The 288358-nt window shown below is 39.6% G+C and overlaps 2 protein-coding genes, 2 long non-coding RNA genes and 1 other non-coding gene across 7 annotated transcripts; 2 read left to right on the top strand and 3 right to left on the bottom strand.

Annotated features, from left to right (window-relative positions):
• Positions 1-65192: 65192 nt before the first annotated feature.
• On the bottom strand, positions 65193-146203 carry PDHX (pyruvate dehydrogenase complex component X). 2 transcript variants are annotated; one of them, XM_049889412.1, is made up of 11 exons: positions 146116-146203; positions 126004-126084; positions 112807-112907; positions 102523-102722; positions 100612-100710; positions 82900-83074; positions 80498-80645; positions 76966-77024; positions 73305-73463; positions 70089-70153; positions 65193-66327 (listed from the first exon to the last, which is right to left on the bottom strand). In XM_049889412.1, the coding sequence occupies exons 2-11, from the start codon at positions 126062-126064 to the stop codon at positions 66069-66071; spliced, it is 1326 nt and encodes a 441-aa protein (XP_049745369.1). In that variant the 5' UTR covers positions 126065-126084; positions 146116-146203; the 3' UTR covers positions 65193-66068. The 2 variants fall into 2 exon arrangements, with proteins under 2 accessions (XP_049745369.1, XP_049745368.1); XM_049889411.1 differs by lacking the exon at positions 146116-146203 and adding an exon at positions 145641-145871.
• APIP (APAF1 interacting protein) lies at positions 146165-191763 on the top strand. Its single transcript, XM_049889433.1, has 7 exons — positions 146165-146247; positions 172712-172812; positions 185012-185060; positions 186477-186594; positions 187443-187578; positions 190691-190858; positions 191454-191763. Exons 1-7 carry the CDS (start codon positions 146191-146193, stop codon positions 191551-191553), a joined length of 729 nt encoding a protein of 242 aa, XP_049745390.1. The 5' UTR covers positions 146165-146190; the 3' UTR covers positions 191554-191763.
• LOC126078720 (uncharacterized) lies at positions 159004-270528 on the bottom strand. 2 transcript variants are annotated; one of them, XR_007518144.1, is made up of 3 exons: positions 270361-270528; positions 268231-268332; positions 159004-159497 (listed from the first exon to the last, which is right to left on the bottom strand). It is a non-coding gene; the product is annotated as an uncharacterized LOC126078720 (long non-coding RNA). The 2 variants fall into 2 exon arrangements; XR_007518143.1 differs by lacking the exon at positions 159004-159497 and adding an exon at positions 161051-161709.
• LOC126081330 (U1 spliceosomal RNA) lies at positions 246737-246900 on the bottom strand. The gene has a single exon (XR_007518375.1). It is a non-coding gene; the product is annotated as a U1 spliceosomal RNA (small nuclear RNA).
• LOC126078721 (uncharacterized) lies at positions 268922-279072 on the top strand. Its single transcript, XR_007518145.1, has 3 exons — positions 268922-269006; positions 269386-269518; positions 279030-279072. It is a non-coding gene; the product is annotated as an uncharacterized LOC126078721 (long non-coding RNA).
• Positions 279073-288358: the final 9286 nt, after the last annotated feature.

Raw genomic sequence — 288358 nt, 5'->3', positions numbered from 1 at the left:
ATGTGTTTTCCCACTTTTATTCATTCACATTCTCTTTCCCCCCATTCCTTTCCCTCCAAACTCCCATATGTCAATATGCCCTTCCTACCACCTCCCAGATACATGTACAGGCTTTGCCCCAAAGCCTCCCCCATGAGCAATATCTTTTTCTGGGGCTGGTAAGCACTGACTCATTGCCTCCTTCCTACCACAGTTTCCAAAACACAGTCTTATTTCATCCTTGTCTCTACCCAGATCTCGGTAGGCCTGGGCCACTATGTGCATAAACAGACTCTTGTTGGGGGGATTCCCTCTTATATTTCTGATGGTATCTCATTCTCTAGCTCTCTTTTGATGGCTACAGTCCACAATTTTTTAAGAAAGCAGAGTTTAAGGAACGAGACTGTTGGGATCCATTCATTACTGAATCTCAAACTTTTAATCAACAAAGGAAGACACGCTTGCCCTATTAAAATAAGATTCTGAGACCCTTAGAGAAATGGCACTGTAAAGACAGAATTACAGGCAGTTTCTGCTTATCTTTGCCACCTGGGCAGGAAAAACATAAGTTAAATTTGAGGCAAAGCCTTCTCTGAATTGAGTAGCTGAGTGAATTTTACCTCTGTTCTTCCAGCACCAGCAAGAAGCAGTTAAGAGATTTAAATGTGGGTAGCTAAAGGGTTCACCACCCATCTGTCAGTTTGTCATACTGTGATGGCTTGTGTATTTCTGTGTTGCTGGAAGCTATGCCGCTGGTATTTCAAATACTAGCAATCTGGTGGACAGGTTTCAGTGGAGCTTCCACACTAAGACACACTAGGGAAAAAGGCCTTGTGATCTACTTCTGAAAATTATCCAATGAAAACCCACAACAGATCACTACAGACCACTGTCCAACTGCTTGCTTTGGGCATGTTATCAGAAAGAATCAGTTACTGGTGGAGGACTTCATGTTTGGTGAAGTAAAAGGCTAGCAAGGGCAGGGGAGACCTTTGTTGAGATGAATTAGCCCTGTAGCCGCAATGATGGACTCAAAAGTGTTGACGATCGTAAGGATGATGCAGAACTAGGCAACATTTCTTTCTGTTGTACATAAGGTCATGATGAGTTGGAGTTGACTCAATGGCGGCTATCTGTCTATCTAGTTAAAAAGCAAGCTGGATAAATCATATCCTTGAATAGGCAGGGCATGAAGGTTCTCAAATTTTATGTTACATGTAAGCACATTTACCCCTCTATCAGATCTATGCAAGGGAGCACCTTTAAGACCCTATGGGCAAAGATGAGAAGGCAGGAGAGGGAGAAAATCAGGACAAAAAGTAACGTGAAACCCATGGTGGATATGGGGAGAGTGCTGATACATTGAGGGGAATGAAAGCATGGCCATGGAACATTTTATATGCAAACTACCATTTGGGAATCTAATTTGCTCTGTAAACTTTCACTTAATGCATACACAAAAAAAGGTTATTCTAGACTCACCCTAATGAAGCTTAAAAGCAAGCTTCAAGAGTATCAAGCTGAATCACAAGTAACTACCTATTAGAACAAAGCCCAACACTCTTTGAAGGAAAATAACAAAATCCAGTTACTGGACAACATAAAATCTACAATATCCATCTAAAAATCATGCCAAGAAGAAAGAGAAAGAGATCTATAACTAGAAAAAGAATCAATCAGTAGAAACAGACACAGAGATGACAGAGATGATGGAATTAGCAGACAAGGAAAATATGAACATAGTAAGGAGAGAAAAGGAAGACATAAGAACCAAATCTAGAGATGAAAAATACAGTATTTTAAATGAAAAATTCACTGGATGGAATTAATAGCAGATAAAAAAAGAAAGAAAAAAACAGCAGATAAGACACTGCAGAAGAAAAGATAAACTAAACTTGAAAACATAGCAAAAGAAATTAACCAAAATGAATCACAAAAAGAAAAAAACCTGAGGGGGTGAACAGAGTAGAGCCTTCTTAACCAATGAGACCACATCAAGAAGTCTAGCATATGTATAATTGGAATCCCAGAAGTTGGAGGAGGCAGAAAAATAAAGATGCATTCTAATTATTAGAACTCCACCTCTAAAAGTGTGCCAGTCCTTACCCCAGAACATTGCTATGTCATTTATGGTGTTAAATATGCACATGTTAAAAAAATAGGAAGCAAATGAACAACAACAAAAAGAACCTATGGGGTAAGAGTCACTAATTTGAAGATGATGGTATGTTACAAATGATCCTAGGTTAGAAACATGCTATTGAGCAAAATCAATCAGATTGCCCTTGTAATTACTCTCAAGTTCCTATCTCTGGATGTTCCAACTGGGTTTCTAACCTTTAGGTCCTCTTCTCTTTGGATTGAGTCTTTAGTTGGTTTCCCAACTGGAGAATCAGAGTCTCCTGGTGACTCAGAATTAGCTTGGGATACTCCCCCACAATCCTAGTCTCTGATCAAGATCAAGCCTGTTCCCTGCTGATTTCCGGCACTGACCCCAGCACGTCCTCAGGTTTAACTTCTATGCATGTGCCTGGCCCTTTGATTCAGGAAGCACGCGTAGCAGCATGTGCCTTTAAAACTCCACAAAGTTGATGAGTAGTTCTGTACCAGTCCTCATGGAGAAATTTATTGAGAAATCCTTTAGTCCACCACACATTCATTTTCCAGAAGAGGTAATGCCTCTTTTCTTCTAGAACTTCTCCATGACTTTGCTTAGATTTTGGAGAAAATGCTATGAATAAGTTTTAGTAAGAGATTCTCACTCATGGCCATTATAAGACCACAAAAACGTTAAGAAAAAAAAAAAGAGGGCTTGTGAAACAGCCCCCGTTAATAGAATGAAGTTGTTTCACAAGAAATGATGCTAGTGAGACTAAGGGTAAAGCAGAGCCCCGGGAGGTAGTTTGGAGGTGGTTACCAGGTTGCGAAGAAGGACTTGTGTTCCATGTGGCTTCCAGATGGTACACTGCAGTTCATCTCATATCATTTTCTCACCATGTTTATTCACATTTGGGAATTAGCTTTGGACCCTAAGGAATTTTTCCAGCAGTACAGAAGCCCATTTCAGGGTTGACCCATGAATATTACACAAGCCTAGTACTAGACAATTATAATGGTCTAAGTAACCTGAGGCAAATCAATTCTTCCTCTGATATCTTCCTCCAGAACATTTGAAGGAAGCAGAGCTTAAGGAACCAGGACTTCCAGTATCCAATTCTCTCTGCATCTCAAGGCATTAAACAGATAAAACAAGACAGTACTATATTTTTGCTGGTAAATAAGACTCTGAGGCCCTTAGATAAATGGCACCGAAAGACATATAGTAGTATGGTTGTCCCCAGTTTCATTCACCACCTGGGCAGGAACTCAAAGACAAGCCAAATTTTCTCTGAAGAAATATTCCACTCACTCATTCATTCATTTGTTTGTTCAATTAATAATTATTTTTATAATTATGCTGATCTAAGAATAAACAGCCATTGATGCCCACAACTCTTATTTCCTTGGAGAGTGCAGATCGTACAAAAACCTCTCTAGCCTTTTTCCCTAAAACCAGTTACTTAAGTGCATCATTCAGAATTCTAATGTCCTATGTGTCTGGAGAGGGTAAAATCACTTCACCTACAGTGTGTCATCCAAAGTCCTTAAGCACAACCAACAGACATCAACTCAGGATTAACTGAAGCAGAAGATAAACTTACTGGAAGAATTTAAGCAAGTTCACAGCATAGACAGGAAGGGAGAAAAGCCAGTCTTGGAAAAATGCAAGAGCAGAGCAGCTTCAGGGACGTAGAGGACAGCAAGCACAGTCAAGGTCACGTCTTAGGCAGAACTTGTTTTAAATGTGCTATGGGTACTGGCAGTGCTGTAGCTACTGTCTCCTGCTGTTCCCGCCACTACTACTTCCACCACTATTGCTGTGATCATCTGACTTCTGTGTGCCCTACCTTGTGTCACACTCAAAAGATTCCAAGTCTCATGTAGGGACATCTGATTGGAGAAACACATGTTACAAGCACTTGCTGCTAGGACACAGGAGAATGGAGGAATTCTTTCTTTCAATTTCTATAGGAGAAGGTAAGAGACTAGGCTCTACCAACACAAAACACAGTGGGAAAATCACCCCAAATAGGAAGGGGAATATGATGGAAGATAGCCAAAAAAATGCTGAATGTCCACCACATATTTCAGTCTTCTCCAAAAATCCAAATCTATAGTTCGTTCCATACAACTCTTCCCAACCCTGGTACTCCCTTAAAGATATAATATAACACAAAAGAAAAATCTGTTAGCTCATAGGACCCAGATTTGAGCTGTAGAATATATCTATATCCCTTACCTCTCAGATCAGTTGGTCTCTTTGGTATATTCTGGCACAGTAAATACGTTGTGTTCACATCTATTTATTCCCTTGGCTCCTTCCAAGAAAGAATTGAGGTGGCTCACAAAATTTAACACTTTGTAAAACAGTTCAATGGAAAATGAAAACAGAATAGTTTGTACCTGTTCAAAATGCCCCTGTACTCTATGTGATGGACACTCCTCTTGGTACTTTCAAGGCTGGAGGAAGTAAATGAGGAAGATGGGATTAGGTTGGGTTCTTACTTTCTCTCAATGGGTCAAGGGGATGGAAGATAGGTGAGATTTTACAAAAAAGACTGATGAGTTGGTTGGGTACAAAGGTATTGAGGCTAGCTAAATTGTGCTCATGACAATCAAGATCTAGGCCAGTAAAGGGGGCTGGAGTCAAGGTAGGGATTGACCAGGTGACTAAGGCAGGAACACAGACAGGTGGGCTGGAGAAGGAACCCCACCCAGCAGGCAGACTGGTGGCTGACAAGCCATAACTGAATCCAGAGAAATCAAAAGGGTAGGGATGTGAGGAATGGGCTGAGATCAGAGGACAAGGCTGGGATTTCACCTAAAGATGTAGCTCCTGCTAACAATGATCTCTGACGAGTTCTGTCTTTTGGAAGGGGTAACTGAAAGCTGTCCTTCCCAGGTTTAACAGAACCCAAACTGCCCAGAATGGCAGTTCTGAATCTTCATCTATTCAGTACTCTTCAATCAGAAAAAAGAAAAAAAAGTTATGTTTTGAAATGAACTTTCCAGACAGTGAGGTATGATGGAAGGAAACCTGACTTTGATTTGAATCCAGCTCTTTCATGAACTATCTGTATGACATCGGGCAAGTCACATTTCTGAGGGCCTCAATTCTGCTTCTATAAAATGAGATAGTTTGTCCACATAAATAGTGCCTAAAAGTCCCTTCAGCTTTAGCCATGATCAGGCCATTTCTAACAGGTGTGTGTGTGCGTGTGCAGACACCCACACACATGCACAGACACACACAAACACCCCAGCAAGTGTCTTTGAGGAGGAAAGTCCTGGAACCTCTTCTTTGCAGTGGGTTTCCTCTCCCTGGTGATGGCTTTGAGAGGAGTGAACTTCCTCAAAAAACACAGTCGTTGAAATGGCTGCAAAAGAGTTTTACTTAATTCCTGTTTCCTAACATTGTGAATGTGGAGCCCAGCATAACTGATAACAGGGTAAAAACCAAACCCACTGTTGATGAGTCGATTCCCAGTCAAAGCGACCCTGTAGGACAAAGTAGAACTGCCCCACAGGATTTCCAAGGCTGCAATCTTTACAGAAGCAGGCTGCCACATCTTTCTCCTGAGGAGCTGCTGGTGGGCCAAAACGGCTGACCTTTCCGTTAGCAGATGAGCACTTAACCACTGTGCCACCAGGGCTCTTTGATAATGGGGTACTTCCCCCAAATTGTTAACCACAAACTGAAAAGGGGAAAACCATGCTACCCAAGGACTTATCCAGTAGGGGGTAACTGTGGCCAGAAATAACAAGCCTGACCTGAGACAGACCAGTTCGCAGCCCAAGAATGCAGTGACAGCCTAGCTGGGATTTCCCTTTTTCAAAGACAAACCATGTCAGCTTTGATTAAACTCTTGGTTATGGTTAAATTCTCCTCCTTTACTCATATTATCATTCCCAAGATTGAACTGCACACTGTCATCAGGTGTTTCCTTGGAAGTCTTTGAAATTAGTCAACTGTTCTAACTGACATACACTTGACAGCATCTTCATTGAGTGACTGAGTGTTTTTATGCACCAGACACTGTTCCAAGTGTCAGGAACATCAGTCAACAAGGCTGCCATGACCTGTGCCCTTATGGGTTAGTGTAATGGAGGCAGTGAAAAACATACAAATAAAAACCTGTGGCTGTCGAGTTGATTCTGACTCATAATGACCATATAGAACAGAGTAGAACTGCCCCATAGAGTTTCTAAGGAGCGCCTGGTAGATTCGAACTACTGACATTTTGGTTAGCAGCTGTGGCACTTAACCACTATACCACCAGGGTTTCCATACAAATAAAAGCAAACAAATATGTAACTGCAATGAGTGCTATAAAACAAGAAGCAGGGTGCCATGCAGTGATGGGATATAATGGAGGGGGCAAGGGGAACTTATTTGGATAGAGTAATCAAAGAAGGGCTCTCCATGAAAAAGACATTAAAGCTAAGAACTGAAGGATGATAGGGAGCCGACTTTATGAAATGCAGAGTAGGGTAGGAGTAACATACAACTTGTGTGTTTGTGTGTGGGGGTGTGTGTGTGTGCACGTGTGAGCAAACAAGCATGTGCGCATGTTGGGGAGAGAGCAGTCAGTAGCTTTCTTAGAAGAAAGATGAGCAAGGTGATAGAAAACTTGATTAATTCAAGCAGCTAAAAAAAGTCCTACATGGGTGAAGCAAAGGGGAAGATAATATGAGATGGTACTGGAAAATTAAGCATAGGCCTGATCATGCAAAGGCTTTTTAAAAAAATTTTGATTTTTTTTCCTTTTTTTCTCCTTAAATTCAATAGGAAAACTTTAACGTATTTTAGATAGAGAAGTAACATAGTCTGATTTCCATTTTCTGTTTGTTTTGTGAACAATAAAATAAAAATAAAATAAAAGCAAGTGGGTTAGGTAGGAAACAATTGTTGGAATTCAGGCAAGAGAAGATGAGGGTTTGGGCTAGGTTGGTGGTTCTCAATCCCCCACGGGACACTTGTCAATGGAGACATTTTCGATTGTCACGAGTAGATTGTGCTACCATCATCTACTAAGTAGAGGCCTGGAATACTGCTAAAAATCCTGTAATGCACAGGACAGCCCCCCGCAACAAAGAATTATCCCACCTAAAATGTCAATAGTGCCCAGATTGAGAAACCCTGGACTAAGTAAGTGATGGCAGGAAAAATGGAAAAGAAAAATTGATTCAAGATACATTTTGAAGCTGAAGTAGCCAGGAATTCCAAATAGATTAAATGTGGGGAAGGGGGAAAAGAGATAAACCAAAGATGGCCTTCAGATTTCTGTCTTGAGTAAATGGATGGATTAAAATAGTTGAAAGGATTGGTATCAAGATTTCTGTCTAGTAGGTAGAATCAACTGTTTGGTTTCAAATTCTAGATCTATTATTTACCAATTGTGGGTTGGCATGATATACAACCACTCCATGTCTCAGTTTCCCCATCTGTCTTAGGTTGGGTTTTCTAGAGAAGCAAAACCAGTAAAGCATACAAATATATATACAGAGAGATTTATATCAAGGAAATTGCTCACACAGATGTAAAGGCTGGAAAATCCCAAGTCCATGGGTTAGACTGGAGGCTTCTCCTGGCTCACTGGCTGCAGAGACCAATGAATCCAAAGATCAGCAGGCAAGACAGGAGGTAAGCTGCTAGCTCGAGTCCCAAAAATTGGAGGTCAGATGAACAAGAGGCAGCTGCAGGATCCAGAGTGAGTAAAAGCCTAAGAGTTTTGCCATTAAGTCCACTTGTATTGGAAGCAGGCCATACTCCCAAGGAACCTCCCTTTCAACTGATTGGCTACTCACAGCAGATTCCATCGTAGAGATGATCACATCTTTATATGACTGCTAAACTACATCATAACTGCCAAACCACTGAGAATCATCACCCAGCCAAGCCGACATACAACCTTAATGATCACACCATCTATAAGATTCAGATGGTAAGAGTTCCTATTTTAAAGGTATATATAAGGAGTTAATCATTTAAAGTGCTTCAGGCAGATTTGGCATGTGATAAACAGTCAAGTGTTAGTTACTTTTGTTGTTATTTTATCATTATCACTATTATTAGAGTCTGGATCTCATGGGAGAAAACAAGGCTGAACACGTGAATTCGGGAGCCATCAGCATATAGGTGGCATTTAAGGCCTGGTGATGAGTGTGTACATAGAGAAAATGCCTAGAGACAGAACCTTCGGTACTCTATCATTAATATATTGAGAGAATGATAAGAAACCAGCCAAGGAGACTGAAAAAGAGGTAAGAGAACAGGGAAGAATTTCAAGGAGGAGATACTCAACTGGGTTGAGTACAAAGAGAATAAAGTGTCTCGTGGATTTTAAGGCCATTGGTAACTTTGACAAGAGTAATTTCACTTAAGAAGTGGGGATGGAAGCCAGTTCAGCATGTGTTGAAGAGTAAATGGGAGCAGACATGGAGACAATGTGTGTAGGGACTTTTCAAGAACTTTGGCTAAGAAGAACAGAACCAGTAAGGGAATATAAAGTAAATGGACAATGGATTTGTAACTTTTTCTCAGAGCGTGAGGTATGACCAGCAGGCTGGGGAATGAATACAGAGAGAAGAGAGACAGTATGGTTTGCAGGAATGCGTGTGTCTTAAACATGCTGGAGGAATGAAGAAAATGATGAACACTTCTTCCATCTCTGGGACCTAAGGTACGTAGGGTGTGAGAGGCTTGAAGGACTCACAGGCTGCCAGATCTTAATTAGCAAGGAGGTGGAGTTCAGAGAAATGGTCATGATTATCTTCAACCCCTGTCTACACACAGCAAAGTCAGTTACACAGCATGAGGTCAAAGCGTGTTTAATTAAAGCCTCTTTCACTACTCATCTGCCCCCGACCCCAACACACGTGCACACACACACACACACACTTCCACTTCCAGTGCAACATGAGGATTTTCAAGAAGTTTGAAGGCTAAAAAATAACCATAGAGCAAACTAATTTAATGGTAAGGGTATTTTACACAAGAGCCCACACTTAACACAATGTGAATTAGATGGAGCCTGTTTTTATGTAATCCACCTTATTTGGGAGCATCCCCTCCAGCACTCCGGGTTTCAAACACACTTCTAAGTTTTGTTTTAAATAATCTAGATTTCAAACATCTTATAAGTATTATCACAAAAAAAAGGAGTTGTTCAATCAACCCCATGTTGCTTTACCTGCACCTATGGCACTTTAAATTGAATCTTCACCATTAAGGTATCGTTAACAACTCAGACTTGTTGCCTGAGATCAGGGATACCCATTGGCCACTACCCATTGCCGTAGAGTCGATTCTGACTCATAGCGACCCTATAGGACAGAGTAGAACTGCCCTGTAGATTTTCCAAGGAGCGCCGACCTTTTGGTTAGCAGCCATAGCACTTAACCACAACGCCACCAGGGTTTCCAGATCAGGAATAGCATCATAATAATGGTTAACATTTATTGAGTGCTGACTTTGTGCCAGGCACTGTTCCCATATTATTGCATTTAATATTTACAAAACCTGATGAGTTTTTAATCCCTTTTTACAAATTGGGAAAATGAGACATTAAGGAGTTGAGCAACTTGGCCAAGGTCCCAAGCCAAAAGAAGTAGAGATGAGACAATCTACAGAACTTGCACTCTTAACCATTAGACCATTCTGCCAGATACTACAAATACCTGGCACATATACAATTATCATCTGTTATGGATTGAACTGTGTCCTCCCAAAATGTGTGTCAATTTGGTAGGCCATGATACCCAGTATTGTGTGGTTGTCCACTATTTTGTGATCCGATGTGATTATCCTATGTGTTGTAAATCCTCACCTCTGTGATGTTAGTGAGGCAGGATTAGAGGCAGTTATGTTAATGATGCAGGACTCATTCTACAAGATTAGGCTGTATCTTGAGTCAATCTCTTTTGAGATATAAAAGAGAGAATCGAGCAGAGAGGATAGGGGCCAAGAAAGAAGTGCCAGGAGTGGAGTGCATCCTTTGGACCTGAGGCCCCTGTGGTGAGAAGCTGCTAGACCAGAAGAATGATGACAAGGACCTTCCCCCAGAACCAACAGAGAGAGGAAGCCTTCTCCGGGGCCTGGTGCCCTGAATTCGGACTTCTAGCCTCCTAAGCTGTGAGAGCATAAACTTCTGTTTATTAAAACCATCTGCTTGTGGTATTTCTGTTATAGCAGCACTAGAAAACTAAGACGCTCTGCCTCTGTCACCCAGAGCAGACATCACTGATCAATCACAGAACAATCCTACCAAGCCTAATTTTTAATCTGTGGCTTCAGGAGCTCCTACCAGTTGATGAGTGTTGGCACTAGAAAGGAAATCTGCCCGCTGTCTCTGCCCTAGATCTTCCTCCCTTGCTTGCTCCTATCCTCCCTCTCACCTTGACTCCGCCCTTCTCCAAAGTTTGTTTCTCCTCTGACTTTGGTCTTCTACACTTGGCATATGATCTTAGTCTCCTTCAAGGCTGACTCAAGGCTGATACTTGTCCCCAGGCTCCTTTTGCTCTTTTCCTGGTCTCTTTATCATCCCTTCCCCATCGTGAGCTGGCACCATGATTCAGTCTCTGTTGATGAGGTATTTGAGGTGCCAAGGTAAAGCAGGGCCAATAGGAAGGGCAGAAAGGAAAGGCCAAAATAGCAGACTCCCCCTGAGAAAATTTCTGCGTGAACAGAGTAGATTAAGAGGTGTGGACATGGTATGACACCCTGAAGATCTTACAATTGGGAATATACTCCTGAATTTGGCTGTTAAAAAATTAGGGTCTTTTAAACTGTCAAAGAACTCATCTCTAATTGACTGAATCATAAACATAAGAAAACCTTTTAATTTTGGAGAGAACAACTTAGGTATTTATTGTGCACAGATGGGGAGATTGAAAAGGATTGGGTTCTAGCTAGCTGTGTGACACTGGCAAATCTCTCAGCCTCTCTAGCTGTGGTTTCTTTGTTTGACAATGTGCCAATTAAATTTAGGACCTCTTTGGACCCTTTCAGTCCCAACGTTCTGTATCAATATAGCCATGTTTCAAAGGCTCTTACCCTAATCTGCTTTGCAGGGACACTACTTACCCATTCTGTTTCCTCAACTATTTCTAGGAGTTGCCAGAAAGTATCCATGTTTTCACAGGCCATCAGACGTTTTATCTTTCTCTCCTGCTTTAGCTCCACCTCTTTTTTCTCACTATTATTGCCTGTCATGCCTCTGAGGAGCTGGCTCTGGGGGCTGTAAATTCTCACCAAGAGTTGCCACCACAGTCATGGGGACATTAATATCCTTGTGGTGCCAAAGCTCTTCAGGGATGTGCACAGGTGTGGAGGGAACGTCTTTGCTCTAGTGTTGAAACCTGAAACAGGACTACGGAACTCGTCCAGATGTTTGAATCCTAAGAACACTTGCTAAGAGGCTTGTTAAGTTGCTATGAAACCTCTTAGAGGCAGCAACCACTGGTATTCTGGACTGTGTGTCAAGCTCTGAAAGCCCAAGACACACAAAAATGTAGCACTGATCTATTCTGTCCCTGGAAACCATTGAGACAAATCCATTATCTGAGCTACAGAGAAGCCAGAACGAGTTACAATTAGAACCTCAGTGAGTTACAGCTCATGGAACTTAGCTCAGAATCCCTCACTCATAAAATGACACACAAGTTAGACGTCTGCTGAGGTTCGTCCTGGGCGTCAGGATCCAGCCTTGTGCAAGGACTGAGGGAATCGATCAGAGAGAGTGAAAGCCACGGTGCACAGGCACCTTCATGCTGGGCCCACCCTCTCCTTGAAGACGGAGCGCCTGGCACAGGAAGTACAGACAAAGTGACAAACCTTTTCACTAGAAAAAAAAAAATTTCCCTTCACCACAAACAATTTCTCTTTAATTTTTCTTAAAGTGGTGCAGTTGCTAATTTAAGCTCTTCACATACTTTCCCAGCACTGAGCTGAATTTGTGATTTTGCTCCACATCCCCCACAGCCTGGTAGATTCAGAAAGAGTTTTAAAAAAAAACAAACCCATTGAGGTCAAGTCAATCCCAAGCCATAGCTACCCTACAGGACAGAGTAGAACTGCCCACTAGGATTTCCAAGGACGTAATCTTTACGGAAGCAGACCGCCATATCTTTCTCCCGAGGAGCAGCTGGTGGGTTCAAACCACCAACTCTTCAGTTAGCAGCTGAGCGCTTAACCACTGCACCGCCATGGCTCCTTTGGAAAGAGTATGGACTTGAAAATCCCAGCTCCACTGCTGCTGGAACAAGCCCTCCAAACTCCCTAACCTCTCGTCCACTTTTCGTAAAATGGAGTTTTCATGGGGATTAAAAATGTATTCATGCATGCAAAGCAAAATACCCAGCACAGGTTCCCGCCCACGATCGGCGTTCAGTAAATGTCACTCTCCTTCCTTCATAGTACTAGAAGTCATCAGGAGATACTAGTCTCAGCTTTTGTGTCAGATGTAGAACACATCCTTCAAAGTGCTCATACTATTTCAGCTCAGCAGACACCTCGTCTCAGGAAAGCCATTAGAAACCCCCAAAGTACTATATTTTTCTCCTGGTAAGTAGCTCACTTGCCACAGCTTCCCACCACTTTGCATTAAGTGAGCCCAAGAAATGAGTCACTGTACTTAACAGAAGGCGGGAGCCACACCCAAAGCTGAGGCATCTTGACTTTTCCCAAGAAGTCATCAGTGCCACCAAAAGGAGAGGGTTCCAGTGCTCAGAGCCACACAACCTGAAAATCCCAAGCTCCCAGGCTCCCCCAAGCTGTGAATTTCTGAGCATTCAATGGCAGCTGGGAGTCACTGGACAATATTCAAATCTAAATTTGCTGCTTTGGTGGTATGGGGGGTGGGGTGAAAGAGAAGGGAGTGTGGGTACCACAAGATGGCCCAATCACTTCCCCTCTTAGGTAAGCGGGAAAAACTAGATTAAATTTAGACAACATCTCTTGTCTTAGTTATCTAGTGCTGCTGTAACAGGAATACCATGAGTGGATGGCCTCATCAAAGAGAAATCTATTCTCTCACAGTCCAGGAGACCAGAAGTCTGAATTCAGGGTGCCAGCTCCAGGGGAAGGCCCTCTTTCTCTGTCAGCTCCAGGGGAAAGTCCCTGTCACCAATCCTCCCCAGTAGAGTACCTTCTCAGAGCAGGGACCTTGGGTCCAAAGGACGTGCTGCACTCCTGGAGCTTCTCTCTTGGTGGCACGAGGCCTCCCTGTATCTCCTCTCGCTTCTTTCTTCCATATGTCAAATGAGATTGGCCCAAGACACAACCCAATCCTACAGATTGAGTCATGCCCCATCAATACAACCACCACCAATCCTACCCCAATAACATCACAGAGACAGAATTCACAACACACAAGAAAATCACATCAGGTGACAAAATGGTGGACAATGACACAACACGGGGAACCATGGCCTTGCCAAGCTGACACACATCTTTGGGGGACACAATTCAATCCATGACACCCTTCTCGTTTGGTCATTTAGAAGGTCATTATTTGCTTTTTGAAAACATCTACCATAACATTTAAATTATGACTGTGATTTATATGAAAAATTTCAAGAACTTATCCATTGCATTAAAAAACAAACAAACAAAAGACAAGCCAGTTGCCCTCAAGTGTATTCTGATTCATGGCAACCCTATGTGTTTCAGGGTAGAACTCCATACAGGGTTTTCAAGGTTGTGAAGTAAATTTCTTCCAAGGCACCTCCGGATGGATTTGAACCACCAGTCTTTCAGTTAATAGCCCAGTGCTCAACTGTTTGCACCACCCAGGAACTCCTTGTATAAAAATAGGTACACTGTTATTGAGATCAGCCCTTTCTGGTCTGCAGGCAGCAGGGTAGAGGAAAGTGCATGCCGTCACACTCAAAAGACCTGGGTTCAAGTGCTGGTACTGCCACTTTCTGTGTGAATTGGGTCAAATCCCTGAGCCTCAGAGGTTTACCTATAAAGTGCTGTGAATGCCTGCCTGACATGGATTGAATTATGTGCCCCCCAAAATCTGTGTATCAACTTGATTAGGCCATGATTCCCAGTATTGTATGGTTGTCTTCCATTTTGTGATTGTAAGTTTATGTTGAGAGGATTAGGGTGGAATTGTAACAATACCCTCACTCAGGTTACCTCCCTGATCCAAGGTAAAGGAAGTTTCCCTGGGGTATGGCTGCACCACATTTTCTCTCTCAAGAGATAAAAGGAAAGAGAAACAAGCAGAGAGTTGGGGACCTCATACCACCAAGAAAGCAGCACCAGGAGAAGAGCATGTCCTTTGGACCCAGGGTCCCTGCTCCTGACAAGCTACTTGACCACAGGAAGATTGATGACAAGGACCTTCCTCCAGAGCCGACAGAGGAAGAAATCTTTCTCCTAGAGCCAACGACCTGAATTTGGACTTGTAACCTACTAACCCAGCAAAATACCGTGAGAAAACGAAATTCTGTTTGTTAAAGCCATCCACTTGTGGTATTGTTGTTATGGCAGCACTAGGTGACTAAGACACTTCCCTACTTATAGGATTCCAAAATGATAAAGTATGTAATAGTACATGGAAAACTGTAATACGATATAAAATGTTAGATTGTTTTTCTAAAGTAATCCTTAATCTTTTACACTTGCCTGATAGTCCTGATTCTAATCTCCTGAATTAACTTTGTCTTCGTATCCGCTTTAAATTAATATTTTTTTTAAGCTACAACTTTTCACAATGAATGCAAAACTCTACATTCACAATGGATTGAAACTTGCCTAGAATGAAGATTGTTGTTGTTGTTAGGTACCAACGAGTCAGCCCCAACTCATTGGGACTTTATGTATGATAGAATGAAATGTTGCGCAGTCCTGCGCCATCTTCATGATCATGGGTATGTTTGAGTTCATTGTTTTGGCTCACCGTTATATAGTGTCTAATTGTTTTGCATCTAAAAATTTGGATTTCCTAGGTAGGGTGCATTGTTTGCAAAAACAGTCGCAATTATTCCCTTCCCTGTGCTGTGCTCTGTGCAATGCTCCTTTGCTGTTCTTTCCATCAAAAGGTGGTGTTATGAGATGGTGCCCGGCTACAACCGATGACTGTTGTAACAGGTAACACAACAGAGAACCCCTCAGGGAGCAGGAGAGCAGTGGGATGCAGACCCCAAATTCTCATAAAAAGACCAGATGTAATGGTCTGACTGAGACTAGAAAAACCCCAGGGCTCATGGTCCCCAACCCTTCTGTTAGCCCAAGACAGGAACCATTCCCAAAGCCAACTCTTTAGACAGGGATTGGACTGGGCAATGGGAGACAAAATGATACTGGTGAAGTGTGAGGTTCTTGGATCAAGTAGACACATGAGACTATGTTGGCATCTCCTGTCTGGAGGGGAGATGAGAGGGCAGAGGGGGACAGAAGCTGGGCGAATGAACACAAAAAGAAAGTGTGGAGGGAAGGAGTGTGCTGTCTCACTAGGGGGAGAGCAATGAGGAGTATATATAGCAAGGTGTATATAAATTTTTGTATGAGAGACTGACTTGGTTTGTAAACTTTCACCTAAAGCACAATAAAAATTTAAAAAAAAAAAAAAAAGATGGTGTTATGGATTGAATTGTGTTCTCCCAAAATAGGTATTGAATCCTGGCCCTTGTACCTAAGGATGTGATCCTGCTTGAAAATAGGGTTTTTCTTTTGTTGCATTAATGAGGTCATACCAGAGTAGAGTAGGTCCTAAACCTAATTATAGAAAGAGCAGAATAGACACAGGGACAGCCACAGGAGGAAGACACCATATGCAGAGAAACACACACAGTAGGTGGATTACAAGACCAGGAACACCAAGGAATGCCAGTTGCTAGAAGCTGAAGTAGACAAAGAATGACTCCCCCTAGAGTCATACCCTGAATTCGAACTTCCAGCCTCCTGAACTGTGAGAAAATACATTTCTGTTCTTTAAAGCCACCCGCTTGTGATATTTTTTGTTACGACAGCACTAAGCACCTAAGACAGGTGACATCTGTTACCCACCCCTTGAATCTGGGCTCATTTGCAACTTGCTTAGGCCAAGAAAAGGGTGCAGAAGTGACAAGGGGCCTTGCAGCTTCCACTCTTGCTCTTGGAAACATACCTGACACAGCCATATGGGCAAGCCTGGGTCAACCTGCTGGCTGATGGAAGTCATCCCCCCACCTTCAACCCAAGCAATAACCAGCTAACAGTCATACATGTGAGTGAAGTCATCCCAAACCTGGCAGCACTCAGCTGACATATCAACTGACCACATGCATGATTGAGCCCAGCCAAGGCCAGTTGCAGATAAGAGACTCACCTACTCACCTCTAGACTTGCAAGTAATGATGCATGGTAAACTGTTTGAAGCTGCTATTTTTTGAGTGGTTTGTTATACAGCAATAGATAACTGATATGTTAGTTTTCTACATCATTAAAAAAGAGGGCTCTTTGTAACACGGCACTAAGGTAACAGAAATGACCTCCTTCTTTGTATAAACACAAAGAAATGCTGGATGAAATAGATGGCTAAGTTTAAGGGAAAGGAAAGAAATGTCCAAGTGCATGATAAGGAGAACTCCAAGATGTAGCAGTAAGCAGGAGCTTATGTTGTAGACTATGGAGGTATTGGGCTCAGTTACAGGTCTTAGGTGCTGGGACTAAAGCTTGAAGGCCCACACAAGAGACAGTAAACATGATCCACAAGAAGTGGGGAGACTGAACTGGAAACTTTTCTGTATTAATCCTGGAATCCCAAAGAGCTGCCTTTTCCATGCAAAAGTGACCAGAAATCTTTTTTTTTTTTTTTTTTTTTTCTGGCCCTGGCAAAGATAAAGGCAGCCTGCCACTTGCCGAGGTCATAGGCAATGAAAAAAGTTACCTTTGAGATATCAATACTCGAAGCCTGTACAAAACACAAGTGTGGAGGCTGAGACCTCTTTAAAGTGTTAAAAAGCAAAGATGTCACTTGGAGGACTACGGTGCTCCTGACCCAAGCCATGGTGTTTTCAATCTTCTCATATGCATATGAAAGGTGGACAACGAATACGGAAGACGAAAGAAGAATCAATGTGTTTGAATTATGGTGCTGGTGAAGAATATTGAATATAACATGGACTGCCAAAAGAAGGAACAAACCTATCTTGGAAGAAGTATAGCCAGAGTCCTCCTTGGAAGTGAGGATAGCGAGACTTCATCTCATATACTTTCGACATGTTGTCTGGAGGGATCAGTCCCTGGAGAAGGACCTCATGCTTGGTAAAGTAAAAAAAGGGTGAAGTAGAGGGTCATTAAAAAGACAAAGACCCTCAATGAAATGAATCGACACAAAGGGTCGTTATGAGTCAGAACCGACTTGATAGCACCTAACAACAACACAATATGTATATATATATGTATATATACATAGAAAGAGAGAGAGTGCAAACATTTATGTGTGTGCATGTATATCAAGCAAAAATGTAATCCACTGTAAAAGAAATTCATTTACAAAATGAAAAGGTACTGTAGATTCTTATCTGTCTGCACTGGTCCTGCCTCTCTTTGTAATCACAGAAATAGGATATTACCTACATTTACACTGATGTTCTACGTATATTCAAAGATAATATTATCGATGAGAATTGTTATCCGTGGGTACAGATGCGGCTGAAAAGACAAGGGTGATCCTTCTACCCTGTGGACCACTGTATATATGAAGGCTGCTTTATCCCTCAACATTTCATTACAAACATTTTCAAACAAGCAGTAAAGTTGAAATAATTTAATAGTGAACACCCATATACCCACCACCTAGATCCTACCATCAGTGTTTTTCTCTAATTATTTTGCTGCATATCTGTCTCTCCTTCTCTCCAGCCATCAACCCACCTGCCTTTGACGCATTTCAGTGTAAGCTGCAGACATCAATACACATCCTTCTAAATACTTTAGCATGCATATTATTAACTTGTGTTAATATTTGTTTAAGGTTTTTTCTTTAGAGATAAAATTGATATACAATGAAATGCACAAATATTTAGTGTATATTCACTGAGATTTGACAAAGGCATACTCCTGTTGAACCCAAACTCTGTCAAGATGTAGTACATCAAAAAAAAACATTACTACATGCCAAATAACGAAAGCTACCACAGGTACTCCCCGACTTAAGATGTATTCGAGTTACATAATCGCCTGGTTTTGTTTTTTTACATTTTATTGTTAGCAACATGTATCACATACGATGTTGCAGCATGTAATTTGCTAATGTTATCATTCTCAGATGTAATGTTTTCAGACTCTAAAGACAAATAAAGATGGGATTTATAAAGATACTGATAATAAAAAGCAATAATGATAAAAACAAACAAAAAAAAAAAGATATAGTACTTTTTTTTTATAGTATATTACTATCACCCCCTAAAGTTCCCTCATGCTACTCCCCAATCATTCCTGGCCCAACTGCCCAGAGGCAACAAATATTCTCATTTTTTCTCTGTAGGTTAGTTTTACCTTTTGTAGAATTTTCCATAAATAGAATCATGCTGCCACTCAGTCCAACTAGCACCTCTTGTTTATGGATAACATACAGAACAATCACTGATAAAATGATGTGAGTTCAGAATAAGAGGTTAGGGATGGTTTAACCTTCCAGTCTTCAGTGATTGGCAGTGACCTTGACCAGTGCTGCTGGCACTCCTGCTGGCCACTAGAGGTAGGAGCTAGTTGTGTGGGGGCCTTGTCACAGCCTAGGAGACTGATGAAAATGCCAGGCCACAGTTCACTGGGGCCAAAGGGAAATGGAAATTATAGATTAGGTGTTTATGAAATATGTGCAGGAAGCAGAGGCTGAGAAACCCAACTGCAGAGCATATTGGGAGTACATGAATAGCCCTGCGCAGTGATGTTATCAGTAATTGCAGGGCATAAATCTACAACTATTTGTTTATTGGTTGACAATACTTTTATTTTACAATAAATCCTTCTAGCAATAATGACCCCCCCCAAAAAAAAACCCAACAAACTAAACTAAAAGTGAATATTTAATGAAAAATTAGATACTAAATTCCTGTGTCTCAAGATGCTTGATGAAAGTATAACATGCACAAAACGTGTTTGGTATTTAGTGTCCACTAAGACCAGTCCCTGGAGAAGGACATCATGCTTGGTAAAGTGGAGGGTCAGGGATAAAGAGGAAGACCGTTAACAAGATGGATTGACACAGTGGCTGCAGCAGTGGGCTCAAGCATAACAACGATTGTGAAGATGGTGCAGGACTGGGCAGTGTTTCATTCTGTTGTACATAGGGTTGCTACGAGTGGGAACTGATTCAGTGGCACCTAACAAGAACAACAACAAAGAACATTATGGGAGGCCCTGGTGGAGCAGTGGTTAAAGCGCTCGGCTGCTAACTGAAAGGATGGTGGCTCGAACCCACCAGCTGCTTCATGGGAGAAAGATGTGGCAGCCTGCTTTCATAAAGATTACAACCCTGGAACCCATAGTGGGCAGTTCTATTCTGTCCTGTAACTTTGCTATGAATTGAAATCAACTCGATGGCAATGGGTTTGGTTTTTTGGTTTAAAAACATCATTCCCCTGGATGATGCAAACTACTGGCTCACTAGACTGCTAACCAAAAAGTTGGAGGTTTGAGTCCACCCAGAGGCACCTTAGAAGAAAGGCCTGGCAATCTACTTCCGAAGAAATCAGACATTGAAAACCCTGTGGAGCACAGTTCCATTCTGTCACACATGGGGTTGCCATGAGTCTGAGTTTACTCAACGGCAACTGGAACTGTAGTATGCCCTGAAAGTAGTTTTAAAAAGGAATCATAACAGTGTTTCAGGCAAAGGCAATGGAATACCCATGGAGTTTCTGAAGGGGGACATTTGAAAAGGGACAGCACTCATTTACATGTAGACCACCTGGCATAATGCTAAAAAGAGAAGTCGGTCCATTGACTCAGCTCCTTTGTCTGTATAAGGAAAGAGTTTGTCCTAACTAGATCCCACAAACCAGTCTATGTGAATCACTTGAAGAGTTTTAAACAGTAGAGAACCCAGATCTCTGAGAGCAAAACCTAGAAATCTGCATTTTGAAAGACTCGAAGTAAATTCTCATGGGCAGCCAGGTTTGGACCTGCTGAACTAGGTTTGTACTGAAGTCTCTTGGGCTTTAACTTACCCTCAGTCTGTACATATCTGTTCTGTGGTGTCCTGTGACAGCTGGGACACACACTTATTCAACAACACTCCTGAGCACCTGCACTGTGGAGACACGCTGCTAAATCTCACTTTGTTCCTGCCCGCAGGGAGCTTGCACTGTCGTGATAGGGCATGGTTTTACTAGACTGCTCCCCTTTCCTCATGAATCTTCTTCCATTCATAAAAGCCTTCCTTCAGGAAAAGGATTTGCTCAGATTCTTTCCAGCACAGAGGTAGGAGAGCAGACAGGTGCCAAGTTGGTCACCACAATGGCCATCCTTTTGGCAGTATTGAATTCTTCATTAGAAAGTGAGGAATGAAGGCTGAGACTACAATTCCATCACCAGAAATGGTCTATTTGTAGCACATTAGTGCTTAGAGTATTCATGTCTTTTTTTCTTAACCCTTAAACATTTATTAGAGCCCTGTGGCACTGTGGTTGGCAGTTCTAATCCACCAGCCACTCCTTGGAAACTATGGGCAGTTCTGCTCTGTCCTAGAGGGTTGCTATGAGTCAGAATCAACTTGACAGCAATGGGTTTGTTTGTTGAAACATTTATTGTGTTCCTCCCCCCCCCCTCCCCGTTAAGGAATCTATGTAGGCTTGACACAGAAACATTGGAAAACACAGAAAAGTAAAAAAAAAGCTAAAATTATCTAAAACATCACCTTCAAAAGCAAGTTAACCACTGTGAATGCTTTGGTTTGTATATTTTTCTCAGCTTGTTTAATTGCATTCATATACTCGTTTTTAAGACAAAAGTGGGATCATATTGTATATCTGGCTTTGATTTTTAATATTAATATGGTCAACGCATGCAAGGAGTATTTCTTAAAATGCTCTACTGTCCTTTTTACTGGAGATTAAGGCCCCAGTGTTGATTTTTTTTAATTTAGCAGAGGGAGAGTTGAGATGGTCCATTAAAATCTGGATGAACTCCCTCTGTCACGGTTTATTTATATAAGTAGCCCGTTGCCATTGAGTCGATTCCGACTCATAGTGACCCTATAGGACAGAGTAGAACTGCCCCATAGAGTTTCCAAGGAGCACCTGGTGCATTTGAACTGCTGAACTTTTGGTTAGCAGCCGTAGCTCTTAACCACCACACCACCGGGGTTTCCATTTATATAAGTAGCTTTCCTAAAGTCAACAGCTCCCACTAACTAGAGCTCTGTTGGCATATGCATTAACATCCCACGGGCAAATGCATTATGAGAGAAATAGCTGCTCTCTCATTCCCTATGGCACACACGACAAATATCTGCTTTTCTGATGTGCAAGGTTAGAAAATTACAGGAGCAGACTGCAGCTGAAAGACCCGATGACCTTTCAGTTAGCAGCCAAGCGCTTAACCACTGTATTACCAGGGCTCCTTCCCTGTAAAGATTACAGCCTAGAAAAACCTAAGGGGTAATTCTACTCTGTAATTGACTTAACAGCACCAAACAACAACAAAACCAAAAAAACCCATTGCTGTCCAGTCGATTCTGACTCATAGTGAACCTATAGGTCAGAGTAGAACTGCCCCATAGAGTTTCCGAGGAGCACCTGGTGGATTTGAACTGCTGACCTTTTGGTTAGCAGCCGTAGCACTTAACCGCTACACCACCCAGCAACCAAAGAGCAGCCACTCTAGCTCACAGGTACTCTTATAGTTTGTGAAAACAAACTCACAACTGGCACCACACACAAAGCTAACGTGACCCCTTTTCTACTACGGTGTATTGTCGGCTAATTGCCCTCAGTCATTAAGCTGGAAGAGACATACCGGGGAGGATGCTTTGGGGCAGTACATAGCAGGCAGCATAGAGAATCCGTGATGTAAATACTCATATTTCTCTTTCCTTTGCAGTTAATTAGCAAACATTACTTTCTCTACCTTATCTTTTTGCTGAGGTCATATCAGCAATTACCTGCCCTCCAGCTTATGCAAAAATACCTGAATAATTGGTAGTGCCAAAGAATTTATCAGCTTTCTTCCAGGTTCCTTGCGCCAAGAATGATTAACAATGAATCGTTTCAAACATATAGGAAAGCATAACCAAAAACGAAAACCAAACCCACTGCCACTGAGTCGATTCTGACCCATAGCGACCCTATAGGACAGAGTAGAACTGCATCGTAGAGTTTCCAAGGAGCACCTGGTGGATTCGAACTGCCAACCTCTTGGTTAGCAGCCATAGCACTTAGCCACTATGCCACCAGGGTTTCCATAGAGGTAAATAAAACCACCCAGATTTAAGAGAGGTTGACACTCTATTGAACATGCTTAATACATTTTCCACGAAGCTCTTTGGTTATCACTACCACATTTACAGGAATATTTGGCCTTTTGCTATGTCTTTTGAACATACATTTGCATTTAAGTCTGTCATATATTTCTCTGAAGTAGATGTATATCTGTCAGCTCCCTGATTTTAATTGTTGTAATATGGCCTTTGTTATTCCAATATGGCCCTCTCCATAGGGCAAGGCATGGGACCAAGTTGGATAAATATTGCAGCAGAGCTTTGGAGCCACACAGATCTGAGTTAAATCCCTGTTCACTAGTTGAGTGAATGTGGGCAAGTGTCTGTGCTTAGTTTCTCATTTATAAATGAGGATCATGCTTCCTAGCTTACTGAGATGTAGTGAGATAATGTAGTGAAGCAGTACAACAGTACCCAGCATGTGGTAAGTGGTTATTTTCAGCTTTTGTATCAGTGGAATATGCTGAATAACACTCATAAACTTGACTCTGTCTACAACTGAAGCTGTATTGACTGGGAATCAGTCTGTACCCAACAACTCCTTATTTGTGGACTCAGTAATACATGTCATTTTGTATGTTAGGCCAGGTTTAGCCCACTGAAATAGTAGTATTTTTTTTTTTTTTTTAATACCTGGAAGTGATTTGTGCCCATGCTTCTGATTTCAAAAAACATGATGGGATTTTATGTATTTATTTATTTACAGCATTTACCTTTATGTAAAGGAGGCCTGGTAGTTCAACGGGTAAGCACTCAGCTGCTAACTGAAAGGTCGGTGGTTTGAACCCACCCAGCGATTCCATGGGAGAAAGGCTTGGTGATCTGCTCCCCAAAAGGTTACAGCTTAAAAAACCCTATGGGGCAGTTCTACTCTGTCACATGAGGTCATTATGAGTCAATAATCAATTTGAGTGTACCTAATAATGACAGCAATTTAACGTCAAACTAGCCCACAGGATAGAAGAGCAGTTTGTTATGTCCGTGAAGCAAGCCCCCTCCTGAACTTGTCATTATTTGTCTACCTTTATTTCTATGAGGATCTCCTCTTCCTATCCTTAGGATTATCTATGATTTGTCGCTAATGCAAATTACTTCTAAAAGATTGTATTGTTCTTAAATTAGTATTTCTTAACCATGGTTGAACTTCAAATTCACCTGTGATATTTAATATATATAATACGTATTATAAAACAAACAAACAAAACCTGTTGCCATGGAGTCAATTCTGACTCATGGCAATGCCACATGTTACAGAGTAGAACTACTCCATAGGATTTTCTTGGCTGTAATTTTTATGGAAGTAGATTTCTACGCCTTTCTTCTGAGACACGACTGGGTGGGTTCGAACAGCCAACCTTTCAGTTAATAGTTGAGCACAAACCATTTGTGCCACCTAGGGACCTTTCAGTATGTTGTATATTTTATATATAAATCTCCTAGGTCCCACCCAAGACACACTGAGAATCTCTGAGAGAGGAACGGTAGTAGTGGGGGTTAATATTTCACCCAGACAAGGCTGTTATGGACCCAGGGATGAGAATCACACTGGGTTAACTACTTAAAATTGTACCAATCTGAAGGGCAGTTTAAGATTTTGGAATTAGTTAGGAAGTTTTTTTTTTTTTTCCTTCCATTTTGCAGGTGGGATGCTATTATTCCAAGTCTTCTGTAGCAAATTATGTCTTACAGAAGAATGAAGCACACACATGGTCCATCCAAGCCCAGTGTAAATCAAAACACATGTCTACAGCTGGAGTAAAAACATGAGTACAGTGGCATCTAAGGAGATGCCACTGAAATGAGTCTGTTTGGTACCATGCAGAAGTAACTGTACACAACCACCCTAAAAGTGGCTACATGAAGGATAGCCAAAAAACAGTGGATTTAATTCAATTTTCTCCAAAAAAAAAAAAAAATATATATATATATATAATGCACACATTCCATGCTTTTATGAACAAAATCACATTAAATGTCAGAAATTGGCATAAAAGGACATTGTTTTCTAGACATGACGCCCAGACCTTTGTTGAACAGAGTTTCCAATGCCGTTCCTTCTCCCTCATTTTTTATCCCCAATGGCTTTATCCTCTCACAGTTACCAGATAATCCGGGCAAAGGAAAAATGCTTACTGACTGGGTCTTGAAAGCGACAGTGAATTCAAAGATGGAGACAATTAAAAAAGCATGTTTCTGTTTATCTATTACAGTTTCCATGGCAAGAGCAAAGCAAGAGGCATCTGTGTTTCAAAGCAACAGCAATAAAAGAAGCAACATCTCTCTCTGGCAGGAAAGTCTTGGAAAGGAAGTCAAATTTATACTGCTCTGAGAGACAATGCTATGTGCCTTTCCCCAAGCCAAGGAGGATCGTTCCTAACAGAGCTGGCTACATGCAGACACAGATTCCAGAGTCCAAGAAGCTTCTCCTAGAAAGTGTTAACTTTTATATTTTCTTTTAGGATCCTGTTGCTAAGTAAGTTTCTCTTTCAAGTGACTTCCGGAAATCAGGCAGTAAAATCTCTGGGGCTTTCCAGGCCACCTAATTCAAAGTCATCAGAAACCTGAGCAGTGTCAGAATGCTGGCTGCCTTCCTGCAACCAACAGGCACCTGGAGTCGGGGCTACTGAGATATCAGGCAGGTTCTCCCCACCAGCAGAGTCAGCAGGTAAAATGCCCTCCATGGCTGGGTATTCTAGTACCGGTTGCAGGCAACTCCACGGTTAGATGGCTGTCCCTCTGAGAAATCAGGGCCACCATTCTAATTATTTACAGTAGTAGTCTCCCTCACTTAGCCCTGATTTTGTCACCTTTGCCTTACGCTTGGTGTCCCTGGGTGGTGCAAATGGTTAAACGCTCAACTACTAGCCAGCCAAAAGGGTGGCATCTTGATTGGCAACTACCAAAAACAATGGCCTAACATTCTAGTGCCTCGGCCCATGTCTATTGCAGCAGTTTGCTTTCCATTTCTATAAAGGCTCCAAGGATCAAACAATTAGTTTCTGCAACCATCTAGCCCAATGAAAGGGTTTTCCTTGATTAAATTGGGCATAGAAAGAATGTTGAAAGCAATAGTTTCTAATCATTTGTTTTCTTTTTCTTGATGGAGGGATTCCCTCAGTGAAAGCAAAAAATGTCATCTTGATTTAAGACTCACTCCTGTGTTCATTCTTGTTGGTACTTTTTATTTAACTTTTTTTTTTGGTAGAAGGTAGGTTCCTCTCTGCCTGAAAACCCAAAGGGAAAAAACCCAATTCTTTAATTGACTCACATCCTGCTATGCTCTCTTGGGTTGTTCATTTTCATACCCAACCTAGTCTTCAGTGGCAACATTCTGGTTTGAAGAAAAAGGAGTCACAGGTCAACTGGAGATTGTTCTGATCTCAAGGGAGGTAACGCCTCGATACCCCTTCCCGGTAGCTAACACCAGGGCTGCCCTAGGCTATTTCAATGTGTCAGCAGGTCCCATCCTAGAAGAAAAAAAAAAAAAACACTTCTCAGCCTGCCTGAGCTAGGTGGGGTGTAACAAGCAAATAAATCAATTGATAAAACCTGGTAACTACCACTTCCCGGTGTCAATTCTTCTTCGGTCTTCCTTATTCATTGTCCAGCTTTCATATGCATATGATGCGATCGAAAAAAAAACCATGGCTTGGGTCAGGCACACCTTAGTCTTCAAGGTGACATCTTTGCTCTTCAACACTTTAAAGAGGTCCTTTGCAGCAGATTTACCCAATGCAATGCATCTTTTGATTTCTGGACCGCTGAACTGAAGAATTGACGCCTTTGAATTGTGGTGCTGGTGAAGAATATTGAATATACCATGGACTGCCAAAAGAACGAACAAACCTGTCTTAGAAGAAGTACAGCCAGAATGCTCCTTAGAAGCAAGGATGGCGAGACTGCATCTTACATACTTTGGACGTGTTATCAGGAGGGATCAGTTCCTGGAGAAGGACATCATGCTTGGCAGAGTACTGGGTCAGTGGAAAAGAGGAAGACCCTCAACGAGGTGGATTGACACAGCGGCTGCAACAACAAGCTCAAGCATAACAATGATTGTAACGATGCCTCAGGACCAGGCAGAGTTTCGTTTTGTTGTGCATAGGGTTGCTATGAGTTGGAACCAACTTGATGGCACCTAACAACAACAACCACTTCCTGAGAACCTGAAATACAAACAGTAAGAGGTATCCTTGACTTTCAGGGGGATGAATACACTATCTTGATGCAATTGAAATAAATAAGTAATATGCTTCACAGATTTGGAGAGGAAATCTCTTGTCCTAGGGGTACCTTATGTCCCTGGCACGAGAGAAAATCTAGCCAGCAAGGTTGACAATTGCCCACAAAAAGCATAACCCTTGTTCCATTTACAATTTGAGCCTATGGACTGGCTTTATTCTAAGGTGATTTTTAATTGTATTCTTCCTGTCATGGCATTTTACGGTTCGCACTGTGCTCCATCCAGATAGTTTGCTCTCAACTGCTAACCTAAAGGTTGGTGGTACCACCCAGTGGTACCACGGAAGAAAAGGCCTGGAGATCTGCTTCCATTAAGGTTACAGCCAAGAAAACTCTATCGAGCAGATCTATTCTATTATTACATGTTTGTGGGGTCACCATGAGTTGTGATCAACTTGACGGCAACCAAAAACAACAGCAACAAATCAGGCTTAATTGAACTCTCAAGGAGAATCAAGAAGGAGCCACAAATGGGGTGATGAGGAAGACGAAGGGGTGGTGGAGAGGGGCCATAATGCCTACTTTGCCTGGTTGATAAGGGTGGTTATGATCTTGGTGGAGGGATGGTATAGATTTTGTGCAGATAATACCTTGAATGTGTCTAAAAAATAATGTACCTACTTTTCTGCCTGGCTGCTGAAGACAATTTCATTACTGTGCAGCCATACTGAATGAGTATATGTATGCCAATCACAGATTTGTCTTGTTTTGATTTGGGTTTTTTGGTCCTTGCTGGTGAATGCCAAAGCAAAGTTCCAGGATCCTCAAGGCATGGGAATTCTGGTTAGTGGCTATCTATAATTCTACACTCTGAAGTCCTTATACTTTTTTCTGAGTTTTTACTCAGAATTTGGTATTATATTTTTAAGCTATAAAGTTCCCCACTTTGGACCCAATCAGAAAGCCTAAGGAAGTAAGACTGGGTTATCTGGGAAATGGCTCATTTCCTCTGTGGAAGTCTGACCCTCTCATTGCCCCATAACTATGGCCCCCTGAAAAGTTGCTTTAGGTGGCAGGGAGCCCAACTGCTAGTTCAGGTTCTATCCCCAGTAGCCATTTGACTTAGGGAAAGACTTGCCTTTTTGCTGAACTTTAGCTTTCTCCTGTTTAAAAATGAGAAACTGGCTAGCCTGTCAGTCATGTCCCTTTCAACTGTATGTATTCTACACTGCAAGGCTAAAGGTCTGAGAACTTGTGCGCACCAAAGGGGTTTAAAGATAATAGTACCTAACACGTACTTTACATGTGTTAACTCATGTAATCTTCACAATGACCCTGTGAGGTACGTGTCATAATCTTTATCTCTATTTTATAGATGAGGAAAAAGGCATAGAAAGCAGTTAAGCAACTTGGCCTTATCATAGAGTGTCCTTGGAGCTGAGGTATGAACCCAGGAAGCCTGGCTGTAGGGTATGTGCTCTTAACCACCACAATAAAGGATGATAAGCAGATCTTCATGTTTACACACTCAGAACGTGAGAGAAGGAGTGTTAGAGCCAGTTTATCAGCCAGCCAACAGCGTTTAAGGAGAACCAAGACCAGAGCTAGAGTGCTTTCTCCGCTGGATTCTCGGACTTTATTGCATTATTTTGCGTACAACATTACCAAGAAAAACACAAGCACTTAATGGCAGTGGCACAAATTCTGGCTGCAAAATCTAGAATCACCCAAAGATGAAATGACTGGCTTGGGATCTCTGCCAACCACTGACCTATCTCTGTATTGATGTGGTTTCAGGTGGGAAATACTCAAATGATATTGAATGAGGGAACACAAGAGGCCAGGGAATGAGAATGACTCTCCTAACTAGTTTGGAGACTAAGCTGTGTCTCCACAGGTCTTCAAACCACAGCTACTCCAAGATCTGACTGCCTCAGAAGCAAGGGCCTTTTACTGAGTTTGACACAGCTGCATGGGGTCTTTGCAGAGGAAAGGACAATATGCCCTTCATTTTTCAGTACGTCCATTAAGACCCCCAAACCCAAGAAGACGCCCTATCAGGAAAGTTGCTTGTCAGGTCACTACAGAAAGGTAATGATGAGCAATGGTAATGCTCTCTTGATTCTAAACTCACTGTATCGGGGCCCAAAGCCCTGAACTGGGCCTCTTCTCAAAGCTCATTTGCTTAGAAAAGTTTCACAGAAACATTATTGAGTATTGTTTAGTTCTGTGCCCAACGGGGTTTTTCCATCATTAATCCTCTTGAAGTAGGGTGGGGCTAAACTGGGAACAACACAATGTAACCCTGGTTGCAGCAACCCTTATGCAACCCAGCATGTCCACAAAGTTAGTGGCACCTTTTGGGAAAAAACCCTTACAACCGTGCCATTTGGTATGGCTCAAGGCTGCTAAGTGGTCACGGATACGTACTATCACCAACCTGGTAAAAATTCTGTTGATACTTGCTTTGACCCTCTCGATGAAACAACTGTGTGGTTTACAGGCTATTGTACTGAACGAAATAACTTTCTTTCCTTTGAGCTAAAAGCACACCACAATAAAAAGGTGTAGTTTTTTGCTACTACGATGTTGATTTACCTACTGTACTTTGTAACCCAGGAGGGTTATGAGTCATCTTCCTAACTTTTCAGCTTAACACAACACTATACTTTTGATATAATCTCCTCTTTATCTAGATTTATTTGTTCTAAATCCTCATGCATTCTTGGGGCACTATTTCTTACTGGAGACGGCTCTCCCTCAATGTTTGTTTAATGATAATTTTTTTCCAAACTTGCCCTTTATCAAGGCTTTCTATTCCTAGCAACACCTGAGTCACGTGGTGTTAGAACTCCAGCATTCATCAATCACAGGCAGGGGCAATATTTTCTTGCTTCTTTTCTCTTCCAAATCAAAAAGCCCAACCCATTGCTGTTGAGTCGATTCCGACTGATAAAAACACTATAGGACAGGGTAGAATTGCCCCATAAGATTTCCAAAGCTGTAATCTTTACAGAAGCAGACTGCCACACCTTTCTCAAGTGGAGAGCTGGCTCCAAAGCTGACTTTTCAATTAACAGCTGAGTGGTTTAACCACTGTGCCACCGGGGTGCCCCTCTTTTCTTCCAAGGGTCACCAAGCAGTGTTAAAATTCTGATTTCTTCAGGAGTGGGGAGGATGAGGTAAGAGATGTGGTGAAAGGGGTCAAAAGGTCCATTGGTTCCCAGGCATCCTGGATCCACTGAGACTGGGGGAACTCCCAAATCTATTGTCTTGAAATACTCTTTAATCCTGTAACCGAAACTGTCCCATGAAATCATTTGTAAACAAAACAACAGTTTTGTTTAATTAATAAACATATCAGTCTTGAACATTTTGCTCTTTTAAAGAATTACATACATGCGATCAAACTGACAACAGTAACTCTAAAGCACAAATGAGAACTTCAAGGGGGATTGAGAATAAAAGTTAATGGTGGTGAAACAATGTGGGTAGAGATGATGCAACTGGTGACGCAATGTGAAGAATGTAACCAATGGCATTGATCTGTACATGTGGACATCGTTGAACAGGTATATGTTCCACTATGTATATTTTCACCAAAAAAGACAAAGAAGTCCCACCGGTTCCCTTTGTTCCATGAAAAGGTTGCTACAGAGAATACTGTACATTATCAAGCTGGAGAAATTAAGGTACAAAGAAATAAACTGTAAGCCTATATGCAAGGTACCAGCAAATTAATGAACCAAATCACCTGGGTTTCCTTGCTTCTGTTTCCAGTTTCTGTTCTCCATGCCCAAGAGCAGTCTGGCTGTCATATGAAGTTAGACATTCTCCCCATGAAATCATGCATTCACTAAGCTTAAGGAAGCTTTCAAATGAAATGTCATTACTTTAAAAATAAATAAATAATGCTCGAGTAATGCCCTAATCATTTCCTCTTGTCCCTTATATCTGTAGCGTAGCTCATGTGCACGAATGTGCTTAAGGCTCAGCATGGGACTTGAAAACTGCTCAGGAAAATAATTTGATTCCTAATGGTCCTTGAAAAAAAATTGGCTGCAAACCATAAGGTCGGCAGTTTGAAACAGGTGCTCCTTGGAAACCTTAGGGGGCAGTTCCACCCTGGGTTGCTATAGGGTTGCTGAGTTGGAATCAACTCAAGAGCAATGGGTTTGGGTTTGTTTGTTTGTTTTTTTTTTTTTGATGGATATTGACCTTTTTACTTTTCTACAATAAATTTCGGGCCAAGCTAATTAATAAATAATAACAGAATTTTGTGGGTGCATGGTACTTTATCTTTTCCTGTTTTCATACACACTGGCCTCCCTGCTCCTCAACAACATATAATCTTTTCCCTCAGGCATTTGCTTTACAGTGGATTTTTCAGGAATTTGAAAGACAAGTTTAAAACTTTCACTTGAGCTATGGTTCCTCAGTTTTCACCGATGACTTCATTGGCCAAGATATGTTACAAGGACTACAAAAGCACTTTCAAAATTACTGGCTCAGCCATGTTGCCTGAAAGTGACTCAGCCTAGCAAAGATGGCGGGGCTGGGAGAGGGAACGGTTTTAGTGTTGCTACTGCCCTCAAACACACACTTAGGCTAGTATGCAAACCCCTACCCCAATCCATCTGGGCCATGTTTCCTATTTCGCAGCGATAATGAGACAGGCTCTGGAATATTGTGCACTGAATGTAGATTGAGTATGTTTAATGCAGTAGGTATATTTCTGCAAATATACACATAAACAAATTTTGTGAGCACCGTTTAAGTCTACCAAAGGGATTTTTTTAAGTGACTTTTGAAAAGTTACTGTGGATCTTTTCATAAAGCAAGCCCCCCGAAAACCCACACAAAACTCAAACTCGTTGCCGTCAAATCGATTCCGGCCCACAGCAACCCTATAGGGACAGAGTAGAACTGTCCCATAGGGTTTCTAAGGCTGTGGTCTTTATGGAAGCAGACTGCCACATCTTTCTCTCACAGAGCTCCTGGTGGATTCGAACCACTGACCTTTCAGATAGCAGCTGAGGCTTAATCACTGTGCCACCAGGGGTCCTTTAAAAAGCAAAAGCCTCTTTGTAAAAAAAGAATAACGTTATTTCCTACTTCATGCTTGCTAATTTCAGGTTTTCTTGTATTAATTTTAAAAACTGATGGCAGTCCATATCCCTTTTCATTAAGCATGAAGCGCCATACCAGCATGAGAGCCGATCAGGTTTTACCCTGAAACTTCACTAAACAATGACTTTTGAAAATACGGGTGGTAGGGTACTGAGACGGAAAACTTCCCCATGAATCAGTAGTAACCCCAGCAAAAGAGCTCATGGTTCCAACTAACTAGCCCGCAGCCTTTCATATTCAGTTCTGCTTTCTCAGTGGTCTCCAAGAGTCTAATTTCTGGTTAAAAAAAATTTCTGGTTAGGAACTGAGAAATTGGGTTGATTTTTGCTTCCATAGGACAGTAGTAGCACTAGCCAAAATGCTCCATGATAACAGTGGCCAAGTCCCAAGATCTCAAACACAAGAACGCTCTGCCACCTCAGTCCCCATCCTACCCTCCAACCCCATGAAATCCCAAAGGGATACCATATATGAGCAGAGGATAAGGCCAAGCAAAGGAAGACTGTTATTACTGGGGCTTGGGGGGAATTATCCAATAGGCAGATCACCTGTAGTGACAATTTCACATTTTTTTTCCACCACATCAAAGATTCTGCTTCTAGGTATGGCTGGCATCGCTCAGCCTCACAGCACCTTCCTACAGAATCAAAGCTTCTTTTCAAATTTACAATCCCTTACAGTTTTTACAAGCACGGGGTTGCTTGTGCTTACTTACTAATCTGTAGTGACCATTTTCACATAGGTTTCACCTCATCTTTGATTCAAACCTTCAAAGATTTTGATGTGGTGAAACCATGTGAAATTGGTCACTACCAGGTTAGTAAGTAAGCACAAGTAAACCCGTGCTTTCCTTACCTATTGGATAATCTGCCCCTGTGTAGGGCTCCTGCGTCACACTCTGATGCAGTGGGTCCTGGTGAGCTGACCTGGACTACACGAATTCCATCTGCCAGAGAATAGTTCCTAAATTTGTTGGCTCATAGAATCACCTGGTGAGCTTTTTGTTTTGTTTTGAACTGTATGTATTTGTGAACCTTCCCTCTGACTTATCTCCAGGAGCAGGGCCAGGATTCTATACTTTACAACACTTTGTGTGTATCTCCCTTATTGTCCTATGCTGCTGGCCTTATGGAACCACTGACTTGGGTTGAAATTCCAATGGTGTGCTGGAGCTGGCTTGTACCAGCTTTTGAGAGCTGTTGCTAACACCCACAGCTTATCATTTGTTAATCATTTACTACATTTTACTGGTTTTATTTCTATTTTATTTGTATAATGGAAATATGACACAATGGTGTGCTACTGAGCCTCTTTTTCCAACTCTACATTCAGTGACAACACACTGGTCGTTTGAAATAGGCCAGGATCAGAGTATTTATACACCAGGGATATCAGCAAGTGCTACAAATCAGGGCTCGATTTATTGTGGAATGTCTCTAGACTTAAAAAAATGATGGAGAAAATATTAATGCAGACTAAACTTAAAAGTGCATCAGGTCTGCAGACAGTACATTGGAAGTAGCACAAATATTTGAGGAAATAATTCTAGCATTTGAAAATTATCTGATTCAGTAGAGAAATTACTCTCTTTATTGACAAGTGAAGTTCCAACACACGTCTTTGTTGTTTTAACTTTCATATTACTCTTTAATGCAAAGGAAAATATCAACCAACATTCATGTCAGAAGCTATGTTGTTATTAGGTGCCACAGAGTTGGTTTCGACTCAGAGACCCTACGTACAACAGAATGAAACATTGCCCGGTCCTGCATCACCCTTACAATTGTTATTATGCTTGAGCCCATTGTTGTAGCCACTGTGCCAGTTCATCTCGTTGAGAGTCTTCCTTTTTTCTGCTGACCCTGTACCTTACCAAACATGATGCCCTTCTCCAGGGATTAGTACCTGCTGATAACATGTCCAAAAACTTGAGATGCCATCCTCACTTCCAAGTAGCATTCTGGCTGTACTTCTTCCAAGACAGAGCTGTTCGTTCTTCCGGCAGTCCATAGCATATTCAATATTCTTTGCCAACACCATAATTCAAAGTCATCAACTCTTCTTCAGTCTTCCTTATTCATTGTCCAGCTTTTGCATATGAAGCTGTTGAAAATACCATGGCTTGGGTCAGTAGAACCTTATTCCTCAACGTGATATCTTTGCTTTTTAACATTTTAAAAAGGTCTTTTAAAGCAGATTTGCCCAATGCAATGTGTCTTTTGATTTCTTGACTGCTGCTTCCATGGGTGTTGATTGTGGATCCAAGTAAAATGAAATTCTTGACAACTTCAATCTTTTCTCCTTTTATTATGATGTTGCTTATTGGTCCAATTGTGAGGATATTTGTTTTCCTTGTGTTGAGATGCAATCCATACTGAAGGCTGTGATCTTTGATCTTCATCAGTAAGTGCTTCAAGTCCTTTTCACTTTCAGCAAGCAAGGTTGGGTCACCTGTGTATTGCAGGTTGTTAATGAGTCTTCTTCCAATCCTAATCCTTCATTCTTCATACAGACCATCTTCTCAGATTAACTGCTCAGCATACAGATTGAATAAGTATGGTGAAAGGATACAATCCTGACTCTCACCTTTCCTGATTTTAAATCACACAGTATCCCCTTGTTATCTTCGAATGACTGCCTCTTGGCCTTTGTACAGGTTCCACACGAGCACAATTAAGTGTTCTGGAATACCGATTTTTCACAATGTTATCCATAATTTGTTATGATTCACACAGTCGAATGCCTCTGCATAGTCAATAAAAGACAGATAAACATCTTTCTGGTATTCTCTGCTTTCAGCCAAGATCCATCTGACATTAGCAATGATATCCCTTGTTCCACGTCCTCTTTTGAATACAGCTTGAATTTTTGGCAGTTCCCCTGTCCATGTACCACTGTCACCATTTTTTAATTATTGTCAGCAAAATTTTACTTGCGTGTGGTATTAATGATATTGTTCAATAATTTCCACATTTGATGAATCACCTTTCTTTGGAATGGGCACGAATATGGAACTCTTCCAGTCTGTTGGCTAGGCAGCTGTGCTCCAAATTTCCTGGCATGGAAGGGTGAGCACTTCCAGCATTGTATCCGTTTATTGAAACATCGCAACTGGTATTCCCTCCATTTCTGGAGCCTTGTCTTTCGCCAATGCCTTCAGTGCAGCTTGGACTTCTTCCTTCAGCATCATTGGTTCTTTATCATATGCTACCTCCTGAGATGGTTGAACATGGGCCAATACTTTTCGGTACAGTGACTGTATGTATTCCCTCCATCTTCTTATGAGGCTTCCTGCTTCGCTCAATAGTTTCCCTGCAGAATCCTGCAATATTGCCACTCGAGGCTTGAATTTTTCCATCAGTTCTTTCAGCTATACTTATTTATTAATTACAATCATAGTTTGACTACAGATACACAAGAGTTTTACAAAATCAATGAAAGCATTCTATGAGAATTAACTAGCCATATAAAATTTATAACACAGGGTATTATATATTCTGTTCTCATGTGTGAATTTATAAATTGTATACTTTTTTTATACTTGATTATTTGTATATCAGCAAAATTTATAATAAATGTATGTTTGATTATTTATGCACATACTTTTTTTCCTGGAGAGCTAAATGTTAAACATTTACCAGCACACCATTGCCTAAGGCCAAGTACAAAAACAGGCTGAACAGCCTCCTTGGCTTCTGTCCTATAGGTTTACACCCTATCTCAGCCCCTTAGTTTAACAATTCCCTGTCAAGAAAAGAAAAAAACACCAAGATTTCTACAATTAGACAAATAAAAAGTAGAGGAATTTTTCCTTAAGACCCAAAGCAGATCATTTAATCTGTTTAATCCAGGCCTTCCTAATGGGGCTGATCTTCAGGCTCGTCTGACTACACTCCCATGTGTAAGAAAAAGAGAGTCCTATCAGACAGCAGTCTTGGCAACATGTTGTTATTGTTAGGTGCCCTAGAGTCAGTTTTGACTGATAGTGACATTTGTACAACAAAACTTAACATTGCCCGGTCTTGCGCCAGCCTCAGAATCACTGTTATGCTTGAGTCCATCCTTAAAATTATTATTATGCTTGAGCCCATTGTTGCAGCCGCTGTGTCAGTTCATCTTGTTGAAGGTCTTCCTCTTTTTCACTGACCCTCTACTTTACCAAGCATGATGCCCTCCTCCAAGGACCGATCTCTCCTGACAACATGTCCAAAGTATGTGAGACCTAGTCTCGCCATCCTCACTTCTAAGGAGCATTCTGGTTGTACTTCTTCCAAAACAGATTTGTTCATTCTTTTGGCAGTCCATGGTATATTCAATACCCTTTGCCAACACCACAACTCAAAGACATCAATTCTTCTTTGGTCTTCCTTATTCATCGTCCAGCTTTAGCATGCATATGAGGCAACTGAAAACGCCATGGCTTGGGTTAGTCTTCAAGGTGACATCTTTTTGCTTTTTAACACTTTAAAGAGGTCTTTTGCAGCAGATTTGCCCAATGCAATACATCTTTTGATTTCTTGACTGCTGCCTCCATGAGTATTGATGGTGGATCCACATAGAATGAAATCCTTGACAATTTCAGTCTTTTCTCTCTATATCATGACATTGCTTATTGGTCCAGTTGTGAGGATTTTTGGCAACATAGCCTAATAAACATCCTCCCCCTTGATAAGTCCACAGAGCTCTGGTGGCACAGTGGTTAAGAGCTCAGTTGCTAATCAAAGGTTTGAATCTACCAGCTGTACCTTGGAAACCCTATGGGGCAGTTCTACTCTATTCCATAGGGTCACTATGAGTCAGAATCGACACAGTGGCAATGGGTATGGCTTTTTGGTTTGGTGAGTCTACATCAGATGACTCCTTGAGGGCAGAGAAAGAAGGATGGGGGTGTAGTGTAAAGAGGTAGAAGCAGGGAACAGGAGGCAGTCTGGATTGTCTTCTTGTCAAATTTGGTATGTACCTGAGGTTCATAACAAAAAGGTCAGTAAGCCCCAAGTGAAGTACATGTGAACATCATGGCTTTTTATACATTTATTTAAAAATTATCACTGCTTATGATTTAAAATTTCTTTTTAAAAGTAAATAAAATACAGCTACCAGACTAAGTACAGGCAGTGTATTTTTCTGTTGTACGTAGGGTTGCTGTGAGTCGGAACTGACTTGATGGCACATAACAACAACACAACGTAGTCTTATTTCCCCCTTACCTTCTCCCTAATAATTTTCCTCTTTAAAAAACAAAAGCCCACAAAATATCTGTCATTATTATCTGTCATAGATTGAATTATGTCCCTCTGAAAATGTGGTTATCAATTTGGCTGAGCTATGATTCCCAATATTGTGTGGTTATCCTCCATTTTGTTATTGTGATTTTATGTTAAAGAGGATTAGAGTAGGATTGTAACACCCTTACTAAGGTCACATCCGTGATTCAATGTAAAAGGAGTTTTTCTGGGGTGTGGCCTGCAACACCCGTTATCTTACAAGAGACAAAGGGAAGCAAGCAGAGAGTTGGGGGCCTCATACCACCAAGAAAGTAGCACCGGGAATAGAGCACATCCTTTGGACCTGGGGTTCCTTTGCAGAGCAGCTCCTAGTCCAGGGGAAGATTGATAAGCAGGACCCTTCCTCCAGAGCCAACAGTGAGAGAGAAAGCCTTCCCCTGAAGCAGATGACCTGAATTTGGACTTGTGGCCTACTAGACTGCCAGAGAATAAATTTCCCTTTTTAAAGCCATGCACTCACGATATTTCTGTTATAGCACCACCAGATGACTAAGACATTATCTGAGTATCTTAAGGCTGAAACCTTTGCTAATGAGTTATCCTCCAATTAAAGGAAGTGCAGTTTTTTCATAGTTTGAAAAAACATAGTTGGTACAAAGAAAACAAAAAAGGAGTCTCAGGTTCCTGAATCCAACCAAACACTTTGAGGGACAGAATAGTAGGGGCGGTGGTCTGGTGACCACGGTTTCGGGGGACATCTAGGTCAATTGGCACAAAAAAGTTTATTAAAAAACATTCTGCATCCCACTTTGGAGAGTGGCATCTGGGGTCTTAAAAAGCGCTAGCAAGTGGGCATCTAAGATGCATCAATTGGTCCCAACCCACCTGGAACAAAGGTGAATGAAGTACATCAAAGACACAAGGAAAATATTACCCCAAGGGAGAAAAGGGCCACGTAAACCAGAGACTCCGGCAGCCTGATACCAGAAGAACTCACGGTGTCTGGCTACCACCAATGACCACCCTGACAGGGAAACAACAGAGAGTCCCTGACACAGCAGGAGAAATGTAGGTTGCAGAACTCAAATTCATGTAAAAAGACCAGATATGATGGTCTAAGACTGGAGGAACCCCAGAAGATATGGCCCCTGGACTCTCTGTTAACCCAGAACTAAAACCATTCTCAAAGCTGACTCTTCAGACGAAGATTAGACTGGACTATAAAAAGTGTAAAGAGTGTGCTTCTTAGTTCAAGTAGACACACGAGATTAAATGGGAAGCTCCTGTCTGGAGGTGGGATGAGAAGGCAGAAAGGGATAAGAGCTGGTTGAATGGACAGGGGAAACCTGGGGTCGAAAAGGGGAGTATGCTTACGTTATAGGGATTGCAGCTAGTGTCACATAACAATATGTGTATAAATTTTTGTATGAGAAATTAACTTGAGCTGTGAACTTTCATCTAAAGCACAATAGAAAAAAAAAAGGAGTCTCAGGTAAATTGTTTTGAATGTCTGATTTGTTGTTAGGTTCCATTGAGTTGGTTCCAACACATAGCAACCCTATGTACTACAGAACGAAACACTGCCCAGTCCTTTGCCATGCTCGCAATTGTTGTTAATGCTCAAGCCCATTGTTGCAGGCACTGTGTCAATCCATCTTGTTGAGGGTCTTCCTCTTTTTCGCTGACTCTGTACTCTGCGAAGCATGATGTCCTTCTCCAGGGACTGATCCCTCCTGATAACACGTCCAAAGTATGTAAGATGCACTCTCGCCATTCTTGCTTCTAAGGAGCATTCTGGTTGTACTTCTTCCAAGACAGATTTCTTCATTCTTTGGGCAGTCCATGGTATATTTAATATTCTTTGCCAATACCACAATTCAAAAGCATCAATTCTTCTTCGGTCTTCCACATTCATTGTCCAGCTTTCCCGTGCATATGATGCAATTGAAAATACCATGGCTTGGGTCAGGTGCACCTTAGCCTTCAAGGTGACATCTTTGCTTTTCAGCACTTTAAAGAGGTCTTTTCTCAGCAGATTTGCCCAATGCAATGTGTCCCTTGATTTCTTGACTGCTGTTTCCATGGGTATTGATTGTGGCTCCAGGTAGAATAAAATCCTTGACAATGTCAATCTTTTCTCCGTTTATAATGATGCTGCTTATTGGTCTAGTCGTGAGAATTTTTATTTTCTTTAGGTTGAGGTGTAATCCATACTGAAGGCTGTGGTCTTCGATCTTCATTAGTAATTGCTTCAAGTCCTCTTCACTTTCAGCAAGCAAGGTTGTGTCATCTGCATAACACAGGTTGTTAATGAGTCTTTTTTATGATGTCACTATATATATATATATATATATATATATATATGTATATATACACACACAAAAAGATTTTTATGGCCTCTAAATAAAAGGTGAGTCAAAGCTATCAGCATAAAATGTTCACATATCTACCCACCTAAGAACACTGTACGAAAAGCATGATGTTTGGTCTAGTTTTGATAAACGATAGCATGTTTACTTAATCAGTATGTTCTTGAAACTTAAGCACAGAACTGCTCCAACAAGATTCCCCCAGTCCCTTAAACAAAGAATGTGTTTGGTGAAGGTCAGACTGACACACATAGAGGGCTGGGAGGAGGGTGAATAGGAGAAGCCCAATTAGTCTGGCATCCTACAAGGTGTGAGCCTTGTGTTAATATTCTAGGAATTAATAATTGTGTCAGTGATAGTAAGGAGGAGGGGTGAAGAAATGATATATTTTACCAAAAACATACCCAAGAAACTTGCAAAACAACCTGGTGAAAATCAAAGAGATATTTCTACCTACCAAGCTCCAGAGTCTGCATGGAAAGAACATCCACTTCTAACCACAAAGACATTTATTAAGTTGTTGATATTTTATTAGACATTTCTTTTTCCCTAACATATCACAGAGCAAAACTAAAAAACTCTTTCATCATCACCCAATAAACTTGCCTGTAAATAAGAACATTGAGCTGTTGTTTTCCTGTTTGGCTCTTTATAATTAGTCTACATCAGCTACTCTCTCTTCATGAACGAGAAGATTGAAGGAATAAGTTATTTATTAGCTTTAAAATCTAGAGGAAGCTAAATGTCACATTACTGTGGCTTTAGCCACAGATCTATTGCTGTAATATGTGTAATTTCTGTAGGAGATGCTAATAAGAAATGCAATTAGCTGCTTTCACTATATCAAGACAGGCATTTCCCTAACTCATAAACGTCTTTTTAATGTGTTAGTCTAAACTTCGGAATTTTCTAATAAAATGATGTCTGTAGATGAGGAATCCCTTATGAGGCTCTGGAGCCAGGCTTCCTGGCCTTGAATCCTGTCATTGCTCCTTGCTGTGTAGACTTAGACAAGATTACTTCACGCATCTTCTGTGAGATACTGGTAATACTAATACTTATCTCATTGGATTGTGGTGAGGATTTAATGAGTAATAAAGCACATAAAGCATTCCTAACAATGCCTGGAAGAGTAGCAATTAGTATCAAAGTGATTACATTTTCATGGTCAGCGTATGTCCAGTTTGAAGAAGAGAAAGGATCTATGTCTACCTAATGAGACTAAGTAGGTAATTAAAGAACCAAAAGACAAAACCGGTTGCCATTGAGTCGATTCTGACTGATAGAGACCCTGTAGGAAGAAAATAACAGTGTTTTCGAGGAGCAGCTGGTGGATTCCAACCGCTGACCTTTTGGCTGGCAGCCTGAGCTCTTAACCATTGTGCCACCTGGGCTCCATAAGTAGGTAATTAGATAGCTAAAAAAATTGTATTTAAGTATCTAACTAGAAAATAAAAGTAGGGAATTACACAATTAAAATGATACTTTTGTTTTAATAATAGTTTACGTTTACTTTAGTAGTTTTTCCATTTTTAAGAGTTTTCACAAAGCCCTTCCCCCCAACATTTTCCAAAGTTGTGATGGTTTATTCAGGAAACAAGAAAACAAACATACAACAGCCCTGTACTCTATTGAATATTAGGTTTCCATTATGCCCAATTCATAGCCTCATACGCTCTCAGCTTAAAGGAAGAATGACTTTTAAGCATTCTCTGAAAAATGATAAAATTGAAAAATTTTAAAGGAGGTAGAATTTCTTTCTGGAACTCTTGCATCTATAAAACTTAGCATCCATTCTCATTAATTTTATAGTTGGATCCAGCCATCAAAATTATAAATACCTGGAAGCTCATAGTATTCTGATTAGCATTTAATTAACAAGGTTAAGACAAAATACATTCTTATTGTCAATAATCAATAGATGATTTGGTCTCAAAATGAAATGTCCACAAATAGCATAATCTGGTTAGTAAGTTATCAAATCTAGTTAACTGTGGGAGTTGTGTAACATGTGCAGAGCTATAGGGGACCAGCAGGTGAAGAAAGTTGGCCTCCATATCTCAAATTTTCGTTTTGAATTACCATATTTTTACAAAAATAACGCACGTTATAAGTTTTTCCAACTGTGCAACTCCCTCATGCATTATTTTCCCAGGCATGCTATGGGCGTTATATGTGTGGGTGCATTATTGATGTGGGTAAATTATTTGCAAAAATATGGTAATAAATTTAAAGGACATACTAACTTGATATTTAGGCTTAAAGATACTGAATGCTAAACAAAAAAAACTTGACTTTCACGTGACTTTCATACAGTTTTGCTCAGTTAGCTGGAGAACCCAAAGATGAATATTATTCTTTGAAAATAAATTTAAAAGATTATCAGTTTAGAAACAAAACAATGAATGTGAAGATAGCAAAAAGTATCTGTCTTGGCAGATGACTTACTCATTAACAACATGCACAAACCCCCCAAAACAAACCGATTGCCGTCGAGTAGAATCTGATTCATGGAGACTCTACATACTAGAGACCAGAACTTCCTCACAGCTTTTTTTTTTTGACTGTAACCCTTATGGAGATTGCCAGGCCTTTTCTTCTGCAGTGCTGCTAGGTGGGTTTGAACAGCCAACCTTTAGATTAGCAGCCAAGGGCAAACTGTTTGCACCACCTGTGGACCTGCATTGGCACTCACACACACACACAAGACAAACCTGTTATCATTGAGTCGTTCCAGCTTATAGTCACTCTATAGGACAGAGTAGAACTTTCCCATAGGGTTTCTGAGGCTATAATCTTTACATGGGAGCAGCAGTCAAGAAATCAAATGACATATTGCACTGGGAAAATCTGCTGCAAAAGACCTCTTTAAACCATTAAAAAGCAAAAAGGTCACTTTGAGGGCAATGGTGCACCTGACCCAAGCCATGTTATTTTCAATTGCCTCATATGTATGTGAAAGCTGGACAATGAATCAGCAAGACCGAAGAAGAATTGATGCCTTTGAATTATGGTGGTGGCAAAGAATACTGAATATACCATACCATTGACTGCCAGGAGAATGAAGTATGTCTTGGAAGATGTATAGCCAGGGGTTTGGGGAGCCAACATGGTGCTATAGACTGATTTACCATGCCATCCCTCTGCAGCAAAGACCCAAAAAACTAAGTAAAACAGATACAAATGTCAATCCTAGAAGCCTAAGTACCAAAGGAAGGAATAAAGAATTTGATCAAGCACCAAATGGAACAAGAAACTGACAGAGAAGAGAGAGCAAGGAGAGCTAACATGGCAAGATTTGACATCTTGGGCTACAGCCACTACAGAACTCTAGACAGGGAGTAAGGGAAGGCAACTTCATGGAGCTCCCAGCAGGAGAGAGAACAACCAGTAACCAGGGATACATACTTTCCTACACCCCATCCTTTCCTCTAGTCAGCCTTCACTGCTTGCCAATGGACCATGGTTGCTCGGCCAGAGAGACACTAGCTCACCGACACCAGGGTCCACCACGCCCCCACTGGCCAATCCCTTTAGCCCTATTTTTTTGTTTGTTTGCTTAGGGTTTTTTTTGTTTGTTTGTTTTGGTTTGTATTTTTGTTTGTTTTTTATTTTTAATTTTTTTGGCTTTTTTTTGTTGCTTCTCTAGCCCTGTGTGCCATCCCCTCCCCTTCTTGACAGGTTGTGATTGTTTGGTTTGTTTTCTGATTTTTTTTTTTGGCTTTTTTTGTTGCCTTTCTCCTCCTCCCTTCCTTCCTTATCTTTCCCCCACCCGGCAAGACAGACATCAGCTCACTGCCACCCCAATTCAGCCCCACCCCTAAGGGTCGGTGCAATCACCACCGTATTTCTTTGTTGTTGTTTTCATTTATTTGTTGGTTTCTTCTCTTTATTTCCCCTCTTTTCTTTCCTTTCTTCCACCCACCTAGCCCAGTGCACTACCCACGCTGCACACGGTCTGGTAGTCTGCCCCACTCCCACCCCTACCTGCCAAATGCTACTGCACTGTCATTTTATTTTCTTTTTCGACTTCATTTTTGGCCTTTTCTTTTCTTTTTCTTTTTTTTTTTTTTGCCTTTCTTTCTCTTCTTTTACAAACCCACTTAGCTCTGCACATCAAGTCCTCTCCTTTCCCTCCTGCTTATCTGCACCATTTGCCAAGTGCCACGGTCCCCCAGACATCACTCTGCACTGCCCTCCAGCCCCACCCTTTTGCCCCAGTTCATGCTGCGAACTACCCATCCCTGTCTTTCTACACCTTTTACACCATAGCTGAATGACTGGCCATAACCACTTGGACAAGGTGGTGAGAAGGATCATGCCTACAGGCAATCAAGCAACAAAACACACCAAGCCTACCTGCCCATACATAACTAAATAGAACAAAAAAGGAGGACAAAACAATCAAATCTACAATCAATAAATGAAGAAAATAATTTTTGAATGTCCCTGAGACAGCAGACAATATAAAAAAAACAAAAACAGGAGAGGATGGCTCCAGAAAGTGAGCAAAATAAAACAGATGACTTTCTACTAAAAGAGAAGGCACTGGAACTACCTGATAGGAATTCAGAACTCTAATATTCAGGGTTCTCCAACAGATGAAGGAAAATATAGACAAAGATAAGGAAAAATAGGCAAAATCATGGAACAGATAGACAAAACAATAGAAGAAATCAGGAAAATCATACAGGAACAATCTCAAAATAAGTTAACAACTAGAAATCATACAAAACCAGTAATTAGAAATTCAAAGGATAAAAAGATTTCAGAAATGGGCAGTGCAATTGAAGGTGTTAGGAGCAACTTTAAAACAATGGAAGACAGGATCAACAAAGCTGAAAGAAATCCTTGGATACCACTTTGTTTGAGGACAAATCACAGAAAAGAATGAAGAGAAATGAAGAAACTCTGAGAATGATGTGGGATACAATCAAAAACAAAAATTTGCATGTGATCAGAGTTCCAGAACAGGGGGAGAAAATGGAAAACACAGATAGGATCATTAAAGGTTTGCTGACAGAAAGCTTTCTTAATATTAGGAAAGATAAAAAGCTGAATATTCAAGAAGCTCAACAAACCCCACAGATCTCAAAAGAAAAACACCACGCCATATCATAATCACATTCACTAAAATCAAAGACTAAGAAGAATCCTGAGAGCAGCTATAGAAAAACAGTAAGTCACATACAAAGGGGGAACAATAAGACTGAACTCTGATGACTTGGCAGAAACCATGCAATGGTTTGCCATACACAAAAGCAATGGGATGACGTATACAAAATCTTGAAAGAAAAAAAAACCGTCAACCAAGAATAACGCATCCTGCAAAACTCTCACTCAAACATGATGGTGAAATTAGGACATTTCCAGATAAACAGAAATTAAGGGAATATGTAAAAACCAAGCTAAATTTACAAGAATTATTAAAGGGAGTTTGTCGGTTAGAGAATGCACAATATCAGACAATGACCTGAATCTAGCACATAAGACAGCATTAGCCAGATACCAACCTAGACAATGAATCCTCAAGGATAAAAAAAACTAAAAATTTACAACAGGGAACCAGAGAGGTCAATCTGTAAATGACAACAACTTCAGAACAATAAAAGAGGTAATAAATGGTGTAGGTATAGAACTTTCAAATGAAGAGGAAGTCAAGGCATTACCAAGTAATAAAAGGCTGGTTTAAACTTAGGAAGATGGGGTAAATTTCCAGGTAACCACAGACAAAGTTAACAAACCTACACATCAAAATAAAGAAAAAAGAAAAAAAGTCTCAGCAAACACAAAATCTATAAAAACGAAAGAAACAAACAAAAGAAATTCAACATAGAAGAGTAAGAGGAACAAAGAAGACATTAGCACCACACACACACAAAAAAAACCTACAAAATGACAGCATTAAACACACCTATCAATAATCACACTGGCCTGTGAGTGGTCATCTAAAATATTCCACTGGTCTCACCCTTTCAGGAGCAAGGGAGAACGGACAAATATAAAGATATAAGGGATAGATTAGTCCAAAGGACTAATGGACCACTTCTACCACGGTCTACACAGACTGAGTCCGGTACAACTAGACGGTGCCCAACTACTACCTCTGACAGGGATCACGATAGAGGGTCCTGGACAGACGTGAAGAAAAATGTAGAGCAAAATTCTAACTCACACACACAAAAAAAGACCAGACTCGCTGACCTGGCAAAGACTGGAGAAACCCCAAGAGTATGGCCCCCTGGATACCCTTTTATCTGTAATGAAGTCAATCCCAAGGTTCAGCCTTCAACCAAACATTAGACAGGCCCATAAAACACAATGAGAATAAAGGGGCACACCTTTCCAGGGTCAAGGACTAGAAGGCAGGAGGTGACAGGAAAACTGGTAATAGGGAACCCAAAGTTGAAAGTGAGAGTGTTAACATGTTGTGGGGTTGTTAACCAATGTCATATAACAATATGTGTACTAACTGTTTAATGAGAGGCTAGTTTATTCTGTAAACCTTCATCTAAAGTGCAGTAAAAGAAAAAAAAAACATATTGAATGTAAATAGCTTAAATGCAACTATAAAAAGAGAAAGTGACAGAATGGATTAAAAAAAAAAAAAAACAGGACCCATGAATAGGCTGTCTATAAGAGACACACCTTAGAAACAAAGACATGAATTTATTAAAAATCAAAGGATGGAAAAAATACATCAAGCAAACAGCTACCAAAAGACAGCAAGAGTGGCGATACTAATTTCAGATAAAATAGGCTTTAAAACAAAATCCACGATAAAAAACAAAGAAGGGCATTATATAATGATTAAAGGGACAATCCACCATGAAGAAATAACCATAATAAATATTTATGCACTAAATTACAAGACTCCAAATTACATAAAACAAACTCTAATACCACTGAAAAAAGAAATTGATAGTTCCACAATAATAGTAGATGACTTCAACACACCACTATCAGTATAGGACAGAACATCTAGAAAGAAACTCAACCAAGATACAGCAGATCTAAAGGATACAATCAACCAACTTGACCTCATAGACATATACAGAACACTCCCAAGAGCAGCAAAATACACATTCTTTTCCAAAGCATATGGAATGCTCTCCAGAATAGACCACATCTTAGGCCACAAAGCAACCCTCAACAAAATCCAAAACATTTAGATAATACAGAGTATCTTGCTTGATCACAATGTCATCAAAGTAGAAATTAATAACAGAAAGAGCAAGAAAAAAAAATTAAATACATAGAAGCTGAATAACATCCCCTTAAAAACTACTTGGTAATAGAAGAAATCAAAGATGGAATTTAAAAACTCGTAGAATCAGGAGGTCCAAGATAGTGGAGCAGTCAGGTGCCCCCTGTGGTCCCTCTTACAATAAAAACCTGAAAAAAACAGTGAATTGATTATATATGAAAACCTAGGAGCCCTGAACATCAAAGGCAAAGTGGAGGAATCAAACTGAGTGGCAGGGGAAGGGAGAGATGGTTCAGAAGCAGCGAGGAGTTGCCAGACCTGAACAGGTGGGAACCAACACCCTGCAGGCTGAATCTGCTGGCACAAGCACGGTGAGGCAAGCAGTGGCAATCAGAATGTATTTTCCACATTCGGAGAGACTGAGCAGTGGAGAGTCCACTCACACCTCCAGAATCAGTGAAAAGTGATGCTGAATCAGCAAAGGGTAAGTACATGTGTCCAACCTATCACACAGATCAAAAAAATACCCCTTTGGGAAAAAACTCTCTCCCATTTACCTGCCCCCTTCCCACTCTGCACTGAGTCTGAGCTGGCTTCAGAGACTTCTGCAACCCCTGGGCTGGGAATAGGACCCATCACTCACTCTGAGTCATTCTCCTGGCCTTGGAGAGGGAACAAATTAACACACAGGAAAAAATAATCTGCCAGCTCCCCTAACCCAGAAACTCAGGGAAGAAACAGCTCCTTTGCCTAAGCACAGGCATAAGGGGTCCATGGACTTTGAATGCCTTTCACCCCTGCATAGACCTGTGTGGCCCCATTACAACAGAGTAGGCCCTCATTAGCACAGTACAACAAGGTATATATCTGAAGTCTAACGTCAACTGTATCATTTATAGGGTGGAAAGGTAGGTTCGTGACATTTGGCGCTGCTCTGCCTAATAAGCAAGGTCCTCACTTACCCACATCAGGGGTCTGAGGACTGGTGGCTCCACCCATGCCACCTAGCCACCTTGGACAGGCAGCATTGGGTGCCCACAATCTGGCTGCAAAACCCACACACCTATGTGATTTAGGGAACAGGGACACATTTTCCTCACACTTAGGGGCAGTTGTCAGTCCCCCTGCCTTGCTCAGCATATGACCCCCTACTGCAGTCAGACACCTGTGCCTATACCAATCACCCCTGCTCCACTAGGACTGTAGGTGAGGGCCTGCACCACACACTTGGTGACCGACTACCTGCAACTGAGCTGAATCCATACAAGAAAGGTAAATGGACTCTTGGGCTCACATACATAGTAACAGCTCTAACCACCTGGTGACAGGACGTTAGAGCTTCAGAGGCACCAATAATCAAATAGTTCACTTGAGCAGCCTATTTTTGCATATCAAAACAAAACAATAAGCTAGGACACAGTAAGGAAACATAAATACAATAACTAATTGATGGCTTAGAGACAACAGTCAATATCAAATCACATAAAGAGGCAGACCATGATGGCTTCAGCAAACTCCAAAAACAAAGAATCAAGAAATATTCTGGATGAAGACAGCTTCCTGGGATTACCAGAGGTAGAATACAAAAGGTTAATATACAGACCTCTTCAAGAGATCAGTCAGGAGATCAGGCAAAACGCAGAGCAAGACAAGGAGCACACAAACAAAACAATACAGGAACTTAAGAAGATTAGAGAAGAGCATAATGACAAACTTAACAAGCTGCCAGAATCAACAGAGAGACAGCAAACAGAAATCCAGAAGATTAACTATAAAATTTCAGAATTAGACAACTCAATAGAAAGTCATAGAAGCAGAACTGAGGCAAATGAAGTCAGAATTAGTGAGACTGAAGATAAAGCACTTGACATCAACATGTTTGAGGAAAAATCAAATAAAATAATTTTTAAAAAGGAAGAAACCCTAAGAATTACATGGGACTCTATCTAGAGGAATAACCCATGAGTGACTGGAGTACCAGAACAGGGGGATAACAAAAGATAGAATTGTTGAAGATTCATTGGCAGAAAACTTCCTCGACATCGTGAAAGATAAGAAGATATCTATCCAAGATGCTCATTGAACCCCACACAAGGTAGATCCCAAAAGAAAGTCACCAAGACATATCATAATCAAACTTGCCAAAACTAAAGATAAAGAGAGAATTTACAGAGTAGCTGGGGATAAATGGAAAGTCATCTACAAAGCAGAGCCAGTAAGACTAAACTCTGACTACTCAGCAGAAACTACGCAGGCAAGAAGGCAGTGGGATGACATATATAATGCCTGGAAGGAAAAAAACTGCCAGCCAACAATTATATGTCCAGCAAAACTGTCTTTCAAATATGATGGTGAAATTAGAACATTTCCAGATAAACATAACTGCGGGGAATTTGCAAACATGAAAGCGAAATTACAAGAAATCCTAAAGGAGTCCTCTAGTTAGAAAATCAGTAACATCAGATGACAACCCAAGACTAGAACATAGGACAGAGCAACCAGATATCAACCCAGATAGGAAAATCACAAAAATAAATCAAAACTAAAACACTGAAAATAGGGAAACATAGACATCATTATATAAAAGATGACAACATTACAACAAAAAAGAAAAAAAAAGAGGGACTAAAAAATGTAGTCATAGCTCTTTCATGTGGAGATGAAGTCAAGGTGACATAAAGAAATAAAAGATTGATTTAAACTTAGAAAAATAGGGGTAAAAAATATTAAGGTAACTGCAAAGGAAACTAACAGTCCTACACAACAAAATAAAAAAGAAGAAAAACATAAAGATTCAGCAAATACAAAATCAATAACAATGAAAAAAGAGGAAAATAAAATACATAAAGAAAAATGACTCAGCACAGAAAATTAAGTGGAAAAGGAAACCGTCAACAACACACACACAAAAAATCACAATGACGGCACTACCTATCAATAATTACGCTGACTGTAAATGACCTAATGCACCAATAAAAAGACAGAGTGGCAGAAAGCATAAAAACACACGATCCATCTATATGCTGCCTACAAGAGACACACCTTAGACTTAAAGACACAAACAAACTAAAACTCAAAGGATGGGAAGAAAATGTATCAAGCAAACAACAATCAAAAAACAGTAGAAGTGGCAATATTAATTTCTGACAAATTAGACTTTAAAGTTAAATCCACCACAAAGGATAAGGAAGGACACTATATAATGATTAAAGAGTCAATACACCAGGAGGACATACCATATTAAGTATTTATACCTAACAACAGGGCTCCAAAATACATTTAAAAAAAACTCTAATAGCGTTGAAAAGAGAGTCAGCTCCACGATAATAGTAGGAGACTTCAACACACCACTTTCGGTGAAGGACAGGATATCCAGAAAGAAACTCAATAAAGACACGGAAGATCTAATTGCCACAATCAACCAACTTGACCTCATAGACATATAGAGAACACTCCACCCAACAATAGCCGAGTATATTTTCTTCCCCAACACACATGGAACACACTCCAGAACAGACCAAACATTAGGCCATAAAGAAGCCTTAACAGAATCCAAAGCACAAAATATTACAAAGCATCTTTTCTGACCATAAAGCCATAAAAGTAGAAATCAATAACAGAAAAAGCAAGGAAAACAAATCAAACACATGGAAACTGAACAATGCCTTGCTCAAAAACTACTGGGTTATAGAAGAAATGAAGGACAGAATAAACAAATTCACAGAATCAAATGAGAATGAAAACATATCCAACCAGAACCTTTGCGACACAGCAAAAGCAATGCTCAGAGGTCAATTTACAGCAATAAATGCATACATCCAAAAAGAAGAAAGGGGCAAAATCAAAGAATCAGCCCTACAACTCAAACAAATAGAGAGCAGCAAAAGAAGTCCTTGTGCACCAAAAGAATGCAAACAATAAAAATTAGAGCAGAATTAAATGAAATAGACAACAGAAAAAAAGAGTTAACAAGACCAAAAGCTGGTTTTTGAAAAGATCAATAAAATTGAAAAACCACTGGCCAAAGTGACAAAAGAAAAACAGGAAAGGAAGCAAATAACCCAAATAAGATGAGACAGGTGATATCGCAACTGAGCCAACTGAAATTAAAAGAATCATAATAGAGCACTATGAAAAATTGTACTCTAACAAATTTGAAAAACTATAGGAAATTGGACACATTTCTAAAAACTCACTACCAACCTAAACTAACACAAACAGAGGTAGAACAACTAAATAAACCTACGACAAAAGAAGAGATTGAAAAGGTAATTAAAAAACTCCCAACAACAACAAAAAAACTCTGGCCCTGATGGAGAATTTTACCAAACTTTCAGAAAATAGTCAATACCACTACTACTAAAGGTGTTTCAGAGCATTAAAAAGGATGGAATACTCTCAAACTCATTCTATGAAGCCAGCATAACCCTGATACAAAAGCCAGGTAAAGACACAACAACAAAAAATTACAGAACAATATCCCTCATGAACGTAGATGCGAAAATTCTCAACAAAATTCTAGCCAATAGAATTCAACAACATATCAAAAAAACAATACACCATGATCAAGAGGGATTCATACCATGTGTGCAGGGATGGGAAACCTTGGTGGTGCAGTGGTTAAGTGCTACAGCTGCTAACCACAAGGTCAGCAGTTTGAATCCACCAGGCGCTCCTTGGAAACTCTACCGGGCAGTTCTACTCTGTCCAACTGATAGAGACAGAAACAACTTGAGGGCAACGGGTTTGGTTTCAGGTTTTGGTTCAGGGATGGTTCAACATTAGAAAAACAATCAATGTAATCTATCCTATAATAAAACAAAAGACAAGAACCACATGGTCTTATCAATTGATGGAGAAAAGTCATTTGACAAAGTCCAAAACCCATTCATGATAAAAACTCTCAGCAAAATAGGAATTAGAAGGGAAATTCCTCAACATAATAAAGGGCTTTTATACAAAGCCAATAGCCAACATCATCCTAAATGGAGAGACTCTGAGAACATACCCCTTGAGAACATGAACCAGATAAAGATGCCCTTTATCACCACTCTTATTCAACATTGTGCTGGAGGTTCTAGCCAGAGCAATTAGGCTAGAAAAAGAAATAAAGAGTATCCAGAGTGGTAAGAAAGCAGTAAATGTATCTCTATTTGTAGAAGACATAATATTATACACAGAAAACCCTAAAGAATCCACAAGAAAACTACTGGAAGTAAGAAGAGTTTAGCAAGTATCAGGATACAAGATAAACATACAAAAATCGGTTGGATTCCTCTACACCAACAAAGACAACTTTGAAGAGGAAATCACCAAATCAGTACCATGTACAATAGCCCCCAAGAAGATAAAATACTTAGGAATAAATCTAACCAGAGACGTAAGAGATCTATACAAAGAAAACTACAAGACACTGTTACAAGAAGCCAAAAGAGACATACATAGCGGAAAAACAAACCTTGCTCATGGATAGGAAGACTCAACATTGTGAAAAGGTCCATTCTACCCAAAGCAATGTACAGACACAAAGCAATCTCGATCCAAATTCCAAGGGCATTTTTTAATGAGATGGAGAAACAAATCACCAACTTCACAGGGAAAGGGAAGGGACCCCAGATAAGTAAAGCATTACTGAAGAAGAATAAAGTGGGAGGCCTCCCAATACCTGATTTTAGAACATATTGTACCACCACAGTAGTCAAACAGCCTGGTATTGGTACAACAACAGATACATACACCAGTGGAACAGAATAGAGAATCCAGAGATAAATTCATCCACCTATGAGCAGCTGGTATTTGACAAAGGCCCAAAGTCCATTAAATGGAAAAAAGATAGTCTCTTTAACAAATGGTGCTGGCATAACTGAATATCCATTTACAAAAAAAATGAAACAAGACCATACCTCATACCATGCAAAAAAACTAGCTCAAAATGGATTAAAGACCTAAACATGAAATCTAAAATCATAAAAATCATGGAAGAAAAAATAGGGATGATGCTAGGAGCCCTAATACATAGCATAAACAGAATACAAAACATTACTAACAATGCACAAACACCAGGAAAAAAAAAAAAAAAAAAACTAGATAACTGGGAGCTCCTAAAAATCAAACTCTTATGCTCATCAAAAGACTTCACCAAAAGAATAAAAAGACAGCCTAGAGACTGGGAAGAAATTTTTGGTTATGGCATACCCAGTCAGGGTCTAATCTCTAAAATGTACATGATACTGCAAAGACTCAACAACAAAAAGACAACTAACATAATTAAAAAATGGGTGAAGGATATGAACAGACGCTTCACCAAAGAAGACATTTGGGCAGTTAATAGGTACATCATTAGCCATTAGAGAAATGCAAATCAAAACTACAATGAGATACCATCTCATTGTACAACAAAGCCAGCACTAACCCAAAAAACACAAAATATTAAATGCCAGAGAGGTTATGGAGAGACTGGAACACTTACGCACTGCTGAGTGGGAATGTAAAATGGTACAACCATTTTGGAAATCAATTTGGCGCTTCCTTAAAAAGCTAGAAATAGAAGTACCATGTGATCTAGCAATCCCACTCCTTGGAATATATCCTAGAGAAATAAGAGCCATCACACGAATAGATATATGCACACCCATGTATACTGCAGCACTGTTCACTGTAGCAAAAAGATGGAAACAACCTAGGCACCCATCAATGGATGAATGGATAAACAAATTATGGTATATTCACACAATAGAATACTACGCAATGATAAAGAACAATGGATCCGTGAAACATCTCATAACATGGATGAATCTGGAAGGCATTATGCTGAGTGATATTAGTCAGTCTCAAAACGACAAATATTGTATGAGACCATGACTATAAGAACTCAAGAAAAGTTTTAACCACAGAAGAAAATATTTTTTGATGGTTATGAGGGTGGGGAGGGAGGGAAAGGGGTATTCACTAACTAGATAGTAGACAAGAATTACTTTAGGTGAAGGAAAGGACAAGACACAGTACATGGGATGTCAGCAGAACTGGACTAAACCAAAAGCTAAGAAGTTTCCTGAATAAAAAACAAAAAAAAAACCAAACAATTCAAGGGACAGAATAGCCAGAATGGGGGTCTGGGGAGCATGGTTTCAGGGGACATCTAGGTCAATTGGCATAAAAAAGTTTATTGAGGAAGTGTTCTGCATCCCAATTTGGTGAGTTGGTGTCTGGGGTCTTAAAAGCTAGCAAGCAGCCATCTAAGATGCATCAATTGGTCCTAACCCACCTAGAGCTAAGGGAATGAAGAATACCAAAGACATAAGGAAAAGATGAGCGCAAGAGATGGAAAGGGCACATAAACCAGAGACTGCATCGGCCTGAGACCAGAAGAACCAGATGGTGCCCGGCTACCACTAATGACCTCCCTGACAGGGAACACAACAGTCTGTGACAGAGCGGGAGAAAAGTGGGGTGCAGAACTCAAATTCTAGTAAAAAGACCAGACTTGATGGTCTGTGGCTGGAGGGACCCTGGAAGACATGGCCCTGGACTCTCTGTTAGGCCAGAACTAAAACCATTCCTGAAGCCAACTGTTCAGGCAAGGATTAGACTGGACTATAAGACATAAAATGATACTGGTGAAGAGTGTGCTTCTTGGCTTGAGAAGACACATGAGACTGAATGGGCAGCTCCTGTCTGGAGGCTAGATGAGAAGGCAGAAGGGGACAGAAGCTGGCTGAATGGACACTGAAAATTCAGAGTGGAGAGGAGAAGTGTGCTGTCACATTGTAGGGAGAGCAACTGAGGTCAAATAACGAGTGTGTATAAGTTTTTGTATGATAAACTGTCTCAAATTGTAAACTTTCACTTAAAGCACAATAAAAAAAAAATCCTAGAATGAAATGAGAATGAAAACACATCATAACAAAATCTCTGGGACACAGCAAAGGCAGTGCTCAGAGGTCAATTTACAGCAATAGATGACACATCAAAAAAGAAGAAAGGGACAAAATCAAAACATTAGCTACACAACTTGACCAAATACAAAGAGTACAGCAAAAGAAGCCCACAACAACCAGAAGAAAGAAAATAATAAAGATCAGAGCAGAAATAAATGAAATAGAGAATGGAAAAACAATAGAAAGAATCAACAAAACCAAAAGTTGTTTCTTTGAAAGGATCAACAAGGTTGGCAAACCATTGGCCGAAATGACAAAAAAAAAAAAAAAAGGAGAGGACGTAAATAGCCCAAATAAGAAATGAAATGTGGGACATTACAACAGACCCAACTGAAATAAAAAGGATCATAATAGAGTACTATAAAAAACTATACTCCAACAAATATGAAAACCTAGAGGAAATGGAGAAATTTCTAGAAACACACTACCTATCCAAACTAACACAAACTGAATTCAAAAATCTGAACAGGCTCATAACAAAAGAAGAGACTGAACAGATAATAAAAAAAATCCCCAACAACAACAAAAAAAGCCCTGGCTGAGATGGCTTCCCTGGAGAATTCTACCAAACGTTCTGAGAAGAGCTTACACCAGTATTATTCAAACTATTTCAGAACGTAAAAATGGAAGAGATACTTTTGAATTCATTCCATGAAGCCAGTATAACCCTAATACCAAAACCAGGCAAAGACACCAAAAAAAAAAAAAAAAAGAAAGAAAGAAAAAGAAAGAAAATTACAGACCGATCTCTCATGAATACAGATGCAAAAATTCTCAACAAAATTTCAACCAATAGAATTCAGCATCATATAAAAAAAAATAATACACCATGACCAAGTGGGATTCATTACCATGTATGCAAGGATGGTTCAACATTAGAAAAACAATGTAGTCCATCACATAAATAGAAGAATCACATGATTGTCTCAACTGTGCAGAAACGGCATTCAACAAAGTCCAACACCCATTCCTGATAAAAACTCTCAAGAAAATACATATAGAAGGGAAAATCCTCAACATAATAAAGGGCATCTATACAAAGCCAACAGCCAACATCATTCTTAATGAAGAAAGGCTGAAATCATTTCCTTTGAGAATAGGAACACAACAAGAAAGCCTTTTATCACCACTCCTATTTAGCATTGTGCTGGAAGTCCTAGCTAGAGCAATAAGGCAAGAAAAAAAAAAAAAAAAAAAAAAGGCATCCAAACTGGTAAGGAAGATGTAAAACTGTCCCTATATATGGATGCTATGATACTATACAAAGAAAAACCAAAAGGCTCCATGAGAAAACTACTGGAACTAACAGAAAGATTCAACAGAGCAGCAGGATACAAGATAAACATACAAAAATCATTTGGATTCCTATAGACCAAGAAAGAGAACTAAAAAAAGGAAATCAGGAAGCAATACCATTTATAATAACCTTTAAAAAACAAAAAACCTTAGGAATAAATCTAACCAGGGATGTAAAAGACCTATACAAAGAAAACTACAAAACACTGCTGCAAGGTCTGCAAAGTGACCTACAAAAATGGAAAAACATACCATGCTCATGGATAGATAGACTCAACATTATGAAAATGTCAATTCTACTCAAAGCAATCTACAAATACAATGCAATTCTGATCCAAATACCAACAGCGTTCTTTAAAGAGATGGAAACTAATCTTTAACTTTATATGGAAAGAGGTCCCTGATAAGTAAAGCAGTATTGAAGAAACATAAAGTAGGAGGACTTGCGCTACCTGACCTCAGAATCTACTATACAGCAATGGTAGTCAAAACAGCCTGGTACTGGTACAACGACAGATACATTGACCAACGAAACAGAGTTAAGAACCCAGATGTAAATCCATCCACCAATGTTCAACTGATCTTCCACAAAGGACCAAAGTCCATCAAATGAGGAAAAGACAGTCTTTGTAACAAATGGTGCTGGTAAAACTGGGTGTCCATCTGCAAAAAAAAAAAAAAAAGAAACAGGACCCATACCTCACACCATACACAAAAACTAATTCAAAATGGATCAAGGACCTAAATACGAAACCAAAAACTAGAAAGGTCATAGAAGAAAAAAATACTGTCAATGCTAAAGGTCCTAATACACGGCATTAACAGGATACAAACTATAACTAATGATATACAAACACCAGAAGATAAACTAGATAAATGGGATCTTCTAAAAATTAAACACTTATACTCATCAAAAGATTCCACCAAAAAAGTAAAAAGAGTACTTACAGGCTGGGAAAAAATTTTTGTCTATGACAAATCTGACAAAGGCCTAATCTCTAAAATCTACAGGAAAATCCAACACCTCTACAACAAAAAGATAAATAATCCAATTAAAAAATGGGCAAAGGATATGAACGGACACTTCACCAAAGAAGACATTCAAATGGCTACCAGAAACATGAGGAAATGCTTGAGATCACTAGCCACTAGAGAAATGCAAAGCAAAGCCACAATGAGATACCATCTACCCCAACATTACTGGCATGAATCATAAACAGAAAATAACAAATGTTGAAGAGGCTGCCGGGGGATTGGAACTCTTATGTACTGCTCGTGGGAATGCAAAATAGTACAACCATTTTGGAAAATGATATGGCACTTCCTTAAAAAGTTAGAAATAGAAATACCATATGATCCAGCAATTCCACTCTTAGAAATATATCCTAGAGAAATAAGAGCCATCACAGGAACAGACACATGCACACCCATGTTCACTGCAGCATTGTTCATAATAGCAAAAAGATGGAAACAACCTAGGTGCCCGTCAACAGATGAATGGATAACAAAACTATGGTACATACACACAATGGAATACTATGCAACTATGAAGAACAATGATGAATCTTTAAAGCATCTCACAACATGGATGAATCTGGAGGACATTATGCTGAGTGAACTAAGTCAATCACAAAGGACAAATATTGCAGGAGACCACTACTATAAAAAATGAAAAGGTTTACACATAAAAAACAATCTTTGATGGTTACGAGGGAGGGGAGGGGTGGGAGGGAAAAACACTAGGTAGATAGATAAGTGAAACCTTGGTGGAATAGTGGTTAAGAGCTATGTCTGCTAACCAGAAAGTCAGCAGTTCGAATCCACCAGGCGCTCCTTGGAAACCCTATGGGGCAGTTCTACTCTGTTCTCTAGGGTTGCTATGAGTCAGAATTGACTTGAGGGCAAAGGGTTAGGTTTTTTGGTTTGGTGAAGGGTAAGACAGTACACAATACTGGGTAAGCCCACACAACTAGTCCAAGGCAAGGTCATGGAAGCTTCATAGATATATCCAAACTTCCTGAGAGACCAAATTACTGGGCAGAGGGCTCTGGGGACCATGGTCTTGGGAAACATCAAGCTGAATTTGTGTAACAGACCTTATAAAGAAAATGTTCTACATTCTACTTTGGCGAATAGCATCTGGGGTCTTAAAATCTTGTGAGCGGCCATCTAAGATAGTCCACTTGTGTCACCCCATCTGGAGCAAGGGAGAAAGAAGAAAACCAAAGGCACAAGGGAAAGATGAGTCCAAAGGACTAATGGCCCACAACTACCACAGCCTCCACTAGACTAAGTCCAGCACAACCAGGTGGTGCCTGGCTACCACCACTGACTGCTCTGACAGGGATCACAATAGTGTCCCAGACAGAGCTGGAGAAAAATGTAGAACAAAATTCTAACTCACGCACACACACAAAAAAGACCAGACTTACTGGTCTGACAGAGATTGGAGAAACCCCAAGAGCATGGCCTCCAGACACACCTATATAGCTCAGTAATGAAGTCACTCTTGAGGTTCACCCTTCAGCCAAAGATTAGGCCCATGAAACAAAATGAGACTAAATGGGCACACCAGCCCAGTGGCAAGGACGAGAGGGCAGGAGGGGACAGAAAAACTGGTAATGGAGAACCCAAGGTCAAGAAGGGGAGTGTTGACATGTTGTGGGGTTAGCAACCAAAGTCACAAAACAATATGCGTAGTAACTGTTTAATGAGAAACCTGTTTGCTCTGTAAACCATCTAAAGTGCAATTAAAAAAAAAAAGTACAGCCAGTACGCTCCTTAGAAGCAAGGATGGAGAGACTTTATCACATGTACTTTGGACATTATCAGGAGGGAGCAGTCGCTGGAGAAGGACATAATTCTTGGTAAAGGGTCAGTGAAAAAGAGGAAGACCCTCAACGAGATGGATTAACACAGTGGCTGTAACAACAGACTCAAGCATAACAACAATTGTGAGGATGGTGGAGTTGCTGAGTTGGAACGGACTCGACAGCATCTAAGAACAACAATAACAGATGCAGATGACTGGGTCTTTTCTCTGTAGAGCAGCTGGTGGGTTCGAACCATCGACCTTCTGGTTAGCTGTCTAGCGCTTAACCACTATGCCACCAGGGGTTCTTTTGTTTTTGCAGAGGGCACCTTCAAGACAGTAGGACTTGAAGAGGAGGGAATTACATTTCAATTACGCAAAGAATGAGAGTATATTCTAATCTTTCTCTAGGCACGATGACCTGGCAAAGAACATCTTCTTTCAGAGTACTGGGTGTAAAGCTTTCTCTGTCTATGCAACTCCCTATATGAGTAGTTCTCGTTCCAACTCAGAGTTTCTAAACTTTGTTGTAATTAAAGTTATTGTAGTGATACTTACAGGTACTGAGACAAGGCTACGGAAAATCAACTGCTGATCCTGTATATGGGTACTAAATATTTGCCTATTGAAATTACAGAAAACAGGAGATAAAGGAGTTATAACCAGTTGAGTAAAATTCGGGTCAAATGTCACCTTCTCTACGAAGCCTTTCTATCACCTCAGGCCCTAGACACACAGATTATAAATTTACAGAATTGCATTTGGGTGCTCGAATAGCACTTACCATCAGTTTAAACTGACTGAGGGTAGGGGCCATTAACTTTGACTCCTCCATGCTTATGAACAGTAGATACTTATGACTGTCAAATGAATCATGCATTTCAACATTTTACTTTTCACATTACCAGAAAATCAGGTAATTTTCAAAATATTACCTCTAGCCTAGACAGATTTCTGTCCACAAAGAAGAGCCAATATAGACTATTCTTTCTTTCTAAACTGTTTTATCATTTGGCATCATTCCAGATTATGAGTAGATTACATATTACTTCTCAGCTTCATCTGGTTGGGCTGTTATGCCAGTTAACAGTTTATTGCCTTTCAGCTCCAAATTTACCCTTGAATACCTGCTCTAAAATAATGAATGATTCTGTTAAGCTTTATAACTCCTTTATAGCTAGTATGCTATTAAACTTTCTCTGTAGAAGGCACCAGATGGACATCGCTAGTTCTAGCTGTTGCACGGTTGGTGAGCAGGTATGGAGACATCCAGTAGTGCTTTGCCCCAGCCATGTGCTCAGAATGGCAGCCCGCGCTTGGCCTGGTGACCCCCTCCCTATGGGTCTCCCACACAGATACCACGTGCTCCAGGGCTCCCACTACAGTGGTACCCTGACTCGCTGGCTAAGTCTGGCCTACACCTTGGAAGGTTGCTTCCTATTTGTCCGGCAACAGTGGACAGCTCTGGTCTGGGCAACCTTGCAAACTTCTCCACCATCTGGTGGGCAGCAACCACATCTCTAATTGGACCCTGACTGATAACAGTTGTCAGTGTAGAAGCCTGGAGCCTCTTAAAAGCTGAGTTAACTACTTTTGGTTCTGAATTTGGACCAGATTAAAAATGACTTATTAAAGGCAAAATGTTCTATATATTCTTATCCCTATAGGCACTAAGCCCCTAAATTTTCTTAAGCTACTATATTTCTAAGCATTCCATTCAAAGGTACAAGTTGTAACACTTCAGCAGCATTTCAGATTAAGTCATTGTCCGTAATGACAAAAATTCTTCAGTACTTTCTTCACACTATTACCAGAAAGGCACAAAGCGAACCACTACAGATTAAACATAAATTAAGAATGGTTCTGTAGTAAAGACAAGGAGCTCTGGTGACGCAGTGGCTAAAACACTCGACTGCTAACCACCTGCCAGTCCTCAGAAAGATGTGGCAGTCTGCTTCTGTAAAGATTATAGCCTTGGAAACCCTATGAGGCAGTTCTACTCTGTCCTATAGGGTTGCTAGGAGTTGCAATCGACTCGTTGGCAGTGGATTTGGTAATAAAGACATTAGTGTTATCACTGAAGGACAAGACCTTCAGTTATTTCAAGTAGAAAACAAGATCCGGTAACCTAGAACTATCCTAGCAGCAGTATCACAACTTAGAAGGCTGTATATTGCAATGTGGTGAGCTTGAGCCTTGGTGCTACATGAACCTAGGTTCAAATCCCTGTTGTGGCACTTATAAACTATGTGCCTTTGGCCAAATTCCGTAATCTCTGAGTTTGTTTCCTTATCCTACCTTGCAACTGTTGCAAGGTAGGATATACCTACTTTATACAATTGAGAAGATTAAACAAATGAGCAACCACTAACCAGCTGCCATCAATTCCTACTCATGGCGACCCCATGTGTTGCAAAGTAGAACTGCACTCCATGGTGCTTTCAAGGCTGTGACCTTTCAGAAACAGATTACCAGGTCTTTCTTCTGAGGTGCCTCTGAGTGAGCCACCAATCTTGATTAGTAGTGCTACACTTCCCTCTTGTTTGCTCATTTTACAGATAAGACTATTGAGGCACAGAAATAAAGATTTTGCCAAGGGCACAATAATTTATAGATAAAACTGAAACTAGGCTTAAAAACCTCTTAAGTAATGTAAACTTAGGAAATGTGTCCTGAAAACCAGTAGTTCTATTGAAAAGATAAGAACTTATTCAGAAAGTGCCACCCTATAGCTTCCTGATAAACACCATTCCTCATCAAACAGACTGATGCTGAACCTCTTATAAAAAGTGGAGAATATGTGCAATTTATGCAATTATAAATTTATATAATACTATATGCTTTATAAAGTGCAATTTAACTAGTGTTATTTCATTTGGTCACAACACTCCTGTCTTTAAAAAGACCTTTATCTTTTAGTGATAGGACTAATGAAGACTTACATAAACTAAGAAATTTCAGAAATATAAATTATTTTAGGTAGGAATAAAAGCTAATCACGATTAATGGCTTTGCTAATAATTTCTCAACTTTTAACAAAATCCCAAGAGTCCCTTAATCGTATATATCATATGCAGTAAAGGTTAAATTAGAGGTTTAAAACATACTCACTTTCTGAGGAAGAAAAAGCCTGCTTGGACTTGTTGAAAAGAATACACGTGTGATAAATGTGAAAATAAACTTGATATGATCAAAGAAAGAAATGAATGCTGAGGCTAATAATCATTTTTTCAAAATATATTTTTACACCTTATAATTTTGATTGAACGGTGTCTTCAATTATTACAAGTCTAGATAAACCATACCTGTCCTCCACCCTGCCTGCCTCCGTCTCCCAAAACAATCGAGACACTGGAAGGGACCGGGGGGCACATACACACATATAAAACTACTTAAAATCATTTTGTTAAAAGATTGCTGTTTTTCACATTTACATAACGTTTACTAAATGACTTCTGAAATATACCACCTGCTGTACATAATGCGTCAGAATCTTAATCCTTTTGATATTGGCGATGCGGCCACGGGGGATTGCACTGGGAATTACATCACTGCTGCGGCATTATCTGACCAACACACCCCACTGCAAACTGCTAACATATCACAGGGTGCTCACGTGTCTAACATTCCTCATTCTCTCCCTTCTTGAAGCCCCTGACCTAGTGCAGATGCTCATCAACTCAGCTTTCATTACAGAAAAGGCTTCCAGTGGTTCTTGCCTGACTCTAGTCCTCTTCCTGTTTTGATCTACCTTGCCTCTTGTGGTCAGACTAATCTTGTTCTGTACTGTTACATCCTTCTTCAAAAGTCAACAAAAAGTTTCCTACTAATGTCATATTTAAATTAATGGTTAATTCTTAACTGCAACACACTTGGTTCTTTCATTTCTTCACTTCACCTAAGACAAAGTCCTTCATGATGCAATGTATAATGAGGACACATTTTTATTCGAAATTTAAGATTTAATTGAGATTTAAGATTTAAATGCCATTTTTATCTCTCCCATACTCTTTTTACAGTATATTAATTCATAGCACCACTATCTTTCAATAAAAGGTTAGGAAAGTAGGTTTACTTTTAGCATAATGTGCATATATGGCTGGCCTTTACAATTTAGATAAAAAATGCAAAAATGAAAAAAAAATTCTAAAAATGAAGTTCCACTTGACACTATATAAAACACCTATAGTAGTATATATCAATATATTATTACTGTTTCAAACAAAGGAGTCTGGCCAGCATACACTAATTATTTTAATCTGGCACAAATGGTTAGTGAGCAAGCTGTGTTTGTAAATATTAACTAGAAGTTGCAACCACAAAGCAGGGCTTTTTTGACTTATAAAGTCTAATATTCACTGATGTTTTTATATTCCCCACAAGTTAACTGGAATGTGTGCTGCCTTTTCCTTAGAAGTCTTCCAAATATTTTATTCATATTCCTGTGTAAATGAGAAAAAAGATGACCAGGTATAACATTTCATTATTACACCCACTGAGTGTGTGCTACCTATCAGCAACCAAAAAAACCAAACCCATTGCTGCCGAGTCAATTCTGACTTACAGCGACCCTATAGGAAAGAGCATCACTGTGCCAGAGTTTCCAAGAAGCAGCTGGTGGATGTGAACTGCCAACCTTTAGGTTAGCAGCCACGCTCTTAACCACTGTGCCACCAAGGTTCCAGTACTACAAATAAATTAGTAGAATGATGTAGAAAGGAGCCTGCTCACGCAACACACAGTTCATTCTTTATAATGGATACCATGATCCTTTCTCAAATCAGTGCTAACCTTTGTCATCATGCTGCAAAAGAATTCCTTTTAGAAACGACAATTTCTTTATATAAACCTAGTCAGTATAGAATTATTAGAGAAATATTTTAGTTGGAATGAATAAGCATCTGTACCAAAAGCTGCAGGAGAAGTTAAACCATGAGAAGTTCACTAGATGAAAATCCTGGCTGTGACGTCCATACGGAATTAAAATGTCTTAAGTTTATATAGCATTTCTCCTGTGAAGTTCACAACTCTGTAAGGCAGGCTGGGGCAGGTATTAACTCCCACTTCAACTACAGGGGAACCAATGGACTATGTACTGTTCATGCAAGTCAGTCTATGGGAGAAGAGAATTCCAAACAAAGCCTTATTTATGGCTGTTACTCTGATAACTTCCTAAACTAAGAAATTTTTTAAAAAATTAGGTGGAATATAAATTTAGGTCAGATGTAAAAATTAGAAAAAACAAATAATTTCAGTTAAAACTCATCTCAAAAACAATGTAAAAGTTATTTTCTAAATAGCATTTGTTTATAATTTTCAGTATAACTGTAATATGACAAAAGTTCTAGAAACTTTTTTTTTTTTTTTAAAGTTTGTTAATCCTGAGTAATCGGATTAAGTATCCACGTAACAATTGACATACTGGGGCTCTATTTTAGAAGGCGCTCTTGTTAGGGATTAAGTACATTGTGTCATATCACACACCTTGTACCATATAGTCTTTCTTCTGCTGATTGATGTCAGCAGACACTAACTCCAGCTTTTCTGTGACTACTGCTGTTAGGAAACCCTGGTGGCGTAGTGGTTAAGTGCTATGGCTGCTAACCAAGAGGTCGGCAGTTCAAATCTACCAGGTGCTCCTTGGAAACTCTATGGGGCAGTTCTACTCTGTCCTATAGGGTCGCTATGACTATGAGTCGGAATGGATTCGATGGAGGGGGTTCGGTTTGGTTTACTGTTGTTAGCTGCCATAGAGTCCGTATAGTGACCCCATGTGACTGGTTAACCAAATTACCATTCATTAACATCCAACTTAAGTTATATATACTACTCATTAACATTCAATTTGTCATCTATCTTGCTAGTTGTAGCAGTGTTGCAAAAAAAAAAAAAAGGAGAAATAAGCTCTTTCTAACCTTTAGAACGGAGCCCTGGTGGCACAGTGGTTAAGAATTCTGCTGTTAACCAAAAAAGGTCGGCAGTTTGAATCCGCCAAGTGCTCCCTGGAAACCTTACGAAGCAGATCTACTGTCTTATAGGGTTGCTATGAGTCAGAATCGACTTGATGGCAACTGATTTGTTTTTTTGGTTTTAACCTTTGTAATAATTAGTAAAAGTTTTACATTATCAAATGAATAAAAAGAATAGGTCTCACCTGCTCTGCTTCATGAGTCATCTTCTCCGGCTCATTCTCTAAAACGTTACTTCCCTAATGTCATGTGAATTTAAATTCCTAGAGCCCTGGTAGCTCAGTGGTTAAGAGGTTGGCTGCTAACCCAAAAAGGTTGGCAGTTCTAATCTACTAGCCACTTTGTGGAAACGCTATGGGGGAGTTACTCTGTCCTATAGGATCCTATGAGTTGGAACTGCCTCAATGGCAATGGGTTTGGTTTTGTTTGTTTTCCTCCTATAGAGTCCCTTGTAGACTGTTCCAGGTCAATTACTGATCTACTTCAATTTTTAATAACTTCTATGTCTTAGCACTTAAGAGACAATAAGATATTTTATATTTTCTCATTTTATTGTACAATACAAACTTGGATAAAATGCATTAAGAAACATTTTGTATTTAAATCAACACTGACATAACATGTTTTTTTTAGGAGATAACACAATTTATTTACATATATTCCCAATTCAGAATGAAGGTGAGGAGCTCACATCTGAAGGTTTAGATATTTCAACTATAGTTTTTCATTCAAGCAAACACAACTCTTTTGGTTGTCTTTTTTGTTTCTTTATTCTGTCTCTTTAGAAGTTCACAGTGTTATAGAAGTGAAAAATAAGACTGATAAGAAACCACTCTAAAATATATGGCTTTATGTTTTTTATGTACATAAAAAATTCAATAATGTTGTCACAACCCCTAATTTGATGTGATCCTTATTATTTATTTATCCAGAATAAACTTCTGTACATATTAAATTATTCAAGTACATCTAGAGCAGTGCTTGTAAAAGTGAGGTCCCACTGCTAGATTAACGGTCATCTCTTTGAAGACCACTTCTAACTTTAACACAATTAAGTTAGATTTCAAACAATTTCTTTATTTCACAATTTAGCATATAATCTTAAATATTCTAAAACTCTCAAACGAGCCAAACACACAATTTGATTTACACCTACTAAACACTCCTTTTGTACAGCACCAGAAGTTAACAGATCTGCCTAGCCAAATGTTCTCTTCCCTTCATTAGTTATAGTTTATCATTTATTTCTACCACATTAAATCCAAACTGATAATGAAGACGACTTAGGTCAAACTTTTACTTTAAATAAATAAACATTTTATCCACTTTGCCCTTAAATATCCTAATTCTTTTCTATAGTGTATGTTTCTTGGTAACACCTATACAATTAGCTGAGCCAAAGACCGACTTCTTATCTCTCAGGACTAGGCAAGCCGGATAGGATTCTCTAGGTTGGCTTTAAAACTTTTAAGAAACCTGGTAGCCAGTTCATCGTCTACCACTCGGCTGTCACTTGACATTGTGACTGTTATGAGTTGGTGCTGCTGCAGTTTGGCATTGCCTTCTTCATCTTGAGTGAGCTTCAGAACAGGCCGGAATCTCCCAACAGCCAAAATACAGGCCTGAGGTGGGTTGATCACTGCAATAAATTCATCGATGCCAAACATCCCCAGGTTGGAAACACTAAGGAAGAAAAGAAAAAAAGCTCTGAAGGTAGCAGGTCCTTAAACAAAGTATCCTTATCCTGAAGCATGCATTTTTACTTTACAAAAAAAAAACCGTTACTGAACCTTATATTGAGTTATTCAAATACCAAAGAACATGTATCATTGTTTTTAGGTGCCCTCGAGTTGGTTCCAACTCAGAGCAACCCCGTGTACCACAGAACGAAACACTCCCGGTCCTGCACCATGCTCACAATCATTGTTATGCTTGAGCCCATTATTGCGGCTGCTGTGTCAATCCATCTCGTTGAGGGCCTTCCTCTTTTCTGATGACCCTGTACTTTACTGGGTATGACGTCACTCTCCAGGGACTGATCCCTCCTGACAACATGCCCAAAGTAAGATGCAGCCTCACCATTGTTGCTTCTAAGTTGCATTCTGGCTGTACTTCTTCCAAGACAGATTTGTTCATTCTTTTGGCAGTCCATGGTATATTCAATATTCTTTGCCAACACCACAGTTTAAAGGCGCCAATTCTTCTTTGGTCTTCCTTATTCACTGTCCAGCTTTCGCACGCTTATGATGCGACTGAAAATACCAGGGCTTAGGTCAGGTGCACCTTAGTCTTCAAGGTGACATCTTTGCTTTTCAACACTTTTAAGAGGTCCTTTTTTTTTGCAGCAGATTTGCCCAATGCAGTGCATCTTTTGATTTGACTGCTGCTTCCATGGGTGTTGACCATGGATCCAAGTAAAATGAAATTCTTGACAACTTTAATCTTTTCTCCCTTTATCATGATGTTGCTCATTGGTCCAATTATGAGGATTTTTGTTTTATGTTGAGGTGTAATCCATACTGAAGGCTGTGGTCTTTACATCAGTGTTTCAAGTCCTCTTCACTTTCAGCAAGCAAAGTTGTGTCATCTGAATAATGCCAATTGTTAATGAGTCTTCCTCCAATCCTGATGCCCCTTCTTCTTCATATAGTCCAGCTTCTTGGATTATTTGCTCAGCAGATTGACTAAATATGGTAAAAGGATACAACCTTGACACACACCTTTCCTGACCTTAAACCATGCAGTGCCCCTTGTTCTGCCTGAACAACTGCCTCTTCATCTATGTACAAGTTACTCATGAGCACAAGTGTTCTGGAATTCCCACTCTTTGCAATGTTATCCCTAATCTGTTACGATCCACATAGCTGAATGCCTTTGTACAGTCAATAAAACACAGGTAAACATTTGACATCAGCAATGATATCCCTCGTTCCACGTCCTCTTCTGAATCTGGCCTGAATTTCTGGTAGTTCCTTGTTGACACACTGCTGGAGCTGCTTTTGAATGATCTTCAGCAAAATTTTACTTGCGTGTGATATTAATGATATTGTTCTATAATTTCCACATTTGGTTGGATCACCTTTCTTGGGAATAGGCATAAATATGGATCTCTTCCAGTTGGTTGGCCAGGTAGCTGTCTTCCAAATTTCTTGGCATAGACAAGTGAGTGCTTCCAGCACTGCATTTGTTTGTCGAAACATCTCAATTGATGTTCCATCAATTCCTGAGGCCTTGTTTTTCGCCATTATGTTCAGTGGAGCTTGGACTTCTTCCTTCAGTGACATTGGCTTCTGATCATATGCTACCTCTTGAAATGGTTGAACCTTCACCACTTCTTTTTGGTATAATGACTCTGTGTATTCCCTCCATCTTCTGTCGATGCTTCCTGTGTTGTTTAGTATTCTCCCCATAGAATCCTTCAGTATTGCAACTCGATGCTTGAATTTTTTCTTCAGTTCTTTCCAGCTTGAGAAATGCTGAGTGTCTTCTTCTTTTTTGGTTTTCTATCTCCAGCTCTTTGCACATGTCATTATAATACTTTCCTTTGTCTTCTCGAGCTGCCTTTTGAAATCTTCTGTTCAGTTCTTTTACTTCATCATTTCTATCTTTTGCTTTAGCTTGCTCAACATTTAGGAGCAAGTTTCAGAGTCTCTTCTGACATTCATTTTGGTCTTTCCTTTCCGTCTTTTTAATGACATTTTGCTTTCCTCATGTATGATGTCCTTGATGTCATTCCACACCTCGTCTGGTCTTTGGTCATTAGCGCTCAACGCGTTAAATCTATTCTTGAGGTGGTCTCTAAATTCAGGTAGGATATACTCAAGGCCGTACTTTGGTTCTCATGGACTTGTCCTAATTTTCTTCAGTTTCAACTTGAACTTGCATATGAGCAATTGATGATCTGTTCCATAGGTGGCCCCTGGCCTTGTTCTGATTGATGGTAATTGAGCTTTTCCATCGTCTCTTTCCACAAACGTAGTCGATTTGATTCCTGTGTATTCCATCTGGTGAGGTCCTTGTGTGTAGTTGCCATTTATCTTGGTGAAAAAAAGTATTTGCAATGAAGAAGTTGTTGATCTTGCAAAATTCTATCACGTGATCTCTGGCATCGTTTCTATCACCAAGGCCATATTTTCCAACTACCGATCCTTCTTCTTTGTTTCCAACTTTCGCATTCCAACTACCAATAATTACCAATGCATCCTGATTGCATGTTTGATCAATTTCAGACTGCAGAAGCTGGTAAAAATCTTCAATTTCTTCCTCTTTGGCCTCAGTGGGTGATACATAAATTTGAAAAATAGTTGTATTAACTGGTCTTCCTTGTAGGCGTCTGGGTATCACTGACAGCGTTGTACTTCAGGACTGATCTTGATATGTTCTTTTTTGATGAGTGCAATGCCATTCCTCTTCAAGTTGTCATTCCCAGCATAGTAGACCATATGATTGCTGATTCAAAATGGCCAATACCAGTCCATTTCAACTCACTAATGTCTAGGATATTGATGTCTATACCTTCCATTTCATTTTTGACGATTTCCAATTTTCCTAGATTCATACTTCGTACATTCCAGGTTCTGATTATTAATGGATGTTTGCAGCTGTTTCTTCTCATTTTGAGTAGTACCACATCAGCAAATGAAAGTCCCGAAAGCTTGACTCCATCCACATCACTAAGGTCAACTCTACTTTGAGGAAGCAACTCTTTCCCAGTTGTCTTTTGAGTGCCTTCACCCTATGAGGCTCATCTTCTGGCACTATATCAGACAATGTTCCACTGCTATTCATAAGGTTTTCACTGGCTAATTCTTCTCAGTGACTGCCAGGTCCTTCCTCCTAGTCTGTCTAAGTCTGGAAGCTCAGCTGGAACCTGTCCACCATGGGTGACCCTGCTGGTATATGAATACCAGTGGCATAGCTTCCAGCATCACAGCAACATGCAAGCCCACACAGTACGACAAACTGAGAGACATACATATATTTTATCTACTATCATTTACTCAGCACTGAACTGAAAGTCCTAGCCAGTGGAATATGACAAGAAGAAATATAAGGTATAAATACTGGAAAAAAGATATAAAACTGTCACTATTCACAGAGGAATTGATTATATACACAGATAATCCAAAAGACTCTATAAGCTTGCAAAATCAGTAAGTAAAATTTAGCTAGGTAATTAGATAACAGGTATCTACATACAAGTATAGGTATAAGATCAATATATGCAGTAATTAGAAAACAAAATGTAAAAAACAATACCATCTACAATAGTGTCTACACATATACATATATTTTCACAATCTGTTGTCTAAATAAAGTATGCATTATTTAGCTTAAATTAAAAAAAAGTTTCAAATAAATAAATGAAGCAGATTGACATGGACTTAACAGTAAGTCAGTCATATCTGTGTGCTGCTACTGATAATCAAGATTTTAAATTTTACCTAAAGGATCCTCCCTGATATTCTTCTGGTAACAATTTTCCATCTCTTGCTTTCTTTGAAAGAACCTACGAAAAATACAAACAGAGCATGACAACCAAAAATATCTTATACAGCTAATCCTGCCAGTTATTTGTAACACCTGAGATATTTGCACGGGTTACCCACCCATCTCTGGTATGGCTTGATTTGACCTTATGTTTTACATATAAAAACTTTCCCTATTTAATGCAATTAAAATAATAAACAATTTAGAGCAGAGATAATTTGAGAATGCAAAGACACGAACCAGAACTCAAGAAAAGTCACTTCCCTTAAAAAGATTTCAAATACTGGAATTGAAGTAGCCTGTGCATCATCATTATGCAGAAAGTTAGTGCTTCCTATACATACAAAACAATTTTCTGTTTTGCTTACAAAATTTTTTCTTGTAAGATAAAACATTAGAACATTTCAAACCATCTAGTAGGTTTTAAATAAATTATCCAATGGCAACCAAAACTGTGTACCCACCATCCCACAACCAATGTAACAGTTTTCATCTTTCCGCATTTGCTTCTAGCCTTATCAACTACATATAATTTCAGACAGCTGTAAAGAGAAAAATACTTTCATGTTTCACTTCTGTGTTGTTACAGTTTTTATAAATGATTTTTAAACATCCATTTAACACTGTAAAGAACGTATCTGTCGTAATTTACTTAGGCATTTCCCCAGTGTTATTATTTATTCTGGTTCATTGATTTCTTCTGAATTATTTTCAAGTGGAATTATAGGGCTCTAGAGAATGGACATTTTTTCTGGATTTTTGATCCTATAGCTAAAGCATTTTCTGAATGAGCTTGTCCAATTTACATTCCACAAGGAATAGGAAAATGTACCAGTTTCATATCACTCTTGACAATATTGATTTCTAGAAGCTTACAAAGCAGAGGGAAAAGACAGATGACGCTCTGAGAGTGACTTAAGAAAAGTAGTTATATTTCCCTTGTACTTGCGCTTGCAATTAGCCCTACTATGTTAATCTATAATTTTCAATGCCTCACAAGCAAAGGAAAAGAGGTTGAGTCACCATATATGAAAAATTAATAACAAATTACTTTATGAAGAGAGAGGCAGAGAAAAATTAAGTTACTGTCACATTTGGGTAGATGAAATAAATCGAAGCTTACCTACGCTTGACTGCTAACCAAAAGGTTGGCAGTTTGAATTCACCAGCTGCTCCTTGGAAACCCTATGGGGCAGTTCTACTCTGTCCTATAGGGTCGCTATGAGTCAGGATCAACTTGATGGAAAAGAGTTTGGTTTTGGTACCTAATATTCTATATTACATAGCCAACAAAAGTACTATTACAATCACAGGTGATAACTACTTAACTTTAAACCAGATGATTAAACTTTTGAAAACTAAAACATTCTTTAAAAATCTAAAAAATATAAAAATGATCTCAATATATCAGTGTGACTTACTGACAAATGAAATAGTTACAGATATATAATAACTATATATATAAAGTTACTTATAAAAACTTTTTGAATACAAAACCAAAATTGAAGAGATGAGCTTTGACTTGTCCTTGGAACATCAGAAGTAGAGGAAACAATCTACGAATGTATTTTTCCTGCCTTCTGCAAAAGAATTGTTCACATGATTCATGATTTGAACAGGCACATATCATATGAACTTTGAAAGGCATTTCTCTAAAGGCAGATGATCTCAACATGCCCTAATGAGTTACCAAGTTGGAACAATTAAAAACAAAACTCATCTTAAAGACTAGATTGCCAGCACGCATACTACATTAAAAAAAAGGAAAACAACAACAACAAAAAGAAAACCACCTCCAGACCCTTAAATATGCCAGCCAGATATTACTGCTAATGAATTCAAATCTGAACTCTAAGAGTCTGGAGTAAGTATAGATTCTGAATAGAATCATTGGTCTTGAAAACTCCTAATTCTCACTGGGATTTTCTGGCGATGTGAACGCAAAATCAAAGCACGCACTACCTGAAGCACCCAGCTGGAAGGATATGAAAGGTTATAATAAAAGATGACCAGCAAATATTTCAAGAATATATTAAAAAGCCTTATTAATTCACTGAAAAAATTTGTTATAATTAATGAAGAATTAAGAATAGCATGGGATCTATGGATAACTAATAGGCTGTTGCTATATTAATTTATCCAAGGAATACAAACTTGAACTTGGCTGGGGCATGCATTTAGCCCTAGACACTGACATCCTTGGGATTACTGAGGATCAAGAAGTGAATACTCAGTCCAGGGGTGCTTAACCTGGGGTCCATGGATAGGTTTCTGAGGACCCACAAGCCACTTGAAAAATCAATAAACATTCATTGAGCAACTACTATATTCCAAGTATATTTCTAGAATTGGATATATTGCAGTAAACAAGAGAGTCAACACCCCCATTCTTACTCTACATTCTGATAGGCAATAGGGAACATAGACAAGTCAACAAATAAACAAGGTCATTTCAAAGGCTGAGAAAGTCTATGAAGATAACAAAAGAGGATGATATGATAAAGAGTGTTAGGGAGCTACTTTAGCTATGGAAGCCACAGAAAGTGTAAGAAAGTGGTATTTTAAACGAATGATGACAAGAGCCAGCCAAGTGAAGATCAGGGAAGAGTGTGTAGCAGACAGTACGCTTTCTTAGGGAGAGTCCAACAGATCCATTGCCCCAATCATTTCTGGAAGTTTAGGAGCAGCTTTTCAAATATTATTTTGAAAAAATTATGGCTCTACAAGGATAATAATCTGGCCTCTACTAAGTGAGAAACCTCCTTATAAGAATAAAATGCTGTTAACACTGAGGCCTATTCATTACCATGTTCACAGAAATATGCTTTCAACTTTATTTAAACTTCAAAATCTTATCTGAAATAGCACTTTTAGAGCTGAATTCTAGATTTTGTGAAAGAAAATGTTTCTCTATAATTTGAATGCATTTGGTCGTTAATTTATCTGGATATTACTTCTCAATTTCTGAATATTAAATTTTCTTAAAAATAAGTCATATCTGGATTAAGAGTTTAAAAACCTATATACACCATTGACAATTACTTGGAAATGCCAGAACAACCACCACCACCGAGCACACACAAAAAATGACAGTGACCAGATCATATCACACTTTATTATCAGAAAGTAAATTCTAAGGTTTTGGAAGCATAGTATTTCTTAAGACTTACTTTTACTGAGTCAGCAATTTCCTGTATACCCTTAGCAGCAGCATTTTTAATGATTGGTGTAATTAAGCCTTTATCTGTTGCCACAGCCACTGAAATGTCAATAAATGGCAGTTGCTTTGGGCCCTCTCCATCCCAGCTTACATTGACATCCGGCATTTGCTAGAAGACAGAAATAGAAAAACATGCCAGTAAAGACACAGCTTTAGACTGAGGTGGTTACAGAAGAATAATTTACATATTATTATGCATTTTCTCAAGTGAACATAGCAAGACAGGAAATAAATAAAAATTCAGTTCGAAAAATATGGTTTGGATCTCTGTTAACTATCTTTTATGTTCTGGAAGAATAGTTAAACACCTTTTTGAAGCTGGGCTAAAGAAATTCTGATGATGTACATGTTTTGATCTGTTTATATCATGGTTAAAAAAGCAGCTTCTTCTGTTAAATCTGAATGCTAGAAGCTACACGATGTCTGCTATACTTCCTGCTTCACATGATGATGGACATGACCTTGGGGGGAAGAGGGGAGAGAAAAGAGGTGGTGATACTCAACCATGTTATTTCTTTGGTATGAAGGAAACCTGATTTTCTAGTGTAGTTCTGGAATATATTAGGAGGCCCTCAATAAATGATTTCCCTACTTAAGGGAGATTTCCTAAGCTTCATTTACATGATATGTATCATATATAAGCATGTATATTTAACATACACACAACTATACTCAGGATAAAAAAAGTCAGATGAAATGACTAAATAATACAGTGTGTATTGATTATGTTGCCAAATAGCACAGGAGAAAATGATGCTGAAAAATAGAAATAAAAAAAATCAGTTTTCTCAAAAATTCTTTGCCTCCCCGCCCCCCGCCGCCCCGGCAACAAGATCTAGTCTTCCGGCATGTCATTTAAGCATAGCAATTCACAATTTGATTCTACCCTACCTAAATTTATTTCTGATCACTCCTCTATGATGAATTTTCCACTTTACTTGGGGTTCCCACTGTCACGCTCTGCTCATTTCCATCTCAATACTATCTGCCAATCACTTTTCAACTGCTCCTTCTTTTTCTTCATCTTTCAAGGTTCAGCTCCTTAATTCATTCAATAATGCCATTATCTAGTGCTTTTTATGTGCCAGGAATACTCAATCATTCATTCAATAAATATATAAGCATTGGGGACACGACAATGAACAAAAAAGGCAAGAAATTCCTGCTTCCTTACAGCTTATATTTTAGGTTAGCGTTAATTCCCTCTAGCATGTGTCACATTCCAGAGTTTACGATAAGGCAATTTTTATTAGTTTATGTCTGGTCTACCCAGCATACCATACAATGAACTCCTCTAGGACATAATTCATGCTTTCTATCTTTACAGTCCCCACAGAATCTGTATCACAGGAGTTCAGTGTTAATTTGCTGGATTAACTTTAGAAATTTTATATAACACCATAACCAAAACAGTGATGATAAAACCCAAACATATCTGTGATAACAATATATCTAATTTCAATATGCTTGCCTAAAGACAAAGAGTGCATTAAAAAGGCTCATTACCTACTAAAACAAATGACTCATAAAATTTAAAGTTAAAGGATGGACAAAGAGATACCAGGGGTTACAATGTGACTACCACAAGTTGAATGAAAGGATATTAGCATTAAACACTTAACGTGGAGAGTCACTATACGGGAATGGTGGCGGGCAGCCTCGAAGGTATCTCCAAATGATCCCGCCTCCTGGTATTCACATCCTTGTGTAATCCTCTCCCCTTGGATAAGGGCTGGATCTAGTAACTTACTTTTAACCAACAAAAGTTTTCACTTTTCCTAACACTAGTGTGTGAAGTAGTCATTTTACTTCTTTCTAAAATGATATTTTGACACATAGGTATTTATCCTCATCCAGAATAATAAAAGTTCAAAGCCTTTTTGTGTGCTAGCAGGAAAATGGCAACAAATATCAACGTATCTTTGAAATATTTTCAAGAACAATGATTTTTTAGATCCCACAAGTGTCTATGAAATGTATCACGGTATTTCTTTTTTAAGAAATAAAAATACATTCATTATAAATATACTGTAAATATAGCATCTAAAAAGCAGTGATCTCAGAAAATAGCCTAGTTACAAAAAACAAAAACAAAAATGACGAAAATGATAAGCCATGATGGGAATGTGCCGAGCAGTAAGTTGTAGGTTTACACCTCCAGGCTCCTACGTTCAGCTGTCTTCCTGCCACCCCAGCTTGGACATCTGTAGGCTCTGCAAACTTAATGTGTCCAAAGCCAAATTTCTAATTCCCTTCCTCAAACCTCTCTTTTCATTTTCCCTTTTTAGTATTTTGTGTATGCTAGGTAAATTAAAAAAGTCTGTTCTTCCCACTGCTTGGGCCAAAATTCTTCACATCATTCTCCATCCTCTTTCTCATGCACCTGACACCTACTCCATTAGCAAATCCTGTTGGCTTTAACTTTAAAATATAACCAAAATCCCTACTTCATCCCAGATTCATTGCTACCCCTCACTCCAAGCAAAAATGTCACCTTCTGGTTAGACTCCTGCACAGCCTCCTAGAGGAGCTTACTGCTTTCACTCTTGCCTCTCCACAGTTTACAATCCACACTGCAACCAAAGTAGTCTCTCCTTGTTTTGCTCTTTTTTGAAGTGTAAATCAGATCATGTTAGTCCTTTGCTCAAAACCCTTCAAAGGCTTCCTTCATATTCATCATAAAAATCTCAATTTCTTACCATGGCCACAAAGCCTTACGTGCTTTTGTTCCTCTCAACTCCTCCCTCTTTTTTCAGTCTGATCTCCTACCCCTTTCTACCCTTGCTAACTCCATTCTAGGCACACTACCTACCCAGTGCTGCTGTATCTTGAATGGCTCAATCCAGAGTCACAGCCTTTGATTTGCTGTTCCCTCTGTTTGGAACAAAGGAGCCCTGGTGGCGCAGTGGTTAAGAGCCTGGCTGCTAACCAAAAGGTTGGTGGTTCAAACTCACCCCGCGGCTCTGTGGGAGAAAGACCTGGTGATCTGCTCTCGTATAGGTTACAGTGTAGAAAACCCTATGGGGCAGTTCTGCTCTGTCACATGGGGTCACTGCAAGTCGAAAATGACTTGATTACACCTAAAGACAACAAATGTCTGGAATACTCTTCTACCAGATATCTACTTGGCTCACTCTCTTTCTTCTTTCAGACATCACCTTGCCAGAGAGACCTCCACTGCCTAACTTTTGAAAATAGCACCCCTAGTTATTTCGTCCCTTTACCCTGTTTTATTTTTCTTCTCAGCACTTTTTACCATCTGACATATATTTGTTTGTCTCCCTCTACTAGAACATAAGCCCCATGAGTACAGAAACTATGCTGGTTTTTGTTCACTGTTACATCTCTAATGTCTAGGATATATTTACTTTAGTACAAAATGGGTTCAATTACTATTTGTTGAGTAATTGTTGTTTCTTCTGCTATAATTAGTTGTGAGTCATTATGATTCTGTTTCTTCATCTGTAAAATACGGGAGATTAAATGATAGAAATTTTTAGTAATAAAATTATAAAGGTTTTATGACTTAAAAATAGAGCTCTACTTATCATCATAGAAATCCCAAGATATGAAATTACTTTAAAAGTCAAAATTATTTGGGGATTGCTTACTTTAAGGGTAACTGCTGCTGCCTTGATGATAAAATCATTTACTGATACTTTAATGTCATCTGAAAAAAAAAAAGGCACATTAAAATTAGTATTAATAATAAAACTTTAACAAGAATCATTATGATTTCAAACTTGTAAATTACAGGCTGCACTAATGATGATGAAAAATATTACAGGCTTTTTGTTAGTTTATTTGCTTGGTCAGTAAGGTTCTCCTGATCAGAAAAACATTCATTATATGAGGTCCTGAATAAATATTAACCATGAATGTGAAATTTTATTCTGGACTTTTATTACAATTTTTAAAAACTGTTCAGATATCATGCACAAGAACTTGAAAGATATAACTATAACCAGAAAGAAAATAACCAACTCCTTCTATGTCTCTACAAAGACTTTCCTCTCTGTGGGGTGCGTGGCCAGAAGTTTACAAGATGATTCATTTATTTCCCTTATCCTTTAAGAAGTCCCTATTTTGTGTATGCTTTATAGATATATTGATTATGTTAGAACAGTGGTACACATTGGTGCTTTAAATAAATGATTATATATATATATTTTTATTAATGGGGTACACGACCAAAAATTTTTAGATTGCTACATCTAATACAAGTTGCTTTTTAACTTAACAAAACAGGATATAGCAAATGCCAAAGATGAAGCAATGTTGGCACAGGTCCTAGTTCCAAGAATAAAATGAGGTTCTCTGTCTAATTTTATGGTGAATCCATTTGAATCAACTTCCTTCAAGCATACACAACGATTTTAAGATAAAACTGGGGTCTCTTCCCTTTACACACAGCTGATCATAACTAAAGCATCTGACTTATCCTTTGCCTTTCCCAGTGAGTATGGAAGTGTTGGAAAACCCAAACTACACTTGATTCTTTCTTCCAAGGGTTTCTAGAGAAAGACTTTAAGATCAAGATATAATCAATGGTATGTGGCAGGATATACAAACCCTGTTACAATATGGAATTTTACATGAACAATAGCTCATTCCAAAGGCATGCTGGAGATTTCAGAAATAGATGAGATGTATTACCTAAACACTGCCAAACCCTCACAGTAACTACCAGCTGCATAATATCCTAAGTCTCCTAATTCAGTTTTCCAGACACACATAACGATTTTTGTTTGTATGTTTAAAATCCCTTTAGGAGCAGAACGTAAGTGGATTTCAATGCTTGAGAGTTTTACTGATAATCATATACAAAAGATTTGGGCTGCGCAAATTCAAATATAGTTTAAATATAGTATTTATGAACTTATTATGCTTAACTCTCATGGCTCCTTCAACCTCCTTCTTGCTTTATTTCCTACCCATAGGTACTCACAGTCAAGACTTCCAAAACCACCTACCAAGATGATGACTCCTAAATCTATCTAAGTTCAAAATCCTTACCTAAACTTTTCTGTCCTCGTCATATACCAACATTCAGAAGCATTTTTGAGTTGATCACTTTTTTTCATCTTGAAACACCTTCTCTTACTGGCTCCCATGTCACTGTACTCTCCTGGTTTTTTCCACCATCCGCCTACTCACTCATTCTCAGCCCCTTCCTCTCAGTGCCGACATCTTTCAGGTAAGGACTTGCAGTTCCATGCTTTTGACACCATTTACACGCTATTGATGCCTCCAAATTCTGCCTCTAATCCTCACCTATGAAGAACTTCAGACTTGTATATCCAATTTCTCACATAACATTTCCACTTACATGTCTAATAGGCATCTCAAATCTAGTGTGTCAAAGGGAGATTTTTTCCAAGTTTCTTTATTATTAACTCTTTATTATGGGAATTTTCAAACATACAGAGAAAAGATCATTGTGGTGACATTACTGAGAAGACTAGAGAAAAAAATAGTTTTTGAGGGAATATCAAATGTTCTTCTTTGCATAATGTTAAGTTACAAAAGCAAAGTATGCCTGTAGAATGTTATGTTGTATATTATGAACTTACGTAAGAAATGGGAATAGAGATAGATACATCTGTAGATAGGCAGAAGTATTACTGTCTCCTGCCTCGTAAGAGAAAACACCTTTAAGGAAGGAACCAGAAAAATTATTCCCATAATAATCTCTACGTTATGACTAAGCAAGTATGATTTGAGACCTAAGAGGGCAGTTTCCAGGGGTTAGCTTTTTGAAAATTGACCACTTTCTCTGGAGTAGCTTTCCATTTGGTTTCTCAAACTTTTAAAAGCTGTCAGGTTGTTTTAATACGGAATCTTGAAAATCTGTATCTAAACAGAAAGTATCTAAGAGCCACAACAGACTATTGCTCCCATCCTAACAATGAGAAAAAACAGGAGACACTATAAAAATCATAATTTTTCTTGACCTATTAGGGAGCTGAGGTCACAAAGCAAACAGGTTAACTGAATTCCAAAGAGAGATAATCCCTCTCTGAGGAGAGACAAACATAGGAAGTGACTGATTAACCACTGCCAGAGTATGGGAGTGGACAGGACATCCACTCAGGCTTAAAAAAAAAAAAAAAAAAGCTCTCAACAAATTGGGAACGGGGATTTCCTCTACCTTATAAAGGGCATCTACAAAACACTTACAGCTAACATTAAAGGCTGAAGGTTTTCGCCAAGATCAACAAGGCAAGGATGTTTCAGTTACCACGTATATTCATTATTCTACTGGAGGGTGTAGCCAGTACGTTAAAAAAAAAAAAAAAATTAGATTAAAGGCATATACATTGGAGAGAAAGAAAACCACCAGTCATGTAAAAAATTCACAAATCTCTCAGCAACCTTATACTTTCAGTTGACTTTTGGGAGGGACATCATGCATTTATTTTGCAGTACAAATTACAAATAACCTGAAGGCATTTTGAAGAAGAAACATAAAATGAAAACTTGTATAAAGAAGAGTGATATCTAAGCTCTACTTACAATCTAAAACATTCTTAAATCGGTTTTGGATCTCATGCTTGTTTTCAGGTGCTAAAATACTAAGGACTGCTTTGTTCAGATACTTTAACAAAAAGTGTTTGGGAAGCCATTCAAAACAAAACCAACAATTGTTTAGCCTGAGCAAGTCATTCATGTTTCCTTACAAAAGAATTTACATGTGTGAAAGTAAAAACCAACCAACCATTAAGACTATTTTTGCTGAAAGAGAGAGAGAGAAACAGAGAGAAAGAGAGAGAATGAAAGAAAGAAAAAAGAAAGAGGATAAACAACAAAAATCCATAGTACTATTTGTACAGCTCAGTGTGTGGTACAAAAGTTGACAAAAGAGGGAATAAAAGCAGGGCAGAACAGAAACCTTTATTCTGCATAGAAGTAATACACCCATGATTTATTCAATACTATGGAACCAATTTATTTTTATGGAACCAATTTATTTCTTACAGGAAAATAGAACCAATTCCTTTCTCTAACACTAAAATACTCCCAGAATACAATTAGATTTTGAAATTGAAATAAAATGCTACACAATGTGGGTTTTGTAAATAAAGGATTCCATGATAGTTAAGTTAGCATGTGTACTGCATTAAATAATTCAATTTTACTAACCTTTGACTAGATCTTGTCTTGCTTTTAAAACAGCTCCAACGTCACAGTCAGTAGTAGCATATGCATGAGGTACAGTGCTTTTAGATTCAGTTAACCTCTTGGCAATAACTCTTCGAATATTGCTAGCGGGGATTTCGGAGAATGTGCCCTGCAAAGAAACAGCGATCTGTCCAGTAAACCATAGGTGGGATGGAAAAAAAACCCCAAAACTTCATAACTGGAATCTGGTCTCAGTAACCTAACTTACGGAAAACCTGGTGGCGTAGCGGTTAAGAGCTGCGACTGCTGACCCAAATGTCGGCAGTTCAAATCCATCAGGTGCCCCTTGGAAACTCTATGAGGCAGTTCTACTTTGTCCTATAGGGTCACTACGAGTCGGAATCGACTTGACGGCAACAGGTTTTTGGTTTAACCTAACTTACAACATTAATTAAAGAATAATATAGAAAAAATACTATTAAAAATTTTTAGTATGAGGAGGTATAGAGTTTAAAAAAAGGAAATCTGAGGACTTGTGGTCTTATAGTGTATGACTGTAGATAAAAGTAGTAAAATTCATGTTTCAATTTTGAATAGGGCATCTTATGTCACTGTGTTTAAGATGATTTAAAAATCTACCAAATCATGAATAACTGTCCCACAGATGGGACACCACCTACAGGCAGCTTTAGTTATACTTAATAAAACTCAAAGCAGCCAACAAATCAACAAACCAACTACAGGTAGTCCCCAACTTATGATGAGGCTCCGTTCCGACAACTCCACTGTAAGTCAGTTCTGATGTTAAGTCGAATACCTCATTTTTTTTTTTTTAGTTTTTCTTATTATTGCCTTTTATTATCAGTATCTTTATAAATCTGATATTTACTTGTCTTTGGGGGCTGGCATGGGAATGATAACATCAGCAAATTACGCACTGTAACATTATATGCGGTACATATTACCAACAATAAAGTGAAAAAAAAAAGGCAAAAAACCCAATGGTCATTAAGTGCGGTTCACTGTAAATTCAACTACGTCCTAAGTTGAGGACTACATGCATAGGCAATCCTTATTTATAAAAATGGTACATGGTAGGAAAAGATAGTTAATAAGCCAGATAATTTGCCAAGTTATTTCTTTTTTGGTTTGCAATTAAAAAAAAAAATGATTTCCTAGGAGTTCATAATATAAGGTATGAATAAGATAACAAAATCTTACTGTAACTTTACTATGGCTTTTTCCCATTCTGTTCCTTCAATCTCTCACAAAAGCATAATGGACCCCAAATTATACTTAATTCCTTCCTGTCCTTCATTCCATGCTGGGATTGAATTATAATCACATTAGGATAAATACAAAGGAGGAAAAGGTTCAGTTGACTTCTTCATTAAGAATGTTCTTTTAGACAGGGAATTAAACATTTTTATTTGTTACCAAAGTACTTTATCAAATAGAATGAACGTTCTCTGCATACCATAAGAATCTGAAAATAAGGTTTGCTTGCATAATTCAACTTGAAAAAAAAATTTAGATTTGACTACATGTAAACTTCTTATGTATGCAGTCATGGATCATTAATGTATACTAAAAATTTTTCCTATGAAACTTATACTGGTTTTAACCCTTAAAATATTATATCAGAATATGTCTCTTCATTAGAAACAGCAATGTAAGTTTATTTTTCTTTTTTTAACACCCATTCAGATACATTTCTTCTGAGGAGAAGCAAATGACATGAAAGGTACTAGGAAAAGGATACAGAAGTGGCAAAGTGGAGTAATTTGAAAACAAAAAAGCGTTGTTTACACCGCAAGTATCTGAGAAGAAAAGAAGGATTCGCTACACACTCCATATAGTTCTTCACAGTCAGACTGTTGTTGTTGCTGTGTGCTGTCAAGTTGATTCCACTCATAGCAGCCCTATAGGACAGAGTAGAACTGCCCCATAGGGTTTACAAGGAGTGGCTGGTGGATTTGAACTGCCAATCTTTTTGGTTAGCTGCCTGAGCTCTTAACCACTTCGCCATTAGGGCTCACTCCCTGTTTAAAAAATAAAACATATCCACAAAAGGGAGTTCGTGTCAGCTGCCAATTATTAGTATAACAGCTGAGAAAAAAAGAGACATGACAAGTAGCATGATTATAGGGCAACACATGGTACTGAAGATAGAGCATTCATGATACATTAAGACTGAGTCATAGTCTAATGTTCTCTTTGGAAGTTAGCACTGTACAAACAAATTTGGTTTGAGCTAAGAAATCTGCAAATAAAGCACTCAGAATGGTTTTTCTTTACCACTTTTAACTACTACCAAAGTGGACTGGTAAAAGTACTCATAAAAGATACATTAGTTGTCCTAGTTTTCCCTCTTTCTCTCTCACACAAATATGAAAATTAAAAATCTATTTGGAAGATATTACCACTGCATTAGGCTGTCCAGGAGTTGATACTGGTGGGACCATTGGCCGGGGATAGGATGGCCCTATTGTGGCCGGTGTGGCCAAAGGTGCTGTGGGAGGGGCTGGAGGGGCTGGCGTCAGTCTGGGTTCAGTGATCTTGCCCATCTGTTTCAACTCTACCAGTTTGAGAGCATCCCTGGAGATAAAATGGAATTAGATAACTCTGATTAGCAACAAGATGTGGAGGAAGGCACAGAATATACAGATGTGAAGGCTATAATGCCAAACACTTATTTGAGCTGGAAAAGTAGATCTGTCTCTTACCTGGTGCTATGGATTAAATTGTATCCCCTAAAAATATGTGTTATAAATCCTAACCCCTATACATGTGGATATACTCCCATCTGGGATAGGGTTTTCTTGCTTATCTTAATATCAGTTTAGGGTATGTCTTAAGCCAATTACTTCTGAGACAGCAAAGGTGCAGCTTAGGCACAGAGACAAAAAAAAAAAAAACCTGTTGGCGTCCATTCAATTCCAACTCACAGCAACCCTAAAAGACAGAACAGAACTGACCCATTGGGTTTCCAAGGCTGTAAATCTTTATGGAAGCAGACTCCCATGGAGCAGCTAGTAGATTCAAACTGCCAACCTTTCAGTTAGCAGCTGAGCGCTTAACCGCTGTGTCAAGCAAGGACAAACTGGGGGAGATTTGGAGATCGGCAAGGAATCAAGGAACAGAAGCTGAAGGGGCAAGGACATTCCCCCAGAGCTGACAAAGAGAGAAAGTCTTCCCGTAGAGCCAGTGCCCTGGATTCGGACTTCTAGGCTCCTAACTGTGAAAAGATAAATATGTTTGTTAAAGCCATCTATTTGCGGTATTTGGGTTACAGCAGCACTAAGAAACTAAAACACCTAGTCTGCTGATTCACATTATTTATTCACTGGCTACAATATTTACATATTTTCAAAACCCAAACAATCACTGGAATTTTATCAAAGTACTGGGTATAGATATTAATTTTTTTAAAAGGACATTAGTCTTTTTTGGGGGGAAGAGAGCCATTTAGTAGATGAGTAATTCATTAACTAAGCCATATCCTCATTCTTTATACTTGTGAAATAATTTTCACATGGCATTCAGAAAGTGTCAAATTGATTCTATCACTTTGATTAGAATTTTTACTAAATCATTGTTTATTTTAGTACAAATCAGTTTATGGCCAAAAAATCAATATACCATTTTTTATTTTGTTCAATTATCAGTGGAACCTAATGTCATAAACCTAACCTACAACTTCATGTAGAATGGAAAATAACTACAGACTTGCCTTTGTCTTACTCTAAGACAAAGGTTATCTTTGTTTTTTAAAAGGATATAATTAGACTACTAAATAGGCCAAACACTTCGATTCACTATGCTGTTACAACGGGTATACAAATTTATACATTTTCTTAAACAAAATAGTTTGGAAAATTTTAATAGCTTATAACAGCTAATTGGGAAGTACCTTTCAATAAAAAAAAACTAGTTTTGCATAATTTAAAAACAACTTCAGGGTGATACATATCTAAATAATATTTTTAAAAAATTTATCAAACACAGTTACTTTTTTGGTATTGTTTACCAAAAGAACTGGAGAAAAGAAAAGCCCAGCATCTGTTAACGACATTTCAGAAGACAATTATCCTCCCCCAATATAAATTCATTTACTTAGTAAAATATGGCAGTATGGGAGGCAGAATTCTGAGATGGCCCCAAGATTCCCATCCCTGGAGTATTTAAAAAAAACCAAACACGTTGCCTCCAGTCAATTCTGACTCATATACACCCTGCATAATCTCAAGTATGAGTAAAATCCAAACCTGTTGTCATCGAGTCGATTCCGACTCATAGCGACCCTATATGACAGAGCAGAACTGCCCCATAGGGTTTCTGAGGAGCGCCTGGTAGGTTCGAACTGCTGACCTTTTGGTTAGCAGCCGTAGCTCTTAACCACTACGCCACCAGGGTTTCCCGTTTCCCAGGTATGAGTGGGACTGTGAATATGATGGATTTCATTACATGACAAACGCGAAGAGATTTTGCAGACACAACTGAGGTCTCAATCAGTTGATTTAGAGTTAATGGAATGGATTTTTTTTGGGGCAACCCTTAAAAAGAACTGGGCCTTCTGGGGAAAAAAGATATTTGAAGCCACAGAGATTCTCCTGCTGGCCTGGGAGAAGCAAACAACTGTGTTGTGAACTGCCTATGGAGACAACCACATGGCAAGCACCTGAGGACAGCCTCTGGAACTGAGCGCAAGGAACCAGAGGCCAAAGTCTGGCAGCCCCAAGAAACTGAATTTGGCCAACAACCATACAAGTCTGGAAGAGTACTGCAAACCTCAGATAAAACCCCAGCCCTGGCCAACATCTTGATTTCAGCCTTGTGAGAACACGAGCTGAGAACCCCAGCCATGCTGAGCCTATAGAACTGTGAGATAATAAATGAAAGTTGTTTTAAACTGCTACAGTTGTAGTAATACGATACATAGCAATAGAAAGCTGATACAGACAGGAAGTCTCTGATCTGGGACATGACATTAAAGAGCTCCCGAAACGTGTATTGGTACCTTTTTTGGAAAGTGCATCCATGCTTTACAACAGATCCAGAATGGGGTGAACTTAATAAGCATAATTTACTTGTTTCAAAATTAGAGATTTTTTTTTTTTTTTTAAAGATAAAAGCACAGACTGACAAGGAAATCTTAAATGCTGTAATGTTATCTTGGATCCCTATGAAAGAGGCAAAACTAGAAAAATAAGCCCATTGTGTGTCAGGTATTGAGTTTATGTTAATTACTTAATCTTACACTAGTCATTAAGGACGGTATTAATACCACCATTTTATAGATGAAGAAATAGACTCAAAGAGGTTAAGCTCCATGTCTAACTCAGTATTTCTCAGGATGAAACTAGGAAAATTGTAAGTCATCAAAAATGAAATGGAACGCATAAACACTGGTATCCTAGACATTACTGAGCTGAAATGGACTGGCATTGGCCATTTTGAATCAGACAATCATATGGTCTATGATGCTGGGAATGACAAATTGAGGAAGAATGGCATTGCATTCATCATAAAAAAGAGCATTTCAAGATCTATTCTAAAGTATAGCACTGTCAATGATAGGATAATATCCATACACCTATAAGGAAAACCAGTTAATATGACTATTATTCAAACTCAGGCACCATCATTCTGGCCAAAGATGAAGATATTGAAGATTTTTACCAACTTCTACAATTTGAAATAGACCAAACATAAAATCAAGATGACTGGCAACTGGAGTGTGAAAGTTGGAAACAAAAAAGGATCAGTAGTTGGAAAATACACCCTTGGTGATAGAAATGATGCCGCAGATAGCAAGACAGAATTTTGCAAGACCAATGACTTCCATGTTGCAATACCTTTTTTCAATAACATAAATGGCAATGTTACATGTGGACCTTGCCAGACGGAATACTCAGAAAACAAACTGACTTGCTCATATGCAAGTTCAAGCTGAAGCTGAAGAAAATAAGAACAAGTCCATGAAAGCCAAAGTATGACCTTGAGTATATGCTACCTGAATTTAGAGACCATCTCAAGAAGAGATTTGACTCCTTGAACACTTACGACTGCAGAGCAGACAAGCTGAGGCATGACATCAAGGACATTATACAAATAGAAAGCAAAAGGGTCGTTAAAAAGAGAGGAAGGAAAGAAAAGACCAAAACGGATGTCAGAAAAGACTAGGAAACGTGCTCTTGAACAAAGAGTAGCTAAAGCAAATAGAAGAAATGATGAAGTAAAGGTACTGAACAGTAGATTTCAAAGGGGTGCTGAAGGAGACAAAGTATTATAGTGAAATGTGCAAAGACCTAGAGTTAAAAACTAAAAGCGTAGAACACGCTTTGCATTTCTCAAACTAAAAGAACTGAAGAGAGAATTCAAGCCTCAAGTTGCAACACTGAAACATTCTATGGGCAAAATGTTGAACAATGCAGGAAGCATCAAAAAAAGGTGGAAGGAATTCACAAAGTCACTATACCAAAAACAAGTGGTCGATGTTCAGCCATTACAGGAGGAGCGTATGGTCAAGAACCAGTGGTACTGAAGGAAGAAGTCCAAGCTGTGCTGAAGGCACTGGCAAAAAACAAGGCTCCAGGAATTGACAGAATACCAACTGAGATATTTCAACAAATGGATGCTGCACTGGAAGTGCTCACTTGTCTATCCCAAGAAATTTGGAAATCAGCTACCTGGCCAACCGACTGGAAGAGACCCATGTTTATGCCCATTCCAAAGAAAGGTGAACCAGCAGAATGCGGAAATTATAGAACAATATCATTAATATCACACACAAGTAAAATTTTGCTGAAGATCATTCCAAAGTGCTTGCAGCAGTACAACGATAGGGAACTACCAGAAATGCAGCCGGATTCAGAAGAGGACGTGGAATGAGGGATATCATTGCTGATGTCAGATGAAAAGCAGAGAATATTAGAAAGATGTTTACCTGTGTTTTATTGACTATGCAAAGACATTCAACTGTGTGGATCATAACAAATTATGGATAACACTGCAAAGAATAGGAATTCCAGAACACTTAATTGTGCTCATGAGGAACCTGTACATAGATCAAGAGGCAGTTTTTCGAAAAGGACAAGGCGACACCATGTGGTTTAAAATCAGGAAAGGTGTGTGTCAGGGTTGTATCTTTTCATCAGCCCTGTTCAATCTGTACGCTTAGCAAATAATCTAAGAAACTGGATTATCTGAAGAAGAATGCGGCATCAGAATTAGAGGAAAACTCGTTAACAACCTGCGATATGTAGGTTGACACAACCTTGCTTGCTGAAGGCAAAGAGGAATTGAAGCATTTACTGATGAAGATCGAACACCACAGCCTTCAGTATTGATTACACCTCAACATAAAACAAAAATCCTCACAAGTGGATCAATAAGCAACATCATGATAAGTGGTGAAAAGGTTGAAGTTGTCAAGGATTTCATTTTACTTGGATCCACAACCAACACTCACGGAAGCAGCAGTCAAGAAATCAAATGATGTATTCCATTGGGCAAATCTGCTGCAAAAGACTGCTTTAAAGTGCTAAAAAGCAAAGATACCACTTTGAGGACTAAGGTCCACCTGATCCAAGCCATGCTGTTTTCAATTGCCACGTATGCCTACAAAAACTGGACTACAAATAAGGAAGACTGAAGAAGAATCGATGCCTTTGAATTATGGTGGTAGCAAAGAATACCAAATATACCACAGACAACTAAAAGAATGAACAAATCTGTCTTGGAAGAAGTACAGCCAGAATGTTCCTTAGAAGGAAGGATGGCGAGACTTCGTCTCACATACTTTCGACATGTTATCAGGAGGGACCAGTCCCTGGAGAAGGACCTCATGGTTGGTAAAGAAGAGGGTCAGTGGTAAAAGTCAGCAAAAAAGAGGAAGACCCTCAGCGAAATGGCCTGACACAGTAGCTGCCAACAATGGGCTTGAACATAGCAATGATTATGAGGATGGAGCAGGACCAGGCAGATGGCATAGGATTTGTGGTACAGAGATTAACTATGCGTCGGAACCAACTCGACAGCACGTAACAACAGCAACAACAACAAAGTCAGTATTTCTCAAGCTCCTACTATATTACAGGTGTTGGGGATAAAATGTTTAAAAAGACCCTCAAGGAACTTTTACTCTACAGGGAGAGTCATACATTAAACTAATAAATAAATGACTAGAAAGTGATATGCTGTGAAGAAAACAGGGTAAGGAGATAGAAAATGACAGAGAGGGTGGTGTTATTTTAAAATAGGATGGTCAGGGAAGGCCTGAGGAGATAATTCTTTGGCTTTTGACAACAAACTTACCTATGTTTGGAAATAAATTTTTAATTATGATATCTGTAACCAAACCACTATTTTGCAGTTAATTCTGATTACATTAACATGCAAAGCAAATGACTATTAATACAATCCCTAGAATTTTATGTCATGAGCCAAATCCCTAGCCAGACAGAAAAAACTCTTCAATGAAAGCAATTTAGCTTTTAAGAGTCCTGACAAGTTACAGCCTAACATTACTAGTCCCTTTCCATCTTATTTAACATAAATACATTAAATCTTCGCTTACCATCTCTCTAATAAAATCTATATTATTACAATATTTTTACAAAATGACACATGCCATATGTTTTTTGCCAACCATGCAACCCCCTCGCACAGTATTTGCATAGGTGCACTACAGGCATTATATGCATGGGTGTGTTATTTTGGAAAAATATGGTAATCTGCGTTTCAAATCACATTAAACTTAGCATCAGAGTAATACATCCAGAATATTAATTTACATATATAGGAATCTTCAATTTACCCAGTCAGCAATTAAAAACAAAGGAATGAACATTTGAGGAGACTACAAAAATCTGTATTGTTACTGTCTGAAAATATCTATAAAAAAGTTTGGAAAGAGCAAAATGACAAATTTAACAGGCTGGAAAGATCCACAGAGAGCCAGCAAATAGAAATCCAAAAGATCAACAATAAAACTTCAGAATTAGACAACTCAATAGAAAGTCACAGCAGCAGAATTGGGACAATGGAAGTCAGAATCAGTGAGAGCAAAGATAAACCATTTGACACCAACATATTTGAGGAAAAATCAGATAAAATAATTAAAAAAATGAAGAAACCCTAAGAATTACGTGGGACTATCAAGAGGAATAGCCTACGAGTGATTGGAGTACCAGAACAGGGGAGGGGAGTAGAAAACACAGAGAGAATTGTTGAAGATTTGCTGGCAGAATACTTCTCTGATATCATGAAATACGAGAATATACCTATCCAAGAAACTCATCGAACCCCACTCAGGGTAGATCGCAAAAGAAAGTCACCAAGACATATTATAATCAAACTTGCCAAAACCAAGATAAATAGAGAATTTTAAGTGTAGCTAGGAATAAACGAAGTCACCAACAAAGGAGTGTTAATAAGACTAGGCTCTGACTGCTCAGCAGAAACCATGCAGGCAAGAAGGCAATGGGATGACATATATAAAGCCTTGAAGGAAAAAAAATTGCCAGCCAAGACTTATATATCCAGCAAAACTGTCTCTCAAATATGACAGCAAAATCAGGGCATTTCCAGAGAAACAGAAATTAAGAAAATTTGTAAAAACCAAACCAAAATTACAAGAAATACTAAAGGGAGTCCTCCGGTTAGAGAATCAGTAATATCAGATAACAACCCAAGACGAGAACACAAGACAGAACAACCAGGTATCAACCTAGATAGGGAAGTCACAAAAAGAAGTCAAAGCTAAAACACTGAAAATAGGGAAACAAAGATGTCAATATGTAAAAGATGACAAGATTAAAACAAAAAAAGGAACAATATAGTGTAGTCACAGAACTTTCACATGGAGAGGTAGTTAAGGTGGTATCAAGAAATAAAGATTGGTTTAAACTTAGAAAAATGGAGGTAAATTCTAAGGTAACTACAAAGGAAATTAACAATCCTACACATCAAAATAAAAAAGAAGAAAAACATAAAGACTCAGCAAATACAAAATCAACAACAATGAAAAAGATAAAAAGAAAATACATAAATAAAATTAAGTGGAACAAAGAAACTGTCCACAACACATACACCAAAAAAAGACATCAATATGACAGCACTAAACTCATACCTAGTGATAATTTCACTTAATGTAAATGGACTAAATGAACCAATAAAGATGCAGAGAAGGGAAGAACGGATAAAACAAACAAATAAAAAAATACGATCCATCTATATGCTGCCTACAAGAGACACACCTTAGGCTCAAAGACACAAACAAACTAAAACTCAAAAGATGGAAAAAAATGTATCATGCAAACAATAAAAAAAAAAAAAGTGGGGCAATATTAATCTCTGACAAAAAGAAATCAAGGATGGAATAAAGAAATTCACAGAATCAAATGAGAATGAAAACACATCCTATCTGATCCTTGGAGACATAGCAAAAGCAGTGCTCAGAAGTCAATTTGTAGCAATAAATGCTCAAATTCAAAAAGAAGGGCCAAAATCAAAACATTAACCCAATAACTTCAACAAACAGAAAGAAGGCAGCAAAAGAAGCCCTCGGGCCCCAGAAGAAAACAAATAATAAACATTAGAGCAAATTAAATGAAACAGAGAACAGAAAAACAATTGAAAGAGGTAACAAGACTAAGAGCTGTTTCTTTTAAAAGATCAACAAAATTGAAAAACCACTGGCCAAATTGACCGAAGAAAAACAGGAGAGGAAGCAAATAATCCAAATAAGAAATGAGATGGGTGGTATCACAACAGACCCAACAGAAATTAAAAGAATCATAACAGAATACTACGAAAAACTGTACTCCAACAAATTTGAAAACCTAGAAGAAATGGACGAATTTCTAGAAACACGGTACCTACCTAAACAAACACAAACAGAGGTAGAACAACTAAATTAACCTATAACAAAAGAAGAGATTGAAGAGGTAATTAAAAAATTCCCAACAAAAAAAAGCTCTGGCCCTGATGGCTTCACTGGAAAATTCTACCAAGTTTTCAGAGAAGAGTGGAAACTAGTACTACTAAAAGGTATTTCAGAGCATAGAAAAGAATGGAATACTTCTGAGCTCATTCTATGAAGCCAGCATAACCCTGATACCAAGACCAGCTAAAGACACCACACACACAAAAATAGAAAATTACAGACTTATATCCCTCATGAACATAGATGCAAAAATCCTCAGCAAAATTCTAGCCAATAGAATTCAACAACATATCAAAAAAATAACTCACCATGACCAAGTGGGATTCATACCAGGTATGCAGGGATGGTTCAACATTAGAAAAACAATCAATGTAATCCATTCTATAAATTAAACAAAAGACGAGAACCACATGGTCTTTTCAAGTGATGCAGAAAAGGCATCTAACAAAGTCCAACACCCATTCACGATAAACACTCTCAGCAAAATAGGAATAGAAGGGAAATTCCTCAACATAATAAAGGGCATTTATACAAAGCCAACAGGCAACATCAACCTAAATGGAGAGAGTCTGAAAGCGTTCCCCTTGAGAACAGGAACCAGACAAGGATGCCCTTTATCACCACTCTTATTCAACATTGTGTTGGAGGTACTAGCCAGAGCAATAAGGCAAGATAAAGAAATAAAGGGCATCCAAATTGGTAAGGAAGAAGTAAAAGTATCCCTATTTGCAGATGACATGATCTTATATACAGAAAGCCCCAAAGAATCCACAACAAAATTCCTGGAATTGATAAAAAAGATTTCAGCAAAGTATCATGATACAAGATAAACATGCAAAAATCAGTTGGCTTCCTTTACACCAACAAAGAGAACCCTGAAGAGGAAATTGCCAAATCCATACCATTTACAATAGCCCCGAGAAGATAAAATACTTAGGAATAAAACTAACCAAAGACGTAAAAGATCTCTATGAAGAAACTACAAGACACTACTGTAAGAAACCAAAAGAAACCTACATAAGTGGAAAAACAAACCTAGCTCATGGACAGGAAGACTCAACATTGTGAAAATGTGAATTCTACCCAAAGCCATCTACAGATACAATGCAATCCCAATCCAAATTCCAATGGCATTTTTTAATGAGATGGAGAAACAAATCACCAACTTCATATAGAAAGGGAAGAGGCCCAGGATAAGAAAAGCATCACTGAAGTAGAAGAACAAAGTGGGAGGCCTCCCACTACCTGATTTTAGAACATATTATAGCATCATGGAAACCCTGGTGGCAAAGTGGTTAAGTGCTACGGCTGCCGACCAAAGGGTCGGCAGTTCGAATCCACCAGGCACTCCTTGGAAACTCTGTGGGGCAGTTCTACTCTGTTCTATAGGGTTGCTATGAGTTGGAATTGACTCAATGGCACTGGGTTTGGTTTTGATACCACCACAGTAAGTCAAAACAGCCTGGTACTGATACAACAACAGATACATAGACCAATGGAACAGAATTGAGAATCCAGAGATAAATTCATCCAGTTATGAGCAGCTGATATTTGACAAAAGGCCAAAGTCTGTTAAATGGAGAAAAGACAGTCTCTTTAACACATGGGGCTGGCATAACTGAATATCCATCTGCAAAAAAATGGAACAAGACCCATACCTCACACCATGTACAAATACTAGCTCAAAATGGATCAAAGACCTAAATATAAAATCCAAAATGATAGAGATCACAGAAGAAAAAATAGGGACGATGCTAGCAGCCCTAATACATGGCATAAACAGAATATGAAACATGACTAACGACGCACAAACATCAGAAGAGAAACTAGTTAACTGGGCGCTCCTAAAAATCCAACAGTTATGTTCATCAAAGGACTTCATCAGAAGAATAAGAAGACAACCCATGCACTGGGAAAAAATTTTTGGCTAGGACATATCTGATCAGGATCTAATCTCTAAAATCTGTAAGACACTGCAAAACTTCAACAACAAAAAGACAAATAACCCAATTAAAAAATGGGCAAAGGATACGAACAGGCATCTCACCAAAGAATGCATTCAGGCAGTTAACAGATACATGAGAAAATGCTCATGATCATTAGCCATTAGAGAAATGCAAATCAAAACTACAATGTGATACCATCTTAACCACCCCCAAAAAAAAAAAAATTTTTTTGGGGGGGGGCTGGTATTAATCCAAAAAACACAAAATAATAAATGTTGGAGAGGCTGTGGAGAGACTGGAACACCTATACACTGCTGGTGGGAATGTAAAATGGTACAACCACTTTGGAAATCAATTTGGTGCTTCCTTGAAAAGCTAGAAATAGAAGTACTATGTGATTCAGCAATCCCATTCCTTGGACTATATCCTACAGAAATAAGAGCTGTCACATGAATAGATATATGCACACCCATGTTCACTGCAGCACTGTTCACAATAGTAAAAAAAAAGACAGAAACAACCTAGGTGTCCATCAAAAGATGAATGGATAAACAAATTGTGGTATATTCACACGAAGCAATACTATGAGATGATAAAGACCAATGATGAATCCTGGAAACATTTCATAACATGGATGAATTGGGAAGGCATTATGCTGAGTGAAATCAGTCAGTCATAAAAGGACAAATATTGTATGAGACCACTATTATAAGAACTCAAGAAAAGGTTTAAACACAGAAGAAAACATTCTTTGATGGTTATAAGGGCAGGGAGGGAAGGAGAGAGGTATTCACTAATTAGATAGTAGATAAGAATCATCTTACGTGAAGGGCAGGATGACACACAATACAGGGAAGTCAGCACGATTGGACTAAACCAAAAGCTAAGAAGTTTCCTGAATACAACAAAACACTCTGAGGGACAGAGTAGCAGGGGCAGGGGTCTCGGGACCATGGTTTCAGGGGACATCTAGGTCAACTGGCATAACAAAGTTTATTAAGAAAATGTTCTGCTTCCCACTTTGGTGAGTGGCATCTGGGGTCTTAAAAGCTAGCAAGTGGCCATCTAAGATGCATTAATTGTTCCCAACCCACCTGGAGCAAAGGAGAATAAAGAACACCAAAGACACAAGGAAAATATTTGGCGAAGAGACAGAGAAGTCCACATAAACCAGAGACTCCACAGCCTGAGACCAGGAGATAGGTGGTGCCTGGCTACCACCAATGACCACTCTGGCAGGAAACACAACAGAGTCCCTGACAGAGCAGGAGAAAAGTGGGGTACAGAACTCAAATTCTAGTAAAAAGATCAGACTTAATGGTCTGAGAATGGAGGGATCCCAGAAGACATGGCCCTGGACTCTCTATTAGCCTAAAACTAAAACCATTTCTTCAGACAAAGATTAGACTGGACTAGAAGACATAAAATGATACTCATGAAGAGTATGCTTCTTAGTTCAAGTAGATACATGAGACTAAATTGGCAGCTCCTGTCCAGAGGTGAGATGAGAAGGCAGAAAGGGACAGGAGCTGGCTGAATGGACAAGGGAAATCTGGGGTAGAAAGGAGGGGTGTCCTGTCACATTATAGGGGAACTAGGGTCACATAACAATGCATGTATAAATTTTTGTATGAGAACTTGAACTGTAAACTTTCACTTAAAGCACAATAAAAGAAAAGATAATGTTCTGCATCCCACTTTGGTGAGTAGCATACAGGGTCTTAAAAGCTTGCGAGTAGCCATCTAAGACTCATCAATTGGTCTCAACCCACTTGAAGCAAAGGAGAATGAAGAACACCAAAGACACAAGGAAAATATTTGGCCAAGAGACAGAAAAGTCCACACAAACCAGAAACTCCATCAGCCTGAGACCAGAAGAACTAGATGGTGCCCAGCTACCACAAAGGCTGCTCTGACAGAGAATACAACAGAGAGTGCCTGACAGAGCAGGAGAGAAAAGTGGGGTGCTGAACTCAAATTCACTAAAAAGACCAGACTTAATTTGGTTGCAAAGTGGGTAAGTGTTACAGCTGCTAACCAAAGGGTCAGCAGTTCAAATCTGCCAGACGCACGTTGGAAACTCTATGGGGCAGTTCTATTCTGTTCTATAAGGTCGCTGTGCATCAGAATCGACTTGATGGGAATGGGTTTGGTTTTGGGTTTTTTTTTTTTTTTTTTAACGGTCTGACTGACTGAGACTGAAGGGACCCTTGCAGTGATGATTCCTGGACGATCTATTTACCCAGGTCTAAACCATTCCTGAAGATTACTCTTCAGACAGAGATTACACTGGACTATAAAACATAAAACAACACTCGTGAAGAGTGTGCTTCTTAGTTCAAGCAGATACAGGAGGCCAAATGGGTGACTCCTGTCTGGAGGTGGGATGAGAAGGGAGGAAGGGACAGGAGCTGGTTGAATGGACAGGGGAAACCCAGGGTGGAAAGGGATTGCAACTAGTGTCACATAATAATATTTGTATAAATTTTTGTACAAGAAATTAACTTGGTCTGTAAACTTCCATCTAAAGCACAAAAAAAAAAAAAAAAAAAGAAAGAAAGAAAAAGAAAAATCATTCCCATGAGGAATTTTTGTGTTTGGACTATGAAAACAATAACAGAAGTTTTCACTGCTATGTATTACCTACTGCCTTCTAGGAAGTGTTTTAAAAATTCTTAAAAAAAAAAAAAAGTTGGAAATACTAACTAGACACATTTGTATCTCACTATAAGCATAACTATTATTTATTACTTTCTCAAGAAACAGGCAGTCTAGTTTCATCCCTGTATTAATTAAGATTCTTGGGTAGTGAAGCACTTAGTGAAGAATCAACGTAAACAAGAGTCAACAATCATAAGCAAATAGAAAACCAATTGTGGACACTGGTTCACAGAAAACTTTTACTGCTGATACACTTACATATCCCATGGGGTATAAATGTGAATTATTGTTTAATTAAGTTTCTGTAATGCAAAGGGATTTTAATGATTTCTGTCCATCAAATAATTAATCAAACTAAACAGATAATCAGGTGGCCATTAAAAACCATCAAAACTAGAAGAAAAACAAACATACTAGACACATCTGCAGCAAGTCAGAGGGTGCTCTGGCAGTTCACTCAGAGGAGCGTCTTCTCCACCAGGATCTTGCAGTAATTCATCTGATGTGCCATGAATCAGTTTTTTCTGTTTTTTAAATAGTATTTTATTGTGTTTTCGGTAAAGGCACACAGCAGGTTAGGCTCCCATTCAACAATTTCTATACAAGTTGTTAAGGACAATACTTACATTCTTCACAATGTGTGCTGTGAATTAGTTTTGAAAAGAAAGATTGCTAAAAACATACTATAAACTTGCCTGCTACACCTAACAGTTCTTTTGATGCTGCGTTATGAGTGTAGCCCTGGTGGTGCAGTGATTAAGAGCTTGGTTGATAACCAAAAGGTTAGTAGTTAGAATCCACTAGCTGTTCCTTGGAAACCCTACAGGGCAGTTCTACTCTGGTCTTACAGGGTTATGAGTACAAAAATTAATTACAACTATGATTTAAGATGTAGCTACACCAAGGAGATAAATAAATATATATACATAAAATATGAAGAACAGGGCATCAGGATTGGAGGAAGACTCATTAACGACCTGCCTTATACAGATGGCACAACTTTGCTTGCTGAAAGTGAAGAGGACTTGAAGCGCTTATTGACGAAGATCAAAGACCACAGGCTTCAGTATGGATCGCAACATATAACCAAAAACCAAAATCTTCACAACTGTACCAATAAGCAACATCATGATAAATGGAGAAAAGACTGAAGTTGTCAAGGATTTCATTTTACTTGGATCCACAATCAACACTCAGGTAAGAAATCAAAAGACGCATTGCATTGGGCAAATCTGCTGCAAAAGACCGCTTTAAGGTGATGAAAAGCAAAGAAGTCACTTTGAAGGCTAAGGTAGGCCTGACCTAAGCCATGGTGTTTTCAATTGCCTCATATGCATGCAAAAGCTGAACAATGAATAAGGACGATTGAAGAATTGACACCTTTGAATTGTGGTGTTGAAGAAGAATACTGAATATGCCATGGACTGCCAAAAAAAATGAACAAATCTATCTTGGAATAAGTACAACCAGAATGCTCCTTAGAAGCAAGGATGGCGAGACTATGTCTCACATACTTTAGACATGTTATCAGGAGGGATCAGTCCCTGGAGGAGGGCATCGTGGTTGGTAAAGTAGAGGATCAGTGAAAAAGAGGGAGACCCTCAATGAGATGGACTGACATAGTGGCTGCAACAATGGATTTAAGCATAACAGCGATTGTGGGGACGGCGCAGGACCCGGCAGTGTTTCGTTCTGTTGTACATAGGGTCTCTATGAGTAGGAATTGACTTGATGGCACCTAACAACAATACCAAAGATGTGAAGACTGACTACAAAGAACGTAAATGTGTTCTCGTTCTAACCATGGCCCTGGCAGCTGCTTTCTTAAAATGGTCACATGTTAGACAGGGATTGGACGGGACAATGGCATAGAAAAAGATGCTGGTGAAGAATGAGCTTCTTGGATCAAGTAGACATTTGAGACTATGCTGGCATCTCCTATCTGGAGGGGAGATGAGAGCGCAGAGGAGGTCAGAAGCTGGCGAAATGGACACGAAAAGAGAGAGTGGATGGAAGGAGTGTGCTGTCTCATTAGGAGGAGAGCAATTAGGAGTATATAGCAAGGATTATATAAATTTTTGTATGAGACTGACTTGATTTGTAAACTTTCACTTAAAGCACAATACAAATTAAAAAAAAAAGGTCACATTATTTCTCTTTCATACACAGGCTAAGTAAACTATAAATGTTTTTGTACAACATATCTCCTGAGCAATACCTGTGCTTTTATGCAAAACTGAAATAGTAAGCCTGACACCTGTGATTTTCTTCATAAATACAATGCATCGGAGGCACTTTCTCGGCAGTTGCAACTGATTTTTCTATTCCACTTGCACTATCCGTTGACAAAGTGTGGAGGAAGGCTGTCCATCACTATTTCAAGAATGTGTGCTAAGGTATTTTGGGGGCAGCTTATGCCAAAGCCTGCAAATTTCCAACCAAACAGAAGAAGATATTTCTGTAGATTATACCAGGCCACAATTTTTTGCAAAGGTCACCATAATGTTCAACTTAAAACACAGGCATCTTTTAAAGTCAAAAGCCCCCAATAATGCATGCTTTAAGGATCTATTTTTCTCATGAAACCCTCTCTAAATTTTTACATTTTGAAGACCCAGGTCCAGAGATTGAATTCTTTACGATAGGGGGTTTCAGAAATGAAGACAAGGATGAGAATTGGGAAATAGGTTGGGGAAGAAAAATGGTAAAAATATAAAGAAACATAACTCTTTTAATACTGTTTTCTTAGGGTATCTAGCAAGATAGCACCTTTTGGTTCTCCTTAGGAAATGTTACAGCACTAATCCAGCTGGTCCTCGTATCCAAAAAAAAAACATTCCAAAAAGTAAAACTTGAATTTGCGGCACACCAAGCACTATGCTGAACCCACAGGAGTGAAGTCATGTGTAGGCACACCCTGCTGTAGCCTCCTGCCATTTCACAGACCCTCAGTCTCTCCCCAGCACTAGTTGTTTGAGCACTGTTCACCTTGAGTCTCATTCATTCCCTACTTGTGTGCATCCTTTTTTCTGTGACAAAAGGTCTCCTAAAAAGCAATTAAGTGATCAAAGCGATCCCTCAAAGGGACTATGTGAGGGGACTAGTAAGGGATGGCTGGCTACCTATGTAAAATGCTACAGCCTCAAGCACTTCAAGATACGGGAGAATATGCCCAGGCAGCATCAGTGTTTCCAAAAGACCTCAAGAAACTCACAGGTGAGAGGGCTACCTTCCAGAGCAAGTCTTCAATTGTGATGAAACAACTATTTACATAGCATTTACATGGTATTAACACAGTAAACCCAGGTATTACAAATAATCTAGAGGTGATTTAAAGTATACAGGAGGATGTGCACAAGGTTATACACAAATACTATGCCAATTTATATAAGGGACTTGAGCATCCTCGGATTAGCATCCCTGGATTTTGGTATCTGTGGCTGATGGTGGTGGTGGGGGGTGGTCCTGGAACCAATTCCCTGTAGATACAAAAATCAAAAAACTAAACACACTGACGTCAAGTCAACTCGGACCCATAGCGACCCTATAGCACAGAGAAGAAATGCCCCATGAGGTTCCCAAGGAGCGCCTAGTGGATTTGAACTGCCGACCTTTTGGTTAGCAGCTGAACTCTTAACTACTACGCCACCAGGGTTTCCTGCAGATTCCAAGGGATGACTTGATAACTCTTCAACACATACCCATTATAAACGTATTGAACACATATAGAAATAGAAGAAAGTTTTACTTCTTCACTCCACTGCTGCCACACTACTGAACCGCCCTCCAATAGGTCACCTAATCTCAAATATCAAGAGCTTTTCTCATATCTCATCCCCCTTGACTTTTTTTTTTCCTCTTTTTCTGGTATCATTTTCTTTATTGTGCTAAAAATATACAGAATAAAAATTGGCCAATTCAACAATTTCTACATGTGAAATTCAGTGACACTGATTACCACATTCTTCATGTTGTACATCCACCATTACTACTCTTCCAAATTGTTCCCCCACCATTAACATAAACTCAGTGTCCCCTGTACACCACTCGGCTTGCACATTACAAGTACTTTGAGTGCTACAGCCTCATCATACTTCTGCTTAATCGTCTGCCCATTAATTCTTCTTGATCTTTCATAGCCTTCAGCATACATTGATGCATACAGTGTGTGGCATATTGCATAGGATACAGCATGTTATTCAGAAATGGACCGGGCATCCAAGGGAAAAACAGACTCTACATGTTTCAGAAATTTAAATACGATTGCATAATTATTTCATACATGCTAAAAACCATATAAAGTTCCGCTGTTCTGCATTCTAATTTTCTGCACTTATCACCATTCCCAAAGATCCAGTTTAGTTACCAAATTAGAACTGTTCTTCAGTAATGCTGCAATTATGCAGTAAACCAACCTTGTGCAGAATGCAATTTTACACTGACAAAAGCAATTAAAAGTACAAAAGAACAGTGTACTTCCTTTTAAATCTTAACACTGAACAAGTTCTTCTTTAAATACTTTCAGAAAAAAGGTGATCATGATATACGGAACTGGTTATTCCAAACCACACACGTACTCTTTAGTGAATACTCCCCGAGGGCCAGTCGCCGTGCCTTGGCTAGCATCCAGTGAGTGTTTATCCAGAATATTACGTGCAGCTGGACTTAAACGGACTCTAAGAAGGGAACATGAAGATTAATGGAACCAATTAGCACTTGCATTTGATTCAAATACATCTAAATGTCAACAGTTTTGCTGATAATTAGAAAAAGTAAAATCTTATAATAAAGTTACAGTGACTCCCACAGATGGTTACAGTCAAATAAATTAATCTTTATTAATCTGTTTACTTTATTGCCAAAACATCTTCATAAACATTTAACTACACAGTTACTCTTTTAAAAATATTCTTTTAATAAAAGTAAATATTCATTAGGGGAAACAGCTTATATTTCCCATAATTCTTTTTTACATGGCTACTCATCACACAATTATTGATAAAGAACTAATTATATTGTTCCTTCATATATTTATAAAAGTCGCTAGTATTTATATAAAAGCACTTTTACTTTATATATGTGCCATAGGAGTAAGAGAGGCAGAAACAATTACAGTGATTTTATAGGCAAGGAAATGGCGGCACGTGACTAGTAAGTGTCTACTTTTCCATTAAGATCTTAAGGAAAGGTAGCAAAAATAAATGCCTACATGGTCAGGTAAAGAAAAATGAGTGAAACAAGCTGAGTCCAGAAGTTTAAAACTACTATATGTGGGGGGGTAGGGGGGTACTGTGTCACTTGCCACATTTCAGGAAAATCCTCAGCTCTGGCTGAGATGGGCCTGGTATGGCGAAATATTCAGATTTTTCAAGAAAGCTAAAATTTGAGATTTTTATATAAAATTAACTAGCAACCAATTCAAATGAAAAAACAAAACAAAAAACCAACTCTGCGCGGGCCAACATTGTACAGGCTAATGAAAACACACTAGTTCATGGGTCAGAAGGTTTTTAACATACACCCTGGGACCTCAGACACATGTTAGGTCTCTAATGATGACTGACTTTAGTAGAACGATAGTGTATACACTACTGTCCAAGGTCGCACATGACGGTGAAGTACGCAACAATACTTGGGCCTTTCTTTTTTATTACTTATTTACAAGGGGAGAAGGTCATTAGGTACAAAACATCAATGAGAACACTGGCATATAGGTGTTCTGATTTTCTGATTTTTACATTAAATAAGAGAAAATGAAAGGAGAGTAAAGGCAACAGAGTCAGACATAAAGGGAATTTTAAAACCAGTACTTAACAAATACTGTAAATTTAAAAACTGACCATAGTAAACTAAAAATTATATATAATACACATATAAATAACTTTTCTTATAAAGAAAATGAAACTTTGTATAATTACATAGAGTATTAAATAAATATAATAAAAACTTGTGTCAGAATTTGCAGTCCATCAATTAAAGCTTTCTTTCTAAAACTATGTTTACAAAGTATCTGTGTTGGATATAGACACAACTGGAAAAAAAAAAAAAAGAGCTTTTATCTGTGTCAGAAATCCAAATGAATAATAGCTTTAAAAGGAATAGATGCTTAAATGCTAATTCCACTGTGTATCAGTTACATACTTGAAACTAGAATTCATATTAACTGGAATTCCAACAATGGGAACACAGTACAAAGTTTGGTATACTGAATGCAGTTCTGGAATCCTAAAACCTAATTCAAGTTGAAAGTGGACGAAGGCTGTTTTGTTCTCTACGGAGTCAACAAAGCTTTCACAGTAGATGGAACATAACAGGTATTCAATAACTTTGTTGAATAAACAATGATAGTAAAATAATCATTTCTAGGCCTCAGTCTCATAAGAGAAAAAAGATCAGTAACCTTCTACTTCATGGTAATGATTAAAATACCCCAGAGGCTACCATATTAGTATTATTATTTTAATCACCATTCAGATAAAAATACTCACTGAAGTTTCCCTGGTTTGTGTTCCTTTTGGACAGTGACAGAAACCAGTGGCTCTGCTGGAGGATGAGGCACTGATGGTTTTGCAGCTGGTGATGGAGGACCTACATCTTTGGGAATTTCAACATGTTTCCAATCTTCTCCTTCTTCAACCATCAAACCAATTAGTGCACCTAGCCGTATATTTTTAGCTCCTTCTTCGACCTATATTTTAAAAAGAAAATAATTGCAGAGATGAAGAGGTTCTTGACCTCGTGTAGTAGTTTATTCCTTTGTTAGATAAATTTATACTGGTTGGAAATATCTCTTATTTTGAGCCATACTGTCCTACCTATCCCCACTTCCTTCACCATCCTCCCCTCCCAGTTTCTAATATATCTCCTGAAATAAAGAAAAAATCTGGGATCTCTCCTCTTTCTGACCGTCTTTGAATACATAAGAGCTATCATTACCACCTTCTTTTTCATGTCCATCACTACAAGTCAAAAACACGACACTGTGGTTATATATCCCAACTTTTTGTCTTTCCCATATAGTTTTTATACAATGGCTTAGGAATTCCAAGAGTGCATAGGCATTAACTCTCCAGTTAGTCCTATTTATTGAAATTAACTTAAAGTACAATCTCTTCAGTAAACTTAAGTCTCTGGAAAAAAAGAGCTAGTTAACCATTGTTGTTAATGTAAGGTGTAATTTCCTTCTTCCTCCATATTTCTTTCCCTATTTACAAAATCTGAGAAATAAAACTTCATGAAATTTTTAAAAGTATATCAGAAACACAGTTGTGTCTCAGCTAACCAAACACTTTGTTGTAGATAAGGCCAATTAAAAAGCATAGATAACACTGAAGATGGTTTTCTCAAAAATATAAGATAAATATATTTTAAGCATTTTAGTAGTGTTAATTTATAAAGAAAGGGCTGATTCTTCTTCATTTATTAAAAAAAGTCCATAGAGAACCTTCAGATGGAAATTATTAAGTTCAGTCCTGGAAGAAAATGTCATTTCTTTAATTATTTCTATCATTTCCTTTCAATTACTCTAACTAAGGTTCATTACAGATGCAATTTAATGCATAATAGGATGACAGAAGGCAGGGCATTCACTAATACAGTAATTATAAGTAAAAGCATAATTCCTAGCATGGGTTCAACATTTCTGAGTAATACTAATTTTGATGCTTATTAGTATGTGGACTATTCTTAAAGTAAAAAGGCGTAAGTTCTGGGTGTTAGGAAGATGTCTAAGTTTACTAATTAGTGGTGGAGAACAGGAACAGCGCTTTGATGAAGCAAACTATACATAAGAAATGGTTATATAAAACTAAGTAAGAATGCTTAATGAGTTGCAAGTGGAAAAATACTAAGCAATCCAAGAAACAATATCCAAGTACAAAGAATTTCGCTCAAATGAAAAGCATTCATTTAATTTAAAAATTAAAAAAAGAATTGTTTTAAACATATCAATAGATTTCTGAAGTCTGAGACACTATACTGAATCTGACACCTTGCTGTTTTCACTTACTACAATAAATCTTGCAAATGACCCCATATATACACTACCAATATGATACTGGCACCACAAGCAGGCAATAATGAACATTTAGTATCATTTCAATTTCTAGCATATCTAAATATCGAATAAAATTTAACTACTCACATTGTTTTCCATTAAAAAAATGGCACCATGAAGCAGGACCCCAAATACAATGGACAAGGACAAGTGAAATACTTCCATGTAACTTGGCAGTAAGTTAAAGGAAGTTAATACCTACATCATTAAAATAATTTCATTTAAAGTCATTAAAATCACTATATGAATTTAAGGTAATTCATCTGACTTCTTCCATTCCCTTCGTGTAATAAGAGATCTTTTTAGCAGTGTGCTAGTTTTCTCTAGATGTTGGAGATAATAATAGTAGCTACTACACAGAGTTGTTGAGGAATAAATTAGTACCTGACATGTAATAACTGCCATGTAAGTGTTAAGGGTGTTTTATCACTGTGGCTGTGTTTTTCCTCCAAGTCACCTCACGCTCCGTCAGTTTGTCATACTGTAAGGGCTTGTGTGTTGCTGTGATGCTGGAAGCTAGGCCACCGCTATTCAAATACCAGCAGGGTCACCCACGGTGGAGAGGTTTCAGCTAAGCTTCCAGACTAAGACAGGCTAGGAAGAAGGACCTGGCAGCCTACTTCTGAAAACAATTAGCCAGTGAAAATCTTATGAATAGCAGTGGAACATTGATACAGTGCCGGAAGATGAGCCTCTCAGGTTGGAAGGCACTCAAAATACACAGGGCTGCAACAACAGGCTCAAGCATAGCAATTGTGAGGATGGAGCAGGACCAGGCAGTGTTTTGTTCTGCTGTGCACAGCGTCGCTATGAGTTGGAACAGACTTGATGGCACCTAACAATGATAACAACAACAACAACAACAACAACACAGAGTTGTTGAGGAATAAATTAGTATCTGACACGTAGTAACTGCTATGTGAGTATTTAAGGTGTTATTATTACTATTGTGGTTGTTTTCCTCCAAATCACTGATTCTTAAAACAAATAATACATTCAACAAGCCGGATCATGACTGGACTACAGAAGAGTGCCCCCTTGGCAGGGGTTGCAAACTCATGCTTAAAAGACTAGGGCCAGACTGGCAGCACTGGTGGGTAAATAGCAGTATACAAGCCAACAGGAGGTAAGGCCTATGACAAATCATGTTTCTCAATAATACACATACGAAGGCTGAATCCCACCTCCAGGTCCAGGTGCCGAGTATGGGGCTTATGGACTAGGGGCATCCCTATAGGCTGCATTAACCACGTGCAAATGTCCTGAAATCATTCTACAGCCCTCCTTAGCTCATCATGATCCCAAGGATGCTGAAGACAAGATACAAAATATCTACTGCGTTATTTCCCAAAAGAAGTTATTTGAGGGGGTTTTACACCATTCAAGGTGCTAATAAATACTGTTTTGATTTCTGACTTTTAAAAATAGTAAATTAAAAAACGGTATAAACAGTTTTTCTCTTAAAACTAGAACTGTTTGAGAGCTACAAAGCCAGTACTGAAAGGGCACGCACAACAGTTAGTGGGGATGAGCTGAGTCACATGACTGATGATTTGAACCATTACAAAGTTTTTATTTATTTTTTTTATATATATTTGTTATGGATATGTCCCCCAAAATACGTGTTCTAAATCCTTACCTCTACGTCTGTGGTGAAGCCCTAATAGCACAGTGGTTAAGAGCGTGGCTGCTAACCAAAATGTCAGCAGCTGTAATCTACCAGCTGCTCCTTGGAAACTTATGGAGCAGTTCTACTTTGTCCTACAGGGTGGCTAAGAGTCAGGCTTTATTTTGTTTTTTTATGCCTGTGGTTACAATCCCATTTGAGAATTGGTTGTCTTTGTTATGTTAACGAGTAGGATTAGTGTAGGGGGTACCCTGAGTCAATCTCTTTTGAGATATAAAAAAGATTAAGCAAGCAAGCAGAGCAGAGACAGGTTAAGACTGATGCCAAGACACATGGAGATCACCAAGGAACCAGGAAGTAGAAGCTGAAGAGACAAGAACCTTCCTCCAGAGCTGACAGAGAAAGCCACCCCTAGGGCTGGCGCTCTCAATTTGGACTTCTAGTCTCCTAAACTGTGAGAAAATAAATTTCTGTTTGCTAAAGCCATCCATTTGTGGTATTTCTGTTACTGTAGCACTAGATAACTAAGACAGTACTGTTTAACTTATACATGCAATGAACTTTGGTTTAAAAGGGAGATACATAAGGAACACTGAAGCTGAATATAAAACCATAACAAGCTAAAAATCAGACAGGGAGAAGAAACATTAAGTCCTTGAATAATAGCTGTCTGGGATTCATCAAGCGCCAGGTACTGTTCCAGCACAATATTAACTCATTTAGTGCTCCTAACAACCTTATGAGACAAGTACTAGTATTATTCCCATTTACAGATAAGGAAACTGAGCCACAGAAAGGTTACACAACTTGCTTAAGATGACAAGGCCAGAGCCAGGACGCAACTGCACTCTGACATTAGAGACTGCACTGAAGACCATCGATACCAAATCTGTAAACTGCATTCACCTGATCAAAATTATCACATAGCACATCAAGAAGGTGCCAATATTTTAAAAAACAAGCTTAAAAGGAGAAGCTATAAGGTAGATTTTAACTGATTTGTGTTTTCATTCACGAGCAAAGTAGACTATATGTTTCAACAATTTACCTATTTCAAAATGAAAAAAAATTGAACTGAAAGTATCTTCCATTTAGAAGAATCTGCTCAGAGCTTTCCAGCTACCTCAGCACTTAAGAGTGAAAATACTTTCTCAATACAATACAATTTTTAAAAGTAGTATGGGCTACAGAGAAGAATCAATTGAGTTCTCAACAACTGCAAATTTTTTAACCATGAAACGCAACTCTGAAGGCAACTGCAGGCAATTTAACGAAAAACGGGAAAAAACCTAATAAAAGCATATTAAAGAAAAAGATTTTTTAGAAAAGTACTAGTAACATAATATTAGCATGAGATACAGCTATGTGCCAACAATAATTACCCTCTATTGTTTTTTAATATTCAGATGATCAAAACTGAGTTTAAAAATTTGCTTCAATATCCATGAATATTACTTTTACAAAGAATTTTATTTCTGAAGATAGTTTTGAATAATAACAGCCGATCAATAAAATCCTATCAATGAATTTATTGCCAATCAATAGGTAAAAATTTCAAAACATTATGTTTAATTAATTTTAGCATCTTACATTCTTTTACATTCAAAAATGTCCTGGTTTGTATGACAAATTATACAGTCAATCTAAATATGTTGAAAGTCAAACTAGACAACCTCTAAATAACCTTTCAAACATGTCATCCTCAGATTCTATTTTATTAATTTATCATTTATAATACCTGCTGCCCAATTTGCTGAACACTGTATTTAAGATTAACTGACGAAATGATCTCTACTGTATAACTTAAGGTTCTGTAGATGATAATGTACTAGTGGTTAAATGAGAAATTAAAAATTCTCCCATTAAATAAATTGGAAATAAATCATAAAATTATCTACATGAACAGCAATTATTCTTTCATTAACACTTTTAACGGCATCTAAGCTTTGTTTCTGGTTCGAGTTAAATGTAATAAATATTATTTTACATTTAAAATGGAATTCAGATGCACAAATTTTAAAGAGTACAAAAAAATACTGAAGTTGTGGAGAAAATAATATAAAAGCCTCTAAAAGACTGGAAATAAATCCCTATGAAAAGCTAAAATAGACCATAATTTTTAATCCTTTCAATAACGTGGGCTAAAATGAAAAACTGGTTTTAGATCATCCTTTGCCTTTTAACAGGCTCAATTATTCTACTCCTTGATCTTGAAAGCGAAAATCTTTTATTTATATACGTTATTTCTCAAGAATCATTTCATTACATGTATTAATACAAAAACTAGCCCACAATGAAAGACAAAGGAATAACTCTTGCTAGTGCTCGCGGTGGTGGGGGAGGAGGGCAGGAAGGTGGTATTGGAAGAAAAAAAATAAAAGAAAAAAGGCACCAGTAACGCCTTCTTAATTTTCCCCCTCATTTTCTTCCCTGCAAAATTGCACACACTGTGACATAAACATATTCCCATTATCTAAAATGTATGCAGAATAAATACAGAGCCACAAAGCCCCCCAAATATATACAATTTTCTCTTTGGCAAGGAAATAGCTATTTATGCTGCTAAAGCTGCTATCTATTGTAAACTGCCCCTCCTCCCTTTTCAAGCATTAGGAGGCAGATAAATAGGCACCACTGACCCACTAACATTGTTAGCAATTTGAAATGCATTACTAAGCAGCTAAGTGGAAAATGCTATCAATTCTAGAAGACTCTCATAACCAAACAATCTAGAGCTAGGGGCAAGAGCACAGACTGCTAAAAGTGCATACAATAAAATGTAGCTGGAGTTATTACAGATGGTTAATTTAAACAATCTTTTTCTTTTAAAAAATATAACACAAATTAGTCAAGGAACCTATTTTTCGCATGAATATGTACATTTTATCATTTACAAAGGTACAGAAATTCTACCCTCTTATTCATTTCCTCCAAAGAGGTTAGCTGTATGAAACTGCAGATTACTATGTGTTTAAACACAGCTGCTAATGCCGTAGATGACAAGTAAAAGAAGTATGACAAATTAGAAAGCAAAAAATAAGACCTAAGTGACTAGAAAAAAGGGGAAGGGAATTTTCTAGTAAGAAACACGAAGTAAAAAACATTGTCTATTGATTTACATCTAAGTAGAGCATAAAGTTCCAAAGTATGGTCTTTGGTTAGAATACACAAAGGAAGGCATTACATCCATGCTCACAGTAGAGGTGGGCTGGTGGGTCAGAATTCAAAACATACCAACTAAGGGACTACTAATGGATATGCAACTATCTGTACAAATCAAACTATACAGGCACAAAAAAGGATACTTGGAACAGTATCATTAACATCACACGCAAGCAAAATTTTGCTGAAGATCATTCAAAAGTGGCTGCAGCAGTATATTGACAGGGAACTGCCAGAAATTCAGGCTGGTTTCAGAAGAGGACGTGGAACCAGAGATATCATTGCTGATGTCAGATGGATCCTGGCTGAAAGGAGAGAACGCCAGAAAGATGTTTACCTGTGTTTTACTGACTATGCAAAGGCATTCGACTATGTGGATCATAACAAATTATGGATAACATTGAGAAGAATGGGAATTCCAGAATACTTAATTGTGCTCATGAGGAACCTTTACATAGATCAAGAGGCAGTTATTCGGACAGAACAAGGGGATACTGATGGGTTTAAAGTCAGGAAAGGTGTGTTTCAGGGTTGTATTCTTTCACCATACCCATTCAATCTGTATGCTGAGCAAGTAATATGAGAAGCTGGACTATATGAAGAAGAATGGGGCATCAGGATTGGAGGAAGACTCATTAGCAACCTGCGTTATACAGATGACACAACCTTGCTTGCTGAAAGTGAAAAGGACTTGAAGTACTTACTAATGAAGATCAAAGACCACAGCCTTCAGTATGGATTACACCTCAACATAAAGAAAACAAAAATCCTCACAACTGGACCAATGAGTAACATCATGATAAACGGAGAAAAGATTGAAGTTGTCAAGGATTTCATTTTACTTGGATCCACAATCAACAGCCATGGAAGCAGCAGTCAAGAAATCAAGAGATGCATTGCATTGGGTAAATCTGCTGCAAAGGGCCTCTTTAAAGTGTTGAAGAGTAAAGATGTCACCTTGAAGACTAAGGTGCGCCTGATCCAAGCCATGTATTTTCAGTTGCATCATATGCATGTGAAAGCTGGACAATGAATAAGGGAGACCAAAGAAGAATTGATGCCTTTGAGTTATGGTGTTGGTGAAGAGTATTGAATATCCCATGGACTGCCAAAAGAACGAACAAATCTGTCTTAGAAGAAGTACAACCAGAATGCTCCTCAGAAGCAAGGATGGCAAGACTGTGTCTTACATATTTGGACATGTTGTCAGGAGGGATCAGTCCCTGGAGAAGGACATCATGCTTGGCAAAGTACAGGGTCAGTGGAAAAGAGGAAGACCCTCAATGAGGCGGATTGACACAGCGGCTGCAACAATGAGTGCAAGCATAACAACAATTTTAAGGATGGTGCAGGACCGGGCAGTGTTTTGTTCTGTTGTGCATAGGGTCGCTATGAGTCAGAACAGACTTGACGGCACCTAACAACAACACTGACCAGCCACAAACAAATGATACAAATTATTAGACAAATATACAGACTGACATGGGGTCCAATGGTCACCAAGAGCTGAGTAAACAATAATTGTAATAATAATGGCAGTACAACATTTATTGACCATGGCAGGTCTTGTAATGAGGATATATGTATTCTCAGTCAATCTCTCCTACTGCTCAATGACACATGTATTATTATTATCTCTACCTTTAATTACGAAGAAAAAAAGCAGAGAGAATTTAAGGAACTTGCCATTATCACATAGCTATTAAGTGGCAGAGCTTATTAGCTATATATGCTTTATTAGCTTTAGGCAGCAGTTAGACTCCAGAGCCTAGTCTTAGTTGCTACACCCTAAAAACAAAACCTGTTGCTATCAGGGCGATTCAGACTCATAGCGACCCTACAGGACAGAGAAGAACTGCCCCAGAGGGTTCCCAAGGCTGTAGTCTTTACAGAGGAGCCCTGGCAGCATAGTGGTTAAAGCACTCAGCTGCTAACTGAGAGGTTGGCAGAACAAACCTACCAGCTGCTCTGCAGGAGAAAGATGTGCCAGTCTGTTGTAAAGAACTGCCTATGGGGCAGTTCCACTCTGTTCTGTAGGGTTGCTATGAGTCGGAATTGACTGGACGGCTACAGGTTTAATCTTTATGCAAACAGGCTGACGTATCTTTCTCCCATGGAGCAGCTAATGGGTTTAAACTGTCAACTTTTTGGTTAGCTCCTAGTGCTTTAACTACTGTGCCATCAACCACACTACCTGTTAAATGTTCTTGAAGAAATAAATATGCTGGTTGGCTCCACCAGTGACAGCTCTAAAAAGTCGGGCTTTATAAGCATTTTATTTTAATTACTTTTCAAATAAACTCTAATTTTTCATTATAAAAATAGTATACACATTATAGAAAATTTAAAAAATACAGAAAACAGCAAAAGGTGAGGTAGAACGATTCAGTTCCACTCTGCAAAGACACTTAATGTTTTTATAATACCTTCTTCTAGTATTTTCTGTATATACGTTTTTCCTTAAAGGTCTACATGAATGATTGTAATTATCGTACATATCTAATTCAAAAAGTATTTTTTCTAAAATTTCTGAACTTTTATTAACATATAATAAAAAAATCACATTTTTTTCTAGAAACATTTTTAATCGCTATATGATATTCCACATTTTATTGTTATTTAGGTAATCACATTGCTAGACACTTTGGTTGAAGGGCTGTACTAACTTCTACTCCTAGTAATACCATTACAGTACACAAATTGTAGCTTCATATTTTTAGTTAGTTATAAAGCAAAGATTTCCCAGAGAAGAGTATTCAAAACTACTGCAAACATTAAAATTTTGGAGGAACCCTGGTGGCGCAGTGGTTAAGCATTCAGCTAACAGCCAAAACATGAGTGATTGGTATCCATCTAGCAGCTCCGTGGGAGAAAAGGCCTAGAGATCTGTTCCCGTAAAGATTACAGCCTAGAAAACCCCATGGGGCAGTTCTAGTCTGTCCTATAGGGTCACTATGAGTTGGAATCAACTCGATGGTACGCCACCACGACATTAAAATTCTGATCGAAAAGGAAATTACTTTGGTCTTCCTAGATTCACAAATATATTTTCCGTTAAAAAAAACCTCATGGAACAGAAAATATTCTATCTAAAGATAAGATGATCAACTCAAATAAACGAAATATTATATACACATATCTTTTTATACAAATATATATTTTAAATAATTAGAAGAAATGTCCAAACTATAAGGATGAGTAAGTACTGAACCAAGGCACTGATTGTGGCTATGAAGCCTACAGACAACAATCTTCACAGGAAATCTGAAAAACTGTTTTGCCTGGGGACAAGAGCTGAATGGATGATCACTTTTCACACTTCCAGTCCTGGGAGTCCTGGGGCTCCATGAAGATAGGATTTCTTGTTTTTACGTGACAGCAGTAAAACGCTCCTTCTTTTTGATTTTACCAACTACAAACTTGGAAATTTCTAGCTGTAAGCATTAATCTATTGCCTTCTTTGTCTTTAGATTCCACCTCAAATAGCTTTCTCTCATCCTCAGGCCAGAATGCTTCTCATTCTCCACTAGGAAACCCAAAACACTGATTATCAATGTCATAGTTGAAATGGTTTTATACTGTTTGATCATCATTGACTATTATTAGACATTAACATTAAAACAAACAACAAAAAAAACAAACCTGTTGCCATCAAGTGGATTCCAACTCATAGTGACCCCATCGGACAGCACAGAACTGCCCCATAGGGTTTCCAAAGAACGGCTGGTACATTCCAACTGCTGACCTTTTGGTTAGCAGCCGAATGCTGGGGCTCTAGACCTTAATGCTAGAACATTTTGAACATTTGAATTAAAAATGTATTAAATAGTAGATAACATAACACTATAAATAAAGAGACTTTATTTCAAGGAATGTTACGTTTAAGAAATCTGCATCCTACTGAAAATGATCAAAATAAAAACTTACCACTATTTTGGCCAAGATGCCATCATCACCTGCATCTAAGGTTACCACAGCTTTGTCAGTTTCAATTTCACATAAAGCATCTCCAGCACTCACAGCTTCACCTACAAAACAAGACTGGGTTTGTTTCAGTTTTAAAAATATGAATATTAACATAGGGGGTATGTGTGTATAAAACGTGAATAATAAGTACCAAAATGTTCAGTGGCTATTTATTTTCTGGGCTGTGGAATTACAAATGTGTGTGTTTATATGTGTGTATATGTATATGCTTGGTTTATTTCCCAGCTCCACAATGGACATAAATTGTATTTGTTATGAGAAAAAAAATGCTATCACAAAGATTATTGAACAAATATTAAAAGTAAAATCACATTTTAGAGATGATAGCAATAAATGTGTATCCCCCTCAGAACAAATCAATTTCAGAGCCCACATTTAATATACTTTGGTTACTATTCCAGGTAGAGAAGAACTTTAAAATTAATAGTACTTTTGGGTTAACATGGTAGGGTGAGTTCAGAAACTCTGTTGGCACTACACACACAGTATTAATGAATAAAGCATAAAAAAAGAAAATAAAAAAGAAAAAAAAAAAAAAAAAAAGGTCAAATAAATACTTCTGTACAACAGAAACAATATGGGAACCTAAAAATGTTGGGCAGGACCTGAAGCTACAGACTTGCTGGTCTCTGGGTCTAGAAGCAGGTTGGGGGGAGGGAGTTCATCTGGAGTAAAGGGGACTAGAAGTGGCCTGCTGGAGACAGGGCACTCAAATCAGATTCACTACTTAAAGTTAGGGCTGGGTCAGGGTATCTCTATCTTTTATTAAGAAGATAATAAAATGGGCAATCAAAACCTGTTAAATAGGGCTGTGGCTTCAATTCGGAAACTGCAGGTCTAGGACATGGGAGACAAAAACACTACATCGATATCAGGAACAGAGCCAAGCCACCCTCTGGCTCCATGACTGGATCTGCCAATATCCCTAGCAAATCCCTAGATTGAGGAGTGGGAGAACGGGAGAGCAGGGTATGGGGTAAGAGGGAAGACAATGAAACATCAAAAACCTTCCATTCAAAAACCTTTTGTAAAACAAAATTCCAAAACGAAGAAATCTAATGCTGAGAAAGCAAGCCACAAAATAAAAAATTGGAACAGAAATGTATTCCAGATGTAATTCATTTAATGCAATCTGCCAAAGATTTTAAAGTAAGAATCTTGAGGACACTCAAAGAAATAAAAGAAAGAAAAAGGCCCATTATGAGAACAAGGAATTAAAGAAAAAAAAAAAAAAAAACAATGTACAGAAATGTAACAAAAATAAGACCAGGTGGAAAAGAAAAGAAAAAAAAAATAGAAATCTTGGAAATAAACAATACAGTCACTGAAACAGAAATAATCAGTGAGGTGTATTCTAGACTGAACATAGTGTAAGAGTAAATTAGTAAAGTAAAAGCACTTAGGAACCCCCTAGAATATAACATAGGCAAAAAAAAAAAAAGATGAAAAATAAGAAAGAGCAGCTAAGAGACACAGATTGAAGCTGCAAAGTCTGGCCAGTGGAATACCAATGGAAGAGACTGAAATGAATGGTGGAGAAGCAATACACGAAGAAAAAATTACTAAGAATTTTCCACAACTGAAGATACACGTGTATGTGTATATATATGTGCGTGTATATATACATACATATGCACACATACATATATATATGGGGCCCCAGTGGTGCAGTGGTTAAGAGCTCAAGCTGCTCACTAAAAGGATGGAAGTTCAAATCCACCAGCTGTTCCTTGCAAGGGGACGCACGTGTGCACACACACACAACCCCCTCAAAATGAAAGAGTTCAGAACAAGTTCAGAATAGTGGGTACCCTTGGGAGTCTAGGTTAGGCCATAAGGGATCTTGTGGTTTGTTAGAAATGTTCTTGATATAATGGTAACATGAGTATATGGGTATGTAAAAATTCACTGAGTTATACACCTCAATAAAAAATAAATTGAAAGAGTATTAAACTGTAAAAATAGGAATCCACATCACACACACTATAGAGTAACTGCAGAAAATCAACAATAAAAACATAATCTTAAAAGCCATCAGAAAAAAAAAACAGATAACCTCAGTGAAATGACAGACTGAGAGCATACTTCACAGTAGCTGCAATAGAGGTCAGAAGACAATGACGCAGTATCTTCAAAGAGCTGAGGAAAAACAGCTCTCTAGAATTTTATTTGCAGCCAAACCATCATTCAAGAATGAGGGAAAAGCATTTTATAGACATATAAAGACCAAGGAAATTTACCATCTATTGACGATCACTAAATAAGCTATTGTAAGATACAGTTCCTCAAGACAAAAAGTGGACACAGAGGAAACACAGCAGAAACAAGAAAAAAAACCAGTAACCAAGAAACCGATAAAATGTTAATGGCTGACCATCAAAAAGGTAATTTTTGAGAGTTTAAAAAAGTATAAAACTGAAACTATAAAAAACAAATCAATAAGGGAACATTCAGGTGGTGCTAAAGCATGCTAAGAGTTTTGGTACAGTTAGGAGGAAAAAACTGAAGAAGTCAAAACTGTATTAATAAAATTTAGTTAAACACATATCCTAAAAATTCAAAGGTATACACAAAAGAAACAATTTACAGCATTCAAAAGAGCAGAGGAAAAACAGAAAATAAGAAAAAGCATCCAACTGAAAGCAAGTACATGAAAAGAAAAAAGCAAAGGAAAAAAAATAAAAACCACAAACACAAAGAAGTAGAAATATGTGAGTAAACGCAATAAATATAAATGGACTGAAATCACCTATTAAAAGCTGAGATTATCAAAATGAATACGAAAAAGCAAAATCTAGGTAAATGCTGCTTAAAAGAGACAGGTCTAAAACAAAAACAGAAAAATTTCAAAGTAAGAGGCTAGGAAAATACATAACATAAAAACATACATCCCTTTCACATACACCAAAAATAGCCAGGATAGCAATATTCATAAGAGCGTTCAATAGGAAGGCATGAAGAAAAATCTAGAAAACTAAGTTAACAAATATGCTTTGATGGTTCACTGTGCAGAAATGACTTTGTTCTATATACCAAGATGTTCAAACAGATGGTTACATGATATCCTCAGTTAAAACAGTTCAGAACTGCAATATAAGCTATTTTAATGAAGTAAAAAACTTATCAGGAGATACTGAACACCTACCTAAAAGGTGACTGGTCTAACCGCAAAGAGATTTCCCTGTTCAATGAATATTTATTGAAAACTACACTGGAGCACTGGGGATACAGCAGTGAAAAAGCAATCAAACAAACAAAAATAGACAAGGTAAGCTTTCTGACCTCAAGAGGTTGCTTCATGTCTAAAAAAAAAAAAAAAATGTCTAGAGACCAGTAAATTAGAAATGACAATGTATACTAAAACCTGTAAGAGCCAGAACATATATAAGGCAGAAACCTGCCAGAGAAGGAAAACACAAATATTTTCCAGTAAATGAACGATAGAAAAGTGGTAAGACTGTACCCCGTGAAAGCTGGAAAACTTACAAGACCCAGAAAAATAAGGCAGTCCTGTCGAGTTCTGGCTTTCACAGGTTTCATGGTATAAAGGTTTAAGTCAGGGAACACTCAGGAGGGGCATCTAATTATTTGTAAAGTGAGAGAAGATTTCCTAGAAAAAAGGTACCTAAACTGAGCCTGAAAAGATGAAGAGGAGGAGACAATCAACTAAAGCCAGCACTGATCCAGGCAGAGGAAACAACATGCCCACAGTCCCGGAGGCAGGAGAGAACGTGAAACTTTGAAAGACCCGGCAGGTTATACAGGAGAGAAGTGATTGGGCTGGTGAGTAAAGCAGCAACCAGACCAATCATGATTGTATGGTATGTACTATAGAAAGCTACAGTTCCAGATTATATAATCTTATATACTTCTTTATATGACAGATATTTTAGTGGTTAAAGTAGATTATATTTCAAAAGGGAAAAAACAAAAAACACGTATGTTTCTGCTCTAACTATGGGAGAGACAATTGAAGCAGGCAACCTAGCAAGGAAGTATTTCTTAGGCTAGAAAGTAAACTCTGGCCATAGGAAAGTACAGTAAAATGATGTTTTCTCATTTGCGCTCTCCCATATTCAAATACGAACCACTCTTTAAAACCCAAGAACAAATTCTACTTCAGTCATATAGCTTTCTCTGAGTAATTCAACTTGATTTCGTTCCTATTCCTGAATTCCTAGAGTAGCTGCAATTAATTTGGAATGAATCACAAACCGCATTATAAAATTTTATGTTGCTGCTGTGCGTTACTTTATTGGGTTTTCCTCTATTTACTGGGCTGTGAGATTTTTCATGACAGGACACATCTTAAGCGCTTTATATCCCATCCTCAATTCCCAGAACTCCAGCGAATTCCTCACACACAATGAGTTTTAGATTAAAACATTTTAGAAAAAAATTAAAATAATTTTCCAAATCCTCATTTCCTCATAAGTATAGATCAAGCTATATATTTTTTTCTTTTATATTTCTTTTGGTTCTAACATTTGCTTTGCAGCATGCTTCTCATATTTAAGAGACGAGTAGCCTTTTTCCTTAAAAACAAAAACAACAACAAAAAACCTCTCTCTACATGTATTAATATAACACAGACACATATTTTAGTTACATGAGAATGCCAAGAACAAGGGAGAGACAGAGGAATAAAAACTTGGGGCGCGGGGAGGGTGGAGGGGTGCTTGAGGGAAGAAAATAGAAAAATTAAGAACGATCTGTCTATTGCTGTGTGGTTAACTTTACCAAGGAACTTAGCAAAGTTTAACACATAGTATTTATATATTAAAAACAAAAACCAAAAACCAAACCCATCACCATCAAGTCAATTCCAACTCAGAGACCCTATAGGATAGAGTAGAATTGCCCCATAGAGCTTCCAAGGAGCGCCTGGTAGATTCGAACTGCCGACATTTTGGTTAGCAGCTACAGTACCTAACCACTATGCCACGAGGGTTTCCAGTATTTATATAAGAGTACAAAAACAAACAAACAAAAAACATTGCTGTTGAATCAATTGTGACCCTACAGGACAGAGCAGAACTGCCCCTACAGGGTTTCCAAGGAGCAGCTGGTGTATTCAAACTGCCAACCTTTTTGGTTAGTAGCTATAGCTCACCGTAGTTCTTAACCAATGCACCACCAGGGCTCCTATAAAGGTACATTACTCCTAATTTATCACAAAACCAAGGTTCTATCTATCAATACTCCAACACAATGTAAATGCCAAGAGAAAACTTTGAGACTGAAAAATGAGCCATGAAGATTCCAAATATACTAAATATAAGCCTTGATCAACATATTTAGCACTATAATTTAAAACAATTTAGTACTATAATTTAGAAATGTTAGAGGGCAGAGTAGTCACAAAGAACCTCTTCCAAATCAGACATGGGTTTGATTTTAAGTTGTGATACTTAACTAGCAAATCTGATCGAGTTACTTAATCTGTCTCCCAGGAAGGTTCTGAACATGTAGCCATATAATAAAGTGTCACAGACTGGAAATCTTAGGTTAACACTTCACAACACCTTTAGATAAAAACAAAGATAAAACATTAGGTATGTTACTAACAACCATTAAGAATCAAGATTAATGCAGCCAATGTCACAAAATAATTTGTGTATAAATTTTTGAACAAGAAACTAATTTGTGCTGTAAACTTTCACCAAAAACACAATTAAAAAAAAAATCAAGATTAATATTCTAGTTCCCTATTCCATATTCTGTCTTTTCAAACAGATCATTCATTCAACAAACATTAAGGCACTGAACTAAGCATTGGATATAAACACAACAGTAAGATATGGCTCTACCTGTGATGAGTTATAGTCTAGTGGAGAGGACTGAGCAGCTAGAATAGAGCATCATGGATGGTGTGAGGTGACAGATGGCTTCTTGGTTGCCACGTTGACAGCTGACTGGTTACAGAACGAGATGGCAGCCTCGAAGTGTTCCTGCACCATCTCTTCATGGTACTTGTCAGTGGCCGAGGAAGAGTGAGCCCGGAGCGAGAGTGTGGGCCCCAGGATGGGCCAGAGCAGTGGCCCGCCCAGGGGCCACTCCCCAGCACTGAAGCCAGCATCATTGTCCTGATCCTTTCTTTGGCAGGGCAGCTGCCAGGGCTGAGGGCTAGAGCATATAGAGGCTTCTCTTTCCCGTTTTAAATTTGAGGCATGAAGTATAGTCTTGTTTAAACACAATTAACGATGATGTTTATTTTATTAACTAAAGGATATCCTGTGGCTTTCACGGAACAATTTTGTTCTGATAAAAATTAAGAATGTTGTTATTATTAAGTGGCGGCAAGTCAATTCTGACTCACGTGACAGAGTAGAACTGCCCCACAGTTTTTTAGGTTGTAATCTTTACGGAAGCAGATTGTCAGGTCTTTTTCCTGCGAAGCCACTGGGTAAGTTCAAACCATCAATCTTTTGGTTAGCAGCCAAGCATCTAACTGTTGCACCACCAGGACTCCCTAAAATTTAAGAATAAAAGTCTTTATTTAAAAGATGTCTGGTGGGGGGTGGGGGGGGATAGTTTTTATCTGTAAGACCAAGTCAGTCAGATATACATGAACATATAAGAAAAAACTTCTCAATAGTACTATGTTGAACCACACTGGAAACAATGATTAGAGATGAAAATAGTTGTTTTTTAAACAAATACTAGCTGCCCCTATGTGAATACTACTGTGCAAGGCATGATGGTAAAAAATAACAATAAAATTAGAAAAGACAGACCTGCTTCCAAAATGTTGTAGTCCAATGGAAAAAGAATACAAACAGGCAATGCCAATATGGTGGGAATACAGAGGAGGGATCCTTAGCGTTTCGCAACGCTTTTCACTTCACCACACAAAAAGAAAAGGATGCTATACCAATGAATAGCCCAAGACCTGCAGTACCCTGGCTCCTTAGTCACTCAAGGTCTTGCCCTGAAGGTTGAGGACCAAATAGTAGTTTGAGAAAGAGAAGACTGTTGGGCAATGTTACCTCTCTTTTATAGTCTGACTTCTTACATTTTGCTGCATTGTCCAAATCAAGTACTCAACAACCACAGGCAGCTAGTGGCTACACTAGACGGCTCAGACAGAGCATGTCCATCATTCCAGAAAGTCCTATTGAACAGCACTGTAATCTGTAAGTCCATTCACAAATTCTAAAATTCTTGTATAATACAAATATTAACAATAAACGCAAAGACGTAAAATGATAGGATACTATTCTACAATAAAAGGTATGAACTGCCGATACATCGTACAACATGGATGAACTCAAAAAGCATGCTAAATGAAAGAAGTCAGTCACAAAAGACCACCTATTGTATGATTCTATTTATATAAAATGTCCAGAAAAAGTAAGTTTTTACAGACAGAAAGCAGATCAGAGTTGTTTATGGTTAGGATGGGGAGAAGGATTCACCATGATCAAGCACCAAGAATCTTTTAGGGGGAATGGAAGTGCTCTAAAACTGGATTGTGCTGATGGTTTCAGAATTCTATACAGTTACTAAAAAGCACTGAATTGTACAATTAAAATGGGTAAATTACATGGTTATGTAAATTACACCACCATAAAGTTGTTAAAATGGGAGCACACTGCAGGAAAACAATGAAGCTGTTTATGAAATGTACTTTTCAAAAATATTTTTTTCATTTTAGTACCATAAATGTGCACAAATTCCCAGAAATAATAGAAAAAAAAAGCCTTGTCCATGCAAAGTGTAGAGCCATATAACTCTCTAGTGGCACCTAGTGGCATAGATAAAACTCTTTCAAAACAGTTTTACTTCTGAATTTTATACAACAGCATTAGTTAGATATATCCGAAAACTTGCACAAAACTATTTGAAATATTAAAAATTCCCAGTCAAATGACAAAAGGAATGCTCACAAGAAATGACAGTATCTGAGGGATAATACCAACGGCAGCATCAACAAGGGTCACTGCTTAAGCACTTGACTATGTATGTTCCAGGCACTATGTGGCTAAGTACTGTACCTAATTGGCTCAGCCCCGTTTTGCTCCACAGTGCTTAAATATCTCAAGAAGGAAAACAATGTTTTTCATGCCCTCAAATACTCTCTCAAAGAAGTGGGTACAAGAATATATATTTTTTTCCTTTTGTTATTTTGTTCAGTAGATTTGACCTTTCACTTAATGAAAAGTAAACTATACCCACTTTAATTAAAGTAAAAATATCTAAAGCACACTTTTTTCCTCAAAATAGCAAATCTGTATTAAAGATGTGGAATTACAGCATAACTCATGTTATCGAGAGATTTTGAAATTGTCGGTGTTATTTAACACTTTCTAAATGTGTTCTGTTTATAATGCATATTTTTACTTAATCCTCAGATTGAAATGAAGTATTCTAACACTCATTATGAAACTCCTTTTCTAAGGTACATTAAATTAGTGAAGATAGAAATAATTTATAGGATATCTTATTGAATGCTTCCATGACTTAAAATAAAAAAAGAAAGAAAGAAAGAAAAAGAAACTGAGTTATCAATTTCTAAGGCCAGGATGTATATGACATTTTATCTACGTCAACTCCCTCCCAGATACTTGGTGGGAGAGTCGGAAGCCCAAAGGACAAACCGTGATTCCTAGGCCAAAGTTCTTTTCACTGTACCCCTATCGCCTTGGTTTTTTATCTGAATTAAAACACACACACCACTAGCAAAAGTAGATGTAAATTATAAAATCTCAGATTTCCAAAAAACCTATAAGATCTTCCAAAAAGGCTTGTTAGATCAAACTGCTGCCCACTGAAGGTTATAAGATTATTTAGTCTTTGCTTAAAAAAAATACACTGGATTCATAAATGAGTACGATCTTTTTCTTCATGAAAAACTTTCAATCCTCTTAATCTTTGAGGTCTACACTCATTGTTTTAAATAAAAGTGACCATATATTAATAAAGATATCAAGATAGATGCAAAAAAGACCTCATAGCTAATAGAAAAGGGTATATAAAAAGTATTGTCTGTCAAAATATAAATTTGGTCTTAATACAAAACAAGTGAACCAAGTTATCATAAATGTATCAAGCACCAGACATACAGTCAAATCCACATGTACAGTACACACATGTTAATGAAAAAAATCAAATTACACTCAAAAAGATCATAATTAAATCAAGTAAAAATGAGTTCCTATGTTAACAAAGGTGATGAGATTTAAAAAGCAAGAAGCTAGTGAATTACTGAGAACCAAGGATTGAGATTGTGCTCAATTATTTATAGCGTATTCGTAAACAAACTTTTCTCCTCAGTTGGCAGAACAGGGAACTTTAAGAGCAACCTGAGAGAAATATTTTGTGGGGGCTTAAAGTACATCTTGGCCTGCTCTATATGATAATAGCACGCTGTAATCGGCAATGAAAAAGGAAAAGAATGATGAGACGATATGTCTTCTGGTTTTTTATCATGCTGTCCACACTGTAACGAGTGTGAATAATTTACCAGATTGCCAGTGAGCAGAAAGTCTGAGAGATAAATGGGGCTCAAAGAATCCTCTTATCCACTTTCCTATCAGGTCTCAAAATATGAAGAAATTTAATCTTTTTATAATAATCCCTTAAAGGCTGTTGTGTCTGAATCATTATTTAATGACACCAACACCTGGTCATGCTGAATGTGGAAATAGCCAAAAGCTCTATAAGTCATCAGGGAAAAGAAGCCTTAAGATAGATTCCAACTGATTACATTATTTATAAAAGTGAAACGTTCTTAGGTACTGATAATTACTTTAAAAGATGACAGCAGCCATGCAGAAACACCCACCTGCTCAAAGTTCTTGCCGATGAAGCACTGGACTTTCATTTATACGACACGTCTTTGCTAAACTACAGAAAATTCTTTGCCATTTTTTTTTCTATGAATGCTACCTCTTTCTTATTCCCTCTTTCTCTTTCTGGAACTCCTCCTATTGAATTATGGATGACTCTCATTTTATCCTTCATGTCTTTTAACTTCTCCTTCATATTTTCCACTGTTTTTTCTCTCTGTACTGCATTCAAGCAATTTCTTCAGATTGATCTTCAGTTCACCAATTTTTTGTTCAGTCATATCTAATTGCACTTTAACCCATCCTTGAGTTGTTTTTCAATTTTAGAGACAATATTTTTCATTATAGTTCTACTTGTCATTTTTCAAATCTGCCTGGACTTCTGGACAGTCTGTTCTCTTATGTCAATTTGTTTTCTTACATATTTAATCTTTACAGATATACATTTTTATGTATCTGGTAACTGCAGTTAATTGAAGCTCCTGGAGGTCTAGTCCTGCTGCTTGTTATACTTGCTCACTCTGGTGCCTAGAAGATTATTTCGTGTGCATTATTTAATCTGAGGTTGTGAGCTCTTGGTAAGTGGAGCTTTATCTGAGACTCCTGTGTGGCTTGGATTAGAGGCTGTGTCATTCTACACCACTGGCTCCTGCCAGGTAACGCAGAGGGGATTATCAGTCCTGGACCAGACAATGCGAGCACTATAAATCTGGACCCCCAAGTCTCACGCGGATAGGTTCGTGAGAACAAATATTCAAGAGAGAGATCATTCTGTTTCCATATAAATCCCAAGTCAAACGAATAAGCTTGCTGGTTATCTCACAGCATTGAATTCCATTCCCTTGCAGACCACTCTCCAATTTCTCTCTCCAAGTCAGACTTCACTCCTGAGGACTTATACAGCCAATTACCTACTGCCCACCTTCCCCAGAATGTCTAATAAGCATCACAAACTGTATCACATCCAAACCTGAACCTAATTTCTGATATCCCTTCCTCCACTAGCTCCTACTCCCCCAAATCCACCCCCATGTCAGCAACTCTCAGAGAGCATAGGACTTCAACTCCCATTCACCACTCTCAATTCCCTTCTCTGTTGCCGACACTGGTGATTCCCCTTTCTTGTGTTAACCTTAATTTCACATTTAGAAGATTTGTTTTATAGTATTATATCCAGATAGGCATACTGACTTTGAAGTCTTACCCCATCTGCTTAGATGGTCACATTGACTTTGAAGTCTTACCCCATCTGCTTAGTCATATTGACTAGAAATATTCAGAGTTAGCTTTTCAAGTGTGAGTAGGCAAAGTGGGCTGTTTAAATTGTCTCTGCAATCACTTAAGTCCCCCACTCCCCAGAATATGTCTTTCAGTCTCAACTTGCTCCTTTGTCTTTTAACACTTGGTTCAATGTCTCTACAGCTGAAGCACCCTGACTTCTTTCTTGTTTGGCGGTCTAAACTCATTGTTTTAAATAAAAGTGACCATATATTAATAAAGATATCAAGACAGATGCAAAGAAGACCTCATAGCTAATAGAAAAGGCTTTTTGACTGAGGATCATTCCACAGCAGTGTAAAGGGATATTCTTCATTACTTTTTACAGTTGTGGATATAGATTCAACCAATCCTGATCAACATTTGGGTGGCATTCACCTTCTGCTATTATAAACAGCACTGTGATAAATAGCTTTGTGAGTGTGTCTGTCTTTATTTTTACAGTGTAACACTGAGACGGATCCCTAGAAGTAGAACTCCTGCGCCAAAGGGTAAATACAGATATTATCTACGCTTTGTTTAAAGGGCCACTGGTGATTCTTTTTCTGTGAATCAACTATTCATGTATTTTGCCCATTTTTCTATGAAGACAACTGACAGTCTTCTTACTCTCCATTTTTAGGGATTTTAAGCCTTTGTGATACAAATTGTAAATACCTTTTCCCAATTATATTGTTTTTTTTTTGGGTTTATAACTTTTCTAGATATCATCAAATTCTCTTCCCTAGGGTTTACACCAGTTTGCATTTCCTCCAGCAATGTATGAGAAAGCCTGTTTCTCACCACAACCCCATCAACAGAATAGCTTGTCAAACTTTAATTTCTGTCAAAGTGCTTAGTGAGAAATGCTATCTCAGTATAGTGTTAGTTTGTTGTTGCTAGCTGATGTGCAGTTGATTTTCGACTCATACTGACCCCATATGACAAAGCAGAACAGAACCCATAGGGTTTTCACGGCTGTAATTTTTATAGAAACAGACTGCCAAGTCTTTCTACAGAGGAGCCGCTGGGTAAGTTATCAGCCAAGCACTTAACTTTTGTGCCATCAGGGCTCCTGAGTGTTACTTTGCGTATTTCCTATTAGTAGTAGAAAGGTTAGTATCTTTTCATATGTTTAAAGGGCCACTGGCAATTCTTTTTTTTGTGAACCATCTGTTCATGTATCCTGCCCATTTTTCTATGGAGATGACTGATAGTCTTCTTACTCTCTATTTTTAGGGATTTTAACCCTTTGTTTGTGATATAAATTGTAAGTATCCTTTAACAATTTGTCACCTTTGTAAAATTTTATTTACCGTGTTTTCAGCCTTACCAAAGTTATTATTTTTATCATTAAACTTATTACTATTTCCCTTATCATACCTGAATTGTGAGTTACAGTTAGCGTGTTTACTTGCAGGTTCAGAAAAATTGTCCAGTGAATGCTTCATCTTCCTAGTACTTGGAAGATTTCCTTTTTTTACATTAAATGTCTGATTCGTTTGTAATTATTCTCAGCATAGTACAAAGAAAATCTAATATTGTCTTCCTTTATTAAATACTACATTTCCATGTGCAACTGGGCTTATTTCCTCATTTTTCTATTTAGTTCCATTAGCCTTTTTAAGCACCGATATCACAGTTTTAATTTTAGAGGCATAATTTTAATATGTTTTAAAATCTAGTAGGGCTACAACCCCTCTCCACTGCTTTTCTTTTTGAGGGTTTTTCTGGTTGTTCTTACTTACTTATTCTTTACAGTAAAATTTATAGTCATCTTGCCTAGTTTCAGGGGACTGTCAGACTTATGATGTTGAAATTAAATGCTAAGTACAAGGACTAAAACCTGTACCCAAGTCTGGAAATACTTACCATTCTCTGTTCATGAAAAGGTATAGGCTGAACCCACAAAGCATTTGCTACATTACCACAGGAAAATTTTATTTAAACAAACTGACATTAGCTGGCAGAGGAACACATTCATGTCGTATATTTTTTCTAATCAATTCTAATGTATTCAATCAGAAAAAAATAATCAAAATGATCAAATAACGAAGCAAACAAGGCATTAGTACCGTGCTTGGCTCACCTTCCTTTTTCAGCCATTTCACGATGTTCCCTTCCTCCATTGTAGGAGACAGTGATGGCATTAGTATCTGAATAGGATCAGCTGAAACGGAAAAAACAAAAAATTAGTCACAAAGCCACTACCTCAGGAGGCACCAATGAAAGTCAAAATCTTTCTATATGATTGAGAATGAAAATATTCCAAAGTCTAACAGACTCCCAACTAGTCAAACTAAGTGTCCAGTTAATAGTATGAAAATATAAAAATCTTTAAGTTTTTTTTTTTAAATAAAATTCGCCTTTGGAATACTTTCAACTCTTTTTTCATAGTTCTCCAGTACTCTAAATGTATTTTCAAGCCAGTTGCTTACGAGATTAAAGGAAAAAATGGGATGATTTATATTTCATCATCTTCCTCTTTTACCACTGTAAAAAAATATTTACACGTAAAATGATCAAGAGGTAAGAGGGCAACAAAACCAGGGCTTTGATGACCTACAATAGAATAATCAAAATTAGGCTTGTTATGGATTGAACTATGTTCCCCAAAAATATGTGTTGTAAATCCTAACCTCTATGCCTGTGTTATAATTCCATTTGGGAATGGGTTGTCTTTGTTATGTTAATGAGGCAGGATTAGTACAGGGTGTACTTTGAGTGAATCTCTTTTGAGATATAGAAGAGATTACACACGGGAGCTGAGCAGAAATGAAGTAAGACTCATGGAGATTCCAAGGAACTAAGAAGCAGAAGCTGAAGAGACAAGGACCTTCCTCCAGAGCCCACAGAAAGTGTTCTAGAGCTAGCACCCTGAATTCAGACTTTTAGCCTCCTAAACTGTGAGAAAATATCTGTTAAAGCCACCCACTTGTGCTATTTCTATTACGGCAGCACTAGAAAACTAATGCAAGATTTGAAGAAATCTACTGCATTTTTATTTTCCTCTAATATTATACTATTCAAGAGTTAAAAATTCTTCCTAGTAAGTGTGAAAAGAAAAGTTTGTCCTGTCAAGGATGGTCAGGCAAGAGAAGATAAGTGGTTACATTAATTCCAGACTATGTTCCATACCACATTCAACTAGATCCTAAAAGTAGATACAAACAAAAGTGACTTCTCAATTAAGTGTAACTACTTTTTTCCATGGATATCTAGATGTGTTTCCCAACAGTCAGTCACTATCCAGGACCATACTCAAAGAGCACACAGCTTTTAGATTACTGTTTAGAACAAAATTTATACTAATAAAGTAGTAAAGGAATGTTCAAGCTCTTGGCAGTAGTCATGGTAACAAATCACATCCCTTGAAGCATTCTATAGAATCTATCCTTTCCTCCTCAGATTTTAAACCCTCCAGACCCCAAAAAGCAAAAACACTGTAGCCTATCTAACATATTTCAAATGTGGAACAGGACAGAATGGGGCTTCTTTTTCCCTCCACTGATGTTTTAGAGTTAACAGCAAGGGGATTTAACACTAATGTTGAATGAGATTAAATATTTCCTTTCGGAAACTGAACTAATTTTACTGTAATTTCAAATAGAGAATTCCTATGGCTTCACAAGATAGGCACTTCTGAAATATTTAGAAGGAAGCTCTGTCCTCTCTCCAGTTTTTATTCACTCTTCTCTAAAGGACTAGGAAAAGGAACCAAGCATATATACCTGTCTCAGCCCTTTCCTCCTTTTAAGAAAACCCTATGGGGCAGTTCTACTCCGTCCTATAGGGTTGCTATGAGTAGGAATCAACTCACAGCAATGAGTTTACTTGTAGGGAACTTGGATTTCTTCTCAGCTCTTCTGTGTGCTAGGCATAAATGCGCCTGCCTTTCAAAGGCAGGTCTGCAGGCCCATCTCTCTGGCCCCACCATCAGGCCCCAATGGATGTGAGGCAGCAACTGAGGTGTGTCGGCTTTGCAGACACAAGCTCCTCCTCAACAAAAAGTCCAAGGTCTAATATGGGGTTGTATTGGGAAGCCCAACTACAGAAGGCCTTTTTCATTTTTTTACATGCCTTGATGAAGAAAACGAATAAAAATATTTACCTAAAAAAGTATAATCACCTAAGCCTCTGCATTTAATTTTTTCAAGCTTATAGTGATAAATGGGGCTTTAAAAAGAGGCAATAAAAAACAACTACCTTCTAATAGCACCATAATAAATGGTCAACCTCATCTTGTAAAGTATAGCTTAAAAAAAAAAAAGTCCCAACACATTGCTTCTATTAAAATATTTAAGCCTGCCATTATGAGGTAGGGTAATTCAGAATCACATATGAATTAAATTTATATATCAGAGTTCCACTTCCAAGAAACAAAATAAATGGACTTTAGTGATTCTACATCCAGATTCGAATTTATGACAAACACTAAGTCAACTCTCTGAGAGCAAAATCTCTCTTCGATATTTCTACACCCTGGTTCTAGCTGCCATAACAAAATTCTTATTTATGATTCTATCTCCTATTATAATCTCTCACCTAAGAGACCTTCAGTTTCCATTATTCCTGACACTAAGGGCTATATTGAGAAACCTTTACATTTATTATTATTTCCTAAACTATCACATCGAAAACCTCAAAAATTTTCATATTTTAAGAATAAAAAGAACATAATCATTCCTCATACAGCCACCCTTCATGGATGAATTGAAATTGCCTCTCCGAATAATGATCATAAAATATAAAAATTCCGTAATAGATCATTACCCTCACTCTGAAATGAGGGCAACAAAAAACAAAGAAAGGCATTTTGGAAATCTCCATTATTTGGTACTATCCCCTGATTGATTACACTGGTTTATTATGGAGAGTAAAATAGGAATGTATTCTCTGATTAATCTAACCAGTCTATCCTCAAACACTCATGCTAGAAAATCATTTCAAAACATAAGCATTAATTTATTAATAACAGTACGTATTTCACTTTTATATATCCTCTTTTGATTAGCACACCATATACTTCTTTTCCAAATGTATTTTTCCAATGGGAAAGTAACTATAAATCATAATATCAGCTTTGAGTGACAAGCTGCATATAAGTTATTACTATCTGTCCTTTATGACTGCTATCAACCCTATTGAGATAGTGTGGGCCTTTCTAGACTCCCCGGAATTTTAACCTACACCTAATATTATTTCATTTCACTAAAAATTAAATATAGCTTCCCACTTCATTCCGTATAGCAGTTCATTCTACCCTTCTCCTGTCAAAATGAGAAAGGTTTGCTATGTAAACCAATTATATTTCCTACTAACATTGACTGGGCATAACTATGGCAAAAATAAGGGAGATGTGGTTTCCCCTATTGGTCATGGTCATACAAGTCCTCAAAAAATGACTCAAAATTTAGTTAGAATTTAAACCTTTTAGGAGTCCTGGCAGTGCAATGGTTAAGAGCTGAGCTGCTAACTGTAAAGTCTGCGGTTAGAAGCCACCAGCAGGTCCCTGTGAGAAAAGATTCGGCAATCTGCTCCTGTAAAGATTACAGCCTAGGAAACTCCATGAAGCAATTCTACACCGTCTTACAGAGTTGCTACAGGGTTGCTATGGGTTGGAATCTACTAGGGCACAAAATAGTCATTTTAACTGTTCTGTTCCATTTTATAAAGCTAACGAGTTATATCTAACTAGCTGTAAAGTTTGCCGTTCTACAGCAGCTAAAACACATTTAAAAATTTTTAAGGAGGCCAAGAGGTATATTTCAGGTGGACTGTATTTAAATGTACTGTTTTTAAAAGTATAGTCTTACAAGTCATTCCAGTATCAGTTGCCATGGAGTCAATTCCGCCTCAGAGCAACCTCACACGTACATCGCCAGGTAAGAGCTGTGTTAACCTTTTTATCTCTCGACAGAATAACATAAAGAGTTAAAAATTTTTTTTTGCTTAGTGTATTGCTGCTTTACCTGCCATATTGGGCGTACAAACAATATGACAAACACTGAATTTTACAGCAGCTTCTCTAAGCAATTCCTGCATATTTTCAAATTTGCTCTTCCCACTTTTCTACAGCATAATTCTGCCTTCAACTCCAAATATGATACACGAACCTAATTTCTCGTTTCCTAAAGTATTTCTTCTATTAGGAACAAAACACCGCTAATTCAGCAAAATCAATTATACCAAAGCTTTAAACTGATGATCTATATACGAATTTTAAAAGGTCTCTGGGTTAAAAAAAAATTAATACAAGCAAACTCAAAATACAAATGCAGAACAAATTGCATCGCGGTTACTATAAAGCTAATCTAAGCTTCATTACTCTAACTGAAGTAATTAAGGATTTCAGCAGTTTACATATGGTACAGCTTGAGCTTCGGGCTCTAGTCCATTTATACAACCATAATCCAAGCACACAAAAATCATGAAATGAGGACAGACCAAATGAAAATGTAAATTAGCCGGCACTTTTTTAGTGGGTCCATCCCTAACGTTAATTTACTTCTTCTCTAATAGGGAGACATGTGGCTCGTTTAGTCATCTATTTCTCCAATGCAAGAACTCAAACAAAATTGAACCTTTAAAATTGCTGTTCAAATAAAACAATTCTGCCACCTACAGGCTGGATGAAATAAAGCAGAATGAGGCACGAGGAAAAAAAAAACAAAACCCAAACCCATTGCCATCGAGTGGATTCTGTCTCTTAGTGACCCTACAGGGCAGAGTAGAACTGCCCCATAGAGTTTCCAAGGAGTACCTGGTGGATTCGAACTGCTGACCTTTTGGTTAGGAGCCGTAGCTCTTAACCACTATGTTATCAGGGTTTCTAGAATTAGGCACAGGTAATTTAAAAATCGGAAACCCTGGTGGCATAGTGGTTTAGTGCTACGGCTGCTAACCAAAGCGTTGGCAGTTCAAATCCGCCAGGCGCTCCTTGGAAACTCTATGGGGTAGTTCTACTCTGTGCTATAGGGCTGCTATGAATCAGAATCGACTTGACGGCACTGGGGTGAGGGATTTAAAAATCAACACCAGGGCACAGAAGGATAATGCTGCAGCTTTGAATAAAGGCAGCTAATGCAAGTTTTACACGTGCATACGCAAAGCTCCTTTTTACCAGCCCTCCCTCCTATGGCACTCTACTTCTCTGCTGGGTTTGGAAATTTGTTGCAATGGCCACAAAGAACTCACAGACCATACTTATGATTATGACGTTTATTACAGAAGTAACAGGTTACAATTCAGAATGCAGTAATTCGATCAGGACTACTGCTTCTTGGCTATATCTGTAGGCGGGCCACTCTCTTGGCCCTGAGGACAGGCTCCTCTCAGCTCAGGCCTCTGCTCTGCTTAAGCAAAGGTTACAGCTCTTTTTTCAGCCCAGAGGCACCTCGCTGCACCAGTAAGCCTCCTGCCAGAACACACTCAGCTCTCTCACTCCATGGGCTAAGAAGCCCACTGCACCGTCTTGCACCTGTCTCTTGGTTCTGCTGCTGCCGTTCCTCTGCTGCTGGATTCTGCTGCACTTGCTACTACTTCTCGCCATCTTGCGCTGTCTCTGGTATTACAGCTCTGTCTCCTGGGTCTAGGTTTCTCAGCAAAGGGATCCTGGGTCCAAAGGATGTGCTTCATTTCCGTTCTTCTTTGTGGTAGTGAGGTTCCCCCTTCACCTCTGGGACTGGCTCCCTTTTTAAGTCTAGGGGAATGACAAAACTGACCAATACCCTGTAAGAGTTCCATACACCGTGTAGGGGTTCCATGCACCTTATTTGCATTAGCAAAATTGTCCAATTCCCTTCCTGGGCCACAAGAACCTTATTTGCATACTCCCACCCAATCATTTTGTCTGAGTCACACAACCACAGCTAGAAGGGCCATATTAAAGCAATTCACTGTACCGTACAACAGAAAGCCATGATGTGCTGCGGTGGTTAAGTACTCAGCTGCTAACCAAAAGGTCAGCGGTTCAAACCACCAACCACTCCACCAGAGAAAGATATGGCAGTCTGTTTCCGTAAAAATTTAAAGCCCTAAAAATCCTGTGGGGCAATTCTACTCTGTCCTACAGGGTTGCTATGAGTCAGGATCAACTTGATGGCAATAGGTTTGGATTGGTTTTTGGTAAAAGAAATAACCACAATAAAAACTGAACTTGTTAACAGTTGCACATATATAGCTAACATTCACAAGTCTGTAATTTTCAAAAGTCAAGTCACAAATCCTTTGAAGTGGTCACAACTATAAACCTTGCAGAAAAGCTAAAATAATGAGTCTTAAGATCATAAGTAAAAAATAAACATATCCATGAATGTGTTACCTATTCTCCTTTACTCACTTCGACCATCTGACCTGACGGACTGAAGGGCACCTAGGGACCAGATCCTTCTAAGTCTAGATCTTTCTAAAAGTCTAACGTTCATCTATTTATTGGTGGAGAGAGATGGAAGCCTGGAAGTGGCATCATTTGCATTTCTGATATAATCACTTCAGGGCACAAGACAGAATGGAATGGAGGAGGAGAAAGACTAAAGACAAAACCAGTTTGTTCACTTATTCAACAAATATTTATTCGGCACATACTGGGTACTATTTAGGCATTCTTTTAGAAGTTGGAGATATTGAAGCAAATAAAAACAGACAAAAACCCCTACTTTAAACCACAGCCTCCACCAGACTGAGTCCTGCACAACTAGATGGTGCCCGGCTACCACCACCAACTGCTCTAATGGAGATCACAACCGAGGGTCCCAGACAGAACTGGAGAAAAATTTAGAAAAAAATTCTAACTCACACACACACACACAAAAAGACCAAACTTACTGGTTTGACAGAAACTGGCGACACCCGAGTATGGCCCCCAGGTGCCCTTACAGCTCAGTAATAAAGTTACTCCTAAGGTTCACCCCTCAGTCAAAGATTGTTTGTTGTTGTTAGGTGCTGTCGAGTCGGTTCCGACTCACAGCAACCCTATGCACAACAGACCAAAACACTGCTTGTTCTGAGCCATCCTGACAATTGTTGTTATGTTCGAGCTCATTGTTGCAGCCACTGTGTCAATCCACCTCGTTGAGGGTCTTCTTCTTTTCCGCTGACCCTGTACTCTGCCAAGCATGATGTCCTTCTCCAGGGACTGATCCCTTCTGACAACATGTCCAAAGTATGTAAGACGCAGTCTCGCCATCCTTGCCTCTAAGGAGCATTCTGGCTGCGATTCTTCCAAGACAGATTTGTTCATTCTTTTGGCAGTCCATGGTATATTCAATATTCTTTGCCAACACCACAATTCAAAGACGTCAACTCTTCTTTGGTCTTCCTTATTCACTGTCCAGCTCTCACATGCATATGATGCAACTGAAAATACATGGCTTGGTTCAGGTGCACCTTAGTCTTCAAGGTGACATCTTTGCTCTTCAACACTTTAAAGAGGTCCTTTGCAGCAGATTTACCCAATGCAATGCGTCTTTTGATTGCTTGACTGCTGCTTCCACGGCTGTTGATTGTGGATCCAAGTAAAATGAAATCCTTGACAACTTCAATCTTTTCTCCGTTTATCATGATGTTACTCATTGGTCCAGTTGTGAGGATTTTTGTTTTCCTTATGTTGAGGTGCAATCCATACTGAAGGCTGTGGTCTTTGATCTTCACTAGTAAGTGCTTCAAGTTCTCTTCACTTTCAGCAAACAAGGTTGTGTCATCTGCATAACACAGGTTGTTAATGAGTCCTCCTCCAATCCTGATGCCCCATTCTTCTTTATATAGTCCAACTTCTCATATTATTTGCTCAGCATACAGATTGAATGGGTATAGCGAAAGAATACAACCCTGACGCACACCTTTCCTGACTTTAAACCAATCAGTATCCCCTTGTTCTGTCCAAACAACTGCCTCTTCATCTATGTAAAGGTTCCTCACGAGTACAATTAAGTGTTCTGGAATTCTCATTCTTCGTAATGTTATCCATAATTTGTTATGATCTACACAGTCCAATGCCTTTGCACAGTCTATAAAACGCAGGAAAACATCGTTCTGGTATTCTCTGCTTTCAGCCAGGATTCATCTGACATCAGCAATGATATCCCTGGTTCCACGTCCTCTTCTGAAACCAGCCTGCAGTTCCCTGTTGATAAACTGTTGCAGCCGTTTTTGAATGATCTTCAGCAAAATTTTGCTTGCGTCTGATATTAATGATATCGTTCTATAATTTCCACATTCAGTTGGATCACCTTTCTTGGGAATAGGCATAAATATGGATCTCTTCCAGTCAGCTGGCCAGGAAGCTGTCTTCCATATTTCTTGGCATAGACGAGTGAGCACCTCCAGCGCTGCATCTGTTTGTTGAAACATCTCAATTGATATTCCATCAATTCCTGGAGCCTTGCTTTCCGCCAACGCCTTCAGAGCAGCTTGGACTTCTTCCTTCATAATCACTGGTTCCTGATCATATGCCACCTCCTGAAATGGTTTAACATCGACTAATTCTTTTTGGTATAATGACTCTGGGTATTCCATCTTCTTTTGATGCTTCCTGTGTCGTTTAATATTTTCCCCATAGAATCCTTCAAAATTGCAATTCGATGCTTGAATTTTTTCTTCAGTTCTTTCAGCTTGAGAAACACCAAGCATGTCCTTCCCTTTTGGTTTTCCATCTCCAGCTCTTTGCACGTCATTGTAATGCTTTACTTTGTCTTCTCTAGAGGCCCTTTGAAATCTTCTGTTCAGTTCTGACTTCATCGATTCTTCCTTTTGCTTCATCTGCTCGACGTTCGAGAGCATGTTTTAGAGTCTCCTCTGACATCCATCTTGGTCTTTTCTTTCTTTCCTGTCTTTTCAATGACCTCTTGCTTTCTTCATGGATGATGTCCTTGATGTCACTTCACAACTCATCTGGTCTTCAGTCACTAGAGTGCGATGCGTCAAATCTATTCTTGAGATGGTCTCTAAATTCAGGTGGGATATACTCAAGGTCATATTTTGGCTCTCGTGGACTTGCTCTGATTTTCCTCAGTTTCAGCTTGAACTTGCATATGAGCAATTGATGGTCTGTTTCACAGTCGGCCCCTGGCCTTGTCCTGACTGATGATGTTGAGCTTTGCCATCATCTCTTTCCACAGATGTAATCAATTTGATTTCTGTGTATTCCATCTGGCGAGATCCATGTGTATAGTCGCCGTTTATGTTGGTGAAAGAAGGTATTTGCAATGAAGAAGCCGTTGGTCTTGCAAAATTCTGTCATTCGATCTCAGGCATTGTTTCTATCACCAAGGCCATATTTTCCAAGTACTGGTCCTTTTTGTTTCCAGCTTTTGCATTCCAATTGCCAGTAATTAGCAATGCGTCTTGACTGCACGTTCGATCAATTTCAGACTGCAGCAGCTGATAAAAATCTTCTATTTCTTCATCTGTGGCCCTAGTGGTTGGTGCGTAAATTTGAGTAATAGTCGTATTAACTGGTCTTCCTTGTAGGCGTACGGATATTATCCCATGACTGACAGCGCTGTACTTCTGGATACATCTTGAAATGTTCTTTCTGATGATGAATGCAACACCTTTCCTCTTCGAGTTGTCATTCCCAGCATAGTAGACTATATGATTGTCTGATTCAAAATGGCCAATACCAGTCCATTTCAGCTCACTAATGCTGAGGATATCTATGTTTATGTGTTCCATTTCATTTTTGATGATTTCCAATTTTCTTAGATTCATACTTTGTACTTTCCAGATTCCGATTATTAATGGATATTTGCAGCTGTTTCTTCTCATTTTGAGTCGTGCCACACCAGCAAATGACGGTCCCAAAAGCTTTACTCCATCCATGTCATTAAAGTCGACTCTTCTTTGAGGAAGCAGCACTTCCCCAGTCATCTTTTGAGTGCCTTCCAACCTGGGGGGGCTCATCTTCCAGCACTATATCAGATAATGTTCTGCTGCTATTCACAAGGTTTTCACCAGCTAATGCTTTTCAGAAGTAGACTGCTGGGTCATTCTTCCTAGTCTGTCTTAGTCTGGAAGCTTAGCCGAAACCTGTCCTCCATGGGTGACCCTGCTGGTATCTGAACACCAATGGCATAGCTTCCAGCATCACAGCAACACGCAAGCCCCTACAGTATGACAAACTGACAGACACGTGGGGGAGTCAAAGATTAGACAGGCCCTTAAAAAAAAAAACAGACTAGATGGGCACATCAGCCCAGGGGCAAGGATGAGAAGCAGGAAGGGACAGGAAACCTGGAACCAGGAAGCCAAGGCGGAGAAGGAGAGAGCGTTGACATGTCGTGGGGTTGGCAACCAATGTCACAAAAGAGTATGTGTATTAACTGTTTAATGAAGAATTAGCTTGCTCTGTAAAACTTCATCTAAAGTAGGATTAAAAAGAAAAAAACAAAACCCTTCTTTCATGGAGCTTCCGTTCTAAAGCAAATTAGCATAAGTCCATGAGAGCCAAAGTATGACCTTGAGAGTATATCCCACCAGAATTTAGAGACCATCTGTGGTGCAATTAATTACTTTTGTGTGTGGCCTTTCTAGCCATGGTCTTGTAACTCCCACCCTGGTGACTGGACAGGACTGTATAAAAGGGTAATTGTGGCCCATCAAGGGGATTGGTGAGTTTTGCCTTAAAAGAGAGCCAATTCCAGTGCAGAAGGAAGAGCCCACCACCACCAAGGAAGGAGAAATCAGCAGGAGAGACCTGGTAGCAGAAACCTAACAGCAGGAGACGGTACAGTGGGCTTTCTGGCCCATGAGAGATGAAGTTGAGTGCCTTTGTGCAGAGACTGAGGGCCAGGGAAAGGCATGCCTGTGAGCATGGCTGGAAGAGGCTATCCTGATGGAAGAACTGTATCCTGAGTGTTCCTGAGCCTGAATTATGACTGTTGATTCCCTAGTAAATCCCATAATTTTGAGTATGGTCTGTGAGTTCCATGTGGCTGCTGCAATGAATTAAGGAACTCAGCAGAGAAGCAGAGAGTGCTGTGGGAGAGATGGTTGGTGTCAGAATTGGCAAAGATGGCAGAGACAGGAGGCATGTCTGACCTCCACCTCACAGGAATCAGCCTTAGGCTGTTGATCTTGGTTCCCTTCCCTCTTGTAAAGTTAGAGGAGATCAGAGATAACACTCCCGTTTCTTACACCACCTTCAGAATAGATTTGACACAGTGAACACTAATGACTGAAGACCAGACGAGTTATGGAATGACATCAAGGACACCATAGAAGAAGAAAATAAGAGGACATTAAAAAGACAGAAAAGAAAGGAAAGACCAAAATGGATGTTGGAAGAGACTCTGAAAGTTGCTCTCGAAAGCAAATGGAAGAAACGATGAAGTAAAAGAGCTGAACAGAAGATTCCAAAGGGCAACTCAAGAAGGCAAAGTATCATAATAACATGTTCAAAGACCTGGAGTCAGAAAACCAAAAGAGAAGAAAACACTCTTGGCATTTCTCAAGCTGAAAGAACCAAAGAAAAAATTCAAGTCTTGAGTTTCAATAGTGAAAAATTCTGTGGGCAAGATACTGAAGGACAAAGAAAGCATCAAAAGAAGATGAAAGGATACACAGAGTCACCATGCCTAAAAGAATTGGTTGATGTTCAATCATTCCAGGAGGCAGTGCATGATTAGGAACCAATGGTACTGAAGGAAGAAGTCCAAATTGCACTGATGACATTGGTGAAAAACAAGCATCCAGGAACTGATGGAACACTTATTGAGATGTTTCAACAAAGGGATGCAGTGCTAGCAATACTCACTAGTCTATGACAAGAAATTTGGAAAACAACTACCTGGCCAACTGACTGGAAGAGATCCATATTTATGCCTATTTCAGAGAAAGGTGATCCAACCAAATGCAGAAATTATCGAATGATATCATTAATATCGCATGCAGTAAAAATTTTGCTAAAGATTATTCAAAAATGGTTGCAGTAGTAGACTGACAGGGAACTGCCAGAAATTCAGTCTGGATTCAGAAGAGGACATGGAACAAGGGATATCATTGCTGATGTCAGATGGATCCTGGCTGAAAGCAGAGAATACCAGAAAGATGTTTACCTGTGTGGATCATAACAAGTTATGGATAACACTGCGAAGAGCGGGAATTCCAGAACATTTAATTGTGTTTATAAGGAACCTGTACATTGATCAAGAAGCAGTCGTTTGAAAAGAACAACAGGATACTGGGTGATTTAACGTCAGCAAAGGTGTGTATCAGGGCTGTATCCCTTCACCGTACTTATTCAACCTGTATGCTGAGCAAATAATCTGAGAAGCTGGACTATGTGGAGAACAGGGCGTCAGAACTGGAGGATGATTCATTAACAACCTGCATTATGCAGATGACACAGCCTTGCTTGCTGAAAGTGAAGAGGGCTTGAAGCACTTACTGATGAAGATCAAAGACCACAGCCTTCAGTATGGATTACACCTCAACATAAGGAAAACAAAAATCCTCACAACTGGTCCAATAAGCAACATCATGATAAATAGAGAAAATTTGAAACTGTCGAGGATTTCATTTTACTGGGGTCCACAGTCAAAGTCCATGGAAGCAGCCATCAAGAAATCAAAGGATGTACTGCATTAGGCAAATCCGCCACAAAAGACCTCATTAAGGTGTTAAAAGCAAAGACGTCACCTTGAAGAACAAGGTGGGCCTGACCCAAGCCAAGGTGTTTTCAATTGCCTCATATGCATGTGAAAGCTGGACAATGAATAAGGAAGACCAAAGAAGAATTGACCCCTTTGAATTATGGCGATGGCAAAGTATACTGAATATGCCACAGACTGCCAGAAGAAGGAACAAATCTGTTTTGGAAGAAAGTACTGCGAGATTGATCCTCAGAAATGAGGATGAAGAGACTTCATCTTACATACTTTGGACATGTTATCAGGAGGAACCAGTCCCTTGAGGAGGACATCATGCTTGGTAGAGGATCAGCAAAAAAGAAGAAGACCCTCAAGGAGATGGGCTGACACAGTGGCTACAACAGAACGAAGCATAACAAAGATTGTGAGGATGGCGCAGGACGCAGGACCCACCCAATCACAGGGTCGCTGTCAGTGGGAAGCAAATGGAGGGCACCTAACAACAACATTCTAAAGCAGGGGAAGCAGACACTCAAAATACATAAATAACATACCTGGTGGTGGTACGAACTAAGAGAAGAAAGAAAGGTAAGGGGAGAGAACAACAGGGTAGGAGGTATTTTATTGATTAGGGAAGGTTTACTTTGATAAGGTAAGCAGACCTAAATGGAGGAAGAAAGTCATGCAAATATCTGGTGGAAGCAGAGGAAACAGCAAGCACAAAGAATGAGTAGAGTATGTTTGGTATGCTGAAAATGCAGCAAGGCAACCACTGTGCTGGAGTCCAGTGAGTGAGTGAGGAAGAGCTTGGTAGGAGTAGAGCTTAGAGAATTGGAGGGCATTCATAACCTACTGAATAATGAGGAATTCAGATTTTATTCTCAGTTTAATGGGAAGTTCTTGGAGGGTTTCAGGCAAAGTAGTGACATGATTTGAATTACAACTTAAAAGAAACGCTGTGAAAGCTCTGTGGAGAACAGCTTGTACTGGGGCAAGGGTAGTGGCAGGGAAATCTGCTGATGAGAGATGGTGGTGGTGTGAACCAGTCTGATTTACAGTGGTAGAAATGGTAAGAAGTGGTCAGATTATATTTATTAAAAGACAAAGCCAACAGGAATTTGTGATAGATGTGGAACCAGGTTTACTGGCCTGACAGAGACTAGAGAAACCCCAAGAGTATGGCCCCCAGACTCCCTTTTAACTCAGTACTGACGTCACTCCTGAGGTTCACTGTTCAGCCAAAGATTAAACAGGCCCATAAAACAAAGCAAGACTAAATGGGCACATTAGCCCAGGGGCAAGGATGAGAAGGCAGGAGGGGACAAGAAAGCTGGTAATGGGGAACCCAAGTTGAAGAAGGGGAGTACTGACATGTGGTGGGGATGACAACCAATGTCACAAAACAGTATGTGTATTAATTGCTTAATGAGAAACTAATTTGCTCTGTAAACACTCATCTAACATACAATTAAAAAAGAAAAAAGGATATGGAATATGAATAGTTTGTGACCAAACAGTCAACAGTTACTCTAAAGCAAAGATGAGACGGTGAGAGGGGGGAGGAGTAGCAGGGAAAATAGATTAATGGAAACAGAACAACCAGTATGGAAATGAGAATGTTGACACTTGCAAAAAATATAATCAGTGTCACTGAACAATATACATAGAAATTGTTAAAAGAGAACGTAATTTGCTGTGTAAACTTTTGCCAAAAACACAGTAAAACATTCATTAAAAAAAACTGAATAGTAAAGGATAACTCTAGTTAGGAGTAGAAAAGAAAGAACCAAAACAAAATTGGATGCCACAGGTTCAAAAAGAAAATTTTTCTTCCTATAAAACGTGGTCGAAGAGCCTTATAAGCTGTATAGACTGGATAGCTGTTTAACATAAGACACAAAAACTCCATTAAAAATCAGGTCAGTTAAAAAGACCTTGCCTTTACTCTTGCCAAAGGCAGTGGTCTAGGGACAGGCTCCAGGGAAACTACACTTGATTCTTCCAAGAAATTATACTCGTTCCTTCCCTATCCCTTAGCATAAGAACTACCACATATACATACACAATACAGTGCTTGATATTGTAAGTGCTAAAGTTGAGGAATAAACAAAATACAATGATTGATGAGTATGAGTGAGGTGGGTATGGAGGGCATCTTCCATTTGCCCTTCCAGATCTACCCTTCAAACCTCCCCCATGCTACTATAAGGGCTACACCAACAGGCTCCCTTCAGCTTTGGCTTCAAGTTGAGTTCAGCCAATGGGCAGCAGAGGCAGGAGACAGATGGGAAAGAGGAGGTTGGGGTCAAGGTATTTATTTCCCCAGCTCCATTCCCTGAGTCACAATGGGTGGCCGAATTCTTTAAATGAAGGGCACAGTCCTGTCAGAGGTCCTCCCATAGGCTCCCTCCTTCCAGTTCCTGTAACTGCTCCCTCCCCATGCACATTCAGACCTTGGGTTGGTGACAGGAGATTGCTCTAACTAGCTCCTTGGTGCAGCACTTTACACTCTAAACTTGCTTCCAAAAATGGTTACCTCATTAAACTCTCTTCGAATTACCCAGTTTTGAGGGTGTCATCTGTTTCCTACTTGGACCCTCTCAAACTCATGGACAAGACTAGGGTGATTGACATCTAAGGAATGAGAAAGATTTCAAACCATAAAGAAAATCATTCCACTGGAAGGAACAGCATAAGCAAGAGAGAGAGAAGAGTGCAGATTTTAGGGAAAGGTCTGATGAGCCTAAATGCACAACTAAATTTAATCTAAACTCAGATCTCAATCAAGATTTCCTTCCAAATTACTATGTTGCAGTCATTTATCTAAATGCATCCACCAGCCATTTACCTATGGCTGCCAGTTACAGTTGAGTGGACCTGACCATGTGTGTCAGAGTAGAGCCATGCTCTATAGGATTTTCAATGGCTGATTTTTTGGAAGTAGATCCCTAGGCCTTTCTTCCAAGGTATCTCTGGGTAGACTTGAATCTCCAACCTTTTGGTTACCAGCCCAGCACTTAGACTGCATCACTCAGGGACTCCTTACTTATAGTTGGAATTCCTATATTAAAACACACCTTTCTTGTTCTCAGATATGTTAAATATCCTTGCAAGTATCACAACCTCTTTGCTGTAGAAAATGAGTGAAAATGTTTACAGAAACAGGTTAGAACTAGGAAATATTTAAAGATAAGTTATAGGGGGGTCTTTCAGGCCCCTGGAAGCACATACGAAAGTTTGCATATATGCATTTTTCTGAAGTGGTAAAGCTTTTATCAGTTTCAAATAGATTTGTGCCCCTCTAAAAGCCAGTGCTAGAAGAATCCCAAGCAAGATCTCCTGAACTATACACTTGAAAACCCCATTGGTGTCGAGTCAATTCTGACCCATAGCGACCCTACAGAACAGAGCAGAACTGCCTCATACAGTTTCCAAGGAGCGCCTGGTGGATCCGAACCGCCGACTTTTTGGTTAGCAGCCATAGCACTTAACCACTATGCCACCAGGGTTTCCCTAAATTCTTCCTAGCAGTGTGGTGGTGCAATGGTTAAGCGCCTGGCTGCTAACCGAAAGGCTGGCAGTTTGAACCCATCCAGTGGCTTCACAGGAGAAAGACATGGCGATCTGCTAACATAAAGATTAAAAAAAAAAAAGCCAAGAAAATCCTATGGCACAGTTCTACTTTGTCCCATGTAGTCACTATGAGTCAGAATGGACTTGAGGCACCCAACAACAACGTTTCGTTTAATACAAAAAAAGTCCATAATTTACACAGTTGCAGAAAAGTATCAATTAAATCACTGTTGTCTGAAATTTGTCGCTTGCCTCTTAAAACAAAATGTATAAATCTTCCATTATATGTGCTTGTTTATTCTTTTGCTAGACTGTAAGTGACTTTTTTTTTTTACGCTTGTCCACAATTGCAAAATAAACTGGGATTCATGAGGAATTTTAATTTTACACTTTAATACTAAGAAGACCCGTATTACAAGTTGGTAAGTCTTCTGACGTTTTTAGTTTATTTCACTCATAGGAAAAATATCTACAACCACAGACTACCTAACAATTCCAGACAGCCTCCTTACAAATGTGCCATTGGATGCTAAGTGAAAGCATATGAATCAACAGATTTCATAAATAAAATGGGGTGTGTATACTTGGTAGGCAATATATAGGGGTCCCTGGGTGGTGCAAGAGGTTAACTCGGCTGCTAATCGAAAGGTTGGAGTCCACACAGAGGCACCTTGGAAGAAAGGCCTGGTGATCTACTTGTGAAAAATCAGTCATTGAAAACCCTATGGAACATAGTTCTACTCTGACACACAGGGGTTGCCATGAGTTGGAACTGACTCCAGGGCAACTGGTTTACACAGTTCATTTATTAAAGCTAATTCACAATGTAAATATTACTAAAATTTGTTTTAAAATATACATTCAGCTCATTAACATTATAATGGAGACCTACTTAATTTCCCAGAGCCTTAGTATTTTCATCCATCAAAAATGCAGATAATGCCCACTCTACTAGGCTGTTTGAGAAGCGGATAAGAAGTTCTCGGAATTAGTAAGCATATGAAGTATGTCACAGCTTATAAAAATGCTGCCAATGAACACTTTTTAAGGAAACCAAAACTCCAAAGGTACTTCCAATTAACAGGTTTTTAAATCCTTGAAAGGTGTGAAAGAGGAAACAGTTCATTAATGTACTTAATCACATAGCCTACAGATTACCAGATAGCTGTTTAGTTTCATGGGACTACAATTTCTACAGAGCTCAATGAAGAACTGGGAAGACACTGTAAATTCATGCTTTGTAAATCAAATAGTTTAAGGACTGCCACATGTATTCAGCATGGCAAAACAAGAACTTGTAGGTCAAAGTCATAAGGAGATAAATTTTGGCTCGATACAGGAAAAAAAAAAAAATCCAAAGTTTCCAAATAACTTACAGCTATCCAATAACACAGTAGGCATCTGCAGTAGGCAGAATAACCGACCCCTCCCCCAAATTTCCACACCCTAACCCCAGAACCTGTGGTTATGTTACGAGGTAAGAGGAAGATGAAGGCTGAAGATGGAATTTAGGTTGCTCATCAACTGATTCTGAGGGCCAGAGTACCCTGGATTATCCAGGTGTTCCCAGTGCAATCACAAGGGTCCTTATAATTAACAGGGAAGCAGGGGGAAGTGTCAAGACTGATGTAAGACAGAGCTGACCATCACTGGCCTTGAAGATGGAAGGAAGCCAGGAACCAAAGAATCCAGGCCACCTCTAAAAGCTGGAAAAGGCAAGGAAACGGATTCTTGGCCAGAGCCTCCAGAGGAACATGGCCCTGTCAACACCCTGATTTTAGCCCATGAAACCAATTTTGGACTTCTGACCTCCACAACTGCAAGATAAGAAATTTGTGATGTTTTACGCCACTAAATTTGTGTTAATTTGTTGCAGCAGCCATGGGAAACCAACACAGCCTTCCTTGGGGTGTAGCTCCCTCTCCTTACAGATGATGTTCAAGCAGAGTTAGACAAGTTACTCATGCTGTGTGTGTGTGGGAAGGAAGGGGGTAGAAGGTTATGATGCAAATAAGGACTGCCTAAGTGAGTTTCTCTCTAAGGGGCAGTTCTACTCTGTCCTGTAAGCAGTGGGTTTGGTTTAGTAGGTTTAAGTGAGTTTCTAAAGGCAGGAGTCCCTCAACTGGGTCCAAGGAAAACCTCTGAAATTGCATGCATATTTTTGTGTATTTACACATATGCCCCTTTCTCTGCAGAAAGGCTCTAGAGCATTCAAAGATCCTCAAAAGGACCTGTTTCATAAACAAAGTTAAGAAAACTCTTCCTAGATTATTCCCAACACTGAGCTTTTAATATTCCATGATTTTCTTAGGCAGTATATCTTAAAGTGTAGTCCATCAAACACCTATATTAAAACTCACCTAAGGGTGGTTGTAAAATGCAGAATCCTGGGCTTCACCCCAGACAGGATCTTGGTGAGCTATACAAAAATTCGATTTTTAACAAACTTGGGTAGAGGAGGGGGGAGAGGGCTTCCATCACTCCAAGGAATATTTTATGAAATATCATGCTGAAGAAACTGAAATTGTTTCCATCACCTAATCTTTAGAAACACCAATGCACTCATCTAATTGTGTGACTTCGTGTAACTTATCTTTTCTGAGCCTCAGGTAGCTCAGAATATGTAGATGATGCCTACTGCACCTAATTTTTAAAACAAAAAATTATTCTGTGGAGACCCAGGAATGATGATTGGCAGGTAATAAATAGGTCAATCAAAAAAACACTAATCTTATTTTCTTCTGTCCCATGTAAGGAAAAATAATACCCTGCATGCCAATTTCTGGAAACCCTGGTGGCGTAGTGGTTAAGTGCTAGAGCTGCTAACCAAAGGGTCAGCAGTTCGAATCTGCCAAGCGCTCCTTGGAAACTCCAAGGGGCAGTTCTACTCTGTCCTATAGGGTCTCTATGAGTCAGAATCGACTCGATGGCACTGGGTTTGGTTTGGTTTTGGTTATGCCAATTTCATCTTGTCAACATCATTACTAAATGACAGCGTTCTACAATAAATGTCTTGGTATGATTCTCCTCTTAGCAAGGGGACGGTAACTCAGACCTCTCTCCGTGATGCCATAGGCATTTACAAACCATGTCCGTTAGGAGACATCCGTGGGGCAACCCGACTGGCCTCTAGGAAAAAACCTCTCAGTAGAGATGGTCATACAGAATGAATAAAAACGTCTAACAGTGGCATTTAGCTGTCAGCAACCTTGGCAGCTTTCCCCCGTACGAGGTGCTTGACGACCCTAAAGGAACCTGAGGCGTGACTCGTTAGGGACCTGACAGAAGGGCGTTTAGGCCCTTTCTCCGCTGCCTCGTAAATAACCCAAATTTCAAAGCAGGATCACGATGAGGGACCAGAAACGGAGTAAAGATATCCCAACACCCAGGAAAAACCTTTGCGGCATGCACCAGGCCAAGCCCGCGGATCCCTCCCGGATGACGAGCCAAGAGAACAGGGAGCCGCGGGAACCTCCACACCCAGACGCACACCCTCAGTTAGTAATGGACCTATTCGGGCCCATTGCTCAGCTACAGAGGCGCTGAGCGAGCCCCACTCACTCACCATGCATCCACTGTGTGCCGTGAAACCATCTCCAACTACCTACTCGGCCGCCAAAGCACGCGGCAGCCCCCTTAAGCAGCCCGGGGCCCTTAAGCGGCCCGGGGCTTCGGCGGCCGCTGAAACCCAGGAGGTAGCGTAGTATACGGGGGTCACAGCTTAACCTCCAGGAGGCCGCCATTTTCCCAGCCTTCGCGCGGGTTGTCCGCAGCACAGCCTGATCGCCCAGTCATCGAGGCCCCCCCAGGCCCCGCCTCCAATCTAGTTGATCACGCCCCCTGGCTGGGGCTGTGCTTTTGGGCCTCAGAGTCAAGCCGCCCTCCTAGCCCCGCCCCCAAATTCTTTGGCCCCACCCCGGCCCTCCTGCCTCGCCACAGGATCTCCCAGTCGGTGAGGCCCTCTCAGGCCCCGCCTCCCACCTTGTCCACCCCGCCTCTAGGCTGCCCTCAGCACCGCCTGATTGTTTCTGAGGCCTCACCGTGCGAACCCAGGTGGAACTCCAGGAGCGATCCCGTGCGAAGATCGGAGGCAGCGGGACCATCTTGTCCAGGCTATGTCTGGCTGCCGTGCTCCGGAAGGCGACTGTTTCCCGCAGCAATGCCTCGCTCAGGTAGGGGCGGTACCACCGGTGTCCTTTATTCCAATGAGGCAAGGCGCTGTTGGGACGCTGCTGCCGGAGCTCGGACGTGGGCCTGTCTTAGGGTCGCCAGCGAGGCGTGGAGCCTTGGGCGGTGCTTCGGGCCTGAGGGGACACGACCCCCGCACCCCGCTGCTTCCCCTCGCGGAGTTGAGGGCAGCACCCGTGACGATCGCCGCTACCCTGGCTGGGTTCAGCAGCGGCGGGAGCTGTCCCCCAACGTGCAAGAGGAAAAATAACGGAGCGGGGAGTGCGTTTGGGCGTCTTATAAGTGTGTTTTAAAACCACTTGTCAGGAAGGCAGGACGAGGAAAGAAACGAAGAGTCCTGGAGTGGAACTGAAGCTAACTAACAGTTTGAGCTCCTCGAACTTATTTTCTGTCCTCTGGCGACTGACTCGACGTTTGGCACACAGCAGGCACTCAGGAAACGTTTGCCGAACCAGAGCTAAGCCTCAGTAGCGAGCACTTTTCCTTTGAGCAGATGCTGTTTGCCTACCTCAGTTTAGATTATGGAATGATCATGAAAACGATTCTTCCTTAAGCTGAAGTCAAAGGAAAATCTACTCACAGACTATATATTTTTTACTCTCTCATAGATGCCAGTGATCATAAGGATGATTCAAACTGGACATTATTTCTTTATGTTACACATGGCAACCTTAAGTACAACAGAAGACGATGTCTAGTCCTGTATCATCCTCATGATAACTGGCATGTTCAAGTGCATAGTTGCAGCAATTGTGCCAGTCCATCTCACAGAGGTATCCATGGCCCTCTACTTCAGGGTAAATGTTGTCCTCTAGCGATTGTTCCCTCCTGGTGATGAGTTCAAAGCAAGTGAGTTGGACAGTGTTCTGATGTGATCCATAGATTTTCTTTTTAAAAATTTTTAAATTTATCGTGCTTTAAGTGAAAGTTTACAAATCAAGTCAGTCTCTCATACAAAAACTTAAACACACCTTACTATGTACTCCTAGCTTCTCTCCCGATAATGAGACAGCACACTCCTCCTCTCCAACCTGTATTCCCTGTGTCCATTCAGCCAGCTTCTGTCCCCCTCTGCCTTCTCATCTCTCCTCCAGACAGGAGCTGCCCACATGGTCTCGTGTCTACTTGAGCCAAGAAGCTTACTCCTCACCAGTATTATTTTTTGTTTTGTAGTCCGCTCCAGTCCCTGCCTGGAGTTGGCTTCAGAAATGGTTCCTGTCTTGGGCTAACAGAGGGTCCAGGGACCGTGACCTCTGGGGTCCCTCTAGTCTAGGTCAGACCGTTAAGTCTGGTCTTTTTACGAGAATTTGAGGTCTGCATCCCACTGTTCTGCTGCTCCATCAGGGATTCTGTTTTGTTCTCTGTCAGGGCAGTCATGGGTGGTAACTGGGCATTCTCTCTTTCTTCTGGTCTCAGACTGATGTAGTCTTTGGATATGTGGCCCTTTCCGTCCCTGGGGCTCATATTTACCTCGTGTCTTTGGTATTCTTTCTTCTTTGCTCCAGGTAGGTTGAGACCAATTGATGCATCTTAGATGGCTGCTTGCTAGTGTTTAAGACCCCAGACACCACTCACCAAAGTGGAATGCAGAATGTTTTCTTAATACATTTTGTTATGCCAGTTGACCTAGATATCCCATGAAACCATGGTCCCCAGACCCACGTCCCTGCTACTCTGGCCTTCAAAGGGTTTGGTAGCATTCAGGAAACTTACTTGCTTTTGGTTTAGTCCAGTTGTGCTGAACTCTCCTCTAATGCATGTGGTCTTTCCCTTCATCTCAGTAGTTCTTGTCTACTATCTAATTAGTGAATACCTCTCTACCTCCCTCCCCACCCTCGTAACCATCAAAGAATGTTTTCTTCTGTGTTTAAACTTTTTCGTGAGTTCTTACAATAGTGGTTTCATACAATATTTGTCCTTTTGCAACTAATTTCACTTAGCATAATGCCTCATAGATTCCTCCATGTTATGAAATGTTTCACAGATTCATCGTTGTTCTTAATTGTTGCATAGTATTCTATTACGTGAATGTACCATATATATATATATATACACCCATTCATCTGTTGATGGGCACCTTGTTGCTTCCATCTTTTTGCTATTGTAAACAGTGCTGCAGTGAACATGGGTGTGCATATATCTGTTCGTGCGAGGGCTCTTGTTTCTCTAGGATATATTCCAAGGAGTGGGATTGCTGGATCGTGTGGTACTTCTATTTCTAGCTTTTTAAGGAAGCACCAAATTGATTTCCAAAGTGGTTGTACCATTTTACATTCCCACCAGCAGTGTATAAGTGTTCCAGTCTCTCCATAACCTCTCCAACATTTATTATTTTGTGTTTTTTGGATTAATGCCAGCCTTGTTGGGGTGAGATGGAATCTCATTGTAGTTTTGATTTCCATTTCTCTAATGTCTAATAATCATGAGCATTTCCTCATGTATCTGGTAGGTACCTGAATGTCTTCTTTAGTGAAGTGCCTGTTCATATCCTTCGCCCATTTTTTAATTGGGTTATTTGTCCTTTTGATGTTGAGTTTTTGCAGTATCATGTAGATTTTAGAGATCAGATGGTGATCGGATTTGTCATACCCAAAAACTTTTTCCCACTCTGTAGGTAACCTTTTTACTTTTTTGGTGAAGTCTTCGGATGAGCGTAAGTGTGTGATTTTTAGGAGCTCCCAGTTACCTAGTTTCTCTACTGGTGTTTGTGCATTGTTAGTAATATTTTGTATACTGTTTATGCCATGTATTAGGGCTTCTAGCATTGTCCCTATTTTTTCTTCCATGATCTTTATCACTTTAGATTTTATATTTTGGTTTTTGATCCATTGTGAGTTAGTTTTTGCATATGGTATGAGGTATGGGTCTTGTTTCATTTTTTTGCGGATGGATATCTAGTTATGCCAGCACCATTTGTTAAAGGGACTCTTTTCCCCATGTAACTGATTTGGGGCCTTTGTCAAATGTCAGCTGCTCATATGTGGATGGATTTATGTCTGGATTCTCAATCCTGTTCCACTGGTCTGTGAATCTGTTGTTGTACCAGGCTGTTTTGACTACTGTGGCGGTATAAAAAAATATATATATATATATATATATATATATATATATATATATATATATATAATATGTTCTAAAATCAGGTAGTGGGAGGCCTTCCACTTTGTTCTTTTTCAGTAATACTTTACTTATCTAGGGCCTCATTCCTTTCCATATGCAGTTGGTGATTTGTTTCTCCATCTCATTAAAAAATGCCATTGGTATTTGGTGATCTATAGATTTTCATTGGCTAGTTTTTTGGAAGTAGATTTGCCAGACCTTTCTTCTTAATCTGCCTAGTCTGCAAGCTCTTTTGAAACTTGTCCACCATGGGTGAGCCTACTGGTATTTGAAATACTGGTGGCATAGCTTCTTGCAGCATCACAGCAACATGCAAGCCACCACAGTACGTCAAACAGACAGATGGGTGGTGGCATTTGCTCATACATAGCAACAATTTTATGGAATGCCTACATTCCCAGGCACTCAGGGTACAGTGGTGATTAAGACAAATGACCTAGGGTCTAGAGGAAAACTAGATAAGTAAACGATTATAACACAATATGATAAGCCCTGTTCACGAGGCAAGGTAATACCCCTACCTAGAATTAACTCCCATTATTTTTAGGACTGAAGGTCTCAATTAAAAAATAATAAACTTCAGGAGGTTTTATTGGTAAACAGTTATCAGCTATTATCCTATTTGAGTAAGTGACTCAGTAGATTAGCGGAGAGGACCATTTGAGAATAGAATTCTGGACAGGCATGTTTGGATGGGGAGGGAAAAGATCTTGGATGCAGGACAGGTATAACATAAGATAATTCCTAGGCAAGTATGTGTTGAGAGCGAGGATAGCGAAGGCAACCTATTGGTAGGATCATCACTAAGCTGTGTTAATGCTGCCAGTAAATCTTGGTGCAGTGTCATCTAAATGAGCAACAAAGAAAACCTTAATCAAGAGACTTGAGAATAAACTAGAATGCTCAGATTAGTGGTCTGCAGATCAAACATGGCCCGCAGATAATTCATTCAACTGGCATGTTTTGTTTGCTCCACTGAGTGTTCACAAAAAAATTGAGTCAACATTTCAAAATCCAGATGATTTCTGGCTTCTCATTGAGAACATCTGGTGGCACTGGACATATGTTAGACAGGTTACCAAAGCTCCCACTACTCACAGTAGATTTGCATGTACACCTAAATAGGTTAGCCCCTGTAGACAATTGTGTTACCTTGTTAAATACAAACAAAAACAGCAATAAGAAAAGTTTTAAGAAGTCATAAAATTCCAATGTAGTTTTAGGGGGTTTGTGGGCAATCAAGAGAGTCTCTTCAGTCTTAAAGAAAAATAGAATTCAATTATAAGTGGTTAATTAAGCAAATATTTAATGAGTGCCTACTATGTGTCAGGCATTGTGGATTTAATAGAGCGCAAGCTAGATCTCGTTCATTCTTCCATAGAGTGTGCTGTGTAGGGGGAGATAAAGTAAGTAAAGAGGCAATGACAGTATCACATTGTACTATGGTGGCAGTGTTCAGGGTACCATAGGAGCACAGCCTTGAATGGGTTAAAGAGGGCTTCCCGAGGAAACGAAGGTATCAAGTGAGGTCTAAAAGATCAGGAAGAGTAACCCTGTAAAATGGTGGTAATACTTTTCTAGGTAGAAGAATAGAAGAAATAGCATGTACAGAGTTTTAGAGATAAGGGCATAGTGCGTTCTCTCATTAACGTTATTAGAATATACAATAGGGGCAGGGCTTGGCAAGAGATGAGGCTAAAGGGGAAAGCTAGGACCAGAACCTACAGGACCTTACAAGCCAAGCTTAGAAATACAGATTTTTATTTTAAGGGCAGGAAATAGATCACCAAGCCTTTCTTGCTAGTCTGTCTTAGTCTGGAAGCCAGCACTGACAGACAAGAGGTGGCTGTGCATGAGGTGCCTTGGCTGGAAATTGAACCCCAGTCTCCCACATGGAAGGGGAAAACTCTACCACTGAACCAATAACTTCCCCTGTCTTAAGAGGTATATATACCGCATTGCCATTGAGTTGATTCTGATTCACAGCGACCCTATAGGACAGGGTAGAACTGCCCCATAGGGTTATCCAAGGCTGTAAAGCTTTACAGAAGCAGACTGCCACATCTTTTTCCTGCGGAGTGGCTGGTAGGTTCAAACCACTCATGTTTCTCTTAGCAGCCAAGCATTTAACCACTGCTCTACCAGGTCTCCTCTGCATTACATAACTCTGATTTTTTTTTTTTTTACTTTGCTATATGGGAGCATGGACCCAGTGTCTCAATTCTGCTCCTTTAAGGGAAGCTAGAAACTCATATTTTGTGTGAAATATTCTAATTTTTAAATGTTGGCTCTGATTCTTTTTTAAGTACTCTGTGGACCACATCACTTGCTGTGAGCCCAATTTGGTCTGCAGGACACCAGTTTATAACCTCTGATACAGAGCTTTTCTTAATATGATATTCTTAATTCTACCAATGCTTATTGACCAAGAACTCTTGATTGTAGGCACCAAGAGCATGCCCCCTGCCCTTTAGGAAGTGCTTACACTTACTTGGAGAAATGAACCAGGTAGGAACTATTTCTATTTTTTAATTTTACCTTACTTATCACAGTGTCCTGTGTATGCTAACCCTGAATAAATATTTGTTCTTTGTAATGCTGCAACACAAGGCCATCTAATACCCTGCCCTCTGTTTTCCTTGACCTCGTTGGTTCTGTTAATTTTTACCTCCCCCAGCTCTAGCAACCCATTCCCATGGGCATATCTTTCCCTACCCCAGCCTCCACCTCTCTACCCCACACCTCAAGTTTGGGTGAGAGGCTTCTCCTTTTTGCTCCTATAGTTCCCTCTGTGTACTTTGTATCAAAGGAGCCCTTGTGGCTCATTAAGTGCTCAGCTGCCAGCCAAAAGGTTGGTGGTTCAAACCCACCAGTGGATCCATAGGAGAAAAGACCTGGTGATCTGTTCCCATAAAGATTATAGCCTAGGAAACCCTATGGGGCAGTTCCACTCTGTATATAGGGTCACAATGAGTTAGAATTGACTCGACAGCACCCGACAACAACACCTTGTATCAGAGGATTCTCCCCACTGTATTTCAGATAATTGCCTTTACTTGAATGTCACCTACCCAGGCTGCTAAGAACTGTTCCCAAGGGATGGAAAGATCACTCCTCTGTGTGAATTGGTGTCTCTACAACTATTATAGTGTCCTAGCCCAGCTATCCCCTGAGCACCACATGGCAGTCCCCTGTGGGACTTCCTTCCCATTCCCCTCAGTGACTATTATAAAACCTCACGATCTCACCTCAAGTCCTCGACCCCAAGCCTGTTTTCCAGATGACCCTGACTCCAAAATGGTGGCTCTTAGGTATGAACTTCTCAATTTCAATTTTTTTCTCTTCCTACCTACAGTATAGTATAAAGGTTAAGGACTAAGGATCTAGAATCAGACTGCCTGGTTCAAACTTTGGTTCTGCTACTTGCTCTCTAGGTAGCTTTGGACAAGTTAATCTTTCTTAGCATAATAGGTTTATTATAAGGATTTAGTAAAGTAATTCGTATAAAGCCTTTAGAATAGTCTGGCACAAAATAAGTACTCAATAACTTGTTAGCTATTCTTGTTATCAGGGTGCCCTGTTGGCACAGCGGTTAAGTGCTTGGCTGCTTACTGAAGGGTTAGCAATTCAAACTCACCATCTGCTCTGTAGGAGAAAGATGTAACAATCTGCTGCCGTAAAGACTACAGTCTTGGAAACCCTTTGTGACAGTTCTACTCTGTCCTATTGAGTCACTAGGAGCCAAAATCTACTGATGGCAATGGGTTTGAGTTTTTTAATTCTTGTTGTCAATACTGTTCATATTTACCTGCATCTTTACTCTCTCTTGGATACTTGGGTGGCACAGTTAATCACTTGACTACTAACAGTGCTAAGGTTGGCAGTTTGAGCCCATCCAGAGGTGCCTCAGAAGAAAGGCCTGGCAACTTGCTTTCAAAAAGCAAGCATAGTTTGGAGCACAGTTCTACTCTGCAACACACGAGGTTGCCATGAGCCAGAATCGACTTGACAGAAACTGGTTTGGTTTTGGTTTTACCCTTCCTCCTGTCTAAGGCAAATAATTCCCTGTGCTCCTGGTTCCAGCTCCTTCCGACTCCTCAAATACTGACCTGTTACTAATAAAACCTGCAAAAGCTGGAGCCTGTGTGAGGCAGAAACTCGTCAGAGAAGAAAAGCTCAAATATTTTCCACTAAAATGAGCGATACAAAAGTGGCAAGACTGAATCCTGTCAAAGGTAGGAAACTCGTGAGACCCGCAAAAACAAGGCAGCCCCATTGAATTACCACAGGTTTCTCAGTAGTTAGACCTTTACTGTCCTGTATCATTAATCTCTTCCTATCCCCTAATGTTATTCATAAGCTGTTCATTGGCTCATTTTTGGAGGTAGATCACCTTCCTTGCACTGGCCCTTCTTTCCATTGTCAGTTATAGTGCTAGAAGATGAGCCCTTCAGTTGGAAAGCCCTCAAAATAGGATGGCACAGGACTGGGCAACGTTTCCCTCTGTTATACATGAGGTCACCATGAGTTAGAACTGATTTGATGGCAACTAACAATGACAGCAATTCCCTAGTTTTACTCCTTGACGTGTAAAATAAACTACTAACTGGTTACCCCCTCTAACTATTGCCCTGTCCAGCTCCTCTTCATAGCAGCTCTTATTGAGCCAGATTTCTCTGCTTCCAAGTTTTGTTTAATTCTTAACCCACTGTAATCTGGCCTCTGTACCCATTCTGTTGAAACAGCTTTTACTTAAGGGCATAGGTGATCTTGCTTACAAATATAGTTGGCCTAGCAAAACCCTAACCCAGGATGAACCCTCCTACTCTTCTTTGTGCCTGCACTGAGCAGCTGGACGTTGCTGGAAAAAATTATGCAACTGTGGTGACTGGCCACACTTCATAGTCATGATTTCATCCTCAAATTGGCACTTAACACTGCCCAGCAGCCCTCCTGTGTTTCCCTACTACTAGGGATTCTCTTGCCTACTCCCTGAGATAACTGTTTTACACTTTTATTTATTTTTTTTTCCAGCCTCTCATATCCTGTCCCACACTCTCACTCAGCTGATGACTTCGTGTTATGGTTAATTAAGAAAATAAATGTCATTAGACATGGAGCTTCCTCACCTTCCTACCTCAGGACCTACAGATCTGCCTGAACGCGAACGCGTTTTCTCCTTCTTCGCAAAATGGAGGAAACCCAAGTCCCCTACTTGTGTTCAAGACCTCCACGCCCTCTCACCTTCTAAAGTTATTTCTCTCCCTCTCCCTGTCTCTGACCATAAATCGAGTCCCTTTCCATTAGAATCGTTCTCATCAGCCTGGCTTTCAGGCCCCTCAGTGATCTGGACTCTGCTCATTATATTATTACAAACTCATTTTCTACCGCTCTTGCACTCCCTCATCACTCTGCTCCCGCCTGCTGGTTTTCTTTCTGTTCCTTATACATGCCAAGCACTTCTCACTCCAGGACCTAAAGCCAGCGTCAGGACAAATTGTGATAGACTTGTCATAGTAGTAAAAAAAGATTACTGGGTGTCTCAGGTTATCTTTGAGCTATTCTGCAACTTTGTGCGTTGTAAAATGCTGATAGTAACGCAAATGATTATTGTCCATAAAAATGCAAATTGTATTCAGTGGCCATTCAGGTCATTATTGCCTTGTGGTTATTGTCCAGTTTTGCTTTATTTTTATAAATCCAGCGCTTCCTGATTGCTTATGTATCCTGTGTGTTTTGAGTATCCTTTGAACCAGCTGAAGCATCTTACCAGTTCCTTTGTCAGTTGATGACTTAAATAATATCCTTGATGCATATTCATTTTATATTTGTATGAGAGTCATAATTTTACCTTTAAAAAAAAATTATCTTTTAACACCAGGAAAATCTCCGAGTAGTAAATGCCTGTATTATACTTAAGTTGAAAGAAAAGGTGGGAGAGGAGGTCAGAGCCCTTGTCTGTGAGCAGGTATCTCAGGGACAGTTGAGTCTGATTCCCTTAAAGGAACCAGACTGAAAAATTGGAAAAATAAACTGTTGATTCCAAAACTTTTTAGACTTTCAGCTTTTTAATTTATCCAAAATGCAGTTAAATATGTGTCTCCCTCACTCTAGAGAACATCTAGTGTAAGCAGTTCATTATAGTTTTTAGATACATATTTCAAAAACCTTAGTAACAATAGCAGAGAACTAACAGTATCGACTTTCAGGGAAGAACTAAACTTTCCCTTCTTGTTGAAGTATATAGTCTGATTTTTACTTTCTTATCATCTGATAGTTTCGCCGACCGCATTTTCACCACATAAATATCTCTGTTGGTGCCTGCTGCTAAGCGATTATTTCCCTTGAAACTGTAATTTTGTGGTGGGTTCGAATGCTTGAATGAAATCATCGACAACAGCTGCCTCTTCATTGTTATTCCCGTAGCCTAAACCAGCTAATTACTGTCATACCTCAGTACTGGAAAACACAAAAGGAAAAGGGGAGACCCATAATAACAGACCTTGTGCTGTGTTTGCAACTGGCTATGCAAATTGATGGTTTTAAAGCATTGGGAAACTGCAGAACTCTTTTCCATTTAGCTGTACTTTGATGTGTAATTGAAATATTTTTATCCCTAAAAAAGGAAATAGCAAATTATATGGGGCGTGGCTAATTCTGGCTAGATTCTGTAAAGACGGATAGAAGAAAAATCAAAATAGTTTTATTATTGATATTAATTCAAGAATTTTCACTCTTTAAAATGGGAAGGGAACTAGCATTGACTGTCATACGTTGAGCTATGTGCTTTATGTCTACTGTGCCACGTTTTCTCCTCACAACGTTCTCACTTTATAGATGAGTAAACTGAGACTCAAGGGTGTACAAGTGATAAATGGTGTAGTGCAGATTTGACTTCAAGTCAGCTAACTCCTAAGCCTTTGATGAATAAGACCTTTAAAAAAATTTCTACTTTCCCGTGTTTCAAAAGTTTTATATTTTGAAGACTCCTCCATTAGTCATCACTCAGAATACTTATCAAAAATAAAGTGTGTATGTAAAATATTAACAGTGAATTTGGAAAGCACTGGGATTTAGAGATCCTGTTAAGTACTGAGAGTTCAGTCTGTTAAATAATGACCTCTCTTTGGACCCTTTAAAGGGGAAATGCTATAGAAGTAAACCGTATTGTCCATTCTTCTTCAGGGCAACTTCTGCCTGGTAAGATTCTGTTGCATTGTATTTTAGCAGAATTTTTTTCTTTGTAGAGAATTTTTTTTTTTTTTTTTGTAGTCAGACCAGCCTAAAAATAATCTTGTTACCAACTCCTGTATCCTGTTTTGTTTTAAAGAAATTTCAATTAAAATATATATATATTATAGCAGGAATTTATGTGTAATGTACACTTTGCCTGCATAAAATTTTACTTTTTGTCCTAGAACTTTAATCTTTTTAAAAATTAAAAGAATAATAATAAAAGGTATTACAGGTGGAAGAAAAAATAATAAAAAAGAAACTCGTAATAGTGCTCCTCAATTATGTTAAATGATTCTACAAATTGCAGCGAACATTTATTAAGTTTAAGCATTATGCAGTTATACATTAAGAGAAATTATATAATTTTTAAGAGTTTCAGAAGTAAAATAAAAACCAGACCCCTATTTTAATTTTTTTTTTCTTTTTTAAAGTTGTTAAAACGGAAATCATTTTCCCAAGCAAGCATAGTGAAGCCCCTAGACCCAAGCTCATGCTTAACCTGTAGACCAGGTAATAGTTTTAACTTAGAAGGTCAAGAACATAGTTGCTGTAGATTTAAGAGTGTGGTCTCTTCTCTCCCCGAAAGGTCTGGGCAGTAAGTACTTTAAGCTATTACTTGTGATGGTCACTGGCAGGATTGAGGACTTGGAGGTGTAAGAAGCAGAGGTTCGTTCTAGCAGCAGGGAAGGAGAGTAGGAGATATCCAGTGGGGAAATGAGATTGGTGCCAGGCAGTAAGAAACTGGAGTAAGACTTAGGAGTTCTGGGAGAAATTTTACTGATGAAGTTAGAAATAAATCCAGACATTTGAGGTGCCAGGCATTGTTCTAAGAACTTTACAAGTATTATTTAATTGTCACAGTTATCTATGAGGCAGGTGCCATTATTCATTCTTTTTTCAGACGAGGTATAAGGTTGAACTGAGAGGTGGGGTCAGTCAGGGTCACAGCAGAAAGCAGATGGCACGCTAAGATTGGGTAATTTGAGGGGAGTTTAATAAAGAGACTATTTATAAAGGTATGGGCAGAATTTAAGAAAATCAACAAGGGATGATGCGGTACTTCAACTGTAAGCCTGAAGGGGCAAGATGGGGAACAGTTATCTGAACCCATAGAGAAGCAGCTGCATGGGGAGAGCTGTGTGATAAGCTGTGGCTTTCAGGGGAGAGATGTGGCCAGTCCACAGAGAAAGGGCAGGAAGAGAGCCAAGGGAACAAATGTCCCAACTTCACTCTTTCCAGTGTCTCATGCTTCTTTCTGGCCAAACCCACCTGGAAGCTGAAGGGCAAGGGAGCATGTTTTTGCATTCCAGGTGGGTCAGCCTCTCAAAGCATGAGTCACAGTGGAGAAAGGTAAAAAATGGACTTGGCAGCCCACTTATGGGTGGTAGGGAGGGGACGCTTTGGTACAGTGATGAGTAGAGGTGGAGAGATTTGAGGTGCCAGACACTGTTCTGAGAACTCTTTTCCCTCCCTTCTCTCCATTCTCTTACCATTTGCCCCCAATCCCACTGAACTTTCTGGAACTAGGTAAGAAGCAGGGAAAGAGGTATGGGTAGGAGCACTGACGAGGGAAATTTGAATGTCTAAGAGGTATCCCAGGGTCAGAACCCGGAGATAGCTGATTCTTAAGATGTGTGGTGTTCTTGTTGTTAGGTGCCACTGAGTCGGTTCCGACTCATAGCAAGCCTATGCACAACAGAACGAAACGCTGCCACGTCCTGGGCCATCCTTACAATCGTTGTTATGCTTGAGCTCATTGTTGCAGCCACTGTGTCGATCCACCTTGTTGAGGGTCATCCTCTTTTCCACTGACCCTGTACTCTGCCAAGCATGATGTCCTTGTCCAGGGACTGATCCCTTCTGACAACATGTCCAAAGTATGTAAGACGCAGTCTCACCATCCTTGCCTCTGAGGAACATTCTGGCTGTACTTCTTCTAAGACAGATTTGTTCATTCTTTTGGCAGTCCATGGTATTTTCAATATTCTTCGCCAACACAACAATTCAAAGGCATCAATTCTTTGGTCTTCCTTATTCATTGTCCACCTTTCACATGCATATGATGCAATTGAAAATACCATGGCTTGGTTCAGGCACACCTTAGTCTTCAGGGTGACATCTTTGCTGTTCAACACTTTAAAGAGGTCCTTTGCAACAGATTTACCCAATGCAATGCATCTTTTGATTGCTTGACTGCTGCTTCCATGGCTGTTGATTGTGAATCCAAGTAAAATGAAATCCTTGACAACTTTAATCTTTTCTCTGTTTATCATGATGTTGCTCATTGGTCCAGTTGTGAGGATTTTTGTTTTCTTTATGTTGAGGCACAATCCATACCCAAGGCTGTGGCCTTTGATCTTCATTAGTAAGTGCTTCAAGTCCTCTTCACTTTCAGCAAGCAAGGTTGTGTCATCTGCATAACGCAGGTTGTTAATGAGTCTTTCTCCAATCCTGATGCCCCGTTGTTCTTCATATAGTCCAGCTTCTCATATTATTTGCTCAGCATACAGATTGAATGGGTATGGTGAAAGAATATAACCCTGACGCACACCTTTCCTGACTTTAAACCAATCAGTATCCCCTTGTTCTGTTTGAACAACTGCCTCTTCATCTATGTAAAGATTCCTCATGAGCACAATTAAGTGTTCTGGAATGCCCATTCTTTGCAATGTTTTCCATAGCTTGTTATGATCCACACAGTTGAATGCCTTTGCGTAATCAATAAAACACAGGTAAACATCCTTCTGGTATTCTCTGCTTTCAGCCAGGATCCATCTGACATCAGCAATGATATCCCGGTTCCACGTCCTCTTCTGAAACCGGCCTGAATTTCTGGCAGATCCTTGTCAATATACTGCTGCAGCCGTTTTTGAATGATCTTCAGCAAAATTAAAAGCAAAAAATTAAAAATAAGTTGTATAAAAAAAAATAATTTTTTTTAGGTTATATAAATTATATTAGTTCAGTATTTACAGTTGGAAACTGCTTACCTTATTTTTATACAAAAAAGGTACATGTTACATACTTTTTTGTCAACCTTGCAAACCCCACCCTCCCATTTTTGTGAGTGCAATATGCTGCTCATTATATATATGGGTGTGTTATCTTCGAGAAATTCTGTTAAATGTCAGAATAAGTAAGTCTTTTTCGGACTAGTTTCTCCTGCAAATTGGTAGGTAGTCTAGAACTATGATGTTCAGTATGGTAGCTGCTAGCTACATGTGGCTACGTAAATTTTAATTCCATTTAAATAAAATACAAAATTCAGCTGCTACCCAGAGTAGAAAGGGGGAGAGTGCTATCCCGTTGCAGGGATTGCTACTAATGTCACAAAACCATTTGTGTATAGATTTTTGAATGAGAAACTAATTGCTGTAAACTTTCATCTAAACCAAAGCCAAACCTGTTGCTGTCCAGTCGATTCTGATTCATAGCAACCCTATAGGACAGAGCAGAACCACCCCATAGTGTTTCCAAAGAGCAGCTGGTAGATTTGAACTGTTGACCTTTGGGTTAGCAGCCACCCTCTTAACAATTGAGCCACCAAAGCTCCTAACTTTCACCTAAACCAAAAAAAAAAAACAAACCCAGTGCCATCAAGTCGATTCCAACTCATAGTGACCCTATAGGACAGAGTAGAACTGGCCCATAGAGTTTCCAAGGAGTGCCTGGCGGATTTGAACTGCCAACCCTTGGGTTAGCAGCCGTAGCACTTAACCACTACACCACCAGGGTTTCCCTTTCACCTAAAGCACAATAAAATAAAAAATAAAATGTTATGTATGGCTAATGAAAAAAAAATTCAGGTTGTTCAGTCTTACTAGCCATGTTTCAAGTACTCAAGAGTTACATGTGGCTAGTAGCTGCAGCACTGGACAGCAGATACCAGACAGTTCCATCACCACAGGACACTCTATTGAGCAACACAAGTCTTTACCAGCTCTTACGTTTTGACTGAAAACAAGTGGGTATTAACCAATATTCCACTAACTGCTAGAAAATAGTTTATCTCTTTAAGCCTCAGTTTTCCCATCTGTAAAATAAAGATAGCAGTATCTACTTCTTAAGGTTGCTGTGAAGATTTAATCAGCTATTGCATATAAAGTATCAGCACACAGGCATTCAGTAAGCACTAGATAAGTCTCATTAGTCTCTATTTCGGTAAGCTCTATGATTTGAGCCGTGTACATAGCTGCATGCAGATCTCAGACTGTATCCAGGGACATTTCTAAACAAGTCTAAATAACGCATCCCTCCAGTTATGCCACTAAATGAACTGTGCCCATCTACGTGACCGAAAATTGTCTTCAAAATAGTTTTTTGGGGTTTTTTTTTTTTTTTTTTAAAGCATTCTGTTTGCCAAATCTCAGTGCAGCCTTCATAGATTCTTCAGAACTAAATGGGACCTCAGAGATACTTACAGTCAAATCTCCTCTCATTTAATTGATGAATAAACAGGTCCAGAGAGATGAAGCATAGCTAGTGACGGGCCTGGTTAGAGCCAGTTAGTATTCACATCACACAACTCCTGTTTCACTAAAAGGTACTAAAATTGAGTTAAGATGACACAAAGCCATAGGCAAGCATCTTTTTAAAAAGGTTTTTATTAACGTGATTAGCCTTTTTCTGACTTACATGTTGTTCATGCAGATTTTCCGTAGTGGTTGACTAAAAGATGAAAAGCAGACAGACTTAACACCAGGGCTTTGAACCGGAACAGAACCAAAAACCAAAACTGAAATTTTTGCCCGAGTGAAACGAAAACCCGAATCGAAGAAAAAAAGTTTTTCCGAACCCGAACTGAAATCGAAAACCGTTATTTTTTTTGCTCTGCTATTTTCGGTTCGATGATAATTTTTAAGTTGTAAGCAAGACCGTTGGACCATGATGTTTGATTCGCTTCTGACGCCCATGTGTGCTAACTGGTTCTCTGGCACGTGGCTGGTTAGGGCACAGTTCATTGCTTCAGCAGGTGACGGTGCAGCCACAGCTATGGGTCACGACTGCTGTAATGCAAGACGCGCCACACACCAGTCAGTCTGCTGTCTCTGCGCCACGCTTGACCTCTCTCACAGTCACGTGAGCTGCGCCTGAGGAAGATGTGAGAGACGCTTAGCGGTTGAGAACAGTCGCTCACAGTCAGAAATCTGAAAGAGCTGCTTAAACTGCATCAAGTCCTGAACAGAGTTGCACGTGAATGGAAATTTGCCAGGTGAGTATAAACATTTTAAACATACATTATTTGCATTTTTAAGTGTGATATTTAAATTCAAAAAATAGAACATAGGGTGTAATTTTTTGATGGTTCCATTCTTGTATTCATTCTCGATTTAAATGTACTATCCCACATTGTTTGCACTTATATGTTTAAATTTGATATTTATCTCACAAATCGAAATGTTAACAAACATCAGCAACTAGGGGGAAGAAAATTAATGTTTCAATTGTGATGGACCATTATTTCACTGAAAATAACTTGATGGCATCACTGTGAAGTGAGATTTTTCTTCAGAAGGTTCTGGATAAATGTATGAGAATGTTGTAAAGTAGGAAGAAATCAGCAAATCTTGTGAATGTAAAATCAAAGTTATTCTAGTTTTTCTAATGTACTGATGATATATGGCTAGAAGCATTTTAATATGTACTGGCTCTAATTCATTTCTGCAAATGTATTTATACATCCTATTTATGTTTTTTTTATCAAATTCTAAGACTTGTTTTTACTGTAATGTAATATAGTGACTATAAAACATGCCCTAATGATAATATTGTTTCTTATCCCTTGAATTCTAGTATGGGACGAACCAGAAGAAATCCAGGTTGAGAATTTTTCAAGTATGAAAAGATTGAAAATAAAAGCATATGTGAAATTTGCAACACAGATATGGTTGGAGACCACGCAATCAATTTAGAGAGGCACCTGAAGCGTCACCATACAGATGAATACAATGCAGTGCAAAGCAAGAAGAAAAAGAAAACTGAAGTGTCAGAAGTTTTCTGAATAAGCAACAAAAAACATTAGACAATATTTCCAGAATGCCTTAAGGTTAAATCAGATCAGCAAACAATTGTCAATGCATGTGTTAAATTTAGCTACTATAAACGGTTGTTGTTCACTTGAGTTAATTGAATATTCAAGATCCCATAAAATTTTAAATCCAGTGATTGCTTCAATAGGTCAGAATTTTTCAATCAACTCAGAGAATATTAGGGAAATGATAACCTCACATGTCCTTAACATTTAGCTCCAAAGTTAGTAGTAATCTAGAAAAACAAATATTCTCTTTGAAAGTGAATGTTGCCAATAGATCAAGTTGTTCAATTTTAGGAATTAACCCTGAGTTCTCACAAGACAGTAAAATACATCTGTTGTCACGGAATGGAAGAGTTAAAAAAAAGACGCACAGGTCTGTACATAAAGAACGCTGTGTATCAAAGTTTAGAGAATTACATTGATTTACAACACATTCTGTAACCATGGGTAATGGCTCTAATTAAATTTGTTGATTGGCTCAGAAATGATAGTGAAACCGATTGGCAAATGTCAAGGCAAAATGACAGTTTGGTAATTGCAGACATTAACCGTCACAGAGTAGAGTGAAAGTAACAAGGTTTATAAGAAAAGACTGACTGGTATAAAGTATGCTGCACACACTTAAATAAGTTATTAAAGACACAATAAAGAATGCTGAACTGGAGGAATTTTTAGGAGAATGTCATGAACTCATTCGAATACTTCATATTCTGACATTGCCTACCAAATTTTTGAAAAATAAGGAAACCTGTACTGAATTGCCCAACAAGCTGGAACAGTATATACACCATGTTAGAAAACTTACTAGTATGCAAAAATCCCTGTGATGTATGAGCTGAGAATAATATGAAAGGGATTCATAGTTGTGCCCATTCCAGACAAAGGTGATCCAACAGAATGTGGAAATTATCGAACAATATCATTAATATCACACACAAGTAAAATTTTGCTGAACGTCATTCAAAAACGATTGCAGCAGTACGTAGACAGGGAATTGCCAGAAATTCAAGACTGATTCAGAAGAGGATATGGAATGAGAGATATCATTGCTGATGTTGGACGGATCTTGGCTGAAAGCAGAGGATACCAGAAAGATGTTTACTTGTGTTTTATTGACTATGCAAAGGCATTCGACTGTGTGGATCAATAACAAATTATGGATAACATTGTGAAGAATTAGAATTCCAGAACACTTAATTGTGCTCATGTGGAACCTGTGCATAGACTAAGAGGTAGTTGTACAAACAGAAGAAGGGGATACTGTGTGATTTAAAATCAGAAAAAGTGTATATCAGGATTGTATCCTTTCACCATAGTTATTCAGTCTGTATGTGAGTAAATAATCCAAGAAGCAGGACTATATGAAGACCTCAACATCAGAATTGGAGGAAGAGTCATTAACAACCTGCGATATACAGAAGACACAACCATACTTGCTTGAAGTGAAAAGGACTTGAAGCACTTACCGATGAAGATCGAAGACTACATCCTTCAGTATGGATAACACCTCAGCATAAAGCAAAAATCCTCACAACTGGATCAATAAACAACATCACGATAAATGGAGAAAATATTGAAGTTGTCAAGGATTTCATTTTTCTTGTCTCCATAATCACCCATGGAAGCAGCAGTCAAGAAACCAAATGACCTATTGCACTGGGCAAACCTGCTGCAAAAGACCTCTTTACAGTGTTAAAAAGCAAAGATGTCAGTTTGAGAACTAAAATGTGCCTGACCCAAGCCATGGTATTTTTAATCGCCTCATCTGCATGTGAAAGCTGGAGAGTGAATAAGGAAGATCAAACAAGAATTGATGCATTTGAATTGTGGTGTTGGGAAAGAATATTGAATACACCATGGGCTGCCAGAAGAACAAACAAATCTGTCTTGGAATACAGCCAGAATGCTCCTTAGAAGCGAAGATGGGGAGACTTTGTCTCACGTGCGTTGGACGTGTTATCAGGAGGGACCTGTCCCTGGAGAAGGATATTGTCTTAGTCATCTGGTGCTGCTATAACAGAAATACCGCAGGTGGATGGCTTTAACAAACAGAAGTTTATTCTGTCACAGTTTAGGAGGGGAGAAGTCCGAATTCTGGGCACCAGCTCCAGGGGAAGCCTTTCTCTCCCTGTTGATGACAAGGAGAAGGCTCTTGTCATCAATCTTCGTCTGGTCTAGAAGCTTCTCTGCACAGGAACCCTGGGTCCAAAGGATGCGCTCCGCTCCTGGCACTGCTTTCTTGGTGATATGAGTTTCCCCTGTCTCTCTGCTCACTTCTTTCTTTAAATCTCAAAAGAGATTGACTTAAGATACAACCTAACTTTGTGGATTGAGTCCTGCCTCATTAACATCATAGAGGTAGGATTTACAACAAATAGGAAAATCACATCAGATGACAAAATGGTGGACAATCACACAATACTGGGAATCATGGCCTAGCCAAGTTGACATACATTTTTGAGGGACATAATTCAATCCATAACAGACATGATGTATGGTAGAGAGGGTCAGCAAAAAAGAGGAAGACCCTCAATGAGATGGATTGATATAGTGGATGCACCAATCAGCTCAAACACAACAACAACTGAGAGGATGGTGCATGATCGGGCAGTGTTTTGTTCTGTTTATAGAGTTGCAATGAGTTGGAACCAACTCCACAGCATCTGACAACAATGATAAATGAGCATATGTCAAATTAATTTTTGGAAACTTGGAAACCTTTAAAGGAAGTTACAGTAAAATTGCAAAGTGAACAATTAACCATGAATGATGTTTTTGTATGTGGGTGGAAACAGCTAATATTAAGAACTCTTAATAATACATTTGGAAACACATTGAAAAATTTAATGTCAGGGCAACAGTAGTTATTTTAAATGATAACATATTGGGAGCAGTTTACCTAGATTCTAATTTTCAAATTCTAATCAGTTCTGAATTTAAGGTGAAGGCCATTACCAAAACCAAACCAAACTCATTGCCATTGAGTCGATTCTGACTCATAGCAACCGTATAAGACAGAGTAGAACTGCCCCATAGAGTTTCCAAGGAGTGCCTGGTGGATTCAAACTGCCAACCTTTTAGTTAGCAGGCACAGCTCTTTAATCACTATGCCACCAGGATTAAAGGCCATATTACATTTAAAAAGCATTTGGGAAATAATAAAAAATCTGAAAATGAGCAATTCTGAAAGTGTAATAAAGGAAAGCAGTTCAGGGAATATTCTTGTTTCAAAGGATGTGTTGATGAGGTAGTTATTTCTCAAAATGAAAGGAAAAATAGTTAAATTGAGATCACATAACTGAACTGTTAATATTGACTGTATTAACAAGCTTTGAGGGTATACAAAGAGTTGAGAGAAAAATATATTCTTGAATTTGGGGAAGAAATGTTCATAATATTCCCAGTTATATGAAATTGCTATGGTAGGTTTGGGTGTGCCAGCTACTCAGGCCAGTGTTGAGAGAGCTTTCTCAGGTTTGAGATTAGTCTTGCAAAACAAGGATAGCTTAAATGAAAAAAATTAGAGGGTATTCTTTTGATTAGGTGTAATTATGGTTTATTGCAATAATGTTTTTTAAATGAAGTGTATAATTGTAATGAATTAAATCTACATTTGAAAAACAATGTTTTATGTAATGTTACGGCGATTCTTCAGCTTAGGACTGGGGTGAATTTTAAAATATTAAATATTTTATTGCACTTTGCCTTTATATATTGATGTATTAGATGTGATAGCACACTTTATATTTCTAATGTTTTGTGAACAAATGTTTTTATCTCAATACTATCTTTAAAGTGATTCACTGCTGCAGTGAATTCTAGTATATTTAAAAAATAGAATTAAACATATTTTATGCTATGTTTTTTCTTTGTATTGAATTTTTTTTAATTTTATTTTGCTTTATGTAAAAGTTTACAGTGCAAATTAGTTTGTCATTCATTTCTGCCTTCTTTGCTTTTGGGCAGTTGTTACCCATTTGATCTCATATACTTGGTTGAGCTCAGAAACATGTTGCTCACATGTGTTATTGTTTGTTTTATAGGACTGTCTCATCTTTGGCTGAAAGCTGGGCCATGGGAGTGGTTTCAATTCTGAGTTAGCAGGGTGTCTGGGGGTCATAGTCGTGGGGGTTCCTTCAGTCTCTGTCAGACCAGTTAAGTCTGGTCTTTTTTTGTGAATTTGAATTTTGTTCTACAGTTTTCTCCTGTTCTGTCTGGGACCCTCTATTGTGATCCTTGTCAGAGCAGTCAGTGATGGTAGCTGGGCACCATCTAGTTCTTCTGAACTCAGGCTGGTGGAGGCTCTGGTTCATGTGGCCTATTAGTCCTTTGGAGTGGTATTTTCCTTGTAGCTTTGGTTTTCTTCATTCTCCTTTGCTTCGGATGGAATGGGACCAATAGATGTATCTTAGGTGGCAGCTCACAAGCTTTTAAGACCCCACATGCTACTCACTAAAGTAGGATGTAAAACATTTTCTTTATGAGCTATGTTATTTCAATTGACCTGGATGTCTCATGAAACCATGGTCCTCAGCCCTCAGCCCCAGTATATTTGTGCCTCAAGGCGTTTGGATGTATCTAGGAAGTTTCTGTAACTTTGCCTTGTCAAATTGTGTTGATTTCCCCTGTGTTGTGTTTTGCCCTTCCCTTCTCCAAAGTTAACACTTGTCTACTATCTAGTTAGTGATTTCCCCTCCCCACTCTCCCCTCACTTTTTTTTTTGGCATGTAAACCTTTTCTTGCGTTTTATAATAGTGATTTCGTAGAATATTTGTCCTTTTATGATTGACTTATTTCACTCAGCATAATGCTGTCCAGATTCATCTATGTTGTGAAATGTTTCATGTATTCATTGCTGTTCTTTATCATTGCAGTAGTGTTCATTGTGTGTACCATAATTCATTTATCCATTTATCTGTTGGAGCCCTGGTTGTACAGTGGTTAAGAGCTACAGCTACTAACCAAAAGGTCAGCAGTTCGAATCCAACAGACACTCCTTAGAAACCCTACAGGCAGTTCTACTCTGTCCTATAGGGTCACTATGAGTTAGAATTGATTTGGCAGGAGTTTAGTTTTTTTGATTTATTCTTCTGTTGATAGATGCTTAGGATGTTTTCATCTTTTAGCTATTGTGAATAATGCTGCAGTGAATGTGGGTGTGCATATGTCTATTCATGTGACAGTTCTTATTTCTCTAGGATATATTCCTAGGAATGGGATTGCTGAATCATATGGTATTTCTCTTTCTTGCCTTTTAAAGAAGTGCCATATCGTTTTCCAAATTGGTTGTACCATTTCACATTTCCACCAGTAGTGCGTAAGAGTTCCAATCTCCCCACAGCCTCTCCAACATTTGTTATTGTCTCTTGTTTTGATTAGTGCCAGTAATGTTGGGGTGAGATGGTATCTCATTGTAGTTTTGATTTGTGTTCCTCTGATGACTAATGATCACAAGCATTTCCTCATGTGTCTGTTAGCCACCTGAGTGTCTTATTTGGTGAAGTGTCTGTTCATGTCCTTTGCCCATTTTTTAATTGGATTGTTTGTCTTTTTGTTGTTGAGGTGTTGAAGTATTCTATAGATTTTAGAGATTAGACCCTTGTCAGATATGTTGTTCCCAAATTTTTTTTCCCAATCTGTATGGTTTCTTTTTACCCTTTTGATGAAGTCTTTTGATGAGTATAAGTGTTTAATTCTTAGGAGCTTCCAGTTATCTAGTTTATCTTCTGGTGTTTTTGCATTGTTAGTTATGGTTTGTATTCTGTTTATGCTATGTACTAGGGCCCCTAATGTTGTCCCTATTTTTTCTTCCATGATCTTTATCATTTTAGATTTTATATTTAGATCTTTGATCCATTTTGAGTTAGTTTTTGTGCATGGTGTGAGCTATGGCTCCTATTTCATTTTACAGATGGACATTCAATTTTGTCAGCACCATTTGTTAAAAAGATTGTCTTTTTCCCATTTAATGGGCTCTGTCCTTTGTCAAAGATCAACTGACCATAGGTGGATGGATTTATGTCTGGGTTCTCGATTCTGTTCCATTGGTCTGTGTGTCTGTCATTGTACCAGTACCAGGCTGTTGTGACTACCATGGCTATACAGTAGGTTCTGAGATCAAGTAGTGTGAGGCCTCCTACTTTGTTCTTTTTCTTCAATAATACTTTGCTTATCTGAGGCATCTTTTCCTTTCCGTATAAAGTTGGTTATTAGTTTTTCCATCTTGTTAAAGAATGCTGTTGTTATTTTGATTGGGATTGCATTATATCTGCACATCGCTTTGGATAGAATAGACATTTTCGCAATGTTGAGTCTTCCTATCCATGACCATGGTATGTTTTATCTTTTACATCCTTGGTTAGATTTATTCCTAAGTATTTTATCTTTTTAGGGGCTGTATTGAAGTGTTCTGAGACAGTGATTAAACTTGAACATCATTGTCGCTTTAGACTTAATTATTAATGAATGCATGGAAAGAAATAGTTTTATATTGCTGCTTTAGAAACTAGTTCCAAAATCTTGGAATGAACAAAATTGGACTTAATATAAAAATGCAGTGTTATTTGCAATATAAGCAATGGATTTGGTAGCCATATTTTTTCAGATGAAATTGCTCTAGGTTATCTATCCATTTGCAGGATATAAATTGAGATCAGAGAGAAAAAACAGTTCAGACTGGTTCCGTCATAGTCATTGAAGTGAAACCGAAATGGAACTGAATTTTAAAAATCTTACGGTTCAAAGCCCTGCTTAATACTGCTTGGTTAGGACAGTGATTGCGTTTATAATGAAGTGCTTGAGTTATCACTGCAAGATCTCAATTTTTCTATATGATTTAACTACATTATGTTATTAGAAGAGAGTTGATCTTTTTAAATTTTTTAAAGATTTGTGAAAGTTACAGCATTAAAACCATTACTCGAATTGAAAAGTTGTTGAAATATTGCATTAGATGTGGTTTTATACTCCAGTGCTGCTAAATGTATTGCCATTTGAAGATTCCTACTACATAGCAGTACTCAACTTTCTGTAAATTGCCAGAGATTCAGTATTATCTAATGTAAATTCATAATAGAAATATTTTTAGGTTTACTAAACCATTTTATTCTTTAACAAAACAACAAGGAATTAATCCTCTTTTGCATTGAGAGTAATAAAATACTTTCTCCAAGATATACTCTTAAGTCCACCACCTAGCCAAAAGGATAAGAGATTAATAAAGTTAGAGAAAAGATATTAGCATAGGCAAATTATCATATTACCTATTAGCAATTGATAGGGACCTTTGTGATTTTTGTCATGTGCTGTCCAGTCAATTCCGCCTTATAGGGACCCTAAAGGACAGCATATAACTGCCCCATAGGGTTTCCTAGGCTGTAATCGTTAAGGGAAAGGAGCCCTGGCGCTGCAGTGGTTAAGCACTCAGCTGCTAACCTAAAGGTCTGTGGTTCAAATCCAGCAGCTGCTCCGTGGGAGAAATATGTGGCAGCCTGCTTCTGTAAAGATTTACAGCCTTGGAAACCCTATGGGGCAGTTCTGCTCTGTTCTATAGGATCACTATGAGTCAGATTCGACTCGACTACAAAAGGTTTTTGTTTTGTTTTGTTTTAATCTTTATGGGAGCAGATTGCCGGGTCTTTTTTCTCGCAGAGCTGCTGGTGGGTTTGAACCACAGACCTTTCGGTTAGCAGCTGAGTGCTTACCCATTGCACCACCAGGGCCCCTTACTTTTGAAATTATGTGAATTATTTTTCAAATTCATCACCTTGGTAAATATAAACGTGTAGCGTTGATAAACCTTCAGATAACAACTTAAACAAGAGTGATTCAGAAATGACTGGCCTTTTCATCTTTGCAAAACTCGTTGTTTTATCTCTATTAGTGTATAAGTATACGTAAAAATTTTCAATTATGTGCATTTAGAGGCTACTTGCCACAGACTTTAACCATATAAAAATCAAATGGAAAATCTGTATGCAATATGGGTCTAAGATTTATCCTGTACTTAGTACATTTTAGCAAACCATTACTGACCTGTTTTGGCAGTAATCCTCCTTTTCATCCATTGAATATGCATGAGTATTAATTCCCCGGAGATTTCCCTTCCACCAGCCTGTTCCACTTACTATTCTCTGCTCTTATTTCATTGTCCCCAGGGTACGTTTTCTGTTTGCCAGTATCCGCCTGGGGTCCATTCCCACCACCCACCCCCCTCTTTTTTTGCAGGGGAGGGGGTACTAACTCTTTTGGATCCTCTTCTGGAATTACCTGCTTATTTCTCTCCTCCCAACTTAATTTTTAGCTTTGCTTCTGAGTAAGTGATAACCCCAATCCTGGTTCAGGCTACCTGGAATGGTACAGATCTGTTGCCATGGAGTGGATCCATATCAAAGGAGAGAAACTAGGGAGCACAAGGGCTGTGCATGGGGTCTCTGGGAGTCAGGGGCTGACTTGACGGCAGCTAACATCATATACGACGGCACTGGGTTTCTGGGTAACATCATATATATTATGAAAAGCTTTGGTACTCTTTGGATAATAAAAAATTAGCTAAATTTGAACTTTTGGAGGTTATAACCACATATAAACTGTTTTTAAGGAATATGATAACCGTGTTGATGAGCTATTATCACACCATATGCATTATGTGGGGTGTGTGTGTGTGTCTATCCATCTATATCCCAAACCCACCTATATCCCAAAACCCAGTGCGTTGTACCATCTATATTAAAAACCTATTGCCGTTGAGTCAATTCTGACTCGTAGCGACCCTATAGAACAGAGTAGAACAGCCCCACAGGGTATATATGTATCCCTAAAAAAATAAGTTTTGCTTAGGGGGCTTCGGGCGACTGTACCCTGATGGTGATAGAGTAGTTTAAAAAGGGATAGGGAGAATGGTTAACAATTTGAAGAATGTCACTGAATTGTACATGTAGAATTTGTTGAAATGGTATATCCTTTGGTGTCTACATTTTCACAAAAAAATTTTAAAAATTGAGGCTCAAGATCACCTGAGTTTTGCAGATACCCTCAGGGAAATCCTGAGTTTGGAGCTTACTTCCCTTTGAGAGAGTCTCACTCTTATTTCTTTTATGGCCCCTGTGAAGCCTTGCATTCTTTTCTTGTCAGCTCAATGACTTATTTTGCAATATTTTTTAAAAAATAATTTATTCAGCATTTTTAGTTGTTTGCACAGGAAGTGTTGTATATCATACTGCCAACAATGGAATTCATTGTATTTATTATTTTTGTTTTCAGTAATTTAAACACTAAAAAGGCAGGGGGGTATACTGGGCTTTTATTTTTCCTAAAACTAAATATGCGTAAAAATAAATCTCAATGTTTATCTCAATAGATACTCTCCCCACACACATATCTGCATAGAAATGGGCCTAGCAGGTATAAATTGTGATTGTTTCTCAGTGTTTTTTTTGTCAGTTGCTTGATTTTACTTTCCATAATGAATATATATTGCTTTTGTAATAAAAGAAAACAATAAAGTCCTTATGGAAAAAATATATTATGGGAAAAAATGTATTTGAACCAACAACACAACAGAGTATAAACAGATAACTATCTTAGTATTTCTTGCATATGGTGATTTAATTGAATAAGGTGTTTTGGGTGAAGAAGTTTCCTGGACAGATGAAGCATGTCCCTCTCAGTGCTAAATTCTACTTTCTTTCAGCCATTTTAATAGGTACTCTCTAATATACACTGGTTGCTATGAGTCAGAATCGACTCAACGACAGTGGATTTGGTTTTGGTAATATGCGCTGGACATTGCCCCACCTTGTTCCTGCAGCTCTTGGAGGCTACCTGTTCTGTTGGACTATATGGCCCTACACTGAGTAGTCCCAGATTGCTAAGTAATGTGATGGCTTCATACATTAAAAGCATAAGATATGTTTATAATAGTTATTTTCTTCACTGTACCCTCTCATTATGGTCGATTTTCTTGAAGTTCCTTAAACTGGCCTCTTAATAGAGACGTCAGGTAGAATAGTCACTTGATAAAATAATGCATATTTTAAAAACATTATCTTCTTTTTAAGGACAAGGAACATCCAAGATACCTGATCCCAGAGCTTTGCAAACAGTTTTACCATTTGGGCTGGGTCACTGGGACTGGAGGAGGAATTAGCTTGAAGCATGGGTAAGTTTCTAGCTGACTTCTATTCTGGGAATTCTCCATAGAAGTAGATCATGGGGGGCCTAACATGTATTATGTCCCAAGAACAACCGTTGATCAGTTTTATGTGATACTCAAGTGTTTAGTTTCTAAAGGGAAAAATGAATATTTGCATAACTGAATGAAACAACTGTGCAGAAGCTGCAGATTTAATACAAAAGGATTTAAGAACCACCATTTCTGATCAGAATAATTCAGTCCTCAGTCTTTGGAGTACCAAAGTTAAATAATATGCTGCTAAATATGTTCATATGTCTGGAATTTCTTAAAAAAGGATCCCCTCTAGGTAGACAGGATTTGTTTCAAAGGTTCAGATGCATATTTAAAAGTCACCCAAATATAGATTTATTGTTGTTGTTAATTGCTATCAAGTCAATTCCAACTCAGGGTGACCCCCATGTGTGCAGAGAACTACTCCATAGGGTTTTCAAGGCTGTGACCTTTTGGAAGCCAGGCCTGTCTTCCAAGGTGCCCCTGGGTGGGTTCAAACTACTAACCTTTCAGCTAGCAGTTGAGTCTTAACTGTTTGTGTCACCCAGGGACTTGTAAATATAGATTCCAAACCCATTGCCATGGAGTTGATTCCAACTGTTAGCGACCCGATAGGACAGATTAGAACTGCCCCAGAGGGTTTCCAAGGAGCAGCTGGTGGATTCAAACTGCCAACCTTTTGGTTAGCAGCCAAGCTCTTAATGACTGTGCAACCAGAGCTCCCAAATACAGGTTACTAACCATTAAAAATTATGTTTTATTTAGTCAGAAGAAAGGCAGCATGTCTTTCTAATAAGCACATGTGTCATTAACGGACGTAGCAGCTGTTGGTCAGTGGTTCCCTGAGGACAAAACAAGAGGTACTAGAGTTAAACCATAAGGCAAGGAATGAATAGTATTTAAGTGTTCATTAGATTTAATCAGTGTCTTTCTTCCAAAAAGATGAAGAAATAAGTAATTTACTAACAACGGAAATATTGGCACAGTAATAAAAGTTGTGAAATCTCATTCTTTCAAGGTTTCTGGAAGAGGATTAATGTTTTTCCTCCTGGAATATTTTAGGAATATTATTGTCTAGCGATTGAGTGTCAAAGTGAGTGACTGCTGATTTATTTCTTTAATCCTGATTCATTTTCACAAAATTGGATTACTAAAATATTTATATGCTCTTGAGTATATATAGTAATGCCCCCCACGGAGGCTTCTTCATTTGCATGATAGGAATGGAATGTCTGTAATCAGGACATTTTGAACAAACCGGATTTTATGGCATACCACGAGATGATGCCATTGTCATTTCATCTGCTTCAAATTACCAAGTAACTCAGGCAATATTAATTGAACAGTGGGAAGTGACAAGCGGGGCTTTAGTCAACAACTAGCACTGTTATGGATGTAGGGATGCGCTCAGAGTCTGGTAAGGTCGTGTTTTACGTGTTGCAAAAGTAAACCCATCCCTGCCTCCTGTCTTACCATCAGCCTAGTGCTAATGTGTCGATTCAGTGTTGTACAGTCTTTCAGATCATTTTGCCAAACTTTTTAGTTGGCCTGTGTACAGCAAAGGCCTATGTTGTTGCTGTTTCCTTTACCCATTTAGGAGCTGAGTCCCAATACTTTTAAGTCATCTGATTTCCCAACAGTATTACTTATATTGCCGGCCCTGTTGGCGTAGTGGTGAAGTGCTACTACAGCTGCTAACCAAGAGGTCAGCAGTTCTAATCTGCCAGGTGCTCCTTAGAAACTATGGGGCAGTTCTACCCTGTCCTGTAGGGTCGCTATGAGTCAGAATCGACTCAACGGCACTGGGTGGGTTATTATTTATATTAAATCATGTCTTAAATGCTGCCTTTAATTAATTGCTTTTTATTTGCATGTGCTGAAATAGTTTGTTTACATACAAAATAAAGCTTTCTACTAAACTGAGCTAAAACAAAACCATTTCTAACTGGCTCTTGGGGAAAAACAGAAGAAACCAGCAAAGTAAAAAATAGGAGAATGCAGCTAAGGAGTCACTGAAAATTTCAAGAGGGAATTTTTTTAATCAAAAAGATGTAAGGAACTGTGTTCTTTCTAGCAGAATTTTACTAGTCCATGCACTGTGATTGCATGTGGCTACCATAAACTACTCACTGGAGCACCTTTTAACATCCAGTGGCTTTTATAGCATTAAAATCAGTTTATGGGAAAATTCCATCATATATGGGTTTTGTGTTTTATATGTAAAATGCTTTTTCCTTAGTCAGATTCTTAATGGGCCGCTGGTGGAAAGAGCCAGTTTTATGGCACTTCACTTAGAATCTTATCAACTTTGTGCTTTACAGAGTAAAATGGGCATTTTGTAGTAAAATGTTGAATTTTTCTCCTGATATTTAAGTGACTTCATAAGCCCACATGACTAGTATCAGCAATAATATCCTTATGTTGTTAGTGCAAGTGTGGTTTTCTTTGCCTTATCCTTAAAATAAAAACCAAACCTGTTGCCGTTGAGTCAATTTTGAATCATAGCGACTCTATAGGACAGAATAGAACTGCCCATGTGGTTTCTAAGGGGTGGCTGGTAGATTCAAACTGCTGACCTTTTGGTTAGCAGTCATAGCTCTTTTTTTTTTTTAATTGTGCTTTAGGTGAAAGTTTACAGCTCAAGTTAATTTCTCGTACAAAAATTTATAATTGTTTTGTGACATTTGTTGCAATCCCCATGATGTGATAGCACACTCCCCCTTTCTGCCGCAGGTTCCTGGTGTCCATTCAGCCAGTTCCTGTCCCTTCCTGCCTTCTCATTCTGCCTCTGGACAAGAGATACCCATTTGGTCTTGTGTGTCTGATTAAACTAAGAAGCATACTCCTTACGTGTATTATTTTTTATTTTATAGTCAGTCCTATGTAATCCTTGTCTGAACAGCGGGCTTTGGGACTGATTTTAGTTCTGGGTTAACAGAGCATCCTGGGCCATAGTTTCAGGAGTTACTTCAGTCACTGTCAGACCATTAAGTCTGGTCTTTTTACGTGAATTTAAGTTCTGCTCCACGCTTTTCTCTTGCTCCATTCGGGACTCTCTGTTGTATTACCTGTCAGGTCAGTCATTGGTGGTAGCCCGGCACCATCTAATTCTTCTGGTCTCAGGCTCATGGAGTCTCTGGTTTGTGTGGACCTTTAGTCTCTCAGGCTAATGTTTTCCTTGTGTCTTTGGTGTTCTTCATTCTCCTTTGCTCCAAGTAGGTTGGGACCAATTGGTGCATATTAGATGGCCACTCGCAAGCTTTTAAGCCCCCAGATGCCACCACCAAGGTGGGATACAGAACATTTTCTTAATAAATTTTGTTATGCCAATTAACCTAGATGTCACCTGAAACTGTGGTCTCCAGGCCTCAGCCTCAGCCACTCTGTCCCTCAGAGTATTTGGACATGTTCAGGAAACTTCTTAGCTTTTGCTTTGATCCAGTTGTGCTGACTGCCCCTGTATTGTGTATTGTCCTTCCCTTCACCTAAGATAATTCTTGTCTACTATGTAGTTAGTGAATACCCTTCTCCCTCCCTGCCTACCCTTGTAACCATCAAAGAATGCTTTTTTCTGTGATTAAACCTTTTCTTTAGTTCTTATGATAGTTCTCTTATACAATATTTGTCCTTTTGTGACTGATTAATTTCACTCAGCATAATGCCATCCACCCCCATGTGTCTGTCAGTTTGTCCTACTGTGGGGGCTTGCATGGTGCTGTAATGCTGGAAGCTATGCCAGTGGTATTCAGATACCAGCAGGGTCACCCATGGCGGAAAGGTTTCACCTGAGCTTCCAGACTAAGAGATACTAGGAAGAAGGACCCGGCAGTATACTTCTGAAAAGATTTAGGCAGTGAAAACCTTATAAATAGCAGCGGAACATTGTTTGATATAATGTTGGAAGATGAGCCGCTCAGGTTGGAAGGTATTCAAAAGATGACTGGGGAAGAGCTGCCTCTTCAAACTGGAGTTGACCTTAATGACGTGGATGGAGTCAAGCTTTCAGGACCCTCATTTGCTTATGTGGCATGACTCAAAATGAGAAGAAACAGCTGCAAATATACATTAATAATCCAAAACTGGAATGCACAAAGTATGAATCTAGGAAAAGTAGAAGTTGTCAAAAATGAAATGGAACACATAAACATCAATATCCTAGGCGTTAGTGAGCTGAAATGGACTGGTATTGGCCATTTTGAATCCGACAGTGATTTGCTCTACTATGCCGGGAATGACAACTTGGAGGAATGGCACTGCATTCATCATCAAAAAGAACATTTCAGGATCTATCCTGAAGTACAACACTGTCAGTGATAGGATAATATCCATACACCTACAAGAAAGGCCAGTTAATACAACTATTATTCAAACTTACACGCCAACCACTAAGGCCAAAAATGAAAAGTTGAAGACTTTTACCAATTCCTTCAGTCTGAAATTGATCAAACATGCAATCAGGGTACATTAATAATTACTGGAGATTGGAATGCGAACATCGGAAATGAAGGAGAAGTCTCCGTAGTTGAAAAATATGGTCTAGGTGGTAAAAATGATGCTGGAGACTGCATGATAGAATTTTGCAAGACCAATGACTTCTTCATTGCAAATACTTTTTTCAACAGCATAAACGGTGGACCTCGCCAGATGGAATATACAGGAATCAAATCAACTACATCTGTGGAAAGAGACAATGGAAAAGATCAACATCATTAGTCAGAAGAAGGCCAGGGGCTGACTGAGGAACAGACCATCATCTGCTCATAGGCAAGTTAAAAGTGAAACTGAAGAATATTAGAACAAGTCGACGAGAGCCAAAGTATGACCTTGAGTATATCCCATCTGGATTTAGAGACCATCTCAAGAATAGATTTGATGCATTGAACACTAATGACCGAAGACCAGATGAATTGTGGAATGAAATCAAGGACATCCGTCATACATGAAGAAAGCGAAAGGTCATTAAAAAGACAGGAGAGAAAGAAAAGACCAAAATGGATGTCAGAAGAGACTTTGAAACTTGCTCTTGAATGTGAAGTAGCTAAATTGAAAGGAAGAAATGATGAAGTAAAAGAGTTGAACGGAAGATTTCAAAGGACAGCTCAAGAAGACAAAGTATTATAATGACATGTGCAAAGACCTGGAGATGGAAAACCAAAAGGGAAGAACACGCTGTGCATTTCTCAAGCTGAAAGAACTGAAGGAAAAATTCAAGCCTTGAGTTCCAATATTGAAAGATTCTGCAGGGAAAATATTAAACAACTCAGGAAGCATCAAAAGAAGATGAAAGGAATACACAGAATCACTATACCAAAAAGAATTGGTTGACGTTCAACCATTTCAGGAGGTACCATATAAGCAGGAACCAGTGGTACTTAAGGAAGAAATCCAAGTTGCACCGAAGGCATTGGTGAAAAACAAGCCTCCAGGAATTGATGGAATACCAAATGAGATGTTTCAACAAATGGTTGGAGCACTGGAAGTACTCACTTGTCTATGCCAAGAAATTTGGAAGCAGCTACCTGGCCAACTGACTGGAAGAGATCTATATTTATGCCTATTCCCAAGAAAGGTGACCCCACTGAATGTGGAAATTATCGAACAATATCATTAGTATCACACGCAAGTAAAATTTTGTTGAAGATCATTCAAAAGTGGTTGTAGCAGTATATCAACAGGGAACTGCAAGAAATTCAAGCTGGATTCAGAAGAGGACACAGAACCAGGGATATCATTGCTGATGTCAGATGGATCCTGGCTGAAAGCAGAGAATACCAGAAAGATGTTTATCTGTGTTTTATTGACGGTGCAAAGGCATTCGACTATGTGGATCATAACAAATTATGGATAACACTGTGAAGAACGGGAATTCCAGAACACTTAATTGTGCTTATGAGGAACCTATACATAGATCAAGAGGCAGTTGTTTGAACAGAACAAGGAGATGCTGCGTGATTTAAAATCAGGAAGGGTGTGCTTCAGGGTTGTATCCTTTCACCATATTTATTCAATCTGTATGCTGAACAAATAATGAGAAGCTGGGGTATATGAAGAGGAACACGGCATCAGGATTGAAGGAAGACTCATTAACAACCTGCGTTATGCAGATAACACAACATTGCTTGCTGAAAGTGAAGAGGACTTGAGGCACTTATTGATAAAGATCAAAGACCAAAAGACCACAGCCTTCAGTACAGATTACACCCAACATAAAGAAAACAAAGAATCTCACAACTGGACCAATAAGCAACACCATGATAAATGGGGAAAAGATTGAAGTGAATTTTACTTTTACTTGAATTTTACTTGAATCCACAATCAATACCTACGGATGGAAGCGGCTGTCAAGAAGTCAAAAGATGCATTGCATTGGGCAAATCTGCTGCAAAAAACCTATTTAAAAGTATTGAAAAGCAAAGATGTCACCCTGAAGACTGAGGTGCACCTACCCCAAGCCATGGTGTTTTCAGTCACCTCCCATGTGAAAGCTGGACGATGAATAAGGAAGACTGAAGAACAATCGACAGCTTTGAATGGTGGTGTTGGCAAAGAATATCAAATATACCATGGACTGCCAAAACAACGAACAAATCTGTCTTGGAAGAAGTACAACCAGAATGCTTCTTAGAAGCAAGGACGGGGAGACTATGTCTCACATACTTTGGACGTGTTGTCAGGAGGGATCAGTCCCTGGAGAAGGATATCATGCTTGGTAAAATAGAGGGTCATCAAAAAAGAGGAAGACCCTCAGTGAGATGGATTGATACAGAGGCTGCAATGATGGGCTTAAGCATGGCAAAAATTGTGAGGATGGCACAGGACTGGGCAAACTGTTGTACATGGGGTCACTATGAGTCAGAACCAACTCCATGGCACCTAACAGCAACAGCAGCAATGCATCTGACTGAGACTAGAAGGACCCCAGAGGTCATGGTCTGCAGGCCTTCTGTTAGCCCAAGACCGGAACCATTCCCGAAGCCAACTCTTCAGACAGGGATTGGACTGGACTATAAAATAGCAAATGATAGCAAGGAGTGAGCTTCTTGGCCCGAGTAGACACATGAGACTATATGGGCAGCTCCCATCTGGAGTGGAGTTGAGAAGGCAGAGGGGACAGAAGCTGGCTGAATGTACACGGGGAATACAGGGTGGAGAGAAGCAGTGTGCTGTCTCATTAGGGGGAGAGCAACTAGGAGTACATAGCAAGGTGTATATAAATTTTTGTACAAGAGACTGACTTGATTTGTAAACTTTCACTTAAAACACAGTAAAAATAGAAATAAAACAACAACAACAATGTCCTCTAGATTCATCCATATCGTGAGATATTTCGCATTCATCCTTGTTCTTTAGTATTGCATAGCATTCCACTGTGTGTATGTATCGTAATTTGTTTATCCATTCGTCTGTTGACGGGCACCTCAGTTGTTTGTGTCTTTTTGCTATTGTGAACAATGCTGCAATGCATATGAGTGTGCATGTGTCTATTCATATGATGGCTCTTATTTCTGTAGGATATATTCCAAGGAGTGGGATTGCTGGATAGTATGGTATTTCTATTTCTAGCTTTTTAAGGAAGCACCAAATCATTTTCCAAAGTGGTTGTACCATTTGACATTCCCACTAGCCAAGTGTTCCAGTCTCTCTACAACTCTCCAACATTTATTGTTTTGTGTTTTTTGTATCACTGCCAGCCTTCTTGGGGTGAGGTGGAATCTCATTGTAGTTTTTGATTTGCATTTCTCTAATGGCTAATGATCATGAGCATTTCCTCATGTGTCTGTTAGCTGCCGGAATCTCTTTTTTGGTGAAGTATCTGTTCATATCCTTTGCCCATTTTTTAATTGGGTTCTTTGTCTTTTTGTTGTTGAGGTGTTACAGTGTCTTGAGGTTTTTAGAGTTAGGCCATTGTCGGATATGTTATAGCCCAAAATTTTTCCCACTCTTTAGGTTCTCTTTTTATTCTTTTGATGATGTCTTATAATGACCACAGATGTTTGATTTTTAGGAGGTCTCAGTTATCTAGTTTCTCTTCTGGTGTTTGTGTATTGTTAGTTATGGCTTGTATGTTTATGCCATGTGTTAGGGCTCCTAGCGTTGCCCCTATTTTTTTTCCATGATCTTTATCGTTTTAGATTTTATATTTTGGTCTTTGATCCATTTTGAGCTAGTTTTTGTACATGGTGTGAGATATGGGTCTTATTTCATTTTTTTGCAGATGGATATCCAGTTATGCCAGCACCATTTGTTAAAGAGAATGTCTTTTCCCCATTTAACGGACTTTGGGCCTTTGTCAAATATCAGCTGCTCATTTGTGGATGGATTTATGTATGGATTCTCAATTCTGTTCCATTGGTCTATGCATCTGTTGTTGTACCAGTACCAGGCTGTTTTGACTACCATGGTGATATAATAGATTCTAAAATCAGGTAGATTGAGGCTTCCCACTTTGTTCTTCTTCAGTAATGCTTTACTTATCGGAGGCCTCTTCATTTTCCATATGAAGTTGGTGATTTGTTCCTTCATTTCATTAAAAAATGTTCTTGGAATTTGGATCAGGATTGCATTGTATCTGTAGATCACTTTGGTTAGAACTGACATTTTTACAATGTTGAGTCTTCCCATGCCTGAGCAAGGTATGTTTTTCTACTTATGTAGGTCTCTTTTCTGTTGCCAAGGCCATATTTTCCAACTTTCACATTCCAATCACCAGTAATTATCAATGCATCCTGATTGTATGTTTGATCAATTTCAGACTGCAGAAGTTGGTAAAAATCTTCAATTTCTTCATCTTTGGCATTAGTGATTAGTGCATAAATTTAAATGATAGTCATATTAACTGGTCTTCCTTGTAGTTGTATGTATATTATCATATCACTGACAGTGTTGAACTTTGGGGTACATCTTGAATTTTTTTTTTTTTAACGATGAATCAAATAAAATATATATATTTAATATATATAAATGTATATTATAAAATATTTAAATGTGCAAATAACCCAATTAAAAAATAAAAAATATGAACAGACACTTTATCAAAAAAGAGATTCAGGCAACTAACAGACACATGGGAAATGATCAGGATCATTAGCCATTTCTCTTCAAGTTGTCATTCCCAGTATAGTAGACCATATGATTGTCCAATTCAAAATGGCCAATATTAGTCCATTTCAGCCACCAATGCCTAATGCCTAGGATGTCGATATTTATGCATTCCGTTTCATTTTTGATGATTTCTAGTTTTCCTAGACTCATGCTTCATACATTCCAAGTTCCAATTATTAATGGATGTTTGCAGCTATTTCTTCTCATTTTGAGTCATGCCACATCAGGAAATGAAGGTCCCAAAAGCTTGACTCCCTCCGTATCATTAAGGCTGACTCTGCTTTGAGGAGGTAGCTCTTCCTAAGACTGTATTTTGCGTACCTTCCAACCCGAGGGTCTCATCTTCCGGCAGTATATCAGACAATGTTCTGCGGCTATTCTTAAGGCGTTCACTGGCTAATTCTTTTCAGAAGTAGACTGCCAGGTCCTTCTTCCTAGTCAGTCATAGTCTGGTGGCTCAGCTGAAACCCATCTGCCATGGGTGACCCTGCTAGTATTTGAATACCAGTGGTATAGCTTCTAGTAGCACAACAACACAAGCCCCCACGGTACAACAAATTGATGGACAGGTGTGGGTTGTGGCTTATAGCACCAAGTGAATACTTCACCTTAGTTTTTTGTACTTTTCCATCCTAAAATTAAAGCTCTGTCATCCTTGTGTCTTTATCCAGTTACCTCTTTGTTGATTTAAATGTGTTTTTCTAAAGCTTATTTAGCTAATATTTTAGTTAGACAAGTTTATAAAAGTCTAAACCAATTTCCATTTTACAAAGACAGTAGTAAAAACAGATTTAGTATACCAAATCACTTGAATAAACAGAGTAAATACCTTGGATTTTCCCATTTCACAGATGGCATTTATTTACCAGCAAACTGTTTTATACTTTATTTGAGTCTGTTTCTAGGACTGCATTAATTTTTTTACCACACAAGAAGACTTAGAAGTTCTTTTATCAATAGAGGTGAATGGACTTTGGACCACACATGATCCTAGAGTTTCCTCCATATTACACAAAGACAGAAGATTTGGATCCTGGTATTTGTAAAGGACTATTTTTTGTGATTCTTTTTTTTAAAAAAAAAATAATTTATTATGTTTGTAGTGAAAGTTTACACAGCAAATTAGGATCTCATTTAACAATTTTTATACATATTGTTCAGTGACATTGGTTACATTTTTCACAATGTATCAGCATTCTCATTATTTCCATTGTAGTTGTCTATTTCCATCAATCTAGCTTCCCTGTCCACCCTTACCTTCTCATCTTTGGTCTAGGGTGAATGCTGACCATTTGGTTTCATTTAGGTGATTATTTAGAGGAGCACAGTACTCCCAGGTGATCCTATTTATTTTATGAGCCAATCTGTCATTTGGCTAAAAGGTGACCCCCAGGAGTGGTTTGAGTTCCAAATTTAAAGGGCATCCCATGGCAGTAGTCTTGGGAGTTCTTCTAGCCTCTACTGACTCAGTAAGTCTGGCCTGTAAAGGACCCAGTTTAGCAGTGTGATCCCTACCCATTCCCACTGGCTCCAGAGGAAGGACATTCTATGGTATTCTTATGCAACAAAACTCTAAGCGTTAGCTACCTCATGAAAGCAAATACTGGAATCGAACCTACCGTACTTTGGATTTCACTCACACTATCAAACATTTATTTTCTAGACCTTAGTTTATCAGTGGAACCTTAAAGGAGCTTTCATTTCACCTTACATTTTTACCAGTTGTAAGCCTATAGATTTACCAACTTTGACAGCTTGATTCAATACAGGCCATCATCCTCATTGTAACTATCAAATACTTGGTGTTCATTCAGTGTTCCTATGTCCATGATTCAGTGGTTAGAATATGAAGATGCTGGGATTTCCTTGGTTTTCACATATGTGGCGGGTCATTGATACTCTCTGGCATCAACGGAAACTTTTAAGTGAGCTAAAGAACTTCTGTTGACGGTGGAGAGAATTAGGAGAAGATTTTGAAATTAATTTCTAAATCAAATTTGAGAGCACCTTTCGGTAAATGATAGGATATACTGTCCCTCTTAGCACAGTGTCCACATGTAGCCATTCCTTTTATATTTTTAACTTTTTATGATTATTTTAGCTTTAATACCAAATATTTTCACAAGATACATCTGCTCTTCAAATAGGCAGCATGCTGTTCTATCCAAAAGTAGCCAAACATTAATGCTGTAATTTAATAACTTTCCAGTAGAGGTCTCTGAACTTCATGTTTTATAATATGAGCGTTTTAAACAATAAAATTAAACCTGATTATTTGCATGGCAGAAATCTACTCTTAAAAATTTTGTAAATATGGAATCTTTTCTAATGAGCATGTTTTCCTATGATTAGATTTTAGGATAACATATATATATGTATTAGAAGTCCTAGTGGCATAGTGATTAAGAGCTACAGCTACTAACCAAAAGGTTGGCAGTTCGAACCCACAAGTTGCTCCTTGGAAACTCTACAGGGCAGTTCTGCTCTGTCCTATAGGGTCACTGTGAATTGGAATCAACTCGACGGCAATGAGTTTGGTTTTATTTTTTGGTGTGTGTGTGTGTGTGTATGAATAAACTCTGCTTCAGAGTTCCTGGTTGGCACAGACAGTTAAGCAGTCAGCTACTAACTGAAAAGTTCGCAGCTCGAACCCACCCAGAGGTATCTCAGATAAAAGATCTGGTGATCTGCTTCCAAAAAATCACAGTCATGAAAACCTTACAGAGCATAGTTCTACTCGGCAACACATGGGGTCTCCATGAATTGGGGACCAACTCGACAGCAGCTAACAACAGCAACTAAGTAAAGCCTGATTACCATTGGTTTTGTGCTATAAAAAGAAATAAAAACATACATACATGAAAATGTGTCACCAGCATTACAGTCATCAAAGTAATTTGGCATTCTTTCTATGCAGCCTAAATCATTAATTTAATCAAGCAGCTATTTGTATGACTTGATTGTAATGAATATTAATGATTGAACTGTAAGAGTAGGCAACAGATTTCTTTGTGCAAAAGCAGAAAATTAGAGTGAAATAAAAACCAATTTCTATATTTTGTGTTACCAGCAATGAAATCTACATTGCTCCTTCAGGAGTGCAAAAGGAACGAATTCAGGTATACTTTTTAAACCCAAATGTCATTTCGTCTTTACTTTTTATTTTATGAAATGGAATTAATTTTAAAATATAACTAAAAGAAAATGTTAGGTTTGAACAATGAATATATTGTGATAATTTAAATAACTAGCCTATGAGCACCTATTGAATAACTGTTTTGTTTTATTTTAAGGTGATAAGTATTCTCCACGTGACCAGAATATATTTTGCAATCTCACTCTACCTGTAGAGGGCAAAAGAGAGTAGCTCATTCTTACGTTATAATAGCAAGTGATTGTAACTTGCAGCATTATAGCACCAGCTAGTGGGGTAATCAGAGCCCTGGTGGCGCAGTGGTTAAGCGTTTGGCTGCTAACCAAAAGGTCAGCAGTTCAAATCCACCAGCTGCTCCTTGGAAACCCTATGGGGTAGTTCTCCTCTGTCCTATAGGGTCACTATGAGTTGGAATCGACTTGACGGCAACAGTTTTTTTTTTTTTTTTTTTTTTTTTTGGTTTTAGTGTGGTACTCAGACTGATGGTCTCAAATGGACCTAAATATCAAGTGTATCTTCTTACTAATCTAATCTGTGACTGACTCTTATTTAATAATAGCAAAGTTATTCTAATTTAAAGTTATGAAACTGTATTTCAGAGTTTTGAGAAGACTCATTCTGAATTAATGCTGTAATAATGACCCAATCTAGTTAGAAAAATAAACATATAATACTTTTATCTAAAGCAAGAAAGCCACTTCATTAATGAAACATTTATAGTACAGTTTCCCTAATAAGTCCTGGCAATGAAAGTTAAAAGTAAGAAATATACATGTATTACTAAGAAACATATTTGTAGATCCACATAATGCCTTAGTACTTTGAAAATCATATGCCTTACTGAAATTAGTCTTTCTGGGTACCAATTAAATTTAAATTTCTCAAAGGATAAGAAAATTTTAGTCTATGCTTTTTCTTTAATTTCATGAGGAAATGTGAAAAAATAATTTTAACACACCCACCTGGGAATGCTGGTTTCTTCATATACTCTGAAATACAGTCAGAAAATTAGAGGGTGGAGTTAAGAAACTAAATTGATGAAGTGACAGCAACACCATTGCATACGTGTTAATATTCTGTATCAATTTTGTCTTCAAATTCTAAGGGAAGAATATATTTTTAACTCTTGAAATTATTTTTATGAGTAGAAAAAAATTTTTTAATTTCTTTCTCAAAAAGGTTAAAATGTTTTGCGAGAGAAACTATAATTATATGAATATTTAAAATGTGAGTTAAATATACATACCTATGTGTTTTTTTTTTATATGTTAGCACTGTGTATGTATGTATGTCTATGTATATAATATGTATACAAGAAAGGGGCAATTCTAATTGATATTGTATAAGCCACCTTTTATTCTTTTTCTCCCTCTATAAATAGCCTGAAGACATGTTTGTTTGTGACATAAATGAGCAGGACATAAGTGGACCTCCGTCATATAAGAAGCTACAGAAAAGCCAGTGTACTCCTCTTTTCATGAATGCTTACACAATGAGAGGTATGCAGAAAGTGTATTCAACATAAAGAGTATTTGAAAAAAAAAAAAGTAGGCTCCCCTAGATAATAGTAATTATTATTTTAGCCAACTTTTACTGAATGTCTATGATACGCAAGAACTTTCAACATGTAAACTCATTCAGTTTTCACATCAATACTATAAGGAAGGACCATTATTATTCCTTTTTACAAAAGAGAGAACAGAGGCTCTAGAAAGTCAAATAACAGCTAGTGAGTATCAGCCAGAATTCCAGCCCGGTCAATCTGACTCAACTAGATTGTCAAATTGACTAAATCGACTAGACAGAGTGGGCTTTTTTTGGTATCAACTCCCAGCTCCTATGTTAAAAGATATTTTTTGAGCCATGTGTCAGGTATGGTGCCTTGTCCTCATGCTGAATAAATTTGATGTTTTTATTACTTTCCAATTCCTCTATTAGTATTTCCCACCTCCTTTTGATCTTCCTAAGGAACCCTGGTAGTTCAGTGGTTAAGTGCTCGGGTGCTAACCAAAAGGTCAGTGGTTTGAACCCACTAGCTGCTCTGTAGGAGAAAAGACCTGGCAATCTGCTCCTGTAAAGATTTCAGCCTAGGAAACTCTATGGGCATCTCTACTCTGTCCTATAGAGTCGTTATGAGTCGGAACCAACTTGACTGCACATAACCACAGCAACACTGATCTACCCCTACCCTTCTCCCCACCGTGCCAGGAAAAGTAAGTCTATCACTATATATATATATATATATATATATATATATACACACACACAGATATACATATGTATGTATAACTTTAAAAAGTATGATTTAGTCTTCACTGAGCATGTGACTTTATTCTTCTTCCTTCAGGAGCCGGTGCAGTGATTCACACCCATTCTAAAGCTGCTGTCATGGCCACCCTTCTCTATCCAGGACAGGAGTTTAAAATTACACATCAGGAGATGATAAAAGGAATAAGGAAATGTACCTCAGGAGGGTATTATAGGTACTTATCTATTCATTTTGCTTAAAGAGTTTACTAAAGTATTTTTCCTTCTTTTGATAAATAAGAGATACTGATCTCTTTACGCGTTTAATGAGATGTTGTGAGGTCTGCGTTTAAAGAATATCTCACTGAATATACTTCCAAATCCATTCTCAGTGACACCAAATCAGATGGCCTCCCTCCTCCCCTCCCGCCAACATAGTAAACTGTTAGCAACATGGGTAATAAAATGTTTGTAAAATGAAAAGACCTTGGCTGGGATTTCTACAGAGATGGAAAGATGATGGTCCTTTACTGACGTACTCAAAGTGCAAGGTCTCCCTACCCTCACATTTCTTCAGAAAGTTCGACACTGACTAACACTGGGTAAGCTCTTGGCTGCTAGCTGAAAGATTGGCAGTTCGAACCCACCTAGCAGCTCTGTAGGAGAAAGACCTGGCAATCTGTTCCTGTAAAGCTTACAGTCTAGAAAACCCCACAGGCCAGTTCTACTCTGTCATATGGGATCACTCTGAGTAGAAATCAACTCTATGGTACCTAAGAACAACAGCAAATTTTGATTTAATTTAGTATTTCTGGAATGTTTTCATGTTTATAAAAGTTTTGTAACTATTTTAATTAAGTAGATCTCTAGATTTTTATAATTTTTTAGTGTTGAAAGGTGGCATAGATCATATAGAACAGTGTGACCTCCTAGATAAGTTCAAATAAGTTTACCAACCCACAAAAGTGTGGTTAATTATTCATAAATCTAGAATTTAGTGATGTGAAGAAACATGTTCTTAGTACTGAGATACAAGCTAAGTATTGCATTAGAACTTACTAGCATGCTTATTCCTGAGCCCTCACCCTCACTAATTTCCTAAAGGGCCTGGAAACTTCTTCCTTCCCTGGTTTGGAGAAAAAGGGTGCCAGTTTTTCTTACTGTGTTCTTACAGCAATGCCGTATTGTTACTGCATGTAATAGAATGTACATGTTTTAACTAGTGTGTAGATAAATTGATTTGATTTCCATTAATATTTATTGTGTGCCTAAAGCATTCCTCAGTACTGTGAAACACCTACTTAACAAAAAGTTAAATATTTAAATTGTGGAAAGGGAACATACTAAATAAAGTATAGCCCCATAGTGCCATTTCTATATCTGGGTGTTGAAGGAGAGGCCATCAGTTTTATAAGACATTTGATGGCTTTGGCAAAGAAATAAAAATAGGTCAGAAGACAGTAGCAAAAGGTAGGTAGAGGAACAGAACACAATAAGAGAGAGCCTTTGGAATTTTGTGACATGAAAGAAAAGATGCCCTTTGTTATGTGTCATAACATATACATTTTACATATTATTTTGAATGTTTCAGAATTTAAAGAATAAAAAAAAAAATTTTAGATGTCCTTTGCAGTTCCATTTGAACCTGGCTGGGAAATAAGCACCATCAGTTCATTATCACAGTGGTATTCTGTCAAAATAAATTGAGAATCCTAAGATTCCAGGCAAAAGGAGGAACAATGAAGATCAGATGAGACAAGATGAAGAAACTATAAAAGATGGAGTTTTGATCTCCTCTACTCTATAGCAAAAAAGGTGCATCTGGAAAAAAAAAAAAAATTCTAATAATTAATTTGTACCAGGAGGAGGTTAATATGTCTAATTGTCCTCCCTATTGGAAGCTACTGGAAAACCCTGGTGGCGTAGTGGTTAAGTGCTACAGCTGCTAACCAAAGGGTCAGCAGTTCGAATCCGCCAGGTGCTCCTTGGAAACTCTATGGAGCAGTTCTACTCTGTCCTATAGGACCGCTATGGGTCAGAATTGACTCGACGGCAGTGGGTTTTGTTTTATTGGAAGCTATCCGTCTTGTAAGAAGTACAGCCAGAATGCTCCTTAAAAGCGAGAATAGCGAGACTTCATCTCACGTACTTTGGACATGTTACCAAGAGGGACCAGTCCCTGGAGGTGGACATCATGCTTGGTAAAGTAAAGGGTCAGAGAAAAAGAGGAAGACCTCTGATGAGATGGGTTGACAGTGGCTGCAACAATAGACTCAAGCGTAACAACGATTTTGAGGACGGCGCAGGACTGGTCAGTGTTTCGTTCTGCTGTACCTAGGGTTGCTGTGAGTTGGAACCGACTCGACAGTACCTAACAACAGCAACATTGGAAACAACATGTCTATAGCTGAGTGAAAAGAACACATTTGAGGGTCAAAAGACTATCTTGGCTCTGTTCTTCATTTACATTCTCAGGATCAGTCTCTTATCTATAAAATGGAGGCATTGGGTTGAATTTGCTTCAAGTCTTATTTTGCTATGGAATTATTTTGCATCTGAAACTGTTTCTGACTGGTGTATGCTGGAGGAAAAAGTTAAGTTGTGGTTCTTGTCAACATTAGGAAAGATTTGGGGCCAGCAGTTCATCCATAGTGAAGAAGCAAATGTTACATTTACAGTGCAAGAGAAAATTGATGTAAAAAGGAAAACATTTCTTTCTATTGGTAACATATTACATATGACACATAGTTAATTTTATCAGTAACTAAGTTATTTGCTTGAATCTTATTACACGAAGAACAGCATGTTATTTCTGAAAGTATTATACCTTTAATAGTTATTTCTAGAATGTTCTTGCATCCCAGTGCCATAAATCACATTGCATTTATTGGTTTGTCTATCTGAGGCACTTTGGGGTTCCGTAGAAATGAACTAAAATGATTTTGTATTGTTGGGGAATTTCCAATTAATAGGTAGTTTAATTGTTAATCTCTTCTACACTTTTAATTCTGAGATTTATCATTTCCCATCTCCTGTTAAAAATACTATGATTGTCTCTGCTTCAAGGAAATACTTGTATGAACTTGATAATTTCTTTGCTGGGTTTTGGTGTACTGTACAAATTTCTGCCACTTAGGATTAGAACAATGCCTGCCAAATTCTCAAGGCATCTTTTGGTAAAATGTTTATGCAAGATGTACAGAATAACAGGCAACATCTTGTTCGTGATTTGGAGTGGCTTTCAGACATAGAGAATGTCTTTCTAGCTGGTTACTTGAAAAACTGGTAAATTTCGTATGTGAATATATTTGTTTTAGTGGGGAAAAAATGGCCCGTTTTGTCTTACAGATATGATGATATGTTAGTAGTGCCCATTATCGAGAATACACCTGAGGAGAAAGACCTCAAAGAACGAATGGCTCTTGCAATGAATGAATACCCAGACTCCTGTGCAGTCCTAGTCAGGCGTCACGGAGTATACGTGTGGGGAGAAACGTGGCAGAAGGCTAAAACCATGTAAGTGTAAATCAAAGAACCAGTTACCACACTCTTAATATGAAAGAGAACAAAGTAAGTTTTATGATTTAAAATGATGTATGAATTTTTTTATTATTGCCAAATTGGTTTAATTTTTCATAGTTTATCATAATTATTTCTATTTTATTTTTATTATGTATCCATTCACTCAGAAATATTTATCGGATAAAGTATTATTTAGCAAGGCCCTCTGTGCTTTGTTACAAAATGGAAAGAGGCACAGATCCTATTCTCAAAGTTTAAGGCTGGTAGGGAGAGTAAAGCTGATGCAAGTAATATAATAATTTGCTACAATTATTTCTAAAAGTGGCATGGTAAAAAATTTAATTTTATATAAATAGTGTATTTTAAACTCTATTGAGCAGTATATCATATGGTTGCATGATTCAATATTATTCATTTCCATGTTTTAATGTCAAGGGCAAAATGAGAAACATTTGACCCACAATTGAGAAAAAAAAATACTAGGTACCAGGCAGGGTTAACTTGTTGGAGAGGAGAAATGAAATTATTTAGGATTGGCTAACTCTGTTTCCCTAAATACCTCCCATTCTGTTTACTTTTTCTTTTATAGGTGTGAATGCTATGACTATTTGTTTGATATTGCTGTATCAATGAAGAAAGCTGGACTGGATCCTACTCAGCTTCCAGTTGGAGAAAATGGAATTGTGTAAACCAATACAAAGTTTAATTAAATACAAAGATAAGGGGAAATTTATTACTGACATGAAACTTGACTATTTTTTTAAAAGAATTGAAAATTTCCTTGAGGCATATTATGCTATTAATTTGTCACTAAGTACCACAGAGATCACACTTTATCTTTTCTGATATTGAATGGTATTTGCTTATATTCTTGTTGTTTTAAATTGCAGTGCAGTGCAGTGGAATAAAAATTTTATAATCAAGGTTTTTTGTGTTTATTTTAAAATTCTTAACAACAAAATATTTGCCATTATTTTGATCCCTTTTTTATAGACGCTCTTAGAATTCCTCTTAATCTTTAAAGCTGCTGGTGATAAAAGAATTCGTTGGGAAATTTCCACTTACTTATGTAATGGGCATTTCTTGTTTTAATATTGGTATCATAAAATTTATGTAAAAAGTTAAGGCCAAACCTATCCCTCAGTGTTAATGTCAAAACGATTTTAAAGATTTCCCCTATAATATAGTACAGGACAGTCATTTCATGTTGGGATTGATTGTGAATTCCAGTCAGGTGGTAGTGACTCAACTTCTCCTGGCCAAACGAGCCCTGACCAAATCGTGATAAAACAGAAAGCGCTTTTATACTGTAGCCAAAAGCAACACCAACTCGATCTTAAGGTTTTGTTTGGTTAATGCCTTTTATTTTTTCCCTGGGGGCGGGGGGCAGGGGGAGGAATGAATAATAATTACACTGCATCCCAAATCTCAATCTCATAAACCCACCTCTGAGATTATCATCTCCCACCTTTGAGCTCATTTAGCCCGGTTCTTTCAGCAATTGTGTAACCTCATCCAAACTTCTAATCCCTTGATTTTACCATTTTTCATTGTCTGTTACCCCCCTTATGTCCTTACTTCCTTACAAAGCATAGATTGGATGGTTCAGTATCTGAACAACTTCATTGCAGATATCCTAACCGCCTTGTATCTTGCTCACTGGCAAAGACCTCAATCCTTGTTAAGCCAAATTATCATTTATTTCGTACCTGCACCCAAGCAGTAAGAACCGATAGAAAAAAATTACACAACTACGTTGACTGATCTTACTTGATATTTATGACCACAAATCTCAGGTGGACACTCCATACTGCAAAACAAACCTGCTACAATTATCTAGTAAATTCATTTCCCAAATACATCATGACTTCTTAGCCTTCTTTCATCAAATCTCTAACATCCACCAGCTTTCAACCTCACCTCGCCTCACCTCACCTCACACTCTGTACAATTCCTCTTCTCCCTGAAGAGTCAAGCGTTTGTCCATTCCAATCAGGCTTTTCTCCAAACCACTGTACTAAAACTCCTGTTATCAGGGTCTCTGAAGATGACCACATAACTAAATCTAGTGATCAGTTCTCAGTCTTCATCTAACTTAACCTATCAGTATTTAACATAGTTAATCAGCCTTCTCCTGTGAAACACTTGTCTTCCACCTAACTACACTCTGGTTTTCCACACACCTGACCACTCCTCAGTCTTGCTGCAAAGCCAGGAGTGCCTCACGGGTCAGTCCTTGAGCAACTTCTTTTCGCTACCGTCACTCCCTTGGTGATCTCTTCCAGTTTCATGGATTTAAATATCAACTATACTGTGGCAATTCATAAATTTATATCTGCAGCTCACATATTTTCCCTGGTGTACAAACTCATTTATCTATTTGATATCCCCATTAGCCGTCTCAAACTTAGTATGTCCAAAACAGAATTCCCAATTACCCTATCTCTTCCCCCCACCTCCAAACCTTCCTAAAGCATTCCACACTCAGTTAACGCTAACTCCTTCCAGAGACATAAGAAAACCCAGGTACTCTGTAAATATTTGTGGTAACAACAGGCATTCTTCTTTGCGTTGTGACTGTTGTTCTCTCAATTACTCCTACTTTTTTATGGGATGGGTGGGGAGGGTTAATTATGAATGAAAGATTAAACCGGTAAGAGATCTAGATCAAACACATTTTTTATTTTCATTAAATGAGGGACATTCCATTCACTCTGAGATTGAATAAGAGATTAACATATTTTAGTCAAGGGTATGTCATTTGTTTCTCAAATGATTTTAGAGCCTTTTGGTCCCACCCAGCTCACTTTTGTGGGAAGTACTTCAAAATAATACAGTTCTCCAGAGAGTGTCCCAATCAAAAAGGTAAAGTCATAATCTTGAGGAGTGTTTCATCTTATATTTCAATTTGTTGAAATACTTAACTTTTGATGAAGAGAAACCTTTGCCAAGTCTCATCAGTTCTAGTCAAGGTGCTCAGATATGGGGCTGATAATATTGATACCACCTTTTAAGAAACATTTAGAATTTCCCTACCAAGGTTCTTTGGAAAAAGAACTTCAGGATAAAGAGAATTTGGTTTTCATTTCACCTGATCTGTAATCCCTAATCACTGAATCATCAACTTTTGGAGATAATCACTGAAATAAGTATTTTTCTGTTTTAGTAAGTTACAATTGGTATTCATCTCTTTATCATAAATGCTATATTTATCTCTGCCTATCGCTGTTCTTGAAACTCCTTGATTTAAAGACATTTAAAAATTATGAAAGTAAGATAAATTTATTCATGTTAAGTCATTAGAACAACGCACGGCACAGACTAAGTGCTCACTAAGTGGTAGCTATTATGGTCATTGTAGTAACCATAATGTTAGTTGCCAACGAGTCGGCTTCTATTTAGTGGCAACCCCATGTAAAACCTTGCTAGGTCCCACACCCTCCTCATGATCACCAGCATGCTTGAGTCCATTGTTGCCTTCCGACCTATGAGGCTCATCTAGTTCTGTATCAGATGACATTCTGTTGCGGTCTATAGAGTTTTTATTGGTTGATTTTCAGAAATAGATCACCATGTCTTTCTTCCTAGTCTGTCTTAGTCTGAAAGCTCCACTGAAGCCTGTCCACCATGAGTGACCCTGCTGGTATTTGAAATACTGGTAGCATTGCCTCCAGCATTATAGCAACACACAAGCCACCACCATATGCCAAACTGACAGGTAGCAGCCTCTATTTATTAAGAAGCTACTACTGCATGCAATGGGGTCGCTATGAGTTGGAATCAACTCCACAGAAACAGGTTTGGTTTTGGTTTGATGCTACTACATGCCAGGCACTATGCTAAGGACCTTTAACACGTTATATCCAATTCTTATGGCAACCCTCAAATGTATTACTCATTTTACAATCAAGGATAAATTATCCAAGTCAATAATTTACCGAGATCACCCAGGAAGTCCTTTGCATATCCCCACACTAACCCAACTTTACCTCATCTGCTATAATACTAATTGCTCTTATGAGTGTAAAGAGAGTCTCACTCTTAAAGCATATTCTGCTTCTGATATAAGAATTAGGGACTTAAGCCTTTAAGTTTCAATGAGTTGATAAGCATCTTTGAGGCTGTTGTTGTTAGGCGCCGTCGAGTTGGTTCTTACTCATAGTGACCCTATGCACAACAGAACAAAACACTGCCTGGTCCTGAGCCATCCTTACAATCATTATGCTTGAGCTTATTGTTGCAGCCACTGTGTCAATCCACCTCTTTGAGGGTCTTCCTCTTTTTCACTGACCCTGTACTCTGCCAAGCATGATGTCCTTCTCCAGGGACTGATCCCTCCTGACAACATGTCCAAAGTATGTAAGACACAGTCTCGTCATCCTCGCCTCTGAGGAGCATTCTGGCCACACTTCTTCCAGGAGAGATTTGATCGTTCTTTTGGCAGTCCATGGTATATTCAATATTCTTCACCAACACCACAATTCAAAGGCGTCAACTCTTCTTCGGTCTTCCTTATTCATTGTCCAGCTTTCACATGCATATGATCCAATTGAAAATACCATGGCTTGGGTCAGGTTCACCTTAGTCTTCAGGGTGACATCTTTGCTCTTCAACACTTTGAAGAGGTCCTTTGCAGTAGATTTACCCAATGCAATGCGTCTTTTCATTTCTTGACTGCTGCTTCCATGGCCGTTGATTGTGGATCCAAGTAAAATGAAATCCTTGACAACTTCAATCTTTTCTCCGTTTATCATGATGTTGCTCATTGGTCCAGTTGTGAGGATTTTTCTTTTCTTTATGTTGAGGTGCAATCCATACTGAAGGCTGCGGTCTTTGATCTTCATTAGTAAGTGCTTCAAGTCCTCTTCACTTTCAGCAAGCAAGGTTCTGTCATCTGCATAATGCAGGTTGTTAATGAGTCTTCCTCCAATCCTGATGCCCCATTCTTCTTCATATAGTCCAGCTTCTCGTATTATTTGCTGAGCATACAGATTAAATAGGTATGGTGAAAGAATACAACCCTGACGCACACCTTTCCTGATTTTAAACCAATCAGTATCCTCTTGTTCTGCCCGAACAACTGCCTCTTTATGTAAGGTTCCTCATGAGCACAATCAAGTGTTCTGGAATTCCCATTCTTCGCAGTGTTATCCATAGTTTGTTATGATCCACACAGCCGAATGCCTTTGCATAGTCAATAAAACAGAGGTAAACATCCCTCTGGTATTCTCTGCTTTCAGTCAGGATCCATCTGACATCAGCAATGATATCCCTGGTTCCACGTCCTCTTCTGAAACCAGCCTGAATTTCTGGCAGTTCCCCGTCAATATAGTGCTGCAGCCGTTTTTGAATGATCTTCAGCAAAATTTTGCTTGTGTCTGATATTAATGATATTGTTCTATAATTTCCACATTCGGTTGGGTCACCTTTCCTGGGAATAGGCATAAATATGGATCTCTTCCAGTCAGTTGGCCAGGAAGCTGTCTTCCATATTTCTTGGCATAGACAAGTGAACACCTCCAGCGCTGCATCTGTTTGTTGAAACATCTCAATTGATATTCCATCAATTCCTGGAGCCTTGTTTTTCGCCAGTGCCTTCAAAGCAGCTTGGACTTCTTCCTTCAGTACCATCTGTTCCTGATCATATGCCACCTCTTGAAATGGTTGAACATCGACTAATTCTTTTTGGTATGATAACTCTGTGTATTCCTTCCATCTTCTTTTGATGCTTCCTGTGTCGTTTAATATTTTCCCCATAGAATCCTTCACTATTGCAACTCGAGGCTTGAATTTTTTTCTTCAGTTCTTTCAGTTTGAGAAACGCCAAGTGTGTTCTTCCCTTTTGATTTTCCACCTCCAGCTCTTTGCACATGTCATCATAATACATTACTTTGTTTCCTCGAGAGGCCCTTGGAAATCTTCTGTTTAGTTCTTTTACTTCATCAATTCTTCCCTTTGCTTTAGCTGCTTGATGCTCAAGAGCAAGTTTCAGAGTCTCCTCTGACATCCATCTTGGTCTTTTCTTTCTTTCCTGTCTTTTCAGTGACCTCTTGCTTTCTTCATGGATGATGTCCTTGATGTCATTCCACAACTCGTCTGATCTTTTGGTCACTAGTGTTCAATGTGTCAAATCTATTCTTGAGATGGTCTCTAAATTCAGGTGGGATATACTCAAGGCCATATTTTGGCTCTCGTGGACTTGCTCTGATTTTCTTCAGTTTCAGCTTGAACTTGCATATGAGCAATTGATGGTCTGTTCCACAGTCGGCCCCTGGCCTTGTTCTAACTGATGATATTGAGCTTTTCCATCGTCTCTTTCCACAGATGTAGTCAATTTGATTTCTGTGTGTTCCATCTGGCGAGGTCCATGTGTATAGTTGCCGTTTATGTTGGTGAAAGAAGGTATTTGCAATGAAGAAGTCATTGGTCTTGTAAAATTCTATCATTCGGTCTCTGGCATTGTTTCTATCACCAAGGCCATATTTTCCAACTACTGATCCTTCTTCTCTGTTTCCAACTTTTTCATTCCAATAGCCAGTAATTATCAATGCATCTTGATTGCATGTTTGATCAATTTCAGACTGCAGCAGCTGATAAAAATCTCCTATTTCTTCATCTTTGGCCCTAGCAGTTGGTGCATAAATTTGAATAACAGTCGTATTAACTGGTCTTCTTTATAGACGTATGGATATTATCCTATCACTGACAGCATATGTACTTCAGGATAGATCTTGAAACGTTCTTTTTGACGATGAATGCAACACCATTCCTCTTCGAGCTGTCATTCCCAGCATAATAGACTATATGATTGTCTGATTCAAAATGGCCAATACCAGTCCATTTCAGCTCACTAATGCCAAGGATATCGATGTTTATGCGTTCCATCTCATTTTTGATGATTTCCAATTTTCCTAGATTCATACTTCGTACATTCCAGGTTCCAATTATTAATGGATGTTTGTAGCTGTTTCTTCTCATTTTGAGTGCTGCCACATCAGCAAATGAAGGTCCTGAAAGCTTTACTCCCTCCACATCATTAAGGTTGGCTCTACTTTGAGGAGGCAGCTCTTCTCCAGTCATGTTTTGAGTGCCTTCCAACCTGGGGGGCTCATCTTCCAGCACTATATCAGACAATGTTCCGCTGCTATTCATAAGATTTTCACTGGCTAATGCTTTTCAGAAGTAGACTGCCGGGTCCTTCTTCCTAGTCTGTCTTAGTCTGGAAGATCGGCTGAAACCTGTCCTCCATGGGTGACCCTGCTAGTATCTGAATACCGGAGGCATAGCTTCCAGCATAACAGCAACACGCAAGCCCCTACAGGACGACAAACTGACAGACACATTATCTTTGAGGCTACTGGCCTACTATTTCCCAAAATTTTGGGGGGACCATTAATTGATGCATTGGATTTTCATTTATCATTCAAGTGTATGATTAATTTTTATCTCTAAAAATTAAATATAGGAATCTATATTCTTAATAAGTACCTTTTACCTTCCCTACTTGATATTGTTTATTATTGCAATAAAGACCACGTGTTTGCAAATGAAGTCAGAAAATTGTTTCTTTTGGTATATGATAGAGCTGCATCTTAGGTTTGAAAGGCAATAAGTAAAGTGAAAATCTCCAATAGTCAAAATTACCTTAAAAATCCCTCAAATTATTAAGTATAGTACTGAAGGTATGGATGTAACATATAGTTTCATCCTTTCAATGGTAAGTGTTTATCTGTGGCCCTCAATCATACTTTTTTTCCTTGCTGGGGAATTGATCAAGCCATCATAACCAACCACTTACTGAGTACATGAACGATGTATTTTAAAATCATCACAAATTTTCCCATTGGTTTCACAACTATTCATTGATGGTTTCAAGCCTAATTGCATCCATCACTTTTAATGTAAGTAAGGAAAAAGGATATTGACGTCTGTGATGGTTAAGGTTGTGTGTCAACTTGACTGGGTCGTGATTCTAAGTGGTTTGGCAGTTATGGTGTAGTTGGCAGTTATGTAATGATGTAATCAACTCATGATGAGATTTGCTATGAGCAGCCAATCAGTTGAAAGGGTGTTTCCTTGGAGGTAGGCCTGCCTCCAGGATATAAACGTGTGTTCCAGTTCCAGTAAGGCTTTCACTCTGGATTCTGCATCTGGCTTCTCATCGTCTAAACTCCCGTTCTTGGGACTTGAGCTAGCAGCTTACCTGCCAGTCTTGGAATTCATTGACCTCCGCAGCCTGTGAGCCAGAATTCTGCTATCTGATCTGCCAATCTTGGGTTCATCAGCCCCTGCAGCTACGTGAGTCAGGAGAAGCCTTCAGTCTGATGTTTGATCCATGGACTTAGGGCTTGCCCCCTTCTACAACTGTAAGAGCCATTTCCTTGAAATAAATCTCTCCTTCTCTCTCCCTATGTGTAGATAGTCAGAACTGACTCTACAGCAATGGGCTCATATATATATATATATATATGTATTTGTTGTTGTTAAGTGCTGTCGAGTCAGTTCTGACTCGTAGCTACCATGTGTACAACAGAATGAAACACTGTCCAGTCCTGCAGTATCCTCACAATTGTTCTTATGTTTGAACCTATTGTCGCAGCCACTGTGTCAATCCATCTCATCAAGGCTCTTCCTGTTTTTCACCGACCACCTACTTTACTAGGCATGATGTCCTTCTTCAGGGACTGGTCCCTCCTGATAACATATCCAAAGTACATGAGATGAAGTCTTGCCATCCTAGCTTCTAAGGAAAAAAAACTCTGTTTTTCTTCCGAGACAGACTTGTTCGTTATTCTGACAGCCCATGGTGTATTCAGTATTCTTGAGTATACCAACATCATAATTCAAAGACATCAATTCTTCTTCAGTCTTCCTTATTCATTGTCCAGCTTTTGCACACATATGAGGTAATTGAAAATATCATGGCTTGGCTCAGGTGCACCTTAGTCCTCAAAGTGATGTCTTTGCTTTTTAACACTTAAAAGAGGTCTTTTGCAGCAGATTTGCTCAATGCTATACGTAGATTAATTTCCTGACTGCAGTTTCCATGGGTGTTGATTGGGATCCAAGAGAAATGAAATCCTTGACAACATCAATCTTTTCTCCATTTATTGTGATGTTGCTTATTGGTCCAGTTTTGAGGATTTTTGCTTTCTTTATGCTGAAGTATAATCCATATTGAAGGCTGTAGTCTTTGATCTTCATCAGTAAGTATGTGTGTATATATATATATATATATAAAACAAACTGTATATACACACACACACACACACGTTGTTGTTAGGTCCCATCGAGTCGATTCCGATTTGTAGAGACCCATGAGACTACAACAGAATGAAACATTGCCCAGTCCTGTGCCATCCTCACAGTCATTGTTATGCTTGAACCCATTGTTGAAGCCACTGTGTCAATCCGTCTCATTGAGGGTCTTCCTCTTTTTCACTGCCCTCTACTTTATGGCAGTGGGCTGGGGTTTTCTACTTTAATGGATGTTTGCAGCTGTTTCTTCTCATTTTGAGTAGTGCCACATCAGCAGATGAAGATCTCAAAAGCTTCACTTCATCCACATCATTAAGGTCAACTCTACTTTGAAAAAAAGAGGCAGCTTTTCCCCAGTTGTATTTTGCATGCCTTCCAACCTGAGGGGCTCACCTTCCAAGACTATATCAAACAATATTCTGCTGTTATTCGTAAAGTTTTCACTGGCTAATTCTTTTCAGAAGTAGGCTACCAGGTCCTTCTTCCTAGCCTGTCTTAGTCTGGAAGCTCAGCTGAAATCTGTCTGCCATGGATGACCCTGCTGGTATTTGAATACCAGTGACATAGCTTCCAGCATCACAGAACACGAAAGCCCCCACAATACGACAAACTGACAGACGCATGGGGGATATAGACATATGTACGTATTTATTTACTTACATATATATATACACTTCACTGGTTTTGTTTCTCTAGAGAACCCAGCTTAAGACAATGTCCCTTTAAAATTATCTCTAAAAATGACTCAATGGTGCTGTAATTGACTCACTAGGTATCTAGGAGGAGCCCTGTCAGTGCAGTGGTTTAAGTGCTCAGTTGCTAACCAAATGGTCAGCGGTTCAAATCCATCAGTCACTCTGCAGGAGAAAGACGTGGCAGTCTGCTTCTGTAAAGATTTCAGCCTTGGAGACCCTATGGGGCTGTTCTACTCTGTCCTATATGGTCACTATGAGTCGGAATTGACTTTATGGCAATGGATTTGCCTTTTGGGCTTTTTTGTTTTGTTTTGTTTTGTTTTGTTTTGTTTTGTTTGCTAGCTAGGATCTGTTCTCTTTCATTATGCATGGTTAAATTTTCCAATTAATAAACATTTCTTTCCCATGTTCTAAATATAGAAAGATTGTATAGTTTGTGTGTGTTACTTTAGGATTGTATTATTTTATAAAAACTGGGTAAACAACAAAATACCCTATCCCAGGAAATACAATATATTAGTGTAACAAGTGTACTCTTGAAGTAGTCAGTTGTGTTGACATCAAATGTAAACCTCCCAATCAAAGCACTGACGACCATCTAGGAGCCTGTCTCACATAAATGGTCTAAGAGATGCCTCAAGAAGGGTACAACAGGCAAGAGAATGGGAGTAGACATCCCTAGGGCACTGAATGTGTATGTCCAGTACTGGGTGGGAAATCTTTACCCCTGAAATGATATTGATGCAAACCTAGGTTAATAATGTAGATGTCAATAAATGTTGAATGAATGAATTTTGACCCTTCAGCAACATTAAAGCAGATGTGTCTCCCTCACCTCCTCCTTCCAGCTCCACTGTGGGAGAATTGAGCCTAGGAAAAATGAATATCATATTAGCTTTTATATTCTGGAACATCATTGATCATTGTGGCTAACTGAGTAGGACTGGAAAAGCCTTAAATCCCCATTTAGAACAGAAGGGGGGTTATAAATAAATCAGTCAGTGATATATTACAAAGGAAGAAGTTGGGAAGACAGGATTATAAGATTTTGCTTAGTCAATAAAGCTTATCTGATACCTCCTTTTTGAATGTTTATTTTTATGAGTCTTCCCATTAGCAAACTATGAATCAATTCATTAACTATACTTCTTAATTGCATAAAATCTTACAGTTTAGCAAGAAGTTTCATCTTTTAGTCATCTTAATAGTCCTTTGACTTCGGTGTAATCATCACCTGCGAACAGAACATAAGTGTGTGTGTGTCAGGTTCATGTCCTACCTATTTCCATAACTCTTGTGCTCCACACATAGTTGTTGTGGTTAGGTACTCTAGAGTCATTTTCAACTCATAGCAACCCCATGCTCAACAGAACAAAATAGTGCCTGGTCCTGCGCCATCCTCGTAATCGTTGCTAAGGTTAAGTCCATTGTTGCAGCCACTGTGTCAATCCATCCTGTTGATGGTCTTCCTCTTTTTCACTGAATCTCTACTTAGTAGACTCAGACATAGTAGACAATCAAATATATCTGTTTTATTTTTTTAATAAACCCCCATGTTATAAATGAACATACAAGTTCAGAAAGGTGAACTTGCCCAAGACCTGTGAGCATTAGAGCTGAGAGTCTATTTGGCCTCTAAATTCTGTGACATTTGCCTGACATAGATGAACAAATATCTCTCAGCAAATATAGATGCAGATCTATGGATTTGATTTGTGTATTTTTACATCGTTCGAGATAATGGACACAGGAACAGTTCCAGGTTGACAACTGCCTTGATTCCTTATGTAAATGTCACAGGTATATTCTCTGGGACATTTTAGTAAAACCGCATATATCTATTAACAATATTCAGAGGTGATTAAAACCACAATGTTAGGATGTTAGGACATTAAAGAACAAAGATTTCCCTATCTCCCTCTACAGTTTTTGAGAAGGAACTATACAAACTGTTAAGCCTGCACATCTCTGCCCTTTCCATTTTGTTTTTCATGCAGATGAGGATCCTGATAACCTCTCTCTCGTATGTTGATTCTGTTTTAAATTCACATTTCTAGGAGTTTTGCACCTAATTGACATTTTCCAATGGTACTTTCAAACCCATTCATTTTACAGGGAAGTCAGATATAATTCTGCCCTTTAAATTCCCTTGGCTTTAGTAATTAGTGCCGTTAATTGAACTTCAGGGCACCTCTAACTAGGCTTCCTATCACACAATAGAATGAATTAACTCATTTTCACCTACGTTCATCAGTGTCATATCAGCAATCAATGTGTCTTTTTAGAAATGCTCTTTCTTTCATCTTCCTAAATTTCAGAACTTACTATCATTTTTTCCTCTACCATTTTCTCCAGAAAGCAAAAGTTAACTCTTACTTCAAGTTACTGGTTTCGGTTCCCAGCCAAGAATGACATTGTTAAAAACCTTGCCATTGTGAAAGCTGGCATTGTAAAGATATTGCTTTTGCCCCAGGTAACTTTTAACTTTTGGCTTTTACAATGAATCTGACTCACCAAGCTTACAAATAAGTGTGATTTTAACCCAAGCTTTAATTGCTTCTAACTGTTAATCTTCAATCACTCAATGCCACTCAAATATTGTTCAGGAATTTTTTCTATTTACTTAAGCAACAAATCACCACCACCTATAGTTTCAATATGAAGTAAAAACCTTACAGTAAAACAAATCCACAATATATTAAAGAATGTATTATCACCCATAATCTTTGTTAATACTTTCTTAGCTTGGGACTGAGGTTTTCCTACTAAACCAAAACCAAACCCACTGCTGTTGAGTCGATTCAGACTCACAGTGACCGTACAGGACAGAGTAGAACTGCCCCATAGGGTTTCCAAGGAGAGGCTGGTGGATTCAAACTGCTGATTTTTCGGTTAGCAGCCATAGCTCTTAACCACTGTGCTACCAGGGCTCCATTTTTCTACTAGTCATCGTCTTTTTTTTTTTTTTTTCCAATTATTTCTGTACATCCATTCTTAATTAAGGGAGAATTAATTCACTGCCTTATTTTTTTCTTGACTTTTCCTTATTTCTGTTAGTTTTTAGTCTTTAAACATTCGCCTTTTGTTTCAGTCTTTTAATCATCTGTCCTGACTTACTGTACTTGTCTCCCTTGACATCTGTTTTCTCTAGCTGTGTGTTACGTGACTCTTTTCTCTAGTCATATGTTACTACCACCAGTTACTGTCAAGTCAATTCCGGGTCACGGCAACCCCATGAATGTCAGAGCAGAACTGTGCTCCATAAGGTTTTCGCGGCTGTCACCTTTCGGAAGCAGGTCTCCAGGCCTTTCTCTTGGAGTACCTCTGGGTGGGCCGAACTGCCAAAGTTTCCATTAAGTAGCTCAGCACTTAACTGTGTGCCACCTGGGACTCCTTAGTTATACGTTAATGCTTTTAATGTTTTTACATTAACCTTGACAATGTTTTAGTTCACATTTCCTAAGTGTCTTTTAGTTCTTAATTTCAGATTCTTTTCCACTGTACTCAGGTACAAGTATATGCAGGTTGCGTCTATCCAGTTCCCCTCATTCATTAGACACATCTCCGCCCAACACACTATCCCATGGTGTTCTGGAATGGCTATCTGTCACAATGTCCTGCCTGCACTCTGGCTGCAATCATGGCACTCCATTTTTCTGCTCCCCAACCCCTTTCCTCCCATCCCCTTTCCTCCCATCCCCTTTCTCCCCACCACCACCCTCCCCCGCCTTGTTGCATGCTTTAGACTGCCAGAGACCATCTTCCAAATACATGGAGAAAGACTGTCTGTGACCAAAGAGAATGAAACCAATGCACAAAGCAAAGCCAAAAAAGCAGAGCCAAGACATAGAAATAGAATCCTGACCACATTGTTACCCTAGACTTTTAAGTTAGAAGGAACAAATAAGTTTCCTTTTTTTTTCTTTGCTTAACTTATTTTGAAATGATTTCTTTCATAAGAGTCTTAACTAATGTAACACCTGACTAAAAGTATACCAAACTAAATGCTATGCAGTTGCATAAAATAGAAGGCTAACTCACATTAATGTTGATGAGACGAATCTTTCATGCACATTACTTCATACAGAATTGGTTGGCAGAGGAACGATAATAGCATAACATGGTAGTCATGCTGGTTCAGATGTAATTTTTCCCAGCATATAGCCTTAAAGCAATCAGGGACAGGCTTTCTCACAGTTAAAAAGAGAGTTTCGGCCACATGTGAAAACCTCGGCGGGGGGAGGGAGGGTGGATAAAGCTGAAAACTTGCAGAAGTTCATTCTTTTTTGCAAGAAAATGGCTGGCTCAGGAGCTCCATGGGCCTCCATTGCTTGCTCGCTGTTAAGCTGTCTGAGGAAGGAGGGATGAAGACACTAAGACATTTTCCCGTATATAAAAGAAGGCAACAGACTCGATCTGATTTTAAAATTTGATGAAAATAGACTCTGTTAGAAGCAAATGCCCTATGAGACATGTCTTAAAGGGGGAAGTCCAAGCTCAGGATTTAAGGAAGCAGATGATTAATTAACGGTGATGCTAGGTCCAAATGCTGGAAGAAAGCTAGCTGTGGTAACATTTTTATTAGGAATATTATTGTTTTTATTAGCGCTCTGGTTACATGGCTGCATAAGTCTTTAGTGGTCTGCTGCAACCCTATCTCATAAACCTGCGGCCTTCGAGTCAATTCCAACTCATACCGACACTATAAGACAGAGTAGAACTGCCCCATAGGGCTTCCTAGGAGCGGCTGCTGGATTGGAACTGCTGACCTTTTGGTTAGCAGCCAAACGCTTAATCACTGCAACACCAGGGCTCTGTCTATCCCATAAGCCTTGTTATTTTTCGAACAGCAGGGAGTTTTCAGGAATGCATATATGGTGTTAAAGCATTAAGATTTCATTTATATTTACATATCCTCATTTTGAAAAGGATTTGAGGCCCATATGAAACTTTATATAATATGATTTGGAGGAAAAGGTAGAGAAAGGAAGAAATAGAAATACATTAAAGTTGAAGATTAAAATTAACACATAAAATGAATGTTGTAAAATTATGTATTTGTGACTATACTACTCAGATGTTTGTGTAAAATAAGGTAGCAATTGCATAATAAACTAGGCCATTAAAATTACTATTCATCTTATACTACCCAGCTGGTTACATTGGTTTAGATTAAAAAATAAGAGCATAAACTTGGTAAAGGAATTTAAATATTTTTACCCATTTGAGTAACACAAAGGCTATGGTAGACTCATATTAGACCCATGAGAGCAAGGGTATTTGCTTATTTTTCACTTTGGGATCTCTAGGACCTTGAAGAGTGTCTGGCACATAATAGGTGGTAAATGAAGAAACGAATGCATTTTAAGAAAACTGCTTTACATTCAAAGTTCTGAATTGTTTACTATTTCCATTTTTTTTTAATTGAGAGTTTTCTTTTTTTTTTTACATTTGATTATTTATTTAGACCCAAAAGATGGAGACGAGCATTTCTCATAAAATCTACCAATATGCGCAAGTGAGCTTAGACTCACACCAGGGCCCCTTTGCCTGACTGTTGTATTGTCAGCTGATGAACAGGATCAATTTTGTTTACTTTTCAGGATGGGTGAAGTTATTTTAGGTCCTTTAATTATTAAAAAAAAAAATCTGTTCTGTTTCTGTTTCAAACAAAACACAAAAATGGTTTCAATTACAAACAACATGTCAACTAATTCACTCACTGAAACTCTCTTGAGGCTCCATTTTGGCACAGTTCCTTTGGCCTTATTTGCCTTTGATGGAACATCTGTTGGTGTCTTAAGCTGGGTTCTCTAGAGAACCCAGTAAAGCATATAAATATATATAGAGAGAGGGATTTATATCAGTGAAACGGCTCACATGATTGTAGAGGCTGGAACATCCCAAGCCCATGGATGTGGATAGAGTCTTCTCCTGACTCATGCTGCTGTAGGGGCTGGTGAAGCCAAGATTAGCAGGTGGGAGAGCAGGGCTCTTGCTCACAGCCTGTCGAGACTGGCAAACTCCAAGATCAGCAGATAAGCTGCTAGCTCAAGTCCCAAGATCTGGAGGTCAGACAAACAGAAGGCAGCTGCAGGTTCCAGAGCAGACAAAATCCAGAACGTCCACTTATATTCCGATGCAGGCCACATGCCCAAGGAAATTCCGTTTCAGCTGATTGGCTACTAACCTCAGATCCCATCAAAAACACTGAGAATCATGGCCCAGCCAAGCTGACATACAATCTTAACCATCACAGCTGGTATCAGAAGTCAGTGTCTCTCAAGCGACATCACAAGTACACTCATCACACACCTAGGCAATGAATCCGTTGCTGTCTCTGAATTTTTTCATTTTTATGTAGTTCTTGCCATTCTCACTGCCTACTCTGGTTAGCTTCCATCATCTTGAATTTGAACTATTAGAACCGTCTTTCTGGTTTCCTTCTCTTCAGTACATCGCACATGTTGAATTGAGCTCCTAAAATACTGATTCAGCTTTGTTTTATTTTGTTGTTTTCATTGTGCATTAGATGAAAGCTTACAGAGCAAATTAGTTTCCCATTCCATAGTTCATATATAAAGTGTTCCGCGACATTAGTTTTATTCCCCACAATGTATCAGCATTCTCCACAATTCTGTCTTAGGTTCCTCGTTCTCTTTTGTCCTGATTTTCTACCCTTTCCTGCCTTCTCATCTTTGTTTTTGGGCAAATTTTGCCCTTTTGACCTCTTATAATTGGTCGTTCTAAGAAGCATGATCCTTTCGGGTGCTACTGTTTATTTTATGGGGCTGTCTATGTTTTGGCTGGGAGGTGGTCTCCAGGAACAGCTTGAGTTCCAGTTCAGAAGGGTGTTCTAGGGTCATAGTTGTGGGGTTTTTTCCAGTCTCTGTCAGACCAGTAAGTCTGGTCTTTTTTGAGAATTTGATTTTTTGCTCTGTAACTTTTCTTCTGCTCTGTCCAGTACCCTCTCTTGTGATCCCCGTCAGAACTGTTGATAGTGGTAGTTGGACACCATCTAGTTCTTCTGGTCTCAGGGTCACGTAGGCTGCGGTTCATGAGATCCATTAGTCCTTTGGACTAATTGCTCCCTTGAGTTTTTGTTTCTTTCACTCTCCTTTGCTCCAGATGCTAAAAGACCAATAGTTGTATCTTAGACGGCCAGTTGCAAGCTTTTAAGACCCCACACGCTACTCACCAAAGTAGGATGCAGAACTTTGTCTTTATGAACTATGTTGTGTCAATTGACATAGAGGTACCCTAAGTCTATGGTCCTTTGCCTTCAAGCTTTGGAACTTCATTCTGTAAGTGTTTGGTTATGTCTAAGTAGTTGTCCTGACTGTGGCCTTTGTGAGCTCGATTGTCTATAGTAACATATAAACAGTATCTACAGTTGTGTATGTAGAAATATCCACCACCAAACCTATATCTGCAGGTGGGTGTATTCCCTTACACCCTCCTACATCTCTTCACATATCCATATACCTATCTATCCATTCATAAATTAGTGTTTATTCGTTGTTGCAGGATTGTCTATGTCGTAGTAATTTCCATTGTTGCCCTTTGTTCTTGCGTTCCTCTCAGTGTCCTCCCGAGCCTTGGTCATGTTTTGCTGACTTCTCCCATAGTATGTATTGCCTTTCCCTTCACCAATATTAACATATGTCTTCTATTTATTTGGTAATTTTCCCTCCCTTCCCCCCATCCCTGATGATACCCACCAAATATTTTTTTCTGTGTGTAAACCTTTTCTTGTTTCTCTATAATAGTGATCTCACACAACATTTGTCCGTTTGTGATTGACTTATTTTACTCAGCATAATATCCTCAAAATTCATCCATGTTGTGAGATGTTTTATAGATTCATCATTACTCTTTACCATTGCATTGTATTCCATTGTGTGTATGTACCACAGCTTACTGAGTAACTTTTTAAATTCAAATTCAAGTTTCCAATGTACATATCTATTTAATGTAATTTTAAAAATTCACAACATACAAAAGAGTATATCCTTAGAGTAATTCTTCTTCCCACTCTGCTGTCTTGGTTACCTAGTTCCTTTCTTTTGAGGCAACCACTGCCACCAATTTCTTGTGAGTACCGGTAGCCTGTCCAATCAAAGAATATGTCTGCACACACCTGTACTGGACAAAGGGGTGCACAACCAAGGCCCCCTTTCATGGAGGAACTTATTGTCCCAACTCCCAGGAGTGCTGTCAGCAGACAGCCTTTAGTGACCAGCCCCACTCAGAATGGTCTGTTTCAGAACTCCAATGACTGAGGGTGCAGTGGTATAAAGGCCCAGCCACTTCAGCCCCATGCTTGGCCAGTCTGATGGGTCAGTTTTATTCCAGAGCTCCTCATGGGATCAGCTGAGGCCATCAGGCCTGCATTGCACCTCAGCTTCTTCCTCCACCCAGTCCTGCTTCTGCCCTCTCCCTTCCACAGATGAGAATTTTTCTGAGACAAGTGGGTTCCCAGGATGCTGAATCATCAGTGCTAAAATCAGGAATACTGGAATAGAATTGGTCACTATTCATGTATGTTGATCCCATGGACACTCCCTAATAAACACTGCATACACTAAACTCATCTCAGAGTCTGCTTTCTGGAGAATTCATCCTGCAACAGCTAGTAGCAGGTGTGGCCTGAGAAAGCAGGTGATAAGATGGACTTCGGAGTCCCTGTGTAGTGCAAATGCTTAATGTACTCTGATACTAATCAAAATGTTGGAGGCTTGAATCCAGAGATGCTTCTAAAGAAAGCCCTGACAATATACTTCCAAAAAATTAGCCATTGAAAACCCTATGGAGCAAGTTCAGGGGCCTGGTACAGTAACTTGTGCCATCAGAAGAAATCAGGGGTGGATGATTAGGAGACTGAGGAAAGTCCCCAATAAAAGGTACAATCTCTTATCCAATTCCAACTATTATTAAGATGCAGAACTCAGTAAAGAAAAGGCCAGTCCCTAGGTGAAAGGACCTTGCAACACCATGGTAAGAATACAAGATATTGATTCTCCTAGTCCTCTCCCAAAATGACCTATGGCCTTTTACTTGAGTAACTCTACACTAGGAAAAGTATGAATACCCAAGTATTTTGGTGATTGTTGTACACTGGGTTAAAGGTGACATTGATAGCAGAAACCCAAAGTGTCATCATAACCTATCTGTTAGAGTAGGGCCTATGGGGTCAGGCCATACATTGACTTCTGGTCAAGGTCTGGCTCACAATGGGGCCAGTTGGGTCCATGGACCACCTACTGGTCCTTTCTAAATGTATAGCTGGAATAGGGATGCTTGGCAGATGGTGTAATCCCCACAGTCAGTCCTTGACCTGTGGGGTAAAAGCTATGTAGAAAGGACAAGTAAAAAGGTCTGAAACTTCTGCCTCCTCCTATCCTACTCTCAGACAAGAGAGTAAGCACAAAAAACAAAACAAAACAAAAAAATCACATCCTTGAAGGGATGGCAGAAATGAATGCCAGCCTTAAAGATTTAAAGGATACAGGGGTAGAGATCGCCATTTTATCTCCATTTAATTCACCAGTTTGGGTCCTTGCAGAAATTATATAGATCTCCTGGAGGATGAGAGTAGACTACCACAAATCCAATTGCAGCTGCCATGCCAGATATGGCATCTTTGCCAGAGCAGATTAACATGGCCCCAGGTATGTGGTATTGAGCCATTAATTTCTATATCAGAAAAGAGGATCAGAAACAGTTCACCTTCATTTAACAGTTATAGTTTTCTCCAGGGCTGTGTTAGCTCCCACTCTCAGTCTAAGGAGATTTGGACTGCCTGTATATCTCACAGCATATCATGCTGATCCATTATATCTATGACATTATGCTAAAAAGGCTAAGTGAGCAAGAAGTGTCCAATATCTGCTCCAAAGGATGGGATAAATCCAGTTAGTTTCAGGGATCTGACACATAAGGAAAATTTATAAAGGCCCAGTGGTCAAGAGCATGCTAGGATATCCCATACAAAGTAAAAGACAAATTATTGCATTTTGCACTTACCAGGAAGAAGGAAGCTCAACACCTGATCAACCTCTCTGGGTTCTGCAGACAGCATATGCTATACTTGGAAATACTGCTCCAGTCCATATACTGGGTGCCTTGAAAGGTTGCCAGTTTTGAGTGGGACACAGAGCAAGAAAGAGCTCTGCAACAGTTCCAGACTGTGGTGCAAGCAACCCTGCCACTAGGCTCAGACAAACCAGAAGCCACTATGATATCTGAGTGTCTGAGATGGGAAGAGATGTCATGTGGAGTTTACGGTATGTGCCAGTAGGAACATCACTATGCAGGGCCCTGAAATTCTGAAACAAGGCCATGCTATCTGCAGTGGAAAATAATTTGCCCTTTGAAAAACCCTAGTGTGCTACTTGACCCTGATAGAGATGGAACTGGTCCATGAGACACCAAGTGATTATACATCAGGAACTGTGTCCCTCATGAGCCGGGTTTTGTCAGATTCATCAAGTCATAGTTCAGACAGACCCAGAAACAATTCATCACAAGATGGAAATGATACATCTGGGGTTGAACATGAGCTTGTCCAGAGGTCATGAGCAAGCTACGATCGCATGTAGCCCAGGTTTCCATTTCACTCCTTATCTTTGCACCAGCACTCCTCCCTCTGCTCACACCTATGGTCACATAGTAGAATCCTTAAAATCAGATGACAGAGGAGGAAAAATCCTGAGCTGATTTTATGGATGGGCCAACTCATGCTGTGGATGCAAGCTGGGAATGACCAGCATCTGTACTATATCCTCACTTAGGTGGCTTTGAAAGATACTGATGAGGAAAAACTTCTTCCAACGGGAAGGGTTTCAGGTGATGAATCTGGTCACCCACTTGGCATGGATAAAAAAAGTAGCCCAGGGTTAAAATATATAGACTGGCTGGCTTGTCAGGAGCTTGGATGGAGAAAGATTGAAAAATTGGGATAAAATTGGTTTGGGGAATGGCGGGAGGATGGACATATGACAGCAGGCAGGAAGTATGAAAAATCTTTGAATCACACGTGAATGCCCACCAGAAAGCACACACTACAGAACAGGTATGAAACAGTAAAGTGAACAGGATGACTCAGCCAGATGTCATTCAACATTTAAGTCTCTCTCTGTTAATCCTTTTCCCCAAGAACTCATTTGATTAATTATTTCAGAGAGAACAAATTCTCAGTGGACCACACCCCTTGTTTCTAAAGACAGCCACCAAGTTGGCATTCATGGCCAAGTTTTATGGGAAAATTTGAGGACTCACAGTGGGAGGAGGAAACTGAGAGACAGATCTGATAGGATCATGACTCTTCATGACTATGAGCTTATTATTCTTCCATGCCTAGACTTGACCTGGAACTAAGTCTCTTTGGGCACTCAACTCTAGGATACATTTGCCCAAACAAACATGATGATATTGTCACCCCCAAATGAGCTACCAGTCACTTCAGATTCAAGGCCCTTCTCCATCTAGGTCTACTTAGCAGGCTGCAGTGGAACCCTACTGGTTGCAGTGGGACCACGCCCCCCCCACCCCAACCAAAAGAGCCCAAATCCACATCATTGGAAGGAACCCAGGTGCTGCTATTCTCCTCTGCAGAAGATCCAAGACCCACCTTGGTAATACAGCTGCCTCTAAAGGGAAAAATGATAGAGTCCAACTGGTATGGCAGCCACCAAAAGTTGTTGAAACCCTCAGTGGTTCCACCAAAATTTAACTACCATTTCACAAGAGCAGGACACCCTAGGTGGAAATATTCAGTGGGTAGAGGGAAATATAAGTCCAGGTTTTGGAGAAAAGAATATCTGAGAATTCTCAGTAGATCAGTGATTCATTCATCCTTCTATTCACTTATTCAACAAATATTTATTGAACACCTACTATGTGTCAGGCAATTTACAATATGCTGGTGTTTGCCACTGAAGTTCAGACCTGGTCTCTGTTCTCCTGGCAATTACAGTCTGGGGCGGATTATGGAACTGTTAATTGAAGCCATGAATATATATAATCTCTCCAAGGGTGTTTAGAAACATCTGGGGTACATTCAGAGTGTAAGAGAGGGGGAAGAAACAGCAAAAGAAAGAGAGAAAGAGGAAGTAGATGGAAAACTAGAAGTATTTAGTTTAAGATGGGAGAGTTTCAAAAGGGAGAGAGAAAGTAAAATATCTGTTACTAAAAAAATGAAAAAGAAAAAGACTAAGGAACAAGCGTAGCATAGTGCTATTAAGAACACAGACCGTGGCTTCAGAAAAACTTAACTCTGAGTCCTATCTCTACAATTTACTGGCCATGTGACCTTGGACAAGTCTTCTTTTCTTCACCTATAAAGTGGGGATGAAAATGTCTCCACGAGGGGTTGTATAAATGGGATAATGCATGCAAAGAATACTTTGCAAAAGTATACAAAATGTATGCAAAGTATACTTATACGTACAGTAGACTTCATAGTCAAGAATACCCAAAACCCACTGCCGTCAAGTCCATTCCAACTCATAGTAATCCTTTGGGACACAGTAGAACTGCCCCACATGGTTTCCAAAGAGCAGCTGGTGAATTTGAACTGCTGACCTTTTCGTTGGCAGCTGAGCTCTTAACCACTGTGCCATTAGGGCTCCCTAGTGAAGTATAAAAAAAAAAAAAAAATTGTATACTGCTTAATAAATAGTAGTTCAACTTTTTATTTTGTGTTCGTTTGTTTTTTTGCACACTTACATTTGGCAGAAAGGAGACAGTTGGTACACTCTAGGAGATTTGTCTAGGGGACATTGGTGTTTGAGTGGTAGAATTCTTACTTTCCATGCAAAAGAGCCTCTTGGATTCCTTGCCAATGCACCTCATGGGCAGCTACCATGCATCTTGTGTATTGCTCTGATGTTGAACACCTTTTAGCAGAGATTCCAGACTAAGATGGATAAGAAGAAAAGCTTGGCGATCTACTTCTACAAATCGGCCAGTGATGACCCTGTGGATCACAACAGTCTGTGTGGATACACAACCGATCATGGAATGGTGCAGGACCAGGCAACGTTTTGTTCTGTTGTGCACGGGATCATCATGGATTAGGGGCCAACCTCACAGCAGCTAGCAACAACAACAACAACAGGATATTTGCCCAAAGTCCTTAAACCCTAAAACCCAGCATGTTCTTCTTCACAAAACTTTTCAGTGTTTGTCTATCTCAGACCAAAAACCTGCCATTATTCATCCCTCCAATAAAATGTAGTAAGAAGAGCAATAAAAAGGGACTTTGGTGACAACAATTTAGGGCAACTGTTTGGTGCCCAGATGCCTCAATTTCCCATTGTCTTGGAGAATGTGTCAGTCATGTCACACAGCTGGAAATTTAATTAAAATAAATATCTGGCTCTCACAATTCAAAACTTGGGGCTGAATTAGATTCTGTCTTTCCCACAGCCATAGTGACATATGAATAAATCGAGCATCAGATTCACCCTACATTAGAAGGATACGAAATGTTCTTCTCTTGTCCTTACTTGGCAGGGACAGTAACAGGGAATCATTCAAGGGAGCAGCAGAGGCAACCGTGGGAAAATGCCAACAAACCTAGATCCAACAAGAGAGATGGCTCAGGTTGGGGAAGACAATGAATAAAATGGAAGCCAGACATCAGAGCCTTAAGGAGAAGACCTTGAGGAGCACACATAGACCACTCATTGAAGAATTTTGTTAGCGAAAAGACAGAGGAACAGGGAATTCTGGCTATGCCACCATCAACTTCAGCCCAAGCTAAGAGCAATTACCTAAACCAAGTCCTGTTTGATGAGTTGATTTCTCAAGCAAGCCATCGGTCTCAGCTATTTCTCAGGGCCTGGCTTTCTTGTGTCCCATAAGCAGAGGATTGTAATCTCTGCTGAGATGTTAATGGGGCAGACTTCACTGTCTAGCACAGCCAGCCTGCAGATAATGATCTTGATTAAAAGATTGCAAGGCAGTTAAAAGCAGCCAGCATTCCAGGTCACACTGTCTTCCTTCTAGCTGGTGAAAGATCACTCTTTCTAGGCCTTAGCTTAGGCAAATAAAGACATGTCTAAAAGTTCTACTCTCTGAAGTGCAGGTTTTATGCCAGGTCCCGCTCCAGGATGCAGATAGGGCAGCATCCAGGTCAGTCTGTCTGGATTTGACCATCCTAGGTCATCCATAGACTATGGATTAATTCCAGGATTTCATTTGACTTGGATCCACAACCAGTGCCCATGGAAGCAGCAGTCAAGAAATCAAACAACATGTTGTGTTGGGCAAATCTGCTGCAAAAGGACTCTTTAAAGTGTTGAAAAGCAAAGATGTCACGTTGAGGACTAAGGTGTACCTGACCCAAGCCATGGTGTTTTTAATCATCTCATATGAATGCAAAAACTGAACAATGTGTAAGGAAGATTGAAGAAGAATTGATGCATTTGAATTACAGTGCTGGTGAAGAATACAGAATATCCCATAGATTTCCAGAAGAACAAACAAATCTGTCTTGGAAGAAGTACAGGCAGAATGTTCCTTAGAAGTGAGGATCCCTGGAGAAGGACATCATGCTTGGTAAAGTAGAGGTTCAGTGAAAAGAGGAAGACTCTCAAAGAGATGGATTGACACAGTGGCTGCAACAATTGGCTCAAACATAGCAACGATTGTGAGGATGGTGCAGGACTGGGCGGTGTTTTCTCCTGTTGTACATAGGGTAGCTATGATTCAGAACTGACTTGACAGCACCTAACGACAACATGTCCTTGACAGACTGTGGATTAATTCCAGGATCAGAGTATTTTCTCCAGAATGTGACTGGCGTGTGATGCGAGCAGAGGCTATGGTTTGGCTAAAAAGTCTTTAGACCCTCCTTATCCAAAATCTGCTTTAAAGCATCTTCTACTATGCCCCAGTTGGTCCTAAATCTAACCCAATCTATGCAAAATCCTCAGACCCTAATGAACTGATGTCAACTGAACCTTCTGTCTCTGCATCTTTTACTCCCAATCCCTGCCCTGTTCTGCTGACATGGCTCTACTAGGCCGTGTCCAGGTGGCTGCATTCAACTCAGGTGTTGCCTTTGGCCTTCTGTGTGTGCATATGTGCCAGGCAGGGAGGTAAGGAGGATTGCCAGAACACCTATCCCAATGGTAAGAAAGCATGATGACCAAGCTCATATAGTAATGTCTGGCTGGTACATTTCAATGCCCCTTAAATCATGAGATCCAAATTTTAAGTTAAGTGCTATGGCTGCTAACCAAAAGGTCAGCAGTTTGACTCTGCCAGGCACTCCTTGGAAACTCTATGGGGTGGTTCTACTCTGTCCTATGGGGTCGCTATGAGTCGGAATCAACTCAACGGCAGTGGGTGTGTAGTACCTTCATGGCCATACAAAATTTCAAGAGAAGTCCTTACTAAGACTTCTAGGGTAGGAGTTGGGAGTGAAAAATGCAGAAACAGAAGGTCCAGTTGCCATCAGTTCATAAGGCTGCCTCCTGAGTATATTGGTGCCTAGTGTAGTAGTTCATTGGCTAGCATGGGACGTGACTCTCTCAAAGTGATAAGATGGGATTTTTCTTTAAAGGGTTTTCATTGTTGGATTTAAATTTAAATAAAATATTCTGACTTTAGGTTTGCTGGATAGGGAGGACAGGAATAAAGAAGATTATTCAGTGTTCATTCATTTGTTTAACACGTATTTGTTGAGTACCTATTATGTGCTGGACACTATGCTAAGTGTTGGAGGTACAGCGGGAGCAAAACCAGTAGGGTTTCTGCCCTCATGGGAACTAGAAGAAACAGGTCAAATAAACTTACCAATAAATGGGAAATTATTAAAAAAAAAAAAAAATCAAACCAAATCCTTTGCGGTTGAGTCAATTCTGACTCATTGCAACCCTATAGCATGAATAGAACTGCCCCACACAGTTTCCAAGGAGCACCTGGTGGATTCGAACTACCGGCCTTTTGGTTAACAGCCATAGTTCTTCACCACTATGCCATGGGAAATTATAAGGGTTACAAAAAAGAGCTATGAGATGCTACGAGAATGTACGGTCTTAGTGGTGGAGTAAAAGAGGGAATCTCTTAAAATTTAACTTTTAAGAGCAAATAGGACATTAACTACCACTCATATTTGTTAGCCTTTGAAAATCTTAACTACAGGAAACTTCCTCTATTTTTCTACAGTTGTTTCATATTTCTCTTTGGATGGAATGGGAAGAGTAGAAAGTATTCACGTATGTTTTAAGGGTGGGTATGGATATATTTATGGATAAAGAAAATGTTCCTAGTTGGTACAAATTGCTTGTGTTTGTCTAATAACCTAAACATTAATGATTGAAAATCACCCAGTGGTACTAAGGAAGAAAATGCCTGAAAATCTGATTTCATTAAAATTATAGCCAAGAAAACCCTATGGAGCAATTCTATTCTGTAATGCATGGGGTCACCATAGGTTGAAATTGACTTGACTCCAACTAAGAAAAACAACATGATGGTAAAGAAGTAATCCAACATGGAAAACATGATTTTCTAATTTACTAAATTTAAGGCCGACTATGCTTATGCTAGTTGCCACTTCCTAATGAAACACTACCAGGTAGAACCATAAGAAATTGATTACATTCAACCTTTTTGACCCATAAAAGTGGCAATGTTATCTAGTTCAAGCTAATATGTATAGAACCTTCAGATGATCCAAGATCTTTAAAGTGATGATTTTGAAGAACATCACTGACCTTCAGCCAGAAAATGGAGAATCACACCAAAACAGACTTTTTACAATACACAGGTATCAGGAAATTTTGGCTCTAACCCCAGGAAGACCACTAACGTTTTCTCCATGGCTTTGGATAAATTACTTTTTGCCTCTGAAGCAATAGTTCCTCATCTGTGAAATTATGGGGCTTGACTTAATGACATTTAAGGTTTCATCCCCTTGAAACTCTTTCTTTGCTCCTTGCTATTCTAAATCACAAGATTTGGAGTAACAACTTTCTATAATCCCAGCTCAGAATACAACCATCTCTCATTTCTGATGCCTTACTGTATAGACAGCTGAAACCAATGGCAGGAAGGGCCATTCCTACCTGTCTGTCCTGTGCACTGGGCTCCACATGGACCAAGATAGGAATGGGATTCTCCTTTATTGGCCAGCTGGTTTGTGAGTTAAGAGCCCAGGTTTGGATCTGATCTAAAATGAACTGTTTACCACCTGTGTAACCTGGAGTAACTTATTTCAACTCTCTGAGACTTTACTTGCCCATCTGTAAAACGGATGTGACAATCATCACCTCACACCACATCACAACTGTCATGTGTCTGGTATATAGTAAATGTAGGCAGAATGATTTTGAGGCTATGCACTGAAGGTCTAGAGTCAGATTTCTGGGTTCTAATCTGACTTCTACAACTTCTACAACTGACAGCTCTTGTCAGGTTACTCAATTTCTCTTGCACATTTTGCTTTTCAAATCTGTAAAATGGACATGGTAATTAGAGTGCTGTGGCAATCAAATACAATAATACCTGTAAGCACATAGACTAGTACATGGTTCTTCATTAGAACACCATAAAAGGTAGCTATTATTATTAATAGAGCCCTGGTGGCACAGTGGTTAAGCATTCAGCTGCTAACCAAAAGGTCAGCAGTTCGAATCCACCAGATGCTCCTTGGAAACCCTATGGGGCAGTTCTACTCTGTCCTATAGAGTCATTATGAGTCAGAATTGACTCAGTGGCAATGAGTTTGGTTTGATTTTATTGTTATTAATGGAGTCCCTGGGTGACACAAATGGTTGAGTGCTTGACTAGAAACCAAAACGTTGGCAGTTCAAACCCACCCAGAGTTGCCGTGGAGGAAAGGCCTGGAGATCTACTTCTGAAAAATTAGCCATCAAAAACTCTATGGAGTTTATTATTACTACTAATAAATAGTAGCTTTTTTTTTTAGTACTTTGAAGTCCCTAGGTGGCACAAACGGTTAAGTGCTCTACTACTAGCCAAAAGGTTGGTGGTTTGAACTTACCCAGAGGGACATAGGAAGATGGGTTCTGATGACCTGCTTTTGAAAGGCCACAGCCTTGATAACCCTATGGAGCACAGTTCTACTCTGCACACACGGGGTCGCCATGAATTGGAATTGACTTGACAGCAACTAACAACAACAACATGCTAGTATTTGTTATACAGTATTACATAATATTACATACTGCATATCAAGAATGCAAATACTCAGTTGTGTGCCCTCAACTTGATTCCAACTCATAGCAACCCTATAGGACAGGGCAGAACTACCCCATAGGGTTTCCAAGGCTGTAATCTTTACTAGAGCAGATCACTATGTCTTTTCTCCCACAGAGCTGCCAGTGGGTTTGAAGTACAGGCTTTTTAGTTAGCAGCTGAGTGCTTAATAACTGCACCACCCAGGCTACTTAATTAAACACTCAGTGGGAAATTATTATTGAAGACATTACTCAAAGAATCAGAAAAATAAATGACCTAACCACCAGCCAAAGCAAACTTAATGATTTTTGCTTTTTACCCTTCTTGAAAATAGGGATAGTATTGCTGAGCATTTAGAAGCTGAATCCAAAGGATTCCAAAAAGAAATGCTATCTGAAGTCCAGCATGGCCATTGGCACACATTATCTTCACTCTGCTGACTAGCGTCTCCCTGTATCACTAGCCAAACTCCCACGTCTCTCAACAGAAGGGTAAGTGGTAACCCCACGGGGCTTAGGTCTGGGTGAGCGATTGCCTGGAAGTGAGGTCACGCTTCAGGGGTTCGATCTGTCCAATAGTGCTGACAAAGACACACTGTTTTCCCTGACAACACAGAATCATATTACTGCACACACAAGTGTCTCACACCTGGGAAAGACGAAATTACCCGGCGCTTAATCCTCCGAAACCAGCTCAGCAAGAAGTCACTTAAACATTTAGGGTAGGAACTGTCTCCTCGCACAGTAACTGGGCAGTTTTCACTAATTAGAAGAGCCTGGCCTTGTCAGTTGAAATCATCTTTGATCCTTGATTCCTCTTATTAATTATTAATTGAGCAGCCTAGACACAGTCTCTTTTAAACAGGCACTTGGGTTTTCTGCACACATTCTTTTTTTTTTTTTTATCAATTTTATTCAAACTCACAACAGTCATTTTCAACATCAGTGCCTTTGTCATCATTAAAGTGAATTTTTTAAAATAATTTGTATTGTGCTTTTAGTGAAAGTTTACAAATCAAGTCAGTCTCTCACATAAAAACTTAAATACAACTTACTACATACTCCCAATTACTCTCCCCCCCCGCCATGAAACAGCCCGCTCTCTCCTTCTACTCTCTCTTTTCGTGACCGTTTTGCCAGCTTCTAAGCCCCTCTACCTTCCCATCTCCCCTCCAGACAGGAGATGCCAACATAGTCCCAAGTGTCCACCTGAACCAAGTAGCTCACTCCTCACCAGCATCCCTCTCCAACCCATTGTCCAGTCCAATCCTTGTCTGATGAGTTGGCTTCAGGGATAGTTCCTGTCCTGGGGGAACAGAAGGTCTAGGGGCCATGACCACTGGGGTTCTTCTAGTCTCAGTCAGACCATTAAGTCTGGTCTTTTTATGAGAATTTGGGGTCTGCATCCCACGGCTCTCCTGCTCCCTCAGGGGTTCTCTGTTGTGTTCCCTGTCAGGGCAGTCATCGGTTGTGGCTTCTGCATGCATTCTTACTCACTGAGGAAATCAGTCCTTTGGTGAGGTTACATAAGCATATTAAACCAAAGCAGACTTTACTAAAAATAGATTTACAAACTCATCCCTTTCAGCAAAACTCAATTTTGCTCCAGTTAGGGCCAGTGAAAATTATTTGCGTGCCAGAATGTGTCAGTGAGCACATACCCACGGCTGTAACCAAAACTGAGGTTAGACAGCGGTTTTGCATCCTTTATCTCTGGGTTTAAGTAACCAGAAAGCCAGGATTTGGAAAAGTGTTTAAACCATCTGATCTGGCTTCACAGCAGTAGGTGGACAGAAGCAAAACCTCCTTGAACCATCTTCCACCTGCAGCTCCAGCATATTGTGGCCTCACTCTTCACACTCACCTCCTTCCCCTAAGATGCTGACTTGGTTTGGAGTTTTAGGGAAAATTAAATCCATGAAACATACATCATTTGGCCCTTCTCCTAAATGCAGAATATATTAAAGGCAATAGTAGATCAACTAATATTTTGAAATTTAGCTTAAAATTTTAAAACCAGACAACACATGGCAAAAAGAAAAAAATCTAGAAACTAATACAAGCGTTCAGCAAAGTGGCAGGGTACAAGGTCAACATACAAAAATCAGTTGGATTCCTCTACACTAACAAGAACTCCAAAAAGGAAATCAAGAAAACAATAGCATTTATCCCCCAAAGGATAAAATGCACCTTGGAATAAATGTAACAAGGGATGTAAAAGACTTAACAAAGAAAACTACAAAATACTACTGCAAGAAACCAAAAGAGACCCACATAAACCGAAAAACATACCATGCTCATGAATAGGAAGTCTTGTTTTTGTTGTTAGGGGCTGTGGAGTGGGTTCCAACTCATAGCAACCCTAAGTACAACAGAATGAAACACTGCCTGGGCCAGCGCCATCCTCATAATCATTGTTATGTTTGAGACCATTGTTGCAGTCACTGTGTCCATCCATCTCGTTGACAGTCTTCCTGTTTTTCGCTAACCTTCTACTTTGTCAAGTACAATGTCCTTCTCCAGAGACTGGTCCCTCCTGATAACATGTCCAAAGTACGTGAGATGAAGTCTCACCATCCTTGCTTCTAAGGAGCATTCTGGCTGTACTTCTTCCAAGACAGATTTGTTCATGCTTCTGGAAGTCCATGGTATATTCAATATTCTTCACCAACACCATAATTCAAAGGAATCAATTCTTCTTCCTTATTCATTGTCCAGCTTTCATATGCAGAAGAGATGATTGAAAATACCAGGGCTTGAGTCAGGTGCACCTTAGTCCTCAAAGTGACATCTTTGCTTTTTAATGCTTTAAAGAGGTTTTTTTGCAGCCAGTTTGCCTAATGCAATATGTCCTTTGATTTCTTGACTGTTGCTTCCGTGGGTGTTGATTGTGAATTCAAGTAAAATGAAATCCTTGACAGCTTCAAATTTTTCTCCATTTATCATGATGTTGCTTATTGGTCCAGTTGAGAAAATTTTTTCTTTAGGTTGAAGAGCAACCCATACTGCAGGCTGTGGTCTCTGATCTTCATCAGTAAGTGCTTCAAGTTCTTTTTGCTTTTGGCAAGCAAGGGTGTGTCATCTGCATATCACAGGTCGTTAATGAGTCTTTCTCCAGTCTTGATGCCGAGTTCTTCATATAGTCCGGCTTCTGGGAATATTTGCTCGTTGTACAGATTGAATAAGTATGGTGAAAGTACACAACCCTGATGCACAACTTTCCTGACTTTAAACCATGCAATATCCCCTTGTTCTGTTTGAATGACTGCCTCTTGGTCTGTGTACAGGTCCCACCTGAGCACAACTAAGTGTTCCAGAATTCCCTTTCTTCACAATGTTATCCATAATTTGTTATGATCCACACAGTTGAATGCCTTTGCATAGTCAATAAAACACAGGCAAACATCTTTCTGGTATTCTCTGCTTTCAGCCAAGACCCATCTGACATCAGCGATGATATTTCTCATTCCACGTCCTCTTCTGAATCTGGCTTGAATTTCTGGCAGTTCCCTGTCCATGTGCTGCTGCAGCTGCTTTTGAATGAACTTCAGCAAAATTTTACTTGCATGTGATATTAATAATATTGTTCAATAATTTCTGCATTTTGTTCAATCACCTTTCTTTGGAATGGGCATAAATATGAATCTCTTCCAGTTGGTTAGCCAGGTAGCCATCTTCCAAATTTCTTGGCATAAACTAGTGGACACCTCTGCACCGCATCCATTTGTTTTCAACATCTCAATTGGTATTCTGTCAGTTCCTGGAGATTTGTTTTTCACCAATGCTTTCAGTGCAGCTTGGATTTCTTCCTTCAGTACTATCAGTTCTGGATCATATGCTACCTCCAGAAATGAAACGGTTGAACGTCAACCAATTCTTTTTGGTACAATGGGTCTGTGTATTCCTTCCATCTTCTTTTGTTGCTTCCTGCATTGTTCAATATTTTCCGCTTAGAATCCTTCAATATTGCAACTCTAGGCTTCAATATTTTCTTCAGTTCTTTCAGCTTCAGAAATGCCAAGGATTTTCTTTCTTCCCTTTTGGTTTTCTAACTCCTGGTCTTTTGCATATTTCATTATAATACTTTACTTTCTCTTCTTGAGCCACTCTTTGAAAACTTCTGTTCAGCAAATTTTACTTTATCATTTCTTCCTTTTGCTTTAGCTACTCGACATTTAAAAGCAAGTTTCAGAGTCTCCTCTGACATCCATTTTGGCCTTTTCTTTATTTCCTGTCTTTTTGAAGACCTTTTGCTTTCTTCATGTAATTGTCCTTGATGTCATTTCACAACTTGTCTGGTCTTTGGTCATTAATGTTCAATGCATCAAATCTATCCTTGAAATGGTCTTTAAGTTCAGGTGGGATATACTTAAGGTAGTGTCTTGGCGCTCATGACTTACTCTAATTTTCTTCTGCTTCAACGTGAACTTGCATATGAGCAACTGATGGTCTGTTCCACCATCAGTCCCTGGCTTTGTTTTGACTGATGATCTTGAGCTTCTCCATTGTCTCTTTCCACAGATAGAGTTGATTTGAGTGGTTAAATAGGCAGATATGTATGCTATATAGATTTGGGAAGGCTTGCAGTGGGTTTTTGATGGTTGTACATGCATGTGTATTTATAGGTATAGCTATGGGCATTTGTATATACATATTTGTGTGTACTGAATATATATTCATATACATAATAAAGCACATTGGGGGCACAGTTATGAAAACTTCTTAAACTATCCAAACACATCATCGGACTGAGTTACTAGGCTTGAGGGCTGGGGACCATAGTCTCAGGGGACATCTATGTCAATTGGCATAAAGTAGTTCATGAAGATAATGTTCTACATCCTAGTTTGTTGAGCAGCTGGAGTCTTAAATGCTTACAAGAGGCCATCTTAGATACAACTACTGCTTTCTTCCTATCTGGGACAAAGGAGAAAGAAGCAAACCAAAGAGTCAAGGAAGGAATTAGTCCATACGACTAATGACCTATAAGAATAACAGCCTTGTCTAACCCAACACCAGAAATAGGTGGTGTCCGGTTACCACTAACGACTGCTCTGACCAGGGGCACAATAGAAGGTCCTGGTTAGAATGGGAGAAAAATGTGGAACAAAACTGAAAATCATAAAAAAGACTAGACTTGCTGGACTGATACTACAGAAAATCCCAAGACTATTGCCCTAAGACACCCTTTTAACCTGGAACTGAAGGCACTCTTGGAGGTTACCTTAAAGTCATATAATAGATTGGCCTATAAAATAAACACTAACATCTGTGAGGACCCTGCTCCTTAGAACCATCAACTATAGGAGACCAAAAGGGCAACATTTGCCCAACAGCAAAGAAGAGAAGGCAAGGAGGGGCAGGGAAACTGAAGGGATGAAAACGGCAGACAAGGTGGAAATGGGGAGAGTGTTGACACATTGTAGGGATAGCAACCAATGTCACAGAAAAAATTGTGTATAAATTGCTGAATGGGAAACTAATGTGCCGTCTAAATTTTTACCTAAAACACAATAAAATGTTTGGAAAAAAAAAAGACTGAAAGATATATATATATATATATATATATAACAAACAAACCAAAAACAACACTAGCTAACAAACAAAAAACCAAACTCAGTGCCATCAAGTCGATTCTGACTCACAGCAACCCTATAGGACAGAGTAGAACTGCCCCATAGAGTTTCCAAGGAGCATCTGGCAGACTCGAACTGCCAACCTCTTGGTTAGCAGCCGTAGCACTTAACCACTACACCACCAGGGTTTCCCACTAGCTAACACATGGCAAATAATTCAAAAGACACCACAATTATACAATAAAAAATAGATCATCATCCCCTTCTCCCGAGCCACCCAGTTTTGTTTCCCAGAGTCAGCTAGTGTTATTAATTTCCTGTGATTCTTCCAGAAGTGTTTAACACATATTTAAGCTTATATGTATATAATGCCTTAAATATACACATACAAACCAAACCCATTGTTCTGTAACTTGCTTTTTTCCCTATATGTTGGAGATTCTGCCACGTCAACGTATACAGGAAAGACTTGCTCCTTTCAACGTTGCAAAGAATTACATAACCTCAACCAGTCCCTTAATGAAGGGCAAACGGCTTTTTTACCCAGTGATCTGCTGTTTCATACAATGTTGCAACATATTCTTATATGTAAAACCTTGTACCTGTGTGTGAATATATACAGAGTAAATTTCTAGAAGTGGAATTATGAGATTAAAAAAATATGCATGAGCTTCATTTTGATAGCGATTGCCCGATTGCCCTCAAAGAGGTTGTGCTGAGTTACCCTCCTACCAGTAATATACTAGAGCGGCTCTTTCCTGAAACCCTGGCCAGCCCGGTATGCTACCAAATGTTTTGATCTTTGCCAAACCAACAGGGACAATGATTTCTGTTTTTAAATTTGCATTTCTTTTATTGTAAGTAGGCAGAGCACCTTTACATGCCTTTTCTTTAAATTGCCTGTTCTTGTCCTTTGTCTCTTGATTCGTTGTTTGTTTTTTCTCATCGATTTGTAGACACAATACATTAATAAAAATTGACAGTGATTCGCACTTTTTGTTATATTTCATCTTTGTTGTTTGACTTTTGACTCTGTGGCGTTTTCTTCCATGCATATTTTTAAAAGTCTGTTTGTATGTTTTTGCATACTTGAGTTTACTAAACTTTTGTGGTTTTTAAGGGGTAGAAGTAGGAGGAAGCAATTAACATTTAACTGACCAAGGTCAAAACTGACCAAAACCCATACTCCTCATAATGACCAACAAGATTGTCTTCCTTGCTTCCCTTTCAAATTCTGTCTCTGTCTATCTTCTCTAAGCAACTGATTTCCAGCCATATGAACTATTTGCTTCTCCCACAACAAATCATGGTATCTGCTCGCTTGCTTGTTTTACACATATGGGCTATGGCATAGGCTATTTGTTCTACTTGGAATGCCTTTCTGAAACCTGACTCCAAATTGATCTGTTAGGCAAATCCATATTCACATAAGCAATTCAAATACCACCTCCTTTGTGAGGACCTCTCTGCCTATCTCATCTTACCTAGGCATAAGTCATTTTGTAGTATTTTCTATGAATTCCTATTGGTACTGGCTGCGTGGTTCTGTTTGTACCTTAAAAGGCAGCAGCATGAGCTCTGGAGTCAAACTGTCTGGGTTCAAAGCCTAGTCTGCAACTTGTTTTCTCTGCAATTAACCTCAAGCGAGTTAACTTCTCTGTGCTGGCCTCAATTTCCTCCTCTGTAATATGGAGATAATAATAATACCTCATATAACTGCTTTGAGAATTGTTGTTGTTGTTGTTAGGTGCTGTTGAGTCAGTTCGGACTCATACCAACCCTATGCACAACAGAACAAAACACTGCCCGGTCCTGCGCCATCCTTACAACTTTTGTTATGCTCGAGCTCATTTTTGCAGCCACTGTGTCAATCCACCTCGTTGAGGGTCTTCCTCTTTTCTACTGACCCTGTACTCTGCCAAGCATGATATCCTTCTCCAGGGACTGATCCCTCCTGACAACATGTCCAAAGTATGTAAGACGCAGTCTCGCCATCCTTGCTTCTAAGGAGCATTCTGGCCGCACTTCGTCCAAGATGGATTTGTTCGTTCTTTTGGCAGTCCATGGTATATTCAATATTCTTCACCAACACCACAATTGAAAGGCGTCAACCCTTCTTTGATCTTCCTTATTCATTGACCAGCTTTTACATGCATATGATGTGATTGAAAATACCATGGCTTGGATCAGGTTCACCTTAGTCTTCAGGGCGACATCTTTGCTCTTCAACACTTTGAAGAGGTCCTTTGCAGCAGATTTGCCCAATGCAATGTGTCTTTTGATTTCTTGACTGCTGCTTCCATGGGTGTTGATTGTGGATCCAAGTAAAATGAAATCCTTGACAACTTCAATCTTTTCTCCACTTATCATGATGTTGCTCATTGGTCCTGTTGTGAGGATTTTTGTTTTCTTTATGTTGAGGTGTAATCCATACTGAGGGCTGTGGTCTTTGATCTTCATTAGTAAGTGCTTCAAGTTCTCTTCACTTTCAGCAAGCAAGGTTGTGTCATCTGCATAACGCAGGTTGTTATTGAGTCTTCCTCCAATCCTGATGCCCCGTTCTTCTTCATATAGTCCAGCTTCTCAGATTATTTGCTCAGCATACAGATTGAATAGGTATGGTGAAAGAATACAACCTGACGCACACTTTTCCTGACTTTAAACCAATCAGTATCCCCTTGTTCTCTCTGAACAACTGCCTCTTTATCTATGTAAAGGTCCCTCATGAGCACAATTAAGTGTTCTGGAATTCCCATTCTTCTCAGTGTTATCCATAGTTTGTTATGATCCACACAGTCCAATGCCTTTGCATAGTCAATAAAACACAGGTAAACATCGTTCTGGTATTCTCTGCTTTCAGCCAGGATCCATCTGACATCAGCAATGATATCCCTGGTTCCACGTCCTGTTCTGAATCCAGCCTGAATTTCTGGCAGTTCCCTGTCGATATACTGCTGCAGCCATTTTTGAATGATCTTCAGCAAAATTTTGCTTGTGTCTGATATCAGTGATATTGTTCTATAATTTCCACATTCGGTTGGGTCACCTTTCTTGGGAATAAGCATAAATATGGATCTCTTCCAGTCAGTTGGCCCAGAATTTGTCTTCCATATTTCTTGGCATAGAGTGAGCACCTCCAGCACTGCATCTGTTTGTTGAAACATCTCAATTGATATTCCATCAATTCCTGGAGCCTTGTTTGTCGCCAGTGCCCTCAGAGCAGCTTGGACTTCTTCCTTCAGTACTGCTGGTTCCTGGTCATATGCCACCTCTTGAAATGGTTGAATATCGACTAATTCTTTTTGGTATAATGACTCTGTGTATTCCTTCCATCTTCTTTTGATGCTTCCTGCGTTGTTTAATATTTCCCCCATGGAATCCTTCACTACTGCAACTCGAGGCTTGAATTTTTTCTTCAGTTCTTTCAGCTTGAGAAACGCTTTTCAAAAAAGTTTTTTGAAATGTATTTTATAAACTGGCTTTTGAAATTTTTTTTAATGGACCTAAGTACTTTTGTGTGTGTGTGTGCTTTAAGTGTAAGTTTACAAATCAAGTCAATCTCTCATGCAAAATCTTATATATGCCTTGCTATGTACTCCTAGCTGCTCTCCCTCTAATGAGATAGCACACTCCTCCTCTCCATCCTGTATTCCCCATGTCCATTCAACCAGCTCCTGTCCCCCTCTGCTTTCTCACCTGGCCTCCGGACAGGAGCTGCCCACATAGTCTCATCTGTCTACTTGAGCTAAGAAGCTCACTCCTTACCAGTATCATTTTCTGTCTTATAGTCTAGTCCAATCCCTGTTTGAGGAGTTGGCTTTGGGAATGGTTCCTGTCTTGGGCTAACAGAAGGTCTGGGGATCATGACCTCGGGGGTCCCTCTAGTCTCAGTCAGACTGATTAAGTCTGGTCTTTTTTATGACAATTTGACTTCTGCATCCCACTGCTCTCCTGCTCCATCAGGGATTCTCTGTTTTGCTTCCTGTCAGGGCAGTCATTGGTGACAGCTGGGCATTGAAGTTACTTTTATATTAGTAATTCCTTCGATTCACATTTAGGCATAATTTCTCAGTAATCACTGGATACCCAGGAGAAATTTTAAGTGAGAAAACATCTACAAATTGCTTTTAACTGTAATGAGATGTTTATGAATATTAAATTTGATAATTGATTTCGTAATTGATGAAGTTGACATGTTAAAATTTGTAGCTATGTAACTAAACATTTTAAAATTTCAGTATCACAATTTCTATATTTTGGAACCAAAACATTTCTTTCTTTTTCTTTTTTTTTCAGGTCTCACATATTTTAATCAGCCCTTGAAATGTTCTTGGGCCCTAGCCTAGGCACTAGGCCTATAGTGCCTAATGGGTAAATCAGCCCTGCGTGTTCAAAGGCCTGGAGCAAGTGCAATCAAGTTTTATGCTGAACATGGCAAACGTATTTGCTCTGTTGAAGCCAAGAATCTATGTGAAGGATTAGTTCGATTTATGCTTCCTAAGGGAACCAGCTGTTTTTGTACATAAAGGCCTGTTGCAAGAGGAACAAAGAAACCTATGTAGGTTGGGGGGTGGGAAGGATACCTTGCCTTTTTTCGTCACCTTCCAGCAGCACCCTGTCCTCATTTCATCTCAAGATCCTAGTAAAACTCAACCCTGGACACAAGATCTGTGACCTAAAATGCTATTTCCATCACAAAGCCAGTCCTCTCATCTTTTCCAGAACAAGTGTCCTAGCCTCTTTGGAGCAGAATAGAACGTTTTCTCTTTTTCACTTTCCAATTTCCCTTGCACCAGATGTTGCTTACCACAACCCTTGGTACTAGGTGAAAGGTCAAGAAAAGGTTAAAATAGACTAAGGATTGAAAAGTCATTTAACCTGAACCAGGTGGTAATAAAAGAATGCTAGAATGGAATGTTCAGTTGGAAATGAATATCATTTTGGCAGGCAGTAGTATGAAGGGCCGCATTATAAAGGAATTAAAAACAAAACAAAACAAAAACCAGTGCTGTCGAGTCGATTCCGACTCATAGCGACCCTATAGGACAGAGTAAAACTGCCCCACAGAGTTTCCAAGGAGCACCTCATGGATTTGAACTGCCAACCCTTCGGTTAGCAGCCGTAGGACTTAACCACTATGCCACCAGGGTTTCTGTAAAGGAATTAGGATCAGTGTTTTGCACAACTCTAGGGGGCAACATTCACATGGTATTCTACATTCATGGTGCTCCATGGAGTTGTGCAACCTCAGGGTCTGACAGTAACAGTTATATCCTTCCTGTTTCCAAGGAAATGGGTAGCAAAAAAGGCCCAGGAAAAGAGAGAGAACATTCTACCAAGTTGCATGCAAGCTACAAGCATTCCAAAACTGTAGCTGAGTTCATGCCCAGCTCTTGCTACACCTGAGATTTGCATAACCCTGTACTGGGGAGGTTTAGGGGAAAAACCAGAATTCTACCCCTGAACCCAGGCCAAAATTTCAGTGATTGGAGACTGGGAAAGCTGCTTTTTTTTAAATTTAATCTAGTTTCTCTTTCCCAAAAGCACCTAAGGGACAAACGTGTTCTGTTCTGCAGCCCTGGAACTCAATATTCATGGTTAAGTCATTACCTGTGGAGACTTTATAAGGGTTATTGAAAGTTTAGCTTTACAGTAAATGTAGCATAATCTATACAATAAAATGTAGTCCTTTGCTTAATTACTTACCTCACCTATTGGGAGTTTTTCTCATTTCTTGGGTCAAGGTTTTCTCTTAGGGCCATAACTATGGGGTTGATTTTGCTTATGAAATACTTTTGAGCCCCTTAGAATGAAGACTTCTTGACTACACCTAAAGAGCAACTTGCCAAAAACAATGAATGGTGTTTCACAATCTGAGTGGGTGTACTTCATCTAACTAATATGTAAACAAAGGAGTGGTGAGTTAACAGCTCAATACCGGAGGGGCCTCTTGGGAAAGCTCAGCTACTAGAAATCAAGGGCAACTTCCTTCAAATCCTGTGACGCTGTGTGGAATTTAGCCACAGCAAGGTGCTTGGGCCTGAACCAAGGGGAGGTCAAAAGGCTCCTTTCTTTCTCTGGAGCTCATCCATGTCAAGAGAGATGGAACGCAGGAAGTGGGACTTGAGAACCAATTCTAAATCCTCTCACACAGATGCTAATCCTGACTTAAATTTTTTTGTTTTGTTTTTCTGTTTAAAGTGACCAGAGAATTACAGATCATCTTAGAGAGGGAATGATCAAGCTTGCACCTTCAACTTGCCTTTGGGCTCACACTAGGGTGAAGGCCCGATAGGTCAGCATGGCCCGAGGGAGCAGAACTACCCCCCCCCCAACCTGACAGGAAAACAGGGACCTTGGAAGAAAAATAGTAATATTTGTAGATACTAATGGAGTTATTCACTATAATTATAACAATCCGAATTTCAGTAGCTAGCACATGCCCATGTTACTTAAACCTGGGACCTTAAACCCTGGCAAATTCTGCTCACCCTCCAAGGTTTTCTAGGAGTCCCCAGGTGATGTTTCATAGGCATTGAGGTCCAGCCCTATTGTTTCTCATTCCAGCCTCTGTGTTGATGTCCCTCCAAGCCCTCCACAACAGTTATGGTCTGGACCAAGGTTGTGTCTCATGGTGCCACCAGAGCTGCTAACCCAAAAAGGGTCATCTTGGTACCATCTTCCTACCTGAGCATCAAAGCACCCCAGGTCTCACTGAGCTCCTGTGAAAACAGCTCCTTCTGCTTTTGCTGGCATCCCCTCTGGGGGTTCAGACAGGAGTCCCAAGGGGTCAGACTGGGCCATTTGGGAACTGATGTCTGAGACAGATATGATTTTTCTCTCTACCTCATCTCTTTCTTTACCCTTCTCTCCTCAGCCTCTCCCAACCCATTCTGTTTCAGTATATCAGCTGAAGCCCAATAATCTACATCTTAATTTGCTCTCAAGGGGGCAGACACCATGTTCTGAGAAGTAACACTGTGTTCATTAACAGGCAGAGTAATTTGGTGGCTAAAGCTGTGAAGTCAGACCTGGATATAAGTACAGGCTCTACCACTTACTATGTCCTTGAGCAAGTTACTTAACCTCTTTGTGGCTTGGTCTCCTCAATTAGCAAATGGAGATAATAACAGGATTTAGCTCATAGGGTTGTGGCTAGAATTCCACGAGATCATTCATACATTTCTTCCTTGTAGAAGTACTTCACTGAAGGCCTATAATGTTCCAAGCACTGTTCTAGGTGTTGTTCTAGAACAAAACATACAAAATTTCTGTTTAATAGAACTTAAATTCTAGTTGGGGAGACAGACGATAAACAGATGACTAATATACTACAATGCTGGGAAGTGATAAATTCTATTAAAAAAATAAAGCTCGATGAGGTTATAGAGAGTAAAACCGGAGGGTACTTTACATAGAACAGCCTGGAAAGGCCTCCTTGAGGAAATGGCATATAAGCAAAGATTTGAATACAAAATATTGAACATAGTTCAGGCACAGAGTGTTCATTAATAATATTACTCTCCAGGTTTTCATCTTCAAGATGCCATAGACTATGTGTCTGGAAATGTGGTAGGTGCTTTATTTTATTTTTTAAAAAAACAAATCTTGAAAACATCATCAATCCATTTCACACACACACAACTACTCTTATTTTAATTCTTGTATCTCACTAATTCTCAGTCTCCCACGCCTGGTCACCTTACTACTGAAAGCCAGAGCAAGGTGCAGAACTGGGTGGTTTGACTTCTAGTCCATTACCCCACGAAAAGCCCATCAAGACCTGAGAGGGTAGCAATATACTTTCTAGAGTGGAGCCACTGTTTGTTTCCTTTTGTGGAATCTGGACTACAGATGGGGAAGGGAGAAAAGCTCATTAGTAGACAATACTGTATATTACTCAGGAGCATAATTCTGCTGGTGGGTGGTGGGCAGACCAGCATGAATTATCTCAAATTACTCAGGAAATACTGAAACCTAGTTTTGCTGTAAGGCAGACTTTTCCAAAGTGCGTTCCTGGCAGGGCTTTGAACAGGTTCTTCCAGATTCTGTCATGAACAAGGAAGTAACACTGGAACAGACCTGAATTTTTTTAAAATTTGAGTGAATTGGAATGATAACCGGAATGGGAAAAATTACAGGTGGAAGCTTTGCTAGAAACTTAATCTCCCTCTTAGAAAACAAGGGCAGCATACACACTGCATAGCCACCAACTGCCTTGTTGAAGGATTTTGAGCAGAGTCGGAAACAGCACTGCCTGGCTCAAAGATGGCAACTGACCGTGCTTCTTCGAATGTGTGTTGCTCTCCACAAAACTGCCAGTAATCCCATCTCACACATCTGAAAGGCCTCATACACCTCTTCCAAGTGTCCCATTTTAGAGCTTTTATCAATCCAGATCACCTAAACTGTAAAAATTCATGCCTCTTTAATTTTCGCCTCGTCTGCCGTGACAGAACCAGTTTGAGCCATTTCGAAGCCCTGGTTCCTGGAAACAGTTGTTCTGTTGTTGTTGTTAGGTGCCGTCGAGCTGATTTCAACTCACAGTGACTCCATGTGACAGAGGAGAACTGCCCCATAGGATTTTCTAGACTGTAATCTCCAGGGGAGCTGATAGCCAGATCTTCCCCCCGAGGAGCCACTGGGTGCATTCAAATCACCAACCTTTTGGATTGCAGCCTAGTGCTCAACTGTTACCCCACCAAGTGTCCTCATGGATGTTCCACAGGGTTTTATTTTCAAAATCTTTGGGAAGTCGTGCAGACTACACTTCTCTTTTGTAGATTCACACGGCATAGTAATAGATTAAAGGGCTTAAAAAGCTCTGTAGTAAATCAACCTGAACTAACGTTAATTGACCCAAACTTCTCTGACTGCAGAACTCCTTTGTCTCTTAACATTTATTACCCTGTAGTTTTTGAAATGCTGTGGTAAAATAAGGACACTAATTTTAATTAACTCATCACAACTTAGAATTCTAGAACCTTAGAAATTGCACAGGTAGGCAATCAGTAAATGTGAAATGAATGACTGAATAAAGCTCCTATTACATACACGTTCAACTTATACTCTAAATTATATGTGCAAGTGAGTGCCCTTGTTCAAGTATTACAGTGATGCTAACATTGTTGTAGAAAGATCTTGGAATTCCCCCCCCCCTTTTTTTTTTGGCCAAATTTTCAGAAACTAAAATTTTGGAGGTGGAAAGTAATCTTAAAGAACATTTTTAACCACTGGTTCTGAACTATGTTGTCAAGACATATGGTTTGTTAAAAGTAGTAATAGTTAACAGAGTATAGTACTATAGATTGCAAATGATGTTTTAAAAAATGAATCAGAACAGAGTCAAGGTTATCCCTACCATTTCGTCCCCTTTTATGTTATTGCATTCCAATATCTTTTATTGAGTTGTAGGAAGGGGTGAGGTTACAGCCAGCTTGCTGGGAATTGTTCACAACCTGTCTGGTCTCTTACTGGTGCTGAGGGGCACACCCTTGGGAGTGTGTCATGCATGTAAATCATGTCTGCCATGTCTGTTTTCTGATGGAAGGAGGTTAAGAAATGCTGAACCAACACTGACCCCACATTTTACAGATGAGAACATGGAGGCCTAGAGAGACAAAGTAACATGCCTAGATGGCTCACGCAGAAGAAAACTCAATAGGACTAAAGCCTAGATAGTCTGTCTCCTAGTTATACAACTCATGATGATCAGCGTCAATTACCCCTGACCGAATGGTTACCCCTCCCTGTGCCTGCTGGTCTAATGGTAATGAGGAGCCTAAAGTAAAATGACCAGTTGGCAGCTGAAATGTTAAGTATAGTGGAACTCTTACTGTGTCCCCTGATGGAAGTGATCCCCTCTAGAGCACAAAGCACCAATTCCCCAAAAAAGTCATGGGAAATGAAGTGAGTGGGGCCACTCCTTTGTTCCTAGACCTATGTATTCTACTCTTGGGAACACAGCACAGCATGATTATTGTCATTACAGCACCCTGAAACATAGTGTCCCATGCTCTCAGGGTATCAACTACAACTGGTGTCTTGTTGAGTTGGCACAAGGTGACCTTATGTTTAACACTGCCAGGTTCTGTCCATCCTCACAATTGTTGGTATGTTTGAGCCCACCGTTTTAGTCATTGTATCAATCCATCTCATGGAGGGTCTTCTCCCTTTTCTGACCCTCTACTTTACCAAGCATTATGTCCTCTTCTAGTGATTGGTCTTTCCTGATGATGTGTCCAAAGTAAGCAAAATGAAATGTTGCAATCCTCACTTCTAAGGAGCATTCTCGCTGCACTTCCTCCAAAATTGATTTGTTTGTTCTTCTGGCACTCCATGCTTTATTCAATATTCTTCACCAATGCTACAATTCTAATGGATCAATCCTTCTTCAATCTTCCTTTTTCACGTCCAGCTTTCACACGCATATGAGTTGATTGAAAGCACCATGGCTTGGGTCAAGTGCACCTAAGTCATCCAAATGACATCTTTGTTTTTTAACTCTTTAAAGAGATCTTTTGCAATATATTTTCCAATGCAATATGTCATTTGATTTCTTTTTTTTTTATAATTTTTATTGTGCTTTAAGTGAAAGTTTACAAATCAAGTCAGTCTCTCACACAAAAACCCAAATACACCTTGCTACACATTCCCAATTACTCTCCCCCTAATGAGACAGCTCGTTCTCTCCTTCCACTTTCTATTTTCGTGTCCATTTCACCAGCTTCTAACCACCTCCACCCTCTCATCTCCCCTCCAGGCAGGAGAAGCCAATATAGTCTCAAGTGTCCACCTGATCCAAGAAGCTCACTCCTCACCAGCATCCCTCTCCAATCCATGCTCCAGTCCAATCCATGTCTGAAGAGTTGCCTTCGGGAATGGTTCCCGTCCTGGGCCGACAGAAGGTCTGGGAGCCATGACCACTGGGGTCCTTCTAGTCTCAGTCAGAAGTCTGGTCTTATGAGAATTTGGGGTCTGCATCCCACTGCTCTCCTGCTCCCCCAGGGGTTCTCCGTTGTGTTCCCTGTCAGGGCAGTCATCGGTTGTAGCCGGGCACCATCTAGTTCTTCTGGTCTCAGGATGATGTAGTCTCTGGCTCATGTGGCCCTTTCTGTCTCTTGGGCTTGTAATGGCCTTGTGTCCTTGGTGTTCTTCATTCTCCTTTGATCCAGGTGAGTTGAGAACAGTTGATGCATCTTAGATGGCTGCTTGCTAGTGTTTAAGACCCCAGAAACCACTCTTCAAAGTGGGATCCAGAATGTTTTCTTAATAGATTTTATTATGCCAATTGACTTAGATGTCCCCTGAAACCTTGGTCCCCAGATGCCTGCCCCTGCTACTCCGGCCTTCGAAGCATTCAGTTTATTCAGGAAACTTCTTTGCTTTTAGTTTAGTCCAATTGTGCTGACCTCGCCTGTATTGTGTGCTGTCTTTCCCTTCACCTAAAGTATTTCTTATCTTTTTTTTTTTATCTAATTAGTGAATACCGTTCTCCCATCCTTCCTCCCTCCCCCCTCTCGTAACCACAAAAGAATGTTTTCCTCTCAGTTTAAACTATTTCTCAAGTTCTTATAATAGTGGTCTTATACAATATTTGTCCTTTTGCAACTGACTGATTTCACTCAGCATAATGCCTTCCAGGTTCCTCCATGTTATGAAATGTTTCAGAGATTCCTCACTGTTCTTTATCGATACGTAGTATTCCATTGTGGGAATATGCCATAATTTATCCATTTATCCGTTGATGGGCACCTTGGTTGCTTCCACTTTTTGCTATTGTAAACAGTGCTGCAATAAACATGGGTGTGCATATATCTGTTCGTGTAAAGGCTCTTATTTCTCTAAGATGTATTCCAAGGAGTGGGATTGCTGAATCGTATGGTAGTTGTATTTCTAGCTTTTTAAGGAAAGGCCAAATCGATTTCCAAAGTGGTTGTACCATTTGACATTCCCACCAGCAGTGTAGAAGCGTTCCAATCTCTCCACAGCCTCTCCAACATTTATTATTTTGTGTTTTTTGGGTTAATGCCAGCCTTGTTGGAGAGAGATGAAATCTCATTGTAGTTTTGATCTGCATTTCTCTAATGGCTAATGATTGTGAACCTTTCCTCATATATCTGTTAGCTACCTAAATGTCTTCTTTAGCGAAGTGTCTATTCATATCTTTTGCCCATTTTTTAATTGGGTTATTTGTCTGTTTGCTGTTGAGTGTTTGCAGTATTATGTAGATTTTAGAGATCAGGCGCCAATCAGAAATGACATAGCTAAAAACTTTTTCCCAGTCTGTAGGTAGTCTTTTTACTCTTTTGGTGAAATCTTTGGATGAGCATAGGTGTTTGATTTTTAGGAGCTCCCAGTTATCTAGTTTTTCTTCTACGTTCTTTATAACGTTTTGTATACTGTTTATGCCATGTATTAGGGCTCCTAATGTTGTCCCTATTTTTTCTTCCATAATCTTTATCGTTTTAGATTTTATATTTAGGTCTTTGATCCATTTTGAGTTCGTTTTTGTGCATGGAGTGAGGTATGGGTCTTTTTCCATTTTTTTGCAGATGGATATCCAGTTATGCCAGCACCATTTGTTAAAAAGACTGTCTTTTCCCCATTTAGCTATTTCGGGGCCTTTGTCAAATATCAACTGCTCATATGTGGATGGATTTATGTCTGGATTCTCAATTCTGTTCCATTGGTCCATGTATCTGTTGTTGTACCAGTACCAGGCTGTTTTGACTACTGTGGTGGTATAATAGGTTCTAAAATCAGGTAAAGTAAGGCCTGCCACTTTGTTCTTCTTTTTCAGTAATGCCTTATTTATCCGGGACCTCTGTCCCTTCCGTATGAAGTTGGTGATTTGTTTCTCCATCTCATTAAAGGATGTTGTTGGGATTTGGATCAGAATTGTATTAAATGTATAGATTGCTTTTGGTAGAAAAGACATTTTTATAATGTTAAGTCTTCCTATCCACGAGCAAGGTATGTTCTTCCACTTATGTAAGTCTCTTTTGGTTTCTTGCAGAAGTGTACTGTAGCTTTCTCTGTATAAGTCTTCTACATCTCTGGTAAGATTTATTCCTAAGTATTTTATCTTCCTGGGTGCTACTATAAATGGCATTGATTTGGTGATTTCCTCTTCGATGTTCTTTTTGTTGGTGTACAGGAATCCAACTGATTTTTGTATGTTTATCTTGTATCCTGATATTCTGCTGAACTCTTCTATTAGTTTCAGTAGTTTTCTGGAGGATTCCTTAGGGTTTTCTGTGTATAAGATCATGTCATCTGCAAATAGAGATACTATGACTGACTTCTTTCTTGGCAATCTGGATGCCTTTATTTCTTTATTTACCCTAATTGCTCTGGTTAGGACTTCCAGCACAATGTTGAATAAGAGTGGTGATAAAGGGCATCCTTGTCTGGTTCCCGATCTCAGTGGGAATGTTTTCAGGCTCTCTCCATTTAGGGTGATGTTGGCTGTTGGCTTTGTATAAATGCCCTTTATTATGTTGAGAAATTTTCCTTCTGTTACTATTTTGCTGAGAGTTTTTATCATGACTGAGTGTTGAACTTTGTCAAATGCCTTTTCTGCATCAATTGATAAAATCATGTGATTCTTTTCTTTTGTCTTATTTATGTGGTAAGTGGTAGATTACATTAATTGTTTTTCTAATGTTGAACCATCCCTGCATACCTGGTATGAATCCCACTTGGTCATGGTGAATTATGTTTTGATATGTTGTTGAATTCTATTGGCTAGAATTTTGTTGAGGGTTTGTGCATCTACATTCATGAGGGATATACATCTATAATTTTCTTTTCTTGTGGTGTCTTTACCTGGTTTTGGTATCAGGGATATGGTGGCTTCATAGAATGAGTTTGGTAGTATTCTGTCCTTTTCTATGCTCTGAAATACCTTTAGTAGTAATGGTGTTAACTCTTCTCTGAAAGTTTGGTAGAACTCTGCAGTGAAGCCTGGTCCGGACCAGGGCTTTTTTTTGTTGGGAGTTTTTTGATTACCTTTTCAATCTCTTCTTTTGTTATGGTTCTATTTAGTTGTTCTACCTCTGTTTGTGTTAGTTTAGGTAGGTAGTGTGTTTCTAGGAATTCATCCATTTCTTCTAGGTTTTCAAATTTATTTGAGTATAGTTTTTCAGAGTAATCTGATATGATTCTTTTAATTTCAGTTTGGGTGGGTCTGTTGTAATATCGCCCACCTCATTTCTTGTTAGGGTTATTTGCTTCCTCTCCTCTTTTTCTTTTGTCAGTTTGGCCAGTGGTTTATCAATTTTGTTGAGTTTTTCAAAAAACCAGCTTTTGGTCTTGTTAATTCTTTCAATTGTTTTTCTGTTTCATTTAGTTCAGCTCTAATTTTTATTATTTGTTTTTTTCTGGTGCCTGTGGGTTTCTTTTGTTGCTCTTCTTCTATTTGTTCAAGTTGTAGGGATAATTCTTTGATTTTGGCCCTTTCTTCTTTTTGGATGTGTGCATTTATTGATATAAATTGGCCTCTGAGCACTGCTTTTGCTGTGTCCCAAAGATTCTGATAGGAAGTGTTTTCATTCTCATTGGATTCTCTGAATTTCTTTATTCTATCCGTAATGTCTTCTATAATCCAGTCTTTTTTGAGCAAGGTATTGTTCAGTTTCCAAGTGTTTGATTTCTTTTCCCTGCTTTTCCTGTTATTGGTTTCCACTTTTATGGCCTTATGGTCAGAGAAAATGCTTTGTAATATTTCAATGTTTTGGATTCTGCTAAGGCTTGCTCTTTATGACCTAATATGTGGCCTATTCTAGAGAATGTTCCACGTGCACTAGAAAAGAAAGTATAGTTGGTTGCTGTTGGGTGGAGTCTTCTGTATATGTCTACAAAGTCAAGTTGGTTGATTGTGGCATTTAGATTTTCTGTGTCTTTATTGAACTTCTTTCTGGATGTCCTGTCCTTCACCGAAAGTGGTGTGTTGAAGTCACCTACTATCACTGTGGAGCTGTCTATCTCACTTTTCAATGCTGATAGAGTTTGTTTTATGTATCTTGCAGCCCTGTCATTGGGTGCATAAATATTTAATAGGGTTATATCTTCTTGGTGTATTGTCCCTCTAATCATTATATAGTGTCCTTCCTTATCCTTTCTGATGGATTTAACTTTAAAGTCTATTTTGTCAGAAATTAATATTGCCACTCCTGCTCTTTTTTGATTGTTTGCTTGATATAACTTTTTCCATCCTTTGAGTTTTAGTTTGTTTGTGTCTTTAAGTCTAAGGTGTGTCTCTTGTAGGCATCATATAGACGGGTCTTGTTTTCTAATTCATTCTGCCAGTGTCTGTCTCTTTATTGGTGCATTTAGTCCATTTACATTCAGGGTAATTATGGATAGGTATGAATGTAGTGCTATCATTTTGATGTCTTTTTTTTGTGTGTTGACAGTTTCTTTTTCCCACTTGATTTTATGTGCTGAGCAGACTTTCTTTATACATTGTCCTTTCCTCATTTTTGTTGTTGTTGATTTTGTTTCTGCTGAGTCTGTATTTTTCCCTTGTATTTTATTTTGATGAGTAGAATAGTTTCTCTCCTTTGTGGTTACCTTATTATTTACCCCTATTTTTCTAAATTTAAAACTAACTTTTATTTTTTTGTATCACCATATCTTCCTCTCCATATGGGAGTTGTATGATTACATTTCATAGTCCCTCTTTATTATTTTAATGTTGTCTTCTTTTATATAATAACATTGCTGTTACCCTGTTTTGAGCTTTTTTTTTTTTTTATATAATCTTGCTTTGTTTTTTTGGATTTCCCTGTCTGGGTTGACTTCTGGTTGCTCTGCTCAGTGTTTTAGTCTTGGGTTGATACCTGATATTATTGATTTTCTAACCAAAGAACTCTTTAGTACTTCTTGTAGTTTTGGTTTGGTTTTTATGAATTCCCTAAACTTGTGTTTATCTGGAAATATCTTAATTTCACGTTCATCTTTAAGAGACAATTTTGCTGGAATTCTTGGCAGGCAATTTTTTTCCTTCAATTTTTTAAATATGTCATCCCATTGCTTTCTTGCCTGCATGGTTTCTGCCAAGTAGTCCGAGCTTATTCTTATTGGCTCTCCTTTGTAGGTGACTTTTCGTTTATCCCTCGCTGCTCATATAATTCTCTCTTTATCTTTGGTTTTGGCAAGTTTGATTATAATATGTCTTGGTGACTTTCTTTTAAGATCTACCTTTGTGGAGTTCGATGAGCATCTTGGATAGATATCTTCTCATCTTTCACAATATCAGGGAAGTTTTCTGCCAACAAATCTTCAACAATTTTCTCTGTATTTTCTGTTATCCCTCCCTGTTCTGGTACTACAATCACTTGTAGGTTATTTCTCTTGATAGAGTCCCACATGATTCTTAAGGTTTCTTCTTTTTTTTTAATTCTTTTATCTGATTTTTCTTCAAATATATTAGTGCCAAGTGATTTATCTTCCAGTTCAGAAATTCTAGCTTCTACTTGCTCAATTCTGCTCCTCTGACTTTCTATTGAGTTGTCTAATTCTGTCATTTTATTGTTAATCTTCTGAATTTCTGATTGCTGTCTGTCTATGGATTTTTCCAGCTTATGAAACTTTTCATTATGTTCCTGAATAATCTTTCTAATTTTTCAGTTGCTTTATCTATGTGTTCCTTGGCTTGTTCTGCATATTGCCTCATTTCCTTCCTGATGTCTGGAAGGGTTCTGTATATTAAACTTTTGTATTCTGCATCTGGTATTTCCAGGAATGCACTTTCATCTAGAAGATCCCTGGATTCTTTGTTTTGAGAGCCTGTTGAGGTGATCATGATCTGTCTGTTTATGTGGCTTGATGTTGACTGTTGTCTCTGAGCCATCTAGAAGTCATTGTATTAGTTTATGTTTGCTTACTTTTTTTTTTTTGTACTGTGTTGTAGCTGCTTGCTTTGTTTTGTTTTGGTATACCCCTGTGGGTTGCTTGAGTGAGCTGGTTTGATTATTTTTGCCTTTGGAGCTCTTGTGTCCAGTCCGCAGCTGGCTAGAGCTGTTATCGGGTATATCTGTCTAGGAGTCCATTCAGTTTTCTTGTTTGAATTCAGCTCAGGTTTCTAGGTAGCTGATCATCAAGTGTGTGGTACAGGCTCTGTCCTACAGTCTTAGAGGGGCAGGGGTGACTGGCGTATATATTGGTATCTGATTGCAGCAGGGGGTCACACTCTGAACAAGGCAGGAGGCTAAGAACCTACCCCATGTGTGTCTGAGGAAAACGCGTCTCTGTTCACTAGAGCGTGCTGGTGGGTGGGTCCTGCAGAGGGACCATGGGCACCCAGAGTTTTTGGTTGTAAGGACTGGGAGGTACCAGTTATCTTTGGACCCCTGTTGCAGGTAGCCGAGTGACCTGAGTGAAGCTACCAGTCCTTAGGTCCCTGATGTGGGTAGGTGAGGACCTTGTTTAATAGGCAAAGCAATGTCAAAAGTCAAACACCCACCTCTCCACTGCACAGCTGAAATGGTTGGAGTTTGCCAACAAGGGCCTATTATTCCAAAATAGACCCACACAGGTCCATGCAGAAGGGAAAGGTGCTCAAGGTCCATGGACAGTTTATGACACTTCTGTCCTGAGCTCCCCCGGTTAATGGAGCTAGCAAATTATCTTTTCCCCCAATTGCAAATTTTTTCCTTCCCCAAGGCCAGGAGGATGGCTCTAGTGCTCAACAGGGCCTATCTCAGGCCCAGGGATTCAGCCGCTGAAGCCGGTTTGGGGGTGGGGGGGGTGCTGTAAAATATACACAAGTATTTAGCTTTTGCTGAGAGCACCGTTCTCCTCAGGTTCCAGAGGTGTGAGTAGGCTGTGTGGCTGGCTGCTTCTCCCTGAGGAAACTGCGGCGGAATGCTAGTACCAGCCCGCCACCCCAGCTGCTCTGGGAATGGTACCTGAGGCCTCCCCGCAATTCAGGTCCAGTAACTCCTCTCCACTTCTGAACAGCCTCTTCCTCCCCCTGCCCCTCAGTTCATTGTCTAAGCCTGCCTTTGATGCTTAGGGCTCCCAGCTTTTCACAAATATACTTGTTTCAGTTGTTTTTCCGAGTCTTTGTTGTAAAGAGGGCTCTCTGGAAGTGTCTGTCTATTCCACCATCTTGGCTCCGCTTCTGTCATTTGATTTCTTAACTGCTGCTTCCATGGACATTGATTGTTGATCCAGTAGAACGAAATCCTTGACAACTTTAATTTCTTTGCCATTTATCATGATGTAATTTATTGGATCAGTTCTGAGTCTTTTTCTAATTGTACTTAGGCAAAGGTTTTCTGAGCAAACTAGTTTCTCATTAAACAATTAGCACACATATTGTTCTGTGACATTGGTTGCCAACCCCATGAAATGTCAACACTCTCCCCTTCTCAATCTTGGGTACCCCATTACCAGCTTTCCTGTCCCCACCTGCCTTCTCATCCTTGCTTCTGGGCTGGTGTGCCCATTTAGTCTCATTTTGTTTATGGGCCTGTCTAATCTTTGGCTGAAGGGTGAACCTCAGGAGTGACTTCATTTCTGAGCTACAGTTGTAAGAATATTTTTTTTTCTTATAACTGTCCAAAAAAAAAAAAACAAAAAACAAAGCTGTTGCTGTCAAGTTGATTCCAACTCATAGCAACCCTACAGGACAGGTTAGAACTGTGCCATAAGGTTTCCCAGGAGCGGCTGGTGAATTCAAACTGCCAACCTTTTGGTTAGCAGCCATAGCTCTTAACCACTATGCCACTGCTTTCCCCCATGATCCAGTTTTCATGAATGAAATGAGAATATTATGGGACCATCACCCCTATGTCCTTTATGCCTTTGAGAGTGACAGTAATCTTTGTCACTCCCCACTAGGATGGAGAGGGTTTCCATTTGCTATCTTGGCCAAAATGTGCAGTTCTGGGGACTTCCACAAAGACTTTCTCACTGTAATTACTCTTACTCTAAAAAATAATAATAAAAAAAAAAAGGCCAAAAAACCAGTGTAAATTTTCTGCCAACTGTTAAGTATGTCCAATCCATGTATACATCTAAGAGCTAAGGAAATAACCACTGGGTGAATCCATGGACCCAGTTCACTAACTGAGAGATAGATCTGGGTCAGAACTCCACTTATTATTTGACCCATATATATTTCTACTCAAAGAGGGGTCATGATGGCTCTTCAGGTGTTCATATATCAGGATCACCTCCGACCTTGTATCCAACAATTCTTGAAAGAACTGGATATTCTCTTTCCCCAGTGTATAGTTATCTGAGTAAATAGTCATAATCTCTTTGGGGAAAGACTGAGTGAATCTCTATAGTGCACACTTGGTATTGTGCTGCAGTATTATGAGACCCAACCCTTCTTTTAGTCAATGGACTCTGGCTCTGAGAACTCAGATTTGGAATTGTGAAAGGGAACCTAACTTTCTACTGGGATGGCTTTCTCAGCTTTCTGTTCATCTGTTCTTGATTTATTTTGATTTTATATATTAAGCAATATTCTTACTGGCTATAATCTATGTTGCCCTTAGGAACAACATGATTGTCATAGATTGAATTATGTCCCCCCCAAAATGTGTGTATTAACTTAGTTAGACCATGATTCCCAGTATTCTGTGGTTGTCCTCCATTTTGTGATTGTAATTTCATGTTAAAGAGGATTAGGGTGGGATCATAACACCCTTACCAGGTCACATCCCTGATCCATTGTAAAGGGAGTTTACCTGGGATGGGCCTGCACCACTCAAGAGATAAAAGGAAAGGGAAGTAAGCAGAGAGTTGGGGACCTCATGCCACTAAGAAAGCAGTGCTGGGAGCAGAGAGTGCCCTTTGTACCTGAGGTTCCTGTGCTGAGATGCTCCCAGTCCAAGAGGGAAGACAGGTGCATCACAAGGACCTTCCTCCAGAGCCGACAGAGAGCGAAAGCCTTCCCCTGGAACTGGGGCCCTGAATTCAGACTTCTAGCCTACTGGACTGTGAGAGAATAAACTTCTTTTTGTTAAAGCTATCCACTTGTGGTATTTCTGTTATAGCAGCACTAGATGACTAAGATAATGACTTTTTAGGCATCTTCATAGATACGTGCAGATAAGATCACCCTGGGTGCCTTTCCAGTGTTGCTGCCCAATACAGTAATTACATCCACCTTTCTTCTGATAGTTTAGAGCTCACACCTGACCTCTAATGTTACATGAATCCTATTGTCCCCACTGATACTAGGGAGCCCAGTTCTGGAACAGCATCTTTTGCTGTCGACCCCTGCCTCAAAGAACAGCTTGTATTGTTATCAGTGGTTCTGGTGTCTTCCTTTAAGCCACTGCATTCCTTTTCATGTTGATAAATGGAGTGTTTTCTGGAACAGCCTGAGGAATATAGTCAGCTGTTGGGTTTTCCTGTCATATACAAGTTAGCCTATTCTAGCATGCTCAATTCTTTGACAGTTTTAATAATCACTTCCTCCATTTCTTTACATGGCAGTCTGGTATCTCTATTTCATTTAATGGAACCTGTCATTTTTTCTAAACACTAAGAACTATCTCCCAGCAGTATATTAAACATGTTTCTTGAACAGGGCTTTGAACTAGTTTGAACAGTTTAGTAATGGTCAACAAAGCGAAACCAGAACAGACCTGAATTGTTACAATTTGGGTGATGCAAAATCATAACCCGAAGGGGAAATACTATAGGTCAAGCCCCTGGAATGGGAGACTCAGAAGGGGCAAAGTGAGCCCTTTCAGGAGCCTGGTGCATGAGAATGGTTTCTTGTCAGTACTGTGGAGTGTGACACACATTCAAAAGGGCTCAAAATCCAATGGGCAAGAAGTTTAGTTGCCATGTAACACATACACTGCCCTTGTTTTCTAAGAGGGAGATGAAGTTTTCAGCAGGGCTTCGACCCATAATTTTTTCCCTTTCTGGTTCACCCAAATTTTAAAAATTTGGGTCTGTTTTGGTGTTTCTTCCTCACCTGTGACTGAACTGGCAAGAACCAGTTTGAAGGCTTGCCCTTGAGACCCTTATATTAGCAAACTTTCCCTTATCCTCCCACCTTGATCCAGTATCTTTAAGATCCACTTCTAGGCATGCTCACCCAGCACCTCCTGGTACACATTAGCCAGTTTCTGTACCTCCTTTGGCATATAATTCTTCTGTTCTTTTAGCAGGCTCAGCATTGCCCAGTGGAGTTATACTGAAATTTGACTCTAATTATAGGTTGGGTAATCAGGAGAGAAGGCGATGATGGTCCTAAGAAGGAAAACCTGTTGCCATAGAGTTGATTCTGACTCATAGAAACTCTATAGGACAGGGTAGAACTGCCCCGTAGGGTTTCCAAAGAGTGGCCAGTGGATTCAAACTGATAACCTTTTGTTTAGCAGCCAAACTCTTAACTGCTAAGCCACCAGGACTCTGCAAGAAGGAAAAGTATTATCTTATAAGGCATTTGCCTCATTTGAGGCCTCTGAACTATCTTCGGGAAAGGGAAGAGGGGCTTATCTTCCAACAAGAGAGAGTGGGTCATTTCTGCATGCCCAGAAGGTTCAGGGGAATCTGAAATCTGAAGGTTCCCGGGTTCTGAAGTACATCTACCCAGATATCTGTACAGAAGGCTCAGGGTTTCACTCTATTCCTGTTAGTGTCCTGTCTTTGGCTTACCGTATTTGCCTAGGCTGAGAATTCAGCCTGCTTTGAAGTTCTACTAATCTTATAATTAGACTCCATGCTGGCTTTTCAGCTGTTTTCTGGCTTCAGGAGATGAGTGTGTCTAAGTGCCATCAAAGAGTTTCTCTGACTCTCACACTTTGCTTTCAGTTGCTGATTAATAGATTCCAACCTTGCATTTTCTCTCTCCAATGAATCAGTGATATTTAGCAGCAGCTTCTCAGTTCCACAGCTGTAGGTGTGCTCTTTGCTCTGTACCTCTCAAAGGCTAGAGACATTGCACTAAGTAGTGCATCCCCCTCCACCTGTGTCCTGGTCATCATGCGTGCAGTTCTTAGCCATTGCACTGTGATAGCATGGCAGAGACTATCAACGCCCCGCATACCATCAGCTAGTCAGTTAGAAATCCATGTCAAAAATCTTATCCCTAGAATTTATTTCCTTTGATCACTTTCCTTTTCTTTCTTTTACTTTTTTTTAATTCAGGGGGAAGAACACACACAGTTCCCCTCTAGCACAAATTATGCAATAAAGTTCCCCACCTGTGGGGAAATTCTAGTGGTCAGCATATCCTGGGCATAATGGATGATCCTTGCCCTGGGGAAACCACCTTTGTGATCACGGTCTCTCCTCTGCCAGGTAGGTATTCCTAGGACCACTTTTGGTATTAAGTATATTAGGCCAGGTTCCCTAATGACAGAGTCTGAATGGGGATTCTCAAGAAAGTAATTTGTTTAAAAGTGCTCTCAGGAGAAGGGAAGTGAGGGAAGCAGAATAGGGCAGGGGTAAAAGTTAGTTAAGAATATAGTCTCAGCTGAAGACTAGCATCAGTCTGATCCCACAGGAAGCTTTGGAAAACGAATTGCACCTTGTTACTTGTTGCACTTTGAGCCAAGGATATACCCCTGTGTCAATCAATCATTGGTCACTCACTGTTTTGGGCTATAAGGGGGTGAATAACCTATAAAGAAGGCCATTTTTTTCAGCAGATGACAATGCTCTGAAGAAGGGGCAGGTGTGGGTCATCAGCAGCTACTACTCAGAGTACCCGGGAGATGGGTGTACCAGCCAGGTGAAGGGGAATCTAGGTAAGGCACCAACAACCTCTACTACAGATAACTTCTGTAATGATAATTCTTACTCCCTCGAGAGTAAACTTGATAAAAGTAGCAGTCAGAAGTTATTTGAAGCCAACCTGGAAAATAATCTTTTTTTTTTTTTAAATAAAAATAACATTTCTAAAAGGTGATAATAATGTTTTATACAAAGAACTTTCTCTTTTCCTGTGTGGCTTATAAACTACATTTCATACAACCCTAATAAAAGAGTTCAAATCTCTTTTATCAAATGGTATTATCAATACATTGAGTGTCTAAGTAATCACTATGATGTGGGCAATACTTGCTTTGAGATATGAAGCTCTGGAATGTGTGATTGAAAATCAAAAGAGATCATAAAAATGAGCAGACGATTTACACTAGAAGAAATACAAATGGTCAGGGAAGATTTTTCAGATGATGTTCAACTTCCCTAGAGATTAAGAAGATGCCCATCAAAGCAAGGAGCTCTCTTCTGCTTAACATGTTAGCAAAGACATCAGTGAGGATGCAGTAAGACAAGAGCTATTCGAACATTGAGGATAGGTGTGAACAAGTATAGGCTTTTTGGAAAATAGTAATTTGGCAATATGTATCAAAAAATTGCTGAAATTAAAAAAATTTCTACCCCTCAACCTAAGAATTCTTGGAGCTCAGGAATTCTAAACTCAAAGCTTAGAATTGATTACAAGGAAGAATCATGTAAGATTCTAAGGCCTGATTATAAGGAAATAATCAGTAATTCCAACAAAGCTGTATGTTCAAGGATGCTCATATAGTGTTAGTTTATGTTAGTAAAGAATTGGAAACAACTTAAATGTCCAAAAATTGTAAAATGGATACATAAATTCTAGAACACATAGATGATGAAATACTGTGCCTTGGTATTGCTAGGTTTGAATTCCAATTCTGTCTTTCTCTAGTTTCATAATCCTGGGCAAGTTGATTCACATTAATTGTTTTTAAATGGAAATTATAATAGTTCCTATCTCTCTTGGTTATCTAGTGCTGCTATAACAGAAATACAAGTGGATGGCTTTAACAAAGAGGAATTTATTCTCTCACAGTCTAGGAGGCTAGAAATCCGAATTCAGCTTTCTCTCTCTCTGTCGGTTCTGGAGGAAGGTCACTGTCATCAATCTTCCTGTGGTCTAGGAGCTTCCTAGGAGCAGGGACCTCAAGTCCAAAGGACAGGTTCTACTCCTGGTTCTGTTATCTTGGTGTTATGAGGTTCCCATGTCTCTCTGCTCACTTTTATATCTCAAAAGAGATTGACAACACATAACCTAATCTTGTAGATTGGATCCCTGGTGGTGTAGTGGTTAAAAGCTATGGCTGCTAACCAAAAAGTCAGCAGCTCAAATCCACCAGGAATGCCTTGGAAGCCCTAAGGGGCAGTTCTACTCTGTCCTTTAGGGTTGCTATGAGTTGGCAGTGGGTTTTAATCTTGTAGATTGAGTTCTGCTTCATTAACATAACTGCCACTAATCCCATCTCATTAACATCACAGAGGTAGGATTTACAACATATAGGAAAATCACATCAGATGACAAAATGGGGGACAATCACACAGTACTGGGAATCATGGCCCAGCCAAGTTGACACGCCTTTTGGGGGGACACAATTCAACCCATGACACTATCTCAAAGAGTTGTTATGTCAAGTACTTAGAATAGCGCCTGGCTTACAGGAGTGCTCCTTAAGGGCTGGTTATTCTTACTGTTTGGAAGATATTCAACTGCATAGAGATATATTAATGACATAAATGAAAAAGCAGAATATAAAGCATACATGTAATATGGTGCCCATCTTTTATGATTACACATATTCACAGGCCAAAGCCTGGAAAAAAATACTCTACACCAGCAGTTCTCAAACTTTTTGGTCTCAGGATTCCTTTACATTCTTGAAAATTACTAAGGATTACAAATTGCTTTTGTTTATGTGAGTTGTATCTCTTAATGGTTACTGCATTTGAAATTAGAAAATTTTATATGCAACTATAAAGAATATTGAAGAGTTCACAAAACATCTTATAACTTGGATGAGTCTGGAGCACATTATGCTGAATGAAATAAGTCAGTCACATGAGGACAAATATTATATGGTCCTATTATTTTTTTTTTTATTATTATAAAAAATCAAGAATAGATACCAGGGATGGGAAAAAGTGGGAGGTGGAATCACTTTCTAGATAGTAGACACTTGTTATTTTTGGTAATGGGAAAGGCAATCCCAAATACTGGTGAAGTCAGCATATCTTGACCAAGGTAAATAAGGATACTAAGAAGTACACAAGAAAAAGAAATAATTTTAGTAAATGTTATAACATATACAATTTTGCAACAACAGTAACAACAACCAAAAAATATGTATGTGGTTATGTAGATAGATATGTTTGCATATATGTGTATAGGAAGGCACATGTGAGTGAATGCGTGTACATTTATAAGTGTTTGTGTGGCTGCATATATATTCATTTATATATGTATATATATACTCATATATATATATACATACATATATACACATATATAAACAAAGCACAAAGGGGCACTGTTACAGAGGCTTCCTAGACATATACAAACAACTCAAGGAATTAGTTTACTGGGTTAAAAGGCTTAGGACCATAGTCTCAGGGGACAACTTAGACAATTGGCACAACAGTTCGTAAAGACAATGTTGTACAACCCAGTTCAGTGAGTAGTGTCTGGGGTCTTATAAACTTGCAAGCAGCCATCTAAGATACAACTATTGTTTTCTGCTCGTATGGAGCAAGAGAATGAAGGAAATCAAAGGCTCAAAGAAGAAACTTGTCCACAGGACTAATAGCCCACGCGAACCATGGCCTGAGATCAGAAGAACTAGACAGTGCCTGGCTACCACTACTGACCGTTCTGACCAAGGACACAAGAGAAGATTCTGGACAGAATGGAAGAAAAATGTAGAACAAAATTCAAATTCCTAAAAAAGGCCAGATCTACTGGATGGGTAGAGACTAGAGGAACTCCTAAGAATGTCGCCATAAGATACCCTTTGAACTTGGAACTGAAGATATTTCTGAAGGTCACCTTTTAGCCAAATAATAATAGATTGGCTTATAAAATATACAATATTGCCCATGAGTAATGTTGTCCCTTAAACAATCAACTATATGAGACCAAATAGTCAACATTTACCCAAAAGCAAACATGAGAAGGAAAGGAGGGGAAGGAAAGTTAGATTAGTGAAAATAGGACAAACAGAATGGAAATAATGAAAATGCTGATACATTGCGAAAATGGCATGGAACAATTTGTATAAAAATTGTTAAATGGGAACCTAATTTGCTGTGTAAATTTTCACTTAAAACACAATAAAATATTATTTTAAAAAAATTAGAAAATTATAACACACAGGAATACACAAGCACACACACCATAGCCATTAGAGTGATGACATCATCATACGTCATAAAACTGCTGGAAAACTTCACTGTACATGAAGAGAATGAGAGTGAAAAAGATGAATAATGGCTTAGTTATTATTATAAAAAGAATTCTGACCCTGTGGATCCCCTGAGTCTCTCAGATCTCCAGGGGTTCTTCACACCACACTTTGAAAATGCTGCACCAAAGTACTAAATATTGGTATAAGTCATATTTTCTTCTGTATTTTTCAACCTTTCTACAATAAGCATAGCTGATTTATAATCACAAAGTGTTAAGACAATTTAAAAAATCTGACTATTATTTTATACTCATGCCACATGTAGAAACATTCAGATTGAATCAGAGGCTTTTCAACCTAAATGACAACCCAGCATTTTCCTGAGCTCCAAGAAGCGTGTTCCACAAATGATTTTGTCAGACATCTGTGAATTCTGGAACTAATGGTTCTGTGCAAGTGAATTCATTTTGGAGGCTTTTCATAGACCAGACAACCAATTAAATGTTTCAGAACCTAAGGGTTAACAGTGATGGAAATATCATGTTGATTAAGGGTAGGGTTATACAACTGATTATTTTAATTGCTGTCAATGAGTTGTACACCTGTAAAAGGCTAGATTGGCAAAAGTTGTGTAATAAATATTTTTAAAACAATGACAAAAAAACAAATAAAAAAAAGAGCAGATGCTGAGGCTGCTTATGTGCAACCAAAAACCTCATGGGATTTGGTTTGGAGGTTTAGGGTCTTGGTTTCATGGGACATCCCAGTTAGTTGGCCTAATAATGTGTTTGGTACTTCTCTTCTACCTCCTGGTTCAATGTGTAGTGCCTGGCATCTTAAAAGCTTGTAAGAGGCCACCCAAGACACAACTGATCTCTACTCACCTGGAACAAAAGAGGAAGAAAGAGAGCCAGGAATTGGAAAAGGATATGGAATGGAATGTGTGGGAAATTGCCTCCCTGAACAACAGCCTTCTTTGCCATGAGACCATAAGAACTGGATGATGTCCAGCTACCATTACTGAACATTTTGATCAAAGATTCCATAGAATCCTGATCAAAAGGGGGAAAATGCAGAATAGAACTTCAAATTCTCAAAGACTCCAGACTTGCTGGAATCATGAAGGTTAGATGAATTCCTGAAACTATTGCCCTGAGACAATCTTTAAACCTTAAACCAAAAATAGCCCCGATCCAAAAACCAAACCAAACCCATTGCCGTCAATTGAATTCTGACTCATAGTGACCCTATCCCCTGAAGTCTTCTTAAAACCAAACAGTAGTTTAGCTTAACTAGTAAAAAAACATCTGACTTGAGCATTATACTGTTTTAAGATCTATCTATATAGGATCAGGAAACTCTGGTGGAGTAATGGTTAAGTGCTATGGCTGCTAACTAAAAGGTCAACAGTTTGAATCCACCAGGTGCTCCTTGGAGACTCTATGGGGCAGTTCTACTCTGTCCTATAGGGTCACTATAAGTCAGAATCGACTGAGTTGGAATTGACTCGATGGCATTGGGTTTTTTTTTTTTTTTTATATACAGGATTAAGTTGACAATAGCAACAAGAAAGATTAGATAGGAACCTTAGGGGCCAGTGAATTTATGTTAATAGAGAAGAACACTCAGAAAAGGAGGGTGAAGATGGTTATACTACTTGAAGAATGTAATCAGTGCCACTCAACAGTGCATGTAGAAACTGTTGAATTGGTATGTTTTGCTGTTATTCTCAACAATAACAATAAAATGAAATTATATACTAAAAAAAAAAATCTTTCAGAAACTAGCACAAAGAAGACAGATAATAGACCTGGGAGAGCAGTTGATGGGTGATCTTTTCTACAGTGCTTATCCACAGAACAGGGGTATTGTCCCTTGTAAGCAACTTAGCCACAGATGAAAAGGAAGACTATTATCAACACCTTCAGTCATTGTGAAGTGATCACATGATCATAACTCATAGGTGTATTTGTCTGTTTTGTTTATTTCTTTGTTCCCAGGACCTAGTATACAGCCTGGGACACAGTAACCCCTCAATATTTGTCAAATGAATAAATGTATGCTCAAGAGCAGCCTTGTTGCTGTTGTTGTCTGCTGTCGAGTCAGTGCCAGACTCATGGTGACCCCATTAGTTACAAATAGAACTACTCCATAGGGTTTTCAACGGCTGTAATCTTTATGGAAGCAGCTTGTGAGGTCTTTTTTCCACGGAGCCACTGGGTGGGTTTGAACTGTCAACCTTTGGGTTAGCAGCCAGTTACAAACCACTTGTGCCGCCTGGGCTCCTCAAGAGCCACCGACAAGCTGTAAAATTTGTGGTGTAAAAACAGTTTCTGTGCTAAGTGCTTTATGTTCACAGAGTGTTAGTCACTTGCCAGAGGTCACCCAACCAGGAAGTAGCCAAGCCTGGATTTGAAATCAGGTTTGCCTGAGTGCAGAGCCCATGTACTTACTGTACTTACCCACAGATAGGGCCACCTTATTTACACATTGGTGTGATTTCAAGGGTGCCAAAGGAAGCTCCCACCCTAGGAAATTCTACGAGAAAGATCTACTGGAAACCTGATATTAAAATCCCACCCTTAGAAATTTCTGCCCCTGACTGGAATCTGTAAGAAAAATTTCCTGAGTGTAGATTACAACGTATACGTGGGGTGGGAGTAGAGGGAGGAAGGAGACTGGAGAGAGTTGGGAAGGGGAAATAGAGAAGTTGGGACCCACCATGGAGGGGAGGAGAAACAGCAACGTGAAGCTGAAGGAACTGGAGACAAACACAAACACCCCTAGTCATCCTGGCAACTTAAGTTCTGGGGACCAACAAGAGGCAAAACTCTCTTAATGGGTTGATACCAGAGCTCTCTGGAAACCAGGCTTGGGAGAGTTAGAGGAAGCAGAAGGGCTCAGTCTTCCTTAAGTAGCCAGTCTCTATGAAGTCTTCACTCACTCAAGACAGCAGCTTTCGGTCAACCAACATCTCAGTAGGACCCCAGGCAGTATAGCTTTCACTTGACTTTCAGTGAACACAAGCAAGTTGGGTCCAGTTTGGAATCCCAGGAAAATGACAAAACATTCGCTGGTGGAAAAGAGAACGTTCTCCGTAAACAAGTGGAGAAGAGGAGGTGGAGGTGGGAGCCGGTCCAAAAAAAAGCACGTGAAAAATGTAAGAAGGATGTGACGAACAAATCAACTGAATGACATGGAGGGTTTTTTCCAGGCACTGCAGGAGGAGAATATGTTAATTTGGTGAGAAATGTGTACTGACTGTGTACCTGAATGCTATGCTGGCGCCAATCTGTACAAATTATATGTTTGGAATATTGTGTGGGCCCTACCTCCAGACCTTTGCATATGCTGTGCCCTCTGCCTGGAATGTCTTTCACACTCTGCTGTTGTTAGGTGCAGAGTCAATTCCAACTCACAGCGATCCCATGTGACAGAGTAGAACTGTCCCATAGGGTTTCCTAGGCTGTAATCTTTACAGGAACAGATCACCAAGTCTTTTTCCCATGGAGATGCTGAGGGGGTTCAAACCACCCACCTTTTTGTTAGCAGCCAAGCGTGTGACCTTTGTACCACTAGGGCTCTTTGTCTACTTCAAATTCATCCTCTAAGGTTTGGCTCAGAGATCGCCCCCTCCAGGAAGCCTCCTATGACTCCCCCACCCCCTAAATTCCCAGCCAGGTATGGAATATGCTGTTGGGATTCCATAATACCCTGTGCTATGTCTTCGCCCTTGATAATCTGACCTGAAATAATCTGTATCTATGACTATCTCCCTGACTAAACCAAAGTTTCTTGTGGGGCTATGTCTTATTCATCTTTGTTTATCCCCTTGCCTGGCACTTAGTAGAAGCTCAGTAAATATGTATTGCGTTAATTTTGTTGATTCTCCACATCCCCTACTCCCCACACCACTGACTAATCATTCCATGCATTCAAGTGAGAGGCAACTCCTATAAGATAAAGAACATAGTCTGGGAATCAGATCTGAGTTCTACTCCTGGCCCCACCACTTTCCAGATTTATAGTCTTGGGTGAGTCACTCAACCTCTCTGAGCTTTAGTTTCCTCATTTGTAAAACGGAGCTAAAATTCTCCAGCACACAGGGCTGTTGTAAGGATTTAATGAACCGATCCAATTTAAGCCCCTGGAAGGTTTCCTGGTACAGAGTGGATGCCCAGTTAGCTAGTAGTTCCCTTCTGCTTTGGTAATAAATTATTGTAAAAGGTCATGCAAGTACTGGCAAAGCTAGAGGGGTTGTCTGGGTCTTGATAAAGAATAAAGTCTACTGCCCTCTGGGGGTTGCATGAGTAATTGGGCCTCACTAACAAATGAGCTACAGTGGCTAACCAAAAAGTCAGCAGTTCAAATCTACCAGCAGATCCTTGGCAAGCCTATGGGGGCAGTTCTACTCTGTCCTACAGGGTCACTCTAGGGTTGCTATGAGTTGGGATCAACTCGATGGCAGCAGGTTTGGTTTTTTTGGCTTTTAACCAAAAGGTTGGCAGTTTAAATCTACCAGCCACTCCTTGGGAACTCTATGGGGCAGTTTTACTCTGTCCTATTGGGTCACTATAAGCTGGAGTCTTTAGTGGTCTGTGAAAGGGACAGTGGGGAACCAATAGCTGTTCTCAATTGTGGCTAAATGGAATTCTCCAATCCCCCAAGGCCTTGCCCTAGGACACAGCTGAGAGCTCACACCACCCCCCTCTGGGACCAGCACACACTAAGGCAGGCTAACAAGAGGGGGCTTTTGGTAAAAAGTACCTCAAAGTGAAGAAGGGGAACTGAGACTGCCTAGCATAACAGGAGTGGCTAGGGAAGGTTTTTTCCAGGCACTGCAGGAGGAGAATACATTAATTTGATGAGACATATGTACTGACTGTGTACTAGAATGCTATGCTGGGGCCAATCTATACGGAGTATATGTTTGGAATTTTGTGTGGGCCCTAAGCAGCCCTAAGACATACTACCATGTCTATCTGTCTGTCTCAAGAAGTCTGGCCTGGGGCTGGACCTGGTGGTCAGCTTTATTTCATTTCTACCTCTCATGGCACTAAGTTCTCTTCATCTCTGTTGTTTGTTCTTAGGTGCCGTAGAGTTGGTTCTGACTCATACTGACCCATGCACAACAGAACAATGCACTGCCCCGTCCTGCACCATCCTCACAATTGTTGCTATGCTTGAACCCATTGTTGCAGCCACTGTGTCAATCCATCTCGTTGAGGGTTTTCTTCTTTTTCGCTGACCAAGCATGGTGTCCTTCTCCAGGAACTGATCCCTCCCGACAACATGTCCAAAGTATATGAAGCACAGTCCCACCATCCTTGCTTCCAAGGAGCATCCTGGTTGTACTTCTTCCAAGACAGATTTGTTTGTTCTTTTGGCAGTCCATGGTATATTCAATATTCTTCGCCAACACCACAATTCAAAGGCATCAATTCTTCTTCAGTCTTCCTTATTCATTGTCTAGCTTTCACACGCATATGAGGTCATTGAAAACCCCATGGCTTGGATCAGGAGCACCTTAGTCCTCAGGATAACATCTTTGCTTTTTAACAGTTTAGAGAGGTCTTTTGCAGCAGATTTGCCCAATGCAATGGGTCTTTTGATTTCTTGACTGCCTACTTCCAGAGGTGTTGATTATGGATCCAAGTAAAATGAAATCCTTGACAACTGTCATGGATTGAATTGTGTCCCCCCAAAAATGTGTGTATCAATTTGGCTGGGCCATGATTCCCAGTACTGCATGGTCACCCTCCATTTTATGATTATAATTTTATATTAAAGAGGGTTAGGGTGGGATCGTAACACCCTTACTAAGTTCGCAGCCCTCATCCAATGTAAAGGGAATTTCCCTGGGGTGTGGCCTGCACCACCTTTTACCTTACAAGAGACAAAAGGAAAGGAAAGCAAGCAGAGAGCTGGAGATCTCATACCACCAAGAAAGCAGTGCCAGGGCTACAGTGTATCCTTTGGACCCAGGGTCCCTGCGTGGGATGCTCCTCGACGAGGGGAAGTTGAGGACAAGGACCTTTCTCCAGATCCGACAAAGAGAGAAAGCCCTCCCCTGAAGCTGACACCCTGAATATGGACTAGACTGTGAGAGAATAAATTTCTGTTTGTTAAAGCCATCCACTTGTGGCACTTCTGTTATAGCAGCACTAGATGACTAAGACAACCACCTCAGTCTTTTTGCCATTTATTATGATGTTGCTTATTGGTCCAGTTGTGAGGATTTTTATTGTCTTTATGTTGAGGTGTTATCCATACTGAAGGCTGTGGTCTTTGATCTTCATCAGTAAGTATTTCAAGTCCTCTTCACTTTCAGCAAGCACGGTTGTGTCATCTGCATAATGCAGGTTGTTAGTGAGTCTTCCTCCAATCCTGATGCTTCATTCTTCTTCCTATAGTCCAGCTTCTCGGATTATTTGCTCAGCATACAGATTGAATAGGTGTGGTGAAAGGATACCTTTTCTGACTCTAAACCATGCAGTATCCCCTTGTTCTGTTCGAACGACTGCCTCTTGATGCATGTACAGATTCCTCATGAGCACAATTGAGTGTTCTGGAATTGTTATCCATAATTTGTTATGATCCACACAGTCGAATGCCTTAGCATAGTCAATAAAATACAGGTAAACATCTTTCTGGTATCTGCTTTCAGCCAAAAATGGCTGGCATTGGCCATGATATTCCTGGTTCCAAGTCCTCTTCTAAATCTGGTTTGAATTTCTGGAAGTTCCCTGTCGGCATACTGCTACAGCCGCTTTTGAATGATCTTCAGCAAAATTTTGCTTGCATGTGATTTAATGATATTGTTCTATAATTTCTGCATTCAGTTGGATCACCTTTCTTGGGAATAGGCATAAATATGGATCCCTTCCAGTCAGTTGGCCAGGTAGCTGTCTTCCAAATTTCTTTGCATAGACAAGTGAGCACTTCCAGTGCGGCATCCATTTGTTGAAACATCTCAATTGGTATTCTTTCAATTCTCAGAGCCTTGTTTTTTGCCAATGCCTTCAGTGCAGCTTGGACCTCTTCCTTCAGTACCATCGGTTCCTGATCACATGTTACCTCCTGAAATGTTTGAATGTCGACTAATTCTTTTTTTTTTTAAATAATTTTTATTGAGCTTTAAGTGAACGTTTACAAATCAAGTCAGTCTGTCACATGTAAGCTTATATACACCTTACTCCATACTCCCACTTATTCTCCCCTTAATGAGTCAGCCCTTCCAGTCTCTCCTTTCGTGACAATTTTGCCAGTCTCTAACCCTCTCTACCCTCCTATCTCCCCTCCAGACAGGAGATGCCAAAACAGTCTCAAGTGTCCACCTGATACAAGTAGCTCAATCTTCGTCAGCATCTCTCTCCAACCCATTGTCCAGTCCCTTCCATGTCTGATGAGTTGTCTTCAGGAATGGTTCCTGTCCTGGGCCAACAGAAGTTTTGGGGACCATGATCGCCGGGATTCCTCTAGTCTCAGTCAGACCATTAAGTCTGGTCTTTTTATGAGAATTTGGGGTCTGCATCCCACTGATCTCTTGCTCCCTCAGGGGTTCTCTTCTGTGCTCCCTTCGACTAATTCTTTTTGATATAGTGATTCTGTATATTCTTTCCATCTTCTCTTGATGCTTCCAGAGTTGTTTAATATTTTCCCATAGAATCCCCATAGAATCTTCATCTCTAGCCAGGAAAAATGACCACAACCCCCAACACCAAAAAGCCAGATGACAAGGAATGGCTGAACAACCAGCTTAAAGACCAAGGGGAGAAAACTGTAGGATGAGGCAGAGAAAGTAGAAGGATTTACATGGCCCAGGGGTGCATGGGGACTGCATGATTAGAGAGGCCCCCAGCACACAGACCCCTTTGATGGACCAGGAGAAAAGAAACCCTTTGAACACAGATTCCATTCTGACTTTCGAACCCAGATTCCAATGGGGAATTTCAATGGATCAGAGTGGTCAGCTTCAGGCCAAAGGAAAGAACAGTTCTGTATGTCCTTCTGGATTCAACATATTAATGACCAGTGAACCTGTTTTTGGTAATGAGCTGCCCTCATGCTGTGAAGAACAAAGTTGCGGCAATTGGCAGAGACTGCTAATTGTTCTTTTAATATCGATTTTCCTTTTTCTTCAGTCAAAGATACTCTAAATTTTATCTGGACATATGGCTGCCCAGAACAAAGAGTACATTTCCCAGACTCCCTTTTAGCCAAGCTTGGTCTATAGGATGGATGCAGAAATGATATGTACAACTTTCACAAAGTGTTCTTAAAGGAAGGTGGGGTATGCCCTCCTCCTTCTAGCTGGCTTGGAATATAGGTGTCATGACTAGAGCTGGAGCGATGATATTGGACCATAAGGTCCAATGACACCTTTGTGTTGAAGACATCAAAGCAACAAACAAGAAAAATCCTCAGCCTTTGAAGACTGTGGAGTTGCATACGAGCTGGCAGTACCAACCATGAAAAGAGAAATAAACTTCTATCTCTTCTAAGTCTAATCTTCACTGATAGAAGTGGCTCCACAATATTTTCAAAAGGTAAAATTCATTTCCCTGGAGAAAAAAATCCTATACACGTTAATGATGTTGAGTAGTATCTGAGCGCTTACTGTGTCTCAGACACTTTCCTAAGCACTTCACGTACATTAGTTCATCTAATCCTCAGAAAATTCCATGAAGTGCTGAATTATTCTTGTTTTATAAATGAGGAAACAGACATGAGGCAAATTAACTAACTTGCTCAAGTTTACATAGTAAGTAGTAGAACTGGTATCTGAACCCAGATAGCCAGGATCCAAACCCAGACTCTTAACCACTATGTTAACTAAAATGCAATCATATGAGAAGTCCAAATCAGATGTTTTGGTTGTTCCCTGTGCTGTTTTCTATAAATAAATGTTTTTCTCATTCATTAATTAAAAAATGGGAGAATAAATGTACTACTTCATACAACAGCTTGGGAGGATCTTTTTTGAAACATGGGGCCCATAAAGGAAGTGTAGAGGTGAATTGATAAAAAGAGGTCTTTTTCTCAATTGAAGTCCCTGGGGGTGGTGCAAAAGGCAACACACTCAGCTTCTGATTGAAAGGTTGGAGGTTCAAGTCCACCTAGAGGTGCTTTGGAAGAAAGGCCTGGCAATCTACTTCAGAAAAATCAGCTATTGAAAACTCTGTGGAGCACAGTTCTACTCTGACACACATGGGTCACTGTGAGTTGGAAATGACTTGATGGCAACTGGTGTTTTTTCTCAATTGGCACAGCTACTCTAAATCAGTGGCCTCCGAACTTTCTGGATGGTATACCCATCAGGGCAACTTTTGGGGGCACACTATACGCAAAGTAAAGGCTATTAACCGAAAGTTTGGCATTTTGAACCCACTAGCTGCTCTGTGGGGAAAAGATGTGGCAGTCTGCTTCTGTAAAGATTACACCTTTGGAAACCCTATGGGGCAGGTCTACTCTGTCCCATAGGGTCCCTGTGAATCGGAATCAACTCAGTGGTAACAGGTTTGGTTTTTGTTTTTTGGTATCCCCAAAGTGTATGTGTGTGTGCTTGTGAAATTCACAAATATTGCTGTCTGAATAGATTATTACAGCAGATACCATGGTGCTGAGCTGAAATCATCTCTTTAGAGCTGCTAGCTCCATCCCTCAACTGCTGGAAGTATCAGTGGCTAAAGCCATAGCTGCATTCCTCATTGCAAACTGTCCTTGGCCACAGGAAACTGCTCACCCAAGGTCATGCTCTCCAAAGGGATGGCCCATAGCCAGTTACTGACTGATGGGGGTATAAAGACCCAACTCCTTTGTCTCAGTACAGGACCACTCTGAAGGATCATCCCAGCTCCAGAGCTCCCGATAGGATCTGCTGAGGCTTCGGTTGCATCAGCCTTGTGAGTCAGTTTCATTCTCCGCCCAGTCCTGCCTTCCTCCCCTCCCTACAGGTGTATCCTCTGAGACCACCTCCAATAAATCTTCTACACACAACTTTACGTCAGAGTTTTTTTCCAGGGGACCCAATTTAAGACAATTATGTACATCACAAAACATAACCCCAAATTAAAACTCAAACAAGGGTGAGATGAAAGTAACTATAAAGAGAAGCTCTAATATTTTCTATACATACCCCAGTGGTTGTCCTGTGCACCCTGGGGGTGTGCTTAACTACTTTGGAAATGATTCCCCAGGGCTGACAATTTAACACATTAGTCATGTTAATCCCAACCCAGGGATGGGAGTCAGAGGTTGAGGAGGAGGAGAAAGAAGAAGGGGTCCTTTTCCAACCCTGCCTACCCCCAGACACATTTAGATTCCCCTGGCATAGGTGCCCATAGCCCATTTCCCTTTCCTTGGAACGTTCATCACACTTGTGATCACGAGTTTAATGACTATCTTCCCAAAAGATGCAGATTGATGAAATCAGGTTCAGTTTCCATCTTGTTCATTGATGTCTATCCAGTGCCTAACCGTGCCCGGCATATAGTAGGCACTCAGCGAATTTTACTGAGGGAGAAGGAGAAAGAGAGGCTTAATCTGGATTTGTTCACCCACATTTTGGGCTTCTAGTGGGACAAAGCTTTTGTTATCAGCTGCCTTGGTGTTGGCCCCACTGGTTCATGGCAACCTTCTGCATGAAACACTAACCAGTCCTGCGATATCCACATAATCAGTTACAGATTGGACTGCTGAGATCCATAGGGTTTTCATTCCTGATTTTACAAGTAGATCACCAGGCCTTTCTTCCTAGTCCCTCTTGGCCTAGAAGCTCCACTGAAACCTGCTCAGCATCACAGCAACATGGAAGCTTCCACTGACAGATGGGTGGTGGCTCCACGTGAGGTGCACTGGCCGGGAATCAGACCCGAGGCTCCCTCATGGCAAGCAGGAATTCTGCCTCTGGACCGCCGCTGCCTCCTGTGTTGGACACAGAGGCTGAACCTCTTCCCAGCTATTCCAGTCCAGTAAGTCGTATTGGTTCAATAGTTTGTTGAGAACTTCCTATGTGCCAAGCAGCCTGCTCTGCTATAGGGATTCAACGGTGAGTGAGAAAAGACAAGGTCCTATCCTTGTGGAGCCTCAAGCATGGGGGAGATAGACGTCAATCAAACAAGAGCATAGAAGTATAATGAAAAACAAAAAAAAACAAAAAAAGATGTACTTTAAAGGAAAGAAAGGGTGTGCCCTGAAAATGATATAGTCCGGTGTGTGCTTGGCACACAGGGGTAAGGCCAGTAGGAGAGTGCAGTCAGAGAAGGCTTCCTGGAGGAAGTGATGCTTGAGCTACAACTGTGGAATCTGGTTAATTAGGCAGTGTTTCTCAACCTTGGCACTACAAACATTTGAGTCTAGATGATTCTCTTTGGTGGGAGGTTGTCCTGTGCATTTTAAGATGTTTAGCAACATCCCTGGCCTTTACTTACTAGAATACGGTAGCATCCCTATTCCACTCCAGTCGTGACAACCAAAAATGTCTCCAGAATTTGCCAAGTGTCCCCTGCAGGGCAGAATCACCCCTTGGTGGGAACCACTGAGCTAGAGGAAGAGGCCAGGTGGGTGGGGAATGGAGAAGGGAGGAAAGGGAAAATGTACATCAGGCTAAAGGGGAAGCAAATGCAAGCCACAGGGTGGGCCCGGGCGACTGGTGGGGGAACAGTGCCGTTGAGGGCAGAGAGGGAGTGAGAGAGAGGCTGGTGATGAACGCTGAGAGGCAGGCAGGGCCAGACCCTGCAGGCTGAAAAAGGAGGAAATGAATTGTCTTGTAAAGAAAACAGAGACATGCAGAGAGAGGGTGGGAGCCTACAGGGCTAATGACAGGATCTCATGACTCTAAACACTGGGATCCAAAAATTAAGAAACAAGTCTCCGTAAATCTGGAGCCCTGAAACAGAATACTAATGGAGCTCAGTTAGCACACGTAGCCCTTCCACCCGGTTCCCTGCGCTGATGAGAGGATGACAGACAAACCAGAGTAGGGTGCAAGGACTTGCCAAGGGCTCCATTTAATAAATCAACTGACACGCCTCGCCATTTGCATTGTTAATGGCAGTACCAAACCCCCGGGTGTTGCTGCAGAAACTTGTCCTGCTGCTGCCTCCCATCCTGTAACTTCCCAAGTGAGTTGGCAAAGCACAGCCGGGCACTGGGCGATTAGGTCTGAAACACATGCTAGAATCAGCCTGGAGCAGGAGGGTGGTTGTTGTTGCCTTCAACTGGGTTCGACTCATAGTGACCCTACATACAACAGAACGAAACACCGCCCGGTCTTGCGCCATCCTCACAAGTGTTGTTATGCTTGAGCCCATTGTTGCAGCCACTGTGTCAGTCCATCTCGTCAAGGCTCTTTCTCTTATTCACTGACTGTCTACTAAGTACGATGTCTTTCTCCAGGGATTGGTCCCTCCTGATAACACGTCCAAAGGAAGCAAGACAAAGCCTCAGGATACTTGCTTCTGAGGAGCATTCTGGCTGTACTTCCTCTAAGAGAGATTGTTCAAAATGTAAAATGCTCACAATGTCCAGCCACAGATGTGCAGCCTTGGTGTCCTAATGAGCACCTCAAAGGCGAGTCCCAGGGCTCCTGAAGCAGAACTGTCTGGAATGCGATACCAGTTCATCCAAAGCCCAAATGCAACTTTTTGGCCATTGAGCTCCCCATCATTCCACCACTTAGTCATTAGTTGCTAACCCGCGATGACCTTTAATAAGTGAAAGTTAACCTCTTTCAGTATCAGCTTCCTCAAATATGTTATTTGCTGTAGAGTGGACACGGACTCATGGCAATCCCATGCACAACGGAACAAAATGCTGCCTGGTTCTGCACCATCCACATGATCAGTTAGGACAATGTTCTGTTGTGATCCATAGAATTTTCATTGGCTGATTTTTGGAAATGGATTGCCAGGCCTTTCTTCTGGGGCATCTCTGGGTGGACTAGAACCCTTAACTTTTTGGTTAGCAAACAAGCACATCAGCTGTCTACACCACCCAGGCAGGGACTCCTATTCAGCATGATAGCAACATGCAAGCCATCACTGACACCTGATTGGTGGCTGCATGTGAGGTGCATTGGTCAGGAAAGGAACCTGATCTGGTGAGAATTTACCACTGAGCTACCAATGCCCCAGTCCTCAAATATAGGTGGAAATGATTTTTTTCTTTGGGCAAGGTGATGCTGACTATCAGAACCACCTGGGGAGCTTCTCAATGGGTGCTGTGCCCCGTCCTACCCCTAAGATTCTGATGTGCTCTCAAGGGGTGTGTTCTTCAGACAGGACCATTGTTGTTCATTTTTCCTTTTGCCTCAGGCTCCAACATAACTGACACTGTCCCTGATCCTGTCTATATTTAAAATTTTGATATTTTGTTCTTAGTGGATTTTTTTGCATTAATTTTTTTGTTTTGTTTTGCATTAATTTTGATTTTTAAAAGTATTGCATAAAATATTATGTACCTTGATGACTGAGTTTTTCGGCACCCCCTTAAATTTTGTACCTGCAGGTAGCGTCTCACTCACTTCACTGTACTCCCATCCCTGTTTCTTAGTTGCAGGTCACCACCTAGCGAGCCAAAAGGCCTTGGAGACACAAAGGTTAAGCACTCAACTGCTAACCGAAAGGTCGGCAGTTCAAAACCCACTCTGTGGCTTAGCTGGTGAAAGACCTATCAATCAGTTCCTGTAAAGACTACAGCCAAGAAGACCCTGTGGGGAAGTTCTATGCGGTCGCATGGGGTTACTATGAGTGGGAATCCACTTGACACCCAACAACAACGACTTAGCAAGCCATTGAGCCCACAGAGGTGTTTTATAACCTACACCGAAAAATTACTGTGCATTTGGATTGGGATCCTGGCACCACCATTTAGTAGCTGTGTGATGTTGGGCAAGATACTTAACCTACCTGTACCTCAGTTTGGAAACCCTGGTGGCGTAGTGGTTAAGTGCTACGGCTGCTAACCAAAAAGTTGGCAGTTTGAATCCACCAGGCGCTCCCTGGAAGCTCTATGGGGCAGTTCTACTCTGTCCTATAGGGTTGCTATGAGTCGGAATTGACTCGATGGCAGTGGGTTTGGTTTTGGGTGGGTACCTTAGTTTTCTTATCAATGTTGTTAGTTGTGGTCAAGTCAGTTCTGACTCATGGCGATCCCATGCGTACATGGGTATGGTGTAGAACTGCTCCACTGGGTTTTCAAGGCTGTGACCTTTTAGAAGTGGATCATCAGGGCTGTCTTTCAAGACACCTCTGGGTGAATTCAAACCACCAAACTTTTGGCTAGTAATGGAGCGCTTAACCATGTGCATCACCTAGAGGCCCTCCTCATCGGTAAGCTATTAACTACTTATCTGATAGAGTTGTCATGAGGATTAAATGGATCGGGCACAGTAAGCCCCACAAGTGTGTAAGTGACAGCTACTGTTACCACTGGTCTCAACCTTTGGGTACAGCATTTTTACTAAACTTATTACTTTTAGAATAACTTTAGATTTACAGAGAAGTTGCAAAAATAATACGGAGCTCCTGTATACTGTTCATTCAGGGTCCTTTAATGTTAATATCTTCATAAACATGGTACTTCTGTCAAAACTAAGAAATTAATACTGGTATATTAGTATTAACTAAACGGCAGACTTTCTTGACATTTCACTATTTTTTCCGCCGATGTCTTTTTTTCTCTTCCAGAATTCAAGTCAGGATACCATGTTGCATTTAGGGGGTTGCTGTTTTGATTTGCTTGTTTTGTTTTTATTTTGCCTGAAGAAGGTTCTAAAAGCTGGCATTTGAATGCCTTTACATGAGGCCTGATTTGCCACTCTGCCGCAATCCCTGCCACTCCCTATTGTCACAAGCCAGGCCTGCTTACGTCTGCCTTTACCTGCCTGCCCCTGGAGACATTTGAATCTATAACCCTGGACTACCCAATAGCTCAACCTCTTCTCCAAGAGATTGTATTTCTATGGTTAATTCTTCTGGGTGCCCCCAAATTCTCTATTAATATTCAAATACTGTTGGGTTGCTGGTTCATGAAAGCAGACATTATAGACAGTAAGGAAAGCCCCATGGGAATAGTTAGAGAAGAAGTGCCTGAAGGTCAGAAGGTGACAGGGACATGGAGAGGCATCTAGAAGGAAAGGCTGCAGTTATTGATGCCAGACTTATCTATCCAACAGCAATCATACCTTGGGGTGGGCCCTGCCCAAGATAGGCTGACTCTTACTGCTCAGCTATGTGACCCTCCCGAAGGACTCCTAGCACCCCGGGCTGAGCCCAGCACAGCCCACCAAGCTGCTATAGCCTCTATTTTCTCTTGGGTCCTTCCCCTCACTCTGCCTCCACCCTCTCCAGAACGTAGGTAACTCAGATCCTTGATAGTAGATGGGAGAAAAGACCAGAAAAAACTTAGCCACCTTAAAAAACATATTAAGGACCTTCTCTGCCCAGGGCTACGCACAGTGCTACGTGGGGATTCAAAAGTTAAGCGATATCATCTAAATGACAGTAGCAGCAGTATTTTCAATCTTGGGGTGTTTTTGTTTTCTTTTTTTTTTAGTAGACTTTAGTTTTTAGAGCAGTTTTAGGTTTATAGAAAACTTGTGCAGAAAGTGCAGAGCATCCCCACATATGCCTCTTCTCCCCAGTACCTTATTAGCATCTTGCATTCCTGTGGTACGTTTGTTACGGTTGATGAACTAATATTGATATACCATTATTAGCTAACGTCTCTCCATAGTAAAGTCCATAGTCTACACTACGATTCACTTTGTATTATACAGTCTGTCATGGATTGAACCGTGTCCCCCAAAAATATGTGTCAACTGATTTAGGAAATAATATTGGAATCATTATTCCCTTTCCTCAAGCATAGAGAATGTCACCCAGCTGGAGTTGGGCTCACAAGACCTCAAAAGGACTCACAAGGACACATCAGTTGGGCCCTGAGATAAAGACAATACATAGAATAATCTTGGAAAATATCTTTTAGGGAACCTTTCACAGAAGCCAGAACACAAAAGACTTTCCACTCTTTATCTTTTTCTGTTAACATATGGTGAATAGAAATTTGTTGGACCAATGAAGACCCTCCTGGCTATCCTTACTGAAACCTGTACCAATGATCGTTAATAAAGACAATTCAAAACGTAGGATGACCATTTCCAGCCCATCTGTGAAAAGGTGAAGCTTTCAATGGTTTTGGCCATTTGCAATGTTAATATATGCTAATGATTCTGTAATTTCTTTGGACTTGGAAGACCTGGCTGTGGCAGCATGTCTGTCAGGTTTCCCACTCTTGTCTATCCTGTAATATTCTCTGGGCTAGGACAGACATGTCTGTGGCAGCATGCTTGTCCGTTTTCCCACTTTTGTCTACTCTGTAATTTCCTTGGACTTGGGCACACATGGTTGTGGCAGCATGCTTGTCCTTTCTCCCATCCTTGCTTATTCTGTAATATTTCCTTGGATTCGGGCAGACATGGCTCTGGCAGCGTGCTTGTCTGCTTCCCACTTTTGTCTTTTTGAATATATGGTGAATAAAACTTTCTTTTTGCTTTACTAAACTTTGTGATGTTTTTCCCCTACAACACAACTTGGTTAGGCCATGATTCCCAGTATTGTGTGGTTGTCCTCCATTTTGTAATTGTAATTTTTTGTTAAAGAGGATTAGGGTGGGATTGTAACACCTTACTAAGGTCACATCCCTGATCCAATGTAAAGAGAGTTTCCCTGGGGTGTGGCCTGCACTGCCTTTTATCTTACAAGAGATAAAAGGAAAGGGAAGCAAGCAGAGAGTTGGGGACCTCATACCACCAAGAAATAAGCACTGGGAGCAAAGCTCGTCCTTTGGACTTGGGGTTCCTGCGTGGAGAAGCTCCTAGTCCAGGGGCGGACTGATGCGAAAGACCTTCCTCCAGAGCCGACAGAGACAGAAAGACTTCTCCTGGAGCTGACGCCCTGAATTTGGACATTTAGCCTACTTTACTGTGAAGAAATAAATTTCTCTTTGTTAAAGCCATCCGCTTGTGATATTTCTGTTATAGCAGCACTAGATGACTAAGACTCAGTCCTATTAACTGAAAGCTCAGCTGATTGAACCCATAAGGCCCTCCGGGGGAGAAAGATGTGGCAGTCTGCTTCTGTAAAGATTACAGCCTTGGAAACCCTATGAGGTAGTTCTACTCTGTCTTGTAGGATCACTATGAGTCAGAATTGACTTGACAGCTCACAACAACCACATGGGTTTTGACAAATAAATGAATGTCATGTAAACACCATTATAATACAACAACAAACCTGTTGCCATCTAGTCAATTCTGACTTGTGGAGAACTCACGTGTTACAAAGTAGAACTCCACCATTATGGTATAAAAATACTTTGTGTCTTCTATCTTGTTTTTGACTTAGAAATAGACCATAGGTTATGAGCGATCTCCGTAACTTCACATACCTGACAAACTCCATAACTTTACATCCAGCATTTCATGTAAGACTTGCTTCTCTGTCTCTGGATATTTAGAGAAGTCCACTTATTGAGCAATAGCACCAATGCCTAGAAAAAGATGAGGAAGTTTATTACAAAAAATATGTGAGAATACTCCCCTAATTTATATTTTTGTTCTCGCTTGTGGGCAGATCTTCCAAGAGGCCCCAGATTTCAGCCACATGATTTCTGCCTGCCCCCTACAGTGTCTCTCTTGACTCCAGCACAGCTGGATAATCAGATGGGCTCTGGAGTCAGACCTCATAAGCACCGGCTTCAATACAAACTGACTCTTGTGACCTTGGGCAAGTTACTCAACCTCTTTGTGCCTCAGCTTCACGTGTAAAATGGGGATAATTGAAGCACCTGCTGCCCACAATGGTTGTAAGGGTAAATAGAAGCCAGATGAAATAATCATGCAGTGTGCTTAGCGTAGTACCTGGCATGTAATATGTGTTCAAAAAGTTTAGCCCTTGTTACTTAGAATGTTCAGGAAAAGGTAGCATAATCATTGCCAAATGGCAGCCAACTTGGGAGCAAGGAAAGAGAACAGGTAAGAATGAAAAAGGAGAGGTGGTGTGGAGAGATGCCATTTGTGGGCTGTTTCAACTCTCTAAAGAGCTTCCACATATATCAGCTCATTATTTCAGACAGGAACCACGTAACTGTCTCCATGCGTCAAAGGAGAAAAGTTCAACTCCTCTGAATCCAAATGACACACAAGGGATCACACAGCTAAAAAGGTATGTAACTGGCCTTGAAATAGTGGAGTGGAATAGTTGGGAGTATGAATCCTGGTGCCAAAATGCCTGGGTCAAATCCTGCCTGCCTGCCACCTCATGTTGTCTATGTGATGTAGGGGAAATCTCTTACTTTTCTGTACCTCAATTCTCTCATATGTAAACTGGGGACGATAATAGTACCTCACGGGGTTATTGTGAAGATTAAATAAGTGTGCGTGTGTGTGTGTCTCTGTGTGTAAAAAGTTGGAATCCAGTTCCTCTCAGTTCAAATCTCCTGTTCTTTGAACACACAGACTGAAAGAATCACCCTTCCCCAACTCCCATTTTACAGATGAGAAAACTCAGCCCAGGAAAATAAAGGCTTTTTGTTTACATTTAGGAAACTAAACTAGGAAGAGAAGATCAAAGAAGAAGGAACCTGAAATGAAAAAGCAAAGAGACAGAACAGAACATCAGGGCCAGACTGAACAGAAGTTAGACGGAGTGTCCATGAAAATGAGAAGGCTGAGAAGGTTAGCAAAACAGTGATCTCATTTCTGACAGATAACCGGAAAGAACCAAGCCATGTTGTCAAACACCTGCAAGGCCTGGTCTGGCAGCCTGCCAACATGCCAACAGCAGTCTCGCCCAGTGTCCTGCCATTTGGCTCCTCGTCCCTTTAAGCACGACTGGGGGATATTGTGATCGAGAAGGTTAGCTTTTGGTCTCCCTTTCAAAATTTCAGCTGGCTCCCCAACTTAGTTCCCAGTCTAAGCCAACCACCCCTGCAATGACTGATGAAGTTAGGGAATTCAGAAGGAGCTGTCTAGGAAGAGAACACACTTCCCAAAAGCTGCGGGCCAGAGGATCAGCATATGCTGTAGCACACATTGGATCCTTCCAGAAACATCTAACGCTTTCTCTCCAGTCATACCTGTACACCTCAACTTAGATTTTACATATACACACTCACACTCACACATACTCTTTCACAGTCACATACACCCACTCACACTCGCACACTCACATACACTCCCACATATACTCACGCATACTCACATACAATCACACTCACACAGGAGGAAGACAGGAAGGAACGAAACTTTCCCCTTTCACTGTGGGTCAAGCAATTGTTTTTGGCCTGAGCAATGCATAGTCTGTGATCTGCAGAATGGCTAAAAGTCAGATAGTGGCAGGATATGACAGATAAGAACACGCAGGGGCAGGAGAAGCTGCCAGGGATGTGGGGTGGAAGGCTCCAAGTTTATGTTGTCTTTGGCCCCTTGGGACACTTCTCCCTCATGAAGCAAAGTTTGTATATGTCTAACCCACACGTACCCCAACACATGACGTGTGTGGGAGCAAGTCCACCCACCTGTTCCCCTCTTGTGGAAATGAGGTCACCTCCTGAGCGCTTTCCTGTGCATCGGAGTGTAGCTGGCAGGCTGTTTGATCTCCTGCCTCCTGTCCTGCAGGTGTCCTCCGAGTGGCCTCAGGTGGGGGCTGAGACTACAGAGGCCTGTGGGCAAATGGTAGAGCTTCTTCTGCCTGCTGGGAGTGGAGCCCAGCTCCAGCCAAGTTCAGCCAACCTTGGCAGGCCCCAAACCGGATTTTCCCAGCTGGCCCTCACTTTGTGTTACTTCATGCTACACAAGAAAGGCAATTCATTACACGTACCATTAGGTGTGATGGAATCTTTTTGCTTTTGTGGAATGTTGCTTGTAGATAAATTCACACAGCAGAAAAATAGACTTTGTGAAACTGTGACCTGCTTCAGGCTTCTAAAAAGTGTTTCCTTACCCTCGTGGATGCTTAGAACGCACAGTAAAGTCAGGTCAGCACAATAGATTGGAAAGAGCGATGATCTATTTTTTTTTTTAATCATGGTAAAAATATATATAACATAGTATTTGCCAACTCAGCCTTTTTTACATGTATAATTCAGTGACACCAATTACATTAATCATGTTGTGCAAAACTCACCGGTATACCAGTATGCTGTTTGGAATAAAAATTTGGGACACCTGCTGTCACATCTTTTTCCTGTGGAGCGGTTGGTGGGTTCAAAATGCTGACCTTTTGGTTAACAACTGAGGACTTTAGTGAGTACATTTTTATGAGTTTTAACAAATGCATGCATACAAGTGACTACCACCACAATTAAGATATTGAACAGTTCCAACACCCTAGAAACTTCCCTCTTGCCCCTTTAAAGTCAATTATCCCCTGAAAACCCATTGATCTGATTCTGATTTTGGTTCTTATAATTTTGTTTTTTTCCAGAATGTAATATAAATGGAAGCACATTTTATATAGCTTTTGAGTCTAGCTTCTTTTTCTCAGCATAATGCTTTTAAGATTGATCCATTTTCCTTTTTTTAAATTCCTTTTCATTGCTGAGTAATATTCCATCATATTCATTCATTCAGCAGTTGAAGGGCATTTGGGTTATTTCCCAGTTTTGGTTATTGTAACTAAAACCTCTATAAATATCCACATATACATTTTTGTATGTGAACATAAGTTTTCATTTCTCTTAGGTAAATATGTAGGGCTGGGATTGCTGGATTATATAATTGTATGTTTAAATTTATAAGAAACTACTTAATTGTTTCCAATGTGGCTGTTCTGATTTGCATTCCCATCGTAATGTATGAGTATTTTGGGGACTTCACATCCTCATTGTACTTGGCGTTGCCTGTTTTTACCAATCTAATAGGTGCATGGCGATGTAACAGTTAAGCTCTCAGCTTCTAACCCAAAGGTTGGCAACTTGAACCCATCTAGTGGCTCCACTGAAGAAAGACCTGTTGATCTGCTCCTATAAAGATTACAGCCTAGAATACCTTATAGGGCAGTTCTACTCTGTTACACTGGGCTGCTGTGAGTCAAAATCGACTAGACGGCACCTAACAAAGAAAGGCGTATGGGGTATCTTATGTTGTTGTTCTCAGGTGCTGGCAAGTCAGTACCAGCTCATAGCTACCCCATGCATAACAGAACAAAACACTGCCCAATCCTGTGCTATCCTCATAATTGTTGCTATGCTCGAGCTCATTGTTGCAGCCACTGAGTCAGTCCATCTCGTTGAGGGTCTTCCTCTTTTTTGCCGACCCTCTATTTTACCAAGTATGATGTCCTTCTCCGGGGACTGATCCCTCCTGATAACATGTCTAAAGTATGTGAGACATAGTCTCGCCATCCTTGCTTCTAAGGAGCATTCTGGTTGTACTTCTTCCAAGACAGATTTGTTCATTCTTTTGGCAGTCCCTAGTATATTCAATATTCTTCACCAGCACCGCAATTGAAAAACATCAGTTCTTCTTTGGTCTTCCTTATTCATTGTCCAGCTTTCACATGCATATGAGGTGATTGAAAACACCATGGCTTGGCTCAGGTGCACCTTAGTCCTCGAGGTGACACCTTTGCTTTTCAACGCTTTAAAGAGGTCTCTTGCAGTCCATTTGCCCAATGCAATGTGTCTTTTGATTTCTTGACTGCTGCTTCCATGGCTGTTGATTGCAGATCCAAGTAAAATGAAATCCTTAACAACTTCAATCTTTTCTCCATTTATCATGATGTTGCTTATTGGTCCACTTGTGAGGGTTTTTGTTTTCTTTATGTTGAAGTGTACTCCATTCTGAAGGTTGTGGTCTTTGATCTTCATCAGTAAGTGCTTCAAGTCCTTTTCACTTTCAGCAAGCAAGGTTGTCTCATCTGCCTAACGCAAGTTGTTAATGAATCTTCCTCCAATCCTGATGCCATGTTCTTCTTCCTATAGTCCAGCTTCTCAGATTATTTGCTCAGCGTACAGATTGAATAGGTATGGTGAAAGGATACAACCCTGATGCACACCTTTCCTGACTTTAAACCAATCAGCACTCCCTTGCTCTGTCCGAACAACTGCCTCTTGATCTATGCAAAGGTTCCTCATGAGCACAATTAAGTGTTCAGAAATTCCCATTCTTTGCAATGTTATCCATAATTTGTTATGATCCACACAATCCGATGTCTTAGCATAGTCAATAAAATATAGGTAAACATCTCTCTGGTATTCTCTGCTTTTAGCCAGGATCCATGTGACATCAGTAATGATATCCCTGGTTCCACATCTTCTTCTAAATCCGGCTTGAATTTCTGGTGGTTCCTTGTCAATATACTGCTACAGCCACTTTTGAATGATCTTCAGCAAAATTTTGCTTGCATGTGATATTAACGATTGATAATTAATGATATAATGTTTGATAATTTCTGCGTTCAGTTGGATCACCTTTCTTGTGAATAGGCATAAATATGAACCTCTTCCAGTCAGATGACCAGGTAGCTATCTTCCAAATTTCTTGGCATAGACAAGCGAGCACTTCCAGTGCTGCATCTGTTTGTGGAAATATCTCAGTTGGTATTCCATTAGTTCCAGGAGCCTTGTTTTATGCCAGTGCCTTCAGTGTAGCTTGGACTTCTTCCTTTGGTACCATCAGTTCCTGATCATATGTTACCCCCTGAAGTGGTTGAACATCGATGAATTCTTAGTGGTTTTAATTTACATTTCCCTTATAACTAAAGATGTTGAGCATCTTTTTGTATGGTTATTTGTCATCTGTATTTGAAATGTCTATTCAAGCCTTTTCCCCATTTTTAATTGAGTTGTTTGTTTTCTTACCATTGAGCTTTGAGCGGGTGCAAGTCCTTTATCAAATGACTTATTTGCAAATATTTTCTCCAAGTCTTTTTATTTTAACAGTGGTTTTTGAAAAGCAAGGATTTTTAGTTTTGATGTAGTCCAATATCAATTTTTCTTTTATGAATTATGTTTTTGGCATCATATCTAAGAAAACTTTGCCTTATCCAAGGTCACAAAGATTTTCAGAGTACCTGCTTTTAACCCTGAGTGGGCAGCTGATTCTGATCCTAGCTAGACAAGTCACTCATCCTTTCTCAGCTTAGCTTACCCCTCTGTGAAATGTGGAGATTGAAATAGATAAGGGTTTATCACACTTTTTGAAAGCAAGGGAACCTATTTTGAAATGAGACTGTGAGTGGGTTAAGCCTATTTTTACCTCAGACACAAGCATACCTGGGGCCTTGCCCTCCTGGGGCCTTTTGGGCAGCGATTTAATGTATACACAAATCACTGTAGGATCTTGTGAAAATGCAGATTCTGATTCAGTGGGTCTGGGGTAAGGCTAAGGTTCTGCATTTCTAACAAGCTCCAGGTGATGACTGTGCTGTTGATCCAGGGACGGCACTTTGAGTGGCAAAGCAACAGAGCCCTCTTAAGATCAAAATGTGGACTCTGCCTTTGTCAACGTAAGACTTTGGATTTATTTCCATAGCACGTTTTTTCTAAGGAGAGCAAAGTACTTTCACATCAATAATTCTCTTTTCCTCCCTTCTATCTGATCCATTATTATCTTCAGTTAATTGATGAGTACATTGATGCCCAGGCTTGAGCCAAGTTCACTGGAACCTGGCAGAATCAAGAAGAGAAGAATGTTGCCAGCATCTGGGAATTAGCACCATCATGAACTGTATGAAAAAGCCAGTGTATGCTGAGAACTTGTTCTGTTGCATCAGGAACCCAAACTGGCTGAAGGAGAAAGGCAAGCTTTAGCTCATGTAAGCCAAAAGTCTGAGGTTAATCTAGTTTCAGGTATAGTTGGATCTAGGTGTTTGAATCATAGCATTAGGAATCTTGCTCTCTGAAAGTTTTAGTTCAGTTCCCTGAATTGGCTTCACTCCCAGGCAAACTCTCCCTGTGCCCTGGTGAGAAGTCCACTAGCTGGTCTAGGTTTACGTTCCATCGGCTTAGCACCACCAAGAGAAAGACAGCTTTCTCTTTACAATGTTGTTGTTGCTGTTGTTGTTAAGTGCCCTTGAATTGGTTCTGACTCATAGCGACCCTGCCCTGTGTGCAACAGAACGAAACACTGCGTGGTCCTACATCATCCTCACAATCATCGCTGTGTTTGAAACCATTGTTGCAGCTACTGTGTCAATCCATCTCATTAAGGGGCTTCCTCTTTTTGGCTGGCCTTCTACTTTACTGACATGAGGACCTTTTCCAGGGATTGGTCCCTCCTGATAACATGTTCAAAGTACGTGAGACAAAGTCCCACCTTCCTCACTTCTAAGGAGCGTTCTGGTTGTACTTCTTCCAAGACAGATTCGCTCATTCTTCTGACAGTCCATGGTACATTCAGTATTCTTCGCTAACTCCATTATTCAAATGTATCACTTTTTCTTTGGTCTTCCTTATTCATTGTCCAGCTTTCACATGCATATGAGGCAACTGAAAATACCATGGCTCGGGTCAGGTGTGCCTTAGTCCTCAAGGTGACATCTTTGCTTTAAAACATTTAAAGAAAACTTTTGCAGCAGATTTGCACAATGCAATATGTTGTTTGATTTCTTAACTGCGGCTTCTGTGGGTGTTGATTGTGGATCCAAGTGAAATGAAATCCTTGACAACTTTAATATTTTCTCTGTTTTTCTTGATGTTGCTTATCGGTCAAGTTGTGAGGATTTTTGTTTTCTTTATGCTGAGGTCCAATCCATACTGAAGGCTGTAGTTTATAATAGTTTCAGCAAAAGTCCTGCGTTTAGTTTCATTAGCTTAGCTCAGGCCACATGACTATTCATGTAATAGTGACTGTGGCCAAGAGGATTCAGTGATTTGGTGGCCAGGCCTGGGTCTTATATCCACGCCTGGAACCTGGAGGATGGAGTCAGCTTCACCTGAATCACACGGACCTGAAGTATGAGAAGAAAGTTTCCCCTAAGTAAAAAAATTAGGTGCCATTAATAAAAAATAAAGGGGAACGGAAGCTGGGTGGGCAAACGACAGTGTCCACTACAGTCATTATGAATTCATGTGCAAGAAAGCCTATGTTTTTTTCTGTTGTTGTATGTTTGTTTTAAGGGGGAAGAGGAAACAAGAATCTGTAACTCCAGCCATTTAGGAAACGCTCTCATTTTGCCTTTGATGTCACAACTCTTCTTCAGTACTCAGCTTGTTTCCCATCTCCTTAGACTCCCTTTCCCCATTTTTAGTGCACCCCCAACCTCCAACACCAAGGATTTTCATGCTACCTTTCCCAACCTGATAAATATATTCGCATTTCAACACTTGAAACATATATTACTACTACTCCCAGAATTACTGGGACTTTAAGTGAGAATCGCAAGCCAAGGGCAATGCTTGACACAAAGCACTTGTGCACTACTGGTAGAATTTCAGGCATGTTGGGGGGTGGGGGTAGTTTCCTAGACGAGGAAGTCCCCTTAGTCCTGCAAAATCATCCCACTGGTTGTGCTCACCCACAAACATGGCTAAGGTCACAGCCTTCTAGCCCTAAAGCAATTCCCTCTGTCTGGAGGTAGCAATAGGAAAAGGTGGAGTCACAGCTGGGCTGATTAAAGGCAATATCAGGGCTGTCTTGGGAGGAACCTTGAAGTAGGAGTGCAGGTGGCAAGCCTTGCCTAATTATCAATATGAAAACCCTGTAAATTGAGAACTCAGGAGGGGAACATTCTTGCTTTGTCCCTGGCATACAGAAGAGGCTGGTCTGGACCTGATAGCTATCAACTTCGGTCATGCAGGTGGTTAGAAACACCCCCAATGTCTGTCTGTCAGTCTGCAGACAGGCCCGCACGACTCCCCAGCAGACAGCTGTGTGTTTGCTCAGAAACCAAGGACACACAGTCTCCAGAGGATGTCTCTGGCTCCGAAAAAACCAGTGCTGGCCAGAGACGGGAACTTTCTGTGGGATCTAGCTGATGTTCTGTAAAGTCAGGTTAGGTTGACAGGACATTTTATTAAATGACTTAGATTCCAGCTTCAGTAACAGTACCCCAGTGTCAATAACGAATGTAAATAGATTGTCTTATAAAATGAGAAAATGTGTGCACAGAGTGTCCTGGCCTCCCCCATCCTGAGTGCAAGAGCTATGAGACCACACTTGGCACCTGCAGGCACCTCTCACTCTCTCCCTCACCGCACACAATGGCCCCCTTTATGCACTGCCGCCAGGTTCCATGGGAAGGGCACTTGGTGTGTGCAGAGTTTGACTACAGTAGTACTGTACGTGGTAATCATTAACCCGAAATGGCATTTACAATGATGAGACGGTGGTGTGTGCTGCTCTACCTTCATCCCTCCAGCAAACAGAATGTACTGACTCAAAAACAGGTAGGACCAGTTGCTGCGAGGCCCTCAAAGACACAGTGTTCTACTTTGGAATTAGCCATGCATAATGGGCCCATTGAATCCAGCAGCAGGCGCTTTCCTCTGTGGGCTGCGCGAGTCACAGGAGCTGGGCCTAGACCTCAGGGGCTGGTGGGGAGGTTTGGGTTCCTAAAGGGGCTTTGTTCACTCACAGGAAGAGAAAACCCCAAAGCAGCGTACAAAGCCCCAGGAACTGAGCTTGAACCTTTAAAAGGCTTCTTTCGGTAGGAGTCAGGGGCTGAGGCATGCCTTCATAACTAAAACAAGGTTTTATTACCTTAGGGCCTTTTTGCATAATGACTGTGAGGTAGGGGAAAGTCCGACTTTAAGAGTAGTTGGGATTGAGGTGAGGAAACAAAGGCACAGAGGAAGTAGGTGATTTACAAATTCACACAGAGAACCCAGGCCAAGACTGGAAGCAAGACTGCCTTCCAATTCATGTGCTTTGGTCTCTTTGGAGGTCGAAGGAGCTACTACCTCGTGCTCAGGTAGTTTGGTTCCAAGCCTGGCTCCTCACATTCAGGGTCCAGGTGTCATTCCTTTCTTGTGTCTCTGATACTTATTTGGCTGGAAGAGGAGAAGCAGTGGGTGTGGCAGATTTAGAGTAAGAGAAAGTGGATTCCACTCCAGGCTCTGTGACCCCCTGGCAGTATGATGGTGGGCAGTTCCCCCCATGTCTCTGGGCTTCAGCTTGCACGTCTGCAAAGAGAGAAAGCCAGGGTAGATGATCTCCGACAACCCCTGTAGCACTTATATTCAGTAGATGACATTCTGCCATGGGCAGGTGTTCTCACCCACCAGAGGCACCTGGAAAAGCATTGTGCACCTGGTGGGGTTCTGTGGCATAATGATGCAGAAAGGGGAAAGAAGCCCTGAAAGAAGCTCCACTAATGTGGAGCTTTTACTTCCCGCCCAGTGACTAAATTGAGCCCTTGTGAAAAATGATAAAATGTTCATTAAAACACCCCAAAAAACCAAACCCATTGCCATTGAGTGGATTCTGATAGATTTTGTTATTGCTGCTGTTAGTTGCCATCGCATTAGTTTTGACTCATGGAAACCCCACGTGTGCAGGGTAGAACTTCTCCATAGGATTTTCAAGGCTATGACCTTTTGGAAGCTGATTGCCAGGACTTTTTTCCCAGGTACATCTGGGTGCACTTGAACTTCTAACTTTTGATTAGTAGACAAGTATGTTAACCATTTGCACCACCAAGAGACCCCAGTTGGACCTGAGAGTTCATTTTATCTAGTTTGTTTCATCTTTAGGTCCTGGATTTTCAGATTTAGTGACTTGCTCAGGGTCACAGGAGAGATTGGTTGCAGATCCAGGCCTAGAAACCAGTTCTCCTGTTTCCTGTCTGTAGGTCTTCCCACTGGTCTTATGGCCATTTGTACCCAGTAGGTGGTAACTAGAGTGTCCCTCAATCAGTAGCAGCAACAGCAGGAAACAGATTCTTGTGGCCATCTAGTAATAATGAGATATCAGCGATTGAGCCTGGACTCTGTGCTATAGGTGACGTGCTACATTACGTCAGCTCAGTTATGTTTTATTACAAACCTATGACAGGTGTGCTCTTATCAGCTCCATATAAAGATGTGGAAAGTAAAGCTTAGCGGGTTATAAAATGGGACTGGTAGTAGTAATAGATTCTAAATTCAGGTGGGATATACTCAAGGTTGTATTTTGGGTCTTTGGACTTGTTCTAATTTTCTTCAGCTTGAACTTGAGTATGAACAATTGATGGTCTGTTCCACAGTTGGCCCCTGGCCTTATTCTCACTGATAATATTGAGCTTCTCCATCTTCTCTTTCCACAGATGTAGTCGATTTGATTCCTGTGTATTCCATCTAGCAAGATCCACATGTATAGTCACTGTTTAAGTTGAAAGAAGATATTTGCAATAAAGTTATCAGTCTTGGAAACTTCTACCGTGTGATCTCCAGTGTTGTTTCTATCACCAAGGTCATATTTTCCAACTATGGATCCTTCTTTTTTGTTTCCGACTTTTGCATTCCAATCACCGGTAATTATAAATGCACCCTAATTGCATGTTCCATTAATTTCAGACTGCAGACTTTGGTAAAAATCTTCAGTTTCTTCATCTCTGGCCTTAGTGGTTGGTGGGTAATTTGAATAATAGTTGTATTAACTGGTCTTCCTTGTAGGGGTATGGATATTAACCTATCACTGACAGAGTTGTCCTTCAGGATGAATCTTGAAATGTTCTTTCTGGCAAGGAATGCAATGCCATTCCTCTTCAAGTTGTTGTTATTCCAGGCATAGTAGACCATATGATTGTCCAATTCAAAATGGCCAATACTAGTCCATTTCAGCTCACTAATGTCTAGGATATTGATATTTATGCATTCCATTTCATTTTTGATGATCCCATTTTTCCTAGATTCATATTCCTTACATTCTACGTTATGATTATTAATGGATGTTTGCAGCTGTTTCTTCTCATTTTGAGTCATGTCCTATCAGCAGATGAAGGTCCTGAAAGCTTGACTCCATTCAGATCACTAAGGTTGACTCCACTTTGAGGAGGCAACTCTTCCCCAGTTGTCTTTTTAGTGCCACCCAACCTTAGGGGCTCTTCTTTTGGCACTGTATCAGACAACGTTCCAGTGCTATTCAGAAGGTTTTCACTGGCTAAGTCTTTTCAGAAGTAGACTGTGAGGTTCTTCTTCCTAGCCTTAGTCTGGAAGCCCAGCTGAAACCTGTCTGCCATGGGTGACCCTGCTGTTATTTGAATACGGGTGGTGTAGCTTCCAGCATTACAGCAACATGCAAGCCCCCACAGTGCAACAAACTGACAGAAAACATTACAGATAACATTGCAAACTCAATTGTGCTCATGAGGAACCTGTACATAGATCAAGAAGCAGTTGTTCAAATAGAATAAGGGGATACTACGTGGTTTAAATTCAGGAAAGGTGTGTGTCAGAGTTGTATCCGTTCACCGTATTTATTCAATCTGTATGCTGAGCAAATAATCTGAGAAGCTGGACTATAGGAAGGAGAACGTAGCATCAGGATGGGAAGAAGACTCATTAACAACCTGCGTAATGTAGATGTCACAATCTTGCTTGCTGAAAGTGAAGAGGACTTGGAACACTTACTGATGAAGATCAAAGACTACAGTCTTCAATATGGATTACACTTCAACATAAAGAAAACAAGAATTCTCAGAATTGAACCAATAAACAACATCATCATAAACAGAGAAGCTATTGAGGTTGTCAAGGATTTCATTTTACTTGGATCCACAATCAACACCCATGGAAGCAGCAGTCAAGAAATCAAATGGCACATTGCATTGGACATATCTACTGCAGAAGAGCTTTTTAAAGTGTTAAAAAGCAAAGATATCACCTTGAAGACTAAGGTGCACTGAACCCAAGCTATGGTGTTTTCGATCACCTCATATGCATGTGAAAACTGGACAATGAATAAGGAAGAAAGAAGAAGAATTGATGCCTTTGAATTACAGTGTTGGCAAAGACTATTGAATATACCAGGAGCTGCCAAAAGAACAAACAAATCTGTTTTGGAAGAAGTATAGCCAGAATGCTCCTTAGAAGTGAGGATGGTGAGACTTCATCTCTTGTCCCTGGAGAAGGACATCATGCTTGGTAAAGTAGAGGGTCAGGGAAAAAGAGGAAGACCCTTAATGAGATGGATTGACACAGTACCTATAACAAGGGGCTCAAGCATAACAACAATTGTGAAGATGGTGCAGGACCCGGCAGTATTTTTTTTTTTTTTTGTACCTAGGGTCACTATAATTAGGAACAAACTGATCAGCACCTAACAACAATGACAGTAGTGATAGTAGCATCAATAGAAGTAGTGGCATCGGGGGCATCAAGGGGGATAATGCTAATCAAGATCAGCTCAAGGCTGATCCCTATGAGATGGAAGTCAGACACACCTTCACCTTCCAAACTTTTTACCGATTCTGACACCAACTGTCCCTCCCATGGTACTCTCTACTTTGCTGCAGGGCTCAATAATTCACTGCAGTGGCCACACAGAATTCACAGACTGTACTTAGAGTTAAGTGGTTTATTAAAGAACAGGATACAACTCGGGATCAGAATTCATAAGCTACAACTCAGGGTCAGGATCAGGAAGCATGTAGGCAAAGTCTCCCTTCTTCAGTGCAGGACAGCTTTCTCAGCTCCTCTCAGTGCTACAGGCCTCTTCTCAGCCCCCTGCAAGCAGGTTCCTCTTGGAGGAGATTCTGTCACCACCTGCCACAGGGCCCCTTCCAAGCCTGACACCGTCTTCGGTGTTACAGTCCTTGACCCATGTTACAGCTCTTTTAGGGGGCTCCTTGCCTCCTCTCTCTCTGCTTCTTCCGTCTTCTCTCTTTTTCCTTCCTTCTACTTCCTGCTGCTTCTCTTCCTGCTTCTTTCTGTCTCCAAAAACTCTGTTTGGGGATGGCTGCTTAAATATAAAACCAAAAAAACCAAACCCAGTGCCGTCGAGTCGATTCCAACTCATAGGGAAACCCTGGTGGTGTGGTGGTTAAGTGCTATAGCTGCTAACCAAGAGGTCAGCAGTCTGAATCCACCAGGCGCTCCTTGGAAACTCTATGGGGCAGTTCTACTCTGTCCTATAGGGTAGCTATGAGTCGGAATCGACTCGACGGCAGTGGGTTTTTGGGCTTAAATATACAAACTGTCAATTTCAAGACATGGCACTCCCACCAGGGTTATGAATTTACCTATCCCCTCTTGGTAGGTCACAGACACTTCATTTGCATAGTAGGCTACAACTCACCTTATTTGCATAGTCTATTGACCAGTACCTGAAAGATGCTTACTAATCATAGGGTAGGCTGTAGCCCAGGGCCAGACAAAAAGTGTCAAAACCAAGTTGTTTACAGCTTACCCAGGAAATGTCAATCAACCTGGATGAAAGTAACAAACCCTCTGGGGTAGAAAACTAAGGCAAAGGTAACTCCTCAGGGCTTAGAGGAAAAATCTCTCCAGGTGTTTTTCCAAAGAACTGAGGCAAAATCCACAAAAAGGAACTCATTTCACCATAAGGGTGATTTGCCTGAAGTCACAGGTTTAAAATTTGAACCCAAACCGTCTGTCAGCAGAATCTGCTCACCAAGCCACTGCATGACACTGCCCTGCTATAGGGGAGGATGCAAGGCCATGGGCTTTTCCTCAGAGGTATAGAAACATCCCATAAAGATGGATTTTAATGACCTTAGTATTCCTGGCTAGAAAAACCAGTTGACAAACAGTGCATCCTCCTTTTGGGCTCTGGGTCTCCCTTGGTACACTTGGCCAGGGCCCTGGACACAGACCTCCAGCTGTCCTCATCTTGTGCTCTCCAGCTCCTGAAAAAGCGTTTATTCTCCTGCAGCATTGTCAGGCAGGCTATCACCCTGGGCCTAGCCCGTAGGTGATTTCATGCAGAGTGAGAGTTTTCTAGAAGCCTCCAAAGAGGAAGAAAACAGTATGATCTGGCTCTTGATGCTAAAGCAGATAAGACACCAGCCCAAGACCCTGGAAACTGTTGCCCTAAGGAGATTCTGTTTCAGTATTTGATGGGACCGTGGGGGAGGGGGCAGGATGGAAAAACTAGAGAAATTAGTGCTTGGAAATTCTTATCTGGGTGCAATTATTATTTTCAAAATGATTGGTGCAACTTCAATCCCTTTTCTCTATCTTTCTGAAGAGATTCATTCCTGGCATAATCCTCAAAGTTGGTTAAGTGGGGAGTGTCCCTATTTCCTAAATGGATAGGTCAAATTTTTTGTCCAGAGGCTCAGCAATTGACGTTTCATTCTAGAACCCTGGGGAGGTGGCAGAGAAAGAGACTGAGTTGCCAGTGTTGCCAAATGCCTCCTTCACTCTGGGGTATCATGACATCAAGTCATAAAATGTGCCTTCCTATGGCGATCAATTCTAGGAAAAATATTTGGCTTTGTCAAACTAGAACTATCTGACCTCAAGAGAGACTGTGCCCAGAGTCATGTGGCCTCTTGTAGCTTGATCTTGTAACTTGATCTAGAGTCACTTCAGCCTCACAAGCAATTGACTTTAATAGCGATTTGGGCTTGCAGAGTCAGAATTCAGCAAACATACCCATGAGCCTTTGATTTGCCTTAAACGGGCTATGCTGTCACCAAGCACCACAGCTGAGATGCTGCTTCTTAACCTCCAGTCGAGCCTAGTTACGCTGTGATTTTATCCCTGGGTGTCTTTCTGGTATCTCCAGAGGCATAAATAAGGTATGGCAGATATTGCACTGGCCCTAGGTGCATGGCACCACTGAGTAGTTTCTGTTAATCCAGTACGGCCAGCAGCATATCTACAGAAAATAGCGCCAATGAGAAGCACTGAAATTGTGCCCCAAAATGTGAAATGTGTCCAAACATCTGACACCCTTCTTTTAGATAACTTTACTGTAATGTCAGCTCAAAAATACAAGTCAAGCTTTTTAATCTTTTAATTAACACATTACAGTGCTTAAGGAAGGATGCTGGGCTGTACCAGGTTAATAGAAACTGCCAGTGGTGCCATGCTCCCAGGGCCCATGAAATACCCTAGATATGCCACTGGGTATCTTTTATCACAACAGGTACTTAAATAATAGTTTATAAAATTGTTCGCTTAATACCATTTGCCCCTGCTAAGCTATAAGCTCCAAAGGGAAAGTTCAGTGTCTGACTGATTCCTTGGTACCTAGCACAGTGCTGGCACTTAGTAGGCATTCAATAAATATTTGTTGCATAAAAAAACAAAAACCAAACCCACTGCTGTCGAGTCGATTCCAACTCATAATGACCTATACAAAAGAGTAGAGCTGCCCTATAGGATTTCCAAGGAGCGGCTGGTGGGTTTGAACTTGAACCTTTTTGGTTAGCAGCCAAATGTGAATTTAGAGAATATTACATTTAATATGGATAGGAAAATGTTAGAACTGAAATGATCTTACATATTTATTTCATCACTGGAAAGAATGGCCAGGAGTGATAAAGTGACTTGTTCAAGGTTATATTACTGGGTTATAAGAGAGCTAGCAGTTCGAATCTACCAGACGCTCCTTAGAAACTCTACGGGGGTGGTTCTACTCAGTCCTATAGGGTCGCTATGAGTCGAAATCGACTCGACAGCAGTGGGTTTGGTTTTTTGTAAGAGCTAGAACGAGAATCTAGACCCTCAGCTTCCATTCACTCTTGGAGGGAATTCCCTTTAGTTTCTGCTCTTGGCTCAAACCATAAGAGATACTAGTTCTGCTATGGAGTGTCCTAATTGCTTCACCTCCAAATATACTGGAGTCTATCTACCTTTCGGCAACACCATTACTACTTCTCTTTGGAGAACCATCTACATCTTTTGCCTGGAATTGCAGAAACCTCCAAAATTGTCTCCCACTTGCACCCATGCCCCTTTCTACCCCCTTCTACATATATCAGCTGGAGTGATCTTTTAAAAATATGCAGCATACTATGTCATTTCCCTGCTTACACCAATCAATGGATTCCCAACTGTGTTGTTGTTCTTAGGTACAGTTAACTCTATTACAAAACTTAACGACCCCATGTGACAGACTAGAACTGCCCCCATAGATTTTTCTAGGCTGTAAGCTTCACAGGAGCAGATATCCAGGTCTTTCTCCCATAGAACCTCTGAGTGGTTTCAAACTGCCAACCTTTCACTTAGCAGCAGAGCACCTAACCGTCCCAGGTGTGTTGTTGTTGTTAGCAGGTACCATCAAGTTGGTTCCAATTCATAGTGACCCTATGTAAAACAGAATGAAATGCTGCCTGGTCCTGTGCCATCCTCACAATTATTGCTATGTTTGAACCTATTGTTACAGCCACTGTGTCAACCCATCTTGTCGAGGGTCTTTCCTCTTTTTCACTGACCCTCTACTTTACCAAAATGAGGTCCTTCTCTAGGGACTGGTCCCTTCTGATAACTTGTCCAAAGTATGAGAGATGAAAATTTGCCATCCTGGCTTCTAAGGGACATTCTGGCTGTATTCTCCCAAGAGAGATTTGCTTGTTCTTCTGGCCAAAACCCATTGTGGTTGTCAATTCTGACTCATAGTGACCCTATAGGACAGAGTAGAACTGCCCTATAGGGCTTCCAAGGAACGTTTGGTGAATTTGAACTGCAATCTTTTGGTTAGCAGCCAAGCTCTTAACCACTACACCCCCAGGACTCTGTTCTTCTGGCAGTCCATGCTATAGTCAATATTCTTCGCCAATACCATAATTCAAATGCATCAATTCTTCGTTGGTCTTTCGTATTCATTGTCTACCTCTCGCATGCATATGAGGTGATTGAAAATACCATTGCTTGTGTCAGGCATACCTTAGTCCTCAAAGTGATATCTTTGCTTTTGAACACTTTAAAGAGGTCTTTTGCAGCAGGTTTGCCCAGTGCAATATATCATTTGTTTCCTTGATTTCTACGTCCATGGGCATTGATTGTGGACCCAAGTAAAACGAAATCCTTGACAATTTCAATATTTTCTCCATTTATCATGATGGTGCTTATTGGTCCAATTATAAGCATTTTTGTTTTCATCATGTTGAGGTATAATCCATATTGAAGGCTGTGGTCTTTGTTCTTCATCAGTAAGTGCTTCAAGTCCGTTTCACTTTCAGCAAGCAAGGTTGTGTCATCTGCATAACGCAGGTTGTTAATGAGTCTTCCTCCAATCCTAATGCCCCATTCTTCTTCATATAGTCCAGCTTCTCAGATTTTTTGCTCAGCATACAGATTGAATAGGTATGGTGAAAGGATACAACCCTGACGCATACTTTTCCTGACTTTAAGCCAATCAGTGCCCCCTTGTTCTGTCAGAACAACTGCATACTTCGGCTGAGTAAAATTAAGTGTTCTGGAATTCCCATTCTTCGCAATGTTATCCATAATTTGTTATGATCCACACAGTTGAGTGCCTTTGCATAGTCAATAAAACAGAGGTAAACGTCCTTCAGGCATTATTCTCTGCTTTCAGCCAGGATCCATCTGATACGAGCAATGATATCCCTGGTTCCATGCCCTCTTTTGAAACCAGCCTGAATTTCTGGCAGTTCCCCGTCGATATACTGCTGCAGCCGTTTCTGAATGATCTTCAGCAAAATTTTGCTTGCGTGTGGTATTAATGATATTGTTCTATAATTTCCGTATTCAGCTGGCTCGCCTTTCCTGGGAATATGCATAAATACCATACAAATACCTTACAAAGCCTATAAGCCCTACATCATCTGACCCTTGCCTCCCTCTCTGAATTTATCCTCTACATTCTTCCTTTCACTTTCTACACTCACCCATGCTGGCCTTTCTGGTGCTCAAATATTTCAAGTTTGCCATTTCTTCTGCTCAGAACACTTTCTGACAAATTTCTACATGGCTGCATCCTTCCTTCACCCATTGTCACCTCTCTGACTGCCTGTACAATGTCACTCCTTGCATGCTCTCCACACCGCTCTCTCTCACATCATTCTGTTTTGGTGTCTTCATAGCACAGATTAGTCTCTGGAATCATCTTCTTTATTTTTCTTGTATATTATCTGTCAAGTTCTACTCTCATGTAAACTCCATGAAAGTTGGGACTTTATCTTGTACACCATTATATGTCTAGCATCTTTTGCTGTTGTTAGATGCCATTGAGTCCATTTTTTGACTCATAGTGACCCCATATGACAGAGAAGAACTGCCGCATAGGGATTTCTAGGCTGTTCTTTCTCCCGTGGAGCTGCTGGGTGGGTTCAAACCACCAACCTTTTGGTTAACAGCTAGACACTTAACTGTTAGAACTAGGGCTCCTTGTCTAGAAACTAAACCTCATATATATTTATTGAATTCATCGAATGAATTAGTGTTTGTAATCACATCTATTTAATTGGAGGTGTCCCTGGGTGGCACAAATGGTTAAATGTTCAACTACTAGCCGAAAGTTTGGCAGTTCAAACCCACCCAGAGGTGCCTTGGAAGACAAGCCTGGTGATCTGCTTCTGAAAGGTCACAGCCTTGAAAACCCTATGGAACAGTTCTACTCTGTACACACGGGGTGGCCACAAGTTAGAATCGATTCTATGGCAACTAACAACAATAGCAACACAACATTGACTTGTTCCTAAAGGTGGTGGCAAAGAGTTAACTCATAGAATCCCAGAATATTTTATTGGAAAGGGAGGACACTTTGATAGGTCAGCTATTCTCAAACTTGGCCAGCATACCAGGAATCTGTAAAAACAGAGCTCCTTGGGAACCACCCAGGGCCTACTGGATCAGAACATCCAGGACTGGGTCAGAAAGCCACTTGGTACTAAGAGAAAGTGAGTCAGTTTGGAAAACACTGGGTGAAAGGATCCACATCCAAGTACATGTTCTTACCCTTTGGCCTTTTATCTGCATTTCTGGGAAATAATCTTAATCACAGAAAAAACTTTGTGTAAAAAGATATTTATCTAACCTTGTTTGTAAGAGTGGAAATTTATAAACATAAACGTCCAAAAGTAGGGGACGTGATAAAGGAAACCATGATGTAGTCACTCAATGGACTATTGCATGATCATTAAAATTAATACTTATGTTTCTACATGAAGAAGTGTTTATGACTTAATGCTAGAATGTAAGATTGTATGTTCTGTACTATAGTACTTAAAAGTACACATGCTAGACACCAACTAAATTGGATTCAAACTTTAGCTCTGAAACTTTCTAGGTGTGTGACCTTGGGTAAGCTACTAAACCTCTCGTGTTTGTTTCTCCATCTTTAAAACAGGGCATAATAACCTCATTTCGGCACCCGGCCGAAAGAGTGATTGTGAGATTGAATGAGTTAATATATACCACATATTAGACCCTCAAGAAACATTAGATACTATTATTACATATATGTGGGGGGGGGAGAATAGAAGGAATGATATTGAAATGCTAATGCAACTATGGAGTCCTGGTGGCTCAGTGGTTAAGAGCTATGGCTGCAAACCAAAAGGTCAGCAGGATGAATCTACCAGCTGCTCCTTGGAAACCCTATGGGGTTGCTACAAGTTGGAATTGACTCAATGGCAACAGGTTTTAATGCAACTATGCTAAACTGATTGGATTATGAGTGATTTTTTTTTTTTCTTTTCTCTATTCTTCATGTGGTGGT

Source organism: Elephas maximus, chromosome 7, assembly GCF_024166365.1.
Source record: "Elephas maximus indicus isolate mEleMax1 chromosome 7, mEleMax1 primary haplotype, whole genome shotgun sequence".
Classification (NCBI taxonomy): domain Eukaryota; kingdom Metazoa; phylum Chordata; class Mammalia; order Proboscidea; family Elephantidae; genus Elephas; species Elephas maximus.
Note: the sequence above shows the minus strand (reverse complement) of the source record. Positions and strands in the feature narration are given on the sequence as shown.

What these genes read in the sequence shown, in the direction of transcription:
- PDHX (XM_049889411.1), bottom strand. Translation starts at nt 145,818, where the DNA reads ATGGCGGCCTCCTGGAGGTTAAGCTGTGACCCCCGTATACTACGCTAC. An exon ending in CACAAACCAGGGAAACTTCA is followed by an intron (nt 100,711 to 102,522) that starts GTGAGTATTTTT and finishes TTCCCTTCTTAG; the next exon opens with AGTCCGTTTAAGTCCAGCTG. An exon ending in CGGGGAGTATTCACTAAAGA is followed by an intron (nt 83,075 to 100,611) that starts GTACGTGTGTGG and finishes TTTTATCTCCAG; the next exon opens with GGATGCTCTCAAACTGGTAG.
- APIP (XM_049889433.1), top strand. Translation starts at nt 146,191, where the DNA reads ATGTCTGGCTGCCGTGCTCCGGAAGGCGACTGTTTCCCGCAGCAATGC. An exon ending in TGCAAAAGGAACGAATTCAG is followed by an intron (nt 185,061 to 186,476) that starts GTATACTTTTTA and finishes CTCTATAAATAG; the next exon opens with CCTGAAGACATGTTTGTTTG. An exon ending in ACCTCAGGAGGGTATTATAG is followed by an intron (nt 187,579 to 190,690) that starts GTACTTATCTAT and finishes TTTGTCTTACAG; the next exon opens with ATATGATGATATGTTAGTAG.